The sequence below is a fragment of the Thalassophryne amazonica genome, chromosome 13 (assembly GCF_902500255.1).
Source record: "Thalassophryne amazonica chromosome 13, fThaAma1.1, whole genome shotgun sequence".
Classification (NCBI taxonomy): Eukaryota; Metazoa; Chordata; class Actinopteri; order Batrachoidiformes; family Batrachoididae; genus Thalassophryne; species Thalassophryne amazonica.
The window spans coordinates 84,744,278-85,032,635 of record NC_047115.1 but is presented as its reverse complement, the minus strand read 5'-3'; the positions used below and the strand labels follow the sequence as shown (position 1 = coordinate 85,032,635).

General features: G+C 42.4%; 1 protein-coding gene across 1 annotated transcript; it reads left to right on the top strand.

Moving 5' to 3' along the window:
- Positions 1–51,384: 51,384 nt before the first annotated feature.
- On the top strand, positions 51,385–256,147 carry slc18a2 (solute carrier family 18 member 2). The gene is made up of 15 exons (XM_034185176.1): positions 51,385–51,575; positions 66,736–67,075; positions 110,213–110,271; positions 110,384–110,467; positions 124,051–124,143; positions 130,775–130,864; positions 132,781–132,824; positions 133,429–133,489; positions 159,495–159,590; positions 162,977–163,055; positions 186,623–186,674; positions 221,029–221,092; positions 221,188–221,307; positions 224,090–224,223; positions 255,648–256,147. The coding sequence occupies exons 1-15, from the start codon at positions 51,443–51,445 to the stop codon at positions 255,735–255,737; spliced, it is 1,539 nt and encodes a 512-aa protein (XP_034041067.1). The 5' UTR covers positions 51,385–51,442; the 3' UTR covers positions 255,738–256,147.
- The last annotated feature ends 32,211 nt before the right edge of the window (positions 256,148–288,358 follow it).

Here is a 288,358-nt window from a genome sequence, read left to right as displayed (position 1 = left end):
GAAATGACTTGGAAAGTTCTTTAGTAGTTCAGTATCATAGTTCATACAGTTCTAGGAAAACAGTTCTTGGAAACAATTCTTAGTCAAGCATAGTCACTGACAGGAACAATGTGAGAGCGGGATCTCACAGAACATGAAGGAACTTAACTGAAGCATGGCAGAGCTATGCCCTCTGTAGCTGAGAGCCGGAGAGTTGTGGTGGTGCAGATAGTGCTGGGTTTGGCACTCATGGAGCCAGGAGCACATGTGACATGGAAGCCACGCAGGAGAGTGTCTGGAAGTACCAGAGAAATTAACAAGCTCTAATACGGGAATTAGAGTTGGCCAGGTTACCTTGAAACAAGCTGCGGAAAGCTTCAATGTCTGAGCGCATGGAAGCGGCAGGAAAGATGAGGTCAAGGTCATGGAATCTCATGCAGGATGCGATGCAAGAATCTGGCTTCATGGCATTTAAAACCAAGAATCCAGCAGTGAATAAGATGAAAGCCTGAGTTTAAGTAACCCGCTGATGCTGAGCCGCTCATGCACGTCAGGTGTGTGGCAGTGATGAGCAGCAGGTGTTCCTCGGCTCTGCAGCGCACCATCTGGGGGAAAACTAACAAACTACACACAATGTAGTCAATGCAGTCTAATGTACTGAGACGCAGTAGTAGAATTAAACAGAAAAAAAAAAATCAGCACTCCAAGAAAAAAAGTTTTATTTTAATAAAAGTGCACTTTTATTTTTGAGGAGTACTTTTGTGACGAAATGGTTGCTATTTGAACCCCGTTCACAAAAATACTGATCTTAAAGAATGATTTTGTAATCCTGTCTTGGTAAAACAAATCTGTACCCCCATGTGGATCAAACTGTCTGATGTTATGTCAGTAAAAGGAAAAAGTTATTTATACAGTAATATGCATATGTCGCGGACATGAACAAATGAAGCTCATCAGCATCTCACCATGTCATTTAGGTCCTTCAGACTTTATTTTGAGTAAATGCTTCAGGGAAGCAGTAGCATGGCAAAAACCTTTCAGCTTCTGGAGGGGCTCTGCCCCCCATACCCCCAACTTTTTAAGCATTTTTCTTTTTTGCTTTTCAGCTGACCCCCCCCCCCCCACACACACACACCCAATTACAGCCCTATTAACCCCCTGCCACTTTAAGCATTTTTTAATGTAGATGTAAATTAATATTCAAAGTTTTCAGCTAGTTGACAGTAGGGCTGTACAATATAGCCAAATTACTGTATCTCAATATTGTCATATAAAATCCCATGTAAATGTCACTTATATACATACTGTCCATAGATATTCCTGCTCGAAAGACACCATCGTGTGCACAAACCCTCGCACCGGGATTGTGCATGCCTGCCCGTCGGCGCGATGTTTCGTGTTGCACTAATTCGAACTGTTTCGCGCTGTTTCGCCATATTCGACCAAACTTCACACTATGTGAAGGGGCCTTTAAGTTCACTGCTCAAGATCTCAGATTTGAAGAATCCCGTCTCCTGTCTTGTGTTGTTTTTTTGTCTCCTGTTGTGTCATTCTTCACTCTACAGGTGTTAGAATGGATTTAGATGTCAGTACTATTGTACTACACAGGGGGACACACACAAAAAAATACTAAATTTTAAGTGGATCAATGTGTCATTTTTACCTGAGGCCAAAAGTATGGCCATCAGGCATTGTGAAGACTGTGTCCATTCATCCATCTGTCTGTGATCAGCACAACTCCAGTTTTATTACTGCCAGAGTCGTCAAATTCACAGGGAACATTCTTGGAACACAGACCTTGAACAAGTTCAAAGTTGGCTAACCTTGACCTATTCTAAGCAGTCCAAAGGTCACATTCTTTGTACGCACTCTTTCATTGATTACATACTCGTATGGCCGAGGATACTATAGCATTGTGTTCTGTATTTTATTATGCCAGGACCTATTAAATGCTAATGATGACTTTAATTACAAATTAAAAGAGCAAGTTTGATATACAATAATGTCTTAAAATTTTGAAAAGGTAGATTTTTTACCATTCCTATTAACACTCCTAAGAAGAATGTTTCAGAGTTGGCTTTTCTTATACATTATGGACGTGTAATTTCAATACAAACAAATGTCAGTGGTATACCAAAGTATTTCTTATTGCAACATTATTTTTGAGATGTGGTGCAATATTTGAAAAACATGTGATGTTGCTAGAATTTTTGTTGTGGCTATAATCTGATATTCAAAAAAAAAAAAAAGAACAGTACATTATTGACAAGTAAGAACTTTAGACCTGTTTTAGAAAAAGGGCTGAAAAGCAGCATTAAATTTCACATTTGCTGAATTTACCTTAAAAGGCTTCGCCTTCTGAAGGAACTTTTGATCCGTTACTGTTTGTAGTTGAGTTACCACACATATGACTGCAGGCTCCTGCAAATTCATCTCTATGCTCTGATCTTCATGCACAGTGAATGGCTACCATTGTGCCATTTTCTGTGCCACAGTCCGCACGAAGGCATGTTAGAAATTGACCAATCTGTGATGCACACTCCAAGTAATATTTTGCAATGATCCCTGGACCATTACTATTTGAGGCACATATCCATGTGGCATGGTAAAAAGAGCACACAAATCCGTGCTCAACCACTCATGCACCCTATACAGGTACTCAGAAGTCACTTTTGACAAGTGTCTTACCTAAATTTTTGGTTGTTGGGGTAAATAAGTAATAATGCATAGATATAAAAACAAATTAATTCATTAAACCTGCACTGACTGACATTTTTGGTGTACCTCAGTCATTACCAAGGCAATGGATAATGGCATGTAAAGGTGAGTGGTGAATGGTTAACTTTGAGTAAGGCCAGTGCTTACCATTCTCTATAAAAAGTGACAACACTTGAATGTTATGGCCAAACACGCCACAGGAGACAGCGGACCTCCTGGTCCACCACGTCATCCGGCTGCATGGGATTCCAACAGACATCGTCTCCGATCGCGGTCCCCAGTTCTCCTCGCAAGTCTGGAGGAGCTTCTGCCGGGAACTGGGGGCCACGGTGAGTCTCTCGTCCGGGTATCATCCTCAGACCAACGGGCAAGCAGAACGGGTCAATCAGGAGGTGGAACAGGCCCTGCGCTGCGTGACGGCCGCGCACCCGGCGGCCTGGAGTACCCATTTGGCCTGGATCGAGTATGCCCATAACAGCCAGGTGTCTTCAGCCACCGGCCTCTCCCCTTTTGAGGTGTGTCTGGGGTATCAGCCCCCGTTGTTTCCGGTGGTTGAGGGAGAGGTCGGTGTGCCCTCGGTCCAGGCCCACCTGCGGAAGTTCCGTCGGGTGTGGCGCGCCGCCCGTTCTGCTTTGCTAAAGGCCCGGACGAGGGCAAAAGCCCATGCAGACCGTCGGCGGACCCCGGCCCCTGCGTATCGGCCAGGGCAGGAGGTGTGGTTGTCCACCAAGGACATTCCCCTGAAAGTGGACTCCCCCAAACTACAGGACCGTTACATCGGTCCCTTCAGGATCCTTAAGGTCATCAGTCCAGCCGCAGTGAGGCTTCAGCTTCCGGCCTCACTGCGGATCCATCCTGTTTTCCATGTGTCCCGGATAAAGCCGCATCACACCTCACCCCTCTGTGCTCCGGGTCCGGCGCTGCCTCCTGCCCGGATCATCGATGGCGAGCCGGCTTGGACTGTGCGCCGGCTCTTAGATGTCCGTAGGATGGGCCGGGGCTTCCAGTATTTGGTGGACTGGGAGGGGTACGGACCCGAAGAACGCTCCTGGGTGAAGAGGAGCTTCATCCTGGACCCGGCCCTCCTGGCCGATTTCTACCGCTGCCACCCGGACAAGCCTGGTCGGGCGCCAGGAGGCGCCCGTTGAGGGGGGGGTCCTGTTGTGTGGGCCGCTGAAGAGGAGGTACTGCTGGCCCATCACCACCAGAGGGCGCCCTGTCTGGAGTGCGGGCTCCAGGCACCAGAGGGCCGCCTCACAGGAGCAGCCGGGGTGACAGCTGTCACTTATCGCCTACGACAGCTGTCACCAATCATCTGATCAGCAGTGGTATATCAGCAGGACGACATCTCCACCTCTTTGCTGAGATATCGCTCTACCTTGAAGGTACCGTTCTCAGCCGACTGTGTTGTCTTTTTTCGACTTTAACACTTTGTTACTTTTGTGCGTGAAATAGCAGACATTCTTCCGACGAGAGGAGGAGGTGGTTTTCCCGCCATACGGGTTGCTGGGTGCACACGCACCCACATTTAACTGTTTTTGTTCCTCGCCAGCAGTACCAGATCCGACACGCGGAGGCAGTGGCCACCTGGGAGTTCGGGACTTGGCGGCTCCACTATTCCCGGGGTTCGGTGGCGGAGGAAATCGTGTGGTTCCGGTTCTGCTTTGGACGGACGTCTCTTATCTTCGAGCCTGCCCACGTGACACATTGTGTGAATTGACTTCTTCGCCTATTGTAATCTGTTGTGTTTGTTGTGCTTTTTTTCACAACAGTAAAGTTGTTGTGTGGGCCGCTGAAGAGGAGGTACTGCTGGCCCACCACCACCAGAGGGCGCCCTGCCTGGAGTGCGGGCTCCAGGCACCAGAGGGCGCCGCCGCCCCACAGGAGCTGCCTCGGTAACAGCTGTCACCCATCACCTGAGACAGCTGACGGCAATTATCACTGGGGTATATCAGCAGGACGGCATCTCCACCTCATCGCCGAGATATCGTTCTACCTGGAAGGTAATAATCTCAGCTGACTGCTTGACAGTAACCTTTGTGATTTTTGTGAGTGATTGCAGACTTTTTTTCTCCAACGAGAGGTGGAGGTAGCTTCCCTGCCGTGCAGGTTGCTGGGTGCAAACGCGCCCACGTTTAATTGTGTTCTTGTTCCTCGCCAGCAGTACCAGGTCCGACACGCGGAGGCAGTGGCCACCTGGGAGTTCGGAACTTGGCGGCTCCAGTATTCCCGGGGTCCTGTGGCGGAGGAAACCGTGTGGTTCCGGTTCTACTTTGGAGAGGCGTCTCCTATCTTCGAGCCTGCCCACACGACACCTTTGTGAATTGAACTTTGTCCATTGTTGTAATTTGTTGTTTTTGTTGTGCACGTTCGCAACAGTAAAGTGTTGTTATTTGACCTATTCCATTGTCCGTTCATTTGCGCCCCCTGTTGTGGGTCCGTGTTCCTACACTTTCCCAACAGGATATCTCGGCCAGCGTCATGGATCCCGAGGGGCGTCAACCGGCTGTTGAACGGCCAATGGAAGAACAAGGCGCACAGGCGTCCGCAGGAGGGGTAATCGGTGAGTTGCAGCGGATCCTCACCGCTTTCACGACTCGGTTAGACTTGATGGCCGAGCAGAACGCCTCCGGGCGCCGCTGCGGCTCTCCCTCCCGTAGACCCTGTGCGTGACAGCGACGTTCCACTGGTTGTCCAACGACCCCCCCCACCGTCCCCTGAAGCATACATAAGCCCCCCAGAGCCGTACGGAGGCTGTGTGGAGACGTGCGCGGATTTCCTTATGCAGTGTTCGCTCGTCTTCGCACAGCGTCCCGTCATGTACGCGACCGACGCTAGCAAAGTAGCTTATGTGATAAATCTGCTTCGTGGTGAGGCACGCGCTTGGGCTACAGCGCTCTGGGAGCAAAGTTCACGGCTCCTTCTGACATATGATGGGTTTGTGAGGGAGCTCAGAACAGTGTTCGATCACCCTAATAGAGGAGAGACCGCTTCAGCCGTGCTGCTGTCAATGAGACAGGGGCGCCGGAGCGCAGCTGCCTATGCAGTCGACTTCCGCATCGCGGCTGCGAGGTCTGGCTGGAATAGCACTGCCCTCCGCGCCGCCTTCGTAAACGGACTGTCATTGGTCCTCAAGGAGCACCTGGTGGCTAAGGACGAACCGCGGGATTTGGATGGGCTTATCGATCTTGTCATACGATTAGACAATCGGTTAAATGAGCGCCGTCGGGAACGAGACGAAGGGCGTGACCAGGCACGCGTTGTCCCTCTCCCTTCCGGTTCCAACCGCGTTCCGCCCTCCCCACGCTCCACGGCCCCCGCGCTCCGTGCGATCACAGCTCCCCCTGCTGACGAAGCTATGGACACGAGTAGGGCAACATTTAGGGCACCGGTCACACAAAGGAGGCTGGCCCGCGGAGCGTGTTTTGTTTGTGGCTCGATTGAGCATCAGGTAAGAGACTGCCCCGAGCGGTTAAACACCAACGCCCGCCCCTAGACACTGGGCTAGGGGGGGCCGAGACGTTCACGTGGGACACACCCACATCGCCACACGACTCCCAGTTACAATCCTTTATGAGGATTTAACCCTGAAGGCCCCAGCACTGGTGGACACGGGCTCAGAAGGGAATTTGCTTGATAGCAAATGGGCCAGGGAGACAGGGTTCCCTCTGGTGGCGCTTACCTCGCCTGTGCAGGTACGGGCACTAGATGGCTCCCTACTCCCTCCAATCACCCACAAGACACCACCAGTAACTCTGGTGGTGTCGGGGAATCACCGGGAGGAGATCGAGTTTTTTGTAACTCCGGCCACCTCCCGTGTGATTTTAGGTTTTCCCTGGATGTTGAAACACAATCCCCGGATCGATTGGCCGTCCGGGGTAGTGGTCCAGTGGTGCGAGACCTGCCATCGGGTATGTTTAGGTTCCTCGGTTCCTCCCGGTTCCCAGGCCAGGGAGGAGGTCAGAGCCCCGCCCAATCTAGGGACGGTGCCGGTGCAGTACCATGACCTTGCGGAGGTGTTCAGCAAGGATCTAGCACTCACCCTTCCCCCGCACCGCCCGTATGATTGTGCCATTGATTTGGTTCCAGGCGTTGAGTTCCCGTCCAGCAGGCTGTACAACCTCTCACGACCTGAACGCGAATCAATGGAGACCTACATCCGGGACTCTTTGGCTGCCGGGTTGATCCGGAATTCCACCTCCCCGATGGGTGCGGGTTTCTTTTTTGTGGGGAAAAAGGATGGCGGATTACGTCCATGCATTGATTACAGGGGGCTGAACGAAATCACGGTTCGTAACCGATACCCCTTACCCTTGTTGGATTCGGTGTTCACGCCCCTGCATGGAGCCAAGATATTCACCAAGCTTGATCTTAGGAATGCGTATCACCTGGTTCGGATCCGGAAGGGAGACGAGTGGAAGACGGCATTTAACACCCCGTTAGGTCATTTTGAGTACCTGGTCATGCCGTTCGGTCTTACAAATGCTCCCGCGACGTTCCAAGCATTGGTTAATGATGTCTTGCGGGACTTCCTGCACCGATTCGTCTTCGTATATTTAGACGACATACTCATCTTTTCTCCGGATCCTGAGACCCATGTCCGACATGTACGTCAGGTCCTGCAGCGGTTATTGGAGAACCGGCTGTTTGTTAAGGGCGAGAAGTGTGAGTTTCACCGCACCTCTTTGTCCTTCCTGGGGTTCATCATCTCCCCCAACTCCGTCGCTCCTGATCCGGCCAAGGTTGCAGCGGTGAGAGACTGGCCCCAACCCACAAGCCGTAGGAAGCTGCAACAGTTCCTCGGCTTTGCGAATTTCTACAGGAGGTTCATTAAGGGCTACAGCCAGGTTGCTAGCCCCCTGACAGCCCTGACCTCACCAAAAGTCCCCTTCACCTGGTCGGATCATTGCGATGCCGCGTTCAAGGAGTTGAAACGGCGCTTCTCGTCTGCACCCGTTCTGGTGCAGCCCGATCCTAGTCGCCAGTTAGTGGTTGAAGTGGATGCCTCGGACTCAGGGATAGGTGCTGTGCTGTCCCAGAGTGGGAAGACCGATAAGGTCCTTCATCCGTGTGCCTGTTTTTCCCGCAGGTTGACCCCGGCTGAACGGAACTATGACGTTGGCAACCGAGAACTCCTTGCGGTGAAAGAGGCTCTTGAAGAGTGGAAACACCTGTTGGAGGGAACGTCCGTGCCATTCACGGTTTTCACTGACCACCGGAACCTGGAATATATCAGGACCGCCAAGCGGCTGAATCCCAGGCAAGCCCGCTGGTCACTGTTCTTCGGCCGTTTTGACTTCCGCATCACCTACCGGCCCGGGACCAAGAACCAGAAGTCGGATGCCTTGTCCCGGGTACACGAAGACGAGGTCAAAGCGGAGTTGTCGGATCCACCGGAACCCATCATCCCGGAGTCCACTATCGTGGCCACCCTCACCTGGGACGTAGAGAGAACCGTCCGGGAGGCCCTGGCATGAAGCCCGGACCCCGGGACTGGACCACAGAACAGACTTTACGTCCCACCAGAGGCAAGGGCTGCAGTCCTGGACTTCTGTCACGGCTCTAAGCTCTCCTGTCACCCAGGGGTGCGAAGAACCGTGGCAGTTGTCCGGCAGCGCTTCTGGTGGGCGTCCCTGGAGGCCGACGTCCGGGACTATATCCAGGCCTGTACCACCTGTGCCAGGGGCAAGGCCGACCATCGCAAGGCTCCGGGACTGCTACAGCCGCTGCCCGTGCCTCATCGCCCCTGGTCCCACATCGGCCTGGATTTTGTCACGGGCCTCCCGCCGTCCCAGGGAAACACCGTGATCCTCACGATAGTGGACCGATTCTCCAAGGCGGCCCACTTCGTGGCCCTCCCGAAGCTCCCTACGGCCCAGGAGACAGCGGACCTCCTGGTCCACCACGTCATCCGCCTGCATGGGATACCATCAGACATCGTCTCCGATCGCGGTCCCCAGTTCTCCTCGCATGTCTGGAGGAGCTTTTGCCGGGAACTGGGGGCCACGGTCAGTCTCTCGTCCGGGTATCACCCCCAGACCAACGGGCAAGCAGAGCGGGCCAATCAAGAAATGGAGCAAACACTGCGTTGTGTGACAGCCGCGCACCCGGCGGCCTGGAGTACTCATCTGGCCTGGATCGAGTACGCCCACAACAGTCAAGTGTCATCAGCCACCGGCCTCTCCCCCTTTGAGGTGTGTTTGGGGTATCAGCCCCCGTTGTTCCCGGTGGTTGAGGGGGAGGTCGGTGTGCCCTCGGTCCAGGCCCACCTGCGGAAGTGCCGTCGGGTGTGGCGCGCCGCCCGTTCTGCTTTGTTGAAGGCCCGGATGAGGGCGAAGACCCATGCAGACCGGCGGCGGACCCCGGCCCCTACGTATCGCCCCGGGCAGGAAGTGTGGTTGTCCACAAAGGACATCCCACTACAAGTGGCCTCCCCTAAACTACAGGACAGGTACATAGGACCGTTTAAAATCCTCAAGGTCATCAATCCCGCCGCAGTGAGGCTTCAGCTTCCAGCCTCACTGCGGATCCATCCTGTGTTTCATGTGTCGAAGCTCAAGCCCCATCACACCTCGCCCCTCTGTACACCCGGTCCGGCACCACCTCCTGCCCGGATCATCGATGGTGAGCCGGCTTGGACAGTGCGCCGGTTGTTGGACGTCCGTCGGATGGGCCGGGGCTTTCAATATCTGGTGGACTGGGAGGGGTATGGTCCCGAAGAACGCTCCTGGGTGAAGAAGAGCTTCATCCTGGACCCGGCCCTCCTGGCCGACTTCTACCGTCGCCACCCGGACAGGAGGCGCCCGTTGAGGGGGGGGTCCTGTTGTGTGGGCCGCTGAAGAGGAGGTACTGCTGGCCCACCACCACCAGAGGGCGCCCTGCCTGGAGTGCGGGCTCCAGGCACCAGAGGGCGCCGCCGCCCCACAGGAGCTGCCTCGGTAACAGCTGTCACCCATCACCTGAGACAGCTGACGGCAATTATCACTGGGGTATATCAGCAGGACGGCATCTCCACCTCATCGCCGAGATATCGTTCTACCTGGAAGGTAATAATCTCAGCTGACTGCTTGACAGTAACCTTTGTGATTTTTGTGAGTGATTGCAGACTTTTTTTCTCCAACGAGAGGTGGAGGTAGCTTCCCTGCCGTGCAGGTTGCTGGGTGCAAACGCGCCCACGTTTAATTGTGTTCTTGTTCCTCGCCAGCAGTACCAGGTCCGACACGCGGAGGCAGTGGCCACCTGGGAGTTCGGAACTTGGCGGCTCCAGTATTCCCGGGGTCCTGTGGCGGAGGAAACCGTGTGGTTCCGGTTCTACTTTGGAGAGGCGTCTCCTATCTTCGAGCCTGCCCACACGACACCTTTGTGAATTGAACTTTGTCCATTGTTGTAATTTGTTGTTTTTGTTGTGCACGTTCGCAACAGTAAAGTGTTGTTATTTGACCTATTCCATTGTCCGTTCATTTGCGCCCCCTGTTGTGGGTCCGTGTTCCTACACTTTCCCAACAAAAGTGTTGTTATTTGGCTACCTCCATTGTCCGTTCATTTGCGCCCCCTGTTGTGGGTCCGTGTTCCTACAGTTTCACAACAGAAGGGAGCAGAGATCAATCACTAATGATTAAATGCAGAGTGGTGCATACAGAGCAAAAAGAGAAAGAAACACAATACCACCCGAGTAATCAGCCAATCCGGACAGCGGAGCGGCGCCACGATGAAGGGGCGCGGTCAGAGGAACTGTGAAATACTGGTGAGTCACTATTAATAATTTCTTACGTGTCCAACCTCATAGGTTGATCATTAAAATTAAATCCGTTAGTTCTAAAAGCCATCATAATTATTTATAGGAAAATGTTCTATTTTTTTCTACTAAGGTTTGAACTTTGAGTGTTTACACAGGAGAGAAAAGTGAGAAAATGTTAATGCCCGTTTGAGCCGTAAAACATCTATAATAATTGTAAAAAATAACACTGACTAAATTGCGGATTTCGCCTATCGCGGGTTATTTGTAGAACGTAACTCCCGCGATAAACGAGGGACCGTGTTTGGTGTTTGTATATGATAAAATCTTTATCAAGTTGTTCACCAATGAATATGGCTTTATACACCCTGAACAACTTGATAACTGATAATATTTAGAACATGTTTAGTACACTTACTCACAATTATGAGAGCATTTAAGTAATCCACTGTGATTACTTAACAGCTCAAATGACAAATAGGTCACATTTGATTTCATTTTCAGATGAATAAACTAGTGATATTGTGACACACATTAATACCTTTTATTCACAGTACTTTAAAAAAGCTATGCTAGGGGATAACTAACGCTACCTTATGTTTGCTTGATTTTTTAAAAACTCTACAGTTAGCTATGTACTTATTATATCTACAGTATTATATGGATAATGCAATTAACACACAATTTACCTCCATTTTTTCTGCTCACAACACTGAAGAAACCTCCATTTCGTTTGATCCACCCATCGATTCCTATTTAATCCACTAGATGGCGGTTGCAGCCTGTGAGCTGTTGCCAGCAGCCGCCATCTTGCTTAGCATTATTCCGCGTCGTCAGGCATTAGATTAAATAGAAATCTATGATGCGCTGACTTAAACTTGGGTTAAAGTGACCTGAAAATGCTGTTTTGTGCAGCGTCGTGATAAATATCTCACCATTGGTTTAGTGATTTAATTAGGAGTGTTGTGTGTTGGGGGTGTGTGGCTGGACGTTTTGGTGTTCTTTTCTTTTCTTTGCTCTCCAGGTGGTATGCAAACTGATTTGGTTCCGGAGCACAGCGGTGTTTTGCTGTATCTGTTAATTTTGGCTCTCTGTTGGGACTGTTTACACAGAGACTGCTACCTGCTGCTTTGGACTTTGAACTAATAGTCTTTTTCAAGACTTTTTTACTTTTTTACCTTTTTATTTTTTTTTTTTTTTTTACTTTTTTACTTGACTCTACTGGTGGTCGGCTCTCACTGCGGTATTGTATCACTTCTTGTTCCGGAGCACAGCGGTGTTTTTCTGTATCTGTTAGCTGTTTGATCTGCGCAGTTAGATTGATCTAGTTATCTAGATTACGATTTGTTTCCCAGTGTAATCTTTACGTGCCTTAACTAAAGCACTCCTTCTGCTGAATCACCTCTAAATTATTTACACATTATTCGCTTTGCGTGTTTTTAGGAATCCGCTAGCTTAGCGTAGCTACTAGCTCTTAGCCGATTTAGCATGGCGGCTTCTCCTGTCTCTCCCGCACTTTTCTGCTCTGGGTGTGAAATGTTTAGTTATTCCTCGGCCTCCTTTAGCAGTAATGGTACTTGTAATAAGTGTAGCTTATTCGTAGCTTTGGAGGCCAGGCTGGGCGAATTGGAGACTCGGCTCCGCACCGTGGAAAATTCTACAGCTAGCAAGGCCCCTGTAGTCGGTGCGGACCAAGGTAGCTTAGCCGCCGTTAGTTCCCCCCTGGCAGATCCCGAGCAGCCGGGAAAGCAGGCCGACTGGGTGACTGTGAGGAGGAAGCGTAGCCCTAAACAGAAGCCCCGTGTACACCGCCAACCCGTTCACATCTTTAACCGTTTTTCCCCACTCGACGATACACCCGCCGAGGATCAAACTCTGGTTATTGGCGACTCTGTTTTGAGAAATGTGAAGTTAGCGACACCAGCAACCATAGTCAATTGTCTTCCGGGGGCCAGAGCAGGCGACATTGAAGGAAATTTGAAACTGCTGGCTAAGGCTAAGCGTAAATTTGGTAAGATTGTAATTCACGTCGGCAGTAATGACACCCGGTTACGCCAATCGGAGGTCACTAAAATTAACATTGAATCGGTGTGTAACTTTGCAAAAACAATGTCGGACTCTGTAGTTTTCTCTGGGCCCCTCCCCAATCAGACCGGGAGTGACATGTTTAGCCGCATGTTCTCCTTGAATTGCTGGCTGTCTGAGTGGTGTCCAAAAAATGAGGTGGGCTTCATAGATAATTGGCAAAGCTTCTGGGGAAAACCTGGTCTTGTTAGGAGAGACGGCAGCCATCCCACTTTGGATGGAGCAGCTCTCATTTCTAGAAATCTGGCCAATTTTCTTAAATCCTCCAAACCGTGACTATCCAGGGTTGGGACCAGGAAGCAGAGTTGTAGTCTTACACACCTCTCTGCAGCTTCTCTCCCCCTGCCATCCCCTCATTACCCCATCCCCGTAGAGACGGTGTCTGCTCCCAGACTACCAATAACCAGCAAAAATCTATTTAAGCATAAAAATTCAAAAAGAAAAAATAATATAGCACCTTCAACTGCACCACAGACTAAAACAGTTAAATGTGGTCTATTAAACATTAGGTCTCTCTCTTCTAAGTCCCTGTTGGTAAATGATATAATAATTGATCAACATATTGATTTATTCTGCCTAACAGAAACCTGGTTACAGCAGGATGAATATGTTAGTTTAAATGAGTCAACACCCCCGAGTCACACTAACTGTCAGAATGCTCGTAGCACGGGCCGGGGTGGAGGATTAGCAGCAATCTTCCATTCCAGCTTATTAATTAATCCAAAACCCAGACAGAGCTTTAATTCATTTGAAAGCTTGTCTCTTAGTCTTGTCCATCCAAATTGGAAGTCCCAAAAACCAGTTTTATTTGTTATTATCTATCGTCCACCTGGTCGTTACTGTGAGTTTCTCTGTGAATTTTCAGACCTTTTGTCTGACTTAGTGCTTAGCTCAGATAAGATAATTATAGTGGGCGATTTTAACATCCACACAGATGCTGAGAATGACAGCCTCAACACTGCATTTAATCTATTATTAGACTCTATTGGCTTTGCTCAAAAAGTAAATGAGTCCACCCACCACTTTAATCATATCTTAGATCTTGTTCTGACTTATGGTATGGAAATAGAAGACTTAACAGTATTCCCTGATAACTCCCTTCTGTCTGATCATTTCTTAATAACATTTACATTTACTCTGATGGACTACCCAGCAGTGGGGAATAAGTTTCATTACACTAGAAGTCTTTCAGAAAGCGCTGTAACTAGGTTTAAGGATATGATTCCTTCTTTATGTTCTCTAATGCCATATACCAACACAGTGCAGAGTAGCTACCTAAACTCTGTAAGGGAGATAGAGTATCTCGTCAATAGTTTTACATCCTCATTGAAGACAACTTTGGATGCTGTAGCTCCTCTGAAAAAGAGAGCTTTAAATCAGAAGTGTCTGACTCCGTGGTATAACTCACAAACTCGTAGCTTAAAGCAGATAACCCGTAAGTTGGAGAGGAAATGGCGTCTCACTAATTTAGAAGATCTTCACTTAGCCTGGAAAAAGAGTCTGTTGCTCTATAAAAAAGCCCTTCGTAAAGCTAGGACATCTTTCTACTCATCACTAATTGAAGAAAATAAGAACAACCCCAGGTTTCTTTTCAGCACTGTAGCCAGGCTGACAAAGAGTCAGAGCTCTATTGAGCTGAGTATTCCATTAACTTTAACTAGTAATGACTTCATGACTTTCTTTGCTAACAAAATTTTAACTATTAGAGAAAAAATTACTCATAACCATCCCAAAGACGTATCGTTATCTTTGGCTGCTTTCAGTGATGCCGGTATTTGGTTAGACTCTTTCTCTCCGATTGTTCTGTCTGAGTTATTCTCATTAGTTACTTCATCCAAACCATCAACATGTTTATTAGACCCCATTCCTACCAGGCTGCTCAAGGAAGCCCTACCATTATTTAATGCTTCGATCTTAAATATGATCAATCTATCTTTGTTAGTTGGCTATGTACCACAGGCTTTTAAGGTGGCAGTAATTAAACCATTAATTAAAAAGCCATCACTTGACCCAGCTATCTTAGCTAATTATAGGCCAATCTCCAACCTTCCTTTTCTCTCAAAAATTCTTGAAAGGGTAGTTGTAAAACAGCTAACTGATCATCTGCAGAGGAATGGTCTATTTGAAGAGTTTCAGTCAGGTTTTAGAATTCATCATAGTACAGAAACAGCATTAGTGAAGGTTACAAATGATCTTCTTATGGCCTCGGACAGTGGACTCATCTCTGTGCTTGTTCTGTTAGATCTCAGTGCTGCTTTTGATACTGTTGACCATAAAATTTTATTACAGAGATTAGAGCATGCCATAGGTATTAAAGGCACTGCGCTGCGGTGGTTTGAATCATATTTGTCTAATAGATTACAATTTGTTCATGTAAATGGGGAATCTTCTTCACAGACTAAAGTTAATTATGGAGTTCCACAAGGTTCTGTGCTAGGACCAATTTTATTCACTTTATACATGCTTCCCTTAGGCAGTATTATTAGACGGTATTGCTTAAATTTTCATTGTTACGCAGATGATACCCAGCTTTATCTATCCATGAAGCCAGAGGACACACACCGATTAGCTAGACTGCAGGGTTGTCTTACAGACATAAAGACATGGATGACCTCTAATTTCCTGCTTTTAAACTCAGATAAAACTGAAGTTGTTGTACTTGGCCCCACAAATCTTAGAAACATGGTGTCTAACCAGATCCTTACTCTGGATGGCATTACCCTGACCTCTAGTAATACTGTGAGAAATCTTGGAGTCATTTTTGATCAGGATATGTCATTCAAAGTGCATATTAAACAAATATGTAGGACTGCTTTTTTGCATTTACGCAATATCTCTAAAATCAGAAAGGTCTTGTCTCAGAGTGATGCTGAAAAACTAATTCATGCATTTATTTCCTCTAGGCTGGACTATTGTAATTCATTATTATCAGGTTGTCCTAAAAGTTCCCTAAAAAGCCTTCAGTTAATTCAAAATGCTGCAGCTAGAGTACTGACGGGGACTAGAAGGAGAGAGCATATCTCACCCATATTGGCCTCTCTTCATTGGCTTCCTGTTAATTCTAGAATAGAATTTAAAATTCTTCTTCTTACTTATAAGGTTTTGAATAATCAGGTCCCATCTTATCTTAGGGACCTCGTAGTACCATATTACCCCAATAGAGCGCTTCGCTCTCAGACTGCAGGCTTACTTGTAGTTCCTAGGGTTTGTAAGAGTAGAATGGGAGGCAGAGCCTTCAGCTTTCAGGCTCCTCTCCTGTGGAACCAGCTCCCAATTCAGATCAGGGAGACAGACACCCTCTCTACTTTTAAGATTAGGCTTAAAACTTTCCTTTTTGCTAAAGCTTATAGTTAGGGCTGGATCAGGTGACCCTGAACCATCCCTTAGTTATGCTGCTATAGACGTAGACTGCTGGGGGGTTCCCATGATGCACTGTTTCTTTTTCTTTTTGCTCTGTATGCACCACTCTGCATTTAATCATTAGTGATCGATCTCTGCTCCCCTCCACAGCATGTCTTTTTCCTGGTTCTCTCCCTCAGCCCCAACCAGTCCCAGCAGAAGACTGCCCCTCCCTGAGCCTGGTTCTGCTGGAGGTTTCTTCCTGTTAAAAGGGAGTTTTTCCTTCCCACTGTAGCCAAGTGCTTGCTCATAGGGGGTCGTTTTGACCGTTGGGGTTTTACATAATTATTGTATGGCCTTGCCTTACAATATGAAGCGCCTTGGGGCAACTGTTTGTTGTGATTTGGCGCTATATAAAAAAAAATTTGATTGATTGATTGATTGATTTATTGTCTGTGGAGAAGGTGCTGGCAGAAGAGTCCTTCACCCTCATCAACATGATGTGCAGCACCTGTGTATGGTGCTCACGTGCAACCTTAAAGACTTTCAGCTGAAGCAGATAATGAGATGGCGTTCTGCATTTAAGTCATGTGTGATTCAAGCAGAATTGCCGGGAACTCGACTTTGTGATGTTCGTTTGTGAGACGGTGAGGACCGCGCCTGGGTTTGACACATCGTGCCTGTGAAGGAGGAAGGGTGAGGGACACATGCTGTCAGCACACATCAGAGGTGATTAATTGTCTGAATAATTGTTAATAGTAACTTGGTATTTTGTTACGCAGTATATTTGAACTTTGATGAGAATTGTGCAGCTCGCTTCTCACTGCCGTGGCATGCGGACTGATGATCCTCCACCTGTTGTGAGAAGCTGCTCATTTACATAAAGCTTAAATACAGACCTGAATGTGTTGCTGATAATGTGTGCCTTTTGAAGGATATTAGTTGTAGCTGCTGACTTACCTCACCTTTTCTATCCTTCGCAGAGAGTCAGTTTGTCGTGTCCACCTGGGGGGTGTTTGGCGGTGAACGTGGGTCCAGAAGCGCCGGGCTTCGATCCTTTTGGGTGCTGGAGAGCGTGCCGTCCTTCACTCCGCCAGACTGACGCAGCTTTTGTTTGTGCACTTTGTTATGCACCAAAGGGTGGAAAAATAAATTGTTTTGTTATTGGAACCGCTTTCTGGTTGTTTTAGCGCTGGGTTCCGTCAGACGCAGGTCCGCTCCTCAACCCGCGTCGACACATAACAAGGAGTCTCACTTTCATAAGTTTCAATTTATCCTTTTTTAATTAGCCTCGGGTTTCTTCTTCACATCAAGTTTTCCACCCTGAGATATTCTGTAAGAGCAAATTCGTAGAATGGGAATACTTTTTCTCTCAATTTGGTGGGTCACATGACAGTCACTTTGACATTGTATATTCCACTAATTTAAGAATATACATAACTCAGATTCATTTCTCTATGATATACTCTATATTACAGTGAAGCGTTTTCAGTTTTCTTTCAACTTGGTACAGAAATTATTGAATAATCTTACTTTCCCTCTGGCTGGTGTAGCTGTTTCATTTTATTTATTTGATTTTTTTTCACGTAGAAGCGCTCCATAAAAGCGACGCCACAGGTGGGTTAAGAGCAGACTTTAATATTAATATCTTTAATATGATGTGATCATGGGCGCAATTTGGTGGGGGATAGAGGGGACATGTCCCCCCACCTTTTCAACCGGGGGGGCAGAATATGGTATGTCCCCCCCACCTTCTGACATATATGTGTGTACTTGAAACATGCTATGTCAGTCTTATGTGCAAACCATGTCAGAATAGTATATTTGTTTCTGCAAGTTTGTATTTTGAGCAGCATTGACTTGTTTACAACACCTGTTTCTTGTTTGTCACATTCGGAATTTTCTGGGACTGCATTTGCCCAGATTTGAAACCAAAAATAGTTGCCTCTCGGGACTAGTGTCTACACATAAATATCAGTGGACCATATGCTAATTTACTAAATTCTGAAAGTTAGAAAAGGAAATCAGAAAAACTATCTGGGACCTCAGAAAGCCCATCTGCAATTATTGCTTGATCTCCAAAATCAGTCTGTGCAAGCGAAATTATGTTCAGAATGAGTGTTGTCATTAGTGCCACTTCGAAAATTAAATTCATGATAAGTAATTTATCCTAAACTTATGATCTGTTGTTTTTTCAAACTTATGCAAAAACAAATCTTGAGGAAAAAAATACAGTATGCGATAGTTAATATGTAATTATTAAGAGCCTGTTCTTTCATATTTATGAATACATTTTACCACATTACAGTTGTTTTTTAATGAGAACTCAACTTATCTTTCTTTTTGAGTTCTACACATGTGGTGATACCTTATTTACACCAGGATGTTAATAAAATCAATGCTGGCTATTCTCAGAATAAAGTACTTATATCCACAGTTTCAAATTGCATAAGTCAAATGGTGTCCACTTTATGGTCTTCTCAAAACATTAAAATTACTGTTCTGGATGCTCAGAATGCATCTGAGCTTATCTAGAAACCGCTGGCTTCTGGGGGCCTAAAGCGGCCTCCAGACCACCGGCCTATGGGCTTCGGCCCTGCGGGCCTCGCACTTTGTCCCCCCCCCCTTTCTAGTTCTGAATTGCGCCCTTAGATGCAAGCAGATGAAGCTCTTACTTTCACCCTGATTATTTTCCATCTTTGACTTAACTTCATAATGAAATTAATTAAAGATCAGACCAGGATCTCGTGTCACGGCAGACATAATGTGTTTGAAAACTGATGGTGTTATTTTCTATCTGGACTGGGACTAACAAATTCATTCAAGTCTATTATATAAATAGAATTTGTATTCTGTATTTGTTTTGACAAATAGTGGCTGTACAAATGTGGGACTGAATTTGAATAAATGTAACAGCACAGTAATGGCACAGAAAATGCAGATTTATGGTGAAACTCTCTTAAAAACATTGATCATGTCCACATTGATTTCTATTCATGTCTGGTTATTAGACGCTAACCAAGATGGCGGCGCTCTGGCAACAGCCAGCGACTGAGTCGATCAGCTCGGTCCTCCATCTGGTGAGGAAATACAAATCAGTGGATCCACCGTTTATTTTCCACAGCTGCTCTGTCACGTGATTGTCTTCTTCTTCTGTGAAGTTGATTGGGGGTTTGCAAATGGACACGGGGCACTACTACTACCAATTGTTTTTTTTTTAAACTTCCGTTTTGTTTTGCATGCTTTTGCAGCAAATTTCTGTTTGTAGCATTTTTCAATTTACAATTTTTTTTTTTTTTTTGCAGCCTTTTTCTTTTTGCAGCATTTTTCTGTTTGCTGGCGTTTCTTAAGTTGCAGGTGCATTTAATCCAGTGTTGTTTTTCGAACTTCCGTTTTCATTTTTCTAATTTATGTTTTATTTTCCAACTTCTGTTTTATTTTTTCCAGCTTCTGTTATGTTTTGTGTGCTTTTGCAGCATTTTTCTGTTTGCTGGTGTTTTCTTTAGTTGCAGTGCATTTGGCCTCTTAGGGCCACCGTAAATTGTCCAATACAGATCAGAGAATGTGTGAAAATATATAATTATCAAAACTGTGCTCATGAATATAATCAAAACATACATATGTGATTATTTATCATGGTGTGCTGAGCTCAAGGTCAAAAGTTGACTATGTGGTACAAGCCAAGAGAAGTGTTCAGAGTACACTGCCACAGAAAATGTGTTAAATATGGTATGGAGGGCGATGTAAATGCACTTGTTACATTGCCACTTTGTGGTCCATTTATTTCATATGCTTGTGTGAGCCATTATTATTTAATTTCATGAATATTAGTTGTTCACGTGGATAAAAATGAGCTACTGCAATTTGATTACTCATTGGTGTTTGTTTTTATTGAATAAAGCATTTGGTACTTCAGGACATGTTTACATAAGTGGCCAGTTTCAACCACACAAAATAAAATTTCAAACACATAACTCCAGCCATTCTTGAGATAGTGGAATGTTTAATTATAGCCTCTTCATGAATGGAATTTCAGAAAATCTGATATATTTCCAAAGAACCTTGTAGTAATTGGCTGTGTTGAGTTTCATAAAATTTTAACTTTTACACCACAACATTTTGGCCATAGAGTCAAGAAGCCTTTCAGGTTCACTGGCCCACTACATTGAAACAGTATGATGGATCGAAGTTCTTTTTAAAAAGTTCATTACTTCCAGTGGTGGGCACAGATAACCAAAAAATTAACTTCGATAACAGATAATAACTGAAAAGTTATCTTTGATAAAGATAAACAGATAAACCACCCAAAAATGTATCGGAAGTTACAGATAATCGATAACCGATAATTTCCGGTGTTGTCTCTGGTACATTTGCAATTACTAAGAAACTGAAATTAATTTTTAACACGATTGCTTCTGAAAGCATCAAAAGACCCAAAGAATGAGCCAGAATGTTTGACTATGCTGCCTCCTGTAGAACACAGCACAGACAAATCCTGAGAGCACCTACAAAATCAACTCTCTATTAATATTAATAATTTTTCTTTCAGCATAATGCTCCTGTTAAAAGCCCTTGTTTATTACAGCACTGCAAGCACAGAGGCACCCAGAGAGCAGCCATAAGACCAGCTCTCAATTACAAAGCTCCGGTCAGGCAGAGGTCTTGAAAAATAAAGTCATACTAACTTATGGTTTTGTGAAAATACTGATAGAATAACTCCATTAATGTCAATTTTGTCATTTGTACAAAGTTTAAATATAAAATGTATCTTTTATTGTTGAATAAGGCACTAACTCTGAGGTTTTGTAACAAACACAGACCGCAAAGCATTCTGGGTAAAGGTGCCTCTGCTAAACACTGATTGGTTCAGTCATTCATTATGCAAACCAACACGTTAATGTGACGTGTGTCGTGTGTTGGTTTAAAGATAAATGTGCTTTTGTAAAATATTCCATTTTTATTTGTAAAAACAGGCATTTTTACGGAGCCCTGGAAGTGTCATCGCAAAATGTTTTGCATGTGGAGAGAATGTGCGCATGTTTTATTAATGCCGTGCACACGTGCGATGATGTGTGCATGTTTTAAAACTTTTATGATGTTGTAAAACATGCACTCAATATTAGCAAGTAAGTAAATTTATTTATATAGTGCCTGTCACAGACATAAGTCACAAAGCACTTCATAAGTTAAAATGCAATAATAAATAATGAAAACAGATAAGTGGAAGAAAATGGATGGATGGATGGATGGATGGATGGATAAAACAAAGGACAAGGTTAACAATTGGTCAGTTCTGAAAAGCCGTATCTTGACACATAAATGTTGGCTTTACACTGTGCGTGTTTTGGCCATTTTTCAGATGATTTTTCATTCGTGCGAGAATTTTTTGGACCGAGTTTCAGGTTAATTGCGCGTCCTGCATCGTGTAGTGGAGTAACAAGCTTTAACATCTCACGACCACCTCCTGCTGCCAAAAGCTACAAGCATCCAACTGCAGAGCTGTCTTGTAATGTTTTTTGTTGTTGTTGTTGTTGTTGTTTTGTTTTTAAACTTAATTTGTAGAAAAAAAAATAAAGCCAAAAAGTTGATTTGACCACCATCTGATATAACCAGGTTAAAATAAATGGAACACTGCCATCTACTGGTAGCCAGACGCTTAGTAGTTCTTGGGGCGAATACTGCCATGAACACTACTGGCCAGTAGATGGCAGTAGCAGCCTTGAAAACGTGCCAAACAAAATTCTAGATAATCCGTGTTTGCTACATTTAACTTTTAAGATGCGTGGAATTTAACAAACACAAATACACTAACGTCTATAAACCCAGAGAATATATTCATGAGAGTTTTAGGCACTAGAGTTTAATGCTGTTATCCGTGGAGCCTGAACAGAGTGTCTGAAATGCATTTGTCCTGTCTTGAACATCTGAGATTACCCTATGCTACCCATAATGCATTGCTGCCTGGCACAGCATGTGCTCACAAAACCTTAAAAATTAGCACATTACTTTAAAACAAAAACATATATCTGATATTTTCACTTTATAAAGCTTCAGACATGACAGTAATTTTAAATAACTTGTCCAAAATGAGTAGGTTAAAATTTGAACCATAAGTTAAAAATGTATGCCTCTGGATGACTTGGTGACATTGTTTTTGGTCTCCAGTTCCCCTTTGCTTACAGAGAATAAAACAACATATTTATTATATTGGCGCCTACTGGTGGTTAGCGCTCACTGTGGTATTGTATCACTTCCTGTTCCGGAGCATAGTGGTGTTTTGCTGTATCTGTTAGCTGTTTAATCTGCCCAGTTAGATTGATCTACTTAACTAGATAACGATTTGTTTCACAGTGTAATCTTCACGTGCCTTAACTAAAGCACTCTCTCTGCTGAATCACCTCTAAATTATTTACACATTATTCACTTTGTGTGTTTTTAGAAATCCGCTAGCTTAGCGCAGCTACTAGCTCTTAGCTGATTTAGCATGGTGGCTTCTCCTGTCTCTCCTGCACTTTTCTGCTCTAGGTGTGAAATGTTTAGTTATTCCTCGGCCTCCTTTAGCAGTAATGGTACTTGTAATAAGTGTAGCTTATTCGTAGCTTTGGAGGCCAGGCTGGGCGAATTGGAGACTCGGCTCCGCACCGTGGAAAATTCTACAGCTAGCCAGGCCCCTGTAGTCGGTGCAGACCAAGGTAGCTTATCCGCCGTTAGTTCCCTTCCAGCAGATCCCGAGCAGCCGGGATAGCAGGCCAACTGGGTGACTGTGAGGAAGAAGCGTAGTTCTAAACAGAAGCCCCGTGTACACCGCCAACCCGTTCACATTTCTAACTGTTTTTTCCCCACTCGGCGACACACCCACCGAGGGTCAAACTCTGGTTATTGGCAACTCTGTTTTGAGAAATGTGAAGTTAGCGACACCAGCAACCATAGTCAATTGTCTTCCGGGGGCCAGAGCAGGCGACATTGAAGGAAATTTGAAACTGCTGGCTAAGGCTAAGTGTAAATTTGGTAAGATTGTAATTCACGTCGGCAGTAATGACACCCGGTTACGCCAATCGGAGGTCACTAAAATTAACATTGAATCGGTGTGTGACTTTGCAAAAACAATGTCGGACTCTGTAGTTTTCTCTGGGCCCCTCCCCAATCGGACCAGGAGTGACATGTTTTTTGCCGCATGTTCTCCTTGAATTGCTGGCTGTCTGAGTGGTGTCCAAAAACTGAGGTGGGCTTCATAGATAATTGGCAAAGCTTCTGGGGAAAACCTGGTCTTGTTAGGAGAGACGGCATCCATCCCACTTTGGATGGAGCAGCTCTCATTTCTAGAAATCTGGCCAATTTTCTTAAATCCTCCAAACCGTGACTATCCAGGGTTGGGACCAGGAAGCAGAGTTGTAGTCTTACCAACCTCTCTGCAGCTTCTCTCCCCCTGCCATCCCCTCATTACCCCATCCCTGTAGAGACGGTGCCTGCTCCCAGACCACCAATAACCAGTAAAAATCTATTTAAGCATAAAATTCAAAAAGAAAAAATAATATAGCACCTTCAACTGCACCACAGACTAAAACAGTTAAATGTGGTCTATTAAACATTAGGTCTCTCTCTTCTAAGTCCCTGTTAGTAAATGATGAAGGATGAATATGTTAGTTTAAATGAGTCAACACCCCCGAGTCACACTAACTGCCAGAATGCTCGTAGCACGGGCCGAGGCAGAGGATTAGCAGCAATCTTCCACTCCAGCTTATTAATTAATCAAAAACCCAGACAGAGCTTTAATTCATTTGAAAGCTTGACTCTTAGTCTTGTCCATCCAAATTGGAAGTCCCAAAAAACAGTTTTATTTGTTATTATCTATCGTCCACCTGGTCGTTACTGTGAGTTTCTCTGTGAATTTTCAGACCTTTTGTCTGACTTAGTGCTTAGCTCAGATAAGATAATTATAGTGGGCGATTTTAACATCCACACAGATGCTGAGAATGACAGCCTCAACACTGCATTTAATCTATTATTAGACTCTATTGGCTTTGCTCAAAATGTAAATGAGTCCACCCACCACTTTAATCATATCTTAGATCTTGTTCTGACTTATGGTATGGAAATTGAAGACTTAACAGTATTCCCTGAAAACTCCCTTCTGTCTGATCATTTCTTAATAACATTTACATTTACTCTGATGGACTACCCAGCAGTGGGGAATAAGTTTCATTACACTAGAAGTCTTTCAGAAAGCGCTGTAACTAGGTTTAAGGATATGATTCCTTCTTTATGTTCTCTAATGCCATATACCAACACAGTGCAGAGTAGCTACCTAAACTCTGTAAGGGAGATAGAGTATCTCGTCAATAGTTTTACATCCTCATTGAAGACAACTTTGGATGCTGTAGCTCCTCTGAAAAACAGAGCTTTAAATCAGAAGTGCCTGACTCCGTGGTATAACTCACAAACTCGCAGCTTAAAGCAGATAACCCGTAAGTTGGAGAGGAAATGGCGTCTCACTAATTTAGAAGATCTTCACTTAGCCTGGAAAAAGAGTCTGTTGCTCTATAAAAAAAGCCCTCCGTAAAGCTAGGACATCTTTCTACTCATCACTAATTGAAGAAAATAAGAACAACCCCAGGTTTCTTTTCAGCACTGTAGCCAGGCTGACAAAGAGTCAGAGCTCTATTGAGCCGAGTATTCCTTTAACTTTAACTAGTAATGACTTCATGACTTTCTTTGCTAACAAAATTTTAACTATTAGAGAAAAAATTACTCATAACCATCCCAAAGACGTATCGTTATCTTTGGCTGCTTTCAGTGATGCCGGTATTTGGTTAGACTCTTTCTCTCCGATTGTTCTGTCTGAGTTATTTTCATTAGTTACTTCATCCAAACCATCAACATGTTTATTAGACCCCATTCCTACCAGGCTGCTCAAGGAAGCCCTACCATTATTTAATGCTTCGATCTTAAATATGATCAATTTATCTTTGTTAGTTGGCTATGTACCACAGGCTTTTAAGGTGGCAGTAATTAAACCATTACTTAAAAAGCCATCACTTGACCCAGCTATCTTAGCTAATTATAGGCCAATCTCCAACCTTCCTTTTCTCTCAAAAATTCTTGAAAGGGTAGTTGTAAAACAGCTAACTGATCATCTGCAGAGGAATGGTCTATTTGAAGAGTTTGTCAGGTTTTAGAATTCATCATAGTACAGAAACAGCATTAGTGAAGGTTACAAATGATCTTCTTATGGCCTCGGACAGTGGACTCGTCTCTGTGCTTGTTCTGTTGGACCTCAGTGCTGCTTTTGATACTGTTGACCACAAAATTTTATTACAGAGATTAGAGCATGCCATAGGTATTAAAGGCACTGCGCTGCGGTGGTTTGAATCATATTTGTCTAATAGATTACAATTTGTTCATGTAAATGGGGAATCTTCTTCACAGACTAAAGTTAATTATGGAGTTCCACAAGGTTCTGTGCTAGGACCAATTTTATTCACTTTATACATGCTTCCCTTAGGCAGTATTATTAGACGGTATTGCTTAAATTTTCATTGTTACGCAGATGATACCCAGCTTTATCTATCCATGAAGCCAGAGGACACACACCAATTAGCTAAACTGCAGGATTGTCTTACAGACATAAAGACATGGATGACCTCTAATTTCCTGCTTTTAAACTCAGATAAAACTGAAGTTATTGTACTTGGCCCCACAAATCTTAGAAACATGGTGTCTAACCAGATCCTTACTCTGGATGGCATTACCCTGACCTCTAGTAATACTGTGAGAAATCTTGGAGTCATTGTTGATCAGGATATGTCATTCAAAGCGCATATTAAACAAATATGTAGGACTGCTTTTTTGCATTTACGCAATATCTCTAAAATCAGAAAGGTCTTGTCTCAGAGTGATGCTGAAAAACTAATTCATGCATTTATTTCCTCTAGGCTGGACTATTGTAATTCATTATTATCAGGTTGTCCTAAAAGTTCCCTAAAAAGCCTTCAGTTAATTCAAAATGCTGCAGCTAGAGTACTGACGGGGACTAGAAGGAGAGAGCATATCTCACCCATATTGGCCTCTCTTCATTGGCTTCCTGTTAATTCTAGAATAGAATTTAAAATTCTTCTTCTTACTTATAAGGTTTTGAATAATCAGGTCTCATCTTATCTTAGGGACCTCGTAGTACCATATCACCCCAATAGAGCGCTTCGCTCTCAGACTGCAGGCTTACTTGTAGTTCCTAGGGTTTGTAAGAGTAGAATGGGAGGCAGAGCCTTCAGCTTTCAGGCTCCTCTCCTGTGGAACCAGCTCCCAATTCAGATCAGGGAGACAGACACCCTCTCTACTTTTAAGATTAGGCTTAAAACTTTCCTTTTTGCTAAAGCTTATAGTTAGGGCTGGATCAGGTGACCCTGAACCATCCCTTAGTTATGCTGCTATAGACGTAGACTGCTGGGGGGGTTCCCATGATGCACTGTTTCTTTCTCTTTTTGCTCTGTATGCACCACTCTGCATTTAATCATTAGTGATCGATCTCTGCTCCCCTCCACAGCATGTCTTTTTCCTGGTTCTCTCCCTCAGCCCCAACCAGTCCCAGCAGAAGACTGCCCCTCCCTGAGCCTGGTTCTGCTGGAGGTTTCTTCCTGTTAAAGGGAGTTTTTCCTTCCCACTGTAGCCAAGTGCTTGCTCACAGGGGGTCGTTTTGACCGTTGGGGTTCTACATAATTATTGTATGGCCTTGCCTTACAATATAAAGCGCCTTGGGGCAACTGTTTGTTGTGATTTGGCGCTATATAAAAAAAATTGATTGATTGATTGATTGACTGGTGCTGCACTCTGTGCTTAAACGATTTGAGACAGCTACGGGGACACTATGTCCAGCTGGCCTCTGTGCAACACAGATGCTTCGATTGACTGATTGATTGATTGATTGATTGATTGATTGATTGATTGATTGATTGATTGATTGGACCATTTCCAATGATTATAAATTTGCTGCAGATGTTTGAACAAAGACTTAAGGCTGTATTTTACATAAGGGTTTTCTTCTTCTTCTTCAGTGAAGAGTCACCATTATTAAGGGCCCCTTCACACATAGTACGAATAAGTACAACTCAGGGCAACTCAGAGCGAAACAGCTCGTATGAACGAACCACGAAAACATTGTGCTAATGCGCAGGCGTGCACGATCCCGGTGCGACAGTTTGTACACGCGATGATGTCTGTCGAGCAGGAACACAGTGTGAGCAGTTGCAAAACATCACGCCGCTGATGTGGAGAACAATAAAATAAAAACCATCAAATCAATTTTATTTATATAGCGCCAAATCACAACAAACAGTTGCCCCAAGGCACCTTATATTGTAAGGCAAAGCCATACAATAATTACGGAAAAACCCCAACGGTCAAAACGACCCCCTGTGAGCAAGCACTTGGCAACAGTGGGAAGAAAAAACTCCCTTTTAACAGGAAGAAACCTCCAGCAGAACCAGGCTCAGGGAGGGGCAGTCTTCTGCTGGGACTGGTTGGGGCTGAGGGAGAGAACCAGGACATAAACAGGAACAGGAAACAAACAGGAAAAAGACATGCTGTGGAGGGGAGCAGAGATCAATCACTAATGATTAAATGCAGAGTGGTGTATACAGAGCAAAAAGAGAAAGAAACACTCAGTGCATCATGGGAACCCCCCAGCAGTCTAAGTCTATAGCAGCATAACTAAGGGATGGTTCAGGGTCACCTGATCCAGCCCTAACTATAAGCTTTAGCAAAAAGGAAAGTTTTAAGCCTAATCTTAAAAGTAGAGAGGGTGTCTGTCTCCCTGATCTGAATTGGGAGCTGGTTCCACAGGAGAGGAGCCTGAAAGCTGAAGGCTCTGCCTCCCATTCTACTCTTACAAACCCTAGGAACTACAAGTAAGCCTGCAGTCTGAGAGCGAAGCGCTCTATTGGGGTGATATGGTACTATGAGGTCCCTAAGATAAGATGGGACCTGATTATTCAAAACCTTATAAGTAAGAAGAGGAATTTTAAATTCTATTCTAGAATTAACAGGAAGCCAATGAAGAGAGGCCAATATGGGTGAGATATGCTCTCTCCTTCCAGTCCCCGTCAGTACTCTAGCTGCAGCATTTTGAATTAACTGAAGGCTTTTCAGGGAATTTTTAGGACAACCTGATAATAATGAATTACAATAGTCCAGCCTAGAGGAAATAAATGCATGAATTAGTTTTTCAGCATCACTCTGAGACAAGACCTTTCTAATTTTAGAGATATTGCGCAAATGCAAAAAAGCAGTCCTACATATTTGTTTAATATGCGCATTGAATGACATATCCTGATCAAAAATGACTCCAAGATTTCTCACAGTATTACTAGAGGTCAGGGTAATGCCATCCAGAGTAAGGATCTGGTTAGACACCATGTTTCTAAGATTTGTGGGGCCAAGTACAATAACTTCAGTTTTATCTGAGTTTAAAAGCAGGAAATTAGAGGTCATTCATGTCTTTATGTCTGTAAGACAATCCTGCAGTTTAGCTAATTGGTGTGTGTCCTCTGGCTTCATGGATAGATAACGCTGGGTATGATCTGCGTAACAATCAAAATTTAAGCAATGCCGTCTAATAATACTGCCTAAGGGAATCATGTATAAAATGAATAAAATTGGTCCTAGCACAGAACCTTGTGGAACTCCATAATTAACCTTAGTCTGTATAGTTAGTGAATATCACTGGGTTGATATAAATAATACATAAAAAGGGAGGCAATACAGAACTCCGCAGTTAAATAACTCTTGTTAAAAAAAATGTCACTCACGGGATTCAAACCCATAAGCTCTGATTATCAGACGGAAACTTTACCACTGCACTACCATTGCTGGCCTGTAATCAGTGTGGAAAAATGCCGGAAATCAACAAAGACATGGACGTGGTGCACATGCACCACATGTGTGTGGCTTTTTGCAACTGCATAGTTGTGGGGCACTTAGAGAAATTTCACATCCACCTGGACAGTGATCGTCTGCTGACTGTTTTTGTGATGATAGTACGAATGGCCACACATTTTCTAAGTGCCAAACGAGCGGTGTTCGAAGTTTGTGCGTGTCATCTGGAATTTGGCCAACACCTGCTGCGAGAGGGTTCGATGGGTTCTCACAGCGCACACTCTGTCTTTCAGCCGCTGGTGTGCGCAAATAGTTGTAGCAACAGGTGTACGAGGCGTTGGAGGCAACTACGATTTCCTCTGTCACACAACCACCTGCATGTCCTCCCTCAGCACATCCATAAACCTGTTCTTTGGCTTCCCCCTTTCGCCTCCTGCCCATTTTAATCTCGCCTCTCTGACTTTGTCTCCAAACTGTCCCACCTAAGCTGTCCCTCTCATATGTTAATTCTTAATCCCGTCCATTCTCATCACTCCCAAAGAAAATAGCAACATCTTCAGCTTGTCTTTTTGTTACAGTTTTCTGCATTGCTTAAACACTAAACTCCATTCCCTGAACCAAATTCACAGTGGTCTGAACTCATTTCTTGAAGCATGCAACCCGTTTGGCAAAACCATAAGCAGTTTTCACCTAGTTAGACACAATTTGCATATCTTATGCACACTTTTGCAAAACTCTAAACACATTCTCATTCACTAAATACAATATTACACTTGTGTTGCAAAATTGTAAATACAGGCAGCAAAATGTGAACACAACACCAACACAGCTGTCAGCTTTTACACACAACAACTCACAACTGAACACACACGTTTCTAATGATGTGATCAGACAAATGGGGCAGGATGAAAGTCAGTTCAGAGTGCACAGGTGGCACATGTGTGTCCATCTACCATAGACAGAATCATAGAGACAGACAGAGGACAGAAGAGTTCATGTGAAAGGTGGTGGATGAGGAGGACGGGGACGAGGAAGACCAAAAACAATCATTACTGGTGATATTCGGGCGACTGGATCAGCAGCACTGCATCCTGTATGTGTCATAGTTTGGGACAATGTGGGCATTCACTGTGTTGTCCTGATACGTAAGCGGTTCACCAACAACCAGCACGTCATAAAGGTTTTCTTCCCACCTTACAGTCCCTTTCACAATCCAATAGAGGAGTTTTTCTCTGCGTGGTGGTGGAAGGTCTATGACCAGCAGCAGCCCTACATCAGAGGTTTGGAGACAATGGAACTGGCCATTGTTTTTTTCCTCTGTGATGATATGACTTGAGCCTTGTCAAGGCTGGGTTCGGCACACCAGAGAGTTTTTTCCCCTTTTCCTTGTCAAGGGAAAATATTACCTGTAATGTGGATGAAGTCCTCTGGCCAGGGCCTGGACAACGACATGATATTGGAAAATGAATCTCTGTAACTTTGTGCCGTGATGTGCTTGATGTACTTTCTATGTTGTTTTATCTTTTTTTTTTTCTTGTGACATTGCTGAATGTAGATATCACATTGCCTACGATAAATTTTTGCTAAATATATTTACAGTCAACATTTCCAGTTACCTACATGTCCTGGGTGCTGAGTTATTTTATGTCGTGTCTAACGAATGCTCTTTGGTGAATATATTTTTGCTTGCTGTGTGTATGATCTGATCACATTGTCTGGTTTTGATCACAGGACAATTAATTTTGAGGTGATAGTTTGATTTTGATAGAAGAGTCCGGGGCTTCGTGAATGTAGTTTGAATTTTTGGATTTGTGTTTAAGCTTTTGAGAAAATGGGTTGAGGTTTCAAGAAATGTGTTTTAGCAACTGGGAAAAACCGTAATGCCACCGTACAGCATAGCTGGTCTCATTAATGTCTTGTAGACTTTCCTGTAGACTTTTGCAGATATTCTTAGGTCACCAATCACTCCTATGTTTCTCCACCCACTCCTCCCTGCCTGCATTCTCTTCTTTACCTCTCTCCCACACTCTCCATTACTTTGGACAGTTGACCCCAAATATTTAAACTCATCTGCTTTCACCGCTTCTACTATTCCGCTGGGCTTCCTCTCATATTCACACAGTCTTTCACCTTCTGACTTTCATTCCCCTGCTGTCCAGAGCATATCTCCACATTTCCAGGCTAGACTCAACCTACTCTTTACTCTCATTATAGATCACAATGCCATCTTCAAACATCATAGTCCATGGAGACTCCTGTTTGATTTCCTCTGTCAACCTGTCCATCACCATTGTGAACAAGAAAAGACTCAGAGCTGATCCTTCGTGTAATCCCACCTCCACGTTGAATGAATCTGTCATTCGTAGTGCGCATCTTACCACTGTCACATTATCCTTTAATCCTCTGGGGCAGACGCCGTCGTATACGACGGCTGAGACCAAGCTTTATTAAATTATAAATAACTTTTTAATGATATGAGATAGAAATTTACTCTTTTTTTTTGCTGAAAAGTTAATTCCGCAGACTTTCGAGCCAGCCGTCGGCCATCTTTGTACTCCTCATAGAAGCTGTGTGATGACGTGCAGTGATGATGTGAGTGTCCAATCGGAATTGGTTCACCGTTATATGGTTTTCCAAAATCCAATCGTAGGGCAGATTTTCCTCACATGATACACCAAAGATAGTTTTTAGGAGTAATATGTTACTAGTTGGCCCATTTGAATAGCCCCCTGGGTGCTTGCTCCAATGCGCCCTGCGCCATTACACACAGCGATCAGTAAAAGTGACCAGACGGAGAGCCTCTGATGACAATCTCAAGTGCTCAAACATAGAGTGTGTGAGTTTTAGAGATGTTCCACTCCTCATTACCTGTGAATGTTATTGAATAAGCCTGTGGCAAGCTCTCTCGCTCCGGCGTAAAGCACTGTTTACCATATCAATGGAGCGAGGGGGAGGAGCTGCTCCTCAGAGTGTAAATGGGCCAAAGTGTCAAAGCTGCTTTCAGAGCAGGACAGAGCACTCCAAAACACAGTAGAAGTAGAAGTTTGTGATGTGACTTTTGTGTAATAGCAGACAGAAACTGCTTTGAGATGAAGACAAACAAAATGCATAGATCATTTTGTATATAGTGTTCAAAATGTGCATTTGTGTTTATTGTTTGAACCTTTTTGTTGTACAATCTTTCACACAAGAGCCCAAATTACCTTTATAAAGTGTCAAAACAGTTGTTTATTATAGTTTGCTGTGTGTTTTGAATAAATGTGTGTGGAAAATTATTTCGACTTTACTTTTTCCTTTCTTATTTCTAATTGTAAACCTTTATTATACTTATAAAACCAAATATAGCATATATATTCTGAAAGTACAGGTTGTCCTGAAAAAAAAAGAAACGTGAAACTTGACTGTGGGATGCAGGGAGAGCTGTTAACAGCAATAATAAAACATGTGTGCCAGGCGAGTGAACTGTCCAAAAAAATGCCCTCGGACCCCAGAGGGTTAACATGTCCTGCACTGCCCTCACATACATCTCTGCCACTCCAGACTTCCTCATACAATACCACTCTCATCTTGGCACCCTGTCATGAGCTTTCTCTAAATCAACAAACACACAATGTAACTCCTTCTGACCTTTCTTCTCCATCAGTACTCTCAGAGCAAACATTGCATCTGTACTGCGCTTTCTCTGCATGAAACCATATTGCTGCTTCACCTGTTTTCTAAGCCTAGCTTCTACTACTCTAATTATAGTATTATATTACAACCTAACCATCATCGGCTATTTGAGTAAAAAGGGAAGCATGACAAATTATTATATTGTATTAATAAGAAAAATAATGTACCTATAGTTTTCTGACAAGAGAATAAATAAGTAGCAGGTAGGTAGTAGTGGTAGTAATGGTGTAGAATCAAAAGTAATTTCTTGCATTAAGTCGTCTTGTTTGGTTTCCTCATTGTGTAATGATTATCAGGGTGGGGATTAGGGTGGTTTCAAACATGATATAGAATAGGAGACAGTCCAGGGCAGATAAGGATTATTGGTTCAGTTTTTTGCTTGTGTTCGGGCAGTGGCTACAAGTAGTGCAAGGTCAGTGGCTGCTTCACATGCTGAAAATGTTAAGAGCAGTATGAGGGCAGGTGAACATATGGTGGAATTTTGGTTGGAAATCCAGAGATTTATGACAATGAATAGTATTAGTATTATTGCTTGTAAGCATAAAAGTGTAGAAAGGTAATGGATTTGGTGAATTGTAAAGCCAATTAGTAGAATGTAGAAGACAAGGGAAAAAAAAGTTGTTGGGAGAGCATTAGGTAATTGTACTAGTGTACAATTGCCTAAGCCAAAATAAGATGTTTTATTTAAACTTGTTACCATAATATGTTGTACTAATTACTGTGGTTAATGTTTTTCATTAAAGGTGGTTTTTAATAATACTAATACTGTGTTATTTAGCTACTTATGCCGCGTTCACACCAGACGTGACGCGAGCGACAGCAGCGACAGGTTGCCATGTAATCCCTATGTAAGGACGCGTTTTGGCGTCAAGTCACGCAGCGCGACGCGATGGACGCGAATGAAGCGATTGGTGCATTTGTGGCACGATATTGCATTGCGTCACGTCGCGTTGCCCTCCTCCCCAAGTTGAAAAATCTGAACTTTTTTGTCTTGTCGCGCCGTGATGACCAATCAGGGACTAAATATGTAGTGACGTGGAGATGTCTGGAGTTTGACTGAAGATGTAGACATGTCCTGTCTCTGGTAGCAGCCTGTGAGCAGGACTTATGTCTCTTTTGTCCTTTATTTCACAATTATGACAGAGTTTTTGGAGCGACCAGCAGCCCCACAGCAGCGGGAGCAGCAGCCCCACAGCAGCGGGAGCAGAATTTCTTTCTCTTTTTATTTTATGTGCGCGCACGAACGAATTGTCCATGGAGATTATTTTAGCTACTTATTAACTACACAGATGTATAATAAAAGAAATGGTGACTGGTTTCTAAACACAATTATGACCGTTTTTTGGGGGAAGAGCGAGCTGCAGCCCTGCAGCAAGCAGCGGAGTTTCTTTTTTTTTTTATTGTTTACATGTGCGCGCGTGAACGGGACAGGAGGTCTTCAAACTGGGTCCTGCAGAGGCGGAAGGACCGCTGAAAACGGCCGTCATCCAGACGCAGCTCCTGCAGCAAATAATGATACTCTCCGAATTGGGAACGTCTCATGACGTTTGTCAGCTTTCCACAACAACTCGCTCCATGTGATCAAGGTCTGTCATGTTAACTTGATTGACAACCGGAGCCGGCGAGTGGAATGGAAGCTCCTCCTATTTGATGATGCACCGGGGTGAATTTTCGCAGCAAAAGAAGAGCGACACACCGGGCGATGGTGGCACGTCCATCACTACGCGACCCCCATGAATTTGTGGCGTCTGATCGCGCCCGGTGTGAATGCAGCTTTAGTGTCGTGTTGTGAAAATGACAGAAAGTTATGCTGCTGGCTTGAAACAAGTGAATGGGGACCTTCTTTCCTTGTTTGGGGTATTTTCAAGTGGAATACTATTAGTTGTATAGTAAATATTAAGCAGTGGGCCGTACAATAAATATCCCTCTAGATTTTTGATTCCATGACCCACGTCTGGGGTGGGTGTGAAATGTTGGTAAATGGAAGCCAGTAGTACCACGAACAACATACTGTTTTTCACAAGCATAAAATTTTGAGCAATAGTGAGAACCACTGTCCCAAAATATCATCATACATCAAGTATTTGTTATTTTCAAAAACACATTGAAACTCAAATATAACACCATAGAAAGCATGCAGTTGTCTTTAAAATGATACTTTCACAAATATTTATTGACTTTTCTTTTAAAAGGTTTTAAAAATGGGTATTTACAACTTACAAAAGTAACATGCTGTTGATGCACTATGTTATAATTTCATGTGTCTGTGTCATGGTTTGCTTGTCTGCCTTGGTTCCTGCCTTGTCTGGCCCTGTTGTCTGTCTATTTCCCTCCAGGTGTCGCAGAAGCGGAGCTGAGGACACTGAACCATGCCTGCAGCTCATCATCAGCTGTGTATATAAACCCTGGTCATGCAGCTCATCTTGGCCAGAAACTCAGCATTCCTTTACGAGGTAAACCTGGCCTTTCTATTTTCTGCAATCGAGGTTCTATTTTGGTGTTTCCACATGCCTTCCTGTTTGAGCTACCACGCTCAGTGCCTGTTTTTTCCTGACTGCATTCATGCCAATCCATCATCTGCAACCCTCCCATCCTCTGCAACCCTCCTGTCCTGTGCACCGGCAAAATTTCCTGTATATTCATTTTGTAACTTGTTTTGTCAATTGTGCTGGTAGCATGACCCAAGCAGAGGGTCACCCCTTTGAGTCTGATCTGCTTGAGGTTTCTTCCTCAAATCATCTGAGGGAGTTTTTCCTTACCACTGTCACCTGTGTGCTTGCTCTGGGGGTCGGTATGGTTAGACCTTATTTGTGTGAAGCACCTTGAGGCAACTTTGTTGTGATTTGGCACTATATACATGAAAAGAAATTGAAGTGCTGTCATTGACCTTTTCTGCTTATGAACTATTTCTTTAAGTGCCAGCTTTTCCCAGCTGGCATCTTCCAAAAGCAAACCCTGGTGCAACACTACCACACAACCACAAGATGGCGCTGCAGTACAACTGTGATGCACTGAGAGTCAAACTGAAGTCAGCACTAATGTGCTGGTGGCAGTTACAGAAAAGACCACAGCAAACTGATCAGTGCTGCCATCTGAAAGCCCATTAACACAAGCATATTCATCTTTTTAAAAGTCACATTTATCAACAGAGAAATGAAGAAGTGCCATATTTTTGATGATTCATGAAAAAAACACAAACATGATGTCTCACGATGAAGCCAAACTGGTCAGTTATTTATGTGAGTTCAGGTCAAAATGCACAGTTTGAAAAATGAAGACTTCCCTCTTTGAGAGAACTTCCATGAAAGCCATCATGTTATGAGGACGGTCTCCCACCGCCCATTTATCATGACCGACTGTCTACGTTTTTGGCACACAAAAAAAATAACAGAGGATACCAAAATGTGGTCAGGTGATAAAATTAGCAACATAAAACACTGTAAGTAACTGGAAAATGACTGAACATGTTTAAAAATGTGTGACATCAGGATACATTGTGATCCAAAACAGTGAAAGGGCAGAGTTGCAGTAGGCGATGGACAATGTTCTGTGAACAGAAGCCTGATACTAATTCTCCTCTGTGACATAAATCCCATGAAAAGTGTGTCATCCTCTTCAGCAGAAGACAGTTTCAGACATAAACACATTTCAGCTTTGTGGGAATAACACAGGAGAAAATATCTGCTTTTATTTTGCAATTTCTCCACTCTGTTGGCTTATTTTAACAGATAGAGAGAGAGAGAGAGAGAGAGACTGAGACTCTTAGGTGCCATAAACATGGTGAATTGTTCTCCTCCACCTGGCTTCACCCTGGCTGCAGCCGACAGATGGTTATTTTAGAGCTGTGGGGATGGACCAGTTGTCTGCCAGGGTGGTTGCCATCCAGGACCCAGGGCAGTTAAGTGGTGTTGCGGATGCAGTGAAGCTCTGTACCAGTGCATGCTCCCAGACCTGACTGTAAAAATGATTTGTTGGATTCATTTAACAATATAATTAACATGACACTGCTGAACAAGTGAAGCGTTCCTGGCTGGTATTGGTGATTTGGATTCATTTCAATGGGTTAAATCTTATTTTTCTTTTGCATAAAATTAAACATTTTTAACTGTCCTCCCTCAATGCATTTCACACCTAGCGGTGAGTGGAGACAAATATTAATTTATGCTGCATTTTGTTGCGTGTTTGAGGACGTCCTGTCACCCAGAGGCTGCAGCATGCATCAACTGAGACATAATGACCTTTAACCTTGGGTGCTTGTCTCTGGACCCTGGAAGCAAATTCCTGCAAACTGCACGCAGGAAGGGTTTGATTCCATTTCCAGCAGTTTGAAAGCAGTGCAATCCACTGCACCACTAAGCCAGCTTTAACCAAACCGAACTCCCACCACAAAATAGTTCCATCACCTTATGAAACCCCCAGAGGAATAAACCCTCTGCCAGAAGACAGTTTTAAGAAGTGAAGAGAAACATTTAACTTTTAGGAAATGTGTGGGTAAAATGCAGATGTAGCGTCTTGTGTGTGTGCTGGTGCATGCACAAAACAAACGTGGAGCGGGAATCATATGTACTAAGGTGATAGCAGGTATATATTTTTTTAAAAAGTCTAAGCCAATGTCTTCATTTTTGGAACAGGGACAGAAACTGGGACCAAAATGTTGGCAGCTTTAACACATTTAAAAATTTTTATGACAGCAAATTAAAAACAAAAGGCTTTTTTTTCCTCCCCTCGTCTGTACACATCACTCTCGTTTAGTTACAGCGGGCTCATACCATTAAAAGAATATATACTATTCTAATATTGCAGCAGCAGTTTTCCTCCTCCGTTGTTGCCATTAAGGGGGAAACACACAAACACACTGTTAGACAAATAACCACAGTGACACAGTGACATCGACAAATGGGGACAAAAACAGTGTCTATGGATGCCAACAGCAAATATATCTTCATTACGATGAAGAGTTACATCAATGTCTCATAGCCCCAAGCAACCACAGCGACCACAGAGGGGAGCGGGCACACCCAGCCACCCCACAGGGGGGCGCAAGGCAGCTCCAACAGGTGATAGGCTTAATAAATGGAATAGTTTTGACTGTGTTGAATGCTTGGTTTACAAAGACAACACCCTTTGGATTCTAGGACATATGTTACACCCATCGATTTGTATTTACTCACCAGATGGTGGACCAGGCTGATCCGCTCAGTCGCTGGCTGTTGCCAGAGCGCCACCATCTTGGTTAGCATCTAACAACCAGGCATCAGTGTGGACATGATCAATGTTTTTAAGGGAGTTTCACCATAAATCTGTATTTTTCGTGCTGTTACATTTATTCAAACGCAGACACTATTTGTCAAAACAAATACAGAATACAAATTCTATTTATATAATGGACTTGAATTAATTTGTTTGTCCCAATCCAGACAGAAAATAACACCATCAGTTTGGAAAAACACACTCTGGTGTCACCTGCCATGATACCAGATACTAGTCTGATCCTTAATTCATTTCATTATGAAGTTAAGTTAAAGATGGGAAATAATCAGGGATGAAAGTGAGAGCTTGCATCATATTAAAGATATGAATATAAAAGACTGATCTTAACCCACCTGCTGTGCCGCTTTTACGTAAAAATATCAAATAAAATGAAACATCCACGCCAGCCACGGTGAAAGTATTAATCTCATTCGTGCATATTCTTATATTAGTAGAATATACCAACCCTGTCTCATGGCAAGTTGTGATTCAGGAGCAGGAAATATACATTAATCTATTTGTTTGTGATATTGTGACAAAATGTGCCTCATTTTCGTCACAGTAGCACAAAATCATTCTCATTCATTCCATGATGGCTGCACAAAATTAAAAGTAAAGCGGGGGGTTGGGGTGGTTATGGTTAGGGTGGGGGGAGGAGTACGATTAGGTTATGGTTAAGGTTAGGGTCGGGGGTGGGAGTAGGGTTAGTAATAGTGAGTTTAAAAAAGCCCCGTCACGAAAATTTGACTCATTCCGTGCCGGGAGCATGAAAAAAAAGCATGAGACTGGGCTGAATATACAATGTCAGAGCAACTGTCATGTGACGCACCAAATTGAGAGAAAAGACATTTACTGAACATAGTACTGGCAAAGTTAAAACCACATTTAAAAAATATGCACCAGCAATGTTTGGCCTCTATTGTGTCAAGGTCATCTGAGCTTCATAAAAGCTTTGTGCACCATTTTTGAAAATGGTGCACATGGTGGGGATGGTGATTTGCAATCCTGCAAATCACCATCCCCACCAACAAAGGCACTCAGTCCAGTGATATTGGTGGACGTCTGGCTTCTGTTTACCACTAGTGTCCTGGAGGCCCATGGTGTGAATGCTCTTGCTGGTGTCTGGAGAGGTTGAGCCTCTGGAGGTACTGCAGTGCAGTGTACTGGTTAGCCCAATCCTGATAGCCCAAACCTGTGTGCCAGTGGGGTGAGGGGCACCCGACCCCACTGGCACACAGGTTTGGGTGGAACCAGGTTGATGGGGCTGTGGTGGTTGATGAGGAGGAGCAAACTGCTGCTGGTTTTTAGCCAGCACCCAGTCATTTACCCACAACATTATCTGCAGCGTGAAACCCAGGAAGTCCTCTTCTCTGACCTCCTGACCAACACTGGACTTCATATGCTCCATGAATGCTGCCACTCTGCCCTCGTACCCTGATGGTGGTGCTGACAGTGCCGCCAGTTGGCGTGACGACTTGTCAGCCACATCAAGGAACTGCACAAAAACAAACACAAAATGTGTTAGCAAGTTAACAGACACAACATATATAAAACATAATATAAAACATACATTTTTCCACAGTTTTTCAGAATATTTCAGTTACTCTAGTGTGCTGAGTGTACTGTAAATATTTACCTTGGTCAGTGCAGCACCCAATGATGCTGAAGATGATGCGTGGACATCACCAACACCCAGATAATTGCAACGTTTCTTTTTGGAGTGAGGCATTGCCTTGCCAGGGCCATCCTTTATTATTGTAAATGGACTTGCAAACACATTTGATAAAAAAAACCATGCTATAAACACATTTGAAAACACACAAATAAACACGCTGAAAACACATTTGAAAACACACAAATAAACACGCTGCAAACACATTCAGGAAAAAACCATGCTATAAACACATTTGAAAACACACACACAAAAAAAACAGGCTGCAAACACATTAGAGAAAAAAACACGCTGAAAAAACATTTGAAAACACACACAAAAAAACACACTGCCAAAATGTTCAAGAAAACATGCTGCAAACACATTTGAGAAAAAAACACGCTGAAAAAACATTTGAAAACACACAAAGAAACACAATGCAACTACATTCAAGAAAAAACATTTAAAAACAGGCAAAAAAAAAACATGCTGCAAACACATTCAAGAAAAAACCACACTGAAAAAACATTTGAAAACACACAAAGAAACACGCTGCAAACACATTCAGGAAAAAAAAAACATGCTATAAACACATTTGAAAACACACACACAAATAAACACGCTCCAAACACATTCAAGAAAAAAACCATGCTGCAAACACATTTGAAAACACACAAATAAACACGCTGCAAACACATTCAAGAAAAAACCATGCTATAAACACATTTGAAAACACACACACAAAAAACAGGCTGCAAACACATTCGAGAAAAAAACACGCTGAAAAAACATTTGAAAACACACAAAGAAACACACTGCAACTACATTCGAGAAAAAACACATTTAAAAACAGACAAAAAAACATGCTGCACATTTGAGAAAAAACCACACTGAAAAAACATTTGAAAACACACAAAGAAACACGCTGCAAACACATTCAGGAAAAAAAAAACATGCTATAAACACATTTGAAAACACACACAAAAAACACACTACCAAAACATTCAAGAAAAAAACCATGCTGCAAACACATTTGAAAACACACAAATAAACACGCTGCAAACACATTCAGGAAAAACCATGCTATAAACACATTTGAAAACACACACACAAATAAACACGCTCCAAACACATTCAAGAAAAAAACCATGCTATAAACACATTTGAAAACACACACACAAAAAACAGGCTGCAAACACATTCGAGAAAAAAACACGCTGAAAAAACATTTGAAAACACACAAAGAAACACACTGCAACTACATTCGAGAAAAAACACATTTAAAAACAGAAAAAAAAAACATGCTGCAAACACATTCAAGAAAAAACCACACTGAAAAAACATTTGAAAACACACAAAGAAACACGCTGCAAATACATTCAGGAAAAAAAAAACATGCTATAAACACATTTGAAAACACACAAAAAACACACTACCAAAACATTAAAAAAAAAAAAAAAACATGCTGCAAACACATTTGAAAACACACAGATAAACAGGCTGCAAACACATTCAGGAAAAAACCATGCTATAAACACATTTGAAAACACACACACAAAAAAACAGGCTGCAAACACATTCGAGAAAAAAACACGCTGAAAAAACATTTGAAAACACACACAAAAAAACACACTGCCAAAATGTTCAAGAAAACATGCTGCAAACACATTTGAGAAAAAAACACGCTGAAAAAACATTTGAAAACACACAAAGAAACACACTGCAACTACATTCAAGAAAAAACATTTAAAAACAGGCAAAAAAAACATGCTGCAAACACATTCAAGAAAAAACCACACTGAAAAAACATTTGAAAACACACAAAGAAACACGCTGCAAACACATTCAGGAAAAAAAAAACATGCTATAAACACATTTGAAAACACACACAAAAAACACACTACCAAAACATTCAAGAAAAAAACCATGCTGCAAACACATTTGAAAACACACAAATAAACACGCTGCAAACACATTCAGGAAAAACCATGCTATAAACACATTTGAAAACACACACACAAATAAACACGCTCCAAACACATTCAAGAAAAAAACCATGCTGCAAACACATTTGAAAACACACAAATAAACACGCTGCAAACACATTCAAGAAAAAAACCATGCTATAAACACATTTGAAAACACACACACAAAAAACAGGCTGCAAACACATTCGAGAAAAAAACACGCTGAAAAAACATTTGAAAACACACAAAGAAACACACTGCAACTACATTCGAGAAAAAACACATTTAAAAACAGACAAAAAAACATGCTGCACATTTGAGAAAAAACCACACTGAAAAAACATTTGAAAACACACAAAGAAACACGCTGCAAACACATTCAGGAAAAAAAAAACATGCTATAAACACATTTGAAAACACACACAAAAAACACACTACCAAAACATTCAAGAAAAAAACCATGCTGCAAACACATTTGAAAACACACAAATAAACACGCTGCAAACACATTCAGGAAAAACCATGCTATAAACACATTTGAAAACACACACACAAATAAACACGCTCCAAACACATTCAAGAAAAAAACCATGCTATAAACACATTTGAAAACACACACACAAAAAACAGGCTGCAAACACATTCAAGAAAAAAACACGCTGAAAAAACATTTGAAAACACACAAAGAAACACACTGCAACTACATTCGAGAAAAAACACATTTAAAAACAGAAAAAAAAACATGCTGCAAACACATTCAAGAAAAAACCACACTGAAAAAACATTTGAAAACACACAAAGAAACACGCTGCAAATACATTCAGGAAAAAAAAAACATGCTATAAACACATTTGAAAACACACACACAAATAAACAAGCTCCAAACACATTCAAGAAAAAAAACCATGCTATAAACACATTTGAAAACACACAGATAAACAGGCTGCAAACACATTCGAGAAAAAAACACGCTGAAAAAACATTTGAAAACACACAAAGAAACACACTGCAACTACATTCGAGAAAAAACACATTTAAAAACAGAAAAAAAAACATGCTGCAAACACATTTAAGAAAAAACCACACTGAAAAAACATTTGAAAACACACAAAGAAACACGCTGCAAATACATTCAGGAAAAAAAAAACATGCTATAAACACATTTGAAAACACAAAAAACACACTACCAAAACATAAAAAAAAAAAAAACCATGCTGCAAACACATTTGAAAACACACACAAAAAAACAGGCTGCAAACACTTTCGAGAAAAAACACGCTGAAAAAACATTTGAAAACACATACACACAAAAAACACACTGCCAAAATGTTCAAGAAAACACGCTGCAAACACATTTGAGAAAAAAACACGCTGAAAAAACATTTGAAAACACACAAAGAAACACACTGCAACTACATTCAAGAAAAAACACATTTAAAAACAGACAAAAAACATGCTGCAAACACATTCAAGAAAAAACCACACTGAAAAAACATTTGAAAACACACAAAGAAACACGCCGCAAACACATTCAGGAAAAAAAAAACAAACATGCTATAAACACATTTGAAAACACACACACAAAAAACAGGCTGCAAACACATTCGAGAAAAAAACACGCTGAAAAAACATTTGAAAACACACAAAGAAACACACTGCATCTATATTTGAAAACACACAAATAAACAGGCTGCAAACACATTCAGGAAAAGACCAAACACATTTGAAAACACACACAAAAAACACACTACCAAAACATTCAAGAAAAAAACCATGCTGCAAACACATTCGAGAAAAAAAAAAACACATTGCAAACAGTTTCGAGGGAAAAAAACATGCTGAAAACACATTTGAGAAAAAAACATGCTGCAAACACATTTGAGAAAAAACCATGCTGCAGACACATTTGAAAAGACACAAAGAAGCAATTTGAAAACACACAAAGAAGCACGCTGCAAACACATTTGAAAACACACACACACAAAAAACAGGCTGCAAACACATTTGAGAAAAAACCACGGTGAAAAAACATTTGAAAACACACACAAAAAAACACACTGCCAAAATGTTCAAAGAAAACATGCTGCAAACACATTTGAGAAAAAACCACGCTGAAAAAACATTTGAAAACACACACAAAAAAAATACACACTGCAACTACATTCAAGAAAAAACATTTAAAAACAGACAAAAAAAACATGCTGCAAACACATTCAAGAAAAAACACGCTGAAAAAACATTTGAAAACACACAAATAAACAGGCTGCAAACACATTCAGGAAAAAACCATGCTATAAACACATTTGAAAACACACACAGAAACATGCTGCAAACACATTCAGGAAAAACCCATGCTATAAACACATTTGAAAACACACAAATGAACACGTTGCAAACACATTTGAAAACACACAAATAAACAAGCTGCAAACACATTCAGGAAAAACCCATGCTATAAACCCATTTGAAAACACACAAATAAACACGCTGCAAACACATTCAGGAAAAACCCATGCTATAAACACATTTGAAAACACACAAACACGCTGCAAACACATTTGAAAACACACAAATAAACACGCTGCAAACACATTCAGGAAAAAACCATGCTATAAACACATTTGAAAACACACAAAAAACACACTACCAAAACATTCAAGAAAAAAACCATGCTGCAAACACATTTGAGAAAAAAATACGCTGAAAAAACATTTGAAAACACACAAAGAAACACACTGCAACTACATTCAAGAAAAAACACATTTAAAAACAGACAAAACATGCTGCAAACACATTCAAGAAAAAAACACACTGAAAAAACATTTGAAAACACACAAAGAAACACACTGCAAATACATTCGGGGAAAAAAACACATTTAAAAACAGACAATAAACATGCTGCAAACACATTCAAGAAAAAACCACGCTGAAAAAACATTTGAAATCACACAAAGAAACACACTGCAACTACATTCAAGAAAAAACACATTTAAAAACAGACAAAACATGCTGCAAACACATTCAAGAAAAAAACACACTGAAAAAACATTTGAAAACACACAAAGAAACACACTGCAAATACATTCGGGGAAAAAAACACATTTAAAAACAGACAATAAACATGCTGCAAACACATTCAAGAAAAAACCACGCTGAAAAAACATTTGAAATCACACAAAGAAACACACTGCAACTATATTTGAAAACACACAAATAAACAGGCTGCAAACACATTTGAGAAAAAAACACACAAACACACTGCAAACACATTCAGGAAAAAACCATGCTATAAACACCTTTGAAAACACACACAGAAACATGCTGCAAACACATTTGAGAAAAAAACACACAAACACACTGCAAACACATTCAGGAAAAAACCATGCTATAAACACATTTGAAAACACACAAATAAACACGCTGCAAACACATTTGAAAACACACAAATAAACATGCTGCAAACACATTTGAGAAAAAAAACACACAAACACACTGCAAACACATTCAGGAAAAAACCATGCTATAAACACATTTGAAAACACGCAAATAAACACGCTGCAAACACATTTGAAAACACAAATAAACATGCTGCAAACACATTCAAGAAAAAACCACACTGAAAAAACATTTGAAAACACACAAAGGAATACACTGCAAATACATTCGAGAAAAAAACACATTTAAAAACAGACAATAAACATGCTGCAAACACATTCAAGAAAAAACCACGCTGAAAAAACATTTGAAATCACACAAAGAAACACACTGCAACTATATTTGAAAACACACAAATAAACAGGCTGCAAACACATTTGAGAAAAAAAACACACAAACACACTGCAAACACATTCAGGAAAAAACCATGCTATAAACACATTTGAAAACACACAAATAAACACGCTGCAAACACATTTGAAAACACACAAATAAACACGCTGCAAACACATTCAGGAAAAAACCATGCTATAAACACATTTCAAAACTCACACAAAAAACACACTACCAAAACATTCAAGAAAAAAACCATGCTGCAAACACATTCGAGAAAAAAAAAACACATTGCAAACAGTTTCGAGGAAAAAAAACATGCTGAAAACACATTTGAGAAAAAACCATGCTGCAAACACATTTGAAAACACATAAAGAAGCAATTTGAAAACACACAAAGAAGCACGCTGCAAACACATTTGAAAACACACACAAAAAAACAGGCTGCAAACACATTCGAGAAAAAACCACGGTGAAAAAACATTTGAAAACACACACACACACAAAAAAAAACACACTGCCAAAACGTTTGAGGAAAAAAAAACACGCTGCAAACACATTTGAGAAAAAAACACGCTGAAAAAACATTTGAAAACACACAAAGAAACACACTGCAACTACATTCAAGAAAAAACACATTTAAAAACAGACAAAACATGCTGCAAACACATTCAAGAAAAAACTACACTGAAAAAACATTTGAAAACACACAAAGAAACACATTGCAAATACATTTGAGAAAAAACACATTTAAAAACAGACAAAAAACATGCTGCAAACACATTCAAGAAAAAACCACACTGAAAAAACATTTGAAAACACACAAAGAAACACACTGCAACTATATTTGAAAACACACAAATAAACAGGCTGCAAACACATTCAGGAAAAAACCATGCTATAAACACATTTGAAAACACACACAAAAAACACACACCAAAACATTCAAGAAAAAACCATGCTGCAAACACATTCGAGAAAAAAAAAACACATTTCAAACAGTTTTGATGAAAAAAAACATGCTGAAAACACATTTGAGAAAAAACCATGCTGCAAACACATTTGAAAACACACAAAGAAGCAATTTTGAAAACACACAAAGAAGCACGCTGCAAACACATTTGAAAACACACACACACACACAAAAAAAACACACTGCCAAAACGTTTGAGGAAAAAAAAAAACACGCTGCAAACACATTTGAGAAAAACCACGCTGAAAAAACATTTGAAAACACACTGCCAAAATGTTCAAGAAAACACGCTGCAAACACATTTGAAAACACACAAAGAAGCAATTTGAAAACACACAAAGAAGCACGCTGCAAACACATTTGAAAACACACACACACAAAAAAAAACAGGCTGCAAACACATTCGAGAAAAAAACACGGTGAAAAAACATTTGAAAACACACAAAGAAGCAATTTGAAAACACACAAAGAAGCACGCTGCAAACACATTTGAAAACACACACACACAAAAAAAAACCATGCTGCAAACACATTCGAGAAAAAAAAAAACACATTACAAACACATTTGATTAAAAAAACATGCTGGAAACACATTTGAAAACACACAAACACGCTGCAAACACATTTGAAAACACACAAATAAACACGCTGCAAACACATTCAGGAAAAAACCATGCTATAAACACATTTGAAAACACACACAAAAAAACACACTACCAAAACATTCAAGAAAAAAACCATGCTGCAAACACATTCGAGAAAAAAAAAACCACATTGCAAACACATTTGATTAAAAAAATATGCTGCAAACACATTTGAAAACACACAAATAAACACGCTGCAAACACATTCAGGAAAAAACCATGCTATAAACACATTTGAAAACACACACAAAAAACACACTACCAAAACATTCAAGAAAAAACCATGCTGCAAACACATTCGAGAAAAAAAAAACACATTGCAAACACATTTGATTAAAAAAACATGCTGGAAACACATTTGAAAACACACAACACGCTGCAAACACATTTGAAAACACACAAATAAACACGCTGCAAACACATTCAGGAAAAAACCATGCTATAAACACATTTGAAAACACACACAAAAAACACACTACCAAAACATTCAAGAAAAAAACCATGCTGCAAACACATTTGAAAACACACAAATAAACACGCTGCAAACACATTCAGGAAAAACCATGCTATAAACACATTTGAAAACACACACACAAATAAACACGCTCCAAACACATTCAAGAAAAAAACCATGCTGCAAACACATTCGAGAAAAAAAAAAAACACATTGCAAACACATTTGATTAAAAAAACATGCTGGAAACACATTTGATTAAAAAACATGCTGGAAACACATTTGAAAACACACAAACACGCTGCAAACACATTTGAAAACACACAAATAAACACGCTGCAAACACATTCAGGAAAAAACCATGCTATAAACACATTTGAAAACACACACAAAAAACACACTACCAAAACATTCAAGAAAAAAACCATGCTGCAAACACATTTGAAAACACACAAATAAACACGCTGCAAACACATTCAGGAAAAACCATGCTATAAACACATTTGAAAACACACACACAAATAAACACGCTCCAAACACATTCAAGAAAAAAACCATGCTGCAAACACATTCGAGAAAAAAAAAAAAACACATTGCAAACACATTTGATTAAAAAAACATGCTGGAAACACATTTGATTAAAAAACATGCTGGAAACACATTTGAGGGGAAAAAACACGCTGCAAACACATTCCAGAAACAAAAAAAAACGCTGCAAACAGCCCTGTCTCACGGTTTGTTTGTTTGTTTGTTTGTTTGTTTGTTTTCATGCTTCTGTCACGAAATGAGTCAAATTTTCATGGTGGGTTTTTTTAACTCACTATTACTAACGCTACTCGAGGCGCTGCGTCATGGCCACGCGTTGTTTCCGTATCAGCGGGACAAATGAGGCCCAACATGGTGCATATGTGGCTCCGGGCGTGGCTCCACGTGGCTCAACATGGCAATACACTACGCCTATGAGGACATGCCACGTGTATGCAATGCGTGGCTAATATGGCGCTCTATCCTGCTAAATTTGCTAACTTTTGAACATCTTGAAATTAGCGCCACACTCAAAGATAAGCCTCGTTAACCAAATATACTGCCTCTAAGAGCCTCTCAGAGTCACTATTCTCCCATGATTGTTGAATACCTCCACTCGTAGCAAAAAAAAAAAAAATCCATGCTGCGTGACTCATTATTCATCATTTGGTGGGTCCAGGGCTTATCACAACAAAGCATTCAGGCAGTAAAACTGAAGTCACTGCAGAATACAGATGAACACAAGAAATAAATCATTTTCTAACCTTTATTCAGCAGTGTTACTCATTTCCCCCACATTGTTTATATTACATATAATATACAATTATGAAAGCTCACGCTACCATTTATATCATTTATTTGACTGTCATGCACCCCCCCCCCCCCCCATCCCTGGTTTTTATTTTTATTATTAAATTATTATTATTATTTAAAACATGTTGTCGTGTGTGACTTTTTCCCCCAGATGGCGCCCTCTGTTGTTCTACACCAGCTGCTCCTTACCGTTCATCTCTAACGCACACCTGGCGTGTATGAGTGGCTGATGAGCGCCAGACGATATAAACTCAGACTTTCTGATTAGTAGTGCTGGAGTCTTGGTTGGTGTACCTTTCCTGGGGCCAGGTTCGTGACGGACTCTTCCATGATCCATGATCCATGACCCAGACCGTTCCATGAGGACCAAGCCTGATTGCTTCTCTGTGACCTTGACTGTGTCTTACTGCCGCTCCCATGCGCCTAAGACGACAGAGCGTCCCGCAGCTAAACTCAAGGTAACCTGGCCAACTCTCTAATTCCCGTATTAGAGTGAACTGTCTTTCCTAGTGTTCCAGACGCTTTCCTGAGCAGCTCCCACACTACCCTGGTTCCTGGCCCCTGGATCCTTGCACATCAAGTCACCTTGGAACTCCTCAACTCTCAGCTCAGAGCACGACTCTGCTTCATGCCAGTTAAGTTCCTTCTCATCTCAGTGGGATCCCGTTTTCACTCATTCCTGTCTGTGACTGCGAAGATAAAAGAACTGTTCCAAGAACTCTTCCTAAGAACTGCATGAACTGTTAAGAGCCCAGCTGCCTAGTTCCTGCTTAATTGGACCTGTGTCACAAACACGCAATACTTGTCCCCTGATGTCTGGAGACAATTAATGAACTGTGAACTCTTTCTGAACAGTAAACCTTATTTCCTAAGAGGTGAACATTATTCCCTGAACTGTGAACAGCCCTATTGTAAGCCTTCTGTGAACTCTGACTGTTTAAGGCTTCCAGTGTTACGAGTACATTCACTCACCATCTGCATCTTCATTTCCCTTCGTTTCTGGTCTCGGAGTCATGTGTTCCACCTGGTCCTGGTCCCTAAACCTCTACTCCTTCAAGACTGGCTCGGGATACTTCAGCTCCCTATTTTCTCCGCCAGGAGGTGGGCCACTCTCCATTCTGCAGGCACCCCCAGAGCAGCATCTTTATTTTGTCCTTACAATAAATATCTTTTCTTTTGTAAACCACTCCATGTCTTGCTCCCTAGCATTTGAGTCCATTGCCTGAATCGGCTCAGGCTTGTCTGGACCTCTAACTATAACATTGACCTTTATTTAACCAGCTGATACTCCTTTGTCAGCTTGTCGCAGCACCTGAAAGCTGCACAAGACAGCATTTTCAGATCACTTTAACCCAAGTTTAAGTTGGCGCATCATAGAATTCTATTTAATCTAATATCTGACGACGCATAATAACGTTAACCAAGATGGTGGCTGCTGGCAACAGCTCACAGGCTGCATCCGCCATCTCGTGGATTAAAAGAAATCGATGGTTACGTTAAGCATAACAGATGGTGCAAACTTGTGCTTTTTAAAACCCCTTTGACTCAACCAATAATTTGCATCACTTTTGATCAAATTGGAACAATTTTCCCTTATACAGGGGGAAAATAAGTATTTTGCAGGTTTTCCCACCTACAAAGAATGGAGAGGTCTATAATTTTTATCATAGGTACACTTCAACTGTGAGAGACAAAATCTAAAAAAAAAATCCAGAAAATCACATTGTATGATTTTTAAATAATAAATTTGCATTTTATTGCATGAAATAAGTATTTGATCCCCTAGAAAAACAGAGCTTAACAATAAAACTTGCAATAAGATTTTAAGTGTTGCTTTGCCATCTGTTGATTAGGTCAAAGCTGTCTCCTGGCTTATGGACTAATTGGCTGTTTTTGTCCTTGAAGAAGACACAGAATGGGGCCCACCTTTGTCTGGGGAAGTAAGGTGCAATGGATGGAATTCTCCTCCAGGGGGAGTCATAGTCTCTCGTTCACTTCCCAACTGCCATATCCAGGGATCAGAAGGAGCCCTGTGGACTACGAATTTTAATAGAAAGTAGTCTGAGGTTTAGTTTTTTTTTTTTTTTGTTGTTGTTTGTTTGTTTTTTTTTTTTTTTTTGATGTAATAAAAACTAAAATATGTAAAAGCTCAAGTTTGACAAAACCTTGTCACAGCTGTGCAGCCAGACAAACCCTGCGGTGACTCCTCACAAACAAACAACACCCAACATCCAGAAGCCATTTATTCCTCTTCCTTCACATGGAAATTAGGAGCGGCTGCTGGTCAGGTCCCCCCCCCCCACACACACACACACACACACACTGTGTCTCCAAATGTTGCAGCAGATTTTCCACATACACTGTCATAACTGGGGGACTTTTAACATGTTTTACATTAAATACCATATTTGAATGTAAAACAATCAAACATAAAGTTCAAATCAAATTGTACACAGAATATGTCTCCTTTAATATTTTGCATCAAACTGCAACCAGCATGCTGAAACGGTAAATATTAAAGTCAGTTCACCAGTGATTGTTCTTGTTTGAACAAAATTAGTTGGTTGCAAAAAGAATTTAAAAAAGATAAAGTGCACTTCTTGTTTTCTTTTTAGGTGCAGAGCAATCAGACAATCAGTAAATAAATAAATACAAATCTGGTGCTCTCCAGGGTTTGATTCTGAAGTTGGAGGATGAAGCTTCTTGCGCGTGGAGAGAAGTTTGCAGACCGTTTCCACACCCACGCTCCTGAACTGGTTTCCTGAACTGGTTTCAGTCCTCCGAGGCAGCTTGGTCTGACAGACGTCAGGCTGAGTGACGTCAGCGGCGGGTCCGGTCGGTAGAAAGATCGCATCCCCTCCGCGCTGCTGCTGCTGCTGGAGTTTGCTGCCGGCGCGCGTCTGAGGTAAGACCTGCTGCTTGACTCCGCAGCTGAGTGCTGTGATGGTTTTGATGCGCTGACCGTGCACAGCGGGGCTTCTCTCTGCAGGAGGAACGACACCATGGGGAGATTAGACTCCATCCGCCAGTTTAATCTGATCAAATGGCTCAGAGAGGAGAGGCAGTCCAGGAAACTGATTCTCTTCATAGTTTTCGTGGCGCTGCTGCTGGACAACATGCTGCTGACTGTGGTCGGTAGGTGCACTCACTCCTTCTCCTGACGTTTGCCTCCAGACCTTCTCAGCTCCACAGGTGGTTCCGTCCAAACGGCCTGTGGACTGTTTCTGTGCGCAACGCGTGCGGACACAAACACTAAAATACCGTTTGAGACACAGGAAAAAAGTTACTGATTTAAAAAAAAACAACAACAACAACAAAAAACAGCTGTTCTCTATTATTATTATTATTATTATTATTATTATTATTATTATTATTATTATTATTATTATTATTATTATATTTTTAAATGATGATTAAAGAAAGGTTTAAAATTGTCCTAAACATTTGTTTGTTACATTTTTGTTTTAATGCATTTAAACGGTTTCATCTTATCTGATCGCTCATTTTACTTATTACAAGAGTTTAATTTAATCAACGTATCTATTATCGATCAGCAATCAGCTAATCAGTCTTTATTGAGAGTGAGTGTCTGAAGCCACCTGTCCATTACGCACAGACCTCCAGCTGTTGGCTTGGTGGAACACATGTTGATATTTAATGAAAATTCAGTGAGGTATGTCTTCTATAATACATTCCAATTCTAAGGTAGAACTCTACTAGTGTATACTAAGGTATATCTAAATATCTAAAAAAAAAAAAAAGAAAAGAAGAGTAGAAAAGTGTAGAGTAGCCACTTAGGTGCCTGGTCTTGAGAACCAGGGATGGTAGGTTGAAAAACATTTTATGCTATGGGAGCTCTCCCTACCCACCCAAGCAGGTCAAGAAAATGGACAACATGTATATAAGTGATAATTTACACAATAAGGGTAATAAACAACATATTCAAGAAATATAGTTAATATCATTGTTATAATATTATAATATATATATATATATATATATATATATATATATATATATATATATATATATATATATATATTATAATAAATAATAGAATATTATTATATTATTATTGATCTCTGCTCCCCTCCACAGCATGTCTTTTTCCTGGTTCTCTCCCTCAGCCCCAACCAGTCCCAGCAGAAGACTGCCCCTCCCTGAGCCTGGTTCTGCTGGAGGTTTCTTCCTGTTAAAAGGGAGTTTTTCCTTCCCACTGTCGCCAAGTGCTTGCTCACAGGGGGTCGTTTTGACCGTTGGGGTTTTTACGTAATTATTGTATGGCCTTGCCTTACAATATAAAGCGCCTTGGGGCAACTGTTTGTTGTGATTTGGTACTATATAAATAAAATTGATTGAATTGATTGATTGATTATAGGAGTTAGCTTCTAAAACCTAAATATTCATACAGCAGAAGATTGTATTATACGTATACCTAGTCAGTAGACTAGTAGTAAAATTAAATTATAGCTAGTAGGCTAAGCTATAAATATGGTTATTTTATTATAGAAACAGAAGCTATAATGTAATATGTTTTAGGTTGTTCACCGTGCTAGCTTACTATAGGAAGACAAAATACATATTCTATATGCTATCTAATGGAAACCCCAAACTTAGATACTATATGTTGATATCTATTAAAGAACCCACAAACTGAAGAATCATTAAAAATCTACACCATGTAAAATAAAAATGTAAATCATGAAAATAAGCTAACTATAACTTGATGAGCTACCATTAAATTAGCCATTAATAAGCCAACCGTACCTTGCTAGCCAACAAGGTTAAACAATGCTGGTAACTAGTGTATAAAGTACAATAGCGTAGTTTAACCCTACAATAATAATAATAATAGGGGAGGTGATGGTCTAGTGGCTAAGGTGTTGGGCTTGAGTCCAGAAGATCATGGGTTCAAATCCCCACCTGACTGGAAAATCACTAAGGGCCCTTGGGCAAGGCCTTTAATCCCCTATTGCTCCCGATATGTAGTGAGCGCCTTGTATGGCAGCACCCTGACATCGAGGTGAATGTGAGGCATAATTGTAAAGCGCTTTGAGCGTCTGATTCAGATGGAAAAGCGCTATATAAATGCAGTCCATTTACCATTTACCAATAATGATATTAACAAATACATATAACAACAAATGTAAACAAAAGTGTGTATTAACGTAGCTTCCCAAACAGAAAAGAACCGACTATATTGTAGCCGGCTAGATAAGCTAACGTTAGCTGTTAGGTTGTAATGTTTATATGTTGCTCAATGTAAATGAATCTTCAACACATATTCAACACATTTACGTTGGTGTTCTTATTTATTTTTTTATTATTTATTTATTTTGTTCTTATCTTGTTCTGTACCTAAAATAATTGTGTAATTTTAAGTTTTAATTTGTATCACAGGACTTTAAATCTATTCAGTAATATACAAATAATGAAAGCTGGAACAAACCATTTAACGAGGCAAAGTGCTATTACTAAATCCAACACATTTCAACTGTTGCTTTTATTAACATATTCATATTTTTACATTTAGTTAATGTATTCAGTATTTTTTTTTATCAAAATTGTAGAACTTACTATTCAGTTATAGTATGTGTCACTTTGTTGCCAGCTTCAGCTTGGTTCCTGTCAGCAGTATTCTCACTAGTGGCTGTTGATCTTCATTGCACCCTGCCTGGTCTAGCACTTCTAGAATGTTTGACCTTTTAATTATGTAACAAGTCCAGGACATGTCTATGCCCATTTCACAGAAGTCCAAGTGTTTGGACATGACCACAGAAGCTGGCGTGCATTGAGTCCAGACAGTGACTGCTCAATCTCACCGCTCTCATTTTGCATCGAAACTGTCTTCCCTGCGCTTTCCCTTTTGCACAGTGGCATTATTTGTTTAACATGAATGACAGTTTGTTTTCTCATACTGTTTAAGTTGAACAAATTTGTGAGGTTTTACAGTACAAACACAAGCCTGGTATCCATCAGTCATTTTCACTGGCTTTTCCTGTTAACTGTTTACACCCAGCTGGCCCGTTGTGGTCTTTATGGAACTACATTTTTCAAAGGTTAAAGAAATAGAAAATATTTTTACCACAATTTGAGATGCCAAGAACTAATGAAATGTCTTTTAATGCTGTATGAAAATACACTGGTGAAGGTCTTAAGGGGGGGTGAGGACTCACAAAACACTTTTAAAATTTGAAATTTTACCTAAACTTTGAAGATGGCATGACATCAAACATTCAAGGTGATGACCTGAAGCTGCTGTGGTTACCTGTCTCCTGGGACCTCATTTATCAAACTGTTCATAGAAATGGCTCTGAATGCTGTCGTATGAGCAAAATTTAGTATGTGTGTGCAAAAAATGTACAAAAAATTGTAATAATAACAATAATCTATGTTTATCAAACAGGTGCACGCCAGTTTTATGCACAGCCATAAGTTTCAGCTGTTGATAATCTCACATGTTTGAAACCCATGGTGGTGCACATTAGTGGTCATTTGGATTCAGAAGGGTCCTCAGGAGTGATGCCAGTAATGTGTAATGTAATGTAATGTGTTACTCTATTCTTAGTTCTAGTTCTAACTCACTGTTCGTTACTTTATTTTTGCATTGCGGGTCAATCGCAGCATTAAAATTGGCCCATGGGCAGGGAGTCAGGATTTGACTGAAGTGCCTACTTCGCCCACTTTCAGTGAGCTGTGAGCTTTTCGTCCGTGGTTTTATTTTTTTTTTTGCAGCTTCGAGTTAAAAAAGCAACTGTCGTCTCTCAAAGCGCGGTGAAGACAACACACCACGACTGACATTTTTATGCTTTTCCCCTCTTTATTTAAAACTCTGAGCCGCTCTGTGTGTCCTTGCTAAAAACAGCTGATCAGAGATGTATTAACAACAAACACTTTTTTCCATCCAGATGTACCTAAGATCTCTTTCTGAGGACAATACGACATAAAAAAACACTGATAAAACTTTCTTACCTGTCAATCTGCTGTTTTTTTCTGCATAAATAAACATTATCCAATCTTTGTGCTCAAACGCCAAAGCGGGTGAATCCACACAGAAACTCAGCACGGAGCGGGGCAGGAACGCGGCTCCCCACAACATCCCGAGATTAAAGGTCCACTTTTGAAGCCTTTTTTTTTACTGCTGCTACTAATATTATACTTTGAATAATAATTTCAACAACTAAAATGTTTAGAGAGAATTTAAATGTTAGAAAAGTGTAAGAAAGAATTTAATAGTTACATTTATAAGCAATGTAGGTTAGAAATTGCAAGTTTTCCTGTCAAATAAGAGGTCAAGAAAGATGTCTTTATTTTATTTTTATAAAACAAGTATTTATAAGAGAGGGTGACTATAAAGTCAGTTTTTGCTAAACGGGTTGTCATTTTCATGTTGAGGTAGCGGAGGGGTTGTTGTCAGCAGCTGCTGAAAGTAACAAATGAAGTAACTAGTAATCGAACTCAGTTACTTTTAAAATTGAGTAAAGAATAAAGTAACTAAGTATTTTTCAAGGAGTAATCAGTAATTGGATTACTTCTTCAAAGTAACTGTGGCAACACTAGGGATGGGTATCGAGAACCGGTTCTTTTCGGGTATCGTTAAGAAATGTCCATCAACATCAATAACCTTTTTGCTTAATGATTCCCTTATCGGTCCTTCAGAGTGGCCATTGTTTCGGGGGGTGTTTGTTGGGAAAATGATAATTTCTGTACATTGATTACAGACCCTGCAGCGGGTCTGTAATCAACCATTTCTGCAGCGCGGCTTTGCTTTGAACCTTGAACCAATGAAACAATGCTTAGATTTGCTACTTCGTTGGTTCTTTGTTTGATTTCGCTTTATCTTAGTTTTTCCCTGCTAAAACCCTAAAGAAGATATATCTGTGTGTAAAGTTTACCTTTTTTATGTTAAACCAACTTGTTATGGTCTTCTGAAACAGTTGATAGATGTATTTTAAATCAAATCAAATCAATTTTATTTATATAGCTCCAAATCACAACAAACAGTTGCCCCAAGGCGCTTTATATTGTAAGGCAAAGCCATACAATAATTACGGAAAAACCCCAACAGTCAAACGACCCCCTGTGAGCAAGCACTTGGCGACAGTGGGAAGGAAAAACTCCCTTTTAACAGGAAGAAACCTCCAGCAGAACCAGGCTCAGGGAGGGGCAGTCTTCTGCTGGGACTGGTTGGGGCTGAGGGAGAGAACCAGGAAAAAGACATGCTGTGGAGGGGAGCAGAGATCAATCACTAATAATTAAATGCATAGTGGTGCATACAGAGCAAAAAGAGAAAGAAACACTCAGTGCATCATGGGAACCCCCCAGCAGTCTAAGTCTATAGCAGCACAACTAAGGGATGGTTCAGGGTCACCTGATCCAGCCCTAACTATAAGCTTTAGCAAAAAGGAAAGTTTTAAGCCTAATCTTAAAAGTAGAGAGGGTGTCTGTCTCCCTGATCTGAATTGGGAGCTGGTTCCACAGGAGAGGAGCCTGAAAGCTGAAGGCTCTGCCTCCCATTCTACTCTTACAAACCCTAGGAACTACAAGTAAGCCTGCAGTCTGAGAGCGAAGCGCTCTATTGGGGTGATATGGTACTATGAGGTCCCTAAGATAAGATGGGACCTGATTATTCAAAACCTTATAAGTAAGAAGAAGAATTTAAAATTCTATTCTAGAATTAACAGGAAGCCAATGAAGAGAGGCCAATATGGGTGAGATATGCTCTCTCCTTCTAGTCCCCATCAGTACTCTAGTTGCAGCATTTTGAATTAACTGAAGGCTTTTCAGGGAACTTTTAGGACAACCTGATAATAATGAATTACAATAGTCCACCCTAGAGGAAATAAATGCATGAATTAGTTTTTCAGCATCACTCTGAGACAAGACCTTTCTAATTTTAGAGATATTGCGCAAATGCAAAAAAGCAGTCCTACATATTTGTTTAATATGCGCAGTGAATGACATATCCTGATCAAAAATGACTCCAAGATTTCTCACAGTATTACTAGAGGTCAGGGTAATTCCATCCAGAGTAAGAATCTGGTTAGACACCATGTTTCTAAGATTTGTGGGGCCAAGTACAATAACTTCAGTTTTATCAATCAATCAATCAACTTTTTTCTTGTATAGCGCCAAATCACAACAAACAGTTGCCCCAAGGCGCTCCAAATTGCAAGGTCAAGGCCATACAATAATTATGAAACACAGTCTACGTCTAAAGCAACATAACCAAGGGATGGTTCAGGGTCACCTGATCCAGCCCTAACTATAAGCTTTAGCAAAAAGGAAAGTTTTAAGCCTAATCTTAAAAGTAGAGAGGGTGTCTGTCTCCCTGATCTGAATTGGGAGCTGGTTCCACAGGAGAGGAGCCTGAAAGCTGAAGGCTCTGCCTCCCATTCTACTCTTACAAACCCTAGGAACTACAAGTAAGCCTGCAGTCTGAGAGCGAAGCGCTCTATTGGGGTGATATGGTACTACGAGGTCCCTAAGATAAGATGGGACCTGATTATTCAAACCTTATAAGTAAGAAGAAGAATTTAAAATTCTATTCTAGAATTAACAGGAAGCCAATGAAGAGAGGCCAATATGGGTGAGATATGCTCTCTCCTTCTAGTCCCCATCAGTACTCTAGTTGCAGCATTTTGAATTAACTGAAGGCTTTTCAGGGAACTTTTAGGACAACCTGATAATAATGAATTACAATAGTCCACCCTAGAGGAAATAAATGCATGAATTAGTTTTTCAGCATCACTCTGAGACAAGACCTTTCTAATTTTAGAGATATTGCGCAAATGCAAAAAAGCAGTCCTACATATTTGTTTAATATGCGCAGTGAATGACATATCCTGATCAAAAATGACTCCAAGATTTCTCACAGTATTACTAGAGGTCAGGGTAATTCCATCCAGAGTAAGAATCTGGTTAGACACCATGTTTCTAAGATTTGTGGGGCCAAGTACAATAACTTCAGTTTTATCAATCAATCAATCAACTTTTTTCTTGTATAGCGCCAAATCACAACAAACAGTTCCCCAAGGCGCTCCACATTGCAAGGCAAGGCCATACAATAATTATGAAACACAGTCTACGTCTAAAGCAACATAACCAAGGGATGGTCCAGGGTCACCCGATCCAGCCCTAACTATAAGCCTTAGCGAAAAGGAAAGTTTTAAGCCTAATCTTAAAAGTAGAGAGGGTGTCTGTCTCCCTGATCTGAATTGGGAGCTGGTTCCACAGGAGAGGAGCCTGAAAGCTGAAGGCTCTGCCTCCCATTCTACTCTTACAAACCCTAGGAACTACAAGTAAGCCTGCAGTCTGAGAGCGAAGCGCTCTATTGGGGTGATATGGTACTACGAGGTCCCTAAGATAAGATGGGACCTGATTATTCAAAACCTTATAAGTAAGAAGAAGAATTTTAAATTCTATTATAGAATTAACAGGAAGCCAATGAAGAGAGGCCAATATGGGTGAGATATGCTCTCTCCTTCTAGTCCCCGTTAGTACTCTAGCTGCAGCATTTTGAATTAACTGAAGGCTTTTTAGGGAACTTTTAGGACAACCTGATAATAATGAATTACAATAGTCCAGCCTAGAGGAAATAAATGCATGAATTAGTTTTTCAGCATCACTCTGAGACAAGACCTTTCTAATTTTAGAGATATTGCGTAAATGCAAAAAAGCAGTCCTACATATTTGTTTAATATGCGCTTTGAATGACATATCCTGATCAAAAATGACTCCAAGATTTCTCACAGTATTACTAGAGGTCAGGGTAATGCCATCCAGAGTAAGGATCTGGTTAGACACCATGTTTCTAAGATTTGTGGGGCCAAGTACAATAACTTCAGTTTTATCTGAGTTTAAAAGCAGCAAATTAGAGGTCATCCATGTCTTTATGTCTGTAAGACAATCCTGCAGTTTAGCTAATTGGTGTGTGTCCTCTGGCTTCATGGATAGATAAAGCTGGGTATCATCTGCGTAACAATGAAAATTTAAGCAATACCGTCTAATAATACTGCCTAAGGGAAGCATGTATAAAGTGAATAAAATTGGTCCTAGCACAGAACCTTGTGGAACTCCATAATTAACTTTAGTCTGTGAAGAAGATTCCCCATTTACATGAACAAATTGTAATCTATTAGACAAATATGATTCAAACCACCGCAGCGCAGTGCCTTTAATACCTATGGCATGCTCTAATCTCTGTAATAAAATTTTATGGTCAACAGTATCAAAAGCAGCACTGAGGTCTAACAGAACAAGTACAGAGATGAGTCCACTGTCCGAGGCCATAAGAAGATAATTTGTAACCTTCACTAATGCTGTTTCTGTACTATGATGAATTCTAAAACCTGACTGAAACTCTTCAAATAGACCATTCCTCTGCAGATGATCAGTTAGCTGTTTTACAACTACCCTTTCAAGAATTTTTGAGAGAAAAGGAAGGTTGGAGATTGGCCTATAATTAGCTAAGATAGCTGGGTCAAGTGATGGCTTTTTAAGTAATGGTTTAATTACTGCCACCTTAAAAGCCTGTGGTACATAGCCAACTAACAAAGATAGATTGATCATATTTAAGATCGAAGCATTAAATAATGGTAGGGCTCCCTTGAGCAGCCTGGTAGGAATGGGGTCTAATAGACATGTTGATGGTTTGGATGAAGTAACTAATGAAAATAACTCAGACAGAACAATCGGAGAGAAAGAGTCTAACCAAATACCGGCATCACTGAAAGCAGCCAAAGATAACGATACGTCTTTGGGATGGTTATGAGTAATTTTTTCTCTAATAGTTAAAATTTTGTTAGCAAAGAAAGTCATGAAGTCATTACTAGTTAAAGTTAATGGAATACTCACTATATTATCTTATCTGAGCTAAGCACTAAGTCAGACAAAAGGTCCGAAAATTCACAGAGAAACTCACAGTAACGACCAGGCGGATGATAGATAACAACAAAAAAACTGGTTTGTGGGACTTCCAATTTGGATGGACAAGAGTAAGAGACAAGTTTTCAAATGAATTAAAGCTCTGTCTGGGTTTTTGATTAATTAATAAGCTGGAGTGGAAGATTGCTGCTAATCCTCCGCCTCGGCCCGTGCTACGAGCGTTCTGACAGTTAGTGTGACTCGGGGGTGTTGACTCATTTAAACTATCATATTCATCCTGCTGTAACCAGGTTTCTGTAAGGCAGAATAAATCAATATGTTGATCAATTATTATATAATTTACTAACAGGGACTTAGAAGAGAGAGATCTAATGTTTAATAGACCACATTTAACTGTTTTAGTCTGTGGTGCAGTTGAAGGTGCTATATTATTTTTTCTTTTTGAATTTTTATGCTTAAATACATTTTTACTGGTTGTTGGTGGTCTGGGAGCAGGCACCGTCTCTACGGGGATGGGGTAATGAGGGGATGGCAGGGGGAGAGAAGCTGCAGAGAGGTGTGTAAGACTACAACTCTGCTTCCTGGTCCCAACCCTGGATAGTCACGGTTTGGAGGATTTAAGAAAATTGGCCAGATTTCTAGAAATGAGAGCTGCTCCATCCAAAGTGGGATGGATGCCGTCTCTCCTAACAAGACCAGGTTTTCCCCAGACGCTTTGCCAATTATCTATGAAGCCCACCTCATTTTTTGGACACCACTCAGACAGCCAGCAATTCAGGGAGAACATGCGGCTAAACATGTCACTCCCGGTCCGATTGGGGAGTTGCCCAGAGAAAACTACAGAGTCCGACATTGTTTTTGCAAAGTTACACACCGATTCAATGTTAATTTTAGTGACCTCCGATTGGCGTAACTGGGTGTCATTACTGCCGACGTGAATTACAATCTTACCAAATTTACGCTTAGCCTTAGCCAGCAGTTTCAAATTTCCTTCAGTGTCGCCTGCTCTGGCCCCCGGAAGACAATTGACTATGGTTGCTGGTGTCGCTAACTTCACATTTCTCAATAACCAGAGTTTGATCCTCGGCGGGTGTGTCGCCGAGTGGGGAAAAACGGTTAGAGATGTGAATGGGTTGGCGGTGTACACAGGGCTTCTGTTTAGGCCTACGCTTCCTCCTCACAGTCACCCAGTCGGCCTGCTTTCCCGGCTGCTCGAGATCTGCCTAGAGGGAACTAACGGCGGCTAAGCTACCTTGGTCCGCACTGACTACAGGGGCCTGGCTAGCTGTAGAATTTTCCACGGTGCGGAGCTGAGTCTCCAATTCGCCCAGCCTGGCCTCCAAAGCTACGAATAAGCTACACTTATTACAAGTACCACTACTGCTAAAGGAGGCCGAGGAATAACTAAACATTTCACACCCAGAGCAGAAAAGTTCGGGAGAGACAGGAGAAGCCGCCATGCTAAATCGGCTACGAGCTAGTAGCTGCGCTAAGCTAGCGGATTCCTAAAAACACACAAAGTGAATAATGTGTAAATAATTTAGAGGTGATTCAGCAGAGGGAGTGCTTTAGTTAAGGCACGTGAAGATTACACTGTGAAACAAATCGTTATCTAGTTAACTAGATCAATCTAACTGCGCAGATTAAACAGCTAACAGATACAGAAAAACACCGCTGTGCTCCAGAACAGGAAGTGATACAATACTGCAGTGAGAGCCAACCACCAGTAGAGGTTCAACACACCAATTCCCTATCAACATAGCTGGTCTCACTACTGAGACCAGCTATGTTGTACGGTTTAGAGACGGTGGCACTAACAAAAAGACAGGAGGCAGAGCAGTTGAAATTGTCTTTGGGAGTGATGAGTATGGATGAGATTAGGAATGAACATATCAGAGGGACAGCTCAGGTGGGCCGGCTTGGAGACAAAGTCAGAGGTGAGACTGAGATGGTTTGGACATGTGCAGAGGATGTACCCAGGGTATATAGGGAGAAGGATGCTGAGGATGGAGCCACCGGGCAGGAGGAGAAGAGGGAGACCAAAGAAGAGGTTTACGGATGTGCTGAGGAAGGACATGCAGGTGGTTGGTGTGACAAAGGAAGATACAGAGGACAGAGTGAGATGGAAATGATTGATCTGCTGTGGTGACCCCTAACGGGAACAGCTGAAAGAGGAAGAAGACGAACAAGAAGCTCACTACAAGAACCAGCATAGCATTTCCCCATTGACAGACGTAGAAAGGGTTCGGGTTCGAAAATTAGAAGTAGAAAATTATTTAGCATTATTTGTCCAAGAAGCCTCCTGTCTTAAGATAAAATATCTTCAAATCAAATTTGAGGAGTGAAAATATCAAGGGTTAATTTTTCATAAAAAAAATTGTAGGAGGGAAGCTATCTGACTTATGCTTTGTAGCAGCAGGTAGAGATCAAGGTGTGTGTTGATGATAAAGGTTTGGACGCACTTTCCCTTTCAATTGAATGGGAAAGTGCGTCCAAACCTTTAACTGTATATTTGAAGGACAACAAGACCAGAAATGTATATAAAGAAGCTTTAACACTAACACCCAAGCTAATAAATCTGTTTCCACAGAATTTTCCTGATTAGTTCTTTTATGTCCAAGTCATCTGCTCTGTCGGCCTGATCTTGACAGAGCTTTAGAGCTAAGCAGTGCAGGATATAGTTAGTACTCGAATGGAGGACCTCTTTGGAACACCAGCAGCTGTGTGTCTTTCTCTAGGTAAAAGTGGAGTTGCATCAGGAAGGGCATCTGGTGTAAAACTTTTGCCAAATACCAATGCAAATCTGGCTGTATTCGCTGTGATGACCCTCGACAAAAATGGGAACAGCCGAAGGGACAACAATAACAAGTTTATATGTCCAACAACAGTGAAGCAGTGAGATGTGCAGTTGGAATGACAGATGCGTTCATTTACAGGTGGGATTCTATCAAGGATCAATCAATCAATCAATCAATCAATTTTTTATATAGCGCCAAATCACAACAAACAGTTGCCCCAAGGCGCTTTATATTGTAAGGCAAGGCCATACAACAATTATGTAAAACCCCAACGGTCAAAACGACCCCCTGTGAGCAAGCACTTGGCTACAGTGGGAAGGAAAAACTCCCTTTTAACAGGAAGAAACCTCCAGCAGAACCAGGCTCAGGGAGGGGCAGTCTTCTGCTGGGACTGGTTGGGGCTGAGGGAGAGAACCAGGAAAAAGACATGCTGTGGAGGGGAGCAGAGATCGATCACTAATGATTAAATGCAGAGTGGTGCATATAGAGCAAAAAGAGAAAGAAACAGTGCATCATGGGAACCCCCCAGCAGTCTACGTCTATAGCAGCATAACTAAGGGATGGTTCAGGGTCACCTGATCCAGCCCTAACTATAAGCTTTAGCAAAAAGGAAAGTTTTAAGCCTAATCTTAAAAGTAGAGAGGGTGTCTGTCTCCCTGATCTGAATTGGGAGCTGGTTCCACAGGAGAGGAGCCTGAAAGCTGAAGGCTCTGCCTCCCATTCTACTCTTACAAACCCTAGGAACTACAAGTAAGCCTGCAGTCTGAGAGCGAAGCGCTCTATTGGGGTGATATGGTACTACGAGGTCCCTAAGATAAGATGGGACCTGATTATTCAAAACCTTATAAGTAAGAAGAAGAATTTTAAATTCTATTCTAGAATTAACAGGAAGCCAATGAAGAGAGGCCAATATGGGTGAGATATGCTCTCTCCTTCTAGTCCCCGTCAGTACTCTAGCTGCAGCATTTTGAATTAACTGAAGGCTTTTTAGGGAACTTTTAGGACAACCTGATAATAATGAATTACAATAGTCCAGCCTAGAGGAAATAAATGCATGAATTAGTTTTTCAGCATCACTCTGAGACAAGACCTTTCTGATTTTAGAGATATTGCGTAAATGCAAAAAAGCAGTCCTACATATTTGTTTAATATGCGCATTGAATGACATATCCTGATCAAAATGACTCCAAGATTTCTCACAGTATTACTAGAGGTCAGGGTAATGCCATCCAGAGTAAGGATCTGGTTAGACACCATGTTTCTAAGATTTGTGGGGCCAAGTACAATAACTTCAGTTTTATCTGAGTTTAAAAGCAGGAAATTAGAGGTCATCCATGTCTTTATGTCTGTAAGACAATCCTGCAGTTTAGCTAATTGGTGTGTGTCCTCTGGCTTCATGGATAGATAAAGCTGGGTATCATCTGCGTAACAATGAAAATTTAAGCAATACCGTCTAATAATACTGCCTAAGGGAAGCATGTATAAAGTGAATAAAATTGGTCCTAGCACAGAACCTTGTGGAACTCCATAATTAACTTTAGTCTGTGAAGAAGATTCCCCATTTACATGAACAAATTGTAATCTATTAGACAAATATGATTCAAACCACCGCAGCGCAGTGCCTTTAATACCTATGGCATGCTCTAATCTCTGTAATAAAATTTTATGGTCAACAGTATCAAAAGCAGCACTGAGGTCTAACAGAACAAGCACAGAGATGAGTCCACTGTCTGAGGCCATAAGAAGATCATTTGTAACCTTCACTAATGCTGTTTCTGTACTATGATGAATTCTAAAACCTGACTGAAACTCTTCAAATAGACCATTCCTCTGCAGATGATCAGTTAGCTGTTTTACAACTACCCTTTCAAGAATTTTTGAGAGAAAAGGAAGGTTGGAGATTGGCCTATAATTAGCTAAGATAGCTGGGTCAAGTGATGGCTTTTTAAGTAATGGTTTAATTACTGCCACCTTAAAAGCCTGTGGTACATAGCCAACTAACAAAGATAGATTGATCATATTTAAGATCGAAGCATTAAATAATGGTAGGGCTTCCTTGAGCAGCCTGGTAGGAATGGGGTCTAATAAACATGTTGATGGTTTAGATGAAGTAACTAATGAAAATAACTCAGACAGAACAATCGGAGAGAAAGAGTCTAACCAAATACTGGCATCACTGAAAGCAGCCAAAGATAACGATACGTCTTTGGGATGGTTATGAGTAATTTTTTCTCTAGTAGTTAAAATTTTGTTAGCAAAGAAAGTCATGAAGTCATTAGTAGTTAAAGTTAATGGAATACTCAGCTCAATAGAGCTCTGACTCTTTGTCAGCCTGGCTACAGTGCTGAAAAGAAACCTGGGGTTGTTCTTATTTTCTTTAATTAGTGATGAGTAGAAAGAGGTCCTAGCTTTACGGAGGGCTTTTTTATAGAGCAACAGACTCTTTTTCCAGGCTAAGTGAAGATCTTCTAAATTAGTGAGACGCCATTTCCTCTCCAACTTACGGGTTATCTGCTTTAAGCTACGAGTTTGTGAGTTATACCACGGAGTCAGGCACTTCTGATTTAAAGCTTTCTTTTTTAGTGGAGCTACAGCATCCAAAGTTGTCTTCAATGAGGATGTAAAACTATTGACGAGATACTGTATCTCACTTACAGAGTTTAGGTAGCTACTCTGCACTGTGTTGGTATATGGCATTAGAGAACATAAAGAAGGAATCATATCCTTAAACCTAGTTACAGCGCTTTCTGAAAGACTTCTAGTGTAATGAAACTTATTCCCCACTGCTGGGTAGTCCATCAGAGTAAATGTAAATGTTATTAAGAAATGATCAGACAGAAGGGAGTTTTCAGGGAATACTGTTAAGTCTTCTATTTCCATACCATAAGTCAGAACAAGATCTAAGATATGATTAAAGTGGTGGGTGGACTCATTTACTTTTTGAGCAAAGCCAATAGAGTCTAATAATAGATTAAATGCAGTGTTGAGGCTGTCATTCTCAGCATCTGTGTGGATGTTAAAATCGCCCACTATAATTATCTTATCTGAGCTAAGCACTAAGTCAGACAAAAGGTCTGAAAAGGATCAGCTCTGAGCTCTTGATTGTTTACAGAGGTGATGGTCAGGTAGATGGATGAGATCAGAGAGGAGTCTCCATTGACTGATGTTTGCAGGTGACGTGATCTGTAGTGAGGGTAGACAGCAGGTTGAGATGAGGCTGGAAAGTCAGTCAGCAAGACTGAGTAATGAGAGGGAGCCCAGTGGAATCGTGCAGTTACAAGGAGTAGAAGTGGTGAAAGTAGATGAGTTTAAATATTTGAGGTAAAACAAAAAACAGTCGTTAGTTATGAATTTTAGTATTGACATTGGCTCACATTGTTAAAAGACAGAACTCACTGTTTGTTTTTTGTGAAACTTGCTACTCCAAGTTTGTTTCTCTCTGAAACGTGTTTGACAAGAACCGCCCCTTTAACGTTTCTCTTCATTGGTTTTCTGTCCAGATAATTTTTTCTTCTGTTGTGCCCAAATGTGTTGCATTGGCTTCATATTAGCGACCAGTGTGTTACTGTATTGCATCAGCGTCTTTGTTTTTGTGTTTTTTTCCCCGTCAGTACCCATCATTCCCAGTTACCTGTACAACCTGGATGAGCAGTCACATGGCGTTTCGGTAAACATCACCCTGTCTCCCCTGCAGAAGGCTCCCGGAGCCTTTAACAGCATTGTGTCCTTATATGACAACACCGTGAAGTTTTCAGAATCCAACTTCACAGCACAGGCCACGGATCCGGTCCCCACGACCCCCTCAACTACACAACTGCCTCAGCAGTCCCCCGACTGTCCCCACTCCACCACAGTGTTAGTCAGTGAAAATGTCAAAGTGGGATTGCTTTTTGCCTCCAAGGCCACCATACAGCTGATCACCAACCCCTTCATCGGACCACTGACCAACAGGTGAGTGAACACCACCACCGACCAATAGGATCGCTGCTCTGAGAGACACTGTGGTCTTTTAAATGCTATTGCTGTGTCCTCACAAGCTACAGTTGAAACTGCAACTGAGGCATCATCTAAACCGGTTACTAGAGGTCAGCATCAAAGGTCAAACCAGATCAAGTTGACCTTTGACAGTGATGAAGTGTGACAGAGATCTCAGACCATCAGTTCCATTTCAAAGGGTTACACAGCTCTGACTTTGTACAAAACTTGTGATTGAAATCTATCACCATGTACTTTGTCAGGGCATTGTTTTTACAAGATGAAATTTTGTCAAAATATGACAAACAATAAGTAAAGCTTCAATAGAATTACAGCATAAGTGTAGCACAGGATTTCTTGAATTACTTTGAGAAGAAAATAGAAGAACATATCCCAGCCTGCCTTAACCCAGCCACTACGCCCTGCTATTGAGGTGGGTGCTACCACTAAGGTGTTACCTAGATTTACAGAATTAGTATCTCAATAGGGGTGCTGACGAAACTCGCAATGCCTACAAAAAGAACAACCTGCTTATTTGATTGTACGAGGTCTGTCCAAAAAGTATCGTACCTTTTTATTTTTTTCATAAACTATATGGATTTGAATCACGTGTGATTACATCAGCCAAGCTTGAACCTTCATGCGCATGCGTGAGTTTTTCCACGCCTGTCGGTTGCGTCATTCGCCTGTGGGCAGGCTTTGAGTGAGCACTGGTCCACCCCTCCTGTCGGATTTCTTTTGTCTGAGAACTTGCTGAGAGACTGCCGCTTTGCTCCATGAAATTTTTTTCAGAAACTGTTAGAGACAGGCAGTTGGAAACCATTCAATAGATTCAGTTGGATATCGGTGAAGATTCTGTCGGCGTCACGCAGATTATGGACTGTTAAAACCTTTTTAAAGACGGCCCACAGCGGCGGAGAGCACGCGGCACGCCGAGCGGCCATTCGACAGGCTGGATCGACCAGATCATTTCTAAACTGAATGCTGTGTTGATCCGGGACATCGTGTGACTACCACAGAAATGGCAAGAGAGCTGGACATAGTACTTTTGCGGCACATTCCACTGTTACAGGAGATTTTGTAATGAAAGACGTGCAGAGGATTTCACGCGTCGGCACGAAGCAGCTCAGGACGCGCAGCAAAAAAACACCTCCATCTTGGAAGTCTCACAGGACATGTTGTGGCATGTCCAGCTGTTACACAATTTCTTGGCTACTCACTCAACTGAAAGCCATTGAAAGCCATCTGAATCTTCTGAATGGTTTCCAACACAGAGGTGTTCAATTCAAGATTAATGTTTTCTTTTCTGAGGCTGAGTCCACATCTCAGAAGTCCAACATGTCTCCTTTGAAAGATAAAATATATTTGAGCTTATCCATGATTCACATGAATCAAGTGATGTATGACATCAAATGCTGATGTTGTTCAGTTTTATGAAGAATTTGGAGGTTGGATTCAAAAAGTTGTACAATAAAGACCCAGGAGACAAGAAAATGTTAAAGGTTTTAGTCCATAGTGATAATGTACAGAGTGTTAGAACAGTCTTTGACAGATGCCCCTGTCACACGAAGCATGGGGGTTCATAGATCTGTCAGTAGAAGGCAGGCAAACAGCAGAGGTTAGTTAGAACAGACATTTTTTAAATATTGTGCATGTTTCCTATTGGTCGTGAGTTGATGACCAGCTCTTTCCTATTTATGATGACAGCTGTTATTGATGAGCTGAATCTGAATGAAAGCTTTTTAATCTGAGTCTTCCTTGCAGAACTTACACTTCAGTATGTTACTGAAAACAAATGTATGTAGAGGATCAAGATCTGGCACTGTTCCACGAAGGAATAGCAAAGCTTGAACGTCACTGTGTGGCCGAGAGCGTTTTGATGTACCCTTATGAGTCAAGAACCCCACACACACAGATGAGACGTGTCAGCAGTCATCACTTCAGGACAGACTGGATTTTACTTGACTGGATGCATGCCAAAGTTTAAAATACATGTAAAATGATCATTAGTCAAAACGGAGGAAACATTGAGAATATGAGAAGAATCTTCATCATATTTTCCTGTATGTGAAGTTTTTCCGCTATCTTGGACAGAAAAGCATAAATGATGAGTCCGCTGAGATGGTGATGAGACTGGCACAGGAGTTGAAAAGGTTTCTGCATTTCATTCAATTCCTGAGTGATTTTTGTAACTGCTTTGTACTATAGCACAACCAAGAGTTGTGCGATTCTGACACCTGGAACATTCTGAAAGGAAGGTGATGACTAATGTTAACCTACCATGATGATGATTTAACTGTGTAAGAAATCGGCAGTTCTAGTGTCTGTATAAACTTTGAACAATGAACCAGGGATGAGATTTTTCCACGGATCCGTGGATTTCTGCGGATTTGACAGTCCCGGGGGTCGATTTTGTGAAACGTCCAAATCCGTTGAGAAAATTTTAGGGGGGGAGGAGTAAGAATGCAAAAAAAATTAATGCCAGGAGTACCTTTGTTTAATAAAATTGTCGTCTATTCAGAACACTGAGTGGTCTTTGTTTATCGTTCGATCAGTCTGTCAGTCAGCCGAACGCGGAAGTAACGCTGTGCTGATCAGTGACCAGTATGAAGTAAGTGCACAATGAGCATGTAGTGTACGGGAGGTAACTGTGTAGTCTTTCAACTTCCAATATTCAGTAGTTTTCCCTCCAACAAATCATAAAAACCGAGACAGTATCGAAGCTCAGTCGAAGCTATTACTTACGCATGTTGTCATTGGTTATTACAAAGCTTATGACCAATCAGCGCAAAGGTTATATATGCGTTTCTCCCGCCCTTACATGTATGTTAGTTGACAAGTGTGCCATGCTGAAAGTGGAGAATGCTGAAAATCAAGTAAGTCTAGTTATGAAAAAATATTTTGGTCACAAAAATACACATATACAGTAGATGGTCTTAGTAAGGGTTTACAGTTTGAATTATAGATATGAAAACCTGGCATTTATAGTAGTTTTTAATATAATTTTAGTGCAATTTACATGTTTTAAAACAGCAAAAATGCTTTGGCTCCGCCCTGGACCCGCCGGGGCCTGCGGCCCCTGGACCCTGGCTTATTTTCCTCTGAAAATTGAATTTGCCAATCTCATCCCTGTAATGAACATATGTAAATAGGCCGCACTTGTCTATAATATACTAAGGCATTTACGCAGAGGAACAAGTACAATGTTCTGGAATGGCCATCTCAGTCCCCAGACCTGAATATTATTGAAAATCTGTGGTGTGATTTTAAGTGGGCTGTCCATGCTCGGAAACCAAAAAACCTGAGATGTTTTGTAAAGAAGAATGGTCCAAAATACCTTCAACCAGAATCCAGATTCTCACTGGAAGCTATAGGCTGTTATTTCTGCAAAAGGAGGATTTACTAAATATTGATGTATTTTTTCTGTTGGGGTGCCCAAATTTATGCACCTGCCTAATTTTGTTTAAAGAATTATTGCACACTTTCTGTAAATCCTACAAACTTCATTTCACTTCTCAAATAGCACTGTGTTTATCTGCTATATGATATATTTAACTGAAATTTCTGATACAAACAACTGATGATTATAAAGGAAAAATCATGAAAATTATCAGGGGTGCCCAAACTTTTGCATACAGCTGTATATCATGAATGATATTCACATTTTGTGAGACCTGCATTCACGATTTGAGAGATATTTTTTCAGTATTCACGTTTTGCAATTAACGGTTTGGGGATAATTCATGATTTGCACCTGATTCATGTTTTGAGAGTTAACACATGTCAGTAAAATTAATTGATCCTTTTCACTGAGACATGACCCCTGTAATATGCCTCCTGACACATAGTGCTAAGTAGCCCAGCCGGTGCTACTACGTGACCATCATGACTTCTCCATACACCATCCAAGGGGACTTAATGGACCCACTGTCCAACCATACCTGTTTTTCTTCCAGTGCAGCCATACGTTGCAGCTCAATTATCTCAGAACTCCCCCCTAGGAAAAAGGTTGGCGTTTCCTTCCCCCTTTTTGTCAACTGCACTCCTTGCACTTTCACGACACAGGGGACACAATCTGCAACTACCTTAGTCACCTGATCCGCAAAGTTGTTTCCCTGTGCAGTAAAAGATGTTCCTGTCTGGTGCCCTGCCACCTTGAGTACTGCTACCTCCTCAGGGAACTTCAACACCTTAGCTAGCTGCATCGCCAAAGCTTGATGCTTAACAGGTATTCCTGTTGTCAAAAACCCTATTTTTTGCCAGTGTGGGAGGTCCAAGAGGGCTTCCCTGACTGCATAAGCCAAATCTGTATAAATATTTACTCTTTTTCTCTGTGCTGCAGTGCAGGTCTGTTTCATCGCTTTTAGCTCTGCAGTCTGAGCGGAAGCTGGAGGTGGGAGCCTTTTGGCATCCAACCGTCCTAAAACTCCCATTCCCATCTGGTGTAATCACCGCATAGGAGGCCACTATCCCCTCTGCAGGGTCATAGTGGCTATGCCTATCAGTAAAATAGACCTTGCCAGGGTCCATTAATGGTTCAGACAGGGCAGTTTGGTTAGTTGTGGTTTATTCTTCAGCCAAGTGCTCACAATTATGAGCTGGTTGCGGGTTTAGATAAGTTGGTGTCTGTTGGGGTATAATGTAGGTTTTCCTGGCTCAAAAGGTTTACCAGTTTGTTTGTCCTTTGGGGTGACTGTGAACCTCCTGCTGGACAGGAAGGATGTAACAGAATGGTCAGTGTACATATACATTTCTTGGCCACACGTGATGTGTGAGACCCCTTTGATGTCTTGTGCAATTGCACACACTCCCCTCCAGTCTCAACTGGATCCAATTGTTTGCTGTAATAGCACATAACTTTACTTCTTATAGTGCCTGGTTGGTATAGTACTGCATTAACAAACTCTTTGTTTTCTATCACATCAAAGTGAAATGGTTTGGAGAGATCAGGTGTCACCAATTAAGAGGCCCTACACAGTTGCTGTTTCAGTGTAATGAAAGCTTCATCCGCAGCCTGATCCCACTCTAGGTTGGCCTTATAGGCTGTATTTCCTGCTTTTGTTATGCATTTCCTCAATGGAACCACCATTTCAGTATAGTCAGGAGCAAAGTTTTCGCTATAGTTCGCCAGACCTAGGAAGGACATCCTCTCATGGACTGTATGTGGTTTGGAGTGATTTAGAATGGCATCCTTATGTTGTGCAGTCATTCCCAATCATTTGTTGAAGACCACTCTCTCCAAGAAGGTCACTCTCTGTCTTACCAGTTGTAATTTTTGCCTAGGCACCTTAAAACCTTTTGCACATAACCATTTCAAGAAGGCCATAATTGTCTGTATGGTCACCTCCTCCAAGGTATGCAATCAGGATGTCGTCCACGTATTGTAACACATAGGTTTGCTCAGACAATTCGGCCTCAAATTCTCTGAGACGTTTTCTCATCACATCATTAAAGAGTAATGGGCTCTCACTAGGTCCTTGTGGCAGCATGGTGTAGGTGTACTGTTTACCACAGTATGTGAAAGCAAAGTAGGGTTGGCTATCTGTGGTTATGGGCACACACAAAAATGCATTGGATCCAACACAGTGAACCACTTGTACTTTACCTCCACATTGGTAAGCATAGTGTATGGATTAGGTGTGTCATACCGGTGAGTCACTAGAGCTTCATTGATCTTTCTTAGATCATGGACCAGCCAGTAATTGGTCTTCCCTGGTTTCTCCACAGGGTTGATGGGGGTGTTGTATGGGGAGCAACACGCCACCAAGACCCTGGCCTCCATCAACCCATGGATGGTGCCCCTTATGCCTTCCAGTTTATCCACTGACAGGTGATACTGCCTCACATAAATAGGTGGTATGCCCAGTCTCAGTTGCAGCCTGAAAGGGTCCACAGAGGTGCATTTACCCACATCCCAACCTGGTCTCATGGCAAGTCGTGATTCAGCAGCATGAAATATACATTAATCTATTGGTTCATGATATTGTGACGAAAAGCGCCTCATTTTCATCGCAGCAGCACAAATTAATTCTAATTCATTCCGTGATGTCTGCACGAAATTAAAAGTGAAGCGGGGGGAGGGGGTCAGGGGTGGTTATGGTTAGGATTGGGGGAAGGAGTAGGGTTAGGTTATGGTTAAGGTTAGGGTTGGGGGTAGGAGTAGGGTTAGTAATAGTGACTTTAAAAAAAACCTGTCACAAAAATTATGAATTAAATTGGCCCCTTGTACCTGCTCCAACTGTAGCACAGCCCGAGGTGAGTCAGTATTCTCCCTGCTATGAGTATAAAGACAACAATTTTTCTCATAGCTTTGAGGGGCCTGCATTTGGATGGCATGTATACAATACATGTTGAGCTCATGAAAATAGGCCAGGGTATGTTTCCCCTGAACAGAGGTCCACCGATTGGCCTTGTCCACTGGTCGTTTGATCATGGGGCCCTGGTTCTTTGCCTGGTCCCCTGTGGCTACCAAAATGGTGACATGTGGTTCAGCACTGTCTCCCAGACAATACAGTATTCTCATATTGTCACTTAGTACTCCCTGCTTGCCTGCATAAATGTAATCAGTGTTGATCCACTCTTCCCCCATGTGGTTTGTTGATACAACATGTGTCCCCAGATTCTATCATACACTTCAGCCTGTTCCTCTTCATTGGGTAACAGTAGGTAATTATATGTGCAATGATAGGGATGTGGTGGAGCATCAACCAGGGCTTCCATTGCTCAAAATAAGTTAGCAATGGTGCATCCTGTTGTTGTGCCAATTTTCCCCACCAGACCACTGCTCCCTCATCCGTGTCATTCTCTTCAGGCTGCGGAACTTGAATCAGCTGTTTATGTGCTGACTTGTGGTGGCATTGTAAAATGCGGCCATTAGGGAAAATCACGTCTGTGGAGTGTGGATGGGGAATGGGCTGCTGGTATGGCCAATTGTATGGGTCCCACCCTCCCTGAGGGTTGATCCAGTGCCTTGGAGAAGGAAACTGCCTTGCCCTATTGACTCCTCTACCCATTCCCCTTCCGTACCCCCATCCTCTATGTAGTGGAACCTGATTATATGGGCAGCTACTAAGCTAATGGTCGAGAATGCCACACATAAAACAGCCTGTGTCCCGCGTCCTGGGTTAATATTGCTGTCATGACCTTTGGGGAAGGCGCTGTAGAGCTGGGAGTTGCTGGGGATGCCAGGAATGCTCCACAGCCTAGAGAGGAGGGATGCTAGTTTCTGCCCCCTTGGCTACCCTTTTTTCTGCCATTTGTGCTTGCTTTTTATCATCAATCATTGCTTATTAGCTAATTCCTCTCCTCTGTCTTTCTGTGCTTTTTGATATTTGTTTATGTGGTGTACCACGTGCGCTGTCCAGTCCCTATCATCTTTGTGCTGCAATCCCACTGTGTTTTCTACTTTGACAGGGTTGGGGCAGCTTTGTTCAATTGCATTTCTGAACATCATGCAGGGGACGCTCAAGGAACCAACCATCTGATCTTCTGATATCAACATTACCATCCTCACCCTCCTTCAGTGTGCATGACATCATATTTCCACTATTCAATGTGGGCAGGTGTAACTGTCTCATTGCTCTCCACAACGCCCTGTAACGGTGTGTCATCATCATCGTTAACTGTTCTTGCTTCCTGCTCCAGCTCATGAATCTCCCCACTCCCTAAACTCCCTTTCAGACACATCCTGTAGTCACCCAGAGCAGGCGTTTGCCCCACAGACATGTCTATAAATTTCATGATCCACTGGTGACCACCCTGTTTTACAGGTGGCAGTTTGCTGTGCATAATATCCACATCATGCAGTTTGAGACACCTGCACTCCAGAGTGACACCGCCATCGCTGTCTCTTTTCACTATCATCGGCATCTGTTTTGCTCTTGGTTTGGAAGTTTTTGCTTTGGTACCCCCGACAACATTGTCACATAAACTCCACCCTGATCAGGTGGTACCATAATTCAGGGCTGACCCCTCATCCTCACTTTCAGAGGTTTCTCCAGGTAAGACCCTTCTTAGGAGGGCATATGAATTCTTGGTCATCTTTTTATCACCTGATGGATCCTTCCTTGGTAACCTGCATTTTTTCTTTCCCTGTTCTGCACATGCATCCCCTATTGCATCACCCACACCACCTTCTCCCTGCTTTTTATGGGCGCAGTGATGACATGTGCAACATACCCTACATCATCCTCCTCTGCATCACCTTCTTCCCCACCTTCTCCTGGATCAGACTGTACTTCATTTTCTCCCTGCACATTTATGCCAGCCTGCGCAACCTCCTGACCCCTCTCTCTCTCCTCTTGCACCTTTTCAAAGTCTCTTTAGCAGCTTCAAAACCAATCTTCACTTCATCCATCAGTCTCTGCAGCTCTGCTACCACTTCTCCTTCTGTGTCCACCATACCAGCTATCCTCATCAGAGACCCCTGTGCCTGCTTGCCCTCTATCAATTGCTACGCTTTCTCTCCAGGATGAGCCAGTTCATTGCACAGTTCAGGAGCCCGTGGTGTGAGTGGGGAGTGGTGGGTAGCAGGTGTGTATTGTGGTGTGTTATTCTTCTCAAGGCTCAGATACAGTCTCGGCTTTCCTGCAGGAGCTACTTCCTGCTGATTAACACGTAGTGGTGTTCCTGTGCCACAGTTGCCCATGGATGAACCGCAGGTTAAATACCGGTGAGATGATGAGGAACAGGTTGCTCGATCCACTCCATGGTGCACCAGCTGGGGAGAGAGAAAAACCAGAGGCAGAACCAGATTGGGACCAAGGCAGCCCACAACACAACAGTACCCCTCTACCAGGCCAGTTGGGATGGTCCCGGTAGAAGACGTGGAGGAGGGAAGGGTCCTGCTTGACCCAGAACCCTCCCAATCCACCAAATACTGGAAGCCCTGGCGTCACACATCCAGAATCTTGGTGACTGACAGAAACAGATAGGGACCAAGGCAGCCCACAACACAACAGAATGCGAGGAAAAACGTGACCTGCACAATTCCACACTTGTACTTCATACTGTCATAAGTCTTGACCCGAACCAAAGGCATCATCAAACGTGTTCATGTACAGTTAACCCTCTGGGGTCCGAGTGCATTTTTTGGACAGTTCACTCACCTGGCATAAATGTTTTATTATTGCTGTTAACAGCTCTCCCTGCATCCCACAATCAAGTTTTGTGTCTCTTTTTTCAGGACAACCTGTGCTTTCAGAATATATATGTTTTTGTTGTGTTTTATAAGTGTAATAAAGGTTTACAATCAAAAATAATTTTCCACACACATTTGTTCAAAACACACAGGAAACTATAATAAACAACTGTTTTGACACTTTATAAAGGTAATTTGAGGTCTTGTGAGAAAGATTATGCAAGAAAAAGGTTCAAACAATAAACACAAATGCACATTTTGAACAATATATAAAATGGTCTATGCGTTTTGTTGTCCATTGATATGGTAAGCAGAGCTTTACGCAGAGAAAGCAACAGAGTTATCCACTAACATTCACATGCAAACTAGTGGAGCAATCCTAATAGTTACACACTCTTTATTTGAGCACGTGAGATTGTCATCAGAGGCTCTCTGTGTGCTCCTGCTTTCACTATCGCTGCGCATAATGGCGCAGGGCACACTGCGTATGTACTAATAGTATGTACTCATTGGAGCACCCAGGGGGCTATTCAAATGGGCCAACTAGTAACACATCACTCCTGAAAACGATCTTTGGCTTTTCACGTGAGGTAAATCTGCCCTCCAATTGGATTTTGGAAAACCATGTGACGGTGAACCAATTCCGATTGGACGCTCACATTGCACACGTCATCACACAGCTTCTATGAGGAGTACAAAGATGGCCGATGGCTGGCTCGAAAGTCAACGGAGTTAACTTTTCAGCAAAAAAAAAAAAGTAAGTTTCTATCTCTTATCATTCAAAAGTTATTTATAATTTAGTAAAGCTTGGTCTTAGCCGTCGTATATGACGGTGTCAGCGCCAGAGGGTTAACCAGATCAACAAGAATCCCTGAATAATGACACGTGGCATGAATCAGTCTTCCCGCAGACTTCTTTTTCCAAACTGTCACAGCATTAGCCTCGACTCAGTACGGCATCCACAGTGAAAATAATCAATGTTTGTAAATACTGAAAATACTGTTAAAGATAAATCATCTGAACACTTGCAAAGATTCTCACCATTAAGTTTGTTTTGTTTTGTTTTTGTGTTTTAAAAGAGCACTTGCAACTATGAATAAACTAGTTTAGCTAAAAACGTCTACAGATCTCAATTCACCCATCACACTTAGTACGAATGACCACGAACCAAGCCGAATCAGGCAGAATGTCAAAAAAAAAAAAAAAATCCATGCCACATCTGGGAGAGAATAAGAATTTCGGAGGACAGGTGTCCGAACACCCAGACTGCACTCTGACCCACCCCGACTGAATCGTGCATGTGCCGTGCGCATGATCCATTTTCCTTCCCACTGTAGCCAAGTGCTTGCTCACAGGGGGTCGTTTTGACCGTTGGGGTTTTACATAATTATTGTATGGCCTTGCCTTACAATATAAAGCGCCTTGGGGCAACTGTTTGTTGTGATTTGGCGCTATATAAAAAAAATTGATTGATTGATTGATGATCCTCCAAATGCAGTACAAATGCATGTGGAACACAGTAAGAATACCTGGACAGCTGCCAGATTGCAATAAGAACAATAACAATGCACTTACAAGTGTACGATTGCGACCCAATTGTGGTTCGGCAGAATATAATCCAGCAGCACTCGAGGCACATTCATGGTGCATTCAGGCACATTTGGGACATTTGGCCACCATTCGACATGGCAGGAACATGCTGAACGTTCCCCGAAACGTGATCAGAATGTCACAAATTCTGTTTTCATGCTGTCCGATTGTTTAGAATGCAGTCAGACACATTGACTGCCGCTCAATAGTGGTTCCACCTCAGCTGCGCCACGACTGTTTTGAACATGTGCAAAACATTCAAGGTGCCCAACTGTTTAGAGTCCTCAGTGGGACTTTCCCTCCATTTCAAATTCTAACATGGAGCCATAAATGGTGTTCTTCAGTGGTCAGGCCTTTGATACACAGAAACACAGAGAAGGGTTTGATGCTTCTGTTTCACTAGAGCATCTTTCAACATTTGTTTCAACAAGTCAAAAGTTCAAACACTTTCTTCATTACATTAATTCCACATAGAAACTCTTAATTGTAACTTGTCTGTGTTTATCTGTCAGTCTTTGTTTCATAATCATGTTACCCTGAAGATTCTGTGACAGTAAATAATGGACAGCTCTGTACACAATCTTATTAAATCACTAAAACCATCAGGAAGAACAAGCTTACTTCAGGCTGTGCACATGTACAGAAAGTGTAACATTGTCAATAGTACAGGGTGTTTCAAAAGTCACTCACGGTTTTATATTGTTTATTAAAAATTTATTTGAAACATAAAGTGGATGAATTTCGCATGGTAAAATCTATGTTAACTGAGAATATTTGCGGTATCATCTTTGATTTGGAATGTTCATCCATAAGACAGTGGTACATCTCGATGTGTGCACCACCTTTTTCGTAGCAATCAAGTTACCATTTCACACATGCCAGACCAACATCTGACAACATTTCAGGAGTCACTGAAGCACATGTAAGCTTCAAGTGCTGGGAGATCCTGAGGCCTTTTTCCATCGACTTTCGACTTGATATAACCCCACAAGAAGAAATCACAATGGTGTGGTATCAGGTGAATGGGGAGCCCATTCCAGGGGACCACGATGACCAATCCACTGATCTGGGAACTGCTCATCCAGGAACGCACAAACTTCATGCGAATAATGCGCCGGGGTGCCATCTTGTTGCATGTTAGCTAAAGCTGACAGTTCATGGACACAGGATTCCTGAGGCATATGGAGATAACTGTCGCCGTTGACATTCACAGAGTGTCCTAATCGATCACGGAAGAAGAATGGGTCAATTATGGGTCTGAAGAATGGGTCTGAAATTTCCCCCATTGAGGGATGAATAAAGGCTTTTCTAATTAAGCCAGCTGAAGAGAGAGCACACCAGATGATCAACTTAGGTGTATTCCATTCGTGCTCGTGGACTAGGAAGGAAAGTACTACTTGTATGGCAATCCTGGATCTCATTGAAAAAATAAATGACGCTATTGATAAAGGTGAGTGTGGAATTGGTGTCTTCCTCAATTTGTCAAAAGCATTTGATACGATTTTAATATTCTATTTGGTAAATTGGAACATTATGGTGTTAGGGGTTTAGCACTTCATTGGTTCAGGGTTCAGAAGTTATTTAAATGAAAGAGAGCAATATGTGAACATAAATGATAAACTATCAAAACGAAAACCTATACAATGTGGGATACCTCAAGGCTCAATTTTGGGTCCACTTCTCTTTATTATTTATGTAAATGATTTCCCAAATTCTTCTAACATTCTCCATAAAGTATTATTTGCAGATGACACTACCTTATTTTTATCTCATAAAGACCCGCAATACCTTCAAAATCAACTAAATTATGAATTGGCAAGAGTTGATAATTGGTTTAAATGTAATAAATTGTCATTAAATACGAACAAAACAAAATGTATTATATTTTGTTCTTGTAGAAATCGTAAATGTTTTAAAAATGTACAAATGAATATAAATAATAAAGTGATTGAAAGAGTTGAATCAATCAAATTTCTTGGAATCCAAATTGATGAATTTTTAAATTTCAGTAAACTTGATTAAGACATTATCTAAATATGTTGGACTATTCTTTAAGGTGAGGTATTTCCTCCCCTTTGAGGCTCTTCTGACTCTATACAGGTCCTTATTCGAACCTCATCTAAATTATTGCACTATTATTTGGTGTAATACTTACCCGAGTTACCTTTTAAAACTACAAACTTTACAAAAGAAAGTTATAAGAGCCATTTCTTGGGCCCAATATAATTCTCAAACTGATTCTCTCTTTTATAAATATCGACTTCTAAGGCTCACAGAGTGCAACTTATTTCACAATACCTGTACTACACTGTGGTGCACAGATTTAATGATAGACTCTGTCAGCTCATTCCCATTTCAGCTTCCTCTCATCATTATAACACCAGAGGAAAATTACACCTAAAGGGTAAAAGTAGGAGGTTAAAAAGTACTAGTTTTAGTGTGGCATGTAAGGGTCCACAAATTTGGAATGACCTGAGTGAGAATACTCAAAAGTCTCTGTCTTTACATATTTTCAAAAAGAAACTTAAACTAGAGTTACTTGCAAAATATAATTAAAATTCAACCAGCTGACGACTTCTTTATATCTATTGAAATACCCATGGGCCTATATGTCTGAATTTATTACACTGATGTCATAATACTTTTAAAATTCTGTCATTTAAGAAATGTGAACATTATTGTCTTAGTCTGTTGTAGATATTGTAACAGAGTAGGTTAGTTATGATAGGTAAAAGTAGGTTTAGATTTGTATTTATTGTACATTTGTTGTTTTTAAATATTAATGGGCCCAGCTCATAAGCTATGGACTGCTTTAAGGGTGTACCAATTACAAGATGTATTTATTAATCTGTATGGAATGTTTTAATGTTTTCTTTGAATTTTGTAATAAAGCTGCAATTCCGATTTGCACGGGATTGGCAAGTTCCCATATGCGGGTACAGTGGTCCCTCGTTTATCGCGGGAGTTACATTCTAAAAATAACCCGCAATAAGCGAAATCCGCGAAGTAGTCAGCGTTATTTTTTACAATTATTATAGATGTTTTAAGGCTGCAAAACCCCTCACTACACACTTTATACACTTTTCTCAAACAGGCATTAACATTTTCTCACTTTTCTCTCCTGTGTAAACACTCAAAAGTTCAAACCTTAGTAGAAAAATAAGTCTAGTATTATAGAATGAAACCAAAGAGCAAAACCTGTTTTCAGTCCCAAACATTTGTTTGAAAAATAAAAATAGAATGTTTTCCTATAAATAATTATGATGGCTTTTAGAACTAACAAATTTAATCTTAACGATCAACCTATGAGGTTGGACACATAAGAAATTATTAATAGTTTGACAGTTCCTCTGACCGCACCTCTGCATCCTGGCGCTGCACCGCTGTCGCGTCTTTTTTCACTGAGTGACACCTCGCTGCAGGTGTCTTTTTCCAAGTGAAGAACACAGTTATGGGTAGTTGTTGTCGCTCATTTTTCTTCTGGGCGAGAAGATTATAAACAGGCACACGCATGATGCTGACCAGTGCTGCCACCGGCCTGCTTGATGAGGACGCAGAACACAATGCGCTGTTAAAAAAAAAAAAAGCATGCAAAATTGGAGGAAAAAAAAATCAGCGAAACTGCGAGGCCGTGAAAGGTGAACCGTGTTATAGCGAGGGACCACTGTATTATTCTGATTGCAATGACCAGAAAGGTGGACGAGAGCTTTACTGCTGAACCACATCTGTTCCAGGGTGGAAGGGTCTCTCTGGAAAGGATTCAACAGTTTCACACATTTCCACCCGACTGTTGTAGACTTGCAGTTCAAGCTTTTTGGACAAACTGGATCTTGTAGAGGAAGAGCCTGAGCTCATGCCGCAAGATCCTTTGGATAGAAGTAGCGCTGCTGTTCATTTCTGAAGATGCTCTCCAAATGGACTTTCCTTGATTGAGATAAAAGCCTCCCGAACAGCTGCAACATTCTCCTCACTCTGCCCACTTAAGGGTCTTCCTAAACGGAGTCTATCTGTCACAGATCGAATCTCCAAGAACTTCCTGTGGGTGCTGAGGAAGGTGTTTCGGTCAGGTGCATAATGAGGTCCATAGAGTGCATGAAATCATCGCTGCACGGATTGAAGCCCCTCCATCCAAGCAGTGATTTTACACCTCCGTTCTACAGTAAGCATGGCACTTCAAGAAAATAACGGAACACTACAAATTTGCACTTGAAAAAATTGTCAGTTACTGAAGAGGGCAACAGCACAACATAAAAACCCTACATCATATACTAGCAAAGAAAAGAGAAAATAAAATCCAGGAGTGACTTCTGAAACACCCTGTAGATTTAGCTGAAAGGAGGAAGGGGGTGGCCTGAGATGCAGGGAGAATTTACTGAAACTTAGGCAGGGATTGTTTTTTAATTAGTGCGTTTTATTATAATCAACCTATGAAGTCCTTACAACAAAATTTGTATAAAAAAATATATACGAGGGCTGTCAATAAAGTAACGGTCCTTTTTATTTTTTTCAAAAACTATATGGATTTCATTCATATGTTTTTACGTCAGACATGCTTGAACCCTCGTGCGCATGCGTGAGTTTTTCCACGCCTGTCGGTGACGTCATTCGCCTGTGAGCACTCCTTGTGGGAGGAGTCGTCCAGCCCCTCGTCGGAATTCCTTTGTCTGAGAAGTTGCTGAGAGACTGGCACGTTGTTTGATCAAAATTTTTTCTAAATCTGTGAGACACATCGAAGTGGACACGGTTCGAAAAATTAAGCTGGTTTTGAGTGAAAATTTTAACGGCTGATGAGAGATTTTGAGGTGATTCTGTCGCTTTAAGGACTTCCCACGGTGCGAGACGTCGCTCAGCGCTCTCAGCCGCCGTCGTCAGCCTGTTCAAGCTGAAAACCTCCACATTTGAGGCTCTATTGATCCAGGACGTCGTGCGAGAACAGAGAAGTTTCAGAAGAAGTCAGTTTCAGCATTTTATCCGGATATTCCACTGTTAAAGGAGATTTTTTTAATGAAAGACGTGTGGACGGGTCCACGCAACGCTCCGCCACAGCAAAAACACCTCTGTTGGAAGCCTTAAGGACAAGTTGGAACATGTCCTGCTGTTAAACAATTTCTCATATACTCACTCCACTGAAAGCCATCAAAAGCCGCCTGGATTTTACAAATGGTTATCAACACGGAGGTGTTTTTCCTGTGCCGCCGCACCACGTCGGCTGCGTCCCGACGCGCGGATCCGTCCGCACGTCTTTCATTAAAAAAATCTCCTTTAACAGTGGAATATCCGGATAAAATGCTGAAACCGACTTCTTCTGAAACTTCTCTGTTCTCTCACGACGTCCTGGATCAATAGAGCCTGAAATGTGGAGGTTTTCAGCTTGAACAGGCTGACGACGGCGGCTGAGAGCGCTGAGCGACGTCTCGCACCGTGGGAAGTCCTTAAAGCGACAGAATCACATCAAAATCTCTCATCAGCCGTTAAAATTTTCACTGAAAACCACCTTAATTTTTCGAACCGTGTCCACTTCGATGTGTCTCACAGGTTTAGAAAAAATTTTGATCAAACAAAGCGCCAGTCTCTCAGCAACTTCTCAGACAAAGGAATTCCGACGAGGGGCTGGACGAATCCTCCCACAAGGAGTGTTCACAGGCGAATGACGTCACCGACAGGCATGGAAAAACTCACGCATGCGCACGAGGGTTCAAGCATGTCTGACGTAAAAACATATGAATAAAATCCATATAGTGTTTGAAAAAAATAAAAAGGACCGTTGCTTTATTGACAGACCTCGTATATTCACCAGTTTCTCTGAAAATATCGTCTGTAACGTCTGCATAGATTTATCTACACACACACAAAAAAGACAGTTTTACTTTTTTGCCTTTACACACACACAAACACAATTTTTTTATTCAGAATTCATGGGAGTTTCATCTATGTATTGTGTCTTGAAAATACGTCTTGCCATTGTCCTGATCATTGTACTGATCATTGTACTGATCATTGTACTGATCATTGTACTGATCATTGTACTGAGGTAGAAAACAACAACTTTATGACTGTGTCAAAAAGCAGCCCTTCAGTTCAAAAGGATCTTCAAGGTCTGAGGGTCTAAAACGCTGATTTCATAGTCAGCTGTTTTTTGGGGAGGGGGAGCAATACACACACACTTGCGAACACACACACACACACACACACACACACGTATACACACACACATACATAATGCGCACACACACCCTTCGCTTAGCAGAGCAGAATGTTTGAAATAATTACATTTATTTTTTAATAAATCTTTATTTTATTGCAACAGAGACATTCCAACAACTGTTACCCATCAGTTAGCTTATCACGCGATAACACCTGCACACACATCCGGGGGGGTTAGGGGTCAGCAAGAGAGAGGACAAGACAGGAAGTGGGTGTGGCCAGAAGTCATCAATCAAATCCTGATCACTTGATCAAATTTTGACAGGTGTCTCTGTTTTCTCCCTGGCAGATGATACAAACTTTTCTCTCAAAGATTCTTGAGAGGGTAGTTGTAAAACAGCTAACTGATCACCTGCAGAGGAATGGTCTATTTGAAGAGTTTCAGTCAGGTTTTAGAATTCATCATAGTACAGAAACAGCATTAGTGAAGGTTACAAATGATCTTCTTATGGCTTCGGACAGTGGACTTATCTCTGTGCTTGTTCTGTTGGACCTCAGTGCTGCTTTTGATACTGTTGACCATAAAATTTTATTACAGAGATTAGAGCATGTCATAGGTATTAAAGGCACTGCGCTGCGGTGGTTTGAATCATATTTGTCTAATAGATTACAGTTTGTTCATGTAAATGGGGAATCTTCTTCACAGACTAAAGTTAATTATGGAGTTCCACAAGGTTCTGTGCTAGGACCAATTTTATTCACTTTATACATGCTTCCCTTGGGCAGTATTATTAGACGGTATTGCTTAAATTTTCATTGTTACGCAGATGATACCCAGCTTTATCTATCCATGAAGCCAGAGGATACACACCAATTAGCTAAACTGCAGGATTGTCTTACAGACATAAAGACATGGATGACCTCTAATTTCCTGCTTTTAAACTCAGATAAAACTGAAGTTATTGTACTTGGCCCCACAAATCTTAGAAGCATGGTGTCTAACCAGATCGTTACTCTGGATGGCATTTCCCTGATCTCTGGTAATACTGTGAGAAATCTTGGAGTTATTTTTGATCAGGATATGTCATTCAAAGCGCATATTAAACAAATATGTAGGACTGCCTTTTTGCATTTACGCAATATCTCTAAAATCAGAAAGGTCTTGTCTCAGAGTGATGCTGAAAAACTAATTCATGCATTTATTTCCTCTAGGCTGGACTATTGTAATTCATTATTATCAGGTTGTCCTAAAAGTTCCCTAAAAAGCCTTCAGTTGGTTCAGAATGCTGCAGCTAGAGTACTGACGGGGACTAGCAGGAGAGAGCATATCTCACCCGTGTTGGCCTCCCTTCATTGGCTTCCTGTTAATGCTAGAATAGAATTTAAAATTCTTCTTCTTACTTATAAGGTTTTGAATAATCAGGTCCCATCTTATCTTAGGGACCTCATAGTACCATATTACCCCATTAGAGCGCTTCGCTCTCAGACTGCGGGCTTACTTGTAGTTCCTAGGGTTTGTAAGAGTAGAATGGGAGGCAGAGCCTTCAGCTTTCAGGCTCCTCTCCTGTGGAACCAGCTCCCAATTCAGATCAGGGAGACAGATACCCTCTCTACTTTTAAGATTAGGCTTAAAACTTTCCTTTTCGCTAAGGCTTATAGTTAGGGCTGGATCGGGTGACCCTGGACCATCCCTTGGTTATGTTGCTTTAGACGTAGACTGTGGGGGGGTTCCCATGATGCACTGTTTCTTTCTCTTTTTGCTCCGTATGCATCACTCTGCATTTAATCATTAGTGATCGATCTCTTTTTCCTGGTTCTTTCCCTCAGCCCCAACCAGTCTCAGCAGAAGACTGCCCCTCCCTGAGCCTGGTTCTGCTGGAGGTTTCTTCCTGTTAAAAGGGAGTTTTTCCTTCCCACTGTGGCCAAGTGCTTGCTCATAGGGGGTCGTTTTGACCGTTGGGGTTTTTCATGATTGTTGTATGGCCTTGCCTTGCAATGTGGAGCGCCTTGGGGCAACTGTTTGTTGTGATTTGGCGCTATATAAGAAACAAGTTGATTGATTGATTGATTGAAACTCAACACAGCAGAAAAAGTGCTATTATGTCGATATAATCGGGCATATAAGTATTTGGACAGTTACACCGTTTTTTAAAATTTGCCAGCAAATATGTGGTTTGGCCACCATGACTGCAGACGCCATTCGGAACACAATCCTACTTACTTATTTGGCTTGGGATCAGCATTCTGAATGTGTCGGCTAGTATGAGGTCTGTTAGTACCCAGAAGGCCAAGGTCTGGTCAAATGACCAATCTACCTCTAAAGTCCACGGATAGTCAAATGACTTCAAGATCCCCTGTGGAGAGCTACTTCTGTTATGTAAACAAGGAAGTCTCAGAACACTTCAGGGGAGGGGCTGACTTGGCTAGCCACATTCTTGTGTTTGCATATTTGCTGTCTGAAAGGGCTGCTGATTTGTGCTTAGGTGGATAAATAACTTTACCCTGGGAGAGAGATGAAATTTTGTTTTCTGAATTGTATTGAAATGTACCAAAAAACACACCAAAAGAAAACTTTGTTTTCTGGATTTTATTGAAATGTACCAAAATGTACCAAAAAACACACCAGAAAACCAAAATATATACAATAGGTACAGGTTACAGTCACTCACAATGACTAACAGTCCCCACACTGTTATTATGTCATTATGTCCACATGATGACAGCAAGCAGACACACATGCGTCACAGTGGGCAGTTGTTAGTCCATGTCTATCCAAACACAGTACATGTTGTCCAGCTGGGACATCCAGAACGACAGATCTTTCAGCCGCTGTGGTGCACAAATAGTTGTAGCAATAGGTGTACTAGGCAGCTGTAATTTTACACATTTTGCACACAACTCCTGCTTCATACGCAGCCCTTTCAGCTAAGCAGGCAAGTGACTCCAAGATCCCCTGTGGAGAGCTACTTCTGGTATGTAAACAAGGAAGTCTCAGAACACACAGACAGCAAATATGCAAACACAAGAATGTGGCTAGCCAAGTCAGCTAGCCAGGGTCATTTGACTCTCCATGGGCTTTATGCAAACACAAGAATGTGGCTAGCCAAGTCAGCTAGCCAAGGTCATTTGACTCTCTGTGGGCTTTACAGGTAGAAGAGAAAAGCTTGGACCTCCGAGTGTTAGAAAAGTAATGGACCTTTTTATTTTTTGCAAAAACCATATGGATTTGAATCACGTGCGCATGCGTGAGTTTTTTCACGCCTGTCGGTTGCGTCATTCGCCTGTGAGCACGGTTTGTGGGAGGAGTGGTCCAGCTCCCTCGGCGGATTTTCATTGTCAGGAAAATGGCTGAGCGACTGCCGCTTTGCTGCATCGAAATTTTTCAGAAACTGTGAGAGACAGCCAGGTGGAAACCATTCAGAAAATTCAGATGGTCTTCGGTGAAGATCTTATGGGCATCACAAAGATTAAGGAGCATTACAACCGGATTAAAGACGGCCCACAGCGGCTGAGGGCGCGCCGCGCTTCAAGCGGCTATCGACAGGCTGAAATGACCGGATCATTTCCAAAGTGAAGGCTGTGTTGATCCAGGACATCGTTTGACTACCAGAGACATAGCAAGAGAGGTGGACATAGCACTTTTTCAGCACATTACACTGTTACAGGAGATTTTGTAATGAAAGACGTGCGGCAGAATTTGCGCGTCAGGACGGAGCCGCGTAATGGCGCAGAACAAAAAGCACCTCCATGTTGGAAGTTTCACGGGACATGCCCAGCTCTTCCACCATTCGGAAAATTCAGACGGCTTTGGGTGGCTTTTCAGTCAAGTGAGTATCCGAGAAATTGTCGAAGAGCTGGGCATGTCACAACATGTCCTGTAAGACCAACACGGAGGTGCTTTCGTTCCGTGCCATTAGCGGCTCCGTGGCGAATTCCTCCGCTCCTGTTTTCATGACAAAATCTCCTTTAACAGTGGAATGTGCCGGAAAAGTGCTGATGTCCCCCTTTTCTGCCATTTCTTTGGTCAGACGACGCCCCGGATCAACACAGCATTCAGTTTGGAAATGATCCAGTCGTTTCAGCCTGTTGATTGCCGCTCGGAGCACGGCACGCCCTCCGCCGCTGTGGGCCATCTTTAATCCGGTTGTAATGCTCCTTAATCTGTGTGATGCCCATAAGATCTTCACCGAAAGCCATCTGAATTTTCCGAATGGTTTCCACCTGGCTGTCTCTCACATTTTCTGGAAAAATTTGATGCATTGCTGCTCCAGCCGTTCAGACATTTTCCTCACAATGAAAATCTGCCGAGGGGGGAGGACCAGTGCTCACACAAAGCCTGCTCACAGGCGAATGACGCAACCGACAGGTGTGAAAAAACTCACGCATCAGCATGAAGGTTCAAGCTTGGCTGATGCAATCACACGTGATTCAAATCCATATGGTTTTTGCAAAAAATAAAAATGTCCGATACTTTTCTAACAGACCTCGTAGACATCACGCTACGACTTTGTGTAAAATTCAGGAAGGCATGAGAGTTACTGGGTGGAGGTGATAGATTATCTAGTATCTGAATGGATAAGTAATTCTTTCTTACATTTGAATATAAAGAAAACAGTTTGTTATTTTCAAAGGAAACACACTGAGAGTTACCAACCTGTTGTTTTTGTTAGAGGAGTAAACCTGAAGGCTTTATCTCATTTTAAATATTTCAGAATCATTCTAAATTCAAGTATGTCCTTCCAAAAACATGGTCATGCCAAGACTATTGAATCGTATCATATTTGACAACAGAAGCTGCCAAAGTCTTGATGCATGCTATGATTTTTTTTTCTCACACAGTATGATGCTGTTTTACAAGTTGGTCACAAGCAAGTATGACAACTCTTAAACCATTTGAGTCTCTTTACAAACAGGTACGAACAATACTAGCCCAGAGACCCTACAATTAATATAATGAAGGCAAAGCTTTTGCCGAGCAGTTTTTTTTTTTTTTTTTTTTTTTTTTTTATGGAAAAATATTGAAGTTCTTTGAAATATTGCAAAAATTTAAGATTCAATTGGGCAATATTATTTTAATAATTTTCTTCAGGGGTTGATGATTTCATTTTAAAAAGTAATGTTTACACAACAAAAGATATTTATTCTCCTGACTTATGTGGCACTGCCCACATGTATTAAACTGCAGTTATCAATATACTGAGATATATTTAATGAATATCATAAAACATGTTACGGCCCGCCTCACATGCTGCAACAAAAACTGAGGCCCACACAGAAGCGCAAAATAAAAGAAAAGTATGAACGGACGTGACGAGACAAACCCAGACCAGCACCAGAACCATGACCATGACCATGACCAGGATCAGATCAGATGCAGCCGCTCCCTAACCTGCAATCCAGGAGAGAAAGGCAGGGAGGAGGAGCCAGAAGGAGAGAGAAAGAGAAGGCAGAAACTCCCTCCTTTTATAGCTCCCCTAACAGGAAGTCTAATCAGCACCTCCCAGGTGGCCAAGACCTCAAGACACACAACAGACACATTAAACAACACACAAATACATTAACCCTCTAGGTCCGATGCCATCGTATATAACGGCTAAGACCAAGCTTTACTAAATTATAAATAACTTTTTAATGATATGAGATAGAAACTTACTTTTTGTTGCTGAAAAGTTAATTCTGCAGACTTTTGAGCCAGCCATCGGCCATCTTTGTACTCCTCATAGAAGCTGTGTGATGACGTGCGCAATGGGAGTGTCCAATCAGAATTGGTTCACCGTCACATGGTTTTCCAAAATCCAATCGTACGGCAGATTCACCTCACATGAAAAGCCAAAAATCATTTTCTGGAGTGATATGTTACTAGTTGGCCCATTTGAATAGCCCCCTGGGTGCTCCGATGAGTACATACTGTTGGGCTCCAAATGTGCCCTGCGCCATTATGCACAGCGATCAGTGAAAGCAGACGGAGAGCCTCTGATGACAATCTCATGTGCTCAAACAAAGAGTGTGTAACTATCAGGATTGCTCCACTAGTTTGCATGTGAATGTTACTGGATAACTCTGTTGCTGTTACCTTGAAGACAGAAAACGCATAGACCATTTTGTATATATTGTTCAAAATGTGCATTTGTGTTTATTGTTTGAACATTTCTGTTGTACAGTCTTTCACACAATACCTCAAATTACCTTTATAAAGCGTCAAACAGTTGTTTATTATAGTTTGCTGTGTGTTTTGAATAAATGTGTGTGGAAAATTGTTTTCCACTTTACTTTTTCCTTCCTTATTTTTGATTGTAAACCTTTATTACACTTATAAAACACAACAAAAGCATATATATTATGAAAGCACAGGTTGTCGTGAAAAAAAGTTACATAAAACTTGATTGTGGGATGCAGGGAGAGCTGTTAAGAGCAATAATAAAACATTTATGCCAGGCGAGTGAACTGTCCAAAAAATGCCCTCGGACCCCAGAGGGTTAAATAAAGAAATACTGTGAAATGTTACTAATTTGTTGATTATTTATAATTACAGGGTTAACTGAACATGAACATGTTTGATGATGCCTTTGGTTCGGGTCAAGACTTGGGTGGGTCAGAATGCAGTCTGGGTGTTCGGACACCTGTCCTCCGAAAATCTTATTCCCTCCCAGATGTGGCATGGATTTTTTTTTTTTTTTTTTTTGGCATTCTGCCTGATTCGGCTTGGTTCGTGGTCATTCGTACTAAGTGTGATGGGTGAATTAAGATACTCCTCATAGAAGCTGTGTGATGACGTGCGCAGTGTGAGTGTCCAATCGGAATTGGTTCACCGTCACATGGTTTTTCAAAATCAAATCGTAGGGCAGATTTACGTCACGTTTGAACATTTCTGTTGTACAGTCTTTCACACAATACCTCAAATTACCTTTATAAAGCGTCAAACAGTTGTTTATTATAGTTTGCTGTGTGTTTGAATAAATGTGTGTGGAAAATTGTTTTCCACTTTATTTTTTCCTTGCCTATTTTTGATTGTAAACCTTTATTACACATATAAAACACAACAAAAACATATATATTCTGAAAGCACAGGTTGTTCTGAAAAAAGAGACATAAAACTTGATTGTGGGATGCAGGGAGAGCTGTTAACAGCAATAATAAAACATTTATGCCAGGCGAGTGAACTGTCCAAAAAATGCCCTCCGAACCCAGAGGGTTAAGATGGCAGGGGCCATCACAAAAAACAACATTTTAATTCAATGAAAGTAGATAATTATGCTATGTACAATTTAGAAATATTCATTAGAGGACCTCTAATTATAAATAATCAACAAATTAGTAACATTTCACAGTATTTCTTTATTTAACCCTCTGGGGTCCGAGGGCATTTTTTGGACAGTTCACTCGCCTGGCATAAATGTTTTATTATTGCTGTTAACAGCTCTCTCTGCATCCCACAATCAAGTTTTATGCCTCTTTTTTTCAGGACAACATATATTTTCAAAATATATATGCTATAGTTGTGTTTTATAAGTGTAATAAAGGTTTACAATTAGAAATAAGAAAGGAAAAAGTAAAGTGGAAATAATTTTCCACACACATTTATTCAAAACACACAGCAAACTACAATAAACAACTGTTTTGACACTTCATAAAGGTAATTTGGGCTCTTGTGTGAAAGACTGTACAACAAAAAGGTTCAAACAATAAACACAAATGCACATTTTGAACAATATATACAAAATGGTCTATGCATTTTGTTTGTCTTCATTTCAAAGCAATTTCTGTCTGTTATTACACAAAGGTCACATCACAAACTTCTACTATGAAGTTGACTGTGTGTTTGTTAGAAAGATCTTGTCTCAGAGTGATGCTGAAAAACTAATTCATGCATTTATTTCCTCTAGGCTGGACTATTGTAATTCATTATTATCTTGTTGTCCTAAAAGTTCCCTGAAAAGCCTTCAGTTAATTCAAAATGCTGCAGCTAGAGTACTGACGGGGACTAGAAGGAGAGAGCATATTTCACCCATGTTGGTCTCTCTTCATTGGCTTCCTGTTAATTCTAGAATCGAATTTAAAATTCTTCTTCTTACTTATAAGGTTTTGAATAATCAGGTCCCATCTTATCTTAGGGACCTCTTGGTACCATATCACCCCAATAGAGCTCTTCACTCTCAGACTGCAGGCTTACTTGTAGTTCCTAGGGTTTTTAACAGCAGAATGGGAGGCAGAGCCTTCAGCTTTCAGGCTCCTCTCAATGTGGAACCAGCTCCCAATTCGGGAGACAGACACCCTCTCTACTTTTAAGATTAGGTTTAAAACTTTCCTTTTTGCTAAAGCTTATAGTTAGGGCTGGATCAGGTGACCCTGAACCATCCCTTAGTTATACTGCTATAGACTTAGACTGCTGGGGGGTTTCCCATGATGCACTGAGTGTTTCTTTCTCTTTCTTTCTCTTTTGCTCTGTATGCACCACTCTGCATTTAATCACTAGTGATTGATCTCTGCTCTCTTCCACAGCATGTCTTTTTCCTGATTCTCTCCCCTCAGCCCCAACCAGTCCCAGCAGAAGACTGCCCCTCCCTGAGCCTGGTTCTGCTGGAGGTTTCTTCCTATGAAAAGGGAGTTTTTCCTTCCCACTGTCGCCAAGTGCTTGCTCATAGGAGGTCGTTTTGACCGTTGGGGTTTTTCTGTAATTATTGTATGGCTTTTGCCTTGCAATATAAAGCGCCTTGGGGCAACTGTTGTTGTGATTTGGTGCTATATAAATAAAATTGATTTGATTTGGTTTGATTTGTTCTGTCCTGCTCTGAAGCAACATTCACACTTCAAGGCTCATTCAGTTTGAGGAGCGGCCCCTTCCCCCTCGCTCCATTGATATGGTAAACAGTGCTTTACGCCGGAGCGAGAGAGCTTGCCACAGGCTTATTCAGTAACATTCACAGGACAACTAGTCGAGCAGTCCTGATACTCACACACTATTTGAGCATGTGAGATTGTATGAGAGGCTCTCTGTATGCTCACTTTCACTTTTGCTGTGCGTAATGGCGCAGGGCGCATTGGAGTAGCCAGGGGGCTATTCAAATGGGCCAACTAGTAACACATCACTCCCAAAAACAATCTTTGGTGTGTGGCTTTATTTCTTCAGCGGCTTCACAGTCATTTTGACATCGGTGATCCAACTTTTAACTTTGTGTTCATCCGTTATTGTCTGCAAAAGTCACCATCAAGTCACTCTCAAGTCATGAATCAGCAAGTCCCAAGTCAAGTCTCAAGTCATAATGACCACCAAATTTTTGCAAGCTGACTTGAGACTTGACTTGGGACTTGCAGATTGATGACTTGAGAATGACTTGACAGTGACTTCGTCCCACCTCTGTTTTAGGCTGTTCTAAATACCTTCTCCACCTCAGCACGCAAGACAGAGTGAGGAAAAGCTCCAAATGAAACAGTCCTCTGATTCCAGAAGTGATTAGAGGTGTTTTCAACATCCAAACTGACTGAAAATTATTAATCCACTACAAAATAATTATTTTATATACAGCATCCAGCACACAAAGCAGGTGGGATTGTAGTGCGCAAGAGGACTGAGCCAAAATAGCCTGTCCAATACAGCCTGTCCAGTCCTCGCAGCCGCCAGGTGCTCAGATAATCGGCTTTTAACAGCCTTGTCCTTATTACAAACATGCCTCTAAAATCCTTGTTTGTCCTCATAGTACCTCGTACACAAACTGTCCCAGGCTGTTGTTGCTAAATTTTGAACTTCTTGAAATTAGCGCCACGCTCAGAGATAAGCCTTGTAAGACAAATATTCTGCCTCTAAGATCCTCTAAGAGCCACTATTCTCCGACAAATGTTGAATAACTTGACTCGTACCAAAAAAAAAAACATGCTACTTGGCTCATTATTCATCCGTCATTATTCAGTGGGACCAGGGCTTAAGAAGAATAAGAAGTTCATTAATCCCGAAGGAAAATGTTTATGTAGGCCTCCTTACTGTCTGTTTTTAAAATCAGTCTTGAAGTCTTCTTTTATTTACTGGCTTTTAATACAACATGAGCCTTTGCTCTATTTTAGTTGTTTTGATTTGTTCACTGCTGTTTTTATTGTTGTTGGGTTTTTTATGACACCCATGTATAGCACTTTGTTTCAATTTTGACTGTTCTAAAGCGTTCTAGAAATAAAGTTGAGTTGAATTGAGTTGAGTTGAGGTAGTCTGTCTTGCATTATGTGGAAAATAGTACATAAAAAGATGGAAAACAGGATGGTGTGATGACCTTGCTTCACGCCAGTCCACACCTCAAATGAAATGGCTCAGTCTTACCAGTGCTGCAAAGAACCGTGGCCGACATGCCATCATGCAGAAGACTGAGAACTGAGATACCTTTTTCATGGCATTTGTACAAATATCAAATCAAATCAATTTTATTTATATAGTGCCAAATCACAACAACACTCACTCTAAGGCGCTTCATATTGCAATGCAAAAGCCATACAATAATTACAGAAAAACCCCAACGGTCAAAACGACCCCCTATGAGCAAGCACTTGGCGACAGTGGGAAGGAAAAACTCCCTTTTAACAGAAAGAAACCTCCAGCAGAACCAGGCTCAGGGAGGGGCAGTCTTCTGCTGGGACTGGTTGGGACTGAGGGGAGAGAATCAGGAAAAAGACATGCTGTGGAGGGGAGCAGAGATCAATCACTAATGATTAAATGCAGAGTGGTGCATACAGAGCAAAAAGAGAAAGAAAGAGAAAGAAACACTCAGTGCATCATGGGAAACCCCCCAGCAGTCTAAGTCTATAGCAGCATAACTAAGGGATGGTTCAGGGTCACCTGATCCAGCCCTAACTATAAGCTTTAGCAAAAAGGAAGGTTTTAAGCCTAATCTTAAAAGTAGAGAGGGTGTCTGTCTCCCTGATCTGAATTGGGAGCTGGTTCCAGAGGAGAGGAGCCTGAAAGCTGAAGGCTCTGCCTCCCATTCTACTCTTACAAACCCTAGGAACTACAAGTAAGCCTGCAGTCTGAGAGCGAAGTGCTCTATTGGGGTAATATGGTACTAAGAGGTCCCTAAGATAAGATGGGACCTGATTATTCAAAACCTTATAAGTAAGAAGAAGAATTTTAAATTCTATTCTAGAATTAACAGGAAGCCAATGAAGAGAGGCCAATATGGGTGAAATATGCTCTCTCCTTCTAGTCCCCGTCAGTACTCTAGCTGCAGCATTTAGAATTAACTGAAGGCTTTTCAGGGAACTTTTAGGACAACCTGATAATAATGAATTACAATAGTCCAGCCTAGAGGAAATAAATGCATGAATTAGTTTTTCAGCATCACTCTGAGACAAGACCTTTCTAATTTTAGAGATATTGCGCAAATGTAAAAAAGCAGTCCTACATATTTGCTTAATATGCGCATTGAATGACATATCCTGATCAAAAATGACTCCAAGATTTCTCACAGTATTACTAGAGGTCAGGGTAATGCCATCCAGAGTAAGGATCTGGTTAGACACCATGTTTCTAAGATTTGTGGGGCCAAGTACAATAACTTCAGTTTTATCTGAGTTTAAAAGCAGGAAATTAGAGGTCATCCATGTCTTTATGGCTGTAAGACAATCCTGCAGTTTAGCTAATTGGTGTGTGTCCTCTGGCTTCATGGATAGATAAAGCTGGGTATCATCTGCGTAACAATGAAAATTTAAGCAATGCCGTCTAATAATACTGCCTAAGGGAAGCATGTATAAAGTGAATAAAATTGGTCCTAGCACAGAACCTTGTGGAACTCCATAATTAACCTTGGTCTGTGAAGAAGATTCCCCATTTACATGAACAAATTGTAATCTATTAGAGAAATATGATTCAAACCACCGCAGCGCAGTGCCTTTAATACCTATGGCATGCTCTAATCTCTGTAATAAAATTTTATGGTCAACAGTAACAAAAGCAGCACTGAGGTCTAACAGGACAAGCACAGAGATGAGTCCACTGTCTGAGGCCATAAGAAGATCATTTGTAACCTTCATTAATGCTGTTTCTGTACAGTTAGCTATTTTACAACTACCCTTTCAAGAATTTTTTTAATTACTGCCACCTTAAAAGCCTGTGGTACATAGCCAACTAATAAAGATAGATTGATCATATTTAAGATCGAAGCATTAATTAATGGTAGGGCTTCCTTGAGCAGCCTGGTAGGAATGGGGTCTAATAGACATGTTGATGGTTTGGAGGAAGTGACTAATGAAAATAACTCAGACAGAACAATTGGAGAGAAAGAGTCTAACCAAATACCAGCATTACTGAAAGCAGTCGAACATAAAGATATGTCTTTGGGATGGCTATGAGTAATTTTTTCTCTAATAGTTCAAATTTTATTAGCAAAGAAAGTCATGAAGTCATTACTAGTTAAAGTTAAAGGAATACTCGGCTCAATAGAGCTCTGAATCTTTGTCAGCCTGGCTACAGTGCTGGAAAAAAAAACCTGGGGTTCTTATTTTCTTCAATTAGTGATGAGTAGTAAGATGTCCTAGCTTTACGGAGGGCTTTTTTTATAGAGCAACAGACTCTTTTTCCAGGCTAAGTGAAGATCTTCTAAATTAGTGAGACGCCATTTCCTCTCCAACTTACGGGTTATCTGCTTTAAGCTGCAAGTTTGTGAGTTATACCACAGAGTCAGGCACTTCTGATTTAAGGCTCTCTTTTTCAGAGGAGCTACAGCATCCAAAGTTATGCTCAATGAGGATGTAAAACTATTGATGAGATAATCTATCTCACCCACAGACTTTATGTAGCTACTCTGCACTGTGTTGGTATATGGCATTGGAGGATATAATAACAAAGAAGGAATCATATCCTTAAACCTAGTTACAGCGCTTTCCAAAAGACTTCTACTGTAATGAAACTTATTCCCCACTGCTGGGTAGTCCCTTAATGTAAATGTAAATGTTATTAAGAAATGATCAGACAGAAGGGGGTTTTCAGGGAATACTGTTAAGTCTTCAATTTACATACCATAAGTCAAAACAAGATCTAAAGTATGATTAAAGTGGTGGGTGGACTCATTTACATTTTGAGCAAAGCCAATCGAGTCTAATAATAGTCTTACTAATTACTACTTCTTACTATTACTAATTTGTAATAGCATATTACAGATATCTTTGTCATATCTATAAAGACCACCACGTAGAGTGGCTAGTATTGCTCCTGACATTTTTCTTGTAACTGCCAGGTGGTAAAGGCTATATCGCTTGTTCATCTATTAGCTCGAAAGTCGGCTTGAGACACTGGAAGAAAATCGTCAGTGTGCAGGAATCGGCAGTTAGCGAGGATTCTAGCCAGCACTTCTAAATTAAACAAAGCCTCTTTAAAGAGCAAATGTTTTATTATTTGAAAAAACTGTTTCCTTTTATATTTTAACATTAAATGAATGGATCATTAAACATGTTAATGAAGTCAAAGTTCAGTCAAAAAGACACTTGCACAGGTAGAAGAAGTCCCGCCCCTATTGTACATAATTTCAAAACATTCACCATTACTACAATAGTCAAATTCATATTTTAGTCATTACTCTGTCCTGATTACATTAAAATCAATCACATAGTCAACAAGGATGTAATTAAATGTTGAGATGACTAAATTAAAAAATTATGTCATGATGAGGCAAAATTCACATTGAGAAATCCTAATTAACAGACACACTGCAGTCATTGTTACATCATCTCCTTTTGTGTTTATAATAAATATTTAAATTTACTTACTGTGTCTTTTTTCCTGGTTGAAATGCACATATGAATGAATGAATCTCCTAAAAATCTCTTAAAATGTACACATTACTTTTCATGCGATTTTATTTGTCTAAAATACAAATGTCGAAGGTTCCTTATAATGTTAATCAAGAAATCATCTCTGAAACAACAACAGATACAGTACATTGTGATTTTAACTTACAGATGAACAACGACAAAAACTGTTTTAATTACAAGTTTTTCTAATGTAAGAAACGGTTGTTTTTTTTAATACCTCAAAATGTACAGTAATCAGAAAGTAATCTTTAGGTAGAAAAAAAATATTTGTAAGGAGTTTCTTCAGAAAACTACATAAATTAACAGTTCTGCACTCTGTTCTCTTCCATGTTTTGGCCTGATGCCTCATTTCTATTGGACGTGCAAAGCTGCATCACAGTGGTGAAAGGTGGATTGGGTTGAACTTTCACTGTGATGGCCTGATGACAGGCAGAATGTTGTGCTAGCTCTGTCAAAAACACAGTGCTTCTCATTGAAAATAATGTTTTTTAGAGCAACGTATGTGACGTATTTAATGCCCTGAATGCATGCAGTGTGAAAGGCCCTTTACTTTTAGTTGTTCTTTAGTTGTCTTTTCACTTTGGCACTTTATACATTTTTGAGTTCCATGTTTGCTTTTGGCATTATTTACTTAGATTTGTCACATCCTTTTGGTTGTTGTATTTAGTAAGTGTGTTTTGTTTGTTCCTGATCTTTCTCGTGTTTGGATTACTTTGTCATGTTCTATTTGGACTCTTTTTCCACATTCATTCATGTCACCCGTTTGGACAGTTTGTCACTTTGGGGATGTTAAAAGACCTTGGCTTTCACAATGACCTTTTTGTCTTTTTGCTGCCTGCAAATTTGTTTGTTTATTTATTTATTTATGTATTTATTTTAACTGTAACAGATGCACCACATCCCTCATCCCTAAAGTGTCTATGAAATTTGTCTCTGTACCTGACAGGGTGTCTGATTGCCCTTCCACTTCCGGTGCAGCATGTAGGGCTATTGTCCATACTCACAAGAGGAGGATCTTGTGGCGGGTCATGTGGATTAACTGGCCTACTTTTCTGAGAAGGTGTTACAGTGGCTTGCAAAAGTATTTGGTGCCTTGGTATTTCATGTATTTTAATTTATTTATGCCATTTCAAATACAAAAAGCAAATCAGGCTTCTCAATATAAAAGTTTGGAAAATGATCTTCCTTAAACTCAAACTGAAAACAAATCTCTACAACTTGATATAAATTAATAAAAAACAAAACAAAGTCAAGATTATGGTTGCATATTTAATGGACACCTGTGCCATAATACCTGTAAATAATCAGTTTTATTGCCACTTTTCTTCAGACAAGTCAGGGGATGGATACATGAAAATTTCCAAGTCACTGAATGTGTCTTGAACTTTATTTACATCAGTTATGAAGAAATATAAACAGTATGGGCACTCTATGGTAAATGTGTGTGGAGTAGACAGTTCTCAAAAACTGAATGACTGTGCAAGAAGTAGAACAGTGAGGAAAGCCACCCAGAAACTCAGACAACCCAGAAGAAGTTATAGTCTTCTCTGGTTGTGATTGGAGAAATTGTGTAAAGTGCAAGTTTTACTTTTTGCATCATCAGTTATACAGCTTCATGATGAAGTGACAGAGAGGAGGGTTTTCTTTCACCAAAACATCAAATCGAGGCTTGCATCTCGGATGTTAAAAAGTGCCTGGTAATCATACATCAGTCCATCACGTTTCTTTCAGATTACTGGTTAACAGGGTTTTTAAAAAGAACAGTTTCTACAATCATTTGTGGTTATTCATCATGTTAAGGGGTAATGTATAATCATATTTCATAGAAGCCATTGGATGTCATCCTTGCTTGACTGTTACTTTGGATACCAAAGACCATCACCTAGACCATCACCTTGGGGAGGAGATGGTCTAGTGGTAAAGCGTTGGGCTTCAGAAAAGAGGAGCTTCAGTTAACAGCTTAGCCCGACCTGAAAATCACTATGGACCCTTGGGCAAGGTCCTTTATCCCCAAGTTGCTCCCAGTGTGTAGTGAGCGCCTTGCATGGCAGCACCCTGACGTGAGTGTGTTTGTGTGAATGGGTGAATGTGAGGCACTATTGTAAAGCACTTTGAGGGTGTGATGCAAATGGAAAAACGCTATATAAATGCAGCACATTTACCATTTACCAGGCATTCACAAGACAGTCCAATCTATTCCATTTACTGTATTAATCCTATTAGCTCAGCCAACCTATACCTTTTTAGAATGGCTTCTGCCTTGTTTCACGTGGCGTCACCACAGCAGATCTGAGGCAGCTATGCATGTTGATTTGGCACAGGTTTTACGCCAGCTGCTCTTGCTGAGGCATCTTCACATTAGATGGAGAATGGGCAGGAGTGGCCCACATTTCAGCTATTTAAACTTTTTTACATAGCAGGTGCGGTGACATTGAAGTCTAGATAACTCCTTAAATGGCATCTTATTTGTGATTAAGTTTTGCACATTTAACTGTTAAAAAATGACATAATGAAAATTAAAATCTAAACCTACAAGAATACAGATGCTTGAAATAATTTCCAAACTGATTGTGAGGAAAATGGGTAAAGGACACAGAATCATAATGACATAACCCTCAAAGACAGTATTCAGTGTCTTAGACGGGCACTCAGCTCTGATGTAATTGAGGCATAGAACATTTGCCATTACCCGCTTTGTCAAAGGACGCTTTGTCACCTTCCCTCTTGTCAGAGGACAGTACAAGGTAAATCAAGCATAACCAGCAGCTAAAACATCTCTGATGTGCATGGCAGCTTTTAGCCTTGTTATGTCAGAGGAAAGGTGCCATTCTCCTTCAGTGTTTAGCCTGAAATGTCAAGAAAACAGCATAGGTGACAATGAAATCATGCAAATTCCTTTACATTGTTATTCATCTATGAAAGTGTGCATTTTAGAAATATTTACCCATTATTGTATGATGTTTAAGTGGTCTCAATTTGTCCTTATTGTTACGCACAAAGGTTGGTGGGGGCCTGGAGGTTACAGAGGTGAACTTGTAACCAGACCATTCTCACTTCAATTCCCCCTCAGACTACGGTACACTTGAGCAAGGTCCTTAAAGGACATACTACATGTGATTTAACATCCCTATTAGCAACACATCATTAAAATATTCATAACTGTACGTCTATCCGTGCACATGCGTTAATAATTACTGGTCTCTGATGTATTTTATTTATAATTAATCCTCTCGCTGAGTGAGCATTTCTGGAAAACATCTTATTCTGCAATTCTTGGAAATTCACAGTGGTTGACATACGAGGGCTGTCCATAAAGTATAGGTCCTTTTTATTTTTTTCAAAAACTATATGGATTTCATTCATATGTTTTTACGTCAGACATGCTTGAACCCTCGTGCGCATGCGTGAGTTTTTCCACGCCTGTCGGTGACGTCATTCGCCTGTGAGCACTCCTTGTGGGAGGAGTCGTCCAGCCCCTCGTCGGAATTCCTTTGTCTGAGAAGTTGCTGAGAGACTGGCGCTTTGTTTGATCCAAATTTTTTCTAAACCTGTGAGACACATCGAAGTGGACACGGTTCAAAAAATTAAGCTGGTTTTCTGTGAAAATTTTAACGGCTGATGAGAGATTTTGAGGTGATACTGTCACTTTAAGGACTTTCCATGGAGCGAGATGTCGCGCAGCGCTCCCAGGCGCCGTTGTCAGCCTGTTTCAAGCTGAAAACCTTCACATTTCAGGCTCTATTGATCCAGGACGTTGTGAGAACAGAGAAGTTTCAGAAGAAGTCGGTTTCAGCATTTTATCCGGATATTCCACTGTTAAAGGAGATTTTTTTAATGAAAGATGTGTGGACGGGTCCGCGCGTCGGGACGCAGCCGGCGCGGTGCGGTGGCACAGGAAAAACACCTCTGTGTTGATAACCATTTGTAAAATCCAGGCGGCTTTTGATGGCTTTCAGTGGAGTGAGTATATGAGAAATTGTTTAACAGCTGGACATGTTCCAACTTGTCCTTAAGGCTTCCAACAGAGGTGTTTTTCCTGTGGCGGAGCGTCACGGCGGCTGCGAGCCGACGCTGCAATCTACCCGCACGTCTTTCATTAAAAAAATCTCCTTTAACAGTGGAATATCCGGATAAAATGCTGAAACCGACTTCTTCTGAAACTTCTCTGTTGTCTCACGACGTCCTGGATCAATAGAGCCTGAAATGTGGAGGTTTTCAGCTTGAAACGGGCTGACGACGGCGCCTGAGAGCGCTGCACGACTTCTCGCTCCGTGGGAAGTCCTTAAAGCGACAGTATCACCTCAAAATCTCTCATCTGCCGTTAAAAGTTTGACCGAAAACCATCTTAATTTTTCGAACCGTGTCCACTTCGATGTGTCTCACAGGTTTAGAAAAAATTTTGATCAAACAAAGCGCCAGTCTCTCAGCAACTTCTCAGACAAAGGAATTCCGATGAGGGGCTGGACGACTCCTCCCACAAGGAGTGCTCACAGGCGAATGACGTCACCGACAGGCGTGGAAAAACTCACGCATTCGCACTAGGGTTCAAGCATGTCTGACGTCAAAACATATGAATGAAATCCATATAGTTTTTGAAAAAAATAAAAAGGACCTATACTTTATGGACAGCCCTCGTACATTTTAGCAAAACAGAAACATGCCAATGGCTGGCAGACGGAGCAAAACGAATGTGGTTATGTTGGACAATGAAGCTTCTGAGCTTTCATTTGAAAGTGATGGATCCGATTTATCAGATATGGTTGGTAATCTCGCCCTGACATCTGGCAGCGAATTTGATGATGATGATGATGATGACGGTGATGGTGATGATGTTGAGGGAGCTGCAGCAGGATCTGCTGAAATGCTGCCCTACCGTTTGGAGCCAGAGGTCCAGCAGCAGCCCTCTGCCACTGACATAGCTGGGACAACATAACATAATGGATTCAGCAACCAGCTTGTGCCATCAAGACAATCAGGGACAATTTTTCCTCCAGTTCTGGGGTATACTTCACAGTACATCTCAGTGCGTCGCACTGCAGCCGTGTGGACAGGGTCTAACAGCCATGATAACATGACAATACACATAAATCCTCTGTCACATGGGGTGGACTGCAAATGGATCTGTGATTACATGCTTATTGTGAGTAAAAGTGGTGCACTGCACAGAGCCTTTGACTCGGTGTGGGACAGGGCACTGCGCAGCTGCATGTGATGTTACAGCTAAGATGATGATCATAATTCACATACATTATGTAACATATAAGAGGGCATGACCATGTATCTGGAACAGTCTGGTCAAGTGAGCTGCGAAAGCAGTATCGCATTTTGGATTTGAGAGCGCAAAGAGTGCCGTATTTAGTTGCTTTGTAGTAGTTGGTGGTGATGATGCTTACAAAGTTGTTCATTTTTCTTTTTTCACTTAAATCTGGCACAACATGTAGCTACAAATGACTGTTCTCCACCCTTCCCTGTTGGCCAGTCAGACATTTGTGCCAAATGTCACCAGCACTTTTACCAGCTCCAGGTTCCTGTCAATGGCAAACTGGTGGAGCGCCGTCTGTCCTTCTGGGCTGAAGGAGCTGACGTTGAATTTTCAGTTTGTCATGTTTTGCAGCAACGACTGCACCTCCTTGGTATTGCCTTTGTCAGGGGGCTGGGTGGCAACAGCTGAAGTGTTGCTGGTGTAACTGGTAGTGGTGGGCACAGTTCAGCTAACCGCTAATTATCGAACATAATGTTTTCATTATCGGATTAGCTTTTCAGATAACTTTGAAAACCATCATCGGACCAATTATCTTCCGATAAGGTTTGGTCCGACAATTTTTAGATCACTAACATTTTTACAGATGTATCCTTTTTGTAGTAGATACACAGTTCTATCCTCTACAATCAGAGAACTGGTTCCAGAAAAAACACTCTGTCCTCTGCAAACAAAGGAGAACTGGTCATAGACAAGAAAAAAAACTAATTTCTTTTGACCCCATACTAATATGCTGGCAATAACACCCAAGTCATGCAGAGGCATACAGTTTTAACTTATGGTTAAAATTTTAACCCAACTAATTTCTGACAAGTTTTTAAACTAACGTCACGTCTGAAGTTTTATAAAGTGAAAATATCAGATATATGTTTTAGTTTTAAAGTAATGCACTAATTTTGAAGGATTTAGTGTGGACATGCAGCTATGCCCAGTGCTTTATAGGTATTCACGACAGAAGAAATGCATTTGAGATGCTCTGATAAGGCTCCACGCGGACAACAGCATTAAACTCTTCGTATATTGCGCCTAAAACTCTTTAGAATATATTCTCTGGGTTTATAGATGTTATTATTGTGTTTGTTTTATGTAAAAATGCCAGAAAAAGTCCAGGTTGCTTCTCAAAGCCGAAAAGTCTGTTAAATTGTGATTCAGGCTGTGTGATATAACTGGCGTCAAAATGCATAGAACACTGCCATCTACTGGCGACCGGTTATATCACAGTGTTGTCGACTGCAGGATTTTAAAATTATCTGTAGGTTTCCAAAACCTGAGAGACCACACATGTGGAGATAAAAACAAATCATAGATCTGACAGGTTTAGTTGTACAGTGTGTGGTGTCAGCCACACGGTAAAAACAACACACACAAACAGATTTCACACACGAACATTCCCAGGTCAGGCACCACGCTTTCTGATTGGCTGCATGTCACATTTAGCTCCTCACGTCTTTCTGAGCAGATCAGAGCGCTCTTACAAACCAAACATGGCAGGAATATCTGATAAGATTAGATTTAGCATCATCACGATTGTCGGGTGTCCTTAAGATTGTCAGAAGGGGAAGATCGGGTCCGATATCGGCCTAATTATCTTGCCATGTGAACCAGGCTTGATGTTATGACGCCTCACAGAGCGACTGATTTATCTGTTATAACACCGCACCGAGCCGCTAACCGATCGGATGTTATGACACCTCAAGGGGCGACTGATTGATCTGTTATAACACCGTACCAAACATGTTTTCACTATTATTTGATTTTTTTGTGCAACTGACATCGTTATTCAAGCATTCAAAAGGCAATTGCCACACAACTCCAGTAACCACACACGAGAAAGTTTTTTGACAGTTCTTGGCATTAAAAGAAACCTTGTTTCCTTAACTGAATAGAGTTGTGACGTCATCACGCGTTCGCTTAGGCGCTGTCTAGTGAGATCTTGAAAATTTCTTTCTTTTTTTATACAAATGAAAAAAAAAAACATATTTTACAAAAGCACATTTATTTGTAAACACCAACATGTTACATTGATTCACTTCTGTTGGTTTTTACATAGAATGAATAAATCAACCAATCAGTATGAGTGGAGGCTTAGTTTCCCATAATCCCAGTTGGGCATCTGTGTGTTAATGTTCAAATCTTCAGAATTAGTGCATTATTTTAAAATTAACAGATATGTGTTATATATCACTTTGTACATTTTAAGAGTTTACATTAATGTAGTTATTCTATCTGGAATAATTTTATTTTTAAAGCAAAACCATAATTCAAACCTGCTTTCCATTTCAAGACCTCTGCCTCATTGCGGTACCACTGTATCCTGTCTGGGTAAATGACGTTCTCCTACAGCAGGGGGCAGAGTGCACAAAGACAAGCATTGACTCATTTGCTGTTTGGGTTTGTAATCGCTGTTGGTTCTATTAGAATTTTTGGCCATGTTTATATTCAAAATCAGCTTGTGGAGTTGGCTGTTGTGATGTTGAATGAAGTAAAACCTGTTGTGCTTCAGGAGTATAGGACTGGCTGTCATCCACCATCTGGACATCTGTGTTCAACTTGACTGCATGTTGCTGCTCAGACATTTCCTGTAAATGATGTAATCCACATTTTAACCAGTAGTTCTAAGAACATACTTTATAAATACCTGAAATGTGCATGCATGTACATGAATCTTGTATTACGGTACTACAATAATAAATGCTACTTTACCATAACTGTCTGTAATATATACATATATATATATATATATATATATATATATATATATATATATATATATATATATATATATATATATATATATATACACACACACACACACACACAATGAGGCAAATAAGTATTTGATTGACTGTCAATTTTGCAGGCTTTCCCACGTACAAAGAATGGAGAGGTCTCTAATTTTTATCGTAGGTACACTTCAACTGTGACAGAATCTAAAAAAAAAAATCAGAAAATCACAATGTATGATTATTAAATAATTTATTTGCATTTTATTGCATGAAATACGTATTTGAGCCAACAGAAAAACAGACCTTAATATTTGGTACAGAAACCTTTGTTTGCAGTTCCAGAGGTCAGATGTTTCCTGTAGTTGTTGACCAAGTTTGCACACTGCAGCAGGGATTTTGGTCCATTCCACTATACAGATCTTCTCCAGATCTTTCAGATTTGGAGTTTCAGCTCTGGAGACTGGCTCGGCTACTCCAGGACCTTGAAATGCTTCTTACGGAGCCCCTCCTTAGGTGCCCTGGCTGTGTGTTTGGTGTCATTGTCATGCTGGAAGACCCAGCCACAACCCATGTTCATTGCTCTTACTGAGGAAAGGAGGTTGTTTGACATTTTATGAGTGTTGGAATTCATTCTTTGTAAACATTATTGGGCACCACATCAGTAGTGTGTTGGAAGTCTGTAACCTGTGTTTTCAAACCACCTTTACAGCCAAAAATGTGTGGTCTTTCAAGACAGGTGCTCTGAACATGCAGGTAAATATCTGTTTCATATGTTTACTCTGTTTGGATATGATTGTCTTAAAATATGAACAGGGAGTTTTTAAAATCTTGAGATGTTCAAACACAGGATCCATTGCATTCACTCTCTTATAAAAAATTCAGGAAGGTGGCTTTCCAGAAAAGACCTGGAGATTTAGACCACTATTATTTTTGTACAACATACTGTACATGTCATTATGAATAAGGGACAGTATATTAATATGGATATATAGAACATATAGCTGGAATCAAAGAGTACTTTGTTTTGGTCTGTCTCTGGAGCTGTTGGTTATGACTGGCTTATGCTTATGACTGTTCACAGAAGTGCACAAATACAAGTTTATCACCTCATGGCCTCTAACATCCAAAATGTGATTTGTTTGGAATATTGTGATCAAACTGGCAGCTACATGGCCTTTCATTGATTGCTTATTATGCTATACAGTAGTGTTCAGAATAATAGTAGTGCTATGTGACTAAAAAGATGAATCCAGGTTTTGAGTATATTTCTTATTGTTACATGGGAAACAAGGTACCAGTAGATTCAGTAGATTCTCACAAATCCAACAAGACCAAACATTCATGATATGCACACTCTTAAGGCTATGAAATTGGGCTATTAGTAAAAAAAGTAGAAAAGGGGGTGTTCACAATAATAGTAGCATCTGCTGTTGATGCTACAAACTCAAAACTATTTTGTTCAAACTGCTTTTTTAGCAATCCTGTGAATCACTAAACTAGTATTTAGTTGTATAACCACAGTTTTTCATGATTTCTTCACATCTGCGAGGCATTAATTTTGTTGGTTTGGAACCAAGATTTTGCTCGTTTACTAGTGTGCTTGGGGTCATTGTCTTGTTGAAACACCCATTTCAAGGGCATGTCCTCTTCAGCATAAGGCAACATGACCTCTTCAAGTATTTTGACATATCCAAACTGATCCATGATACCTGGTATGTGATATATAGGCCAAACACCATAGTAGGAGAAACATGCCTATATCATGATGCTTGCACCACCATGCTTCACTGTCTTCACTGTGAACTGTGGCTTAAATTCAGAGTTTGGGGGTCGCCTCACAAACTGTCTACGGCCCTGGGACCCAAAAAGAACAGTTTTACTCTCATCAATCCACAAAATATTCCTCCATTTCTCTTTAGGCCAGTTGATGTGTTCTTTGGCAAATTGTAACCTCTTCTGCACGTCTTTTATTTAACAGAGTCCCCCACAAAGTCGAACGTAGATCGATTTACCGATCGATCTACGTTCCGATCCTCACCTATGGTCATGAGATTTGGCTCATGACCTAAAGAACGAGATCGTGGGTACAAGCGGCCGAGATGAGTTTCCTCCACAGGGTGGCTGGGCGCTCCCTTAGAGATAGGGTGAGGAGCTCGGTCACTCGGGAGAAGCTCGGAGTCGAGCCGCTGCTCCTCCACATCGAAAGGAGTCAGTTGAGGTGGCTCGGGCATCTTTTCCGGATGCCCCCTGGACGCCTCGCTGGAGAGGTGTTCCGGGCACGTCCCATTGGGAGGAGGCCCCGGGGAGCTGGGGGGGAGTGTGTGGATAGGGAGGTCTGGGCGGCTTTGCTTGAGCTGCTGCCCCCGCGACCCGACTCCGGATAAAGTGGAAGAAAATGGATGGATGGATGGATGGATGGATGGATGGATGGATGGATGGATGGATGGATGGATGGATGGATGGATGGATGGATGGATGGACTTTGCAGGGGATTCTTGCAAATAAATTGGGAAAGTGTAGTGACACGGACCCACAACAGGGGGCGTAAATGAACGGACAATAGAAGGAGTTAAATTAGAACACTTTACTGTTGTGAATGCCACAACCAAACGCAGTAGATTACAGAATGAATACAAGTCAATCAATAAAGGTGTTGTGTGGGCAGGCTCGACGATAGGTGACGCCCATCTGGAGACGAACCGGAACCACACGATTTCCACCGCCACCGAACCCGAGGGATACTGGAGCCGCCAAGTCCCGAAGTCCCCAGGTGGCCACCGTCTCAGCGTGTCGGATCTGGTACTGCTGGCGGAAAGCAAAGACAGTCAAGTGTGGGTGTGTGTACACCCAGTAACAATTATGGTGGGAATTCCACCTCCACCTCTCACTCAATATCTTGCAGAGTATCGCAGTGATTCCTCAGGGGAAAAGAGTGCCGTCCAGCACTCACTCAGCTTCCACCGACAGAGGTACCGGTACTCCTGCAAACACTCACAATATACAGATTATATTGTACCACACAAACGGCTGAGGATATTACCTCTCAATGAAGTTGATATCTCGGCGATGTGGTGGAGGTGTCTTCCTGCTTTTATTCCTGGCGTAATGTAGATGATCAGTGACAGCTGTCATGGTTGATGGGTGACAGCTGTCACCTCGGCAGTTCCTGGAGGTGGCAGCGCCCTCTCGTGCCTGAAGCCAGCACTTCAGGCAGGGCGCCCTCTGGTGGTGGGCCAGCAGTACCTCCTCTTCTGGCGGCCCACACAACAAAATTAGCTTCACACAGGTGTCTTCTAACTGTCACAGCACATACAGGTAACTCCAGACTGTCTTTGATCATCCTGGAGCTGATCAATGGGTGAGCCTTTGCCATTCTGGTTATTCTTCTATCCATTTTGATGGTTGTTTCCGTTTTCTTCCACACGTCTCTGGGTTTTTTGTCCATTTTAAAGCATTGGAGATCATTGTAGATGAACAGCCTGTAATTTTTTGCACCTGCGTATAAGTTTTCCCCTCTCCAATCAACTTTTTAATCAAACTACACTGTTCTTCTGAACAATGTCTTGAACGTTCTATTTTCCTCAGGCTTTCAAAGAGAAAAGCATGTGCTGGCTTCATCCTTACATAGGGAATACCCCCTTTTGTACTTTTTTTTTTACTAATAGCCCAATTTCATAGCCTTAAGAGTGTGCATATCATGAATGCTTGGTCTTGTTGGATTTGTGAGAATCTATTGAATCTACTGGTACCTTGTTTCCCATGTAACAATAAGAAATATACTCAAAACCTGGATTAATCTTTTTAGTCACATGGCACTACTATTATTCTGAACACTACTGTATATCATAATGGATGAGACAGTTTATTCTAATAGATATGTATTATTATTATATGGCTGAATTCAGAATATTGAAAACAGAATGGACTTACTTGTTGAAGTTGTGACTGTAGCAGATTTCCTCCTGTTTGGTGGACCAGATGGACCAGGCTCACATCCACAGGATGCAGTCCATTATCTCCACAGTGCAGGAGCATAGCAGGTCATTCATCAGCCTGCAGCCAATTTTGACCTAAGTGGGACAATTTAAGACGGCAAAACAACATTTACAATCCAGCCACAGTATACCACAGTGTGCACAAAAATGTATGCTGGCCATTCCAGGATGGTAACTGTAGCCAGGTACGGGCCAGTGAAGGGTTACACAGGGTCAAAATTTACACACCATCCAGTCATATTGAAAAGTATACCATATTTGTTTGAAGATCAAGTTTCCAACTCATTAGAACCTGGGGAATACAAACCCCTAATCCCAAGAACAAAGATAAAAAGGCCAAATTTTCAGCATGTTCAGCAGCTCACTGATGGTTGAGCGGTGTGGTATTAATACTGCACATGCTGCCTACTATATGATGTCAAGCCAATGAAATGATTTCACTTTAAAAGCTGGTTTTCTTTCTGTTTGTTCCTTTAGGATAGGATACCAGATTCCTATTTTCGCTGGCTTCTGTATCATGTTTTTGTCCACCATCAGTAAGTTCCAGTATAAAGAAAGCAATTCTTTATATTCAGCATCTCATCAGAATGCCTCCCTCACACCTGATGCTTCTTTATTTTTCTGTCCATTTGTTTTTTTCTTGTAAAGTGTTCGCCTTCTCATCGAGCTACACGCTCCTGTTTCTGGCCAGATCCCTTCAAGGTGTGGGCTCCTCGTGCTCCTCTGTGGCTGGTAAGATCACCTTCTCTCTCTTTTTACACGTTATATTAAAAACCAGATTTGTAATATTAATGGCAAGGAAATATAAGACAAGGGCTGCATCAAAAGCTTTATGGTGCGTTTACACATAAGCAAGACGTGTTACGAATGTCATTTTTTTCTGTCATTCGTGACACATTCCTGACATTCTTAACGTGACTTCTGAATAGGTTTCTTAATAGTGCGTGTTGGTGTGTGATATTCTTGATATTCGTGGAGCATGTTTTTGGCTGTCAAAAATCTTCCACGAATGTCACACACCACCCTCATTTCGTCTCACGTTGTGGAGGTCACAACTGAGTGTGTTGATCCGTCTTGATGACTAATGATCCTTAATAGAACATGACAAGATTTGTAGTAGTTCCTGTGATGGTTCTTGGAGCCCAAACTGTCATGCGTTATTACGAAGTGACACGGAAACTGTCGGGTTTTGACACGACTTGTAACACAGCGTTACATTTCACTGCGTGCCACGATGAATCAGTTTTCTGTCACGTGCGCACAATTAAAACTGGCTCCACAGCGTTCAGTTTGATGCAGTATGCCGAAGAGGAACAGTGACGCGAAGTCAGCCAAGTGCCATTCCACAGTTCCTGCTGAAGCTCCTCAGGACGCTCCTGCAGGTGTTCCACCTGCTGTTGTGACCAATGAGCGGGAGAACGAGTCTGAGCCAGAGGAACCAGAGGAGCGAGAGGAGACTCACGTGCAGCCAGACATCTCTGCACCTCCTCCAGTCCGGTGGAGGAAGAAGCGTGCCCACAATTAAACCCTGCTGCACCGCATTCAGTTTGATTGCTGACACCATGTCGGCTAAAAGTCTCATTTCAGTGCTCTTCAGCGCGCTCCTGCAGGTGTTCCACCTGCTGCATGTGCCTGATGTTTGGGAAAATGCACGAGACGAGAGCCGCATGAAGCCACACATCTGGCTCTGTCCGTCTCCTCCTCTTCCTCTCTGCACACTCCATGGCACGGAGCCCAGCTACGCATGCAGTCACAAAGTTCTTCTGAAAAATTGGAGCAATCTGAAGTTAGCAACGGTTGGATGAATATGGGTGTGTGTGTGGAAACAATTCACCTCATTCACAACATGACAGAACTTGATGGGCTGTTACGCGCAATAGCGCGCAACAGTGCGAAACAACGCGGAACATTATTCTTGACCGTGCGTAATTGTTCCTAATAATTCTCCAGCAACACGTGTCATTAATCGTAACACGCGGTAACAGGTTGCAGCAGTTCCTGAGGACACCTAGACGCCTCTGCCCCGAATCATCACATTTGTAATCAGCAGCCAAGAATGTGTGCTTCGTGGCATCCGTGATGTGTCGTCGTTATGTGTAAATGCAGCATTTCCTGAAACAATAGACTGCATATATACTGGGCAAAGCCCATAGATTTTTGATAGAGACCCAGAGCAGCTGATATGATGCCCACGTCTGTGCATCACCAAGTTGGCAGCGCTGACTCTGGCTACATCATGATGAACCCCTAAATGATAAAGAGGTGGAGCGTGTGTGAGTTACTGAGTTGCGTGATGATAGAAGCTTGAACATGCCCCTATTTTCAAGTCTGAACCTAACAGATCAGGTTACCTATAGCTGCTAAATGTGCTAATGCCATTAGCGTGCAACATTTCAATATTTCTGCTCTAAAGTTGGCCATTTTAACATGGACTTGAATGGGAACAAGTGGCCAGTCAAGGAACTACAACTTTTCCTCTTGAGCCCACTAAAGCTTACCTCTTGCCTGAAACTGAATGAGGTTGATTTTTGTGGGTACAATGGACAGTTTTCAAGTTGCACTGCCAAGACTTCTGGTTAGCGAGCCTCTCGCGCACGTGTTTGGCGTCATTAGAAACAACAGATTGTTATGACACCTCGCGGCTAACCGATCGGTTGTTATGGGCCAGTTACATTGTGTGTTCTCCAAAAAAGCAAAAATTAAAAAGCGGAACATTGAGTCTGAGCAAAAAACAGAAGAGTGATGGACGTCTGCTGAGGGGCTTCTTTTAGAGACTGTTCATCAGTGTGGCCCCGCATGAGGGGAGTGCTGATCTGTTGTTAGGATGCCTTGTGGAGCGGCTGACTGATCGAAGATGAACGCCGGTTAAACGATGTCTCTGAAAATCGACATAAGTCCAGATTTCTTGTTTCGTTTTGGCTTTGATGTCCTTCGTTAGTGCTGTGTGACCGGGGCTTTACATTCATTGCTAGGAAAGTTCAATGACCAAAATACCAACATTCAGGGCACAATGAACATGTTTTCACTATTATTTGATTTCTTTGTGCGACTGGCATCGTTATTTAAGCATTCATAAGGCTATTCCTACCACCACACAACTCCAAACAGCGACCAGAAAGTTTCTTGACAGTTCTTGTTGAACTGAAGCGCGTCTCCCTAACCGGATAGAGTTGTGATGTCATCCAGCATGTGTGTGGTGCTGCTGTATCACAACTTGAAAAACCCCATTAGCAACATTTGTGTGCATGTTTAAAATACACATTTTTTTAAAACACACATTTCAAAGCCTGACTATCAATAACAACACCAGAAACCATCTCAGTTTGGGGCACAAAGTGGGATATCTGGTCACCCTACCAAGAGCACAAGCACAAACACATTTCTGAAGTGAAGATGAAACTGAAACCATATTTTAAGAGGCAAGTACAGCAGGATTATCTGTGTACAGATACAGGGACACAGGGAAAGATGACAATAATAAGGGTGGTAAAGAGGTAAATAAACACAACTGAGCTTCTAAATGACACCAAGTTGTATGAGGATCTTTTAACCAGTAAATGTGTTTGAATGTGAGCTGCCCAGTAATGGAATATCAAATTAGGTAAAGACACACCTCCACTGAGCCAACAGTTTTGTAATAATGATTTATGTACTCTTAGAATTTTACCTTCCCATATAAATGGGGAAATCATTTGATCGACAGATTTAAAAAAGGCTTTGGGTAAGAACACAGGAAAAGGTATAAAAACCTTGGTAAAACATTCTTTATTACTATATTAATCCTACCTAAAAGAGACACTGGTAAATTAGTCTTTTAAAAGCTGACCTTATGTTGAACAAAAGGAATCAAATTTGTAGCCTGTAGAGCCTGAGGTGAACAAGCTACATTCACTCCCAAGTACTTAAAACCAGAATGAGTCAGATGGAAATGAAGCTCAGTTTGTCTGAGCCACTGTGCAGCTACATTTATAGGCAAGCATTCACTTTTTTGCATGTTAAGCCTATATCCAGAAAAATAACTAAATTTTTGGCGTAATACGAGGTCTGTTAGAAAAGTATCGGACCTTTTTATTTTTTGCAATAACCTTATGGATTTGAATCATGTGTGATTGCATCAGCCAAGCTTGAACCTTCGTGAACATGCGTGAGTTTTTTCACGCCTATCGGTTGCGTCATTCGTCTGTGAGCAGGCTTTGAGTGAGCACTGGGCCTCCCCCCTCGTCGGATTTTCATTGTGAGGAAAATGTCTGAATGGCTGAAGCAGTGCTGCATCAAATTTTTCCAGAAACTGTGAGAGACAGCCAGGTGGACACCATTCAGAAAATTCAGATGGCTTTTAGGGACGATTTTATGAGCATCACACAGGTTAAGGAGTGGTACAGCCAGTTTAAAGACGGCGCATGATGGCTGAGGGTACGCCGCGCTCCGAGTGGCGATCGACAGGCTGAAAGGACCAGATCATTTCCAAACTGAATGCTGTGTTGATCCAGGACGTCATCTGACTACCAGAGAAATGGCAGAAAAGGTGGACATAGCACTTTTCCGGCACATTCCACTGTTAAAGGAGATTTGTCATGAAAACAGGAGCGGAGGAATTCGCCACGGAGCCGCTAATGGCGCGGAACGAAAGCACCTCCATGTTGGTCTCACAGGACATGTTGTGACATGCTCAGCTCTTCGACAATTTCTCGGATACTCACTCGACTGAAAAGCCACCCAAAGCCGTCTGAATGTTCCGAATGGTGGAAGAGCTGGGCATGTCCCGTGAGACTTCTAACACGGAGGTGCTTTTTGTTCTGCGCCATTAGCGGCTCCGTCCTGACGCGCAAATTCCGCCGCACGTCTTTCATTATAAAATCTCGTGTAACAGTGTAATGTGCCGAAAAAGTGCTATGTCCACCTCTCTTGCCATTTCTCTGATAGTCAGACGACGTCCCGGATCAACACAGCCTTCACTTTGGAAATGATCTGGTCGTTTCAGCCTGTCGATGGCCTCAGCTGCTGTGGGCCATCTTTAATCCGGTTGTAATGCTCCTTAATCTGTGTGATGCCCATAAGATCTTCACCGAAAGCCATCTGAAGCTTCTGAATGGTTTCCACCTGGCTGTCTCTCACAGTTTCTGAAATTTAAATTTAAATTTTGATGCAGCAAAGCGGCAGTCGCTCGGCCATTTTCCTGACAATGAAAATCTGCCAAGGGGGTTGGACCACTCCTCCCACAAAGCGTGCTTACAGGCGAATGACGCAACCGACAGGCGTGAAAAAACTCACGCATGCGCACGAAGGTTCAAGCTTGGCTGATGCAATCACACGTGATTCAAATCCATATGGTTTTTGCAAAAAATAAAAAGGTCCTTTACTTTTCTAACAGACCTTGTAGATGTTAAATGACTAGTTGGATTTGTGACATATAAAAGTAAATTTTCCGCTTACAGAACAACCCTATGTGCTGTACTCCCACGAGTCAAGCCCTGGAACAAGGAAGAGGTTCTAAAACTTACTAATAGTGGCTCTATTGCTAAAGCAAAAATTAAAGGGGAGAGGGGGCAACCACTTCAAGGTTGGTGATGGTCTACTGCAGGGGTGGCCAAGTTTGGTCCTCGAGAGCCACTTTCCTGACACTCTTAGTTGTCTCCCTGCTCCAACACACCTGAATCCAATGAAAGACTCATTAGCAGACTTTTAATGAGCCTTTCATTGGATTCAGGTGTGTTGGAGCAGGGAGACAACTAAGAGTGTCAGGAAGGTGGCTCTCGAGGACCGAACTTGGCCACCCCTGGTCTAGTGGTTAAGTGTTGGGCTTGAGACCTCGGTTCAAAACCTAGCCTGACCGGAAAATCACTAAAGGCCCTTGGGCAAGGTCCTTAATCCCCAAGTTGCTCCTGGTAGGTAGTAATAGAGTATGTATATTAAAAAAAGAATGCTTTCCTTTGACAAAACCAGTCTGTCCATTTTTATTGTATAATAGAAGGAAGGATTCCATGTATACAGGACACTAACAGTTTGGTCAAAATGTCCACATCCTCATTAAGAAGGCTAATAGGTCTATAAGAAGCACAGAAAGTCAATCAATCAATCAATTTTATTTATATAGCACCAAATCACAACAAACAGTTGCCCCAAGGCGCTTTATATTGTAAGGCAAGGCCATACAATAATTACGTAAAAACCCCAACGGTCAAAATGACCCCCTGTGAGCAAGTCAGATCTTTTCCTTCCTTAAGCAGGAATGAAATGGAGGCCAGTCTCAGCATTGTTGCAAGAGAACCCTGTTCCAATGAATCATCAAACACTGACAAACGTAATAGGGCTAATTTCATATGAAACATCATATAAAAATCAGAAGGGAATCCATCAGGGCCAGTGGATTTGCCTGATTGTAAGGATTTAATCGAGGATAAAAATCTCTTCCTGATTAAGGGGAGCATCAACTTCTACTACTTTTAAAGTATCAACTGCAGGACTTTGTAGGTCATCAAGGAATTTCTGCATATTTTGAAAGTTGGGAGGATATTTTCAAAGTTGGGAGGTAACTCTGATGTGTAAAGCGTGATGTGTAAATGATTTACAGGCACATTTAATTTCAGCATGGAGCATGGTGTTGTGGTTAGAGGTCCGGATGGGACCGGACCGGATCAGGCGATGCACTCAAATGCTGGGAGCAAGGACGAGACAGGAGTGAACGAAAAGTGATTTATTTACAATGATGGATTAACAAAGGATTTAATAGTACTGAAGCTGGAGCTGGTGCCTGCAAAGCCGAGACAGGGCCAGCTTGCAGAGGTGGAAAGCCGGAAGCCTCCCTAGGGAGGTGTTTCAGACACATCCACCTGCAAGGAGACCCCGGGGAAAACCCAGGACTAGGTGGAGAGATTATATCTCCACAGTGGCTTGGGAACACCCCGGTCAGAGGTGTTCCCAGTCAGAAGTGGTCAGTGTGGCCCGGGAAAAGGGAAGTCTGGGGTCCCCTACTGGAGCTGTTGCCCCCGTGACCAAATCCCACAAAAGTGGTTGAAGATAATGATTGAATTTAGTTGGGTCAGATGTTAAAGTACCTGATGTGTTTTATTTGTACAATTTGGTGGGTGGCAATATAACGCCTGAGTTGGTGGGCCAGTAAGCGATTAGCTTTATCACCATTTTCATAATAGTTACCATGAGACTGTAGTAACAACCACTCAGCTTCCCTCCTTGAGATCAAGTCCAACTCTAGTTGCAAGTCAAGACATTGCTAATGGTCCTTTTACACATAACATGATTTAGGCCGAATGGCGCACGAAGGAGGATTCGAATGGCACTCATGAAAGTTTGGAGCTGCCTCAAACGCCTCATACAGAATTCGCTACATCCGTTCAGCCACAGCACATGCACACTACATTCACTTGTCGCTCACACCAAAAGCCCATTTGAACAGTGGCCAAGATGAGGACGCAGTGCCATCTGATCGTGGTCACAACATTTGCACGGCATGTCATACCCAAGTCGGACAAATCGGTCTGCGGTCAAGGGACTGTATGAAATCATCAGCCACATCGAACCCTGCCCGAATGCCACAGTCGAGCCAGCCTTCACACCAGCGGCCGAATGACGGCAAATGGCGGATGAGTGCCCATTCAACCCACTCTCAGCCAGAGTCCAGATGCCACCCACAAACATCCAACACCACTCATGGGGCACTTAGAAAATGCGGGGACATTTGCATGGCCAGCACGAATGTAGAGCACAGGGCATCACTTTCGAACTGCAGTCAAGGTGTTCAAAAGCTCAAAGGGCGGTCAGTGTGTCATGTCTGCCCCTGAGCAACACAAATGATGTGTGAATGTGCTGTTCCCCACCCCACCAGTGATATGAATGGCAAGTGTGAGTGTGTTGTACCCCCCCCCCACACACACACAGCACAACCCTACATTGTAGAGGTGCGACTGAGGTGGCGAAGGCTTGATTGGTGGCCGCAGTGCAGTGTGATCGCTGTCAAGTGCACTGCACACATCTGGACAGCTGTCATGTCCATGATGGAACAACTGACAGCTATGGAACACCCATCACGGCATATCCAGCATGATCCACTGGAGGTGGAATCACTGGCCAGCAGCATGCCCACAGCACCACAACAGAGATAAAAATAAAAACCCAGTTGCTCCAGCTACGTGTCACATGACACGTGAGCACAATGTCCACACAGTCCGTCTGTCATGTGACAGCCTGACTGACAGACAATGTGGGCAGCTCATTTGCCCCACATCCTGGAGCTGTGAGGCCATTCATGTTAGCACTTTGCTGCTCTGGACAGGTGGGCATGTCACTCGTTGGTGTTGTAATGCCCGTATTGACAGGGGAACATGGTTGACATGTGATCACGTCGTAGGTTGGATGTCATTCGAAATCAAGCAGGGAGGGAGCTGACCACGGCCCATGGCTGCTCCACATCGCAGCCGCTGCATCAGCACAATGCAAAGCTTGGGAGCAGATATTGTCACATGTGCTCCAATCACCCATGTGCAAGGCACGGTGGCACGCGTGAGTAAACGATGATGATATGGGGAAAAATAAAAACAAACTAGATCACCTTTGGATCACCCCAACCACGTCTCAGTGTGCATGCCGATGACCATGCAGAGCTGCAGCTGACCACTGTGTCACAGCTGGAAAACACATATCATGCCATGAAGAACATTGCCTCCCAACATGCCACTGTGACGTACATGTGTTGGCGGGCTCTCTTGACATGGTGAAAAATGAGAACGGCTCACCAGCCCACTGCACCTCATGCGACATGTGATCGCAACGTCCACATGGTCCATCCATCATGACTGACAGCGTCATTGACAGATCAGCGTGGGCAGCACATTTGCCCCACATCCTGGAGCTGTGAGCCCATCCATGTGAGCGCTTTGCTGCTCCAGACAGGTGGGCATGTCGCCGTTGAGCCGATCATCATGTTGCAGCTGACCACTGTGTCATCACTACTCACAGCTGGAGAACACATATCATGCCATGAAGAACATCACCTCTCAACATGCCACCGCGATGCGCATGTGTGGACAGGCTCTCATGACATGGTAAAAAATAAAAACACATATCACCTTTGGAACACATTCAGCTGTGCCTCAGCATGCGCTGCAGACACCATAAGACATGCAGACACCATCATATTGGGCCACGTTCCGCATCAAGAGCGTAAAAGAGACAAAACACAGTAAACCAAATAAAAACAAATAGTAGATCATCTTTTAGGCAGAAAGAAAAGGAGAAAGAAATTCATAACAACTTAAATGCTTAGATAAAGAACATATTAAAAAGAATAATGATGATACTCTTGAACAATTACTCCGCACAAAACATGCCCTAAATGAACTCTATGAGAGCCAAATAGAGAAGAAAGCTAAATTTATTAAACAAAATTATTATGAGAATGGTCCTGAAGCTAAAAAAAACATCTTGCTTGAACACTCTCACTTTTCAGAGTTGGGGTCACAGGCAGTGGTGGGTTTGCAGGACAGGCTGTGGCACAGCAGTGTACTGCAGCCTCCCACGACAGTCTGCCACCTGCCGTCTCCTGCCCTGCTTTTAATGCAACACTATCTTTGCTCACTTAGGGGGTCGCACACAACAAGGGAGTGGGGGGGTGTGCCTCCCTGGTGCTGCCGTGGTCTTGGGGCCCAGCTCTGGGACTCGTGGGGCCCGGGGTCCCGCAGTTCGTTGGGGGGGGGGGGTGGTGACGGTGGGGCATGGGAGTCTGGCACGGGGGGTGGATGGCTGCTGTGAGTTTGTGGGCCACGATTTCCGTGGGGTGGGGTGTTGCATCGTTCTCGCTTAGGCGGTTCCCGACCTTGGGCTTGGTTCCAGGGTGGGATCCGGGGTGGGGGTGGTTTGGGGGCTGGGGGTATCTGGGGGATCCTGCATGCTGCTTGGGGGGCTCTCGGGTGTCAGGGGGACCTCGTGTGCTTCCTGGCCCAGGGGGTGGGTCTCGCCTCTTTCCTAGGGGCCGGGCTCCGTCCCTCGTGTGCCGGTTGTCCCTGCCTGGGTTCAGTTGCAGTGGCTCCTTTGACCCCCATCCCCGCCGCCGCTCGCTCCTCCCTCCGGTGCCATGGGCGGGGTGGTGCGGTTCTGGGCCGCCCCATTTTGGTGGGCCCTGCCGGCGCCCTGCATGCTTCCCTCAGGTGTGGGGTTACTTCCTGTGCCTCCGTTGGGTGGGGGCGGTGTCTGGGGATGTGTTCCGGCGCCGTCGGGCCGCTCCCTTGTTGGTCCATCGTGCTGCCCCAGTGGGTGCCCTTCCTGGCCCCTGTGCCCTTCAACATCCCTTTTTCGCCTGGTTCCTCCTGGGGCCCTGCGTCCTGGGCCCTTTTCCATTGTCGCTTGCAGTCAGCCGTATGGCTTCTGACGCGCCAGAGTGGTCCATGTCTTACGGTAGGGTTCTGTACTTTTATCTTGGCCCAACACACCAGCCACAGTAGTGATCGGATATCGTATAGCTGTGATCTGGGTCTCTGTGTGTGGCTGGTCACGTGTTCGTGGCCAACACCACAATTCGGTTTTGGGTGCTCTCAAGGGGATCAAGACTCTGGTGTCCTAGATTAGGGAATGAATTCTCACTAACTAGACAACAGACTGTCGCTGTCACTGCTTGTTCATGTGTGGTGGTTTGTTCCGGCATGTTTTATGTTGGGGCCCCATCTCCTTGGTGTCTCACTTCACAGTTATTGCTTTCACCACTTGTCTTTCATTTTTGTCTGTCTTCGTGTTGTTTTGGTGGTCGGTCCCTCCTGATAGAAGTTGTCAGTCAGCTTTGAGTAGGATCTTGTAGGGTGATCAGGAAGGGCGGATGGGGGTCTCACACACACACATCACATTAACTCACACACTACATACCTTCTGTCCTGCAAGAATAAATTGCATATACTGTATGTGTATTAATGTTCATAAATGGTTCTGCCAGTGTGGCATTTACATATATATGCAGACAGGGAAAAAAACATATACATCCATAACTACACTCCACTAGTAACAAATGTTAAGACCGATCAAAACCACTGGTCACTTCTGCCAATGTACATATACAACAGAATTGAGCTAATTAAGATGGTCATGCTACCCAAACTACTTTACCTAATCTCTGCATTACCTATTAAAGTGCCCATGAAACAATGCGCTGAATGGAATAGAATGATGTCAGCTGTTATTTGGGGAAAACAGAGACCAAGAGTAAAATTTGAAACATTACAAATAGCGAGAAATGAAGGTGGTGTGGCGCTCTACCTTCTTTAGAGAGTTATCGGGGATAAAGTGTTATAACGTCACTTTACCTAAAGTGTCTAGCCTCATTGAAACACCACTGAACATCTGGTTAAAACAACTACATAACAACTGAAGACAATGCTAAAATATTATGGCCGCCAGCATATGACTCAGAATTTATACCTGCCAACATGGATGGAAGGTTCAAACTCTGGTGCAAGAAGGGCATAACCGCTTACTTGGAAATATCCTCTGAAAAATGTCTTGACACTTTCCAACAACTACTGGAAAGTACAATTTAGGAAAAGATTTTTTTAGGTATCTCCAACTAAGACATCACTTTAATGCAAACATTATCTGTAAAAGACAGGATAGAAAATCTATAATTAGTATTTTTTGTTTGTTTGTTTGTTTTGCTTTTTTTTTTGCTTTTTTTTTTGGAAACGTGTAAAGGAACACTGACAAAGAAGCAGATTTCAAAAACCTATGTAACGCTACAAAGGGGAAAAAAGTTGTCCACTATCTACTTGTACATTAAATGTAGATGGGATAAAGAAGCAAAAATAAAACTAACTGAAGAAGACTGGTTGAATTTGTAAGATGATGGCAACCACCTCCAGCTCTGATCAGTGGAGAGAATTCTCTTGGAAAAATACTGTGAGATTTTTTATTACTCCTAGACTGAAGGAACGTTAAACCAGAGACTCTGAAGATGGCAAATGTTGGAGGAAGTGTGGACATACATCAGCGGGCGATTTTCACATTTCTGGGAGTGCCCAAACATCTCCCCATACTGGACAGATGTGATTACAACTGCATAAATCATGGGGCAACATCTGGAGGACACTTTCACTGTTTTATTTTGGCTGTTGCCCAAACTGTTGCCCATTCCAACAAGACTGGGGAAAAAGACAGATACCTCTTGCAAATACTACAAGCCTACAAAAAGGGCTATAACATGGTTGAAGCTTGAATCACCAACTCTTACCGACTGGATAGACACTGTACACGAATTTGATGTTATGGAGCAGATCACCTACTCTCTTAGATAGTAGAGAAGCTTGAATCTTCGACTGGAATGGGTTGCTTGACGCGAGGGCGTTTCGCTTCAAATCGCAGAAGCTTCCTCAGCTAAAATTCTTGCTCTGGTGGTCTGACTTCTTGTCTTGACTCTTGTAGAGAAGAATAATCAAGAAGTCATAAAAGCGGAGTTTTAAACCTAACCAGACCCCTCCTACCGAGAGGCAGACTGCTATAGGCTAGTGACTAAACATAGCTCTAATTAGCAACTATTGTGCTGTAGTTAGCACCCTCCTAATGACAGGGCAGCTGTCCCTCCTAAGGATGGGATGGACCCTCTCCTGATGGATCCCTGACGACTCTGCTGATGACGTGAATGACTCATTACCATGAACAAAGGACGGAAACTGCTTTGACCTGAGTACCCCATTGTAAACAGGGGATAAAGCGTGTCTCAGACCCCCTCCCCGGTTAAAGCTGTTTTCAAACGTTTCACAAAGAATGCCTCCTTGACCCCTCTCTCAAACCATTTCTTCTCTCTGGCTATATTTTAACTTCCTTGTCCTCAACATGTGGTTAGTGTCTTTAAGGTGGAGATGAACGGCAAACTGGCGCCCTCTCTGCGGTGCTGGTATAGCCTTTTGTGTAAAGGTTGCTTAGTCTCACCTATGTAGTGTTCGTTATAGTTTTCCTGACATCTGATAGAATACACTACATTGCTCTGTTTATAACTAGGGATCCTGTCCTTCGGGTGAATTAATTTCTGTCTCAAGGTGTTAACCGGTTTAAAGTAAACTGGGATTTTGTGCTGTCTGAAGATCCTCTGTAGTTTTTCCCCTACTCCTGCTAAATAAGGGAGAGACACTCCTCTTCTTCTTCTCTCCGTCTCCTGTCTAGCTGTCTCTTTGTTCTCTGGGACTTCTGCACTTTGTCCAGGGACCATCGTGGGTACCCACATACTGTGAGGGCTTCCGGACAAGTTGTTGTTCTTTAGCCCTTCCCTCTGCAGTTGTGGGCACCTGTAGGGCTCTGTGTGAAGCGTCCTGATCACCCCAAGCTTGTGTTCAAGGGGGTGGTTTGAGCCAAAGAGCAGATATTGGTCAGTGTGAGTGGTTTTCTGTAAACCCCTGTCTGGAGCTGCCTGTTCTCTCCAATCGTAACATCACAGTCAGAGGAAGGCTAAATGGTTGTTTCTGGCATCCCTCACATGTGAATTTGATATTGGCGTCCACCGAGTTGATGTGTTCTGTAAAGTCCTCAACTTCCTGTTGCTTGATTTTAACCCATGTGTCATCAACATATCTGAACCAGTGACTGGGAGAGATGCCGTGAAAGACATCAAGGCTGTCTTCTCCACTCGCTCCATGTACAGATTGGCCACAATGGGGGATACCGGAGACCCCATCGCACAACCATGAATCTGCCTGTAGTAATTCCCCCTAAACAGGAAATACGTGGTGTTAAGACAGATCTCCAAGAGTGGTCTGGTGTGAGTTTGGACCTTTCAAGTAGAGACACATCCTCCAGCAGTCTCTGCCTCACAGCTGAGACGGCCTCAGCGGTGGGGATGCAGGTGAACAACGAAGTCACATCAAATGACACGATTGTTTCATCTGCCTCCAGCTGCAGGTCCTTGATCTTGTTCACAAAATCTTGTGTGTTCTCCACATGGTGGTCTGAGTTACCCACTAGAGGAGCCACAGTCTACTCTCTTAGACTTTCCTCTGAAAATGTGTTAAGTACTGGAAAAATGTAATTGTTTCTTTGACTTATAAACATTTGACTTGGCTTAAAAAAAACCCTGTGGAATATGTGTAATGATCAGTCCACTTGTGTATCTCACGTGTTTTTACAACTGCATGCTCTTTTCTCTTATTAATGTGATATTATTGTGTTGCTCTGACATTTCTGTCTCTGTGGTAATGTATTTCAGTTTTATAATTTTGTAATTATTGCATTTGTTTGCAGAAGGTTTGTTTAACTATCTTGTCTGTTCCAGTCAACATCCATATTCATCGTGTTTGCACTGCGCAGTGTTGACATTGTACTTCTTCTTCTAGGCATGGGAATGCTTGCCAGTGTGTACACTGATGATGAAGAGAGAGGCCAAGCCATCGGAATTGCCCTGGGAGGTCTTGCAATGGGAGTACTAGGTACCTACACTCATCACTCACTGATCTTCAACCGCTTACCTGGGATCGGGTTGCGGGGGCAACAGCTCTAGCAAGGGGAACCCAGACTTCCCTTTCCTGGGCCACATTAACCACCTCTTGCTGGTGGATCCCAAGGTGTTCCCAGGCCAGTGTGGGGATATAATCTCTCCACCTAGTCCTGGGTCTTCCCCAGGGTTTTCTCCCAGATAGATGTGCCTGGAACACCCTAGGGAGGCACCCAGGGGCATTCTTACCGCATGCCAGAATCAACTCAGCTGGCTCCTTTCAATGCAAAGAAGCAGCGGCTCTACTCCAAGTTCCCCACGGAAGACCGAACTTCTCACTCTATCTTTAAGGGAGACACCAGTCACCCTCCTAAGGAAGCCCATATCAGCCATTTGTACCCGCGATGTAGTTCTTTTCGGTCATTACCCAACCCTCATGACCATAGGTGAGAGTAGGAACAATGATTGACCAGTAGATCAAGAGCTTCGCCTTTTGGTCACATCAGTACAGTAGAGCGAATGGAACACCGCCCTTGCTGCGCAATTCTCTGGCCATCTCACGCTCACATTGTCTCCTCACTCTTGAACAAGACCGCGAGGTACTTGAACTCCTTCACATAGGGCAGAACCAGATTCCCTACCCAGAGCAGCAATACTTTAGTTTTCTCTGAAACCATGGCCTCAGATTTAGAGGTGCTGATCTCATCCCACGCTTCACACTTGGCTGGCAAACCGTCCAGTGGAGTGTTGGAGGTCTCAGGCCGATGAAAGCCTCCACCGACTATTCCTCGATATCCTGTCCATGAATATCACAAACAGGATTGGTGACAAGGCGCAGCCCTGGCGGAGGCCAACCCCACTGGAAACGAGTCCGACTTACTGCCGAGCACCCAAACACAGCTCTCGCTTTGTGAGTACAGAGATTTGATGGCCCTGAGAAGGGACCCCCTCACTCCATACTCCTGCAGCACCTCCTACAGTATCTCATGGGTGAGTAGTGTGATGCTCCTGTAGTTGGAACACACTCTCTGGTCCCCCTTTTTAAATATGGGGACCACCACCCTAGTTTGCCACTCCCTAGGTACTGTCCCAGTCCTCAACGCAATGTTGAAGATACAGCTCATCCAAGACAGTCCCTCCACACCCAGAGCCTTCAGCATTTCTGGATGTATCTCATCAACCTCCGGGGTCTTTCCGCTGCGGAGTTGTTTGACTACCTCAGTTACTTCCACCAGGAAAATTGATGAAAATCCTCCATCAGCTTCCAGCTCTGCCCCTACTATAGAGCGTGCTGCGGTCTGATGCAGGAGTTCCTTCCAAAGAGTTCCTTCCAGCACCAGATTACATCCTCAGTTGAGGTCAACAGAGTCCCATCCATAAGCCCCTTTCACACCGACACAAACATAGAGTAGTGCTTTGTTGCTTTTAGAGTACACCTGAAATGTGCACGTACTCTGCATTTTTCCTGCGTATCAAGAGAGAGATGGAGGGAGAGAGAGTGTGCTGTCTCTCTGTCTGCTTTTTTTTCGAGACCTGTTGTTTGTGTTCTCTGGATTTCAAAAGAAATCCATTTTATGAATTGAAAGAATGTAACCATGTTTTCTGATGTGCATTTTTATGGATGGATCCCTGCCAGCTCATCCACACACGTCGGGCTGTGTGGATCATTTATCACAGACTCTCACACGTTACCTCACACGCGCTGCGTGGATCAAACCTGTTCACACGTGAATCTGAAACCTTTTCACACTTGAAGTCACGCTTCTGTAAACTGCTGCCTGCCTGCTGCCTGAGCGAAGTGTACACAAACCGAAGCACAGTTCACTCTGATCACCATGTCAGCCCTCAGCAGCAGCTCTAAAGCCCCTTTCACACCAGACCTGCTTCAAATTGCTTCCTGTGGCATCATGACAAAGCAGGAATATCTGCGTCAGGTGTGCACAGCGGGGGGCAGAGAGGAGGTGAGAACGCAGCCTGCAGGTTCTCTGCACAGAGAAATCAAAGTGCACAGTTTGGCAGCAGCCAGACTGTGCACTTTGATTTCTCTTCTAGTTTATATTTGTTCTTGTGCTGAGCTGCAGGTCTGCGCTCTGAGTTCTGTTATAGTTTATCTTTTCCTCCTTTGACCGTGAGATGCGCGCGCGTGAGCATGAACAAACCGTCCATGAGTAAATGTGGAGATGTCTGGAGTTATACTTGATGTGGACATGTCCTGTCTCTGGCAATCAGTCTGTGAGCAGGACTTTAATTTCTTCCGCTTACTGCTGTGTTGGGGAGCAAAAAGTCGTCACTGATCTACTTCGGCAATCTCAACTCTTTGTCTTGTTCTGACTTTATATAATCAGGCAGATGACTTAAACGGTATCTGTGGAGTATGAGGGACTGAAGCCTGACTGGTACTCATATACTGTATGATCTCCTCCAATATCTTGCTTAAAACTCTGAGAATTGAAACAGGTCTATAATTCCCAGGATTGATCTTACTGTTTTTCTTGTAAATGGGGGTAATTTGCACAGACTTCAGGTCTGATGGAAAGCTACCTGAAAGCAATTGCAAATTTATAATATCTCTCACAGTAGCACATAAGATGAATATTTCAGACCACTCCATGATTTCTAAGTGAGAGAACTTGCATAACTGCAGGGTGTTCAAATACTTATTTTCCTCACTGTATGTGCAGATGCTCTTCACTGACTATAGCTCTGCTTTCAGCACCATCACTTCACAACCTGATCACAAAATGTTACCATTTGGGACTCAATGTCCACCTGTGCAAATGGATCCAGGATTTCCTTATCAGCAGACCACAACACAGATTGTACATACAGGCATCATGTCTCCCCCTCCTTCACATTGGACATCAGTGAACAATAGGGATTTGTGATAAGCCCTTTCTTTTCATCCTCTATACACATGACTGCAAACCATTCTGTAAGACCAACACCATCATTAAGTTTGCAGATGACACCATTGTGGTAGGCAGAATCACTAACAGTAATGAGTCAGCCTACAGAGCAGAGTTTGAGAAGCTGGAGAACTGGAGTGGGAATAACATTTTGATGCTCAACACAGTAAAGACGAAGGAGATGACTGTGGACTTTTGGAGACTGAAGCCCAATGTTCATCACCCCATCATCATCAATGGCGAGAGGGTTGTTGTTGTGCAAAGCTTCAAATACCTTGGAGTCCACATCAGCCAGGAAATGACTTGTTCCATCAATGTCATAGTGACAGCCAAGAACAGACTTGAGAGGCTTTTCTTTCTGACATGTCAAAAGAAAGCACAACTTCCACAACAGCCATAAAGAGAATTTCTATCAGCTAAAAAGTCTGTTATTACGCACAGTGTGGTATCCGGGCTGCACCTCGGACAACAGAAAGTCTTTCCTGCATATCATCAAGACAGCAGAGAAGATCCTGGTTCTCAGCTCTCCAGACTGGAGGTTAGCTACAGGACACTCTATACCCAAAAGGTCACAGCCATTGCCAGAGACACATCATAGCCTACTCACAACAAGTTCACCCTACAGTCATCAGGGGAGCTCCACAGATCACTGGATGCACACATGACCAGGCTCAAGATCAGGCATGACCAGGATCAGCTTCAGTATTCTGCAGGAATTGTTTATGTCTTATAATATATGTATGACTTGTTTTTGATGTTGTTATGTTTAAATATTAGTGTACGTTATGTAGCGCTTAAATTTTTATGTATATTTTATGGAATTACTAGGCATCTACATATTTGCTCCATCAGCATTTCATTTTACTTATACAGTGACAATGAACTGATCTCATCTCATGTCACTGGCCATTTCACTGGGTACACTTGTTAAACCGCCCATTAATCCAAATATTTAATCAGCCAATCACATAGCAGAAACTCTTTTTGTTTGTTTGTCATGGCCATGAAGATCTGCTAAAGTTCAAAGCAAGCATGACAATGGGGTAAAAAGATGATCTATGTACATGTGGCATGGTTATTGGTGCCACACAGGCTTAGGTTTTTTCACAAACTGCTGATCTACTGTGTGTTCATGCACAACCATCATCTACAGAAAGTTTATAAAAAAGAAAAGATACATCCAGGGGAAAATGACTAGACTGGCTTGAACTGACAGAAAGTAGGTAGCAGTAACTCAAATAAACACTGCACGGTATGCAAAAACATTTGTGAACACACTCTGAAGCAGATGGACAACAAGTAAGAGAAGAACACATCCAGTGCCACTTCCTGTCAGCTAACAACAGGAAACTGAAGCTACAGTTTCAACATATCTGGACAATGGGAGATTGAAAAACGTGTCTAGGTCAGATGGTTACAGTTTGTTTTAAACTGTATCACATCAGTGGTGGTTGTGTAATGGCAACTCTGTCATGGTGTCAGTTAAAATTGGCTCCAATCTCTCATGTTTCCATTATCTGAACCATGAAACATGAAGTCTGTCAATGCCTTTCTGAAAGCCAAATGATATCCAACCCAGTAATAACAAGATGTACCTAAAGACCAGTGAGTGTGGTTTGGTTTATTATCATAAGTCAATGCAGATTAAGTTTTGGATTTATGTGGAGAATAGATAAGGTACACAGCTTGTAAAAAACAAAATAATGAAAAAAAAGTGTACACAGTTAGGGATGGGGCCGAGCTGATCCAATATCGAAATTGGATTCCGATACAAACGTAATTCATGGATCAGAAATTTCAGATACAACCTGCGGAGCTTCTTGATCCAGGAGCTGTCTGAGGGTTTGCCAAAACATCTCCGTAAGTGCTGCTTGCTGCTCTGCTTGCTGGCTGCAGAGTTGGTGGGGGGGGGTGCATGTCTGAATGGAGCTGTGTCTCACTGAGAATGAGGATGTAATGAGAAACGCTGCCTCCAGGTTGTAGCCAGCAAGCAGTTGAGTATTGAGGAGCACTGCATGGCTGCTGAAACACCGCAAAGCAAGACAGAAATGTGCAATGTTTGCAAAGCCGTTGTATCGAGAGGCAGAAGCTCCATCATGACCTACAATACAGTGAACAAAATCAAACATTTGAAAAAGCACCACATGATTAATGATATGAGATAAAAACATACTTTTTTTTTACTGAAAAGTTAACTCCGCGGACATTCGATCCACCGTCGGCCATCTTTGTACTCCTCATAGAAGCCGTGTGATGATGTGCACAATGTGAGTGTCTAATCGGAATTGGTTCACCATCACATGGTTTTCCAAAATCTAATCATAGGGCAGATTCACCTCACGTGAAAAGCCAAAGAACATTTTCAGAAGTGCCATTACGCACAGCGGACGGAGAGCCTTGCATGACAATCTCACGTGCTCAAACAAAGAGTGTGTAACTATCAGGATTGCTCCACTAGTTTGCATTTGAATGTTACTGGATTACTCTGTGGCACTGTCCCTCTGGGGTAAAGCACTGTTTACCATATCAATGAGTTGAGGGAGAGGGGCCGCTCCTCACACTGGAGCATAAACGCACAGGCCATTTTGTATATATTGTTCAAAATGTGCATTTGTGTTTAATGTTTGAACCTTTTGTTGTACAGTCTTTCACACAAGACCTCAAATTACCTTTATAAAGTGTCAAAACAGTTGTTTATTATAGTTTTCTGTGTGTTTTGAATAAATGTGTGTGGAAAATTATTTTTCGCTTTATTTTTCCTTTGATATTTTTGATTGTAAACCTTTATTACACTTATAAAACACAACATAAGCATATATATTATGAAAGAACAGGTTGTCCTGAAAAAAGAGACATAAAACTTGATTGTGGGATGCAGGGAGAGCTGTTAACAGCCATAATAAAACATTTATGCCAGGTGAGTGAACTGTCCAAAAAATGCCCTCAGACCCCAGAGGGTTAAAGAGCACAAAGATTTTTTAACCGGAAGCAAAAAGACTAAAGGAGCCAGGGTGCGAAGATTTACTGAGACTGATTCTAAATATGAGTAAATGAAGTTATTTATTTTGGGTTTTTTTTTTTTTTTTTTTTTGCATTTTGGAAATTTGGAAATGCACTCTGTCCTGAAAAGGGTACATGGTGGATGTGCAATCTGATGTTCAAGAAACCTAATTAATTCACCAAAACATTAGATCTGGATTTGCATCTTAGATGTACCTTCTGGCAAATTGTAGATGAACTTTCAGGTCTTCTTTTCCAGAAAATCCCCCTTTATACCATTTCATCATGAAGCCGTATAACTGTAGATACAAAATATCCTCATAGAAAGTCAACGACAATGATTAACGCAAACAGAGCTCCGGTATCGGAATTTTATCGGTATCGGCAAATATCCAAATTCAGGTATCGGGATCAGATCGATAGTGAAAAAATGTGGATTGTGCATCCCAATACACAATGTACTGCTTAAAGAGAAGTGGTTTTCGGGCTCTGCAGTATAGTTTTGTTTGGAGGAAAAAGCAAAAAGTGAATGGATCCCACAAATATAGTGGAATCCTTTTATGTTCACAGTAGTTTTAATGCGACAGCTCCAGTGACCTTTGTTGCCAATGTCACCACTTTGGGATTGACACTGTAACATAAACAGCAGATAGTAGGGGTTCTTTAGGATCTCTAAAATTTAATGTCTTTACCACTAATAACCCAGTGTATCTTCCACAGTTGGCCCCCCATTTGGCAGTGTGATGTATGACTTTGTTGGGAAGACTGCTCCATTCCTTCTTCTGGCTTTCCTGGCTGTGTTTGATGGAGGTACAGTTACATGTTTTCAAAGACATAAGTCAGAAATGGTCTGTGGAATAAGATAAGCATTAATCACTGTTACATTTCTCATCTGTTTGATTATGAAGAGAGACTTCCACTTGAATTTCTGCATGTAGAACAACCCCAATTATTATTTGGGGCAAATTATTATTTGGGTTAATAGGGTTCTAATAAGGAATAGTTTGCACCACCTGTCATGCTTCGTTTTCATGTTATAGGGTAACATATGTCACATGTCATAGAATCCAATGGATGTTGGCCTTGTTTGAACTTTACTTTGGAGACCAAACATTCAACACAGTCAAAACTATTCAATTTATTAATCCTTTTATTTCAACCAATAATTTGCATCATTTTTTACTGAAATTGGCGCAAGTTTATTCCATCATAGATAGTCCAAACTATACCTTTTTGGAATCCTTATGATCAGACAAACAATCTGATATAGTTTTCAACATGATTGGAGCATTTTGTAAGGTTTGACCTCTGTGTAATTCTTTATTGACCCCTACCTCGGTACAGCTACCACCCTGGGATGGCTATCATACATTTTTGTGTAGGCCATGATACACTGAGGCTGGATTCTAAGTGTCGTTTCTTCCCTTTAAGTGGTACCAATTAGGTCAAAATTAATGACTGGCTCATGGACTAGAGGAAGATACAGAGGACAGGGTGAGATGGAAATAATTGATCTGCTGTGGCGACTCCTAACGGGAGCAGCTGAAAGAAGGAGAAGAAGATATCAATTAGTCATTCAGACTTCAGAAGTAATTTCATCAGGCAGGTCTAGGAGCATGCATGGGTGTCGTGTTGAGGCAGCCACTACATGATGTAACTGCACTGGGACCTGGACGGCATCCACCCAGACAGAAACAGTCCATCCCCACCTCTCAAAAGTAACTATATATCTGCCAAGTGAAAACTGGGCATTCAATGAGCTTCCTTCAGATTCTGGGGTTTTTAACACCTGAGCTCTGGACAGTGCCAACAGAAATGTGCCACATGGCCAATTTGCCATAGCTGATGCTTTCACACAGTGAAAATAATACTCCTTATCTTAATCTCCGCAAGTCACCATTCATTTGACACATAGTCATTCCAGCGGTACCCAAGGATCTTCCAAAGTCACTTAATATCAAAGACATCTAGTCATTACTTCAGGCCAGTGGTTAGCATCCAGGTCTCACAACCATACATTAAGACAAAAAGAACCAGGATCCTGAAGACATGAATCTTCATCCTCCTTCAAAGATGTTGGCATTGCCATGGAAACAGGTACTTGCAAATAACTCTAATAACTCATGACTCCATATGTTTTTCATAGGCGTCTTTCAGTCTCAATGGCTGAGGATCCAGAGGCATGAATTTCACTGCTGTGAGAAGTGAATCTCTCGATAGGTGCAACTCTTTGATCACGTACAGATACACTGGAGATGGTCAAGTCCAGGAGGTCATTGAAAGCCTGGATGTGTTTTGATCCAGGACAGTCACAAACCCAGACACTCCATTCCTCATTCAAGTGCTCAAGTGCTGCAGTCAGGATATTCATGAAGCAAAGGTCACAGCATCATCTGTGAAGTCAAGGTCACTAAACCTTTACTACGGTAAAGGCATCTAACACAACCTGATTCTGCTTAGTGTCAGTATTCACTGTGATAAATTCACCCCTCCTCTGTGCTGACTGTAAGTGTGTATAGGTTGGCTATGATGTCCAGCAACTTCTTGGAGATCTTACACATTGTCAGGATGTGCCAGAATCAGTCAAATCTAACACTTTGAAAACATCAAAATAATTGCAAAGAGGCAGTGCCAATATTTGCATTTGTTTTCAGTAAGTACTTGCAGAGTAAGGATGTGATTGATTGCTAACTTAAAAACTATTGTTTTCTTATGGTTCTTTACAGCTCTGCAGTTATTTGTTCTTCAGCCCACCAAGGTGGAACCCGAGGTGAGTTTGTTTGCTTCGGTAATTCATTTCCTGTCGGCTCTCCTGTTTCATTAATGTGACCTTTACATATAGCTGTACAACATTCTGGACTATTTTACAGCTTCTTTTAATTATTAACTTCATAAACACTGATGTTATGAGACAGAGATACAGGAGGAGGTCCGGAAGACATTTGGCAGAGTTTTTTAATGATTGCAGTCCTGCAGCTGTGGAAAGTGATTCAGAGTAAAATTACATTCACAAAGACAAGCACACACGGTATCTGGGTTCTTGTAGCAAAGATATGTCAGCTAATGATATGGATCTGGGTCAGGGGAGCGTTACTGCCACAAGTGGAGGAGTTCAAGTCTCTCATTGGTCTTGTCTTGTTCATGAAGAAATGATTTTCAGTCAGAGGGTGTGTTCTTAACACCTGAAGGCCCATCAGTCAGGATCAGTGCAAAGATTACAGCTTAATAATTTAATACACAGCTGTATATACACTCTGGCACTGTGTGCAACCATTCGGACTGAAGATCTGCTGTGAATTCTAAACCTGAGGTGTGGGTGACAGCTCTGACCTTTGCAAAATTCACACTTGTAATCATGCTATTGTGGTTCGCAGAGTCAGAAGGGAACGCCGCTGCTAACGCTCATGAGGGATCCATACATTCTGATCGCAGCTGGTAAGAAAAGATCAATAGTGCTGTAACGCTGAAGAAATTTACTGTCACACTTTGCAGAGTGGTGGTGCATGTGCCATTTTTATTCCATCCGGTCACTGATGATCGCCACTTTGTGCCAAAGAGAGTGAAAACGTTTGAGGTGACTGGGTGGAGTGAAAACCAGCAGGCTCTGCTTTGCACATGGTTGGCCATCCACAAGTTACAGCACACAATATCACCTCTTAATGCAGCTCCATCCTGTTGGTTTGTGATGTTCATGTCGTGTTGGCACCTGCCCAATCACTGCTGCACAGCATAACTGTCGGTGTGACATCAAATTATAATGAGCTGGATGGATTTACACTCAACAAAAATATAAACGCAACACTTTTGTTTTTGCTCCCATTTTGTATGAGATGAACTCAAAGATCTAAAACTTTTTCCACATACACAATATCACCATTTCCCTCAAATATTGTTCACAAACCAGTCTAAATCTGTGATAGTGAGCACTTCTCCTTTGCTGAGATAATCCATCCCACCTCACAGGTGTGCCATACCAAGATGCTGATTAGACACCATGATTAGTGCACAGGTGTGCCTTAGACTGCCCACAATAAAAGGCCACTCTGAAAGGTGCAGTTTTATCACACAGCACAATGCCATAGATGTCACAAGATTTGAGGGAGCGTGCAATTGGCATGCTGACAGCAGGAATGTCAACCAGAGCTGTTGCTCGTGTATTGAATGTTCATTTCTCTACCATAAGCCGTCTCCAAAGGCGTTTCAGAGAATTTGGCAGTACATCCAACCAGCCTCACAACCGCAGACCACGTGTAACCACCACACCAGGACCTCCACATCCAGCATGTTCACCTCCAAGATCGTCTGAGACCAGCCACTCGGACAGCTGCTGAAACAGTCGGTTTGCATAACCAAAACAGTGACGCGAAGTCAGCCAAGTGCCATTCCACAGTTCCTGCTGAAGCTCCTCAGGACGCTCCTGCAGGTGTTCCACCTGCTGTTGTGACCAATGAGCGGGAGAACGAGTCTGAGCCAGAGGAACCAGAGGAGCGAGAGGAGACTCACGTGCAGCCAGACATCTCTGCACCTCCTCCAGTCCGGTGGAGGAAGAAGCGTGCCCACAATTAAACCCTGCTGCACCGCATTCAGTTTGATTGCTGACACCATGTCGGCTAAAAGTCTCATTTCAGTGCTCTTCAGCGCGCTCCTGCAGGTGTTCCACCTGCTGCATGTGCCTGATGTTTGGGAAAATGCACGAGACGAGAGCCGCATGAAGCCACACATCTGCTCTGTCCGTCTCCTCCTCTTCCTCTCTGCACACTCCATGGCACGGAGCCCAGCTACGCATGCGTCCAAAGTTCTTCTGAAAAATTGGAGCAATCTGAAGTTAGCAACGGTTGGATGAATATGGTGTGTGTGGAAACAATTCACCTCATTCACAACATGACAGAACTTGATGGGCTGTTACGCGCAATAGCGCGCAACAGTGCGAAACAACGGAACATTATTCTTGACCGTGCGTAATTGTTCCTAATAATTCTCCAGCAACACGTGTCATTAATCGTAACACGCGGTAACAGGTTGCAGCAGTTCCTGAGGACACCTAGACGCCTCTGCCCCGAATCATCACATTTGTAATCAGCAGCCAAGAATGTGTGCTTCGGCATCCGTGATGTGTCGTCGTTATGTGTAAATGCAGCATTTCCTGAAACAATAGACTGCATATATACTGGGCAAAGCCCATAGATTTTTGATAGAGACCCAGAGCAGCTGATATGATGCCCACGTCTGTGCATCACCAAGTTGGCAGCGCTGACTCTGGCTACATCATGATGACCCCTAAATGATAAAGAGGTGGAGCGTGTGTGAGTTACTGAGTTGCGTGATGATAGAAGCTTGAACATGCCCCTATTTTCAAGTCTGAACGTAACAGATCAGGTTACCTATAGCTGCTAAATGTGCTAATGCCATTAGCGTGCAACATTTCAATATTTCTGCTCTAAAGTTGGCCATTTTAACATGGACTTGAATGGGAACAAGTGGCCAGTCAAGGAACTACAACTTTTTCCTCTTGAGCCCACTAAAGCTTACCTCTTGCCTGAAACTGAATGAGGTTGATTTTTGTGGGTACAATGGACAGTTTTCAAGTTGCACTGCCAAGACTTCTGGTTAGCGAGCTCTCGCGCACGTGTTTGGCGTCATTAGAAACAACAGATTGTTATGACACCTCGCGGCTAACCGATCGGTTGTTATGGGCCAGTTACATTGTGTGTTCTCCAAAAAAGCAAAAATTAAAAAGCGGAACATTGAGTCTGAGCAAAAAACAGAAGAGTGATGGACGTCTGCTGAGGGGCTTCTTTTAGAGACTGTTCATCAGTGTGGCCCCGCATGAGGGGAGTGCTGATCTGTTGTTAGGATGCCTTGTGGAGCGGCTGACTGATCGAAGATGAACGCCGGTTTAAACGATGTCTCTGAAAATCGACATAAGTCCAGATTTCTTGTTTCGTTTTGGCTTTGATGTCCTTCGTTAGTGCTGTGTGACCGGGGCTTTACATTCATTGCTAGGAAAGTTCAATGACCAAAATACCAACATTCAGGGCACAATGAACATGTTTTCACTATTATTTGATTTCTTTGTGCGACTGGCATCGTATTAAGCATTCATAAGGCTATTCCTACCACCACACAACTCCAAACAGCGACCAGAAAGTTTCTTGACAGTTCTTGTTGAACTGAAGCGCGTCTCCCTAACCGGATAGAGTTGTGATGTCATCCAGCATGTGTGTGGTGCTGCTGTATCACAACTTGAAAAACCCCATTAGCAACATTTGTGTGCATGTTTAAATACACATTTTTTTAAACACACATTTCAAAGCCTGACTATCATAACAACACCAGAACCATCTCAGTTTGGGGCACAAAGTGGGATATCTGGTCACCCTACCAAGAGCACAAGCACAAACACATTTCTGAAGTGAAGATGAAACTGAAACCATATTTTAAGAGGCAAGTACAGCAGGATTATCTGTGTACAGATACAGGGACACAGGGAAAGATGACAATAATAAGGGTGGTAAAGAGGTAAATAAACACAACTGAGCTTCTAAATGACACCAAGTTGTATGAGGATCTTTTAACCAGTAAATGTGTTTGAATGTGAGCTGCCCAGTAATGGAATATCAAATTAGGTAAAGACACACCTCCACTGAGCCAACAGTTTTGTAATAATGATTTGTACTCTTAGAATTTTACCTTCCCATATAATGGGGAAATCATTTGATCGACAGATTTAAAAAAGGCTTTGGGTAAGAACACAGGAAAGGTATAAAAACCTTGGTAAAACATTCTTTATTACTATATTAATCCTACCTAAAAGAGACACTGGTAAATTAGTCTTTTAAAAGCTGACCTTATGTTGAACAAAAGGAATCAAATTTGTAGCCTGTAGAGCCTGAGGTGAACAAGCTACATTCACTCCCAAGTACTTAAAACCAGAATGAGTCAGATGGAAATGAAGCTCAGTTTGTCTGAGCCACTGTGCAGCTACATTTATAGGCAAGCATTCACTTTTTTGCATGTTAAGCCTATATCCAGAAAAATAACTAAATTTTTGGCGTAATACGAGGTCTGTTAGAAAAGTATCGGACCTTTTTATTTTTTGCAATAACCTTATGGATTTGAATCATGTGTGATTGCATCAGCCAAGCTTGAACCTTCGTGAACATGCGTGAGTTTTTTCACGCCTATCGGTTGCGTCATTCGTCTGTGAGCAGGCTTTGAGTGAGCACTGGGCCTCCCCCCTCGTCGGATTTTCATTGTGAGGAAAATGTCTGAATGGCTGAAGCAGTGCTGCATCAAATTTTTCCAGAAACTGTGAGAGACAGCCAGGTGGACACCATTCAGAAAATTCAGATGGCTTTTAGGGACGATTTTATGAGCATCACACAGGTTAAGGAGTGGTACAGCCAGTTTAAAGACGGCGCATGATGGCTGAGGGTACGCCGCGCTCCGAGTGGCGATCGACAGGCTGAAAGGACCAGATCATTTCCAAACTGAATGCTGTGTTGATCCAGGACGTCATCTGACTACCAGAGAAATGGCAGAAAAGGTGGACATAGCACTTTTCCGGCACATTCCACTGTTAAAGGAGATTTTGTCATGAAAACAGGAGCGGAGGAATTCGCCACGGAGCCGCTAATGGCGCGGAACGAAAGCACCTCCATGTTGGTCTCACAGGACATGTTGTGACATGCTCAGCTCTTCGACAATTTCTCGGATACTCACTCGACTGAAAAGCCACCCAAAGCCGTCTGAATGTTCCGAATGGTGGAAGAGCTGGGCATGTCCCGTGAGACTTCTAACACGGAGGTGCTTTTTGTTCTGCGCCATTAGCGGCTCCGTCCTGACGCGCAAATTCCGCCGCACGTCTTTCATTATAAATCTCGTGTAACAGTGTAATGTGCCGAAAAAGTGCTATGTCCACCTCTCTTGCCATTTCTCTGATAGTCAGACGACGTCCCGGATCAACACAGCCTTCACTTTGGAAATGATCTGGTCGTTTCAGCCTGTCGATGGCCTCAGCTGCTGTGGGCCATCTTTAATCCGGTTGTAATGCTCCTTAATCTGTGTGATGCCCATAAGATCTTCACCGAAAGCCATCTGAAGCTTCTGAATGGTTTCCACCTGGCTGTCTCTCACAGTTTCTGAAATTTAAATTTAAATTTTGATGCAGCAAAGCGGCAGTCGCTCGGCCATTTTCCTGACAATGAAAATCTGCCAAGGGGGTTGGACCACTCCTCCCACAAAGCGTGCTTACAGGCGAATGACGCAACCGACAGGCGTGAAAAAACTCACGCATGCGCACGAAGGTTCAAGCTTGGCTGATGCAATCACACGTGATTCAAATCCATATGGTTTTTGCAAAAAATAAAAAGGTCCTTTACTTTTCTAACAGACCTTGTAGATGTTAAATGACTAGTTGGATTTGTGACATATAAAGTAAATTTTCCGCTTACAGAACAACCCTATGTGCTGTACTCCCACGAGTCAAGCCCTGGAACAAGGAAGAGGTTCTAAAACTTACTAATAGTGGCTCTATTGCTAAAGCAAAAATTAAAGGGGAGAGGGGGCAACCACTTCAAGGTTGGTGATGGTCTACTGCAGGGGTGGCCAAGTTTGGTCCTCGAGAGCCACTTTCCTGACACTCTTAGTTGTCTCCCTGCTCCAACACACCTGAATCCAATGAAAGACTCATTAGCAGACTTTTAATGAGCCTTTCATTGGATTCAGGTGTGGGCAGGGAGACAACTAAGAGTGTCAGGAAGGTGGCTCTCGAGGACCGAACTTGGCCACCCCTGGTCTAGTGGTTAAGTGTTGGGCTTGAGACCTCGGTTCAAAACCTAGCCTGACCGGAAAATCACTAAAGGCCCTTGGGCAAGGTCCTTAATCCCCAAGTTGCTCCTGGTAGGTAGTAATAGAGTATGTATATTAAAAAAAATGCTTTCCTTTGACAAAACCAGTCTGTCCATTTTTATTGTATAATAGAAGGAAGGATTCCATGTATACAGGACACTAACAGTTTGGTCAAAATGTCCACATCCTCATTAAGAAGGCTAATAGGTCTATAAGAAGCACAGAAAGTCAATCATCAATCAATTTTATTTATATAGCACCAAATCACAACAAACAGTTGCCCCAGGCGCTTTATATTGTAAGGCAAGGCCATACAATAATTACGTAAAAACCCCAACGGTCAAAATGACCCCCTGTGAGCAAGTCAGATCTTTTCCTTCCTTAAGCAGGAATGAAATGGAGGCCAGTCTCAGCATTGTTGCAAGAGAACCCTGTTCCAATGAATCATCAAACACTGACAAACGTAATAGGGCTAATTTCATATGAAACATCATAAAAATCAGAAGGGAATCCATCAGGGCCAGGATTTGCCTGATTGTAAGGATTTAATCGAGGAAAAATCTCTTCCTGATTAAGGGGAGCATCAACTTCTACTACTTTTAAAGTATCAACTGCAGGACTTTGTAGGTCATCAAGGAATTTCTGCATATTTTGAAAGTTGGGAGGATATTTTCAAAGTTGGGAGGTAACTCTGATGTGTAAGCGTGATGTGTAAATGATTTACAGGCACATTTAATTTCAGCATGGAGCATGGTGTTGTGGTTAGAGGTCCGGATGGGACCGGACCGGATCAGGCGATGCACTCAAATGCTGGGAGCAAGGACGAGACAGGAGTGAACGAAAAGTGATTTATTTACAATGATGGATTAACAAAGGATTTAATAGTACTGAAGCTGGAGCTGGTGCCTGCAAAGCCGAGACAGGGCCAGCTTGCAGAGGTGGAAAGCCGGAAGCCTCCCTAGGGAGGTGTTTCAGACACATCCACCTGCAAGGAGACCCCGGGGAAAACCCAGGACTAGGTGGAGAGATTATATCTCCACAGTGGCTTGGGAACACCCGGTCAGAGGTGTTCCCAGTCAGAAGTGGTCAGTGTGGCCCGGGAAAAGGGAAGTCTGGGGTCCCCTACTGGAGCTGTTGCCCCGTGACCAAATCCCACAAAAGTGGTTGAAGATAATGATTGAATTTAGTTGGGTCAGATGTTAAAGTACCTGATGTGTTTATTTGTACAATTTGGTGGGTGGCAATATAACGCCTGAGTTGGTGGGCCAGTAAGCGATTAGCTTTATCACCATTTTCATAATAGTTACCATGAGACTGTAGTAACAACCACTCAGCTTCCCTCCTTGAGATCAAGTCCAACTCTAGTTGCAAGTCAAGACATTGCTAATGGTCCTTTTACACATAACATGATTTAGGCCGAATGGCGCACGAAGGAGGATTCGAATGGCACTCATGAAAGTTTGGAGCTGCCTCAAACGCCTCATACAGAATTCGCTACATCCGTTCAGCCACAGCACATGCACACTACATTCACTTGTCGCTCACACCAAAAGCCCATTTGAACAGTGGCCAAGATGAGGACGCAGTGCCATCTGATCGTGGTCACAACATTTGCACGGCATGTCATACCCAAGTCGGACAAATCGGTCTGCGGTCAAGGGACTGTATGAAATCATCAGCCACATCGAACCCTGCCCGAATGCCACAGTCGAGCCAGCCTTCACACCAGCGGCCGAATGACGGCAAATGGCGGATGAGTGCCCATTCAACCCACTCTCAGCCAGAGTCCAGATGCCACCCACAAACATCCAACACCACTCATGGGGCACTTAGAAAATGCGGGGACATTTGCATGGCCAGCACGAATGTAGAGCACAGGGCATCACTTTCGAACTGCAGTCAAGGTGTTCAAAAGCTCAAAGGGCGGTCAGTGTCATGTCTGCCCCTGAGCAACACAAATGATGTGTGAATGTGCTGTTCCCCACCCCCAGTGATATGAATGGCAAGTGTGAGTGTGTTGTACCCCCCCCCCCACACACACACAGCACAACCCTACATTGTAGAGGTGCGACTGAGGTGGCGAAGGCTTGATTGGTGGCCGCAGTGCAGTGTGATCGCTGTCAAGTGCACTGCACACATCTGGACAGCTGTCATGTCCATGATGGAACAACTGACAGCTATGGAACACCCATCACGGCATATCCAGCATGATCCACTGGAGGTGGAATCACTGGCCAGCAGCATGCCCACAGCACCACAACAGAGATAAAAATAAAAACCCAGTTGCTCCAGCTACGTGTCACATGACACGTGAGCACAATGTCCACACAGTCCGTCTGTCATGTGACAGCCTGACTGACAGACAATGTGGGCAGCTCATTTGCCCCACATCCTGGAGCTGTGAGGCCATTCATGTTAGCACTTTGCTGCTCTGGACAGGTGGGCATGTCACTCGTTGGTGTTGTAATGCCCGTATTGACAGGGGAACATGGTTGACATGTGATCACGTCGTAGGTTGGATGTCATTCGAAATCAAGCAGGGAGCTGACCACGGCCCATGGCTGCTCCACATCGCAGCCGCTGCATCAGCACAATGCAAAGCTTGGGAGCAGATATTGTCACATGTGCTCCAATCACCCATGTGCAAGGCACGGTGGCACGCGTGAGTAAACGATGATGATATGGGGAAAAATAAAAACAAACTAGATCACCTTTGGATCACCCCAACCACGTCTCAGTGTGCATGCCGATGACCATGCAGAGCTGCAGCTGACCACTGTGTCACAGCTGGAAAACACATATCATGCCATGAAGAACATTGCCTCCCAACATGCCACTGTGACGTACATGTGTTGGCGGGCTCTCTTGACATGGTGAAAAATGAGAACGGCTCACCAGCCCACTGCACCTCATGCGACATGTGATCGCAACGTCCACATGGTCCATCCATCATGACTGACAGCGTCATTGACAGATCAGCGTGGGCAGCACATTTGCCCCACATCCTGGAGCTGTGAGCCCATCCATGTGAGCGCTTTGCTGCTCCAGACAGGTGGGCATGTCGCCGTTGAGCCGATCATCATGTTGCAGCTGACCACTGTGTCATCACTACTCACAGCTGGAGAACACATATCATGCCATGAAGAACATCACCTCTCAACATGCCACCGCGATGCGCATGTGTGGACAGGCTCTCATGACATGGTAAAAATAAAAACACATATCACCTTTGGAACACATTCAGCTGTGCCTCAGCATGCGCTGCAGACACCATAAGACATGCAGACACCATCATATTGGGCCACGTTCCGCATCAAGAGCGTAAAAGAGACAAAACACAGTAAACCAAATAAAAACAAATAGTAGATCATCTTTTAGGCAGAAAGAAAAGGAGAAAGAAATTCATAACAACTTAAATGCTTAGATAAAGAACATATTAAAAAGAATAATGATACTCTTGAACAATTACTCCGCACAAAACATGCCCTAAATGAACTCTATGAGCCAAATAGAGAAGAAAGCTAAATTTATTAAACAAAATTATTATGAGAATGGTCCTGAAGCTAAAAAAAACATCTTGCTTGAACACTCTCACTTTTCAGAGTTGGGGTCACAGGCAGTGGTGGGTTTGCAGGACAGGCTGTGGCACAGCAGTGTACTGCAGCCTCCCACGACAGTCTGCCACCTGCCGTCTCCTGCCCTGCTTTTAATGCAACACTATCTTTGCTCACTTAGGGGGTCGCACACAACAAGGGAGTGGGGGGGTGCCTCCCTGGTGCTGCCGTGGTCTTGGGGCCCAGCTCTGGGACTCGTGGGGCCCGGGTCCCGCAGTTCGTTGGGGGGGGGGGTGGTGACGGTGGGGCATGGGAGTCTGGCACGGGGGGTGGATGGCTGCTGTGAGTTTGTGGGCCACGATTTCCGTGGGGTGGGGTGTTGCATCGTTCTCGCTTAGGCGGTTCCCGACCTTGGGCTTGGTTCCAGGTGGGATCCGGGGGGGGTGGTTTGGGGGCTGGGGGTATCTGGGGATCCTGCATGCTGCTTGGGGGGCTCTCGGGTGTCAGGGGGACCTCGTGTGCTTCCTGGCCCAGGGGGTGGGTCTCGCCTCTTTCCTAGGGGCCGGGCTCCGTCCCTCGTGTGCCGGTTGTCCCTGCCTGGGTTCAGTTGCAGTGGCTCCTTTGACCCCCATCCCCGCCGCCGCTCGCTCCTCCCTCCGGTGCCATGGGCGGGGTGGTGCGGTTCTGGGCCGCCCCATTTTGGTGGGGCCCTGCCGGCGCCCTGCATGCTTCCCTCAGTGTTGGGGTTACTTCCTGTGCCTCCGTTGGGTGGGGGCGGTGTCTGGGGATGTGTTCCGGCGCCGTCGGGCCGCTCCCTTGTTGGTCCATCGTGCTGCCCCAGTGGGTGCCCTTCCTGGCCCCTGTGCCCTTCAACATCCCTTTTTTCGCCTGTTCCTCCTGGGGCCCTGCGTCCTGGGCCCTTTTCATTGTCGCTTGCAGTCAGCCGTATGGCTTCTGACGCGCCAGAGTGGTCCATGTCTTACGGTAGGGTTCTGTACTTTTATCTTGGCCCAACACACCAGCCACAGTAGTGATCGGATATCGTATAGCTGTGATCTGGGTCTCTGTGTGTGGCTGGTCACGTGTTCGTGGCCAACACCACAATTCGGTTTTGGGTGCTCTCAAGGGGATCAAGACTCTGGTGTCCTAGATTAGGGAATGAATTCTCACTAACTAGACAACAGACTGTCGCTGTCACTGCTTGTTCATGTGTGGTGGTTTGTTCCGGCATGTTTATGTTGGGGCCCCATCTCCTTGGTGTCTCACTTCACAGTTATTGCTTTCACCACTTGTCTTTCATTTTTGTCCTGTCTTCGTGGTTGTTTTGGTGGTCGGTTCCCTCCTGATAGAAGTGTCAGTCAGCTTTGAGTAGGATCTTGTAGGGTGATCAGGAAGGGCGGATGGGGGTCTCACACACACACATCACATTAACTCACACACTACAATACCTTCTTGTCCTGCAAGAATAAATTGCATATACTGTATGTGTATTATGTTCATAAATGGTTCTGCCAGTGTGGCATTTACATATAATATGCAGACAGGGAAAAAACATATACAGCCATAACTACACTCCACTAGTAACAAATGTTAAGACCGACCAAAACCACTGGTCACTTCTGCCAATGTACATATACAACAGAATTGAGCTAATTAAGATGGTCATGCTACCCAAACTACTTTACCTAATCTCTGCATTACCTATTAAAGTGCCCATGAAACAATGCGCTGAATGGAATAGAATGATGTCAGCTGTTATTTGGGGAAAACAGAGACCAAGAGTAAAATTTGAAACATTACAAATAGCGAGAAATGAAGGTGGTGTGGCGCTCTACCTTCTTTAGAGAGTTATCGGGGATAAAGTGTTATAACGGTCACTTTTACCTAAAGTGTCTAGCCTCATTGAAACACCACTGAACATCTGGTTAAAACAACTAACATAAACAACTGAAGACAATGCTAAAATATTATGGCCGCCAGCATATGACTCAGAATTTATACCTGCCAACATGGATGGAAGGTTCAAACTCTGGTGCAAGAAGGGCATAACCGCTTACTTGGAAATATCCTCTGAAAAATGTCTTGACACTTTCCAACAACTACTGGAAAGTACAATTTAGGAAAAGATTTTTTTAGGTATCTCCAACTAAGACATCACTTAATGCAAACATTATCTGTAAAAGACAGGATAGAAAATCTATAATTAGTATTTTTTGTTTGTTTGTTTGTTTTGCTTTTTTTTTTTGCTTTTTTTTTTGGAAACGTGTAAAGGAACACTGACAAAGAAGCAGATTTCAAAAACCTATGTAACGCTACAAAGGGGAAAAAAGTTGTCCACTATCTACTTGTACATTAAATGTAGATGGGATAAAGAAGCAAAAATAAAACTAACTGAAGAAGACTGGTTGAATATTTGTAAGATGATGGCAACCACCTCCAGCTCTGATCAGTGGAGAGAATTCTCTTGGAAAAATACTGTGAGATTTTTTATTACTCCTAGACTGAAGGAACGTTAAACCAGAGACTCTGAAGATGGCAAATGTTGGAGGAAGTGTGGACATACATCAGCGGGCGATTTTCACATTTTCTGGGAGTGCCCAAACATCTCCCCATACTGGACAGATGTGATTACAACTGCATAAATCATGGGGCAACATCTGGAGGACACTTTCACTGTTTTATTTTGGCTGTTGCCCAAACTGTTGCCCATTCCAACAAGACTGGGAAAAAGACAGATACCTCTTGCAAATACTACAAGCCTACAAAAAGGGCTATAACATGGTTGAAGCTTGAATCACCAACTCTTACCGACTGGATAGACACTGTACACGAATTTGATGTTATGGAGCAGATCACCTACTCTCTTAGATAGTAGAGAAGCTTGAATCTTCGACTGGAATGGGTTGCTTGACGCGAGGGCGTTTCGCTTCAAATCGCAGAAGCTTCCTCAGCTAAAATTCTTGCTCTGGTGGTCTGACTTCTGTCTTGACTCTTGTAGAGAAGAATAATCAAGAAGTCATAAAAGCTGGAGTTTTAAACCTAACCAGACCCCTCCTACCGAGAGGCAGACTGCTATAGGCTAGTGACTAAACAATAGCTCTAATTAGCAACTATTGTGCTGTAGTTAGCACCCTCCTAATGACAGGGCAGCTGTCCCTCCTAATGATGGGATGGACCCTCTCCTGATGGCTCCCTTGACGACTCTGCTGATGACGTGAATGACTCATTACCATGAACAAAGGACTGAAACTGCTTTGACCTGAGTACCCCATTGTAAACAGGGGATAAAGCGTGTCTCAGACCCCCTCCCCGGTTAAAGCTGGGTTTCAAACGTTTCACAAAGAATGCCTCCTTGACCCCTCTCTCAAACCATTTCTTCTCTCTGGCTAATATTTTAACTTCCTTGTCCTCAAACATGTGGTTAGTGTCTTTAAGGTGGAGATGAACGGCAAACTGGCGCCCTCTCTGCGGTGCTGGTATAGCCTTTTGTGTAAAGGTTGCTTAGTCTCACCTATGTAGTGTTCGTTATAGTTTTCCTGACATCTGATAGAATACACTACATTGCTCTGTTTATAACTAGGGATCCTGTCCTTCGGGTGAATTAATTTCTGTCTCAAGGTGTTAACCGGTTTAAAGTAAACTGGGATTTTGTGCTGTCTGAAGATCCTCTGTAGTTTTTCCCCTACTCCTGCTAAATAAGGGAGAGACACTCCTCTTCTTCTTCTCTCCGTCTCCTGTCTAGCTGGTCTCTTTGTTCTCTGGGACTTCTGCACTTTGTCCAGGGACCATCGTGGGTACCCACATACTGTGAGGGCTTTCCGGACAAGTTGTTGTTCTTTAGCCCTTCCCTCTGCAGTTGTGGGCACCTGTAGGGCTCTGTGTTGAAGCGTCCTGATCACCCCAAGCTTGTGTTCAAGGGGGTGGTTTGAGCCAAAGAGCAGATATTGGTCAGTGTGAGTTGGTTTTCTGTAAACCCCTGTCTGGAGCTGCCTGTTCTCTCCAATCGTAACATCACAGTCAGAGAAGGCTAAATGGTTGTTTCTGGCATCCTCACATGTGAATTTGATATTGGCGTCCACCGAGTTGATGTGTTCTGTAAAGTCCTCAACTTCCTGTTGCTTGATTTTAACCCATGTGTCATCAACATATCTGAACCAGTGACTGGGAGAGATGCCGTGAAAGACATCAAGGCTGTCTTCTCCACTCGCTCCATGTACAGATTGGCCACAATGGGGGATACCGGAGACCCCATCGCACAACCATGAATCTGCCTGTAGTAATTCCCCCTAAACAGGAAATACGTGGTGTTAAGACAGATCTCCAAGAGTGGTCTGGTGTGAGTTTGGACCTTTCAAGTAGAGACACATCCTCCAGCAGTCTCTGCCTCACAGCTGAGACGGCCTCAGCGGTGGGGATGCAGGTGAACAACGAAGTCACATCAAATGACACGATTGTTTCATCTGCCTCCAGCTGCAGGTCCTTGATCTTGTTCACAAAATCTTGTGTGTTCTCCACATGGTGGTCTGAGTTACCCACTAGAGGAGCCACAGTCTACTCTCTTAGACTTTCCTCTGAAAAATGTGTTAAGTACTGGAAAAATGTAATTGTTTCTTTGACTTATAAACATTTGACTTGGCTTAAAAAAAACCCTGTGGAATATGTGTAATGATCAGTCCACTTGTGTATCTCACGTGTTTTTACAACTGCATGCTCTTTTCCTCTTATTAATGTGATATTATTGTGTTGCTCTGACATTTCTGTCTCTGTGGGTAATGTATTCAGTTTTATAATTTTGTAATTATTGCATTTGTTTGCAGAAGGTTGTTTAACTATCTTGTCTGTTCCAGTCAACATCCATATTCATCGTGTTTGCACTGCGCAGTGTTGACATTGTACTTCTTCTTCTAGGCATGGGAATGCTTGCCAGTGTGTACACTGATGATGAAGAGAGAGGCCAAGCCATCGGAATTGCCCTGGGAGGTCTTGGCAATGGGAGTACTAGGTACCTACACTCATTCACTCACTGATCTTCAACCGCTTACCTGGGATCGGGTTGCGGGGGCAACAGCTCTAGCAAGGGGAACCCAGACTTCCCTTTCCTGGGCCACATTAACCACCTCTTGCTGGTGGATCCCAAGGTGTTCCCAGGCCAGTGTGGGGATATAATCTCTCCACCTAGTCCTGGGTCTTCCCCAGGGTTTTCTCCCAGATAGATGTGCCTGGAACACCCTAGGGAGGCACCCAGGGGCATTCTTACCGCATGCCAGAATCAACTCAGCTGGCTCCTTTCAATGCAAAGAAGCAGCGGCTCTACTCCAAGTTCCCCACGGAAGACCGAACTTCTCACTCTATCTTTAAGGGAGACACCAGTCACCCTCCTAAGGAAGCCCATATCAGCCATTTGTACCCGCGATGTAGTTCTTTTCGGTCATTACCCAACCCTCATGACCATAGGTGAGAGTAGGAACAATGATTGACCAGTAGATCAAGAGCTTCGCCTTTTGGTCACATCAGTACAGTAGAGCGAATGTAACACCGCCCTTGCTGCGCCAATTCTCTGGCCAATCTCACGCTCACATTGTCTCCTCACTCGTGAACAAGACCGCGAGGTACTTGAACTCCTTCACATAGGGCAAGACCTATCCCTACCCAGAGCAGGCAATACTTTAGTTTTCTGCTGAGAACCATGGCCTCAGATTTAGAGGTGCTGATCCTCATCCCAGCCGCTTCACACTTGGCTGCAAACCGATCCAGTGAGTGTTGGAGGTCTCAGGCCGATGAAGCCTCCACCGACTATGCCTCGATATCCTGTCCATGAATATCACAAACAGGATTGGTGACAAGGCGCAGCCCTGGCGGAGGCCAACCCCACTGGAAACGAGTCCGACTTACTGCCGAGCACCCAAACACAGCTCTCGCTTTGTGAGTACAGAGATTTGATGGCCCTGAGAAGGGACCCCCTCACTCCATACTCCTGCAGCACCTCCTACAGTATCTCATGGGTGAGTAGTGTGATGCTCCTGTAGTTGGAACACACTCTCTGGTCCCCCTTTTTAAATATGGGGACCACCACCCTAGTTTGCCACTCCCTAGGTACTGTCCCAGTCCTCAACGCAATGTTGAAGATACAGCTCATCCAAGACAGTCCCTCCACACCCAGAGCCTTCAGCATTTCTGGATGTATCTCATCAACCTCCGGGGTCTTTCCGCTGCGGAGTTGTTTGACTACCTCAGTTACTTCCACCAGGAAAATTGATGAAAATCCTCCATCAGCTTCCAGCTCTGCCCCTACTATAGAGCGTGCTGCGGTCTGATGCAGGAGTTCCTTCCAAAGAGTTCCTTCCAGCACCAGATTACATCCTCAGTTGAGGTCAACAGAGTCCCATCCATAAGCCCCTTTCACACCGACACAAACATAGAGTAGTGCTTTGTTGCTTTTAGAGTACACCTGAAATGTGCACGTACTCTGCATTTTTCCTGCGTATCAAGAGAGAGATGGAGGGAGAGAGAGTGTGCTGTCTCTCTGTCTGCTCTTTTTTTCGAGACCTGTTGTTTGTGTTCTCTGGATTTCAAAAGAAATCCATTTTATGAATTGAAAGAATGTAACCATGTTTTCTGATGTGCATTTTTATGGATGGATCCCTGCCAGCTCATCCACACACGTCGGGCTGTGTGGATCATTTATCACAGACTCTCACACGTTACCTCACACGCGCTGCATGGATCAAACCTGTTCACACGTGAATCTGAAACCTTTTCACACTTGAAGTCACGCTTCTGTAAACTGCTGCCTGCCTGCTGCCTGAGCGAAGTGTAACACAACCCGAAGCACAGTTCACTCTGATCACCATGTCAGCCCTCAGCAGCAGCTCTAAAGCCCCTTTCACACCAGACCTGCTTCAAATTGCTTCCTGTGGCATCATGACAAAGCAGGAATATCTGCGTCAGGTGTGCACAGCGGGGGGGCAGAGAGGAGGTGAGAACGCAGCCTGCAGGTTCTCTGCACAGAGAAATCAAAGTGCACAGTTTGGCAGCAGCCAGACTGTGCACTTTGATTTCTCTTCTAGTTTATATTTGTTCTTGTGCTGAGCTGCAGGTCTGCGCTCTGAGTTCTGTTATAGTTTATCTTTTCCTCCTTTGACCGTGAAGTGCGCGCGCGGTGAGCATGAACAAAACCGTCCATGAGTAAATGTGGAGATGTCTGAGTTATACTTGATGTGGACATGTCCTGTCTCTGGCAATCAGTCTGTGAGCAGGACTTTAATTTCATTCCGCTTACTGCTGTGTTGGGGAGCAAAAGTCGTCACTGATCTACTTCGGCAATCTCAACTCTTTGTCTTGTTCTGACTTTATATAATCAGGCAGATGACTTAAACGTATCTGTGGAGTATGAGGGACTGAAGCCTGACTGGTACTCATATACTGTATGATCTCCTCCAATATCTTGCTTAAAACTCTGAGAATTGAAACAGGTCTATAATTCCCAGGATTGATCTTACTGTTTTTCTTGTAAATGGGGTAATTTGCACAGACTTCAGGTCTGATGGAAAGCTACCTGAAAGCAATTGCAAATTTATAATATGTCTCTCACAGTAGCACATAAGATGAATATTTCAGACCACTCCATGATTTCTAAGTGAGAGAACTTGCATAACTGCAGGGTGTTCAAATACTTATTTTCCTCACTGTATGTGCAGATGCTCTTCACTGACTATAGCTCTGCTTTCAGCACCATCACTTCACAACCTGATCACAAAATGTTACCATTTGGGACTCAATGTCCACCTGTGCAAATGGATCCAGGATTTCCTTATCAGCAGACCACAACACAGATTGTACATACAGGCATCATGTCTCCCCCTCCTTCACATTGGACATCAGTGAACAATAGGGATTTGTGATAAGCCCTTTCTTTTCATCCTCTATACACATGACTGCAAACCATTCTGTAAGACCAACACCATCATTAAGTTTGCAGATGACACCATTGTGGTAGGCAGAATCACTAACAGTAATGAGTCAGCCTACAGAGCAGAGTTTGAGAAGCTGGAGAACTGGAGTGGGAATAACATTTTGATGCTCAACACAGTAAAGACGAAGGAGATGACTGTGGACTTTTGGAGACTGAAGCCCAATGTTCATCACCCCATCATCATCAATGGCGAGAGGGTTGTTGTTGTGCAAAGCTTCAAATACCTTGGAGTCCACATCAGCCAGGAAATGACTTGTTCCATCAATGTCATAGTGACAGCCAAGAACAGACTTGAGAGGCTTTTCTTTCTGACATGTCAAAAGAAAGCACAACTTCCACAACAGCCATAAAGAGAATTTCTATCAGCTAAAAAGTCTGTTATTACGCACAGTGTGGTATCCGGGCTGCACCTCGGACACAGAAAGTCTTTCCTGCATATCATCAAGACAGCAGAGAAGATCCTGGTTCTCAGCTCTCCAGACTGGAGGTTAGCTACAGGACACTCTATACCCAAAAGGTCACAGCCATTGCCAGAGACACATCATAGCCTACTCACAACAAGTTCACCCTACAGTCATCAGGGGAGCTCCACAGATCACTGGATGCACACATGACCAGGCTCAAGATCAGGCATGACCAGGATCAGCTTCAGTATTCTGCAGGAATTGTTTATGTCTTATAATATATGTATGACTTGTTTTTGATGTTGTTATGTTTAAATATTAGTGTACGTTATGTAGCGCTTAAATTTTTATGTATATTTTATGGAATTACTAGGCATCGACATATTTGCTCCATCAGCATTTCATTTTACTTATACAGTGACAATGAACTGATCTCATCTCATGTCACTGGCCATTTCACTGGGTACACTTGTTAAACTGCCCATTAATCCAAATATTTAATCAGCCAATCACATAGCAGAAACTCTTTTTTGTTTGTTTGTCATGGCCATGAAGATCTGCTAAAGTTCAAAGCAAGCATGACAATGGGGTAAAAAGATGATCTATGTACATGTGGCATGGTTATTGGTGCCACACAGGCTTAGGTTTTTTCACAAACTGCTGATCTACTGTGTGTTCATGCACAACCATCATCTACAGAAAAGTTTATAAAAAAGAAAAGATACATCCAGGGGAAAATGACTAGACTGGCTTGAACTGACAGAAAGTAGGTAGCAGTAACTCAAATAAACACTGCACGGTATGCAAAGAACATTTGTGAACACACTCTGAAGCAGATGGACAACAAGTAAGAGAAGAACACATCCAGTGCCACTTCCTGTCAGCTAACAACAGGAAACTGAAGCTACAGTTTCAACATATCTGGACAATGGGAGATTGAAAAACGTGTCTAGGTCAGATGGTTACAGTTTGTTTTAAACTGTATCACATCAGTGGTGGTTGTGTAATGGCAACTCTGTCATGGTGTCAGTTAAATTGGCTCCAATCTCTCATGTTTCCATTATCTGAACCATGAAACATGAAGTCTGTCAATGCCTTTCTGAAAGCCAAATGATATCCAACCCAGTAATAACAAGATGTACCTAAAGACCAGTGAGTGTGGTTTGGTTTATTATCATAAGTCAATGCAGATTAAGTTTTGGATTTATGTGGAGAATAGATAAGGTACACAGCTTGTGAAAAACAAAATAATGAAAAAAAAAGTGTACACAGTTAGGGATGGGGCCGAGCTGATCCAATATCGAAATTGGATTCCGATACAAACGTAATTCATGGATCAGAAATTTCAGATACAACCTGCGGAGCTTCTTGATCCAGGAGCTGTCTGAGGGTTTGCCAAAACATCTCCGTAAGTGCTGCTTGCTGCTCTGCTTGCTGGCTGCAGAGTTGGTGGGGGGGGGTGCATGTCTGAATGGAGCTGTGTCTCACTGAGAATGAGGATGTAATGAGAAACGCTGCCTCCAGGTTGTAGCCAGCAAGCAGTTGAGTATTGAGGAGCACTGCATGGCTGCTGAAACACCGCAAAGCAAGACAGAAATGTGCAATGTTTGCAAAGCCGTTGTATCGAGAGGCAGAAGCTCCATCATGACCTACAATACAGTGAACAAAATCAAACATTGAAAAGCACCACATGATTAATGATATGAGATAAAAACATACTTTTTTTTTACTGAAAAGTTAACTCCGCGGACATTCGATCCACCGTCGGCCATCTTTGTACTCCTCATAGAAGCCGTGTGATGATGTGCACAATGTGAGTGTCTAATCGGAATTGGTTCACCATCACATGGTTTTCCAAAATCTAATCATAGGGCAGATTCACCTCACGTGAAAAGCCAAAGAACATTTTCAGAAGTGCCATTACGCACAGCGGACGGAGAGCCTTGCATGACAATCTCACGTGCTCAAACAAAGAGTGTGTAACTATCAGGATTGCTCCACTAGTTTGCATTTGAATGTTACTGGATTACTCTGTGGCACTGTCCCTCTGGGGTAAAGCACTGTTTACCATATCAATGAGGTGAGGGAGAGGGGCCGCTCCTCACACTGGAGCATAAACGCACAGGCCATTTTGTATATATTGTTCAAAATGTGCATTTGTGTTTAATGTTTGAACCTTTTTGTTGTACAGTCTTTCACACAAGACCTCAAATTACCTTTATAAAGTGTCAAAACAGTTGTTTATTATAGTTTCTGTGTGTTTTGAATAAATGTGTGTGGAAAATTATTTTTCGCTTTATTTTTTCCTTTGATATTTTTGATTGTAAACCTTTATTACACTTATAAAACACAACATAAGCATATATATTATGAAAGAACAGGTTGTCCTGAAAAAAGAGACATAAAACTTGATTGTGGGATGCAGGGAGAGCTGTTAACAGCCATAATAAAACATTTATGCCAGGTGAGTGAACTGTCCAAAAAATGCCCTCAGACCCCAGAGGGTTAAAGAGCACAAAGATTTTTTAACCGGAAGCAAAAAGACTAAAGGAGCCAGGGTGCGAAGATTTACTGAGACTGATTCTAAATATGAGTAAATGAAGTTATTTATTTTGGGTTTTTTTTTTTTTTTTTTTTTTGCATTTTGGAAATTTGGAAATGCACTCTGTCCTGAAAAGGGTACATGGTGGATGTGCAATCTGATGTTCAAGAAACCTAATTAATTCACCAAAACATTAGATCTGGATTTGCATCTTAGATGTACCTTCTGGCAAATTGTAGATGAACTTTCAGGTCTTCTTTTCCAGAAAATCCCCCTTTATACCATTTCATCATGAAGCCGTATAACTGTAGATACAAAATATCCTCATAGAAAGTCAACGACAATGATTAACGCAAACAGAGCTCCGGTATCGGAATTTTATCGGTATCGGCAAATATCCAAATTCAGGTATCGGGATCAGATCGATAGTGAAAAAATGTGGATTGTGCATCCCAATACACAATGTACTGCTTAAAGAGAAGTGGTTTTCGGGCTCTGCAGTATAGTTTTGTTTGGAGGAAAAAGCAAAAAGTGAATGGATCCCACAAATATAGTGGAATCCTTTTATGTTCACAGTAGTTTTAATGCGACAGCTCCAGTGACCTTTGTTGCCAATGTCACCACTTTGGGATTGACACTGTAACATAAACAGCAGATAGTAGGGGTTCTTTAGGATCTCTAAAATTTAATGTCTTTACCACTAATAACCCAGTGTATCTTCCACAGTTGGCCCCCCATTTGGCAGTGTGATGTATGACTTTGTTGGGAAGACTGCTCCATTCCTTCTTCTGGCTTTCTGGCTGTGTTTGATGGAGGTACAGTTACATGTTTTCAAAGACATAAGTCAGAAATGGTCTGTGGAATAAGATAAGCATTAATCACTGTTACATTTCTCATCTGTTTGATTATGAAGAGAGACTTCCACTTGAATTTCTGCATGTAGAACAACCCCAATTATTATTTGGGGCAAATTATTATTTGGGTTAATAGGGTTCTAATAAGGAATAGTTTGCACCACCTGTCATGCTTCGTTTTCATGTTATAGGGTAACATATGTCACATGTCATAGAATCCAATGGATGTTGGCCTTGTTTGAACTTTACTTTGGAGACCAAACATTCAACACAGTCAAAACTATTCAATTTATTAATCCTTTTATTTCAACCAATAATTTGCATCATTTTTTACTGAAATTGGCGCAAGTTTATTCCATCATAGATAGTCCAAACTATACCTTTTTGGAATCCTTATGATCAGACAAACAATCTGATATAGTTTTCAACATGATTGGAGCATTTTGTAAGGTTTGACCTCTGTGTAATTCTTTATTGACCCCTACCTCGGTACAGCTACCACCCTGGGATGGCTATCATACATTTTGTGTAGGCCATGATACACTGAGGCTGGATTCTAAGTGTCGTTTCTTCCCTTTAAGTGGTACCAATTAGGTCAAAATTAATGACTGGCTCATGGACTAGAGGAAGATACAGAGGACAGGGTGAGATGGAAATAATTGATCTGCTGTGGCGACTCCTAACGGGAGCAGCTGAAAGAAGGAGAAGAAGATATCAATTAGTCATTCAGACTTCAGAAGTAATTTCATCAGGCAGGTCTAGGAGCATGCATGGGTGTCGTGTTGAGGCAGCCACTACATGATGTAACTGCACTGGGACCTGGACGGCATCCACCCAGACAGAAACAGTCCATCCCCACCTCTCAAAAGTAACTATATATCTGCCAAGTGAAAACTGGGCATTCAATGAGCTTCCTTCAGATTCTGGGGTTTTTAACACCTGAGCTCTGGACAGTGCCAACAGAAATGTGCCACATGGCCAATTTGCCATAGCTGATGCTTTCACACAGTGAAATAATACTCCTTATCTTAATCTCCGCAAGTCACCATTCATTTGACACATAGTCATTCCAGCGGTACCCAAGGATCTTCCAAAGTCACTTAATATCAAAGACATCTAGTCATTACTTCAGGCCAGTGGTTAGCATCCAGGTCTCACAACCATACATTAAGACAAAAAGAACCAGGATCCTGAAGACATGAATCTTCATCCTCCTTCAAAGATGTTGGCATTGCCATGGAAACAGGTACTTGCAAATAACTCTAATAACTCATGACTCCATATGTTTTTCATAGGCATCTTTCAGTCTCAATGGCTGAGGATCCAGAGGCATGAATTTCACTGCTGTGAGAAGTGAATCTCTCGATAGGTGCAACTCTTTGATCACGTACAGATACACTGGAGATGGTCAAGTCCAGGAGGTCATTGAAAGCCTGGATGTGTTTTGATCCAGGACAGTCACAAACCCAGACACTCCATTCCTCATTCAAGTGCTCAAGTGCTGCAGTCAGGATATTCATGAAGCAAAGGTCACAGCATCATCTGTGAAGTCAAGGTCACTAAACCTTTACTACGGTAAAGGCATCTAACACAACCTGATTCTGCTTAGTGTCAGTATTCACTGTGATAAATTCACCCCTCCTCTGTGCTGACTGTAAGTGTGTATAGGTTGGCTATGATGTCCAGCAACTTCTTGGAGATCTTACACATTGTCAGGATGTGCCAGAATCAGTCAAATCTAACACTTTGAAAACATCAAAATAATTGCAAAGAGGCAGTGCCAATATTTGCATTTGTTTTCAGTAAGTACTTGCAGAGTAAGGATGTGATTGATTGCTAACTTAAAAACTAATATTGTTTTCTTATGGTTCTTTACAGCTCTGCAGTTATTTGTTCTTCAGCCCACCAAGGTGGAACCCGAGGTGAGTTTGTTTGCTTCGGTAATTCATTTCCTGTCGGCTCTCCTGTTTCATTAATGTGACCTTTACATATAGCTGTACAACATTCTGGACTATTTTACAGCTTCTTTTAATTATTAACTTCATAAACACTGATGTTATGAGACAGAGATACAGGAGGAGGTCCGGAAGACATTTGGCAGAGTTTTTTAATGATTGCAGTCCTGCAGCTGTGGAAAGTGATTCAGAGTAAAATTACATTCACAAAGACAAGCACACACGGTATCTGGGTTCTTGTAGCAAAGATATGTCAGCTAATGATATGGATCTGGGTCAGGGAGCGTTACTGCCACAAGTGGAGGAGTTCAAGTCTCTCATTGGTCTTGTCTTGTTCATGAAGAAATGATTTTCAGTCAGAGGGTGTGTTCTTAACACCTGAAGGCCCATCAGTCAGGATCAGTGCAAAGATTACAGCTTAATAATTTAATACACAGCTGTATATACACTCTGGCACTGTGTGCAACCATTCGGACTGAAGATCTGCTGTGAATTCTAAACCTGAGGTGTGGGTGACAGCTCTGACCTTTGCAAAATTCACACTTGTAATCATGCTATTGTGGTTCGCAGAGTCAGAAGGGAACGCCGCTGCTAACGCTCATGAGGGATCCATACATTCTGATCGCAGCTGGTAAGAAAAGATCAATAGTGCTGTAACGCTGAAGAAATTTACTGTCACACTTTGCAGAGTGGTGGTGCATGTGCCATTTTTATTCCATCCGGTCACTGATGATCGCCACTTTGTGCCAAAGAGAGTGAAAACGTTTGAGGTGACTGGGTGGAGTGAAAACCAGCAGGCTCTGCTTTGCACATGGTTGGCCATCCACAAGTTACAGCACACAATATCACCTCTTAATGCAGCTCCATCCTGTTGGTTTGTGATGTTCATGTCGTGTTGGCACCTGCCCAATCACTGCTGCACAGCATAACTGTCGGTGTGACATCAAATTATAATGAGCTGGATGGATTTACACTCAACAAAAATATAAACGCAACACTTTTGTTTTTGCTCCCATTTTGTATGAGATGAACTCAAAGATCTAAAACTTTTTCCACATACACAATATCACCATTTCCCTCAAATATTGTTCACAAACCAGTCTAAATCTGTGATAGTGAGCACTTCTCCTTTGCTGAGATAATCCATCCCACCTCACAGGTGTGCCATACCAAGATGCTGATTAGACACCATGATTAGTGCACAGGTGTGCCTTAGACTGCCCACAATAAAAGGCCACTCTGAAAGGTGCAGTTTTATCACACAGCACAATGCCATAGATGTCACAAGATTTGAGGGAGCGTGCAATTGGCATGCTGACAGCAGGAATGTCAACCAGAGCTGTTGCTCGTGTATTGAATGTTCATTTCTCTACCATAAGCCGTCTCCAAAGGCGTTTCAGAGAATTTGGCAGTACATCCAACCAGCCTCACAACCGCAGACCACGTGTAACCACACCAGCCGAGGACCTCCACATCCAGCATGTTCACCTCCAAGATCGTCTGAGACCAGCCACTCGGACAGCTGCTGAAACAGTCGGTTTGCATAACCAAAGAATTTCTGCACAAACTGTCAGAAACTGTCTCAGGGAAGCTCATCTGCATGCTCGTCATCCTCATCGGGGTCTCGACCTGACTCCAGTTCATCGCCATAACCGACTTGAGTGGGTAAATGCTCACATTCACTGGCGTTTGGCACGTTGGAGAGGTGTTCTCTTCACGGATGATGCCAAGGAGATGTGTTGCACTGCATGAGGCAAATGGTGGTCACACCAGATACTGACTGGTATCCCCCCTCAATAAAACAAAACTGCACCTTTCAGAGTGGCCTTTTATTGTGGACAGTCTAAGGCACACCTGTGCACTAATCATGGTGTCTAATCAGCATCTTGATATGGCACACCTGTGAGGTGGGATGGATTATCTCAGCAAAGGAGAAGTGCTCACTATCACAGATTTAGACTGGTTTGTGAACAATATTTGAGGGAAATGGTGATATTGTGTATGTGGAAAAAGTTTTAGATCTTTGAGTTCATCTCATACAAAATAGGAGCAAAACCAAAAGTGTTGCATTTATATTTTTGTTGAGTATATTAAGACATTAGTGGGACTGGATGTGACTTTTGTGTTCTAATCAGCAAACAAGATGGGACAGGACAGATGAATAGAGTCCACAGTGTCAAAATAGATCAGGAATGGGGGGCAGCATTGGTGACTCCACCATGTAATACTACATAAAATATACTGCAAGAGGATGCACAGCCTTCAGTGCAAGTGGGAAAAGGTTTCTTTTTAAACACTAATATATGGTAGGTCTGCATGTTGTGCCAGCCCAGTCTCACGTTTTTTTGTTGTTGTTGTTTTTTTTGTCCTCCCATCACGAAATTAGTCAAAGTTTCGTGACAGGGTTTTTTTTTAACTCACTATTACTAACCCTACTCCTACCCCCAACCCTAACCTTAACCACAACCTAATCCTACTCCTTCCCCTCACCTTAACCATAACCAACCAACCCCCCACCCCGCTTTACTTTCAATTTCGCGCAGACATCACGGAATGAATTACAACGAATTCTTGCTGCCATGACGAAAATGAGGCACTTTTCGTCATAATATCACGAGCCAATAGATTAATGTATACAGGGTGAGCCAATAAAATGTTACCACTGTTTTAATTCATACAATTTCCAAAATAACAAAGATTTCTTTTTCATTTTCAGGAATATCAATTCCTGAAAATGAAAAAAGAAATTTGGAGATATGTGGCAATGTCATCACAAACTTCAATGTGCATGTTGCAGCTGTAATCCAAAGAAGAGGAGCGTGGATTGAACATCAATCAATCAATCAATTTTTTTTATATAGCGCCAAATCACAACAAACAGTTGCCCCAAGGCGCTTTATATTGTAAGGCAAGGCCATACAATAATTATGTAAACATTGAACAATTATTGAACATGTCATCGATTATTGAACTGTGCGGAAAACAAGAGACAAAGTGGGAAACCTTTGGTATGAAATGTTAATTTGATGCTTCTGTTACAAGTCTGTAAATAAAATTTTCGAATAACTTCTCATTTCAAAAACCTGTGTACAATCAAAAAGTGGTAACATTTTTTTGGCCCACCCTGTATTTCATGCTGCTGAATCACAACTTGCCATGAGACTGGTTGGTTGTGCACAACAAGAAGATTCCACCTGCCCACCAGTTATTAATTATTATTATTATTAAATCAATTATTTATATATTATGATATTTAAAAGAGCTACATTACTGAACAAGCATCCACTGAACCTCTGTCTGCCTCCACAGGTGCCATTTGTTTTGGAAATATGGCCATTGCCATGATGGAGCCCACACTGCCAATCTGGATGATGGAGACCATGTGTGCCCCGAAGTGGCAGCTAGGTATTCACAAACCTCACCAAACATGTAATGCAGTGAAATAACAAAACAAAATAAATGCAGCGGCTGAAAGTTACAGTGCCTAAATGTTTCCATAAAGTGGGACAAAGTGCACAAACCTGTGAAAGATGTAGTTTAAAAAATCTTTTGAAAAATGAACACATGAAGATGTGAAAACATGAAGCTGTGCAAATAGCAAGCACAGATCTCTGTTTGGGACATAATGCATTACGCTGTAAACTCAAAATGTGACCGAATGAAAAGACAGAAACACACACAGACGTCATGGAAGCGTCAAGGTGTTACATGTGTAAAGTCCATATTATCTGGACACTGACAAGCCTCAGTGATTTTATGTGTTTACGAGAGCGACATTACTGTTAAACACATGACCAGGGATTACAATATTACATGCACTGCTAAAATTTGCAAAGAGCATCCTGACATACGTGTTTGACTGCTCCAGGTGAGCCAGGGCTGTGTGAAGTGCAATGAAGACAGCATCATCTGTAGATCTGTTCACTCAGACCCACCTACTGATGGCTGTCCAGGTCTGCAGGGATGCTGTTTCTGATGTGCGCCAACACCATCCTCTCAAAGCACTTCATAATGCCCGGGGTGAGGGCAACTGGGCAATAGTCATTCAGGGTTGTAACAGCAGGGTTTTTGGGTACAGGAACAATAGTAGTCAAGTATAATTTTGACCCTGTGTAGTTAGAGAAGATCTAAAATGAAATCAAGCTTGTGCATCCAGTTCTTATTTTGAGAAGTCATTAATGATGTATGCTGTCCAATCATTCCACCCTGGCAAAAGAACACTTCAAAGACATCATTAAAAGTCTAAAGGTACCATGATATTCATGCCCATGATGTGTGTATGTAAACCTCTGACCACAACTCTGTATGTGTGTGTGTGTGTGTGTGTGTGTGTGTGTGTGTGTGTGTGTGTGTGTGTGTGTGTGTGTGTGTGTGTGTGTGTGTGTGTGTGTGTGTGTGTGTGTGTGTGTGTGTGTTTTAAGTGGGGTATGATCTGCACCATTTGAGGATCTTTTAGTCTGAAACATTTCAGAGTGGCAGCCCGTTCCCAATCAAAAGGAAACAGTCCTTTATTATCTGACAAGTATCTCATGGCCACTAAGGAAATAGACAGACTGATCATGAGATCAACTTTTGGATTATAGTGACACTAGCATGTTTCTTGTGAGGATCCACGGGCTCTAGATTGGGTAGTGTTTATAAAATAGGTAGCTGACATTTTTCAAGGGTGGTAATACATTGTGCAAAGTTTCTAGAATGAGTTGGAATGGCATGTGAGTCCAGAATGTTTTTAGAACCTTAGGGCCCTGTCCCACTGGCGTTTAGGAGGATTTGCGTATGGATTGCACACAAAATTAGGCCATATTCGCCAAACATCCGCAATATCCGTGTAACATGCCTGTATGAGTCGGCCGTCATCCGAACACGCCCGTGATCAGAGGCACGCATGTCCGCAGCCAGGATTTTTGAGCTGTTCAAAAATCTGGATGAGGATAACATCCGCCTTACATACTCCATATATACTCTATTCATACACAATACATACTCACTCTATGCGCTGTATATCTGCCATTAACCGCTGATATCCGCAACTGATGGGGATTTGCGTCTTGGCAGCGGACTGGGATAGTGTGTAAAACATATATATATCGTGCCCATCATGTCCACATCACAAACTAAAATATGTTGTAGCAAATGCATATAAATTGGCCACGAATAAAGCGTTTTTATTACATCTGCTTTGCAGCTGATTTGCGGACAATCTGTGAATGCATAACAAACACGTCACGTAAACTCAAAGTGTGGCAGAAAGTGACATACCTGCCAGTCAGTGCCGGTCCAGCTGTGTAAATCCACTAAGACGTAGCTGCTGCAATCCAGGACTTTTATTTAACACCAACAAAAGGAAGAGTTGCTGTTTTAGCCACAACTCACACTGTCTGTGACACTCTAAAAAAAACAAAAAAAAACAAAAAAACACAGTCACACCCAAGCGGCTTCCCCCCCCCCCACCCCCGCTCCCCAAACTCATGAACAGTTAACCCTCGCATGACATCATGAACAAACTCTGTGATCAACTTGTCCAAGTCCAGCACTTGCTCCAGAGGCCGTATTGTTGGTGTGAATAGTGATGCCGAAAGGCGCGAGTGCGCTTCTTTTATGACCGCAATGCAGATGCCGTGCACACACAACATGTGTGCGATGCATTCATAATACACCCATAATACCGCCGTGATAATCTCAATGTGTCGGATCAGTTTCCTCACTACATGCATTATATAACTGTGATTGTTCATCATATATTCGCTATATATTATTAATATATCCATAATTCATAATGGGACATTTGTCATTTTTGGCCATTTTTGTTGCGAACGCCCGTATTTTGTATACTCAATTCATGCGCAATTAATCCTCTCCCCAGTGGGACAGGGCCCTTAGACCTCAACATTTTTAGTAGGGATGGGACCGATCCAATCCAATATCAGTATTGAGTTCCGATACCAATGTAATTCATGGATTGCAAATTTGCGATACATCATCTTACCGCAGGGGTGCCCAAGTTCGGTCCTCGAGATCTACCTTCCTGACACTCTTAGCTGTCTCCCTGTTCCAACACACCTGAATCCAATGAAAGACTCGTTAGCAGGCTTTTAATGAGCCGTTCATTGGATTTTATGTCATTATTTAGATTTAGATTGCATTAATTACATTTACATCATTTTACTGACATTTCAGCATCTTCTCCTTTCCACATTTTCTTGAGTGTTAACCTATTTTATCACATAGTTTAAGCAGATATCTGCCTTTTTTCACGACCTAATTGCTAATTATCTCTCTGTCAAACTTAATTTTAGCTTCACTTTCTCTCACAAACAAGGTTTGAAGTTTTTCTTTTTCATTAGATTTTCATTATCAAGTAAACAAGTGAAAAACCAAAACTGTTCAAAATCTTCCAGATAATAATGTCATATATATTATAAAATGTCACAGATAATCTATTTCTGCAGCTATTAATTTGTCACATTAATAATAAAATATAACCAATCATTGCTCCGCTTTGTATTTGCACAGTGGTCTCTTGGTTGATGCTGGGTTATTACCGAGTAGTGACACTTCTCTATCCGGGTGGGTATTTTGTGTTTGATGTTATTAGTTTGTTTATCCAGTCTGGGTCAGATAAAAACAACGAGCAGGGAACAGGATATTAGGGTGTCATATGCTGCCAAGTGGAAAGCACAAGTCTTTATTACACACAATGCCGGCTCAGTGATGAGGCGCTGATAGAGATCTGATTATCTGAGAAATCCTCCTCACACATTCAGTCCCACATCTGTCTGTGTGTCTGTCAGGTGTCGCGTTCCTGCCTGCATCCGTCTCCTACCTTATTGGAACCTACATCTTTGGGACCTTGGCACACAAGATGGGGAGGTATGGAGAGAAATGATCGTTATCTGTCTGTGTCCCTTTCTCCCTCTGTGGATTTTTATTTGTTTCTGCTCCTCTAAATATGTTTTTGCTCTTTCTTATGTTTTCCAGGCTGAATTTATTGAAGCTTTAGTGATAAAGTGCATCCATAATCTGTCTGTGTGTGTCTGTGCATGTGTGCATATGCGTGGGTGTCCATGTGTATGATGATGTGTTTAATTGCTCACATTTTGTAGTTTCACTCTACTTTTGTTGTTGCTGTTGCAGTTATTGAAAAATGTCATTGAACAAAATTGAAAGTGACCATAAGCTAAACCTGCTTTCTTTAATGGAAACTGATCTTCATGTTCTGATCTCCACCTTCACATACGATACTGCTACAAGAGTAATTCCTAATCCTGCTCCTTAGATCCCCAGGTGCTGCCCATTCTCAGTGTTTCATCATATAATGAACAAAATCACATGGTTCAAAGCAAATGTTGTAGCTAAAGAGGTTTGGGTAAATCCTGTCTATAGTCTATATACATCCTGAGGACCATTTGTGCCCATGCTTATGCCCTCGTTTCTGGTTAAAACTGCATCCAGTCATCATCTATGTCAGTGACAGATATCTGAAACTTTTGTACAACAATCATTTCCACATAAATTTAGCATTATTTCATAATAAAAGATGGGAGACCAGCGCATCTGAGTCTGACTCTGAGTTTGACTCTCTACACCCAAACCGATCAAAGGGAATAATGCTACTATTAACCATCGCATGACAAAGTAAAACCTCAATAATCATTCTAAAGTCAGTTTTAAGCAGAAACGGGGTGATAATTCGTGAATCGCTGCTTACGCTCAGAAATGACGCATGCACAGTGAAGGCAGAGGAACTAATCAGAAAGGGGAACTGTTCAGACTGCAACACCAGTGTAGCTCAGCTTAGCCCATAACACATATTGCTGGAAGCTGGTCCATGTCACGGCTCTCCTGTTAGCAAAGGACACTCGTCGTCACGTTCGCTCCGATTCCCTATGATCACAGATGCTGCTTCCGCGGTGAGACTCACTGGTGACCTGCATGTAGCAGTTTAGCTTAGCATGGCATGAAAGTGATGCAATGGCACAAACCACAATGAACAAAAAATAAATAAATAAATTTGAAAAAAAACCTCCCACTTTCCTCCTCAAAATGTTATCTTTGGAAAATCTGTCCACCTAATAAGCAACACTAGTCATGTTACTGCATTCTCCTAAAACATACATTTTAACCATTTTGACGTATTCACCATCAAAGTACACAAAAAAGCACTGTAAAAAATTCAGTTTTTCCCCATTCATTTCAGTAGAGGGCCTCAAGGGGCGTGGCCCTACATGATGTCATCAAAGCCCACATTTCTTGTCAGCAGCAGGTAAAATCAAGCTGATTTCCCCATGTTTACTACTTAATTACTGAGGGCATATGGCACCAAAATAAAACACAATACATCAGTATTTTCATAATTCTTTATTTACTTAGAGTAGTCAGCTCATTTGATATTTCATTTACTAGTGATCTGCACTTTAAGCAGTGTTGGGGAAAGTAACTTTGGAAAGTTACTTCATTAGTTAATCTATACAGTTATATTTTACAGTTACTTCTTACATTTACTTCATTAGCAGCTGCAGACACCTTATCGGCAGCTGCTGAATGTAATTAATAAAGTTACTCATAATCTAATTTGGTTATTTTTAAGATTTAGTACTCAGAAAAGTAACTATTAGTTACTTTGCTGATTAGTTACTTTTCTGATTGCTCAATCTTACGAGTAACCAAGTTAGATTACTCGTTACCTTATTAGTTACATTACTTATTAGTTGCAAGTTTTCTGCAGATTCTAATAAAGTAATTGCATAAAGCTGCTAATGAAGTAACTGTATAAAGCACCTGTATAAAGCAACTAAAAAAGTAACTAAAAAAGTAACTTGTCAAAGTTACTTTCCACAACACTGACTTTAAGTGACTGCAGTCTCTGGAGAATGATGTGTCTTACATGGCAACTGTAAAGGCTGAAAGAGATAATTAAATAACAAACATGCAAGATGTCCCTCAGATACCACTTTTACAAAAACAGGTCTATAGTGTCTTATTCAGCACAGAAGGCCCTGACGTTGACAACAAATATTTAATATTTAAAATGACATGGGTAATTTTAACACTCATCTCAATCTTAGGAAATCTTTTCTGTCTGAAATATCTCACTGTAGATTTTCACTGAGATGGGTGGGATAGTTTAATGCAATTATATTATGAAACAAATTGATAAACTAGTCCATTGAGAAATTTGAACTGGCAGACTGGTCACTCTGTGTACAATCCCAATTCCAATGAAGTTGGGACGTTGTGTAAAATGTAAATGTAAAGAATACAATGATTTGCAAATCCTGTTCAACCTATATTCAGTTGAATACACCACAAAGACGGGATATTTAATATTCAAACTGAAAAACTTTATTGTTTTCAAATATTTGCTCATTTTGAAATGGATGCCTGCAACATGTTTCAAAAAAGCTGGGACAGTGGTATGTTTACTTCTGTGTTACATCACCTTTCCTTCTAACAACAATTAATAAGTGTTTGGGAACTGAGGACACTAATTGTTGAAGCTTTGTAGGTGGAATTCTTTCCCATTCTTGCTTGATGTACGACTTCAATTGTTCAACAGTCCGGGATTTCCATTGCCATATTTTGCTCTTCGTAATGTGCCACACATTTTCAATGGGCGACAGGTCTGGACTGCAGGCAGGCCAGCCTAGTACCCTCATTCTTTTACTACGAAGCCACGCTGTTGTAACACGTGCAGAATGTGGCTTGGCATTGTCTTGCTAAAATAAGCAGGGACGTCCCTGAAAAAGACGTTGCTTGGATGGAAAGGTGTGTTGCTCCAAAACCTGGATGTACCTTTCAGAATTGATGGTGGCATCACAGATGTGTAAGTTGCCCATGCCACGGGGACTAACACACCCCCAATACCATCACAGATGCTGGCTTTTGAACTTTGCGCTGGTAACAATCTGGATGGTCTTTTTCCCGTTTTGGCCGGGAAATCATGGACACAATGTCCATGATTTCCAAAAACAATATGAAATGTGGACTCATCAGACCACAGCACACTTTTCCACTTTGTGTCTGTCCATTTCAAATGAGCTCAGGCCCAGAAAAGGCGTCAGCGTTTCTGGATGTTGTTGATGTATGGCTTTCGCTTTGCATGGTAGAGTTTTAACTTGCACTTGTAGATGTAGCAACAAATTATGTTAAGTGACAAGGATTTTCTGAAGTGTTCCTGAGCCCACGCAGTAAGATCCTTTACACAATGATGTCGGTTTTTAATGCAGTGCCACCTGAGGAATCAAAGGTCACGGGCTTTCAGTGTTGGTTTTCAGCCTTGCCACTTAACGTGTAGAACGTTCTCCAGATTCTTTGAATCTCCTGATTATATTATGGACTGTAGATGATGGAATCCCTAAATTCCTTACAGTTGGAATGTTGAGAAACATTGTTCTTAAACTGTTGGACTATTTTTTCATGCAGTTGTTCACAAAGTGGTGATCCTCTCCCCATCTTTCAATCAATCAATCAATCAATTTTTTTATATAGCGCCAAATCACAACAAACAGTTGCCCCAAGGCGCTTTATATTGTAAGGCAAGGCCACACAATAATTATGTAAAACCCCAACGGTCAAAACGACCCCCTGTGAGCAAGCACTTGGCTACAGTGGGAAGGAAAAACTCCCTTTTAACAGGAAGAAACCTCCAGCAGAACCAGGCTCAGGGAGGGGCAGTCTTCTGCTGGGACTGGTTGGGGCTGAGGGAGAGAACCAGGAAAAAGACATGCTGTGGAGGGGAGCAGAGATCGATCACTAATGATTAAATGCAGAGTGGTGCATACAGAGCAAAAAGAGAAAGAAACAGTGCATCATGGGAACCCCCCAGCAGTCTACGTCTATAGCAGCATAACTAAGGGATGGTTCAGGGTCACCTGCTCCAGCCCTAACTATAAGCTTTAGCAAAAAGGAAAGTTTTAAGCCTAATCTTAAAAGTAGAGAGGGTGTCTGTCTCCCTGATCTGAATTGGGAGCTGGTTCCACAGGAGAGGAGCCTGAAAGCTGAAGGCTCTGCCTCCCATTCTACTCTTACAAACCCTAGGAACTACAAGTAAGCCTGCAGTCTGAGAGCGAAGCGCTCTATTGGGGTGATATGGTACTACGAGGTCCCTAAGATAAGATGGGACCTGATTATTCAAAACCTTATAAGTAAGAAGAAGAATTTTAAATTCTATTCTAGAATTAACAGGAAGCCAATGAAGAGAGGCCAATATGGGTGAGATATGCTCTCTCCTTCTAGTCCCGGTCAGTACTCTAGCTGCAGCATTTTGAATTAACTGAAGGCTTTTTAGGGAACTTTTAGGACAACCTGATAATAATGAATTACAATAGTCCAGCCTAGAGGAAATAAATGCATGAATTAGTTTTTCAGCATCACTCTGAGACAAGACCTTTCTGATTTTAGAGATATTGCGTAAATGCAAAAAAGCAGTCCTACATATTTGTTTAATATGCGCTTTGAATGACATATCCTGATCAAAAATGACTCCAAGATTTCTCACAGTATTACTAGAGGTCAGGGTAATGCCATCCAGAGTAAGGATCTGGTTAGACACCATGTTTCTAAGATTTGTGGGGCCAAGTACAATAACTTCAGTTTTATCTGAGTTTAAAAGCAGGAAATTAGAGGTCATCCATGTCTTTATGTCTGTAAGACAATCCTGCAGTTTAGCTAATTGGTGTGTGTCCTCTGGCTTCATGGATAGATAAAGCTGGGTATCATCTGCGTAACAATGAAAATTTAAGCAATACCGTCTAATAATACTGCCTAAGGGAAGCATGTATAAAGTGAATAAAATTGGTCCTAGCACAGAACCTTGTGTAACTCCATAATTAACTTTAGTCTGTTAAGAAGATTCCCCATTTACATGAACAAATTGTAATCTATTAGACAAATATGATTCAAACCACCGCAGCGCAGTGCCTTTAATACCTATGGCATGCTCTAATCTCTGTAATAAAATTTTATGGTCAACAGTATCAAAAGCAGCACTGAGGTCTAACAGAACAAGCACAGAGATGGGTCAAGTGATGGCTTTTTAAGTAATGGTTTAATTACTGCCACCTTAAAAGCCTGTGGTACATAGCCAACTAACAAAGATAGATTGATCATATTTAAGATCGAAGCATTAAATAATGGTAGGGCTTCCTTGAGCAGCCTGGTAGGAATGGGGTCTAATAAACATGTTGATGGTTTGGATGAAGTAACTAATGAAAATAACTCAGACAGAACAATCGGAGAGAAAGAGTCTAACCAAATACCGGCATCACTGAAAGCAGCCAAAGATAACGATACATCTTTGGGATGGTTATGAGTAATTTTTTCTCTAATAGTTAAAATTTTGTTAGCAAAGAAAGTCATGAAGTCATTACTAGTTAAAGTTAATGGAATACTCAGCTCAATAGAGCTCTGACTCTTTGTCAGCCTGGCTACAGTGCTGAAAAGAAACCTGGGGTTGTTCTTATTTTCTTCAATTAGTGATGAGTAGAAAGATGTCCTAGCTTTACGGAGGGCTTTTTTATAGAGCAACAGACTCTTTTTCCAGGCTAAGTGAAGATCTAAATTAGTGAGACGCCATTTCCTCTCCAACTTACGGGTTATCTGCTTTAAGCTACGAGTTTGTGAGTTATACCACGGAGTCAGGCACTTCTGATTTAAAGCTCTCTTTTTTAGAGGAGCTACAGCATCCAAAGTTGTCTTCAATGAGGATATAAAACTATTGACGAGATACTCTATCTCACTTACAGAGTTTAGGTAGCTACTCTGCACTGTGTTGGTATATGGCATTAGAGAACATAAAGAAGGAATCATATCCTTAAACCTAGTTACAGCGCTTTCTGAAAGACTTCTAGTGTAATGAAACATATTCCCCACTGCTGGGTAATCCATCAGAGTAAATGTAAATGTTATTAAGAAATGATCAGACAGAAGGGAGTTTTCAGGGAATACTGTTAAGTCTTCTATTTCCATACCATAAGTCAGAACAAGATCTAAGATATGATTAAAGTGGTGGGTGGACTCATTTACTTTTTGAGCAAAGCCAATTGAGTCTAATAATAGATTAAATGCAGTGTTGAGGCTGTCATTCTCAGCATCTGTGTGGATGTTAAAATCGCCCACTATAATTATCTTATCTGAGCTAAGCACTAAGTCAGACAAAAGGTCTGAAAATTCACAGAGAAACTCACAGTAACGACCAGGTGGACGATAGATAATAACAAATAAAACTGGTTTTTGGGACTTCCAATTTGGATGGACAAGACTAAGAGTCAAGCTTTCAAATGAATTAAAGCTCTGTCTGGGTTTTTGATTAATTAATAAGCTGGAATGGAAGATTGCTGCTAATCCTCCGCCCCGGCCCGTGCTACGAGCATTCTGACAGTTAGTGTGACTCGGGGGTGTTGACTCATTTAAACTAACATATTCATCCTGCTGTAACCAGGTTTCTGTAAGGCAGAATAAATCAATATGTTGATCAATTATTATATCATTTACCAACAGGGACTTAGAAGAGCGAGACCTAATGTTTAATAGACCACATTTAACTGTTTTAGTCTGTGGTGCAGTTGAAGGTGCTATATTATTTTTTCTTTTTGAATTTTTATGCTTAAATAGATTTTTGCTGGTTATTGGTAGTCTGGGAGCAGGCACCGTCTCTACGGGGATGGGGTAATGAGGGGATGGCAGGGGGAGAGAAGCTGCAGAGAGGTGTGTAAGACTACAACTCTGCTTCCTGGTCCCAACCCTGGATAGTCACGGTTTGGAGGATTTAAGAAAATTGGCCAGATTTCTAGAAATGAGAGCTGCTCCATCCAAAGTTGTCTTCAATGAGGATATAAAACTATTGACGAGATACTCTATCTCACTTACAGAGTTTAGGTAGCTACTCTGCACTGTGTTGGTATATGGCATTAGAGAACATAAAGAAGGAATCATATCCTTAAACCTAGTTACAGCGCTTTCTGAAAGACTTCTAGTGTAATGAAACATATTCCCCACTGCTGGGTAGTCCATCAGAGTAAATGTAAATGTTATTAAGAAATGATCAGACAGAAGGGAGTTTTCAGGGAATACTGTTAAGTCTTCTATTTCCATACCATAAGTCAGAACAAGATCTAAGATATGATTAAAGTGGTGGGTGGACTCATTTACTTTTTGAGCAAAGCCAATTGAGTCTAATAATAGATTAAATGCAGTGTTGAGGCTGTCATTCTCAGCATCTGTGTGGATGTTAAAATCGCCCACTATAATTATCTTATCTGAGCTAAGCACTAAGTCAGACAAAAGGTCTGAAAATTCACAGAGAAACTCACAGTAACAACCAGGTGGACGATAGATAATAACAAATAAAACTGGTTTTTGGGACTTCCAATTTGGATGGACAAGACTAAGAGTCAAGCTTTCAAATGAATTAAAGCTCTGTCTGGGTTTTTGATTAATTAATAAGCTGGAATGGAAGATTGCTGCTAATCCTCCGCCCGTGCTACGAGCATTCTGACAGTTAGTGTGACTCGGGGGTGTTGACTCATTTAAACTAACATATTCATCCTGCTGTAACCAGGTTTCTGTAAGGCAGAATAAATCAATATGTTGATCAATTATTATATCATTTACCAACAGGGACTTAGAAGAGAGAGATCTAATGTTTAATAGACCACATTTAACTGTTTTAGTCTGTGGTGCAGTTGAAGGTGCTATATTATTTTTTCTTTTTGAATTTTTATGCTTAAATAGATTTTTGCTGGTTATTGGTAGTCTGGGAGCAGGCACCGTCTCTACGGGGATGGGGTAATGAGGGGATGGCAGGGGGAGAGAAGCTGCAGAGAGGTGTGTAAGACTACAACTCTGCTTCCTGGTCCCAACCCTGGATAGTCACAGTTTGGAGGATTTAAGAAAATTGGCCAGATTTCTAGAAATGAGAGCTGCTCCATCCAAAGTGGGATGGATGCCGTCTCTCCTAACAAGACCAGGTTTTCCCTAGAAGCTTTGCCAATTATCTATGAAGCCCACCTCATTTTTTGGACACCACTCAGACAGCCAGCAATTCAAGGAGAACATGCGGCTAAACATGTCACTCCCGGTCTGATTGGGGAGGGGCCCAGAGAAAACTACAGAGTCCGACATTGTTTTTGCAAAGTTACACACCGATTTAATGTTAATTTTAGTGACCTCCGATTGGCGTAACCGGGTGTCATTACTGCCGACGTGAATTACAATCTTACCAAATTTACGCTTAGCCTTAGCCAGCAGTTTCAAATTTCCTTCAATGTCGCCTGCTCTGGCCCCCGGAAGACAATTGACTATGGTTGCTGGTGTCGCTAACTTCACATTTCACAAAACAGAGTCGCCAGTAACCAGAGTTTGATCCTCGGCGGGTGTGTCGTTGAGTGGGGAAAAACGGTTAGAGATGTGAACGGGTTGGCGGTGTACACGGGGCTTCTGTTTAGGGCTACGCTTCCTCCTCACAGTCACCCAGTCAGCCTGCTTTCCCGGCTGCTCGGGATCTGCCAGGGGGTAACTAACGGCGGCTAAGCTACCTTGGTCCGCACCTGACTACAGGGGCCTGGCTAGCTGTAGAATTTTCCACGGTGCGGAGCCGAGTCTCCAATTCGCCCAGCCTGGCCTCCAAAGCTACGAATAGGATACACTTATTACAAGTACCAGTACTGCTAAAGGAGGCCGAGGAATAACTAAACATTTCACACCCAGAGCAGAAAAGTGCGGGAGAGACAGGAGAAGCCGCCATGCTAAATCGGCTAAGAGCTAGTAGCTACGCTAAGCTAGCGGATTCCTAAAAACACGCAAAGTGAATAATGTGTAAATAATTTAGAGGTGATTCAGCAGAAGGAGTGCTTTAGTTAAGGCACGTAAAGATTACACTGGGAAACAAATCGTAATCTAGATAACTAGATCAATCTAACTGCGCAGATTAAACAGCTAACAGATACAGAAAAAAACCGCTGTGCTCCGGAACAAGAAGTGATACAATACTGCAGTGAGAGCCAACCACCAGTAGAGGCCTAATGATCTTTGCTTGTGAATGGCTGAGCCTTTTGGGGATGCACCTTTTATACCAAATCACAAATGTTCTTTGAGCATTCATCAACTTTCCAAGTCTTTTGCTGCCCTGTCCCAACTTTTTTGAAATGTGTTGCAGGCATCCATTTCAAAATGAGACAAATGCTGAGAAGCTGAGCATGAAATACAGGTCTCATCAAAGGTGTGAAAAATCACTACCACACCCAAACATTGTTCTTATGGTGGAGCTCGTCACACCAAGAGTGTCTACAGAACAACAAAATCCCAGGGGTAGAAGCAGAGCAACTTCAGATGAAATCTTCTGCTGTATGATCCAGTGTGAAACAGAGGAGAAACTCAAAGGAGACACAATCACTACTTTCCTGCTGGCTCACAAATGTTGATGCATTCTGATGATTATCACAACAGATAGTACATGTCTGAAAAGTTTTAATGTGTCTCCACAAGCCATTACAAGAAAGAGGTGACAGATTGCTTCAAACATTTTGGAAATGATTGATCAGGTCACATATCCTGCATGCTGGGGGAGCCACCAGATGCTCAGCACAGTAACAGCATTGACTCGAGTCAAGAATATGGCAAAGAATAAATCTTTGAAGACAAAAATGCACATATTTTTGGTAAGAGGTGTAAAAGAAGCTATTTATGTCAAATATATCTTTCCACAGCAGGGGTGGAAGACAGAAGCCACTTTTCCACTGCCACAGTGGAACTGTTTTGGTCCTGAAAAGTGCGAAAACACTGATCACTTAAATCACCTGGTGGAGTGGGTGGTAGCAAAGAAAACATGCACCCTCTTGGCCCTTTCTGGAATCAGTTTGAGATCTCTGATCTACGTATATCATTTGTGGATCGAAATCAGCTACATATTAAAAGCGTGTGTGCATGCATGACTTTATTTAGTAAGTTCAGTAAGTACATAATATAATTGTAAATTTGCTAAAATGAATGTATGACACAAGAAAGTGAAAACACCTATTTACATCGTGGTCCATTTAAAATCAAATGCCAAAATAGATGTAATAATAAAATAAAATAATAATACTGATGATAACAATAATAATGATGATAATACTAGTGTGTTTATGATAACAAGAACCTAAACAATTCATAAATAAATATAAGTAAATGAACATTTAAATTATGTAATTAACAGGAAATAAAATGGTAATATTCTGGACTCACACGCCAGTCCAATTTTTTATAGAAACTTTGCATAATTTATTACCACTGTTGGGAAAGTGTCGGTACACGGACCCACAACAGGGGGCGCAAAGGAACGGACAATGGAGTAGGTCAAATAACAACACTTTACTGTTGTGAATGTGCACAACAAATACAACAGATTACAACAATAGATCAGAATCAATTCACAAAGGTGTCGTGTGGGCAGGCTCAAAGATAGGAGACACCTGTCCAAAGCAGAACCGGAACCACACGATTTCCTCCGCCACCAGACCCCGGGAATACTGGAGCCGCCAAGTCCCGAACTCCCAGGTGGCCACTGCCTCCGCGTGTCGGACCTGGTACTGCTGGCGAGGAACAAAAACACAATTAAAGGTGGGCGCGTTTGCACCCAGTAATCCGCACGGCAGGAAAGCTACCTCCACCTCTCGTTGGAAAAAAGGTCTGTTATCACTCACAAAAATCACAAAAGGTTACTGTCAAGCAGTCAGCTGAGAATATTACCTTCCAGGTAGAACGATATCTCGGCAAAGAGGTGGAGACGTCGTCCTGCTGATGTACCCCTGCTGATTGGTAACAGCTGTTGCAGGTGATGCGTGACAGCTGTCACCCTAGCTGCTCCTGTGAGGCGGCTGCGCCCTCTGGTGCCTGGAGCCCGCACTCCAGGCAGGGCGCCCTCTGGTGGTGGGCCAGCAGTACCTCCTCTTCTGGCGGCCCACACAACAGGACCCCCCCCTCAACGGGCGCCTCCTGGCACCCGACCAGGCTTGTCCGGGTGGCGGCGGTAGAAATCGGCCAGGAGGGCCGGGTCCAGGATGAAGCCCCTCTTCACCCAGGAGCGTTCTTCGGGGCCGTACCCCTCCCAGTCCACCAAATACTGGAAGCCCCGGCCCATCCTACGGACATCCAAAAGCCGGCGTACAGTCCAAGCCGGCTCGCCATCGATGATCCGGGCAGGAGGCGGCGCCGGACCCGGAGTACAGAGGGGTGAGGAGTGATGAGGTTTAATCCGGGACACATGAAACACAGGATGGATCCGCAGTGAGGCCGGCAGCCGAAGCCTCACTGCGGCTGGACTGATGACCTTCAGGATCTTGAATGGGCCGATGTAACGGTCCTGTAACTTGGGGGAGTCCACTTGGAGGGGGATGTCCTTTGTGGATAACCACACCTCCTGCCCAGGCCGATACGCAGGGGCCGGGGTCCACCGACGGTCTGCATGGGCTTTTGCCCTCGTCCGGGCCTTTAGCAAAGCAGAACGGGCGGCACGCCACACCCGACAGCACTTCCGCAGGTGGGCCTGGACTGAGGGCACACCGATCTCTCCCTCAACCACCGGAAACAACGGGGGCTGATACCCCAGACATACCTCAAAAGGGGAGAGGCCGGTGGCTGAAGACACCTGGCTGTTATGGGCATACTCGATCCAGGCCAAATGGGTACTCCAGGCCGCCGGGTGTGCGGCAGTCACGCAGCGCAAGGCCTGCTCCACCTCCTGGTTTACCCGTTCTGCTTGCCCATTGGTCTGAGGGTGGTACCCGGACGAGAGACTCACCGTGGCCCCCAGTTCCCGGCAGAAGCTCCTCCAGACTTGCGAGGAGAACTGGGGACCGCGATCGGAGACGATGTCTGTTGGAATCCCATGCAGCCGGACGATGTGGCGGACCAGAAGGTCCGCTGTCTTCTGGGCTGTTGGGAGCTTCGGGAGGGCCACGAAGTGGGCCACCTTGGAGAATCGGTCCACTATCGTGAGGATGGTGGTGTTACCCTGGGACGGCGGGAGGCCCGTGACAAAATCCAGGCCGATGTGGGACCAGGGGCGATGAGGCACGGGCAGCGGCTGGAGTAAACCTGATGCCCGGCGATGGTCAGCCTTGCCCCTGGCACAGGTGGTGCAGGCCTGGATATAATCCCGGACGTCGGCCTCTAGGGACGCCCACCAGAAGCGCTGCCGGACAACTGCCACGGTTCTTCGCACCCCTGGATGACAGGAGAGCTTGGAGCCGTGACAGAAGTCCAGGACTGCAGCCCTAGCTTCTGGTGGGACGTATAGTTTGTTCTTCGGCCAAGTTCCGGGGTCCGGGCTTCGTGCCAGGGCCTCCCGGATGGTTCTCTCTACGTCCCAGGTGAGGGTGGCCACGATAGTGGACTCCGGGATGATGGGTTCCGGTGGATCCGACAACTCCGCTTTGACTTCATCTTCATGTCCCCGGGACAAGGCATCTGATCTCTGGTTCTTGATCCCAGGACGGTAGGTGATCCGGAAGTCAAAACGGCCGAAGAACAGTGACCAGCGGGCTTGCCTGGGGTTCAGCCGCTTGGCGGTCCTGATATACTCCAGGTTCCGGTGGTCAGTGAAAACCGTGAATGGCACGGACGTTCCCTCCAACAGATGTCTCCACTCTTCAAGAGCCTCTTTCACCGCAAGGAGTTCTCGATTGCCGACGTCATAGCTCCGTTCGGCCGGGGTCAACCTGCGGGAAAAATAGGCACACGGGTGAAGGACCTTATCAGTCTTCTCGCTCTGGGAAAGCACGGCTCCTATCCCTGAGTCCGAGGCGTCCACTTCAACCACTAACTGGCGACTAGGATCGGGCTGCACCAGAACGGGTGCAGACGAGAAGCGCCGTTTCAACTCCTTGAACGCGGCATCGCAACGATCCGACCAGGTGAAGGGGACTTTTGGTGAGGTCAGGGCTGTCAGGGGGCTAACTACCTGACTGTAGCCCTTAATGAACCTCCTGTAGAAATTTGCAAAGCCGAGGAACTGTTGCAGCTTCCTACGGCTAGTGGGTTGGGGCCAGTCTCTCACCGCCGCAACCTTGGCCGGATCAGGAGCGACGGAGTTGGGGGAGATGATAAACCCCAGGAAGGACAAAGATGTGCGGTGAAACTCACACTTCTCGCCCTTCACAAACAGCCGGTTCTCCAACAACCCCTGCAGGACCTGACGTACATGCCGGACATGAGTCTCAGGATCCGGAGAAAAGATGAGTATATCGTCTAGATATACGAAGACGAATCGGTGCAGGAAATCCGGCAAGACATCATTAACCAATGCTTGGAACGTCGCGGGGGCGTTTGTGAGGCCGAACGGCATGACCAGGTACTCAAAGTGACCTAATGGGGTGTTGAATGCCGTCTTCCATTCGTCTCCCTTCCGGATCCGAACCAGGTGATACGCATTTCTAAGATCCAGCTTAGTAAAGATTTTGGCTCCATGCAGGGGGGTGAACACAGAATCTAATAATGGCAACGGGTATCGGTTGCGAACCGTAATCTCATTCAGCCCCCTGTAATCAATACATGGACGAAGTCCGCCATCTTTCTTGCCCACAAAAAAGAAACCTGCCCCCATCGGGGAGGTGGAGTTCCGGATCAGCCCGGCAGCTAATGAGTCCCGGATGTAGGTCTCCATTGATTCGCGCTCAGGTCGTGAGAGGTTGTACAGCCTGCTGGACGGGAACTCAGCGCCTGGAACCAAATCAATGGCACAATCGTATGGACGGTGCGGGGGAAGGGTGAGTGCCAGATCCTTGCTGAAGACATCAGCAAGATCGTGGTACTCAACCGGCACTGCCGTCAGATTGGGAGGGACTTTGACCTCCTCCTTAGCCTGGGAACCGGGAGGAACCGAGGATCCTAAACACACCCGATGGCAGGTTTCGCTCCACTGAACCACCACCCCGACGGCCAATCGATCCGGGGATTGTGCTTTAACATCCATGGGATGCCCAAAATCACGCGGGAGGTAGAAGAAGTCACAAAAAACTCAATCTCCTCCCGGTGGTTTCCAGACACCACCAGAGTTACTGGTTGTGTCTTGTGTGTGAGTAAAGGGAGGAGGGTGCCATCTAGTGCCCGCACCTGCAATGGCGAAGGAAGCGCCACCAGAGGGAGCCCTACCTCCTTTGCCCATCTGCTGTCTAGCAGATTCCCTTCTGACCCCGTGTCCACCAGTGCTCGGGCTTGAAGGGTTAAATCCCCGCTCAGGATTGTGACTGGGAGTCGTGTGGCAATTTGTGTGTGTCTCTCTTGAATGTCTTGACCCCCCCTTAGCCCAGTCTCTAAGGGTGAGTGTTGACGTTTTGGCCGTTTGGGGCAGTCTCTCTGTGTGTGCTCTGTTGAGCTGCAGAGAAAACGCTCTCCACGGATCAGCCTCCCCATTTTGGCCCTGTGCATTTCCCTAACAACGTCACCAGGGGGAGCTGTTGCCCCACAAAGCGCTGCGGCTGTGGAGCGTGGGGAGGGCGGCCCCTTTTCGAACCCGGAAGGGAGAGGGGCAGCGCGTATCCGGTCACGTCCTTCGCCTCGCTCCCGACGGCGTTCCTCTAACTGATTGTCTAATCGTATAACAAGATCAATAAGCCCGTCTAAATCCCGCGGTTCGTCCTTGGCCACCAGGAGCTCCTTCAAGACCAACGACAGTCCGTTTACGAAGGCGGCACGGAGGGCAGTGTTATTCCAGCCAGACCTCGCAGCCGCGATGCGGAAGTCGACTGCATAAACAGCTGCGCTCCGGCGCCCCTGTCTCATTGACAGCAGCACGGCTGAAGCGGTCTCTCCTCTATTTGGGTGATCGAACACTGTTCTGAACTCCCTCACAAACCCATCATATATCAGAAGGAGCCGTGAATTTTGCTCCCAAAGCGCTGTAGCCCAAGCGCGTGCCTTGCCGCGAAGCAGATTAATGACATAAGCTATCTTACTAGCATCAGTCGCGTACATGACGGGACGTTGTGCGAAGACGAGCGAACACTGCATAAGAAAGTCCGCGCACGTCTCCACACAACCTCCGTACGGCTCTGGAGGGCTTATGTATGCTTCCGGGGAAGGTGGGAGGGGTCGTTGAACGACCTGTGGAACGTCACTGTTACGCACAGGGTCGACAGGAGGGAGAGCCGCAGCAGTGCCCTGAGGGCGCGCTTCCACCTGCGCGGCGAGAGCCTCCACCCTGCGGTTAAGGAGGACGTTCTGCTCGGTCATTAAATCCAACCGAGCCGTGAAAGCGGTGAGGATCCGCTGCAACTCACCGATCATTCCTCCTGCGGACGCCTGTGCGCCCTGTTCTTCCATTGGCTGTTCAACAGCCGGTTGACGCCCCTCGGGATCCATGACGCTGGCCGAGATATCCTGTTGGGAAAGTGTCGGTACACGGACCCACAACAGGGGGCGCAAAGGAACAGACAATGGAGTAGGTCAAATAACAACACTTTACTGTTGTGAATGTGCACAACAAATACAACAGATTACAACAATAGATCAGAATCAATTCACAAAGGTGTCATGTGGGCAGGCTCGAAGATAGGAGACACCTGTCCAAAGCAGAACCGGAACCACACGATTTTCTCCACCACCAGACCCCGGGAATACTGGAGCCGCCAAGTCCCGAACTCCCAGGTGGCCACTGCCTCCGCGTGTCGGACCTGGTACTGCTGGCGAGGAACAAAAACACAATTAAAGGTGGGCGCGTTTGCACCCAGTAATCCGCACGGCAGGAAAGCTACCTCCACCTCTCGTTGGAAAAAAGGTCTGTTATCACTCACAAAAATCACAAAAGGTTACTGTCAAGCAGTCAGCTGAGAATATTACCTTCCAGGTAGAACGATATCTCGGCAAAGAGGTGGAGACGTCGTCCTGCTGATGTACCCCTGCTGATTGGTAACAGCTGTTGCAGGTGATGCGTGACAGCTGTCACCCTAGCTGCTCCTGTGAGGCGGCTGCGCCCTCTGGTGCCTGGAGCCCGCACTCCAGGCAGGGCGCCCTCTGGTGGTGGGCCAGCAGTACCTCCTCTTCTGGCGGCCCACACAACAACCACCCTTGAAAAATGTCAGCTACCTATTTTATAAACACTACCCAATCTAGAGCCCGTGGATCAAGCAAGAATGAGAAACATGCTAGTTCAACAGTAACACTGTTGAACTAGTAACACTGTTGAACACACTGTTTCACAAGAGCCTCCTCAGTTTTCCTGCATCAGGAGAATTTTTCTTTTGCCACTTTTACTTGAGAACTTTTAGTCAAGTAAAATTTTTAAAGGAGACTTTAACTTTTACAAAAGTAATTTTATGGTAAGTACTTTCACTCAAGTATCACTTTGAGGTACTTTATACAAGACTGTCTAATATCTATCTGTGGGGCAAATTTGGTGAGAAACCAAAAGCAGTTTTGATGTAATCCTTAAAAGCCTATATGAAATATGAAATTGATTCTGGATCCGGATTATACAATCATCAACTTCCAAACCAACGGTACATGTAGTTTCCCTCCATGAATTGTGGACCATTTGAAGGTCTTTTCTGGCTCTGTGTAGTGAATTTGGTCATATTTGCAGACTTTTCTGCCAAAGGTATTTGATCCATGATTGAAATGCAATCAGTGGGCGCACTGCTAATGTTACGGTCGAGGACCGGGTTGCGTGTTAGACCCAAATGCAGGAGCAATAAGGCAGACACAGGAGGTATAAACATGAGTTTATTGAACAAAATGAGGAACTGCGCAGTGGAAGAACAAAACCAGGAGGACCTTGACTGACGGGACAGATACTGAAAAAAGTGAAACACAGTGCACTTGGAGATGCCCAGATGTGTCAGTTTCTGGACCGGAATCTCCGGGATTATGTGGTTGAAGGCTGAGCTGAAGTCCAGGAAGAGCATCCTCACATAGCTCCCCTGGTGCTCCAGGTGGCTCAGTGCAGTGTGGAAAACTGTGGTGATAGCATCCTCTGTGGAGTGGTTTGCCCTGTAGGCAAACTGTTGGGGGTCCAGAGTGGGAGGCAGACAGGCTCTGATGTGCTGAGAGACCAATCTTTCAAAGCACTTCATGACCACAGGCGTAAGTGCAACAGACCTGTAGTCATTTATGGTCTCCACTGCTGACTTCTTTGGGACTGGAATGATGGTGGAGGATTTGAGGCAGAGTGGAATGATGGCCTGCGACAGGGACAGGTTGAAGATGCAGGTGAAAACTCTAGCCAGTTGGTCAGCACACGCTTTGAGTACATTTCCAGGTACACCATCGGGGCCAGCCACCTTCCTGGGGTTCACCGCCTTCAGCACATGTCTCACTTTGTGTTCCTGAAGTGTTAGCGTGCTAGTGCTGGAGGGTGGTGGGTGTGGAGTTGTTGCTGGTCTGTCTGCTTTGAAGCGGGCAAAGAAGCGGTTCAGCTCCTCTGCCAGCGAGGCGTCAGACCTAGCATTTCCTGGTTATATGATTTATTCCCTGTCACATCCTTCTGGGGTCATTTGCAGCAAAGTGGTCCTCTGTCTTTTGCTTGTAGGCCTCTCTGATGCCTCTTTTCAGATTGGACCTGGCCGCGCTGTACAGGGCCCTGTCCCCTGATTTAAAGGCGGTGTTGTGGCTTTTTAATAGGGACTGGACTGCACTGTTCATCCAGGGCTTCTGGTTTAGAAAAACCCTGACCCTTTTGTTCAATCAATCAATTTCAATCAATTTTATTTATATAGCGCCAAATCACAACAAACAGTTGCCCCAAGGCGCTTCATATTGCAAGGCAAAGCCATACAATAATTACAGAAAAACCCCAACTGTCAAAACGACCCCCTGTGAGCAAGCACTTGGCGACAGTGGAAAGGAAAAACTCCCTTTTAACAGGAAGAAACCTCCAGCAGAGCCAGGCTCAGGGAGGGGCAGTCTTCTGCTGGGACTGGTTGGGGCTGAGGGAGAGAACCAGGAAAAAGACATGCTGTGGAGGGGAGCAGAGATCAATCACTAATGATTAAATGCAGAGTGGTGCATACAGAGCAAAAAGAGAAAGAAACACTCAGTGCATCATGGGAACCCCCCAGCAGTCTAAGTCTATAGCAGCATAACTAAGGGATGGTTCAGGGTCACCTGATCCAGCCCTAACTATAAGCTTTAGCAAAAAGGAAAGTTTTAAGCCTAATCTTAAAAGTAGAGAGGGTGTCTGTCTCCCTGATCCGAATTGGGAGCTGGTTCCACAGGAGAGGAGCCTGAAAGCTGAAGGCTCTGCCTCCCATTCTACTCTTACAAACCCTAGGAACTACAAGTAAGCCTGCAGTCTGAGAGCGAAGCGCTCTATTGGGGTGATATGGTACTATGAGGTCCCTAAGATAAGATGGGACCTGATTATTCAAAACCTTATAAGTAAGAAGAAGAATTTTAAATTCTATTCTAGAATTAACAGGAAGCCAATGAAGAGAGGCCAATATGGGTGAGATATGCTCTCTCCTTCTAGTCCCCGTTAGTACTCTAGCTGCAGCATTTTGAATTAACTGAAGGCTTTTCAGGGAACTTTTAGGACAACCTGATAATAATGAATTACAATAGTCCAGCCTAGAGCAAATAAATGCATGAATTAGTTTTTCAGCATCACTCTGAGACAAGACCTTTCTAATTTTAGAAATATTGCGTAAATGCAAAAAAAGCAGTCCTACATATTTGTTTAATATGCGCTTTGAATGACATATCCTGATCAAAAATGACTCCAAGATTTCTCACAGTATTACTAGAGGTCAGGGTAATGCCATCCAGAGTAAGGATCTGGTTAGACACCATGTTTCTAAGATTTGTGGGGCCAAGTACAATAACTTCAGTTTTAACTTCAGTATAAAAGAACTTGTGGAGAGCTGGACATGTCCCTACTTGTCCTCTAACACTCTGAAACAGAGGTGTTCCTTTGTCTCGCTTCATCAGCGAATCGGTCATGACGCGCGAAGCCTCCGTGCGGCTTTCCATGACAAAATCTCTTGTAAGTACAATAACTTCAGTTTTATCTGAGTTTAAAAGCAGGAAATTAGAGGTCATCCATGTCTTTATATCTGTAAGACAAGCCTGCAGTTTAGCTAATTGGTGTGTGTCCTCTGGCTTCATGGATAGATAAAGCTGGGTATCATCTGCGTAACAATGAAAATTTAAGCAATGCCGTCTAATAATACTGCCTAAGGGAAGCATGTATAAAGTGAATAAAATTGGTCCTAGCACAGAACCTTGTGGAACTCCATAATTAACCTTAGTCTGTGAAGAAGATTCCCCATTTACATGAACAAATTGTAATCTATTAGATAAATATGATTCAAACCACCGCAGCGCAGTGCCTTTAATACCTATGGCATGCTCTAATCTCTGTAATAAAATTTTATGGTCAACAGTATCAAAAGCAGCACTGAGGTCTAACAGAACAAGCACAGAGATGTGGTAATCTCAGTACATTCACGACAGGAGAAATGCATTTCAAACACTCTGATCAGGACAACAGCATTAAACTCTAGTGCCTAAAACTCACATGAATATATTCTCTGGGTTTATAGACGTTGTTATTGTCTTTGCTTTTATTAAATTCCACGCATCTTAAACGTAGCAAGTAGCAACACAGATTATCTGGAATTTTGTGTTTGCAAGTTTTCAAGGTCTCTACTGCCATCTACTGGCCAGTAGTGTTCATGGCAGTATTCAAACTGAAGCTGGGCTGATATTTTCAATCACTGTACTCATTGTACGTTCAAAAACCACGTCAGGCTCGTGTTTCCAGAAGCAAAACATAAACAGAAGCTTTTTTTTTTTTCAACCTTAATTTACAAAAACTCTCAATGGGAGACATCAAAGTAAAAAACAAAAACAACAACAAAAAAACATTGAGAACCGCATTGATACGCTCTGATCGAGCTGCACGTTAACCGCTGCACATGGACAACACCATTAACATCGCAACATAAAACTATTTTTATATTGTGCCTAAAACTCTCATGAATATATTCTCTGGGTTTATAGATGTTGTTTTATGTAAACATGGGAGAATCACAGGCTGTCTCTCCATTATTTTCAATGGGAGCTGCTGTGAGCTACGCTCGCTTCCTGATCATGTCGTTCTGGGGGAAAGTGAAGTTTACTCTTTAAAGTCTTAATTAAGATATATGAAATTCGGTTTGCGTTTATTAAATTCCATACAGATTAAACGTAGCAGACATGGATTATTTGTTATAATTGTTTTAGCACGTTTTCAGGGTATCATGCATGCAGTTTCTTATTAACATAATGAAAAGCATATAAAAAATACATTTTTGTAGTATAATATTAATTTACAATTGTCATCATGTGGATTCTGTATATGTTGTTTGACTGCAGCGACTCTCTGGCGTGAAAGGGATTATGGGATATGTCAATAGGGCGAATGGCAGTGTTCTATTTATTTTGACACCGGTTATATCAGATGGTTATCTAATTACAACTTGGCTTTTTTTATGCCTTTTTTACAAATAAAAAAAATGGCATATTTACAAAAGCACATTTATCTGTAAACACCAGCACATGACACACCTCACATTAACTTGTTGGTTTACATAGAATGAATCATCCAATCAGTGTGACCAGAGGCAAATTTTACCCAGAATGCCATCTGTCTGAGTATGTTACAAAACTTCAGAATTAGGGCATTATTCAACATTAAAAGATATATGTTATATCTTAACTTTGCACAAATGACAGAATTGACATTAATGGAGTTATTCTATCAGTATTCATTTTATTTATACACCAAACCATAACTCAGCACTGCTTTATTTTCCAAGACCTCAGCCTGACAGCAGTACTGTGATTGGGTAGAGAGTTGAGCAATGTGGCTTCTCTCAGTGCTGGAAGCCATGTAGTAAACAGAAGCCTCCAGCAGGGGGTAGGATGCTCAAACACAGAAGTGCTGACCATGGAAATATAGACTGAATGGACGTGCGCACCTCAATCTATTAGTGTCGCTCAGGACAGGAAGGCACCATTACTAAGGGAGTAGATGTGCTGATCATCAATAATAAACTGACCGCTTTTTTTGCACTACTGTCGCTATTTCTTAACGGATTTTAATAAATGTAGGCTTGTTTTAAAGTCCTTTGAAAGCTCCTTCCAATGAACCTATGCATGTTTGAGTGAAAAAAAAAAAACTTTTATGTAAAATGTAGAAATTTGGGGAAATTATGACAAACTGTGATGCTTTTCTCACTCTATGTCGCTATTTGTTAACAGCTTTTAATAAAAGTAGGCTTGTTTTAAAGCCCTTTAATTGCTCTTTCTAATAAACCCATACATGACTGGGTAGAAAAAAAAATGTTTTATGTAAAGTCTGGAAATTTGTGGAATTTATTTACTGTGTTTTTTTTTTCCTGTCATCATAATTCTCAATGGATTTTTATAAATGAAGCCTTGTAAGTTGTATTCAAGCTGATTAAAAGCTCGGATAAAAAATCCTTATGTATTAAAATATAAATCTGAAGTATGCCTTGCCATTGTGGTCATTTACCTTGCTGATTTTTCCACTGTAATATTACTGCTAGTCTTTTAATGACAACAACATATATATATGATTTTTACTAGCATTTTATTACAAGTAGATATAAAGCCATTCACCATCCCTGGTTCTCAAGACCAGGCACCTAAGTGGCTCTACTCTACTCTTTTCTACTCTCCTATTTTACTCTTCCTTTTTAGATATTTAGATATGCCTTTATATACTAGCATAGTTCCACCTTACAATTGGAATATAATATATAAGATATACCTTACTGAATTTTCATATCATATTAAACAACTGCAAGTATATATATAAACATTTTTGTTTGTTTTGTTTATATGCATGTGAACGCAGATTAATGAAAAGAACTTATGGCTGAATAGTAATGGCCGCCGTGCGGCACGCCGCTAGTCACATGATGTCTATTACAGTCTCTATTTCCATGGTGCTGACTCATTGTTTGGGTCTGTTCTTGCTTTTGATACTTTCAGAAGCGATCATGGCGTTAAAACTCAAAATCAGTGTATTGGAGTCAATACTGGAATTTTATGGTTATCGGTTATCTGTAACTTCCGATACATTTTTGGGTGGTTTATTGTTTTAACTTTATCTAAGATAACTTTTTAGTTATCTGATTATCTGTTATCAAAGTTGATTTTTTTGGTTATCTGTGCCCACCACTGGTTACTTTGGTACAAAAAGTATTGACATTTATCCCAGTTGTTCTTCTCACAAACAAGTATTTATTTGCAGAACAAGTCACTGATGTTTAAACAAAACGGAGCAATCTGTGACTGAAGACGTTTTAGGTGCTGTAATCAATTAATCAAAAAGAGCACTTTATTTTGACAGCCACAATTTTAATACTTAATAGCGACAGCCTGCAATTATTATTATTATTTCTGAGTGGACTGGTTTATGGACTGAGGAGGATTATGGATGTGGTGAGGGAGGACATGCAGGTGGTTATTTATGTTTATGAATTTTTGATGAGTGGAAGTTAGCTTTGAGTTAACATGCATCCTTGAAACGTGTTTTAAATAACTCTAAAGGTGTTATCAGGTTGCAAAAACAGCATTTTTAGTTTTAGAAGTGTTTATTCCTCACTAATGTTTACATAATATATGACAACGAGATTAAATTTATACACAAACAAAACAGAATTTGCAGCTAGCTACCAGCCTATGGCATCACGTCCGCTAAATGTCTTGTAAATGACTTCAGAGGTGTTATTAGGTTACAAAAACAGTGTTTTCAGTTTTAGGAGTGTTTATTTCTTCCTAGCTTTTTCAAATTATATCTGAAACATGTTATGTAAACACATAAATTAAGTGTTTTTAGAGTGAGCTGCCACTGATGTCATGGTGCCATTCTACTCTGATTGGTTGTCACCTCCACCATTTAAAAAAAAACATGGAACAGATTGGAACAGAATGTGACCTTTTGACCTCTTAAAATAGGTCAAGCTTAGCCATCCCTGAACTTGCCCAAGGTCTGTACCCTAAGAATGTTCCGTGTGAGTTTGAAGACCCTGGCAGTCACAGGACTGGATTTATGCTGAGCACTGACAGACAGAAGGACAGACGGACGGAAAGTCTTTGCAATACCTGAAGGCCATATTTGATGGCCTCGGGTAATGCATGAATGGTTCGAACTGAATGGAAAGAACTGTGTCCCAGTGAAGTACAGTCTGGTCCTTAATCAGTAAGCAGTTCTGTGTTGGTGCATTTTATTGGCCCAGAGTCAAGTGACCAAACAGAACAACATAAAATTATAAACATTCGATGTGACCTCAGTGAAGCTCAAGATTTTCTAATTTCCCAAGAAGAAAACAGTTGGTTTGACTGATGCTAATCTGTGTCCAAAAAATGCTTAATTTTCTGATTTTTGTTCAAAGTTTTTGTTAAGCAGGTAATATCTACAAGCAGATGTGACTACTTTTTCTTTCTATCCCTTGCAGATGGCTTTGTGCTCTCATTGGAATGATGATGGTTGGACTTAGCGTCATATGTGTAAGTATGAGGAAGACGTGCACCACTGCTAGTGTTAAAAAATAAAATATAACTCAATGATAAAATGCCCTCGGCCGTATGAGCATAAAAATAGGAAACAGAATGTGACCTTTTGACCTCTTAAAATAGGTCAAGGTTAGGCGTCTTTGAATTTGTCCAAGGTCTGTGTCCCAAGAATGTTCCCTGTGAATTTGAATACCCTGGTAGTAATAGGAATGGAGTTATGCTGAGTGTGCAGAAAGAATGTGACCTTTTGACCTCTTAAAATAGGTCAAGGTTAGGTGTCTTTGAATTTGTCCAAGGTCTGTGTCCCAAGAATGTTCCCTGTGAATTTGAAGACTCTGGCCATAATAGGACTGGACGTATGCTAAACACAGATGAATGGACGCAAAGTCTTCGCAATACCCGATGGTCATATTTTGGCCCCCAGTAATAAATACAAATCTACATGAATACAAATCATACAAACCAGCAAAATTACATTACACTAAATTAAAACCAGAGTTGTTGTCGGCCATAAAAAAAACAAATGTGTTTTAAGTTTGGACTTATAATATTGAACAGAGGTGAACGTTATAATATCAGCAGAGAGATAATTCCACAAGGTAAAGGATCTACAACCTGTTGACGTCTGTTTAACTCCAGGAACACAAAGTAAACATGGGTTTCTGAGTTCACAGGGGAGAAGATGGAGCAAAAACTTCATTAAGTTCTGTACGATAAGAGGATGCATAACCGTTCACAGCCTTTCAAGTTAATATATCTTAAAATCTGTTCTCACATTCACAGGAAACCAGTGATGGGAGGCCAGCACTGGTCTGATCATATCTCCTAGTTATAAGCAGGACTCTAGCAGCCATATGTTGGTGTCTAATCAATGTTACATGAATGAAAATGAGCCGTCTTTACCACCTCTCTTACATTATATGCAAGTCAAAAGACAACAATGAATCAAAAGTCACCTCAAAATTGTTAACACTTTTGCCATAATGAATAACACACTTGTCCAGTGATCAGCAATCAACTCAGTTTTCTCTGGATTCAAAAATCTATTGTAAACATCCAGCTCTTAACTAGTCAGACAAGCTTCCAATGTGAAAATATGAGATATTACCCACACAAACAGCCATGTACAGCTGCAGGACACCAACAGTGAGTATTTGAACACCCTGCGATTTTGCAAGTTCTCCCACTTAGAAATCATGGAGGGCTCTGAAATTTTCATCTTAGGTGCATGTCATCTGTGAGAGACAAAATGCCCCCCCCAAAAAATCCGGAAATCACAATGTATTATTTTTTAATAATTTATTTGCATGTTACTGCTGCAAATAAGTATTTGAACACCTGCCAATCAGCAGAAATGCTATCCCTCAAAGACCTGTTAGTCCGCCTCTAAAAAGTCCACCTCCACTCCACTTATTATTCCAAATTAGAAGCACCTATTTGAAGTCGTTAGCTGCATAAAGACATCTGTCCACCCCAAACAATCAGTAAGACTCCAGCTACTAACATGGCTAAGACCAAAGAGCTGTCCAAAGACACCAGAGACAAAATTGTAGACCTCCACAAGGCTGGTAAGGGCTACGGGGCAATTGCCAAGCAGCTTGGAGAAAAAAGATCAACTGTTGGAGCAATTATTAGAAAATGGAAGAAGCTAAACATGACTGTCAATCTCCCTCGGACTGAGGCTCCATGCACGATCCCACCTCGTGGAGTATTAATGATCCTAAGAAAAGTGAGGAATCAGCCCAGAACTGCACAGGAGGAGCTGGTCAATGACCTGAAGAGAGCTGGCACCACTGTTTCCAAGGTTACTATGGGTAATACACTAAGACATCATGGGTTAAAATCATGCATGGAACGGAACGTTCCCCTGCTTAAATCAGCACACGTCCCGGCCCTTCTTAAGTTTGCCCGTAACCATTTGGATGATCCAGAGGAGTCATGGGAGAACGTTATGTGATCAGATGAGACCAAAATAGAAATTTTTGGTCTTAATTCCACTCACCGTGTTTGGAGGAAGAAGAATGCTGAGTACCATCCCAAAAACACCGTCCCTACTGTGAAGCATGGGTGTGGAAGCATCATGCTTTGGGGGTGTTTTTCTGCACATGGGACAGGACGACTGCACTGTATTAAGGAGAGGGTGACGGGGTCATGTATTGCGAGATTTTGGGGAACAACCTCCTTCCCTCAGTTAGAGCATTGAAGATGGGTCATGGATGGGTCTTCCAACATGACAATGACCCGAAGCACACAGCCAGGATAACCAAGGAGTGGCTCCGTAAGAAGCATATCAAGGTTCTGGAGTGGCCTAGCCAGTCTCCAGACCTAAACCCGATAGAAAATCTTTGGAGGGAGCTCAAACTCTGTGTTTCTCAGCGACAGCCCAGTAATCTGGTTGATCTAGAGAAGATCTGTGTGGAGGAATGGGCTAAAATCCCTGCTGCAGTGTGTGCAAACCTGGTGAAAAACTACAGGAAACGTTGATCTCTGTAATTGCAAACAAAGCTACTGTACCAAATATTAACATTGATTTTCACAGGTGTTCAAATACTTATTTGCAGCAGTAACATACAAATAAATTATTTAAAAAAAATCATACATTGTGATTTCCAGATTTTTTTTTTTTTTTTTAGATTATGTCTCTCACAGTGTGAATGCACCTAAGATGAAAATTTCAGACCCCTCCATGATTTCTAAGTGGGAGAACTTGCAAAATCACAGGGTGCTCAAATACTTATTTTCCTCACTATATGTATATGTACAGTAAAACACGCATACATAATGGATTCAGGTGGCCTAGCAAATTTTGTCCGCTATAATCAAAATCCATAATATGTATAAAATCGGCAAAATTCTTTATATGCAGGCATGCGTATAACTGGTACTCATAGTGCTTGTGCATGCTAATACCAAATAATGCACAGCAGAAAACATAAGGGAAGTGCTCCATAAGAGGAAAGCAATGACAGATTGTAGGAAAAGTTTTTCCCTCTGCTGTGCATCAATGATTTTTTTGCACATACAAGCACAATGAGTACCAGTTATGTGCACCCTTGTTTATACAAAACAGACAAACTGCGCTACACGTATGTAAATGATCTGTTACAGTCAGGAGGTGCTGAACGATCTACGGGAAATTCTGAATTGGGACCTGCCTCATTTAATGACTGGGTCAAAACTTTGAAACAAATAAACGCCTGCCTTAAATAAGCAGACATTATTTGTATTAAAAACATTACATTTGGAGGAGTCTGCTGTGGAGTAGTGCCTTAAAACCAAAGGTAAGGTGTACAAGATTCCTCCATGAATTGCTGGTCATTTGACTGTCTTCTTTTGACTCTGTGTTGTAAAGTTGGCCATATTTGTATATTTGCATATTTTCCGCAAAATGTATTTGGTCTATTTTCGAAATGAAATCAGCGTACGCACTCATTGGTGCTAGTCTTCCATTTTATGACTGTTTTCTATCAAATTCAAAATTAATATCCCATTATTTCCATTTTATATATATATATATATATATATATATATATATATATATATATATATATATATATATAAAACGGGGGAAAACAAAAGTAATGAGCACCATTTCCTGAATGAAACCGAAGCGGACAAACTAGTTACACAACCCGTGATTGGTCAGAAATCGAAGTTCGGCTCTAATGAAGCAGTTGGACACTTCGAACACAGAGTCAAGACGTCAGCTTCATGTGCCGCATGCGTTTCAGTACGGAATTTGGATTTTACTTTCTTTGTTGTAATCAAAGGTAAACAGTGGTGGGCACAGCTAACCAAAAAGTTAGATTCGATAACCAGTAATCTGCAAACTGAAAAGTTAACTGTTATAATGCTAAACCGATAAAAAAATTCTCATAAGTTACAGCTAACCACTAACTTTTAGTCTTGACTCCAGTACACTGGCATCTACTGACAAGCCAGCTTTGAGTTTAAGCACTGCCAATGCTTCTGAGTAAAATCAAAGGCGATCACAAACCCAACATGAACAACGAGTCAGAGCTTCTGTCTTTGTGCGCCCTGCCCACTGTTGTAAGGAAATGTCATGTACTTTCAACATGGAACAGCATAGGCCTGTGGCAGAAGACGTCAAAAGCAAGGCAGCTTTCACTTATGGTTTGATTTATAAGCAAAACTAATTCCAGACAGTTTATTGACATTAATGTCACCTGTCGTTTTTACAAAGTGAAAATATCACGCATATCTTTTAGTTTTAAAGTAATGCACTAATTCTGAAGGTTTGAGCTTTAACACACACAGATGCCAAAAGCAATTATGGAAAAATGGATCCTCCTCTCATCACTGGTTGGTTAGTTTATTTATTTGTAAAAACCAACACACAAGTTGCTGTAACGTGTGTTGGTTTTTACAAATAAATGTGTATTTGTAACTATGTTATTTTTTTCATTTGTAAAAAAAGGCATTTGCAAAACTGAAAATTCTGTTTTAAAGTGTGATTCATTGCAATGAATAGTGACCATGTGATTGTTGGTCGCTATTCAAACTTCCATCCAGTAGATGGCAGTGTTTTATGCATTTTGACTCAGCATTCTATGCATTTTGACCCAAATATATATAGATATGGTACTATAGTAGAGAAGACTGAATCTTCGACTGGACTGGGTTGCTTGACGTGAGGACGTTTCACTTCTAATCGCAGAAGCTTCCTCAGCTAATAGAGAAGACTGAATCTTCGACTGGACTGGGTTGCTTGACGCGAGGACGTTTCACTTCTAATCGCAGAAGCTTCCTCAGCTAAAATTGTTGCTGTGGTAGTCTGACTTTTGTCTTGACTCTTGTAGAGAATGACTGAAGAATGTTATGGTACTACCATAAAAAATTGACAATTACCACTGTATACAACTTTTCTTGTCATCAAAGGTACACTTTTTACTTAAAAAAAAAAATCACTTTCTAAGGTTATATCTTGTTCAGATATAACTGTAAACACTGATTTATTTTTTTTTATTTTTTTTTAAGTAAGAACTGTGTGTCAAGAATCTACCAAAATGCACCATTTTAAAAAAAATTTCTGGAGGGCATGCCCCCAGATCCCCCTAGAGGACTTTGCACCTTCGGTGCTTGTGTTGTACCACTTTACCGTAGAATCCATCAAATGCCAAAAACAGAGCACCCTCTGCAAAAACTTTTAAAATATGACAAAAGAGGAAGGAGTGAAACCAGAAAAGTGACAAATCACAGCCTTTTGCAGTGTCCGATTTAGCAGATACGTCAGGCTCTGGAGACCCAGTCAGGACTGTGATCTAAGCTCTGTGGTTTGTCACAACCAGGGATATGTGTGAAACTTAACACCATATTACAGTGCAGGCAACAAGGGCCTGTGTCTGAGCATGGTTTGAAAAAAAAAAGAAACGACCGGTCTTTTCATGACGGAAGTGCAGTACCCACTTTCCTTGAACTGACGAGTGTCAGTGTGTAACTTAATTTCGTACCTCTGTTACTGTGCATGTCCAGACTGCTCTGTCCAGTATATGCAATGTTTTGTTTTTTTTTTGTGAAAATGCGTTGTGATCGGACGATACGTTTTGTCTGAGGCGAGTGTCAATATCCAGTTTATACGATGGTGGTTTAGGTGTGTTTTACTATATATATATATATATATATATATACACACACAAGGTCTGTGAGAAAAGTAACGGACCTTTTTATTTTTTTCAAAAACTATATGGATTTGAATCACGTGCGATTACATCAGACAAGCTTGAACCCTCGTGGGCATGCAAGAGTTTTTTCACGCTTGTCGGTTACGTCATTCGCTTGTGGGTTGGCTTTGAGTGAGGAGTGGTCCACCCCTCCCGTCGGAATCTCTTTGTCTGAGAACTTCCTGAGAGACTGGCGCTTTGCTTGATCAAAATTTTTTCCAAAACTGTGAGGCACATCGAAGTGGACACCATTTGAGAAATTCAGCTGGTTTTCTGTGAAAATTTTAACGGCTGATGAGAGATTATGGACTGTTGCTGTCGCTTTAAGGACTTCCCACGGAGCGGGACGTCGCGACGCGCCCTGAGCCACCGCTGTCTGCCTCCTTCGAGCTGAAAGCTTCCAAATTTAAGCCTCTGTTGACCCAGGACGTCGTGACAGAACAGAGAACTTTCAGAAGAGGTCAGGATCAGCAGTTTATCCGGACATTTCACTGTTAAAGGAGATTTTGTAATGAAAGAAAGTGCGGACGGGTCCGCGCGTCGGGACGCAGCCGGCACCGTGCGCCGCCACAGGGAAAACACCTCCGTTGGAAGTCTTAAGGACAAGTTGGAACATGTCCAGCTGTTAAACAATTTCTCAGATACTCACTCAACTGAAAGCCATCAAAAGCCGCCTGGTTTTTGTAAATGGTTATCAACACGGTGGTGTTTTTCCTGTGCCTCCGCACCGCGCCGGCTGCGTCCCGACGCGCGGACCCATCCGCACGTCTTTCATTAATAAAATCTCCTTTAACAGTGGAATGTCCCGATAAAGTGCTGATCCCGACCTCTTCTGAAAGTTCTCTGTTCTCTCACGACGTCCTGGGTCAACAGAGGCTTAAATTTGGAAGTTTTCAGCTCGAAACAGGCAGACAGCGGTGGCTCAGGGCGCGTTGCGATGTCCCGCTCCGTGGGCAGTCCTTAAAGCGACAGCAACAGTCCATAATCTGTAATCAGCTGTTAAAATTTTCACAGAAAACCAGCTGAATTTCTTGAATGGTGTCCACTTCGATGTGCCTCACAGTGCCAAAAGTTTGATCAAGCAAAGCGCCAGTCTCTCAGGAAGTTCTCAGACAAAGAGATTCCGACGGGAGGGGTGGACCACTCCTCACTCAAAGCCAGCCCACAGGCGAATGACGTAACCGACAGGTGTGAAAAAACTCACTCATGCACACGAGGGTTCAAGGTTGTCTGATGTAATTGCATGTGATTCAAATCCATATAGTTCTTAAAAAAAATAAAAAGGTACGTTAGTTTTATCACAGACCTCATATATATATACGAGGTCTATTAGAAAAGTATCCGACATTATTTTTTTCAAAAACCATATGGATTTGAATCACTTGTGATTACATCAGACACGTGGGCATGTGAAAGTTTTTTTCACGCCTGTCGGTTACGTCATTCGCCTGTGGGCAGTCTTTGAGTGAGGAGATGGCCCACCCTCTCGTAACAAGATGGCGCCCACTGTGGCTACAGCTGTCGTTGCTAGCTCTGTCACTGGATGTCACGTTTTGAGTCTTTTTATACTTTTTTCTTGCTTGTTTTCTTTCGTTTCCAAATCTCATGCACTACAGACCTATGACAGACAGGCATTATTGGACATTGCTCTGCATAGCTCTGTCTTTACTGGATATATTCCACCGGAACTGCAGCTCATTGTCCGTGAGGAACGCCAGCATCGTAACATCCAGGAAGGCCCCAAAGCCTCGACCCCAAGTGAGGGCGCAGACCCGAGGAAAGTGCTCCGCCGGCGGCGTCGGAAGCGGGGTAAGAGAGGCGGGCTTCATGTTCGGCTAAAGGCACGTCCGAGTAAGCCACCACTCCCCAGCCTGCTGCTGGCTAACGTACGGTTGCTGGAAAACAAACTGGACGAGTTGCGGGCGAGGATTACAGCACAGAGAGAGACTAGACAGTGTTGTGCTTTGATTTTCACCGAGACTTGGCTTACAGAGACCGTCCCGGACTCTGCCGTTCAGCTGGAAACACATTCATTGTTCCGAGGGGACAGGACAGCGGATTCCGGTAAGAGCGCAGGAGGAGGTGTGTGTGTTTATATAAATAACTCTTGGTGTAGAAATGCTCGGACTGTACAGAAATACTGCTCATCTGATCTGGAGTTTCTATTACTGGAATGTCGCCCCTTTTATCTACCGAGGGAGTTTACCAGTGTATTTTTAGCCGCTGTTTATATCCACCCGGGCGCTAACTACACAACAGCACTCAGTAAACTGCATGACGTCATCAGCGCGACAGAGACCGCTCACCCAGACGCCGTTTGCATAATCGTCGGAGATTTTAACAAGGGCAACCTAAAGACTGTACTCCCCAAATACTACCAGCATGTGGACATTCCCACCAGGGGTAAAAATATATTGGACCACGCATACAGTAATATCCGTGGCGCTCTGAGGGCAGCACCACGCCCCTCATTTGGCAGCTCCAGCCACATCTCTTTGTTCCTGTACCCAGCTTACAGACAGAGACTTAAACAATTGAATCCTGTCACCAGACAGGTGCAGCTATGGTCACCAGAGGTTGAGAGCACTCTGCAGGACTGTTTTGCTAAAACAGACTGGGATGTGTTTAGAACAGCGGCCATCCAGGAGGATTCTTCTGTTAGCGTAGTAGAATATGCTGAGTATGTATCTGGGTATATCAGCACCTGTGTTGAGAACATCATACCCACCATACAAGTCAAGAAGTTCCCCAACCAGAAGCCCTGGATTAATACCGAGGTACTGCGCTTACTGCGTGCTCGCACTGCTGCATTTAAATCTGGCAACGAGGCTGAGCGCAAAGCCGCACAATATAGACTGAAGAAGGCCATAAGAGCGGCCAAGAGGCAGCATAGAGAGAAGACAGAGAACTTCTACTCCAATGCTGACCCCAGGAGGATGTGGCAAGGTCTGAACCACATCTCAGACTTCAGAACCGGTTCCAGGACCACCACCATCAGCTCTTCAGACAGCCTCCTGGAAGACCTCAATGTGTTCTACTCACGCTTTGAGAGCTCCACCTCCACCTGTACCACATCCATAGATCATACACACACCTCGGCTGCCCAATCTCCCTCCTCCCCTCTCGTTTTCACACCAGCCCAGGTACACAGAGCACTGAGGAGTATTCGGCTCCGGAAAGCTGTTGGCCCGGATAACATACCTGGTCGTGCCCTCAGAGCGTGTGCCAACGAGCTGACTGACGTTCTTACCTCCATCTTCAACCTTTCCCTCAGTCAATGCACTGTTCCCACCTGCTATAAGACCACCACCATCATCCCTCTCCCCAAGAAGAACCCCCCATCTTGCCTGAATGACTATAGGCCAGTGGCACTCACTCCAATCATTATGAAGTGTTTCGAGAGAGTGGTACTGTCATACATTCAGGGCTGCATACTGGACATCACAGACCCCCTGCAGTATGCTTACAGGCACAACAGGTCAACCTTGGATGCCATTGCCGCCGCCCTGCACGCCTCCCTCTCCCACCTGGAAAATAAAGACTCTTACATCAGAGTACTTTTCATTGACTACAGCTCTGCTTTCAACACGGTCATCCCTCACAAACTCACCTACAAACTGTCTGCCCTTGGACTCCATCCCACCCTCTGTGACTGGCTCCTGGACTTTCTGACTGGCAGACCACAGTCTGTCAAGATTGGGAATAGGACCTCAGCCAGCATCACCACCAACATCGGTACCCCGCAGGGCTGCGTCCTCAGCCCTATTCTCTACACCCTCTTCACCTACGACTGTGCCGCCTCTCACCCCGATAACACCATCATAAAGTTTGCTGACGACACTGCTGTGATTGGACGCATCACCGGCGGAGACGAAGCAGCTTACAGGAGGGAGGTGGAAGGCCTGGTGACATGGTGTGGAGTCAACAACCTCACCCTGAACACAGATAAAACCAAGGAAATGATAGTGGACATGGGGAGGGAGAGGGAACCTCATCAGCCACTGTCTATCCAAGGCCGCGAGGTGGAGAGAGTGAGCAGCTTTAAATATCTAGGGGTCCACATCAGTAGTGACCTCACTTGGACACTCAACATCACACAGGTGGTAAAGAAGGCTCAGCAGCGGCTGTACTTTCTGAGGAGGCTGAGGAAATTTGGCATGTCACCCAAGATTCTCAGCAACTTCTACAGCTGCATTATTGAGTCTATTCTCACCACCTCGATTACTGCGTGGTATGGCAGCTCAACGGTGAATGACCGCAAACGCATGCAGAGAGTAGTGAAGACCGCATCAAAGATCACGAGGACGCCACTACCATCTCTGCAGAGCATCTACCATCGGAGAGTCCACAACAGAGCTGCCGCCATCATAAAAGACCCTACACATCCCCAACACGGACTGTTCACACTGCTGCCTTCAGGACGGAGATTCAGGAGTGTGAAATGCAAAACCACCCGCTTCAAAAACTCTTTCTACCCCACTGCCATCAGACTGCTGAATGCTGCTAAGGACTGAGCAGACCCCCTGGGGTCACTTTACACTGTTACTGCACCTTACTGTTACCTTACTGTTAACTGTTAATACTTGAATCTTGCTATTTGCACATTATTTTCATTTTTTTTTTTTATGCCTATTTTGACTATTATTATAGACACCCGGTGAGAGCAGCAAAGAAGAGAATTTCATTGTACAGGGAAATACGTTTCTTACTGTACATATGACAATAAACCTTTTGAACTTTTTGAACTTTTGATTTTTTCATTGTTTAGGAATGGCTCAGAGACTGCTGCTTTGTTTGATCAAAATTTTTTCAAAACTGTAAGGCACAACTGAGTGGACACCATTCGATAAATTCAGCTGGTTTTCGGTAAAAATTTTAACGGCTGATGTGTTGTGTGGGCTGCCAGAAGAGGAGGTACTGCTGGCCCACCACCAGAAGGCGCCCTGCCTGAAGTGCGGGCTTCAGGCACGAGAGGGCGCTGCCGCCTCAGGAACAAGCCGTGGTGACAGCAGTCACCCATCATCCGTGACAGCTGTCACTAATCAACACATCTGGTATAAAAGCAGGAAGACACCTCCACCAAACTGCAGAGATATCATCTTCATCTGGAGGTAATACTCTCAGCCCCTTTTGTGAGATCGATAAATCTATTATTGTGAGTGTTTGCAGGAGAACCGGTTGTTTTTGAGGAGGCTGTGCAAGACGGCGCTCCTTTTCAGCTGAGACCGCTGCAACGCGCTGAGTGAGAGGTGGAGGTGGCATTCCCACCATTGTTACTGGGTGTTCACACACCCACCCTTTGACTGTCTTTTGCTTTCTGCCAGCAGTACCAGATCCGACACGCCGGGAAGGTGGCCACCTGGGGACTCCGGGACTTGGCGGCTCCAGTATTCCTCGGGTTCAGGTGGCGGTGGAAATCGTGTGGTTCCGGTTCGTTTCCAGACGGGCGTCTCCTATTGTCGAGCCTGCCCACACGACACCTTTTATTAATTGACTGTTGCACATTCTGATTCTGCTGTGTTTGGTTGTGACATTCACACCAGTAAAGTGTTATAATTTGACTCCTTCCATTGTCCGTTCATTTACGCCCCCTGTTGTGGGTCCGTGTCACTACACTTTCCCAACATGATGAGAGATTTTGGTCTGGTAGTGTCGCCGTAAGGATGGCCCACGGCGCCTGACGGCGATCTGCGCTTCGAGGCGGCAGTGTCTCGCTGTTTCAAGTTGAAAACTTCCACATTTCAGGCTCTGTTGACCCAGGAAGTCGTCAGAGAACAGAGAACTTTCAGAAGTCGGCATGAGGAGTTTATTCGGACATTCCATTGTTAACGGACATTTTGTAATGAAAGAACGTGCGGGCAGAGTCGCATGTCGGGCCTGACCCAACCGCGGGGGGTCACGACAGGAGAAACACCTCAGTTGGAAACCTTAACGGGCAAGTTGGAACATGCCCAAGCTGTTAAACAATTTCTCAGTTACTCACTTGTTGAAAGCCATCAAAAGCCACCTGAATTTTACAAATGGTTTTCAACACGGAGGTGTTTTTCCTGTCGCGGCGCACACAGATTTTGAATTTGCGCGCATGTCTTTCATTAAAAAATGTCCTTAAACAGTGGAATGTCCGCATAAAGTCCTCATGCCGGCCTCTTCTGAATCTTCTCTGTTCTCTCACGATGTCCTGGGTGAATTAAGCCTTAAATTAGGATGTTTTCAGGTCGAAACAGGCCGACGACGGCGCCTGGAAGCACTGCGCGACGTCCCGCTCTGTGGGAAGTCCTTACACCGACAGAAACACCCCATAATCTCTCATCAGCCGTTAAACTTTTCACCGAAAACCAGCTTAATTTCTCGAATAGTGTCCACTCGGATATTCCTCACAGGTCCAGAAAAAATTTTGATAAAGCAACGCGCGCCATCTCGAGCAGCGTGTGAAACAAAGGAATTCAGCTGAGAGGGCGGGACCACATCTCACTCAAGGCCTGCCCACAGGGAAATGACGTCACCGACACGCGTGAAAAAACTCACGCATGCGCACAAGAGTTCAAGCATGATTGGTGTAATCGCACGTCTTTCAAATCCATATAGTTTTTTTAAAAAATAAAAAGGTAGGATACTTTTCTGATAGACCTCATATATATATATATATATATATATATATATATATATATATATATATATATGTGTGTGTGTGTGTGTGTGTGTGTATGTGTAAAATCTCAGGTTAGCACTGTTGCCTCACAGTGAGAAGGTCATGAGTTCAATTCCCACCTGTGGCCTTTCTGTGTGGAGTTTGCATGTTCTCCCCATGTTTGCGTGGGTTTCCTCTGGGTGCTCCAGTTTCCTCCCACATCCAAAGACATGCGGGTTAGGTGGATTGGAATCTTTAAAAATTGTCCATAGGTGTGCGAGTGGGTGTGAATGCGTTTGCCTGTTTATGGCCCTGCGACAGACTAGCGTCCTGTCCTGAGTGTACCCAGCCTCGCGCTCTATGACTGCTGGGATAGGCTCCAGCCCCCCGCGACCCTTGGACTAGCGGTTGAAGGTGTGTGTGTGTGTGTGTGTAAAATCTCACCAAAAGATGAAGAGAAAATAACACGGTACAAGAATAGAACGTTAATTTAATCCATATTTTACTGTTAAATAAATGGACTGTATCTATACAGCATTTAAAATGATGCCTCACATTCACCCAAACACACATACACCAATGTCAGGGTGCTGCCAACAAGGCGCTCACTACACACCAGGAGCAATAGGGGATTAAGGACCTTGCCCAAGGGCCTTTAGTGATTTTCTGGTCAGGCTGGGATTTGAACTGAGGATCCTCTGGTCTCAAGCCCAACGCTTTAACGACTAGACCATCACCTCCCCTGATGACAGTGTGTCCATGCTCCCTCTATTGAAAATTCAGTTATTGTGCCATTATACTGAACACACTGCAGATGATCTGACAAAGATTTCATCCATTAAGAATATCATAATAATTTTAAATTCTCTCCAGCAATATAGTGACCAATGGTTTGAAAAGATGCACTTACGTCTAGTAACAGCAACACTCATGTGGAATCTGCATCCATGGCCAGCAACAAATCAACGCTGAGTGCAGTTTCCTGAGTGCAAGGTGCTTTAAATGCTAAGTAAGCTCAATGAGCTCATTCTAAAACAAATAGATAAGCTGCTTTTCCAGAATTTTTTTTGAAGTAGGTCTACAATAGGTTTATAATTCGCCTGCTGTGGTTCAGGCGTGAGTGGAAGACAAACCCAGTAGCAGAAAGCAGCAAGTGAGTGGTAACAAAGGATTTATTGAACAGAATATATATATATATATATATATATATATATATATATATATATATATATATATATATATATATATATATATACACATACATATATATATATATACACACACACACAAGGCTGCCTAGCCGAGTGGAGACCGGCCCGCTGAGCGGTGGAACCAGGGAGTGTGGACGAGGCTGGAGAGAGAGACACAGATGGTGAGTGCTGAGCCAGTCACTTCCAGAAGTGGTTCACACAGTCAATCAGGGACAACTATCACAGCTGGTCCAGATAAGCAGGCAGTTTAGCAAACAGATTCTGTTCAATTTCTTCAAACCATTTTTAATCAGGAAAAGTTTGAATCAGTGATAAGTGATCACAGAGCAGGCGATTAGACACAAAATGATTCAGTGCAGTTTCTTCCAATAGTTCCTCTTCAGGAAAAGTTCACAGTTCACCTTGTAAAACTTTTAAGCAGAGTTCAGTATGCAGCAATTCGTAAAAGCAAGAGAGCAAACACTTAACTTGGCTGATGTGGAGCGTGGGAGCTCCGTCACCTGCTGCAGGAAAGTCTTGGTTTGCTTCAGCAACAAGCTGCATCTTTCAGCCTGGTGTGTGGAAACACCAAGAGCAAAAAATTGTTGAGCAAGAGAAAAATGACCAGTCTTACCGTGGAAGGTTTTCTGAGTTTCTGGCGAGGATGGAGTGAAGAGCTGGGGTTGATATACAGATGCAGGTGAGATGTGGAACAGGTGCGTTGATCAGCTTGAGGCGCGCCACCTGTGCAGAGAAGAGAGAGAGAGAAAAGCAGCAGCAGGAACAGCAGCCCACAGTTGTGCAGCCCACAACATCGCCACCGCTTCCGGTGGTGAGCAAGGTGAACAGTAAAGGCGTGTTTACACATAGGCAAGATGCACTATGAATATCATATTTGTGTCACTCTTGGCACATTCCTGACATTCTTAACGTGACTTAATGCATTTGAATAGGTTTCTTACTAGTACATTTTTGTGCGTGATATTCGTGATTTTCGTGGAGCATGTTTTTGGCTGTCAAAAAATCTTCCACGAATGTCACGCACTACCCTCATTTCGCCTCGTGTCATGGAGGTCGCAACTGAGCGTACTGATCTGTCTTGATTAGCGGTGATCCTTAATAGAGCGTGGCAGCGTTCTTCTCTGACGTGCGCACAATTAAACCCTGCTGCACCGCATTCAGTTTCATTGCTGCAGTATACTGCAGGACAGTGACGCCAAGTCGGCTAAAACTTTTGTTCCAATGTTCCTCAGCATACTCCTGCATGTGTTCCACCTGCTGCTGTGCCTGACGTTTGGGAAAATGAGCGAGACAAGAGCCTTGTGAAACCACACATCTGCCTCTGTCCGTCTCCTCCTCCTTTCTGCGCCACTCCATGGCACAGACCCCAACTAAGCTTGCAGTCACAAAGTTCTTCAGCTGTGGATTTTGAGGAGCAAACTGGAGTGATTTGAATTGTTCAGCAGCTGATGGATGAATATGGGTGTGTGTGGAGACAATTCGCCTCATTCACAACGTGACAGAACTTAACCGTGCGCTGCTACGCATGATAGCGTGCGACAGCGCGCAACAACGTGAAACATTATTCTTGACCGTGCATAATGGTTCCTGATAATTCTCCAGCAACACGTGCCATTGAATGTAATGCGTGGTAACAGGTTGCAGCAGTTCCTGAGGACACATGACACCTCTGCCCCGAATCATCACATTCCTGATCAGCAGCCAAGAATGTATACTTTGTGGCATTCGTGACTTACCATCATTATGTGTAAACGCAGCATAACATAGAGGGGGCCCTAATGGAAACCATAGTTGTTTTACAAGCCAGGATATTAGTAAACTAGGAAAAAAATTCCATAACTGTAACATGTATGTATGTATAGTGGTGAGCACAGTTCCACTAATCTGCTAACTGGTAATTAAGCTAACTTTTTCATTATCAGATTAGCTTTTCAGCTAACTTTGAAAACGATCAGCTGACCAATTAGTTTCCGCTAACTTTCAGTCTGTTGACATTTTTTTGCTGACATAGTAAGTAAACCATAAAATCATACACGTTAGTTCCTGTATATTGTGTGTCTTTCAACAGTCAGGCAGCTGTGAGGAGCTCAGCCCTGCCCTAGCAGAAGGGAACAGGGCAGCGGGTGGCTCCCAGCTGCCACAAAGAGCATTTACTTTTCACACAGTACAACACAGATGGTGGCAGAAGACATCAAACGCAAAGCACTTTTCACTCATGCCCACATCACAACTCTTCACCAAACTAACTACACTACATGAACTATAAAAACACAACAAATCTATAACACTAACAATACTGCTAACCATCTACAACAGTAACGCAATAACACAAATTTACTACAGTAACAATAATTAAAATAAAAACCAAACCCCGAACTCCCATAATGCATTGCACCAGCTCACCTGTGTTGCATTCAATGCAACTGGTAAAATCTACATCTCATCATGAGCTTCCCCACCGAAGACGTTTTATCTTTACATAAAAATACCGACATAAGTGTCTTTTCACTTAAAAAAGGAAAGATTTACATGTACATGCTGTCCTTAAAGCAGACACACTGTCATTTGCTGCTGCAGTGCATTATGGGAGTTCAGGGTGTTGTGTGTGAAAAGTAAATGATATTTCTTTGCAGCAGCTAGCAGGGTGTATAAAGGCAAAGCTCTGACTTGTTCATTTTGAATTTGTGATTGCCTTTGAATTTACTCAGAAGCCCCTGTGGTGTTTAAACTTGAAACTGGCTTATCAGTAGCTGACAGTGTGTCAAGTCAATACTAAAAATTAGTGGTAAGCTGTAACTTCCACTGAATTCTTCATTGGTTTAGCGTTCTAAAAGTTAAATTTTCAGCTAGCTGATTAGCCGTTATCGAGGCTAACTTTTCGGTTAGCTGTGCCCACCACTGTGTATGTATAGTCTGTATGTATGTATAGTGTATGTATAGAAGTAATTGAAATGTTTAAAGCACTTCCACAGCTGTGAGTGGGAACATACACAAATCTGTGAAAGTCAAACATGTCCAATACTGCCTGGAAAGCTCTGCAGAAGCAATCAGCAAGCTTATTCATACGTATGTTGTAATCCCTCTTTATCTGCTTGTAGAAGAAAATCTGTGATTTTCTTTTTTTTTTTTTTATGCAGCACAACACACCAGATCAATGTGAGCTCACTTGTTTGAACTTTTTGTTGGATTAAAATAACCTATAATATATCACAAATTTAAAACAGAAACTGGATCTCAGACCTGTAAATCAGCACAACCCCTCCACTTGGTCTGGCATCTCAAGCAACATGAACATGGGCAAAACCAGCAGGAGGAGCTTCATTTAGCGGCATGGAGATATCAGACTTCAGCCAAGTTTCACAAAACCCAAGAAATCCAAATCATGTTCTAACACCAACTTACTGCTTGCCTCTACTGGTGGTTGGCTCTCACTGCGGTATTGTATCACTTCCTGTTCTGGAGCACAGCGGTGTTTTGCTGTATCTGTTAGCTGTTTAATCTGCACAGTTAGATTGATCTAGTTACCTAGATAACGATTTGTTTCACAGTGTAATCTTCACGTGCCTTAACTAAAGCACTCCCTCTGCTGAATCACCTCTAAATTATTTACACATTATTCACTTTGTGTGTGTTTTTAGGAATTCGCTAGGTTAGCGCAGCTACTAGCTCTTAGCCGGTTTAGCATGACGGCTTCTCCTGTCTCTCCTGCACTTTTCTGCTCTGGGTGTGAAATGTTTAGTTATTCCTCGGCCTCCTTTAGCAGTAATGGTACTTGTAATAAGTGTAGCTTATTCGTAGCTTTGGAGGCCAGGCTGGGCGAACTGGAGACTCGGCTCCGCACCGTGGAAAATTCTACAGCTAGCCAGGCCCCTGTAGTCGGTGCGGACCAAGGTAGCTTAGCCGCCGTTAGTTTCCCTCTGGCAGATCCCGAGCAGCCGGGAAAGCAGGCCGACTGGGTGATAGTGAGGAGGAAGCATAGTTCTAAACAGAAGCCCCGTGTACACCGCCAACCCGTTCACATTTCTAACCGTTTTTCCCCACTCGACAACACACCCGCCGAGGATCAAACTCTGGTTATTGGTGACTCTGTTTTGAGAAATGTGAAGTTAGCGACACCAGCAACCATAGTCAGTTGTCTTCCGGGGGCCAGAGCAGGCAACATTGAAGGAAATTTGAAACTGCTGGCTAAGGCTAAGCGTAAATTTGGTAAGATTGTAATTCACGTCGGCAGTAATGACACCCGGTTACGCCAATCGGAGGTCACTAAAATTAACATTGAATCGGTGTGTAACTTTGCAAAAACAATGTCGGACTCTGTAGTTTTCTCTGGGCCCCTCTCCAATCGGACCGGGAGTGACGTTTAGCCGCATGTTCTCCTTGAATTGCTGGCTGTCTGAGTGGTGTCCAAAAAATGAGGTGGGATTCATAGATAATTGGCAAAGCTTCTGGGGAAAACCTGGTCTTGTTAGGAGAGACGGCATCCATCCCACTTTGGATGGAGCAGCTCTCATTTCTAGAAATCTGGCCAATTTTCTTAAATCCTCCAAACCGTGACTACCCAGGGTTGGGACCAGGAAGCAGAGTTGTAGTCTTACACACCTCTCTGCAGCTTCTCTCCCACTGCCATCCCCTCATTACCCCATCCCATAGAGACGGTGCCTGCTCTCAGACCACCAATAACCAGCAAAAATCTATTTAAGCATAAAAATTCAAAAAGAAAAAATAATATAGCACCTTCAACTGCACCACAGACTAAAACAGTTAAATGTGGTCTATTAAACATTAGGTCTCTCTCTTCTAAGTCCCTGTTAGTAAATGATATAATAATTGATCAACATATTGATTTATTCTGCCTTACAGAAACCTGGTTACAGCAGGATGAATATGTTAGTTTAAATGAGTCAACTCCCCCGAGTCACACTAACTGCCAGAATGCTCGTAGCACGGGCCGAGGCGGAGGATTAGCAGCAATCTTCCATTCCAGCTTATTAATTAATCAAAAACCCAGACAGAGCTTTAATTCATTTGAAAGCTTGACTCTTAGTCTTGTCCATCCAAATTGGAAGTCCCAAAAACCAGTTTTATTTGTTATTATCTATCGTCCACCTGGTCGTTACTGTGAGTTTCTCTGTGAATTTTCAGACCTTTTGTCTGACTTAGTGCTTAGCTCAGATAAGATAATTATAGTGGGCGATTTTAACATCCACACAGATGCTGAGAATGACAGCCTCAACACTGCATTTAATCTATTATTAGACTCAATTGGCTTTGCTCAAAATGTAAATGAGTCCACCCACCACTTTAATCATATCTTAGATCTTGTTCTGACTTATGGTATGGAAATTGAAGACTTAACAGTATTCCCTGAAAACCCCCTTCTGTCTGATCATTTCTTAATAACATTTACATTTACTCTGATGGACTACCCAGCAGTGGGGAATAAGTTTCATTACACTAGAAGTCTTTCAGAAAGCGCTGTAACTAGGTTTAAGGATATGATTCCTTCTTTATGTTCTCTAATGCCATATACCAACACAGTGCAGAGTAGCTACCTAAACTCTGTAAGTGAGATAGAGTATCTCGTCAGTAGTTTTACATCCTCATTGAAGACAACTTTGGATGCTGTAGCTCCTCTGAAAAAGAGAGCTTTAAATCAGAAGTGCCTGACTCCGTGGTATAACTCACAAACTCGCAGCTTAAAGCAGATAACCCGTACGTTGGAGAGGAAATGGCGTCTCACTAATTTAGAAGATCTTCACTTAGCCTGGAAAAAGTCTGTTGCTCTATAAAAAAGCCCACTGTAAAGCTAGGACATCTTACTACTCATCACTAATTGAAGAAAATAAGAACAACCCCAGGTTTCTTTTCAGCACTGTAGCCAGGCTGACAAAGAGTCAGAGCTCTATTGAGCTGAGTATTCCTTTAACTTTAACTAGTAATGACTTCATGACTTTCTTTGCTAATAAAATTTTAACTATTACAGAAAAAATTACTCATAACCATCCCAAAGACGTATCGTTATCTTTGGCTGCTTTCAGTGATGCCGGTATTTGGTTAGACTCTTTCTCTCCGATTGTTCTGTCTGAGTTATTTTCATTAGTTACTTCATCCAAACCATCAACATGTCTATTAGACCCCATTCCTACCAGGCTGCTCAAGGAAGCCCTACCATTATTTAATGCTTCGATCTTAAATATGATCAATCTATCTTTATTAGTTGGCTATGTACCACAGGCTTTTAAGGTGGCAGTAATTAAACATTACTTAAAAAGCCATCACTTGACCCAGCTATCTTAGCTAATTATAGACCAATCTCCAACCTTCCTTTTCTCTCAAAAATTCTTGAAAGGGTAGTTGTAAAACAGCTAACTGATCATCTGCAGAGGAATGGTCTATTTGAAGAGTTTCAGTCAGGTTTTAGAATTCATCATAGTACAGAAACAGCATTAGTGAAGGTTACAAATGATCTTCTTAAGGCCTCAGACAGTGGACTCATCTCTGTGCTTGTTCTGTTAGACCTCAGTGCTGCTTTTGATACTGTTGACCATAAAATTTTATTACAGAGATTAGAGCATGCCATAGGTATTAAAGGCACTGTGCTGCGGTGGTTTGAATCATATTTATCTAATAGATTACAATTTGTTCATGTAAATGGGGAATCTTCTTCACAGACTAAGGTTAATTATGGAGTTCCACAAGGTTCTGTGCTAGGACCAATTTTATTCACTTTATACATGCTTCCCTTAGGCAGTATTATTAGACGGCATTGCTTAAATTTTCATTGTTACGCAGATGATACCCAGCTTTATCTATCCATGAAGCCAGAGGACACACACCAATTAGCTAAACTGCAGGATTGTCTTACAGACATAAGACATGGATGACCTCTAATTTCCTGCTTTTAAACTCAGATAAAACTGAAGTTATTGTACTTGGCCCCACAAATCTTAGAAACATGGTGTCTAACCAGATCCTTACTCTGGATGGCATTACCCTGACCTCTAGTAATACTGTGAGAAATCTTGGAGTTATTTTTGATCAGGATATGTCATTCAAAGCGCATATTAAACAAATATGTAGGACTGCTTTTTTGCATTTACTCAATATCTCTAAAATTAGAAAGGTCTTGTCTCAGAGTGATGCTGAAAAACTAATTCATGCATTTATTTCCTCTAGGCTGGACTATTGTAATTCATTATTATCAGGTTGTCCTAAAAGTTCCCTGAAAAGCCTTCAGTTAATTCAAAATGCTGCAGCTAGAGTACTAACAGTGACTAGAAGGAGAGAGCATAGTTCACCCATACTGGCCTCTCTTCATTGGCTTCCTGTTAATTCTAGAATAGAATTTAAAATTCTTCTTCTTACTTTTAAGGTTTTGAATAATCAGGTCCCATCTTATCTTAGGGACCTCATAGTACCATATCACCCCAATAGAGTGCTTCGCTCTCAGACTGCAGGCTTACTTGTAGTTCCTAGGGTTTGTAAGAGTAGAATGGGAGGCAGAGCCTTCAGCTTTCAGGCTCCTCTCCTGTGGAACCAGCTCCCAATTCGGATCAGGGAGACAGACACCCTCTCTACTTTTAAGATTAGGCTTAAAACTTTCCTTTTTGCTAAAGCTTATAGTTAGGGCTGGATCAGGTGATCCTGAACCATCCCTTAGTTATGCTGCTATAGACTTAGACTGCTGGGGGGTTCCCATGATGCACTGAGTGTTTCTTTCTCTTTTTGCTGTGTATGCACCACTCTGCATTTAATCATTAGTGATTGATCTCTGCTCCCCTCCACAGCATGTCTTTTTCCTGGTTCTCTCCCTCAGCCCCAACCAGTCCCAGCAGAAGACTGCCCCTCCCTGAGCCTGGTTCTGCTGGAGGTTTCTTCCTGTTAAAAGGAAGTTTTTCCTTCCCACTGTCGCCAAGTGCTTGCTCACAGGGGGTCGTTTTGACTGTTGGGGTTTTTACGTAATTATTATATGGCCTTGCCTTACAATATAAAGCGCCTTGGGGCAACTGTTTGTTGTGATTTGGCGCTATATAAATAAAATTGATTGAATTGATTGATTACTGATCAACAATCAAAATGATGAAGAGCGACTTAATGTAAATAAAACTAAAGGCAAGATGTTTGATACAATTATCAAATACATAGCATCTGGCATCCTCACAGGAATCAACTGTCTTGTACTAGTGACATGACATTGGACACCTATGCCCCTAGATAGGCTGAAGAGCAGCTAAGTTCTGAATCTTTCAGAAAGCAACAAGCTGTTGGACTGGTAGTGACCTACAGTCTGAGCCAGTTTCAGCCATGTCTGCAGTACCTGGAATCCATTTATCATACTCAGGTCTTCAAACAGTAACTTTGGTTTAAGTGTACATTTCTAAATACAGAACTGAGAATATTAAATGTCAGAGACTGTACACCACATTGACAATGATTCCATCATTACAAAAGTGATGTTGAGTTTTATGGCAAGATTGAACCCAAAAATGCCGATATGGACCAGACAGGTGTAGGAAAAAGTAAATGGTTTATTTACAAGATGATGATGAGTTCAAAGCTTATAAACAGTCCAAACAAACAGGAACACAGGAGGGGAGTTTGCAGCAACACCAGGGCAAGCAGACATAAACAGACAAGGCATGTGAGTAGTCAGGTTGGCTAGCAGTTGGGTCGTCAGTAGACACGTGAGTACTCAGGGGGTTAGCAGTTGGGTTGCCAGGAGGCACAAGGGTCTGCATGCAGCTAGGATTCAGGGTGTGATTGGGCAGTACATGAGTCGAGTTGATCATGAGGAGCACAAGCATCTTCTTCAGGGTGACCAGACGGTCCCTCAGGAACAGAGACCTCTTCTTGAGGACACCTGGATGGCTCTGCGGGAAACCAGACGTTTTCTGGAGGGCGACCATGCAGCCCCTCGGAAACAGAGACCTCATCTGGAGAGTGACCAGGCAGCCCGTCAGGAGCACAGACGTTATCTGGAGGAGAGCCAGGTGACCCCTTCGGAGCAGCAGCTTCATCTGAAGGGGTGCTGGGCGAGCCCTCGGGAGCAGCAGTGTAATTTAAAAGGCCACTCAGTGGCCCTCAGGAGCACAGATGTTGTTTGGCATGCCACCAAGCAGCTCCTCCGGAACAGCAACATCATCTGGAGGGCCACAGGCTGGTAGGCAGCCAGCCATGCCCTCTGGAGCTGCAGCATCGCCTTCTGTCCAAATCTTCCCATTCTTAAAAGCAGTCACTGACCCATGGATTGGTTTTAATTAAGTTCCAGACATCATCTAGGCAATGAAAATTCTTACCAGGTTGGTAGACAGAATGATAACTATTAAAAAATGCAATTAACTGAGAGAAAATGTTCTTGAGTTCAGAGATATCAGAGCAGCTGTCTGCTGGGTTCATTTTAGGTGCTGGGTTTTTCTGTTGTGTTTTATGGCAGGATTGAACTGAAAAATGCAGACATGGACCAGAAAGATGTAGGAAAAAGTAAATTGTTTATTCACCAGATGATGAGTTCAAAGCTAATGAGCAGTCCAAACAAACAGGAACACAGGAGGGGAGTTGACAGAAACACCAGGGCGAGCAGACATGAACAAATGCAGTATTAACAAAACCAGAAAGGAATGCTATGAATCACAAAAACCCAGCAACTAAGAGCCACACAGTGACAAACTTGAATAGTGAAGCAGAGACAAGTAGACAGCAGCAGGTCATGTGATGGGGAATGTGAAACAGCTGTGAGGGAGAACAGGTAACAAGGACACGCCTAGAAACACACACAAGCACACAGCGACCGATGGAGACAAAGTGAAACAAACCACAGAGAGCTCTGGGGCGAGCAGAACCTAAAACACACCATAAATAATTACCAAACTAAAGGGGAACCACAAAGTACAAAACCAAGGAGAAATCACTGAAAATTAAAGTGGAACTCAAGAATGGCTAAAGCCTGGATCCTACCAAATAATAAGCCATGAATAATGAGCCACACATGGGTGTCATGGATTATTTGAAGAACGATCCACGTTTTCATCTATCACGTATCTGTTACTAAGGTGCCTCTATGTGCCTCTCTGTACCCCGCATGTGCCATGTAGCAGCCTCTAGTGAGCCATGACTGACCTGTCATTAGAGCATCAAATGGCTCGCATCAGCTACGCTAAGCCACGTAGTGCCATGATAGCACCATGACAACGCAATGTTGGCGCACGTTTAGGCATGGGTTTGGTCCAAACCTCCAGCCCACCCACGCCTGGTCCCTTTAAAGTGTGGGTTTTCAATTCACAGCAGCATTTAAAGATGTCACATTTTTTTAAATGCAGTCCAAAAATAGATAATCCAGTACAGTCCTGCGGTTGTGCGCTGTGCACCAGGCTGGTGTCCACCTGTAATGCACCAGACCAGCTAGAACCAAACCAAGGGTTCCTGCACAGCTGCCTCTGTGCTCCTCCCTGGCTCCGCGGTCGCTGGCTTTATTTCTTCTGCGGCTTTAAATACACACACCGTGATCCCACTTTTAACTTTGTGTTAGTCTGTTTATTTCTGCAAAATTGCTCTTTTGCACACACACTGCTGTTCTACATTCCTGGAGAGCCACCTTTGTGCTCCTTCTCACTGGCTTCTTTTCCATCCATGGCTTGCTGGCTTTATTTTTTCCCTGGCTTTAAACACATTAATTTTCACACCGTGATCTCACTTTCAACTTTGTGTTTGTTTGTTTATTTCTGCACAATCCCTCTTTTGCGCATGCGCTGCCATCTGCATACACAATGAGGTGGCCGCTTTAATTATATACACCTGCTGCCACAACTCACGTGGATCACTTTCAAAAAAACAAATTCTTTATTTCTTCCGCAGCTTGCAAGTCCCTGTGATACAACTTTTAACTTTGTGCGCTCTCCTTCTGTGTTGCTGCACAGCTCTGCACTGCTTTTAGCGGCTTCACTGGAGTTATTTCTTCCCAAACTTTAAACACACAGCCACTTTTACACAGTTGTCCAAATTTTAACTTTGTGTTTGTCCATTATTTACTGAAAAATCACTCTTTTGTGAGCTGGCATTCTGCCTAAATACTCCTTTGGAGTGTGACGAGTCACTGCATCATTGCACAGTGTGCACCCACAGCGGAGCTCATGTGATCCATTAACAAGATATTAAATCAACTATAGACATACTTTTACAGCTACGAACTGTTTTATTAAGCTATAAAAACACTAAAAATGGTTACCTTAAGCTGTTCAAAACACATTCCACATGGAGCAGGAAAGAGAGGGAAAAAAAGTGCCCAGATGAAACAGTCCTCTGTGATTCCAGAGCGTTTAGAGGTCTTTTCAGCATCTAAGGTTTGGCAGAAAATGATTAATCCGCTACAAAATAATTATTTTATATACAGCATCCAGCGCACAGAGCAGGTGGAATTGTGTGCGCAACAGGGCAGCCACTCCAAAAATAGCCTCTCAGGTCTTGTGTACCTGCACGGATAATGGGCTTTTAGCAGCCTCGTAAGCACCACGCACATGACTCTAAGTTGTAACTCGTACACAAACTGCCCCATGCTGTTGTTGCTAAATTTTGAACATCTTGAAATTAGTGCCACACTCAGAGAGGAGTCTTGTTAACTGAAGATAATGCCTCTAACAGCCACTCAGAGCCACCATTCTCCCATGATAGTTGAAGAAACCCTCTCGCAGCAAAGAAAACATGCTGCATGGCTCATCATTCATCCTTCATTATTCGGTGGGACCCAGGCTTAAGGTGTGCAAAACATGAAAATACCACAATTAACAGATAAGACATGGGCAGGGGACAGACCGCAGTAACAACTAACAGATAAGAACATAAGACACAGACAAGGGACAAACCACAACAAAAGAAGCCCTCACATTCCTCCCAAAAAAGACATGGAAAAACTACACCATGCAGTGTGCGCATTGATATGAGACGTGAAAGCTAAAGCATTCCATTCCTCATTTCAATGAATGTAGTTTCCCGTGTGTTTTACCCTCTGGCATCGATTGACACACCTCCGCGTCAAGCCACATTACCTATTTATGGGTGATTCTTAGACTACGGGCACTTATTATGTCCTTTGATCATATTGTATGAAAAACAGAAAAAAGGGGAAATTTCACACTTTTATAGTTATCTTTACAATGAAAGTGTTTTAAGAAATTTGTTCTCGTAGTCTATGATGACTTTTTCACCTTTTTTCAGCATCATTATATGCAAATATTGCCGTTTTGTGCTTGTCCCACACCCAAACTTTTGCTCAACGATAAAAATGAATGGTAAAAAAACATTTTTTCTAATGTTTTAAAATATCTCTGAATAAAATATCAGTAAAATAATCAAAACATAATTGGGGTATTCAGTGTCATACAACTGTTGTGATATGTTTAAACAAAATGTAGTTGTCCCACACTATTGCCGTAATTTCCACCACAACACTGTAATGTCCCTTTAAACAGTTTGTATGAAAGATTGTTTGGGTAGTTTCTATGAAGATAAACAGTGACATCAGAGCACATGTATATAGCGCCAAATCACAACAAACAGTTGCCCCAAGGCGCTTTATATTGTAAGGCAATGGTGTGGTGGAAATTACATTTACAAGGCCAGTAGTGCCCGTAGTTAAAGAATCACCCTTATAAGAGGACATAGCACAGAATCTACTCCATTTTGAGTCTCTGTTTGAATGTGTGTTGAATGTGTGGAATTCAACCTGCACACCCCTTTTAAAATTTTGTTAACAGGCCAAGTATAACTTGAATTATGACGAATAATTTACGTGACATTTTTTCCTGGACAATATGGTCATATTTGCTGCGTATTTGGCAGACACCCACAGCAAAAAAAATTCATTTCCTCATTCTATGGAAGGGAGAGAGGGCTTGAAAAAATACGACTCCCTCAACTGCAGCAGGAGAAAGGGGTGTTCACCATTGGTGGAAAAACTCAGGAGCTAACCAGTCACAATCACCAACCCCACATGTGTTTGGTGACAACCCACAGACCCCATGTGGGTGTGTGTGTGTCTCTGTCTGAGACAGCAAACGATTAAAAAAAATACAGAAATTCTTATTTATCACTGGTGTAAAATATTAACCTAATAAACAATAATCCCCAATCCACGTAATTTGGTTGCTGAGCAAAGAAAATTGTGGTTTTGTGCAGAGCGAAAAGTAGAAAGCAATCAGTTTTGAAAGTTGTGTTTGCTGTGCTTGAAGTGTATTTTTAGTATGTGTGGTGGAGTGTTTTAGCATGTAGTTAGTGTGTGGTGTAGTTATTTTATTTATTTTGGGGTGTCAAAATAATGCGTCTGGACCAATGCGGCAAACCGGAGGGGAGGGGAGGAGGTCGTTGACCAGGTTGATGATGGGTGAATGGATGACTGGTGCCAGGTGGTAGCCCACGGAGCTGACAGGATATGGTGCCACAGCGGGAGGAGCAGAAAGCAAGTTGCCGTGGTTCGTCCACACACACTCACAGAATAACCAGCATATACGCTCACAAACACAGAGCTCAATTAGGTGGCGCAGGAATGCACAGAGCTCAAAAAGGATTTGCGTAGGAATGCAGAATGATCACTCAAGCCAGAGAGAGGCCAGTTACCAAGCTGTGACAACTGATTTTCCAGCGAAGATGGAGGTGCTGAACCGGGGTTTAAATGCAGGTGTTCAGATGAGCTGCAGGTGTGATGATCAGCTGCTCAGCTCTGCTGCACACCACTTGGGGACAGAGATAGAGAGAGCAAAAAAGGCAGGAACCAGCAGAGACCAAGGCAGCACACAACATCTATGTTTTTTTGTTTGTTTGTTGTTGTTTTTTTTTGTTTGTTTGTTTTGTCACTCTCACAGTCAGGGCAGTCTGTACCGACACCAATAAAAAATGCTACAAAAACATGGAATTAGGGAAAAATACACACGGATATTGAGGTGGAATATCTGTTCAAATTTTGGGAGCTTCTGATGTGCATTGGACAGGAATTGTTTTTCTGAGTGGCACAAATATAATTTGTGTGGCATATTATTGCATGTAAATAGCCACAAAAAATGCCTGAAGCATTTCCTGCATTTTAATGTGAATTGTTGCATATAACTTTGTTTATGCTACATTTTTTACATATATATAGGGTGTCTCAAAAAAATTTACCCAAAAGTATTTTGACAGCAAAACCAATCAATATTGTCAGACATTTTCTGCATGACCATGTGACTGAAGCATGCAGGTTTTCTCCCCAATGCACAGTCTTTAGTTCAGTCTTTCCTTTTTGATGTTTTAACCCTTTATCTTTTACACCACATGATCAATGTAACCTCCTCATCTGAAGTTTCCTAAGAAACAGACCAACAAGTTTAAGTTGTGATTCAGATCAACAACCGTGTGATATAACTGGAGTCAAAATGCATAGAACACTGCCATGTTACTGGCGCCCAGTTATATCACGCTGTTGTTGACCTGAATCACAACTTAACAACTTTTACAGTTTTGCAAATGCCTTTTTTTTACAAATGAAAAAAAATTACATATTTCATAAAAGCACATTTATTTGTAAACACCAACACACACACGTTCAATAATCAAATAATGGAGAAGCACTTGTGATTATTTTTACATAGAATGAATTAGTCAACCAATCAGTATGAGTGGGGGTAAGTTTAGCCATAATCCCTTTGGGCACCTGTGTGTTAATGATCAAATCTTCAGAATTAGTGCATTATTTTAAAATTAATAGATATGTGTCATATTTTCACTTTGTACATTTTAAGAATTGACATTAATGTAGTTATTCTATCCTGATTAATTTGATTTATAAATCAAAACCATAAGTCAAACCTGCTTTCCTTTTCAAGACGTCTGCCTCACGGCTGGACTGCTGTATGCTACCAAGGTGAATGACACTTCCCCACAGCAGTGGGCAGGGCGCACAAAGACAGAAGCTCTGACTCATTGGCTGCATTTGGGTTTGTGGTCGCCTTTGATTCTATCAGAAGCGTTGGCGGTGTTTAAACTCAAAATCGGCTTGTTAGTAGCTGAGTGTACCGGAGGCAATACTGAAAGTTATGGGTTAGCGGTTAGCTGTAGCTTCCGATAACTTTTTTGGCAATTTAGCGTTATAAAAGATAACTTTTCACTTAGCTGATTAGAGGTTATTGAAGCTAGGTTTTTGGTTAGCTGTGCCCACCACTGTGCAGAACAAACTTTAAGGTTCCTGAAATGAGAAAAAACACCATTATTTCCCAGTAAAACCATTTCCTGGTATTCATATTTCAGAGTACTTTTCGGTACATTTTTTGAGACAACATATATTTTTGAAATTTACAATTTATATTTGCATTCTATGTTATAAAAGTGGTTTGTTTTGTTAAACATATTTCTGGTTTTCACAGTAAAAAAAAAAAACTTTTTCTGATTCAAATTGTAGGTTTTGGGGTGAATTTAGGACCACTGTTTTAATGCAGTATGTCAGAATGAAAGAAAAACTGAAGTCACACAAGTGAGGTTGTGCTGAAAAAAAATATGACCAAACAAGGTAAAGTAAACAGTTTTTAAGGTAAATTCTAAAGGTAAAACCAAAAGTAGTCAAAAACACCCAAAAATACCCAAGACTCCAGAGGGTTAAGTTTGTTTCCAAGCAAAATAAAATCCTTTTTCAACACCCCATATTGCTGTAATAAAACATTTGTTCCTTCTTGACTAATAACACTACATCTGGATAAGAGTTAGTAAACTCATGGTGATGTAAAATGACATTTTATTTTAACCAGGTTGATCCCACTGAGATCGAGACCTCTTTTGCAAAGGAGACCTAAACAATTATAAAGTTTCCAATTCACCTAACCTGGATGTTTTTAAATGTGGGAAGAAACTGGAGCACCCGGAGGAAACCCACAGGGAGAACATGCAAACTCCACACAGAAAGGCCACAGGTGGGAATAAAACCTGTTACCTTCTTGCTGTGAGGCAACAGTGCTAACCACTAAGCCACCATTCTGCCTATAATCAACCTCAGCTCATGGAGAACTAAAGACAACTACTTGTCTTGAGCGAATGTGTTTAACAAAAACAAGCATAACTCAAAGTTCTTGTTCGACACGGTGGCAACACTTATTTGTGGACAACCACCTGTAGTTTCTTCTCCTTTTACAGCACAAGATTTCCTGGATTACTTTGAGAAGAAAATAGAAGACATTAGGTTAAACATATCCCAGCATGCCTTAACCCAGCCACTACATTCTGCTATTGAGGTGGGCGCCATTACTGAGGTATTACCTAGATTTATAGAATTTGACAGTATCTCTCTAGGCATGCTGATGAAACCCATAATGTCAACAAAAAGCACAATCTTTTTATTTGATCCTATACCAACAAAACTGCTTAAGGACCTGTGGTCTACTCTTGGGCCGACTGTGCTGGAAATGATTAATCTTTCTTTAACTTCTGGATCTGTTCCTAAATGTTTCAAATCTGCAGTGATTAAACCATTACTTAAGAAACCTAATCTTGACCCTACTATATTGAAAAACTATCAGCTGATATCAAATCTATCATTTTGCTCTAAAATTCTGGAAAAAGTGGTGTCACGGCAGCTCGTAGACTATCTTACTGAGAATAATCTCTTTAAGCCACTGCAGTCTGCTTTTAGAAAATATCATTCCACATAGATGGCTCTCACGAAAGTGGTGAATTACCTTCTGCTTGCAATGGATTCGGACACCACTACGCTTCTGGTGCTGTTAGATGTCAGTGCTGCATTTGATACTGTGGGTCATCATATTCTTCTTGATAGGCTAGAAAATCACTTTGGGATTAGTGGGAGTGCCCTTGCATGGTTGACGTTATACTTGACCAGTCGTTCTCACTGTGTTTTGTACAGTACCACGACCTCTAACCTTAGTGACATGAAATTTGGGGTTCCACAGGGGTCTGTCTTAGGCCCCCTACTTTTCTCCCTTTGTATAGCACCCCTTGGGCACATATTGCGGCATTTTGGGATTACCTTTCACTGCTATGCTGATGATACTCAGTTATACATGCCGATAACTGCTGGTAATCTCATTCACATAAAATCCTTAGAAGATTGCCTTGCATCTGTGAGAACTTGGATGTCTACCATTTTCCTACTTTTAAACTCTGATAAGACTGAAATGATGGTTCTTGGTCCAGTGAGATATCAGCATCAATTTGACCAGGTAACGCTTAGCCTAGGGTCATGTATCATATATCACACTGACAAAGTGAGGAACCTTGGGGTAATTTTGTATTTTACATTGTCCTTTGACCTCCACATTAGAAATATTACTAGGACTGCTTTCTTCCACCTGCGAAATATAGCGAAGATTCATCCCATCCTGTCTATGCCTGATGCTGAGACCCTGATCTTTGCATTTATCTCTTCTAGATTGGACTACTTGCAATGTTCTATTTTCTGGTTTACCGCAGTCCAGCATTAGGTGGTGAACCAGTTGGTTCAAAATGCTGCAGCCAGACTTTTGACAGGAAGCAGAAGGTTTGACCACATTACACCCATTTTGGCATCCCTTCACTGGCTTCCTGTCCCAGTGAGATCAAATTTTAAAGTTCTGCTACTAGTCTATAAAATTGTTCATGGACTGGCACCTCCCTACCAAGCTGACCTAATTAAACCTTACATACCAGCCCGGGCTTTGCGTTCTCAGGGTGCAGGACTACTTTGTGTCCTTAGGGTGAATAAGAAGTCTGCAGGTCATAGAGCTTTCGAATAACGTATCCCTGTTCTTTGGAATGATCTTCCCGTGTCAATAGAACAGTCAGATTCTGTGGAGACTTTCAAGTCCAGACTTAAGACGCACTTATTTTCCCTTTTGCATGGCTAGTATACTGGTATAGTGTAGTTGTGTGCTTTTTACTCTTTTAATTAATTTTATTAGGAAACGGAGTGTGCCGCAGCCTCAACTTTACCTAAATTCTGGGTTTTTAGAGAAGCTTATTGCCTGTTTTTCTTGTTTAATGCTGGCAAATTATACTGTATTCCTTGTCTTTCTGATGCCTGATTGTGTTTTTTTCTCTCTGTTTAAGGTGCAGCTCCATCCAGAGATGGGTGTGGTATTTGTGCTGAAAACCCTCCTGTCCTATGCACCAACCGCATTTCTTGTATATTCGTTTGGTGAATTGTTCTGTAATTTGTGTCTGCAGCATGGCCCAAGCAGGGGTCACCCCTTTGAGTCTGGTCAGCTTGAGGTTTCTTCCTCAGAGGGAGTTTTTCCTTATCACTGCTGCTCTGGGGGTTAGTAAGGTTAGACCTTGCTTGTGTGAAGCGCCTTGAGGCAACTCTGTTGTGATTTGCTGCAATATAAATGAAAATAAATTGAAATCGAACAACAGAATTAGCAGTAATCTTGGCATGTGATGAACTCCAAACACGTGATGCTGATACCACAGTGGTGGACGGCCATGAGTGGTGTTTTCCTTCCAGGTGTGGTGGCCTGCTTCCTAATGTGTAGTTTCCTGGAGCACTCACTGCTGGGAGTCACAGCATAAACATGGCTTTTGTGGCTGAGGGAGGTCAGTGGTTCTGACTTACTGAAGTCTGTGAAGTTGTTGTAGCATGACAGTAAGTGGCGAGATTATCAGTGATTATCAATGGGACAATAAGAGACCATCAACAAACACTCAGTGATTTATCACGGTGTATTGCAGGACCATCTAACAAAAGTATGGATTATATAATTACCATTAGATCGAGGAGGTTCTGAAGCTCACATGCATCCATGTTATAGTTGGTGTTTGGGGTTGATCTCCATGTTATTCTGTTTTTAGTGTTATTGTCTGTATTATTTTGTCTCTGGCATTTCTCTCTGCATGATCATGTTTTCCATGTTATCCTTCTTAACTTTCTGTTCCCACCCTTTCAGTTTTACATCTTTCTATACTTCCATGTTTGATTGTTAGGTCCAGTGTTAGGTTGTTCCCACAATGCCAGGTCATATAGATTTGTCCTGGTCTCTACCTGTTTTCTGTGTTTTACCTTCCTGTTACAAATCTTTGCTGCCATCCTGTGTTCTAGGTTTTTGGCATTTTGGATGGATTGCTTGATACGAGAACCCTAACTGACATTTTGCTTGTTTTGGATAACCTTTTGCTATCTCCCTTAGTAAGACTCTTTTACCTGCTGGACTGGTCACCCTTGTACCTAGCTAAGACCAAATCTGTTGCCAACTGTACGAGGTCTATTAGAAAAAAAAAACGATCTTTTTATTTTTTTAAAAAACTTTATGGATCTGAGTCACATGAGATTGCATCAGCCAACCTTGAACCTTAGTGCACATGCGTGAGTTTTGTCCCGCCTGTCGGCTGCATCATTCGCCTGTGAGCAGCCTTTGTGTGGGGAGTGGTCCTGTGCGCTCGGCAGATTTTTCTTGCAAGGAAAATGGCGGAACGATTGGAGCAGCGCTATTGCATCAAATTTTGCCAGAAACTTGGCGACAGCCAAGCGGAAAACCATTTGAAAGATAAAGACGGCTTTCGGGGATGAAGCTATGAGCACCACACAGATTAAGGAGTGGTACAACCAGTTTAAAGACGGACGCGTAACGGTGGAGAGCGCACCGCGCTCCGGCCGACCATCGACGTGCCGAAATGACGAGATCATTTCCAAAGTGAACGCTATGGTGATGCGGGACCGTCGAGTGACCATCCAAGAAATTGCGGACGAAGTGGACATCAGTACTTTTTCGGCACATTCCATTGTTAGAGAAGATTTGGGCATGAAGCGAGTGGGTGTGAAGTTCGTGCCGAGGTTGCTGACGGCGGAGCAAAAGCACCTCCGTGTGGAAGTCTCACAGGACATGCTGGACTCCACACAAAGTGATCCCAGCTTTATGGACACTATTATCACCGGCGATGAGTCCTGGGTGTACGGATACGACCCGGAAACAAAATTCCAGTCGTCACAGTGGAAGCATTCCACGTCGCCACGACCGAAGAAGGCGCGCCAAGTGCGCAGCAACGTGAAGGTAATGCTGACTGTTTTTTTTTTTACTCCTGCGGTGTGGCACACCACGAGTACGCACCACAGGGTCAAACAGTAATGAAGGAGTATTACAGGGATGTCCTCCGTCACCTCCGTGATGCTGTACGGCGCAAGAGACCGAAGTTGTGGGCCACAGGAAATTGGCGCCTCCACCACGACAATGCTCCAGCTCATTCCTCCAACTTGATTCGGACTTATTTGTCTAAAAACCAAACTCCTGTGGTTCCACAGCCTCCATACTCTCCTGACATCACCCCTTGCGACTTCTGGCTGTTCCCAAAAATTAAAAGACCATTAAAAGGAACGCGTTTTGAGACGAGGGAGCACATCATGGCTGCAACGACAGCAGAGCTGCGCGCCCTCCTGAAAGAGGCGTTTTTGGAATGCTTCCAACAGTGGCGACACCGCTGGGAGAAGTGTGTGGAGTCCCAAGGAGTGTACTTCGAGGGTTATTAGGTTTCCAACCCTCCAGGTAAGCCAGTTTTTTTTCCCCGGCCAAAGGTCGGATACTTTTCTAATAGACCTCGTATATATCTGAGATTTTTGTGGACAATAAATAGTTTTTACTTTCCTTCCATTGTGGTTCTCTGCATTGGGGTCCATTGCCAAGGACAGGTACACGTAACAGTCATAACTACTACATATACTACATATATACACATAACTACATATTTTATGTTAAAAGAAGCCAGTTCACCTTAAAGTGCAAATGTGTTTACATATATTTCTGTTGAGCTAAAATCATCTGCTATGGCACACATAGTAATGTGTGATAATGTAATGATGAAAATAGCTCATTGTTTAATGTTTGCCTCTGTGATAGGTTCCATTTGCCAGAGACATCTATGGTCTCATCATTCCAAACTTTGGTGTTGGGTTTGCCATTGGTAAGTCCACACTTATTACTGTGCTAAAGAAAGAACTCTGGTGCATTTGATACTGAATGTGTAAGAAATGTGTTACTGTATATGGGTTGTTCTAGGCATGGTGGATTCTTCTATGATGCCTATAATGGGTTACCTGGTCGACCTTAGACACGTGTCAGTATATGGAAGTGTGTATGCCATTGCTGATGTGGCTTTCTGCATGGGATTTGCTTTAGGTAAGCATGCAATAGATACAAAACCATCACAAGATGCCCTCCATAACTGAGGCATGTTTGTATCACACACAAAGACACACACACAATGTCTTAATACAAAGGGTTAACCACAAGATGTGAGCCTCCAAAACAAAAATGGCTTGTACAAAACAAAAAAACAAATTCCAAAGGCCTGTGTAATTCTAGAAGAACAGCCTTTGGACAGATGACACAAAGTTCAACTTTTACAACAATTTAGGAAATAGTGTGGAGATGGGAAGGAATCTTTTTGGTCCTGTGGCATTGTATCCTTAGCCTGGTCCTTATATTGTAGTGGATGGTGGGTATCAAAACCGACTATGTATTTTTCTGTAAAATGCACAAGGTGGGAGGTTAACCCAGTGCTTCTCAACCCAGGGCCCGGTTTCATACAGCAGTCTAATCTTTTAGTCTATTGAAGTTACTTAGTCGGCTAAGGTTAGTCAACCAACATTAGCTGTCTAATCTCCATTTCACACAGACGGATAAACTTGTAGATTAGCCATCTAACGTTAGTCAACAATTTTCATAGGCGTAAGCGGCATCATGAGTGCCGGTGGCAAGAATCGCCTCCAATGTGCAAGAGTTTTGTTTACTCCCGGGTTGGTCATCTGCTACAACCATGGACGAGTCTAACACACCAGAGAAGGGCGTTGTCTCTCCTCATGTGGTGATTGATGGCTGGAGCTATCGTGTCCACAATGAAGAGGATTGTAGGCGGACAGAAGCAGTATCGCTGTTGAACCTCGGCATCCATAAACATCTCCAATGGATTATTCCGGCCCAGGAACACCCGCTCCCACCACAAGGCTCACCATCCTTTCTGCTCCATCAATTGGTTGTACATGATAGGTGCTATTTTGTTTTTAGGTAAGACACTGAAGTTTTGTCAACTAAAATGAGATTAGCCTCCTCTGTAGCAAGCTAAAAACTCTAGTTGGCTAACGTGTAACTTTAGCAGACTGCTTTGTGCAGTGACTAACGTCAAAAGATTAGTCAACTAATTGAATTTAGTTGACTGAACAAGATTATACCGCTTTATGAAATGGGATCCTGGTCCGAAAGCATAGACTAACCCACACATTTTGCATCTCTTATCTGCTCTATCACAAGCTGATTAGTGTCTTCAGGTGTGTGACCAGACACCCAAGTGAACTAATCAGCTTGTTTTAACACACCCATGACTATTCAAGAGACTAACAACACCCGCTTTGCATGCTGGGCCTTTGTGTTCACATGCAAAGTGGTGTTGGACATGTCCATTATTATACAATAGTGTTCAGAATAATAGTAGTGCTATGTGACTAAAAAGATTAATCCAGGTTTTGAGTATATTTCTTATGGTTACATGGGAAACAAGGTACCAGTAGATTCAGTAGATTCTCACAAATCCAACAAGACAAAGCATTCATGATATGCACACTCATAAGGCTATGAAATTGGGCTATTAGTAAAATTAGTAATCCTGTGAATCACTAAACTAGTATTTAGTTGTATAACCACAGTTTTTCATGATTTCTTCACATCTGCAAGGCATTAATTTTGTTGGTTTGGAACCAATATTTTGCTCGTTTACTAGTGTGCTTGGGGTCATTGTCTTGTTGAAACACCCATTTCAAAGGCATGTCCTCTTCAGCATAAGGCAACATGACCTCTTCAAGTATTTTGACATATCCAAACTGATCCACGATACCTGGTATGCAATATATAGGCCCAACACCATAGTAGGAGAAACATGTCCATATCATGATGCTTGCACCACCATGCTTCACTGTCTTCACTGTGAACTGTGGCTTGAATTCAGAGTTTGGGGGTCATCTCACAAACTGTCTGCAGCCCTTGGACCCAAAAAGAACAATTTTACTCTCATCAGTCCACAAAATATTCCTCCATTTCTCTTTAGGCCAGTTGATGTGTTCTTTGGCAAATTGTAACCTCTTCTGCACGTCTTATTTAACAGAGGGACTTTGTGGAGGATTTTTGCAAATAAATTAGTTTCACACAGGCGTCTTCTAACTGTCACAGCACTTACAGGTAACTTCAGACTGTCTTTGATCATCCTGGAGCTGATCAATGGGTGAGCCTTTGCCATTCTGGTTATTCTTCTATCCATTTTGATGGTTGTTTTCCATTTTCTTCCACACATCTGTTTTTTTTTTTTTTTTTGTCCATTTTAAAGCATTGGAGATCATTGTAGATGAACAGCCTATAATTTTTTTGCACCTGCGTATAAGTTTCCCCCTCTCCAATCAACTTTTTAATCAAACTACACTGTTCCTCTGAACAATGTCTTGAACGTCCCATTTTCCTCAGGCTTTCAAAGAGAAAAGCATGTTCAACAGGTGCTTGCTTCATCCTTAAATAGCGGACACCTGATTCACACTTGTTTGTTCCACAAAATTGACGAACTCACTGACTGAATGCCACACTACTATTATTGTGAACACCCCCTTTTCTACTTTTTTCACTAATAGCCCAATTTCATAGCCTTAAGAGTGTGCATATCATGAATGCTTGGTCTTGTTGGATTTGTGAGAATCTACTGAATCTACTGGTACCTTGTTTCCCATGTAACAATAAGAAATATACTCAAAACCTGGATTAATCTTTTTAGTCACATAGCACTACTATTATTCTGAACACTACTGTAAATGTGCTTCATAGGATTTTTGCACTTCTCCTACTGGATACTTCTTGTTACCCTGCTTGAAATATTATCTGACTTCCTGCCAAACAAATTAAACTGTGATTTGTTGTGTTGTAGGTCCGTCTATCGGAGGGCCCATAGCTGAGGGCATAGGCTTCCATTGGCTGATGACCATTATTGGGATTGTGGATATTGTATTTGCTCCTCTTTGTTTCTTCCTCAGGAATCCCCCTGTACAAGAAGAAAAAATGGTAAGCGAAACTCCCCTGCAGTATGGAACTGTTGTATGTAAAGATTTTGGCACTCCTGATGACTTCCATGATTTTCTTTTATAAATCATTGGTTGTTTGGATCAGTAATTTCAGTTAAATAAATCATATAGCAGACAAACACAGTGATATTTGAGAAGTGAAATGAAGTTCATAGGATTTACAGAAAGTGTGCAGTAATTCTTTAAACAAAATTAGGCAGGTGCATAAATTTGGGCACGACAACAGAAAAAAATACATCAGTATTTAGTAGATCCTCCTTTTGCAGACATAACAGCCTCTAAATACTTCCTATAATGACTCTGTTTGTGGCATGTACGCAGAAAAGGCTTCCTCTGCATTACAGCATCTGTTATGGTTTGATTGCAGAGTTCAATTGCAACCCAAAAATGCAGGCAGTGTGGACACAACGGATTTTATCAACCACGGGGATTTATTGTGACATAGTTCCCAAAAAAGGTGCAAAGGTATTTAACAGTCCCAAAATATCCCATACATACAGTGCAGCAAAAACACAACAGAGGCTGCAAAGGAAAGCCAAAAAGCAGGGCCAGAATTGCCAAAATATCAAAAACTGAGCAAATCACAAGAAACAATACTTACACAGAAGAATATACAAGAACCTGGATGAGGAGTTTACACGGGAGACCTACACAATGGACCAGCAATGACTGACAAACAAGGAACTGGTTAAATAACCAAACTGATGAAGGAACAGGTGTGTTGAATCAGGGGAAGGAAGAGGAGCAAGTGCACAGGAGGAGTTGACTGAACAAAATGGAGGATGGCGTGTGGTGGGGTCAAAGGTCATGTGACAACTAATAAAAGGTGATCAGAATTAAACAGAATCTGCAGGTGAGTAGAAGATAATACAGAAAAGCAAAGCCGGGAGCAAAGGTGCACATAAGGTAACTACAGAAAACAGTGTGAAAATAAAAAACAAGAAATTAACAGAAATCACACTGAAAAGCAAAGGTGCACTTAAGGTAACTGCAGAAAACTGAGAAAATAAGAAAAAAAGCAAATAACAGAAATCACACTGAGAACTAAACGACAACCAGAATGAAGTACATAACCAAAACTAGACTAAACTCAACCCAGTGAGGGAGTGTAACAGAAAACTAAAACAGGACATGAGAACAGCACACAAATCCATTGCAAGTAAACACTCAAAGGGCACTAATGGGCAAATCCCAACAGCATCTCTTTGTGCAAAGGGCTCTGAATAGTTGAACGATGCACAGAGACACTATCTGCAGGAAGATCATGTTGTAGGTCTTTGGAGCAGGTCTGTGGGTTGACTACGACTGTTCTCACCATCCTTCGCTTAAGTTTATCTGAGGTTTTTCTTGACCTGCCACTTCGGGCCTTAACTAGTACTATGCCTGTGGTTTTCCATTTCCTCACTATGTTCCTCACAGTGGAAACTGACAGCTGAAATCTCTGAGACAGCTTTTTGTATCCTTCCCCCCATGATGTTGAACAATCTTTGTTTTCACATCATTTGAGAGTTGTTTAGAGGCTCCCATGTTGCCACTCATTAAAAGAGATGCAAAGAGGGGAAACATTTGCAAATGGCCACCTTAAATACCCTTTCTCATGACATTTGCAAATGGCCACCTTAAATACCCTTTCTCATGATTGGATTGGATTGATTCTGCTGCCACTGCAACCCGACTCCAGATAAAGCAGAAGAAAATGGATGGATGGATGGATGGTTTCTGTACCAAATATTAAGTTCTGTTTTTCCATTGTATCAAATACTTACAGTTGTATGTAAACGTTTGGGCACCACTGATAATTTCCATGATTTTCCTTTAGAAATCATTGGTTGGTTGGATCAGCAATTTCAGTTAAAGATATCATATTTGGAATTTGGAAGAACTGGAATGTATTATAGAAGACATACCTTATTGAATTTTTATATAGATAGATGGATAAGATTTATTGCCATTGTCATTACAAGTACAACAACAACGAGATTACGTCCACACTCAAATTGCCACAGACAAGATACAGCAATTAATCTACAATTATTACTTGTTTACCATAATAATGGCACACATCAGAATTAAGACAACACATATACATTTGGCATTGTTTATGTGCACTAAACTGGAAACAGTCTGTTTTCCGAATTGAGGCTGTGAGTGTGTGGTAGCCACTGCAACAAGAGTCGCGCTGCAATCAGCTTGGGGGGAACGGGGACCTGCCGCAGCTAAAACTGCGCAGCCCCTGAGGGGAGAAGGAGTGGCTTGAGCGGTAGCCGGGATGGGGTGTGTGATGGGGGCAGGAAGGGAGGTGGGGGGGAAGTGGAGCATGCTTCAATCAATCAATCAATCATTTTTTTTATATAGCGCCAAATCACAACAAACAAGGCAAGGCCATACAATAATTATGTAAAACCCCAACGGTCAAAACGACCCCCTGTGAGCAAGCACTTGGCTACAGTGGGAAGGAAAAACTCCCTTTTAACAGGAAGAAACCTCCAGCAGAACCAGGCTCAGGGAGGGGCAGTCTTCTGCTGGGACTGGTTGGGGCTGAGGGAGAGAACCAGGAAAAAGACATGCTGTGGAGGGGAGCAGAGATCGATCACTAATGATTAAATGCAGAGTGGTGCATACAGAGCAAAAAGAGAAAGAAACAGTGCATCATGGGAACCCCCCAGCAGTCTACGTCTATAGCAGCATAACTAAGGGATGGTTCAGGGTCACCTGATCCAGCCCTAACTATAAGCTTTAGCAAAAAGGAAAGTTTTAAGCCTAATCTTAAAAGTAGAGAGGGTGTCTGTCTCCCTGATCTGAATTGTCTTTGTCCATGTGTGAGTCAGTTACTGTCCTTGTACTGGAGTTAGAGAGATAAGGAGGCAGCCAGTAGAGATTCTTCTGAAGGAAAACAATGGGGCATTTTGTCCTTCAAAGGCTGATAAGCCTGCCGTGTTTGTGGTTGAGCAGTGAAAAACACTTTTTCAGCTTCACATGAACAAACCAGATCCCAAATTATGAAAATTCCCCAACCTCTGAAATCTTCACCTTCACCTGCAAGGTGTGCATTTGCTCCGAGATGTTATCCAATTTGCATCTGAGTTCAAGGGTTAACACAGTCTGAGAATGCATCGCCTTGCCCAACTCATTAATCATGACGGACAAGTGAGGGGTCATGATTTTGGCGGCAGCCGTCTTGCCAGTTTTCCGGTAGGTCAGGGCAGCACATAAGCCAATAAGTACCAACCCTCCTACTATTAAACCAAATATGAATAAATCAAATATGGGATCAAATACTTTGTATTGTATTTAAATACAAATACTTTAGATTTTTGAATTCCAAATACAAATACAAATACTTTGTACTTTTTCAAATACAAATACTTTATATTTTGAGTATTTCAAATACAAATACTTTCTATGAACTATAAACAACAAATCAACACAAAAACTGATAAACCGGTGACAATTTATTGTGAAAATAGCATGACCAAAAAACTATTATTGATAAGTAAAGGATTGAATGTTTTATCACAAATTCACTATTATAATATCACAGGCAAGAATCAAACTATCACAATATATATTCTGTTTCCATCAATATTGCATCCTTTTGTATCCACCATATCACAAAACAATAATAAAATGTCATATCTGGTGTGTCTCAACACGGTGTCACAGAGATTCCCAAGTTTGAAATGTATTTGAAAAAGTATTTGGAAAAGTATTTGGAAATACTTGGGATCGGCAATGTATTTGAAATACAAATATAAATACAAATACTTTGAATTCAAAATCAGAAAATACAAATACTCCAAAAAATGTATTTAAGTATTTTCAAATACAAATACTTTTGTATTTGGCCCCATGTCTGGAATAAATCATCAACGCAACGTCTCCCAGGTGTTGAGAGATATAGCAGATAAACACTGATATTTGAGAAGTGAAATAAAGTGCATAGGATTTAAAGAAAGTGTGCAATAATTCTTTAAACAAAATTAGGCAGGTGCATAAATTTGGGCACCCCAACAGAAAAAAAATACATCAATATTTAGTAGATCCTCCTTTTGCAGAAATAACAGCCTCAAAACGCTTCCTATAGCTTCCAATCAGAGTCTGGATTCTGGTTGAAGGTATTTTGGACCATTCTTCTTTACAAAACATCCCAGGTTTGTTGGTTTCTGAGCATGGACAGCCCACTTAAAATCACACCACAGATTTTCAATAACATTGAGGTCTGGGGACTGAGATGGTCATTCCAGAACACTGTACTTGTTCCTCTGCATGAATGCCTTAGTCGATTTTTGAGCAGTGTTTAGGGTCGTTGTCTTGTTGAAAGCGCCTTGGAGCAACTGTTTGTTGTGATTTGGCGCTATATAAAAAAATTGATTGATTGATTGATTGAAAGATCCAGCCCCAGTGCAACTTCAACTTTGTCACTGATTCATGAACATTGTTCTCAAGAATCTGATGATATTGACTGGAATCCATGTGACCCTCAACTTTAACAAGATGATTCTCAGTACCTGTACTGGCCGCAAGCCTCACAGCATGATGGAATGAAATGAATGATGAAATTTTACTGTAGGTAGCAAGTGTTTTTCTTGGAATGCTGTGTTCTTTTTCAGCCATGCATTCCACCCCTTGTTATGTCCAAATTACTCCATTTTAGTTTCATAAGTCCACAGCACCTTATTCCAAAATGAAGCTGGCTTGTCCAGATGTGCTTTAGCATGCCTGAAGTGAATCTGTTTGTGGCGTATACGCAGAAAAGGCTTCCTCTACATTACTCTCTCATCCAGCATCTCCTTGTGCAAAGTGCACTGTATAGTTGAACGATGCACAGAGACACTATCTGCAGCAAGATCATGTTGTAGGTCTTTGGAGCAAGTCTGTGGATTAACTATAACTGTTCTCACCATCCTTCGCTTCAGCTTATCTGAGATTTTTCTTGGCCTGCCACTTTGGGCCTTAACTTGTACTGTGCCTGTGGTCTTCCATTTCCTCACTATGTTCCTCACAGTGGAAACTGACAGCTGAAATCTCTGAGATAGCTTTTTGTATCCTTCCCCTAAACCATGATGTTGAACAATCTTTGTTTTCAGGTCATTTAAGAGTTGTTTAGAGGCTCCCATGTTGCCACTCATAAGAAGAGATGCAAAGTGGGGAAACATTTGCAAATGGCCACCTTAAATATCATTTCTCATTATTGGATTCACCTGTGTAAGGAGGTCAAGGGTCACTGAACTTACCAAACCAATTTTGTGTTCCAGTAATTAGTGCTAAATGTATTCAAATCAATAAAATGACAAGGGTGCATTTAATCTATTATTAGACTCTATTGGCTTTGCTCAAAAAGTAAATGAGTCCACCCACCACTTTAATCATATCTTAGATCTTGTTCTGACTTATGGTATGGAAATAGAAGACTTAACAGTATTCCCTGAAAACTCCCTTCTGTCTGATCATTTCTTAATAACATTTACATTTACTCTGATGGACTACCCAGCAGTGGGGAATAAGTTTCATTACACTAGAAGTCTTTCAGAAAGCGCTGTAACTAGGTTTAAGGATATGATTCCTTCTTTATGTTCTCTAATGCCATATACCAACACAGTGCAGAGTAGCTACCTAAACTCTGTAAGTGAGATAGAGTATCTCGTCAATAGTTTTACATCCTCATTGAAGACAACTTTGGATGCTGTAGCTCCTCTAAAAAAGAGAGCTTTAAATCAGAAGTGCCTGACTCCGTGGTATAACTCACAAACTCGTAGCTTAAAGCAGATAACCCGTAAGCTGGAGAGGAAATGGCGTCTCACTAATTTAGAAGATCCAGGCCAGGCTGACAAAGAGTCAGAGCTCTATTGAGCTGAGTATTCCATTAACTTTAACTAGTAATGACTTCATGACTTTCTTTGCTAACAAAATTTTAACTATTAGAGAAAAAATTACTCATAACCATCCCAAAGACGTATCGTTATCTTTGGCTGCTTTCAGTGATGCCGGTATTTGGTTAGACTCTTTCTCTCCAATTGTTCTGTCTGAGTTATTTTCATTAGTTACTTCATCCAAACCATCAACATGTTTATTAGACCCCATTCCTACCAGGCTGCTCAAGGAAGCCCTACCATTATTTAATGCTTCGATCTTAAATATGATCAATCTATCTTTGTTAGTTGGCTATGTACCACAGGCTTTTAAGGTGGCAGTAATTAAACCATTACTTAAAAAGCCATCACTTGACCCAGCTATCTTAGCTAATTATAGGCCAATCTCCAACCTTCCTTTTCTCTCAAAAATTCTTGAAAGGGTAGTTGTAAAACAGCTAACTGATCATCTGCAGAGGAATGGTCTATTTGAAGAGTTTCAGTCAGGTTTTAGAATTCATCATAGTACAGAAACAGCATTAGTGAAGGTTACAAATGATCTTCTTATGGCCTCGGACAGTGGACTCATCTCTGTGCTTGTTCTGTTAGACCTCAGTGCTGCTTTTGATACTGTTGACCATAAAATTTTATTACAGAGATTAGAGCATGCCATAGGTATTAAAGGCACTGCGCTGCGGTGGTTTGAATCATATTTGTCTAATAGATTACAATTTGTTCATGTAAATGGGGAATCTTCTTCACAGACTAAGGTTAATTATGGAGTTCCACAAGGTTCTGTGCTAGGACCAATTTTATTCACTTTATACATGCTTCCCTTAGGCAGTATTATTAGACGGTATTGCTTAAATTTTCATTGTTACGCAGATGATACCCAGCTTTATCTATCCATGAAGCCAGAGGACACACACCAATTAGCTAAACTGCAGGATTGTCTTACAGACATAAAGACATGGATGACCTCTAATTTCCTGCTTTTAAACTCAGATAAAACTGAAGTTATTGTACTTGGCCCCACAAATCTTAGAAACATGGTGTCTAACCAGATCCTTACTCTGGATGGCATTACCCTGACCTCTAGTAATACTGTGAGAAATCTTGGAGTCATTTTTGATCAGGATATGTCATTCAAAGCGCATATTAAACAAATATGTAGGACTGCTTTTTTGCATTTACGCAATATCTCTAAAATCAGAAAGGTCTTGTCTCAGAGTGATGCTGAAAAATTAATTCATGCATTTATTTCCTCTAGGCTGGACTATTGTAATTCATTATTATCAGGTTGTCCTAAAAGTTCCCTAAAAAGCCTTCAGTTAATTCAAAATGCTGCAGCTAGAGTACTGACGGGGACTAGAAGGAGAGAGCATATCTCACCCATATTGGCCTTTCATTGGCTTCCTGTTAATTCTAGAATAGAATTTAAAATTCTTCTTCTTACTTATAAGGTTTTGAATAATCAGGTCCCATCTTATCTTAGGGACCTCGTAGTACCATATTACCCCATTAGAGCGCTTCGCTCTCAGACTGCGGGCTTACTTGTAGTTCCTAGGGTTTGTAAGAGTAGAATGGGAGGCAGAGCCTTCAGCTTTCAGGCTCCTCTCCTGTGGAACCAGCTCCCAATTCAGATCAGGGAGACAGATACCCTCTCTACTTTTAAGATTAGGCTTAAAACTTTCCTTTTCGCTAAGGCTTATAGTTAGGGCTGGATCGGGTGACCCTGGACCATCCCTTGGTTATGTTGCTTTAGACGTAGACTGTGTTTCATAATTATTGTATGGCCTTGCCTTGCAATGTGGAGCGCCTTGGGGCAACTGTTTGTTGTGATTTGGCGTTATACAAGAAAAAAGTTGATTGATTGATTGATCTTATCTTAGGGACCTCGTAGTACCATATCACCCCAATAGAGCGCTTCGCTCTCAGACTGCAGGCTTACTTGTAGTTCCTAGGGTTTGTAAGAGTAGAATGGGAGGCAGAGCCTTCAGCTTTCAGGCTCCTCTCCTGTGGAACCAGCTCCCAATTCAGATCAGGGAGACAGAAACCCTCTCTACTTTTAAGATTAGGCTTAAAACTTTCCTTTTTGCTAAAGCTTATAGTTAGGGCTGGATCAGGTGACCCTGAACCATCCCTTAGTTATGCTGCTATAGACGTAGACTGCTGGAGGGTTCCCATGATGCACTGTTTCTTTCTCTTTTTGCTCTGTATGCACCACTCTGCATTTAATCATTAGTGATCGATCTCTGCTCCCCTCCACAGCATGTCTTTTTCCTGGTTCTCTCCCTCAGCCCCAACCAGTCCCAGCAGAAGACTGCCCCTCCCTGAGCCTGGTTCTGCTGGAGGTTTCTTCCTGTTAAAAGGGAGTTTTTCCTTCCCACTGTAGCCAAGTGCTTGCTCACAGGGGGTCGTTTTGACCGTTGGGGTTTTACATAATTATTGTATGGCCTTGCCTTACAATATAAAGCGCCTTGGGGCAACTGTTTGTTGTGATTTGGCGCTATATAAAAAAATTGATTGATTGATTGATTGATTGAAGGGTGCCCAAATTTATGCACCTGCCCAACTTTGTTTAAAGAATTATTGCACACTTTTTGTAAATCCTAGAAACTTAATTTCACTTCTCAAATATCAGTAGCAGACGAACACACCCTCTGCTTAGGTAGCATGGCCTAAGCAGAGGGTCACCCCTTTGAGTCTGGTCTGCTTGAGGTTTCTTCCTCAAATCATCAGAGGGAGTTTTTCCTTACCACTGTCGCCTGTGTGCTTGCTCTAGGGACTGGTAAGGTTAGACCTTACTTGTGTGAAGCGCCTTCAGGCAACTTTGTTGAGATTTTCCGCCATATAAATGAAATAAATTGATATTAAATTGAATTGAATTGGCCCTTTTCGTCACAACAGTACGGTAGAGTGAATGCAATACTGCCCCTGCTGCGCTGATTCTCCGGCCAATCTCACGGTCCATTGTCCCCTCACTTGTGAACAAGACTTGTGAACAAGTTGTGGTAAGACCGCATTCCCTACCCAGAGTAGGCAATACATCAGTTTCCTGATGAGAACCATGGCCTCAGATTTAGAGGTGTTGATCCTCATCCACACTGCTTCACACTTAGCTGTGAACCGATCCAGTGAGTGTTGGAGGTCACAGGCCGATGAAGCCAGCAAGACCACATCATCTGCAAAAAGCAGTGATGAGCCCACCAAACTGAAGACTCCCCCACGCCTCGATATCCTGTCCATGAATATCACTAACAGGACTGGTGAGCCCTGGTGGAGGCCAACCCCCACCGGAAACGAATCCGACTTACTGGCTAGCACCTGAACACAGCTCTCGCTTTGTGAGTACAGAGATTGGATGGCCCTGAGAAGGGACCCCCTCATGCCATCCCCCCACAGCACCTCCCACAGTATCTCAGTTGAAGTGTACCTACGATAAAAATTACATACCTCTCCATTCTTTGTAGGTGGGAAAACTTGCAAAATTGACAGTGAATCAAATACTTATTTGCCTCATTGTATTTGCATCTTAACCCTAAAATGCCATACATCTGATTTTTGATACATGCATTTCTTAGGTCAGGCATCACAGGGTTAATTCACAGTACACTGAAACATTTGACAAAATGGCACATTCATATATTCATTTCAAACAAAATCTATGGAGTACATTTAAACACTCCTAAACTTGCAGGGCATAACAACTGGAATTAGACACCAACCCGCCCAGCAAAGTCCCAAACTATGGCATCTTGTGATTGGTCAAAATGTACACTGCTAACTCTTAATGGATAATTTAATTCACTGCACTACAGTTTATATACACTCATCATTGGCATGATTGTCACTGTAATTTTGGGCTTTTTGTTATGTGTCGGACGCAGCCCGGAGAACCGACCAGCGTTTGACAGGACCCAGTATAAAATAAGCAGAGCACAGTACAAAGGATAACAAAATTTAATTACATAACAGTGATGTGAAAAATACAACAAATGAGTGCGCGGTCTGGCGTGGTGGAATTGCGGTGTGCTCCCAGCAGCACTAACGGTCCGGAGCCAGAAACTGTTCGGACCCAAGGACCCCGCCGACACCCCCCAGGTGGCCGCGACAAACCGAGTCTGTGAAAGAAGAAACCATCATGTGAGTCCACACTCCACACACAGAGAGACAACTCAAAGGTGTACATAAACAGCAAACACTTCCTGGCTTAATCACTAATCAGCTTCCCTCCCTGCAGGCATGGAACACCCAGTTCACATAACTCAACTGCAGTGGAAGCTGATTAAACGACTAACATAACAGCTCAATATAATAAGGTGTGAGGGACACCACATTTACTGACTGTACAAATGTTAGTCACAAAACCTAACGTACCTCAGGAAGTGTGCTGACGAGCGTGAGACCTCACCCCCTCCTCTTTCACAGACCATGCATCAAACCTGGACGTTCTCTGCATCCATAATGATGAGATGGCTCTCAAGACGACGATCTCACCTGTCTGGTCACAAGGTCGAGTCTCTGGCAAATACACACTGTGTACTCCAGACTTAAATGCCACCATGCTCCAATCCGTGTAGATGCACCACAGCTGTGAGTCCTGACGAGCTGCACTTGATCAGCCTCAGGTGATCAGGGTGAGGTCCTGAAAACTCAGCCACACAGCCACTCAGTCCTAAACGCGTACCACCTGGAAGGAAAAACAAAAGACAGCACAGAAGACAGAAACAAAAGGCAGCCAGGCCCCCCAGCCACAACACTTTTAATGATTACTTTGAAGTGCTCTTTTGTCAGGGTGGAATGATTTATTTTAATCTTTTAATAAGTGGCATTGAAGGTTTTTCAATGTCTTTTAACATGATGAGGCAAAGACCTACTAATTTCTTGTAAGTGATTTTGATTGACTATAAATGTTAATTTCTCTTTGCCAACATGAAAAGGATGTGTTTGCCAGCATTCATTGGACTGACCAATGCTCAATGCAATGGGAATGTCCAAGGACCTCAGTGAAGTTCGGGAAGGTCAGTTGGAGCCGTTTCTAAACACATGCAGACTGCATTGCTTTGGGGCTCTTTTGATGCCAGTGCTACTGTTGCATTGCACAAAGTAGATGGGACAATGAAGAATGAGAACTACCTCCAAATTCTTTCACATCACTTCAAATCAAGTTTCAAATTGAAACTTGGCCACAATTGGGTGTCCGAACAGGACAATGATTCAAACACACATCAAAACTGGTTGTGGGTTGGATAAAGCAGACTAACATTAAACTTCTGGAATGGCCTTCCCAAAGCCCGGACCTCAGCCCATTTTAAAATTTGTGTAATAATTAATTTAAATGAACTCAACCAATTCTGCCAAGAAGAGTGGCCAACTATCCAGCAAGAATCATGTCAGAAGCTTGTTGATAGCCACCAAAAATGTGTAGTCAAGGTGCAGCTTGCTAAGAGACATTTGACCAAATATTCTTGGGAACGTATATATATATATATATATATTTGAGCCTGTATGTATAATTCTGTCCCTGTGTGGATTGGAGAAGATCTGAAATAAATTCAAACTTGTGCGCCCAATTCTTGTTTTTTAAAGTCATTAATGATGTATGTGTACAGTCATTCTACCCTGGCAAAAGAACAGTTCAGACTTCATTAAAAGCTCCAATTACATTCATGCCCATGGTGTTTGCATTTTAAATATAGGTTTTCTAGAGTATTGATTTTTGATTGTTCATGAGAGATTTCAAATCACAGTAAGTGAAATCATGCAGTGACAGAAAAATGGAAATAAGATATGTTGTGAACACATTTTTTCTGATGGTTTGGTTTATCAGATGTTACATTTGTTGCAAGATCCTTGTCTACATACAAACATAGTGCAGAAGGTTCCTTGTTCAAATCCCACCCCTGCCAGTTTCTCCATGTAATGTGGAGTTGCCTCGGGAAGGGCATCCGGCGTAAAACAGTTCAACATGTAAATCCACATCGGATCTGCTGTGGCGACCACGAGTGAAAACAAGGGAGAAGCCGAAGGGACTAACTTTCAGTCCGTATTACCTCTAGTAGGGAGGGGTGTTATTTCAAAAATTTTTGAAATCTACAAATTTTTGCATGGAATATGGAAATATACATGGAATAAACCGTAACAGTATAATTTTTGGGTCACTTGGTTCCAAAAACCCATATGGACTGAGCGTTTGAAAATTTCAAGTAATGCGTGTGATGAAGAAAACCACTCTGTTGCTTATAATTAGTTAATTGTGGCCATGTCATTCCTTACATGTGATGATTATACTCAACTGACGTTCCTGAAATAAAAACTACATAGATTTTGTTTGTTACAATTGATCGTAACATATGTACTGAAATTAGGTTTTTTGTCAGTTACTCTTAAAAAACACAAGATAGGCTTATTGTTACTATAGAAGTTGAATATAAACTTGGGGTCAAGAAACATTTGGAGCCAAATTTCAAGTCTCTAGGTGCATCGGTTCTCAAGATATGACATTTTCTTCGATATTTTTGGCAATTTTTGAACCTGATATCTTCACTGGCTCCGTCCATATGGGTTTTTGGAACCAAATGACCCAAAATTTATCCTGCTATGGTTTATTCCATGTATATTTCCATATTCCATGCAAACATTGGGTACATCATGGGAAACCCCCCAGCAGTCTAAGTCTATAGCAGCATAACTAAGGGATGGTTCAGGGTCACCTTATCCAACCCTAACTATAAGCTTTTTCAAAAAGGAAATTTTTAAGCTTAATCTTAAAAGTAGAGAGGGTGTCTGTCTCCCTAATCCGAATTGGGAGCTGGTTCCACAGGAGAGAAGCCTGAAAGCTGAAGACTCTGCCTCCCATTCTACTCTTACAAACCCTAGGAACTACAAGTAAGCCTGCAGTCTGAGAGCGAAGTGCTCTATTGGGGTGATATGGTACTATGAGGTCCCTAAGATAAGATGGGACCTGATTATTCAAAACCTTATAAGTAAGAAGAAGAATTTTAAATTCTATTCTGGAATTAACAGGGAGCCAATGAAGAGAAGCCAATATGGGTGAAATATGCTGTCTCCTTCTAGTCCCTGTCAGTACTCTAGCTGCAGCATTTTGAATTAACTGAAGGCTTTTCAGGGAACTTTTAGGACAACCTGATAATAATGAATTACAATAGTCCAACCTAGAAGAAATAAATGCATGAATTAGCTTTTCAGCATCACTTTGAGACAAGACCTTTCTAATTTTAGAGATATTGCGCAAATGCAAAAAAGCAGTCCTACATATTTGCTTAATATGCGCATTGAAGGACATATCCTGATCAAAAATTACTCCAAGATTTCTCACAGTATTACTGGAGGTCAGGGTAATGCCATCCAGAGTAAGGATCTGGTTAGACACCATGTTTCTAAGATTTGTGGGGCCAAGTACAATAACTTCAGTTTTATCTGAATTTAAAAGCAGGAAATTAGAGGTCATCCATGTCTTTATGTCTGAAAGACATTCCTGCAGTTTAACTAATTGGTGTGTGTCCTCTGGCTTCATGGATAGATAAAGCTGGGTATCATCTGCGTAACAATGAAAATTTAAGCAATGCTTTCTAATAATACTGCCTAAGGGAAGCATTTATAAAGTGAATAAAATCGGTCCTAGCACAGAACCTTGTGGAACTCCATAATTAACCTTAGTCCGTGAAGAAGACTCCCCATTTACATGAACAAATTGTAATCTATTAGATAAATATGATTCAAACCACTGCAGCGCAGTGCCTTTAATACCTATGGCATGCTCTAATCTCTGTAATAAAATTTTATGGTCAACAGTATCAAAAGCAGCACTGAGGTCTAACAGGATGAGCACAGAGATAGTCCACTGTCTGAGGCCATAAGAAGATCATTTGTAACCTTCACTAATGCTGTTTCTGTACTATGATGAATTCGGAAACCTGACTGAAACTCTTCAAATAGACATGTGCACACACGTGAAAGAAGCCCACTGTGCTTCGCCCACTGGCGCTTGCCTGCATGTAAGCATGAACCAAACATGCGAAGCAAATACCTGCAACATGACACCCAGTAATTTCCAAAATATTGGATGATATACAAATAAATAGACACAAAAACCAGGAGCTGCTGAGACGTCCGGGAAAAGCCACAGGTGCAGAGAATCGTGCTGTTCTGCTGCTTTTTAGCGCTGATGTCTTTAAGTGAAAAAGCTGCATTGATCTGAGAGCGAGTGTCATCCTCACACAGTGAATATTCAACAGTTTGTTTTCAACTGTAAGTAAGGACCACGATGGAAAGATCACTCAAAAAATGAGATAAACTGGAAAAAAAAAACAACCTTCTGCCTTTAGAATGTCTGCAAGCAGGCGATGTTTGAAGCTGGAGATGGATGATCATGTTGTATGCACACACACACACACACACACATACAAACACGCACACATATACACACACTGTGTTGTGTTTTCCAGGAGTTAACGACTTGAGCGTCTCTGCCATGCGGCCCGTCCATCACCCTGCAGCTCTGTGTGTGCCCGTGTCCACCCGTGTGCATGGTTCCATGTCGTGCCTGCGCTCATCATCACTTCCTCTGTGTTTTCATTGCATCACTTCACCTTCATTTTCACCACTTTGCTTTTTTGACCATGTATATTTTCCCTTTAACTGATATTTGTCATCCACAGTCCTGTTCATTAATCATTTTGAATGTGTTGGAATTTTCTGAGCTGCTTTAAATTCAGCAAATTGTAAACAACTTTACAGCATTACAACTTAAAAAAACAGTCTATTCCTGAGACAATCACACTCGTATATGATGTCTGTGGGTATTTTAACATGATCCTTTAAAAGCCACATTTCTTTTCCTGGAATGAATGTATGACTGCACATAATGTCACCTACAGCTGTGGGCATATGCTTACATACAGGTTGGCTCAAAAAACTTCACACTCAGTTCTTGCCACTGCACATATCCTTTTGTATTAAACAACATGTGTATTAAGTCAGTTACAATGTCTGCTTTATTTTCATGTGAAGTTATATTGAAATAACAGTTAAAAGTGGGCAGCATGGTGGATTAGTGGTTAGCACTGTTGCCTCCCCATGTTTGCGTAAGTTTCTTTCAGGTGCCACACGTAAGGATATGCAGGTTAGGTGGATTAGAAACTTTAGAACTGTCCAGGTCTCCCTTTTAAAATAAATCTTGTTCTCAATGGGACTAACCTGGTTAAATAAAGGTTAAAGGCCATGTCGCACGGTTTTTAGCGTCCCAGTTAGCAAGACAACATAAAAGTACTCATGACTGTAAGTCTCTCCAGGTGCATGTGCTAATAATTAATGATCGCTGACGTATTTTATTCCTCTCACTCTGAGCGTTAGCAGGTGCATTTCTGGAAAACGTCTCACTTTCGGCGTGTGACGCACATTTTATAATGAGCAGAAACATCGCGATGACTGACAGATGGGGAAATGAACCTGCTCCTTCCAAAAACAAAGCTTCTGAGCTTGAAAGTGATGGCTCGGATTTACAGAGAGGAGATGACACAATTCACCCCGAAACTCTTAACTTTTTCAGTGTTGGATTTTGGAACCTAAAGTGCGGTGACCCACTGTTTGTGTGGATGCTGGTTTACTGAAGCTGTGGACATGGACGTGGGGACATGACACTGTTTTTAGCAGACTGCCTGGACATGGAGATTGATTTGATACATTGGAAAAAATCAGAATACATTATTTCCAGGAGTTAAAGTATGCTATTTTACATGCTGAAATTGTGAGAGAACTAAGGGGAACTGCAGACGCCGATCTCACGCGTGCATATGTGCTTCTTTGATCATGTGGAGTTTACATTTGATTAAATTAAATCTATAACATGCACAGTACTCTGGCAAAGGAGGACCATATGACACTGACAGTATTAATTTAACACTGTCAGTGTTCATATTACGCTGGTGATTTTACTGTGTGATGAGTCTGGCATGTTCAGGATTTTACCCCTTTTGTGTTTTCTGGCAAGATTTTTTATTTTTTTTTATTTTGAGAGAGTGTGAATTTGGAGCTGGAATGTGTGTATGTGTGCTGCGAATCTTGCTGTGTGTGTGTGTGTGTGTGCGTGCGTGCGCGCGCACTGTGCAGCTGATGAGACGTTTTCTCCTCCCGGCAGCAGATTTTTTGTTTTAGATTTTATTGATAACAACACTCATAATTAATCATGCACAAAGCTGAACCTGGAGTAAAGATCATTATTGATAGGCTGCGTTTATGGCTCATGGCCATGCAGGTGTACAGAAACCTTGGAGCCACAGCTTTTACTGTGACTGCATCAAAATTAACAGTTATCACTTAAAAACAAGTCATCATAACACAACATCACACTTAGGTAAACTTTGGAATTAATCTGTGCCTCAGTTATTAACGTTATCAGCTACATTCCGTTGAAGCACACACTGGGACACTTCTAGTAGCTACGTCACTGTTGTCAGAAACACACACGTCCTCACGAGTACTCACGAGTACTCACAGGTACTCACGAGTACTTTGTTTTTGGCAGTGTCCATAGCTGTTTGCTGCGAATGCTGTATACTTTGAAACCAGTCATGGAAGTTTATAAAGTAACCCTAGTGGCTCATCGGATGGTCACTAACAGCCTAAATCTAAATTGTTGTGATTTCAATGCAACATGTCCTTTAACTGTACAGTGAAACTAACAGAACCAGCTAACTACAGTGAAGTGCTAACATCAGCTAATGGTTGCACATATTGGATGAGAATTGTAAAAACATCACTTAAACACAAATATTGTACTTTAGCACACTGTTAAAAAAAACCCAACAATTTTATGGAAATTTCTGAAGTTTGTCCCAGTAATGATGTTGTTGATGCCACAACGCTGTCCTGCAGCTCTGAGCTGCGTCTTCCATCACAAACCACATGGTCAGATTTGTTGTGTTTTTCTGATGAGGTACCAGGTATATTACTACAGTTATAATTTTCATAAATTTATTGTCAGAATGTATGAAACATGACCCATTTTTTGGGGGGGGGGGGGGGGGGGATCAATTGTAGCATTTTCAGTCAGATCTGCATGTATTTGGACACAATTGCTGTAACACTGTTGACTTTCAGTATTAATTCAAATGGTTCAACCAAAAATATCACATAAACATTTAATAAATTACAGCCATTATGATGCAGTCTATTTTGTGATATCACATGTAACTGGACCAACGAATATGGTTCTTTGGTCTGTTTCTATCAGAGGAAAAATATCTGTTCTGCTCTAAACTGGAAGCAGTCATGATTATTTAATGCTTATATTTAGAACTGACTTTTCTGTGTACTTCCATATGCTGCACAAAGTTAGCAAAGATTTTTGTATTACAGTGGGCTGACATTTTCCTCAGTATCGCTGTCTATGGAGACTGCCAAAAACAAGTACTCGTGAGTACTTGTGAGCACTTGTGAGTACGTGTGTGTTTCCGACAGCAGTGGCGTAGCTTTTAGAGACGTCCCAGCGTGTGCTTGAATGGAATGTAGCTGCTAACATTAAGAACTGAGACACAGATTCATTCCTAAGTTCTGATGAGGTGTTATGATGACTCGTTTTTTTAAGTGATAACTATTCATTTTGATGCAGTCACGATAAAAGCAGCAGCCCTGAGAAGATTTATTGCACCTGCATGGCTGTTAGTCATAAACGCAGCCTGTTAAAATGAAAACAAAATGTTTATAAGTGTTGTATATAACTGAAAAATCTAAAAAATATATTTGTGTGATCAGGCAGCCAGTGAAAAACAACATAACGGAGACATTCCACGTTCAAGTACACAGCGGCAATAAACAACTGAAAGGTGCAGCGTAGAAGGCTGTTTTAGCGTGCACCTCTCAGCTGTTTATTGCCGCTGTGTACATGGACGTGAAATGCACAGATGTGATCACCGACGCACGGAATTCCTCCGCACGTCTGTCTCAATGTGCCGAAAAAGTGCTGATGTCCATGTCTTCCGCAATTCCTGTGCTAGTCAGACGATGTCCCGGATCAACAGAGTGTCCAGTTTGGAAATGAGCGGCACATTCCACTGTTACAGGAGTTTTTTTCATGGAAAGAGGAGCAGAGGGATGCGCCACTGTGCCGCTCATGGCGCGGCACAAAACCACCTCCGTGTTGGTCTGCATGGCGCAAAGCAACGCCGTGATGAAGCCTCACAGGACATGTTGGGGCATGTCCAGCTCATGCACAATTTCTCGGATAGTCACACGACTGAAAAGCCGTCTGAAAGCCGTCCTGTGAGACCAACACGGAGGTGGTTTTGTGCCGCGCCATGAGTGGCACGGTGGCGCATCCCTCCGCTCCTCTTTCCATGAAAAAACTCCTGTAACAGTGGAATGTGCCGAAAAAGTACTGATGTCCACGTCTTCTGCCATTGTTGTGTAAGTCAGACGACGTCCCGGATCAACAAAGCCTTCACGTTGGAAATGATCTGGTTGTTTCAGCCTGTCGATCGGCGCTCGGAGTGCGTCGCGCTCTCAGACACTGTGGGCGGTCTTTAAACTGGCTGGAGCACTCCTTAATCTATGTAATCCCCATAAAATTGTCCCTGAAAGCCATCTGAATTTTCTGAATGGTGTCCACCTGGAGGTCTCTGACAGTTTCTGGAAAAATTTGATGCAGCAAAGCTCCAAATCGTTCAGACATTTTATTCACAATAAAAATCCGACGAGAGGGGTGGACCACTGCTCACACAAAGCCTGCTCACAGGCGAATGACGCAACCGACAGGCGTGAAAAAACTCACGCATGCGCACGAAGGTTCAAGCTTGGCTGATGCAATCACACGTGATTCAAATCCATATGGTTTTTGAAAAAAATAAAAAGGTCGCATACTTTTCTAACAGACCTTGTACAGATGGTTCTGTAGTAGGCATGTGAAACCCATCTCTGACAACGATTGGATTCGCACCTTGATACACTACCAGCGATATAATACATATAGCAATACATGACAATACTGACGATACGATGCAGATATGCTCTCTCCTTCTAGTCCCCGTCAGTACTACTCCTACATATTTGTTTAATATACGCACTGAATGACATATCCTGATAAAAAATGACTCCAAGATTTCTCACAGTATTACTAGAGGTCAGGGTAATGCCATCCAGAGTAAGGATCTGGTTAGACACCATGTTTCTAAGATTTGTGGGGCCAAGTACAATAACTTCAGTTTTATCTGAGTTTAAAAGCAGGAAGTTAGAGGTCATCCATGTCTTTATGTCTGTAAGACAATCCTGCAGTTTAGCTAATTGGTGTGTCCTCTGGCTTCATGGATAGATAAAGCTGGGTATCATCTGCGTAACAATGAAAATTTAAGCAATACCGTCTAATAATACTACCTAAGGGAAGCATGTATAAAGTGAATAAAATTGGTCCTAGCACAGAACCTTGTGGAACTCCATAATTAACTTTAGTCTGTGAAGAAGATTCCCCATTTACATGAACAAATTGTAATCTATTAGACAAATATGATTCAAACCACCGCAGCGCAGTGCCTTTAATACCTATGGCATGCTCTAATCTCTGTAATAAACTTTTATGTATCAACAGTATCAAAAGCAGCACTGAGGTCTAACAGAACAAGCACAGAGATGAGTCCACTGTCCGAGGCCATAAGAAGATCATTTGTAACCTTCACTAATGCTGTTTCTGTACTATGATGAATTCTAAAACCTGACTGAAACTCTTCAAATAGACCATTCCTCTGCAGATGATCAGTTAGCTGTTTTACAACTACCCTTTCAAGAATTTTTGAGAGAAAAGGAAGGTTGGAGATTGGCCTATAATTAGCTAAGATAGCTGGGTCAAGTGATGGCTTTTTAAGTAATGGTTTAATTACTGCCACCTTAACAGCCTGTGGTACATAGCCAACTAACAAAGATAGATTGATCATATTTAAGATCGAAGCATTAAATAATGGTAGGGCTTCCTTGAGCAGCCTGGTAGGAATGGGGTCTAATAAACATGTTGATGGTTTGGATGAAGTAACTAATGAAAATAACTCAGACAGAACAATCGGAGAGAAAGAGTCTAACCAAATACCGGCATCACTGAAAGCAGCCAAAGATAACGATACGTCTTTGGGATGGTTATGAGTAATTTTTTCTCTAATAGTTAAAATTTTGTTAGCAAAGAAAGTCATGAAGTCATTACTAGTTAAAGTTAATGGAATACTCAGCTCAATAGAGCTCTGACTCTTTGTCAGCCTGGCTACAGTGCTGAAAAGAAACCTGGGGTTGTTCTTATTTTCTTCAATTAGTGATGAGTAGAAAGATGTCCTAGCTTTACGGAGGGCTTTTTTATAGAGCAACAGACTCTTTTTCCAGGCTAAGTGAAGATCTTCTAAATTAGTGAGACGCCATTTCCTCTCCAACTTACGGGTTATCTGCTTTAAGCTACGAGTTTGAGAGTTATACCACGGAGTCAGGCACTTCTGATTTAAAGCTCTCTTTTTCAGAGGAGCTACAGCATCCAAAGTTGTCTTCAATGAGGATGTAAAACTATTGACGAGATACTTTATCTCACTTACAGAGTTTAGGTAGCTACTCTGCACTGTGTTGGTATATGGCATTAGAGAACATAAAGAAGGAATCATATCCTTAAACCTAATTACAGCGCTTTCTGAAAGACTTCTAGTGTAATGAAACTTATTCCCCACTGCTGGGTAGTCCATCAGAGTAAATGTAAATGTTATTAAGAAATGATCAGACAGAAGGGAGTTTTCAGGGAATACTGTTAAGTCTTCTATTTCCATACCATAAGTCAGAACAAGATCTAAGATATGATTAAAGTGGTGGGTGGACTCATTTACTTTTTGAGCAAAGCCAATAGAGTCTAATAATAGATTAAATGCAGTGTTGAGGCTGTCATTCTCAGCATCTGTGTGGATGTTAAAATCGCCCACTATAATGATCTTATCTGAGCTAAGCACTAAGTCAGACAAAAGGTCTGAAAATTCACAGAGAAACTCACAGTAACGACCAGGTGGACGATAGATAATAACAAATAAAACTGGTTTTTGGGACTTCCAATTTGGATGGACAAGACTAAGAGTCAAGCTTTCAAATGAATTAAAGCTCTGTCTGGGTTTTTGATTGATTAATTAATAAGCTGGAATGGAAGATTGCTGCTAATCCTCCGCCCCGGCCTGTGCTACGAGCATTCTGACAGTTAGTGTGACTCGGGGGTGTTGACTCATTTAAACTAACATATTCATCCTGCTGTAACCAGGTTTCTGTTAGGCAGAATAAATCAATATTTGATCAATTATTATATCATTTACCAACAGGGACTTAGAAGAGAGAGACCTAATGTTTAATAGACCACATTTAACTGTTTTAGTCTGTGGTGCAGTTGAAGGTACTATATTATTTTTCTTTTTGAATTTTTATGCTTAAATAGATTTTTGCTGGTTATTGGTGGTCTGGGAGCAGGCACCGTCTCTACGGGGATGGGGTAATGAGGGGATGGCAGGGGGAGAGAAGCTGCAGAGAGGTGTGTAAGACGGTAAGAGTCACGGTTTGGAGGATTTAAGAAAATTGGCCAGATTTCTAGAAATGAGAGCTGCTCCATCCAAAGTGGGATGGATGCCGTCTCTCCTAACAAGACCAGGTTTTCCCCAGAAGCTTTGCCAATTATCTATGAAGCCCACCTCATTCTGGACGGGACAGCTGGCTGCAAAAATTACTCTCCTCAACTGAGAGCATAGGCCCTGCTGAAGAACCCATCAGCTGGCTGGTAGCTGATTCAGATCGCATTGCAGGGGGCATGCCCACAATGAGTCTGTAAATTGAGAGCCAAGGGTGGCCACCAATGTGTCTTTGCATTTAGCCAGTTCACTGAAGACAGAGCAGCTATTTTGTCTTCTTGCTGTGACAATTGCTGCCCTTGGGCATGCAGGGTCAAGTGTAACAGCCCAGAGTCTGCTGTGTCCATGTTAGGGCCAGAATGTTCTGTCAGGATCTCAGACATGAAAAGGCAGGACACAATTGCAGGACTCAGACTCAAAAGTGGAAGTTCAAAAGGCTTTACTTGGTTACCAGGCATGGTTTGGTACACAAGCTAGCAAACAAAAAGCAGCAACAGTGTCCAAAACAGGAGACAGTAGGTGAGGTCAAAAAACAGGCAGACAGTCGGTATATAGCAAGACATGAATGAAAAAACAAGAACACTGTGGAATAAGGCTGCAAACACTGGCATAAACCACAAACAATGTGGCAAAGACAGGAGGGAAATGTGAGACTTAAATACAGGTGGTGATCAGAGGTAATGGGAAACAGGTGATGAGGAAAGAGAAGGAATGGGGTGTGGCAAGTGGAGGGCAGCAGGTAAGACACACCCAACACCAAACACCCCAGAAAAAGGACAAGAGAATGCAGGGGAACATGAAACCAACCACCAAAAACAAACAATAGTATCGCAACAAACAAAACCCACCAGCCCAACCATGACAGATGTGAGAGTGAATGTTACTTTAATAAAAAAAAATTAAAAAAACGTCACTTTGTTTTTTACTTCATTGGTTATAAAGATGCACCAGACAATGAAAAGACAATGTTATATACAGTATGCTGTCACTAAGACTTTGGCATTTAATCCAAATGGCAATTATCCAACCATCACGGGTAACTCCACTTGGGACTCCGGCGAGGGTGGTCGCATCTCCTCCTCTCTCCTCTGTCAATGCTCCAACTTTCAAAATCCCTACTTCACCAGTCTGTGAATTCTTCAAACTATATCGGATTAACCATGGAATTGATCAGCTGGTCTCTAAACACTATTGACCCCATTTTTTCAACAAGGTAATCAGAACCGGGGGGACCCTGCATGCCCAAATGGAACCTACTCTGCGGGCTATGTTCTCGATACCTGGGAGAAATGGCGCATCGCATACTTGGCACCATTCTCTGTGGAGGACGTCGAAGATTTATTTATATTTGGTTTTATTGTAGGAGGGCTGGTACTTATTGGTTTATGTGCTGCCCTGACCTACCGGATAACTGGCAAGACGGCTGCCACCAGAACCACGACCCCTCAACTGTTCATCATGATTAATGAGCTGGGCAAGGCGATACATTCTCAGACTGCGTTAACCCTTGAACTCAGACACAAGTTGGATAACATGTCAGAGCAAATGCATGCCTTGCAAAGGAAGATGTCGGAGACCAAGGCATACTCATAAATTGGATCTGGTTGTTCATGAGAGCTGCAGATGTGTTTTCACTGCTCAACCATAAACATGGCAGGCATATCAGCTTCTGAAGGACAAAACGTGCCGTTGTTTTCCTCCAGAAGAATTTGTACGGCCTTGGTGAACCATTTGGCTGCCTTCTTATCTTTCTGCCACTCCAGCACACACGGACAGAAATTGACATAAACTTAAGTCATTTGCCACTCACACATGGACAGAGATTGATATGCATGCTCCCACCCCCCTACTTCCTCCTTTGTGTTCCTGTCCCCATCCCCCACCCCATCCCGGCCCCCACTCACGCCACTTCCTTCCTCCTCCGGGGTAGCAGTGCAGCTTTAGCTGCTCCAGCTCCCCATTCCTCCCAAGCTGGCTGTGCGACCATGTGTTGTTGCCCCCCCCTCCACACACACACACTGTTTCAAAGTTTAGCGTACATAAACAATCAAGTGTATATGTGCGGTTGTTTTTATTCTGATGTGTGCCATTATTACGTTCAAAGAGTAATAATTTTGGATTAATTGCTGTATATTTGTCTGAGGTAATTGGGTGTGAAATGAATTGCCCTTTTAGGGATCAATAACGTCTGAACTGAACTGAACTAACTCTGTGAATTGTGATGTTTGGCTTAATTTAGATTAAATACACACAACAGACTAGTGAACCTTTGGACTAATGAACCCTTCTGCTAACTTTAAGCTATTTCAAGAGGTTAAAAATTTTAGTCATATACTTTTTCCTATTTTTATGCAATGAATCATGCAAATCTGGTTTTTGGGAGGTAGGGAGTAACAGCCAATCAGACTAGAGAGGCACCGTAACATCACTGGTAGGTCTCTCTCTGGCGTTCCCAAACCACTTCGTTTCTGGGTAAATATTTTCTTAAATGTAAAATCTAGCGAGAAATAAACACTTCTAAAACTGAAAATGCTGTTTTTGTGACCTGATAATACATCTGGATTGATTTACAAGACATCTTGTGGACGTTAGCGTGGTGACATCACTGGCTGGTCTTATAGCTGCAAAATCTGCTTTGTTTCTGTGTAAATCTAACATCTTTCTCATATATTATGTTAAAGCTAGCAAGAAATAAACATTTCTAAAATTGAAAACCTCTACAACTTAATATAGATTAATTAAAAATATAAAATCCAAGATGATATGTTACATAAGTAATGGAACACTTTGGTATAATACCTGTAAATAATCAGTTTTATTGGCAGTTTTCTTCAGACAAGTCAGGGGATGGATATATGAACATTTCTAAGTCACTGAATATGTCTTGGACTTTATTTACATCAATTATGAAGAAATACAAACAGTATGACACTCTATGGTAAATCTGTATTGGTAGATAGTTCTCAAAAGCTGAGTGACTGTGCAAGAAGGAGATGAGTGAAGCCCCCGTCACACATAGCAAGAATGTGGAGGAACCATGCCAACACTGCAAATATTGTCATAATCTGACGCAGTCGGGAGGAAAAGAGGCGTGGTCAGCCGTGTCAGAATGCATCAGGAGTACCCCGTCTACACCTGCACGATGGCATCCAAAGTGTATGTAGAGAACATGTAGATGACACAGACTACTGTCAAACAGCCATAAAAGGCGCTGCAGACTGCCCGATGTCCAAACGTCTGGATGGCAAACACGGGACTGGAATGGGAGTGAGCACTGTGTTCCACACGCGCATGTGCACACAAGTGCGCAGCGTGCATGTGTGTGCATAACATTGCATGGGCCAATGAGTGCGCATGGGGCGCACGTGAGCAGGCATGCCAGTGGACAGCTTCACTAAAAGTTTGCTGGCAGTTGGAAGCTGTCCCCTGTATCAGACGCACCTTTCCAGGGAACTTTCTTTTTTCTTTCTTGCTCACTTCAGGAGCACAACATAACTCCGGACACCACAATGGTTGGATTATCACATGGGACTTATTTTTTATTTTGGGTGAGAGGATTTTAACAACAGGCTGTGGTCCCAGCTCCACGTCCATGCTGTGAAACACTCCTGGACCATTGTTGGAGGTGAGATTCATGTTTATCAATGCTGTTATTATACGTGGCACAGGTCATACCGGCAGGCATACCGTGCCAGGTCCATCTCGATCAGATCTCAAATCTCAAATCATTTCAGATCCTGTTTTTCCGTCATCTGAATATGTAAATTACGATCAGATGGTCCTCAGATTGTACATGGACTGCCACTGGATAGGTGTTCCATCTCAATGGCGCTTGGAGGGTTTTGAACATGTGCATCACACTTGGTGCCGCCGGCCGATTTTGACCAACTGTGTGGATCTCTGCAGATGACTGTCAGAACGTTTTGGAACTGAAATCCGACACTTTTTGGATGAGCGACGATTCGTCATTCCGACGCCATTCTGCGTGATTCCGACTGTGTGTGACAGGAGTATGAGGACAGTCACCAATACAGATTTACCCATTTCATTTAATTAAGTCCCAGACAATGCAAGTTGTCAGTTATCACCCACAGTAGTCAACCATCCCCACCTCACTCTCTCTCTCTCTCTCATGCTCTACCATGGAAAACTCCACACAAATCCAGCATATGTCTATAAACAGAGATTGCCAAGAATTTTGCTCTTTGGAATACTGAAACAACATACAAGTGGCATTGAAGGACCCTTGGGCATCCTGGCTAATTTTATGGACACACAACTGTCACGATTGGGGTCTGTGGGGAGTGTGTTTTTGTTTTTACTTTATTTTGTCTCTGCTGGTTTTCTGTCACTGTCATGTTCTCTTGGGGTTTTGGTGGAGGGGCTTTTCTCATTTGCTGTCTAATGCTTGGTAGTGGGTGTCCACGCCCCTTTCCAGATCCTTCCACACACATCTGTCTTGCATTTCCTTCTAATCACTCTCTCTATTTAAGTCACACTTTTCACCCTGTCTGGTTGCGAGATTGTTGAGCATTAAGCCACATTTGAGCAATTTTCCTCTGAACATTTTTTCCCTGTTGAGCCTACTTATGTTTTTGACCTGTCAGCCTGTTTTTGACTCTGTTTCTGCCTCATGCTTCAGATCCTGTTGTTTATCTCAGCCTGCCTACCTGTGTACTGAACCCTGTCTGAACATGAAGGTGCTATATTACTGTGAGTTTCTCTGTGAATTTTCAGACCTTTTGTCTGACTTAGTGCTTAGCTCAGATAAGATAATTATAGTGGGCGATTTTAACATCCACACAGATGCTGAGAATGACAGCCTCAACACTGCATTTAATCTATTATTAGACTCTATTGGCTTTGCTCAAAAAGTAAATGAGTCCACCCACCACTTTAATCATATCTTAGATCTTGTTCTGACTTATGGTAGGGAAATAGAAGACTTAACAGTATTCCCTGAAAACTCCCTTCTGTCTGATCATTTTTTAATAACATTTACATTTACTCTGATGGACTACCCAGCAGTAGGGAATAAGTTTCATTACACTAGAAGTCTTTCAGAAAGCGCTGTAACTAGGTTTAAGGATATGATTCCTTCTTTATGTTCTCTAATGCCATATAACAACACAGTGCAGAATAGCTACCTAAACTCTGTAAGGGAGATAGAGTATCTCGTCAATAGTTTTACATCCTCATTGAAGACAGCTTTGGATGCTGTAGCTCCTCTGAAAAAGAGAGCTTTAAATCAGAAGTGTCTGACTCCATGGTATAACTCTCAAACTCGTAGCTTAAAGCAGATAACCCGTAAGTTGGAGAGGAAATGGCGTCTCACTAATTTAGAAGATCTTCACTTAGCCTGGAAAAAGAGTCTGTTGCTCTATAAAAAAGCCCTCCGTAAAGCTAGGACATCTTTCTACTCATCACTAATTGAAGAAAATAAGAACAACCCCAGGTTTCTTTTCAGCACTGTAGCCAGGCTGACAAAGAGTCAGAGCTCTATTGAGCTGAGTATTCCATTAACTTTAACTAGTAATGAGTTCATGACTTTCTTTGCTAACAAAATTTTAACTATTAGAGAAAAAATTACTCATAACCATCCCAAAGACGTATCGTTATCTTTGGCTGCTTTCAGTGATGCCGGTATTTGGTTAGACTCTTTCTCTCCGATTGTTCTGTCTGAGTTATTTTCATTAGTTACTTCATCCAAACCATCAACATGTTTATTAGACCCCATTCCTACCAGGCTGCTCAAGGAAGCCCTACCATTATTTAATGCGTCGATCTTAAATATGATCAATCTATCTTTGTTAGTTGGCTATGTACCACAGGCTTTTAAGGTGGCAGTAATTAAACCATTACTTAAAAAGCCATCACTTGACCCAGCTATCTTAGCTAATTATAGGCCAATCTCCAACCTTCCTTTTCTCTCAAAAATTCTTGAAAGGGTAGTTGTAAAACAGCTAACTGATCATCTGCAGAGGAATGGTCTATTTGAAGAGTTTCAGTCAGGTTTTAGAATTCATCATAGTACAGAAACAGCATTAGTGAAGGTTACAAATGATCTTCTTATGGCCTCGGACAGTGGACTCATCTCTGTGCTTGTTCTGTTAGACCTCAGTGCTGCTTTTGATACTGTTGACCATAAAATTTTATTACAGAGATTAGAGCATGCCATAGGTATTAAAGGCACTGCGCTGCGGTGGTTTGAATCATATTTGTCTAATAGATTACAATTTGTTCATGTAAATGGGGAATCTTCTTCACAGACTAAAGTTAATTATGGAGTTCCACAAGGTTCTGTGCTAGGACCAATTTTATTCACTTTATATATGCTTCCCTTAGGCAGTATTATTAGATGGTATTGCTTAAATTTTCATTGTTACGCAGATGATACCCAGCTTTATCTATCCATGAAGCCAGACGACACACACCAATTAGCTAAACTGCAGGATTGTCTTACAGACATAAAGACATGGATGACCTCTAATTTCCTGCTTTTAAACTCAGATAAAACTGAAGTTATTGTACTTGGCCCCACAAATCTTAGAAACATGGTGTCTAACCAGATCCTTACTCTGGATGGCATTACCCTGACCTCTAGTAATACTGTGAGAAATCTTGGAGTCATTTTTGATCAGGATATGTCATTCAAAGCGCATATTAAACAAATATGTAGGACTGCTTTTTGCATTTACGCAATATCTCTAAAATCAGAAAGGTCTTGTCTCAGAGTGATGCTGAAAAACTAATTCATGCATTTATTTCCTCTAGGCTGGACTATTGTAATTCATTATTATCAGGTTGTCCTAAAAGTTCCCTAAAAAGCCTTCAGTTAATTCAAAATGCTGCAGCTAGAGTGCTGACGGGGACTAGAAGGAGAGAGCATATCTCACCCATATTGGCCTCTCTTCATTGGCTTCCTGTTAATTCTAGAATAGAATTTAAAATTCTTCTTCTTACTTATAAGGTTTTGAATAATCAGGTCCCATCTTATCTTAGGGACCTCGTAGTACCATATCACCCCAATAGAGCGCTTCGCTCTCAGACTGCAGGCTTACTTGTAGTTCCTAGGGTTTGTAAGAGTAGAATGGGAGGCAGAGCCTTCAGCTTTCAGGCTCCTCTCCTGTGGAACCTGCTCCCAATTCAGATCAGGGAGACAGACACCCTCTCTACTTTTAAGATTAGGCTTAAAACTTTCCTTTTGCTAAAGCTTATAGTTAGGGCTGGATCAGGTGACCCTGAACCATCCCTTAGTTATGCTGCTATAGACGTAGACTGCTGGGGGGTTCCCATGATGCACTGTTTCTTTCTCTTTTTGCTCTGTATGCACCACTCTGCATTTAATCATTAGTGATCGATCTCTGCTCCCCTCCACAGCATGTCTTTTTCCTGGTTCTCTCCCTCAGCCCCAACCAGTCCCAGCAGAAGACTGCCCCTCCCTGAGCCTGGTTCTGCTGGAGGTTTCTTCCTGTTAAAAGGGAGTTTTTCCTTCCCACTGTAGCCAAGTGCTTGCTCACAGGGGGTCGTTTTGACCGTTGGGGTTTTACATCATTATTGTATGGCCTTGCCTTACAATATAAAGCGCCTTGGGGCAACTGTTTGTTGTGATTTGGCGCTATATAAAAAAAAATTGATTGATTGATTGATTGATTGATTAAACCCTGTTTTATCATCATCAGAATCCTGCATTTATGTCCAGTCACGCTGTACCAGTAAGCCTGACAACAACGGACTCATGGACCTTTGTGATCTCATGATGGATGTTATAAGCCCCGAAGAAACATTAGTGCACCCTGCTGTAACACTGGAAATATGATTGGCAATTGCTTTTCTACATGCCCAGATGTAAAAGAAGAAAATAGATTAATGGTATATGTGTACTGAAGAAACTGTACTATTTTGGAGAAATCTAGGTGTGTTAATCCAATTTCCCATAATCAGGTAGCAATCATTATCCAATAAAGCATATTACATTTTGTTGTTTAGATGACCACTTAAATAATTGAATAACAGTAATCAGGTAATCAGATTTTTAGTGTGCATGGGGGTCAATGACTGCACTGACAGCACTTCAGAAGCTGGGTGAGGAATCAGAGTGTCCTGGGGCCTCATTTACAAAGCATGCATACGCAAAAGAATGTGGTGTACCTCCAACTCCACGCTCACGTTCAGATGTATCAAAAGTGAAATGACTGTGGAAATATGTGGTGTGTCGTGCAAAAATTTTGGCTGGTGTAGGCACATTTCTACAACTATTGTTCCACTGCTGACATGTAGAGGTGATGCTGGGAACCGTTAACAGTGTGAAAACAAGACGTCATCAGAGTGATGTGCACGCCAGAGACACACAGATGAACAATTAACACACCCACGTGCTTGCAATTATATGGATGGTCATAAATTGCATGTGCAAAGTGATGCATAAAATGTCACTAACAGTGGCTGTGTTAGCATTGTCAGAAGACCTTGCAACCATTGTATTCCGACGTGAGCGTGTATTCAGGAAATGCAAGAACAAGAATTGGCTCATCAGACAATGCTGATCACCAAGGTCACTGGAGTTGTACACAGAACTGCGGCCGGCCCAGAGAGCAATACAGTGAGAAGCCAGCTGTCTGTGTCCACTCAGGTGCTGACCATGCTGCGCTTCCTGGCCGGTCAGTCAGGACTATGTAACCCATCCTTGTGCCGAGCCATGCCAGAAACATTCACTTATCTTGGCAGTGACAGTGATGCCTCTGGGTCCTCAGCCTTTGAGGTCAGAAGATGCCTGGGAATACCTTATGGAGTCATGAGGTTGCAGTACATCTGGTGGAGGTAATATCTATGCAGGAGAATGGACTTCCAAGTCTTTAGGCTTCTGGTACTAGGTCTCTCTGGAGGATCCTTGGAATGATTTTGTCCCAGACAAACAGGTACTTAGGAAGACTCAGTTGAAGAGTATCAATTGCATTGTGAGGGAACGTGAGTGGTATTATTTTCACCATGTGGAACAATTCTCTGATCCAGCACATATGGGCCTCAGTGATGAGGACCCCAGTGGCCTGAGAAGGCGAAGGGGATGTCCACATTTCACTGAGCTCCAGCAGATAAATGGAGATAATTCTGTTTGAGATGTAAGGATGGAGCAGTTGTTTGCCTGTGTAGTTGACCTCTAGGAGCCAAGATGGTTGCATAGTGGTGGTGGATCCAGCAAAAAACAGCACTAGCGCATTCTGACAGACATGACCTGACACAATAAGCTGCAAAACCTCATATTTAGCCATAATAAAAATGAATGCTGTGTGGAGAGGATGCAGAGTCACTGACTTACTTGCAGTAGATTCTGGTGTTCAGTAGAGATGCGGTACTCTACTTCACTCTAACTCTACTCTGGTCAGGGCTTGCATTGACTAGGTGTTGGTTGACACCATGGAGATGAGCAAATTGGGTGCCTTTGTTGGTTTTCATTTATATAGCACCAAATCACAACAAAGTTGCCTCATGGCACCTTCTTACCACCTTCAAAAAGATAGGGGCTTCAGAGTTGGGACATTGTGCAGTATAGATTTTTGCAATGCCATAGAGCCATAAAGGGAAAGCAGTTGAAGGAAATAAAGAGAGATGCTGGTTAGGTGAATAGGAAACTTTAAATTGTGCGAATGTGTTTGTCTTTCTGTATGTGGCACTGAGACAGACTGGCATCCTGTCCAGGGTGTACCCCACCTCTTACTCTATGACTGCTGAGATAGGCTCCAGCCCCCTGTGACCCTTAATTGAAGTCCTTATTGTCTCCATGTCCATGGGTGCTATTACCTAGTTTATTAAGTTTAACTAGGACAGATTCTGAATGGCTTTTTTCCAAGTCATTTTAATATGTAAGACTTACTACACTGTGATGGACAAATACTTCTTGATTTTTGTCTTTTCAGGCCATCTTGATGTCGACAAGGTCTTACTCCACACAGGGGACGTACTACCAAGATGAAAGCATGGAGCCAGAATACGACGATTACAATTAACACATCAGCCATGCAGGTTAACACTTCAGAGGATCTATTTTCTTGTACAAAAAAGAAAACAATCAATGAAAGATATCAGCCGAGATATTTCCCTGTGAATGTCCTGCCTTCACTCTTCGCTGTTCACTGTCCTGTTAGCAATTGTACCAGAACAAACCAAAGTTGTTCTTGATTTGTTGAACAAATGTATTGTGGGGGATTTTCCATCCAGCTGCCTTATTCAAGTAGAAATGTGTGAAGAAGCACTTTGTAGACAACTGGATGGTGCTCTGCTGGTTTATTTTAAATACAAACCTGGTTTAATTTATTCAGTCTTACATTTGTTCGTGTTTAGAATATTACCAGGATCAAGTGTGTTGTCATGTTTGTGTCCTTGTGTAAGTCATCAATAAACCATCATTTCTTTTAAAGAGGTCATATTATCCACCTTTAACCAAGCTGATACAGGTCACCCGCTGTCTTTCAAGAACAAATACAAAAAAAGACACTTTCAACTGGCCTAATGCAGTGCCAGCTGCATTATATGGAAAGGAGCTGCTGATGGCCACATACCCTTTCGAAAGGAGTGCCTCTTTGTCCATGTATCACAAATGAACCAGGAAATCAGATACGTATTTTTGTGACATACTGTACTTATGTACTTATAGCTTATTCGTAGCTTTGGAGGCCAGGCTGGGCGAATTGGAGACTCGGCTCCGCACCGTGGAAAATTCTACAGCTAGCAAGGCCCCTGTAGTCGGTGCGGACCAAGGTAGCTTAGCCGCCGTTAGTTCCCCCCTGGCAGATCCCGAGCAGCCGGGAAAGCAGGCCGACTGGGTGACTGTGAGGAGGAAGCGTAGCCCTAAACAGAAGCCCCGTGTACACCGCCAACCCGTTCACATCTTTAACCGTTTTTCCCCACTCGACGATACACCCGCCGAGGATCAAACTCTGGTTATTGGCGACTCTGTTTTGAGAAATGTGAAGTTAGCGACACCAGCAACCATAGTCAATTGTCTTCCGGGGGCCAGAGCAGGCGACATTGAAGGAAATTTGAAACTGCTGGCTAAGGCTAAGCGTAAATTTGGTAAGATTGTAATTCACGTCGGCAGTAATGACACCCGGTTACGCCAATCGGAGGTCACTAAAATTAACATTGAATCGGTGTGTAACTTTGCAAAAACAATGTCGGACTCTGTAGTTTTCTCTGGGCCCCTCCCCAATCAGACCGGGAGTGACATGTTTAGCCGCATGTTCTCCTTGAATTGCTGGCTGTCTGAGTGGTGTCCAAAAAATGAGGTGGGCTTCATAGATAATTGGCAAAGCTTCTGGGGAAAACCTGGTCTTGTTAGGAGAGACGGCAGCCATCCCACTTTGGATGGAGCAGCTCTCATTTCTAGAAATCTGGCCAATTTTCTTAAATCCTCCAAACCGTGACTATCCAGGGTTGGGACCAGGAAGCAGAGTTGTAGTCTTACACACCTCTCTGCAGCTTCTCTCCCCCTGCCATCCCCTCATTACCCCATCCCCGTAGAGACGGTGCCTGCTCCCAGACTACCAATAACCAGCAAAAATCTATTTAAGCATAAAAATTCAAAAAGAAAAAATAATATAGCACCTTCAACTGCACCACAGACTAAAACAGTTAAATGTGGTCTATTAAACATTAGGTCTCTCTCTTCTAAGTCCCTGTTGGTAAATGATATAATAATTGATCAACATATTGATTTATTCTGCCTAACAGAAACCTGGTTACAGCAGGATGAATACGTTAGTTTAAATGAGTCAACACCCCCGAGTCACACTAACTGTCAGAATGCTCGTAGCACGGGCCGGGGTGGAGGATTAGCAGCAATCTTCCATTCCAGCTTATTAATTAATCCAAAACCCAGACAGAGCTTTAATTCATTTGAAAGCTTGTCTCTTAGTCTTGTCCATCCAAATTGGAAGTCCCAAAAACCAGTTTTATTTGTTATTATCTATCGTCCACCTGGTCGTTACTGTGAGTTTCTCTGTGAATTTTCAGACCTTTTGTCTGACTTAGTGCTTAGCTCAGATAAGATAATTATAGTGGGCGATTTTAACATCCACACAGATGCTGAGAATGACAGCCTCAACACTGCATTTAATCTATTATTAGACTCTATTGGCTTTGCTCAAAAAGTAAATGAGTCCACCCACCACTTTAATCATATCTTAGATCTTGTTCTGACTTATGGTATGGAAATAGAAGACTTAACAGTATTCCCTGATAACTCCCTTCTGTCTGATCATTTCTTAATAACATTTACATTTACTCTGATGGACTACCCAGCAGTGGGGAATAAGTTTCATTACACTAGAAGTCTTTCAGAAAGCGCTGTAACTAGGTTTAAGGATATGATTCCTTCTTTATGTTCTCTAATGCCATATACCAACACAGTGCAGAGTAGCTACCTAAACTCTGTAAGGGAGATAGAGTATCTCGTCAATAGTTTTACATCCTCATTGAAGACAACTTTGGATGCTGTAGCTCCTCTGAAAAAGAGAGCTTTAAATCAGAAGTGTCTGACTCCGTGGTATAACTCACAAACTCGTAGCTTAAAGCAGATAACCCGTAAGTTGGAGAGGAAATGGCGTCTCACTAATTTAGAAGATCTTCACTTAGCCTGGAAAAAGAGTCTGTTGCTCTATAAAAAAGCCCTTCGTAAAGCTAGGACATCTTTTTACTCATCACTAATTGAAGAAAATAAGAACAACCCCAGGTTTCTTTTCAGCACTGTAGCCAGGCTGACAAAGAGTCAGAGCTCTATTGAGCTGAGTATTCCATTAACTTTAACTAGTAATGACTTCATGACTTTCTTTGCTAACAAAATTTTAACTATTAGAGAAAAAATTACTCATAACCATCCCAAAGACGTATCGTTATCTTTGGCTGCTTTCAGTGATGCCGGTATTTGGTTAGACTCTTTCTCTCCGATTGTTCTGTCTGAGTTATTCTCATTAGTTACTTCATCCAAACCATCAACATGTTTATTAGACCCCATTCCTACCAGGCTGCTCAAGGAAGCCCTACCATTATTTAATGCTTCGATCTTAAATATGATCAATCTATCTTTGTTAGTTGGCTATGTACCACAGGCTTTTAAGGTGGCAGTAATTAAACCATTACTTAAAAAGCCATCACTTGACCCAGCTATCTTAGCTAATTATAGGCCAATCTCCAACCTTCCTTTTCTCTCAAAAATTCTTGAAAGGGTAGTTGTAAAACAGCTAACTGATCATCTGCAGAGGAATGGTCTATTTGAAGAGTTTCAGTCAGGTTTTAGAATTCATCATAGTACAGAAACAGCATTAGTGAAGGTTACAAATGATCTTCTTATGGCCTCGGACAGTGGACTCATCTCTGTGCTTGTTCTGTTAGATCTCAGTGCTGCTTTTGATACTGTTGACCATAAAATTTTATTACAGAGATTAGAGCATGCCATAGGTATTAAAGGCACTGCGCTGCGGTGGTTTGAATCATATTTGTCTAATAGATTACAATTTGTTCATGTAAATGGGGAATCTTCTTCACAGACTAAAGTTAATTATGGAGTTCCACAAGGTTCTGTGCTAGGACCAATTTTATTCACTTTATACATGCTTCCCTTAGGCAGTATTATTAGACGGTATTGCTTAAATTTTCATTGTTACGCAGATGATACCCAGCTTTATCTATCCATGAAGCCAGAGGACACACACCAATTAGCTAAACTGCAGGATTGTCTTACAGACATAAAGACATGGATGACCTCTAATTTCCTGCTTTTAAACTCAGATAAAACTGAAGTTATTGTACTTGGCCCCACAAATCTTAGAAACATGGTGTCTAACCAGATCCTTACTCTGGATGGCATTACCCTGACCTCTAGTAATACTGTGAGAAATCTTGGAGTCATTTTTGATCAGGATATGTCATTCAAAGTGCATATTAAACAAATATGTAGGACTGCTTTTTTGCATTTACGCAATATCTCTAAAATCAGAAAGGTCTTGTCTCAGAGTGATGCTGAAAAACTAATTCATGCATTTATTTCCTCTAGGCTGGACTATTGTAATTCATTATTATCAGGTTGTCCTAAAAGTTCCCTAAAAAGCCTTCAGTTAATTCAAAATGCTGCAGCTAGAGTACTGACGGGGACTAGAAGGAGAGAGCATATCTCACCCATATTGGCCTCTCTTCATTGGCTTCCTGTTAATTCTAGAATAGAATTTAAAATTCTTCTTCTTACTTATAAGGTTTTGAATAATCAGGTCCCATCTTATCTTAGGGACCTCGTAGTACCATATTACCCCAATAGAGCGCTTCGCTCTCAGACTGCAGGCTTACTTGTAGTTCCTAGGGTTTGTAAGAGTAGAATGGGAGGCAGAGCCTTCAGCTTTCAGGCTCCTCTCCTGTGGAACCAGCTCCCAATTCAGATCAGGGAGACAGACACCCTCTCTACTTTTAAGATTAGGCTTAAAACTTTCCTTTTTGCTAAAGCTTATAGTTAGGGCTGGATCAGGTGACCCTGAACCATCCCTTAGTTATGCTGCTATAGACGTAGACTGCTGGGGGGTTCCCATGATGCACTGTTTCTTTTTCTTTTTGCTCTGTATGCACCACTCTGCATTTAATCATTAGTGATCGATCTCTGCTCCCCTCCACAGCATGTCTTTTTCCTGGTTCTCTCCCTCAGCCCCAACCAGTCCCAGCAGAAGACTGCCCCTCCCTGAGCCTGGTTCTGCTGGAGGTTTCTTCCTGTTAAAAGGGAGTTTTTCCTTCCCACTGTAGCCAAGTGCTTGCTCACAGGGGGTCGTTTTGACCGTTGGGGTTTTACATAATTATTGTATGGCCTTGCCTTACAATATAAAGCGCCTTGGGGCAACTGTTTGTTGTGATTTGGCGCTATATAAAAAAAAAATTGATTGATTGATTGATATGTTACACAAGTCTAAAATGGGCATGTTTACAATCAGTTCCCAACAATGTTTGACACTAAAAGGTAAATGAAAAAAATCTTTTTGGGCAATACACATGGCCCATTTAATTAAGTCACAGACAATGCAGCTTGTGAGTTATCACCCACAGTCAGTCAACCATCCCCACCTCTTGAAGCAGTCATCTATCTGCCACAGCCAGGTGATTTGTTGGTGCCAACTTGGCCTTTTCCAGATGTTGGGATTCTCAGCTGTGAGGCAGATTATAGATGGCAGATTATATTTAGGGAAGTGCTCCACGTGACCACAGTGCCATAGCTGATGTCAATCAATCAATCAATCAATTTTTTTATATAGCGCCAAATCACAACAAACAGTTGCCCCAAGGCGCTTTATATTGTAAGGCAAGGCCATACAATAATTATGTAAAACCCCAACGGTCAAAACGACCCCCTGTGAGCAAGCACTTGGCTACAGTGGGAAGGAAAAACTCCCTTTTAACAGGAAGAAACCTCCAGCAGAACCAGGCTCAGGGAGGGGCAGTCTTCTGCTGGGACTGGTTGGGGCTGAGGGAGAGAACCAGGAAAAAGGCATGCTGTGGAGGGGAGCAGAGATCGATCACTAAGGATTAAATGCAGAGTGGTGCATACAGAGCAAAAAGAGAAAGAAACAGTGCATCATGGGAACCCCCCAGCAGTCTACGTCTATAGCAGCATAACTAAGGGATGGTTCAGGGTCACCTGATCCAGCCCTAACTATAAGCTTTAGCAAAAAGGAAAGTTTTAAGCCTAATCTTAAAAGTAGAGAGGGTGTCTGTCTCCCTGATCTGAATTGGGAGCTGGTTCCACAGGAGAGGAGCCTGAAAGCTGAAGGCTCTGCCTCCCATTCTACTCTTACAAACCCTAGGAACTACAAGTAAGCCTGCAGTCTGAGAGCGAAGCGCTCTATTGGGGTGATATGGTACTACGAGGTCCCTAAGATAAGATGGGACCTGATTATTCAAAACCTTATAAGTAAGAAGAAGAATTTTAAATTCTATTCTAGAATTAACAGGAAGCCAATGAAGAGAGGCCAATATGGGTGAGATATGCTCTCTCCTTCTAGTCCCCGTCAGTACTCTAGCTGCAGCATTTTGAATTAACTGAAGGCTTTTTAGGGAACTTTTAGGACAACCTGATAATAATGAATTACAATAGTCCAGCCTAGAGGAAATAAATGCATGAATTAGTTTTTCAGCATCACTCTGAGACAAGACCTTTCTGATTTTAGAGATATTGCGTAAATGCAAAAAGCAGTCCTACATATTTGTTTAATATGCGCTTTGAATGACATATCCTGATCAAAAATGACTCCAAGATTTCTCACAGTATTACTAGAGGTCAGGGTAATGCCATCCAGAGTAAGGATCTGGTTAGACACCATGTTTCTAAGATTTGTGGGGCCAAGTACAATAACTTCAGTTTTATCTGAGTTTAAAAGCAGGAAATTAGAGGTCATCCATGTCTTTATGTCTGTAAGACAATCCTGCAGTTTAGCTAATTGGTGTGTGTCCTCTGGCTTCATGGATAGATAAAGCTGGGTATCATCTGCGTAACAATGAAATGTCATCCCCAGCCCCACCCCCCACCCCCCCCACCTACTGAGCAAGCACACAGGCAACAGTGGTAAGGAAAAACTCCCTTTGCCATTTTTGAGGAAGAAACCTCAAGCAGACCAGAGTGAGAGGAGTGACCCACTGCTTGCGTCATTCTAACAGTTACAAGGTTTTTACAAAAGACGAAGAATAAACAGTTATTAAGAGCCCTGTCTCACTGGCGTTTAGGAGGATTTGCGTATGGATTGCGCACAAAATTGGCCCATATTCGCCAAACATCCGCAATATCCGTGTAACATGCCTGTATGAGTCGGCCGTCATCCGAACATGCCCATGATCATCCGCAGAGGCACGCATGTCTGCAGCCAGGATTTTTGAGCTGTTCAAAAATCTGGATGCGGATAACATCCGCCTTACATACTCCATATATACTCAATTCATACACAATACATACTCACTCTATGCGCTGTATGTCTGCCATTAACGGCTGATATCCGCAACTGACGGGGATTTGCGGCTTGGCAGCGGACCGGGACAATGTGTAAAACAGATATATTGTGTGCCCATCATGTCCACATCACAAACTAATATATGTTGTAGCAAATGCATACAAATTGGCCACGAATAAAGTGTTTTTATTACATCTGCTTTGCAGCTGATTTGCGGACAATCTGTGAATGCATAACAAACACGTCACATAAACCCAAAGTACTATATGTGGCAGAAAGCAACATACCTGCCAATCAGTGCCAGTCCAGCTGTGTAAATCCACAAAGACGTAATAGCTGCTGCAATCCAGGACTTTTATTTAACACTAACAAAAGGAAGACTTGCTGTTTAGCCACAACTCACGCTGAAGTCTGTTTTCTGTGAAAGTCTCAAAAAAAAACAAAAAAAACACCATCTCACACCTGAGCAGCTTCCCCCCTCCCGCTCCCCAAACTCATGAACAGTTAACCCTCGTATGACAAAATGAACATTAACTCTGTAATCAACTTGTCCAAGTCCAGCAAATGCTCCAGAGGCTGTATTGTTGGTGTGAATAGTGATGCCGACGGCCCGAGTGAGCTTATTTTATGACCACAATGCAGATGCCGTGCATGCACAACACATGCTCGATGCGTTCGTAATACACCCGTAATACTGCCGTGATAATCTCAGTGTGTCTGATCAGTTTCCTCACTACATGCGTTATATAACCGTGATTGTTCATCATATATTCACTATATATTATTAATATATCCGTAATTCATACTGGGACATTTGTCACTGTTGGCCATTTTTGTTGCGGACGACAACGAACACCCGTAATTTGTGTACTCAATTCATTCGCAATTGATCCTGTCACCAGTGGGACAGGGCCCTAAGGTACAAATGATCCATCTTGGTGCAGAGTCTGTAGTTTCAGCTCTTGAATACTTCTGATAGCAGATGTTAGTCTGGTCCTCTGGAAGCAGCACCAACCTCTCAGATCCCAGCAACCGCACCTCGGACACAGAGAAAAACAGCAGAATCAGTCGGCTGAAGAAAGCAGCACCTAAGGCAGCACGGTGGCTTACTGGTAAAGACTGATGCCTCACAGCAAGATGGTTGTGGGATGGCTTCCCTCTCTTTCTGTGTAGCATTTGAATGTTCTCCCTGTGTCTGCCTGGGTTTCCTCCAGGCACTCCAGTTTCCTCCCACAATCAAAAATCAAAAACATGGTAACTTAGGGTCTACTCTTTTCTCTGCCCCTGACCAAGGCGGCATCTTTACATCTGGAATTGGTCCCCGGACGCCATACTGTGGCTGCCACTTCTCCTAGTGGTTAGATTGTGACTAGTTGTAATTAGGATGAGTTAAATGCAGAGGACAAATTCTTTTGTATGTACAATGACAATAATCAACAGGAAAGCAGAGACATTACTAAGGTGGTCACTTGCAGCTTAGCCTTGTGCTTCATTAACAGACCCAGAATTTCCAGTAGATGTAGTGAGGCTGAGACCTGTTCCATTGTTAATAATATGATTTAAAGGAGAGGAAACATAATTCCATACTACACTGCTGGCCCAACGAGAGAGAAAACAGAAGAGTCTTTAGACTTGAATGGCTCCACAGAATCTGACTGTTTTATCTCTGCATGGAAATCATTCCACAAGACAGGTGCAGAATAAAAGAAGGCTATGTGACCTGCTGACTTTTTTAGAACCTTAGAGGCACAAGGTAGTCCTGCATCCTGAGAGCAGAGCACAGGCTACATAGGGTTTAATTAGGGAGGCTAGGTAGTAGGTGCTCGTCCCTGAATGATTTCATAAGTTAGTAACAAAACCTTAAACTCAGACCTCACAGAGACAGGAAGCCAGTGAAGAGAGGACAAAATCAGTGCAATGTGATCAAACTTTGTGCTTCTAGTCAAAGTTCTAGCAGCAGCATTTTGAACCAATTGGAGATCTCTAATGCTGGACTGCATTAAGACAGAGAATAGGATGTTGCAATTATCCAGTCTAGAAGAGACAAAGTCCCCGCATCTGTCATGGACAGGATGGGATGAATCCTTGAAATGTTACAAAGATGGAGGAAAGCAGTCCCAGTGATTGTTCTAATGTGTAGGTCAAAGAATAACGTGGGATTAAAAAAAACCCCAAGGTTCCTCACTTTATCACTGTGATGGATAACACACAAGTCTAGGTTAAGCGGTAGCCATTCAAACTGTTGTCCAAACTGTTGTCTATGTCACGCAGGACCAAGGACCATCATTTCAGGTTTGTCTGAATTTAAAAACAAGAAATTACCCAACATCCAGCTTTTCACTGAAGCAGGGTAATCTTTTAAAGTCTTAATGTGTGTGCAATTACCTGCAGTTATCGGCGTGTACAGTTGTCATTTGTGAAAAGTAATCCTATAGCAGCACAGTGTCTGCTCAAGGGGAGAAAAGCAGGAGGTGTAAAACAGACCCCTGTGGAACCCTGTATTTCATGGGAACAAGATTTCAGGTGAAGTTATCTGCTGCTAGTAATCTCATCCACATAAAATCCTTAGAAGACTGCCTTGCATCAGTGAGAAGTTGGATGTCTAGAAACGTCCTACTTTTAAACTCTAATAAGACTGAAATGATGGTTCTTGGTCCATCAGCATCAAATTGACGCTTAGCCTAGACTCATGTGTCATACATCACAATGACAAAGTGAGGAACCTTGGGGTAATTTTTGATCCGACATTGTCTTTTGACCTCCACATTAGAAATATTACGAGGACTGCTTTCTTCCACCTGCAAAATATAAAGAAGATTTGTCGCATCCTGTCTATGGCTGATGCTGAGACCCTGATCCATGCGTTTATCTCTTCTAGATTGGACTGCTGCAATGTTCTATTTTCTGGTGTACTGCAGTCCAGCATTAGGGGTCTCCAACTGGTTCAAAATGCTGCAGCCAGACTTTTGACATGAAGCAGAAAGTTCGACCACATTACACCCATGTTGGCATCCCTTCACTGGCTTCCTGTCCCAGTGAGATCAGATTTTAAGGTTCTGCTACTAGTCTATAAAATTGTTCACGGACTGGCACGTCCCTACCTAGCTGACCTAATTAAACCTGACGTACCGGCCCGAGCTTTGCGTTCTCAGGGTGCAGGACTACTTTGTGTCCTTAGGGTGAATAAGAAGTCTGCAGGTCATAGAGCTTTCTCTTATTGTGCCCCTATTCTGTGGAATGATCTCCCTGCATCAATAAAACAGTCAGATTCTGTGGAGACTTTCAAGTCCAGGCTTAAGACGCACTTATTTTCCCTTTTCTATAGCTAGCATACTGGCATAGTATAGTTCTACGCTTTTTACTCTTTTAATTCATTTTATTAGGAAACGGAGCGTGCCGCTGCCTCAACTTGATCTAAATTCTGGGTCTTTAAGTGAAGCTTAGGGCTAGTGGCCGGCGATCATCAGTATGTCCTGTTTTCTTGTTGTTAAATGCTGACAAATTATACTGTATTTCTTGTCTTTCTGATGCCAAGAATTAGTGCTAAATGTATTCAAATCAATAAAATGACAAGGGTGCCCAAATTTTGTTTAAGTAATTATTGCACACTTTCTGTAAATCCTAGAAACTTCGTTTCACTTCTCAAATATCACCGTTTGTCTGCTATATGATATATTTAACTGAAATTGCTGATCCAAACAACCAAAGATTTATAAAGGAAAATTGTGGAAATCATCAGGGTTCCCCAAACGTTTACATACCACTGTAATTGCCCACCCCTGATTTAAGGGGCAGGCAACAGTAGGTTTCAGCCAGGTTCCACTTAAACCAATCATGTCTAGGCAGTCTTCCATAATTAGATCATTTATCAACAATGATTTTGAGGGCAGTGACTTTATATAAATGAGACCAGGGCGAAGGACCTCACTAGAGTTGGCATTTTGACTATCGAGAAGAAACAAACAGAAGACAGTAGATGCGGAATTTACGAATATGTTGCAGAATCAGCTGGTGGGGCACCCCCGGTTATACTGTTATCCAAATGACTAACAGCACTAAATTTGCATAACATGACCCTCCCTGCTCTTTTTGGCTATGTCTGTGGCAAGAGGTCACAGTCTCAACTTCAAAAATTTTCCTTCCTGGCACATGGGCTAGACTGTCACCACAGCGGTTTTCTGGCTCTAGTTTTTTCATTAAGACAGTGGACTCCACACCCACATTGACAGTAGCTCCTTGTAGGATCTCTAATCACCTGCTCCATGGCCTGCTGTGGAGTCCTAATGTTAACTTCCCTGTAGAAATCTATCTATGTTCGCAGATAAGATGGCAGCACCTTCCTCAGTGGGGTGAAGAAGACCATCCGGTATCAGCAAGCCATGGCGACCCTTGAAAGGGTTCCTCTCTGTGTCAATCTTTGTGACTTCAGATTGTCACATATTAACATCGCTGGCGCCAGCATGAATAACCATATATATCTAGTGTTGTGTTCCTTACTCTGTCTATCCTTGTGCAATGCCAGCAATGCATTTAACGTCAGCTAGTGTCTGTAATCTATTTTTGCGAGTGATATAGTCCACTATCACTAATGAATGGTGTTTCAGCCTGGAGGTAGGGGTAGAAGTTACACATGGGCTTGGAGGTCTATCATCAGGCATGTCTAAAACAGAAAATGGTTCACAGTCAGCAATGGTAACTGTGAACCGGGTACCCACCCAAAACTAGGCACCAAGCCTTACGGGTTTTCTTACACCTAACAACAGTCCCAAAAGCCATCGTCTTCCTCCAGTGGGGCTAAGCTAATGCTAAATGGCGCGCTAGCCACCCCAACCCTAAGTTCATCTGGAGTGCTCGTAACATTTAACTCCACCAAACTAAGGAGCTGTTCTAACTTATGGACACAGCTCTCTGAGGGCCACCCTTTCTGACAACATTGCACAAATTAATTTAAGGCTTTGTACACTAAGTAAAGAATAACCGTGTACTGGAAGTTAGCCCAAGCTAAGTGCTTGTAAGAACCGAACCACTCCTAGGATTAACACAGGAGTAAGATAAATTAAATTTATAGCAGTTACAGTTAAAGAGTAGCAAAAGGAATGTAAAGGTAGCCAAAATGAAAGAAACGATTTCAACATTTTGTTAAATAGAAGAGTCTCGCTCTGTTTGGTGGCAGAGGAATCTGTCCACCGCCCATCCGTTGGTCTGTCTGTCTGTCCGAGAAAGCGTTCCAATGGAAATGCACAGCGGGAGTAGCGGGAGCACCCAAAATGTTCAATTAATATAGCACCAAATCACAAAATAAGTCACCTCAAAGTGCTACACACAAGTAAGGTAGACATCGTATTTGCTCCTTGAGCAATCACATTGGCAGCAATGGATTATAAATTGTTAATTGTTTTGTGTGGGTTTTTATTGTTGTTGTTTGTTTTTTGTTATTTTACTGGAATAAATCTCAAGCATACCAGTGTCTGTCTTATTTCAGCAATGGAGTCCAACCCTCTGTAGGGTGTAACAGCATTAAAAGCAGGTCCCTTAATAATCATCATCATCATCATAACTTAAATATTTCTGGAACCTTTCAAGAAATCCCAGGTCACTTTACAGAGAATATACAATCAGAAACCAAAGAGGATTTTTTTTTAAGGACATTTAGATGTAGACTCTTAGTGACCATGATCCACCGGGATTACTTTGTGCACTTCAGTGACCGGTTTCAAAGTATACGGCATTTGCAGCAAATAGCTATGGGGACCTCCGAAAACAAAGTACTCGTGAGTACTCAGGTATACTAGAAGTGTCCCAGCATGCACTTCATTCGAATGTAGCTGCTAACGTTAAGAACAGAGGCACAGATTAATTCCAAAGTTTGGATAAGTGTGATGTTGTGTTATGATGACTTGTTTTTAAGTGATAACTGTTCATTTTGATGCAATCACGGTCAAAGCAGCAGCACTGAGAAGGTTTCTGTGCACCTGCACAGCCATGAATCATAAACGCAGCCTGTCAATAACTATCTCTGCTCCAGGTTCAGCTTTGTGCACGATTAATTCTGAGTGTTGTTATTAATACAATCTAAAAAAAAATACATCTGCTGCCGGGGGGAGAAAACTGTCTTGGAGACGTTCCATTTTGCAGCGAGCTGAGAGGAACAATGAGCAGCATACACACACACACACAACACACACACACACACTCCAGATCCTCAAAGCAAAAAAAAACAAAAAAAAAAAACACCTCATTTTTGCTTCAAACTGCACACCAGTCATCATCTGTCTCAGCAACAGATATCTGAACGTTTAGTACACCAATCATTTCTACTTAAATTCAGCAGTTTCATCAGAAAAGGCGGCGGAAGCAATCAGAGCACAACAGCTAAATGAGCTGCTAGCTGATGTGTTCACTGCGTGTCAGACATTTCAAAGTGTCACGGAATTTCACCTCGTTTCTACTTAAAACTAATTTTAGATTGATTTAAGAGGTTTTACCTTTATCATCTGATGGTTAATAATCCCATTAATACATCTGATCATTTTGGGTGAAGAGACTTCAGAGTTTCAGGGTGAAGTGTGTTGTCTCTTCTCCATAAATCTGAGCCATCACTTTCAAACAGCAGCTCAGAAGCTTAATTTTTGGATGGAGCAGGTTCGTTTCCCTCTGTCTGTCAGTCATTGTGATGTTTCTGTTTTGTTAAGGATGTCACACACTGAAAAATGCTGAGGATTGCCGAGTGAGACATTTTCCGGAAATCCACCTGCTAATGCTCAGAGTGAGAGGAATAAAATCCATCAAAGATCACTAATTATTAGCACGTGTGTGGAGACACTTACAATCATGAGTACTTTTATGTTGTCTTACTAACTGGGATGTTAAAAAAAACATGAGACATGTCCTTTAAAGATACCCAGAGACAGAGCATTGCAGATCTCATGGAGAAACGTTTCAAGACTCTGTCTCCAAAGGACCACAGTCTTGTATAGGAGGCCCATGTCTGTGGACTGGAAAATCTGTGATGAGGCATCAGGAATGAGAAAGTCCAGTAAGTTCTGGGGGTGACAAAGACACATGGGGATTTGTAGGTAAAGAAAACAATTTTGTAGGACGTACTGTATCTAATTGGGAGCCAGTGAAGGTACATGTTGGTTGGGGGTGATGTGCTGTCAAGACTTAGTGTGGGTAGACTTCTCACCCACACTAAATCTTGGCAGTTGAGGTCTGCTCACACCAGCTTGTTCAAAGCTTTTTGGGCAGACCAAACATGACACATTCCAGTAGCCCAGGCAGGAGGCGATGATGGCATAAATGAGGGTTTTCAGCTGTGCAGTAATAAAGTCAATCAATCAATCAATTTTATTTATATAGCGCCAAATCACAACAAACAGTTGCCCCAAGGCGCTTTATATTGTAAGGCAAGGCCATACAATAATTACGTAAAAACCCCAATGGTCAAAACGACCCCCTGTGAGCAAGCACTTGGCGACAGTGGAAGGAAAAACTCCCTTTTAACAGGAAGAAGCCTCCAGCAGAACCAGGCTCAGGGAGGGGCAGTCTTCTGCTGGGACTGGTTGGGGCTGAGGGAGAGAACCAGGAAAAAGACATGCTGTGGAGGGGAGCAGAGATCAATCACTAATAATTAAATGCAGAGTGGTGCATACAGAGCAAAAGAGAAAGAAACACTCAGTGCATCATGGAACCCCCCAGCAGTCTAAGTCTATAGCAGCATAACTAAGGGATGGTTCAGGGTCACCTGATCCAGCCCTAACTATAAGCTTTATTAAAAAGGAAAGTTTTAAGCCTAATCTTAAAAGTAGAGAGGGTGTCTGTCTCCCTGATCTGAATTGGGAGCTGGTTCCACAGGAGAGGAGCCTGAAAGCTGAAGGCTCTGCCGCCCATTCTACTCTTACAAACCCTAGGAACTACAAGTAAGCCTGCAGTCTGAGAGCGAAGCGGTCTATTGGGGTGATATGGTACTATGAGGTCCCTAAGATAAGATGGGACCTGATTATTCAAAACCTTATAAGTAAGAAGAAGAATTTTAAATTCTATTCTAGAATTAACAGGAAGCCAATGAAGAGAGGCCAATATGGGTGAGATATGCTCTCTCCTTCTAGTCCCCGTTAGTACTCTAGCTGCAGCATTTTGAATTAACTGAAGGCTTTTCAGGGAACTTTTAGGACAACCTGATAATAATGAATTACAATAGTCCAGCCTAGAGGAAATAAATGCATGAATTAGTTTTTCAGCATCACTCTGAGACAAGACCTTTCTCATTTTAGAGATATTGCGTAAATCCAAAAAAGCAGTCCTACATATTTGTTTAATATGCACTTTGAATGACATATCCTGATCAAAAATGACTCCAAGATTTCTCACAGTATTACTAGAGGGCAGGGTAATGCCATCCAGAGTAAGGATCTGGTTAGACACCATGTTTCTAAGATTTGTGGGGCCAAGTACAATAACTTCAGTTTTATCTGAGTTTAAAAGCAGGAAATTAGAGGTCATCCATGTCTTTATGTCTGTAAGACAATCCTGCAGTTTAGCTAATTGGTGTGTGTCCTCTGGCTTCATGGATAGATAAAGCTAGGTTTCATCTGCGTAACAATGAAAATTTAAGCAATGCCGTCTAATAATACTGCCTAAGGGAAGCATGTATAAAGTGAATAAAATTGGTCCCAGCACAGAACCTTGTGGAACTCCATAATTAACCTTAATTTGTTCCATTTACATGAACAAATTGTAATCTATTAGATAAATATGATTCAAACCACCGCAGCACAGTGCCTTTAATACCTATGGCATGCTCTAATCTCTGTAATAAAATTTTATGGTCAACAGTATCAAAAGCAGCACTGAGGTCTAACAGAACAAGCACAGAGATGAGTCCACTGTCTGAGGCCATAAGAAGATCATTTGTAACCTTCACTAATGCTGTTTCTGTACTATGATGAATTCTAAAACCTGACTGAAACTCTTCAAATAGACCATTCCTCTGCAGATGATCAGTTAGCTGTTTTACAGCTACGCTTTCAAGAATTTTTGAGAGAAAAGGAAGGTTGGAGATTGGCCTATAATTAGCTAAGATAGCTTGGTCAAGTGATGGCTTTTTAAGTAATGGTTTAATTACTGCCACCTTAAAAGCCTGTGGTACATAGCCAACTAATAAAGATAGATTGATCATATTTAAGATCGAAGCATTAAATAATGGTAGGGCTTCCTTGAGCAGCCTGGTAGGAATGGGGTCTAATAGACATGTTGATGGTTTGGATGAAGTAACTAATTAAAATAACTCAAACAGAACGATCTGAGAGAAAGAGTCTAACCAAATACCAGCATCACTGAAAGCAGCCAAAGATAACGATACGTCTTTGGGATGGTTATGAGTAATTTTTTCTCTAGTAGTTAAAATTTTATTAGCAAAGAAAGTCATGAAGTCATTACTAGTTAAAGTTAAAGGAATACTCAGCTCAATAGAGCTCTGACTCTTTGTCAGCCTGGCTACAGTGCTGAAAAGAAACCTGGGGTTGTTCATATTTTCTTCAATTAGTGATGAGTAGAAAGATGTCCTAGCTTTACGGAGGGCTTTTTTATAGCGCAACAGACTCTTTTTCCAGGCTAAGTGAAGATCTTCTAAATTAGTGAGACGCCATTTCCTCTCCAACTTATGGGTTATCTGCTTTAAGCTGCGAGTTTGTGAGTTATACCACGGAGTCAGGCACTTCTGATTTAAAGCTCTCTTTTTCAGAGGAGCTACAGCATCCAAAGTTGTCTTCAATGAGGATGTAAAACTATTGATGAGATACTCTATCTCACTTACAGAGTTTAGGTAACTACTCTGCACTGTGTTGGTATATCGCATTAGAGAACATAAAGAAGGAATCATATCCTTAAACCTAGTTACAGCGCTTTCTGAAAGACTTCTAGTGTAATGAAACTTATTCCCCACTGCTGGGTAGTCCATCAGAGTAAATGTAAATGTTATTAAGAAATGATCAGACAGAAGGGAGTTTTCAGGGAATACTGTTAAGTCTTCAATTTCCATACCATAAGTCAGAACAAGATCTAAGATATGATTAAAGTGGTGGGTGGACTCATTTACATTTTGAGCAAAGCCAACTGAGTCTAATAATAGATTAAATGCAGTGTTGAGGCTGTCATTCTCAGCATCTGTGTGGATGTTAAAATCGCCCACTATAATTATCTTATCTGAGCTAAGCACTAAGTCAGACAAAAGTTCTGAAAATTCACAGAGAAACTCACAGTAACGACCAGGAGGATGATAGATAACAACAAATAAAACTGTTTTTTGGGACTTCCAATTTGGATGGACAAGACTAAGAGTCAAGCTTTCAAATGAATTAAAGCTCTGTCTGGGTTTTTCATTAATTAATAAGCTGGAATGGAAGATTGCTGCTAATCCTCCGCCTCGGCCCGTGCTACGAGCATTCTGGCAGTTAGTGTGACTCGGGGGTGTTGACTCATTTAAACTAACATATTCATCCTGCTGTAACCAGGTTTCTGTAAGGCAGAATAAATCAATATGTTGATCAATTATTATATCATTTACTAACAGGGACTTAGAACAGAGAGACCTAATGTTTAATAGACCACATTTAACTGTTTTAGTCTGTGGTGCAGTTGAAGGTGCTATATTATTTTTCTTTTTGAATTTTTATGCTTAAATAGATTTTTGCTGGTTATTGGTGGTCTGGGAGCAGGCACCGTCTCCTACGGGGATGGGTAATGAGGGGATGGCAGGGGGAGAGAAGCTGCAGAGAGGTGTGTAAGACTACAACTGTGCTTCCTGGTCCAAACCCTGGATAGTCACGGTTTGGAGGATTTAAGAAAATTGGCCAGATTTCTAGAAATGAGAGCTGCTCAATCCAAAGTGGGATGTATGCCGTCTCTCCTAACAAGACCAGGTTTTCCCCAGAAGCTTTGCCAATTATCTATGAACCCACCTCATTTTTTGGACACCACTCAGACAGCCAGCAATTCAAGGAGAACATGCGGCTAAACATGTCACTCCCGGTCCGATTGGGGAGCGGCCCAGAGAAAACTACAGAGTCCGACATTGTTTTTGCAAAGTTACACACCGATTCAATGTTAATTTTAGTGACCTCCGATTGGCGTAACCGGGTGTCATTACTGCCGACGTGAATTACAATCTTACCAAATTTACGCTTAGCCTTAGCCAGCAGTTTCAAATTTCCTTCAATGTCGCTTGCTCTGGCCCCCGGAAGACAATTGACTATGGTTGCTGGTGTCGCTAACTTCACATTTCTCAAAACAGAGTCGCCAATAACCAGAGTTTGATCCTCGGCGGGTGTGTCGCCGAGTGGGGAAAAACAGTTAGAAATGTGAACGGGTTGGCGGTGTACACGGGGCTTCTGTTTAGGGCTACGCTTCCTCCTCACAGTCACCCAGTCGGCCTGCTTTCCCGGCTGCTCGGGATCTGCCAGAGGAAACTAACTAATAAAGTGATGGATGGAGTCTGGAGATGTTCTTGCAGTGATAAAAGGCTGTCTATTAGATGAGTCTGACATGTGAAAAAAAGGAGAGGGTGAAGTCCAGAATCACATCCAGGTGGTCCAGGTCCAAAAGAATGAGGATGCTGTGGCTTAAGTCTGCCATAATGAGAAGATCATTTGTGATCTTGATGAGAGCAGTTCCAGTGCTCTGGTGTGCTCTGAAGCCTGACTGGAGGGGTCAAAAAGCTCATGGTAGGAAATATGTTGCCGTTGTTGGGCAGGATGGTTGAAGATTGGGCAGTAGTTGCTGAGGTCATGTGGGCCCAGCCCAGGCTTTTCAAGAATGGAGGAGATAGTAGCCATTTGGGGGACTGAGGGTACCAAGCCCAATTCTAAGGAAGAATTTATGACATCAACCATGATGGAACTCGGCATGCCTTGACCAAGGTTGTGGGCATGAGGTACAGGGGACAGGTAAAGGTCTTGTTTTTAATGACCAGCTCAATGATTTGAGCAGTATCCAGTGGGGAGAAGGAGGAAAACCAGCATTGAGGCAGGAAAAGAGAAGGTGGCAGGACACCCTGTGGACAATGTGAGAGTATGGGAAGGTGGCATCCAGCAGTAGTGAATTTACTCCACTTTAGCCTGGAAGAAGTCCAGGAACTTGGAGCAGTGGTTAGGGTCATCAGAGCAGTGGGGAGCTTCAAGAGGGTGAAGTAATCAGTTTATGGTGGAGAAGAGTGTTCTGAGATGGCTTTGCTGGTTGTTAATGAGGGGAGAGTAGCATTGGGTTTTGACCTTGGCTCATTTATGCTGCACTTACATTAATCTATCCGTGCATTTCAAACGGTGTAACCGTCACTGTCCACATACTTCATCCAATATAATCCTTTTCATTCAGCAAAATATCCAGTACAGGGCACTGCACAACACTTGCGTTGTGAGCACATACTACTCAACCGAGACCGAGAGAAGTGAGTAGTACAGACACAATTCAATGTAATACACTGCCATCATTTTTGGCTACACTGATCCCACGATTCCAGTGGTATTACAGACTGCTAAAGTATTGATCATTTATCTGTATCCATAAGCTTCGAGAAAATGGACCACAATTTCACATTTATAGACATCTTCAGGTCCTCTGATAGCAGCATCTACTTACTAAAGTTTCTCTTCAGAAAAGTAAAAGTTCTTCTCCAATGCCACTGAACCCACTGTCCTGACTGGGCACCCTCTGATATATATGGACGGGGTTATTTGTTTTCTTTTGGGGGGGGGGGGGGGGAGTATTACAGTAATTCATTGTTCCTGATGACAACTGGAATTTGTCAGAACTGGCGGCTGCCCGGCACCCGGAGTGGCTGGACCCGCAATGCAAACGCCCAGACTAGGCTTTGGTGGAAGAGAAATCATGGTCTTTATTCCAGCCTTTGTTTTGGTACATGTGGTCAGTCATCGCATGGTCAGTCATTAACAAGCAGGGTTCAGAGGCACGAGCAAACACCAACATCTGGGATAAGGCAAGAGGCATGGTTGAAGTATAGAGAGCAGGATTCGGAATACGGCAGAACAAAACTCAGGACTGTGAAGGGCTCTGGAAAGTGTGCTAAGACAACAATCTGGCAGGGAAGTGAAGGATTGTGAGGTTTGAATGCAGGTGGGCTAATCAGGATGTAAGATGAGGAACATTTGGCATTAACGAGGTGCACGTGAGGAAAGATCTAGGAAGGGGCATGGCTAGTGAAAAAAGATAATACACGGGCAAGATTATGAGGAAGGGAGTGCACAAAGTGGAGTGATGTAATAGACAAAGACGTGAGCTGGTGCCAAAAGTGAGTGAAAGAAATGAGGCAGGTGCAGTGAACACAATCAAATATGAGTGAGGGACGAAGACATGATGGGAGGTGCAGGGGTGTGGAGCAGAAACAAACAAATGGCAATGAGGAAAAACTGAACAGAGCTAAAATGGAATGGAGGGCAGAATAAATACAACAACACAACTAAAGCACAACAGATAATATAACAAATGAGAAGAACAAAATAAACAAGTGGTAAACTATGAAAACACAAACTGGCTGAACAAAACAAGAACGGAACTGGACAATGGCTAAAGTATAAAAGTAGCACAGAAACAAAGTAATATAGCAAAACTAGAACAGAGAATAAACCAGGATGAAAACAAGCAACTAAGAACTCAAAGCTGGGGCAGAAAGAGAACAGAAAGGGGAAAAAATGGGCTCAACACCCAGATCACGCCAAAATCATGACAGAATTCAGCTAACTTACACACATAATGTAGGTAATTATCTGGATTTATGGGCACCCATAGTACCTAAGAGGTACAATTTCAGAGAACTTTACAAAAATATTCTTACATGAGGCCAGTTGCTCACAATGATGACACAAAAGTGTAGAGTCACAGATATCCAGTGAGTGCAGAGCAGGTAGCTGAGTGGGATGAGGAGGTGGGCTAATGTGACCCTCTTGCATGCATATCTGTGAAAGTCAGAATGGGGCTTTGAACTTATCTGGGCACTTACCACCAATGTTTGCATCTCTAATATGTTAAAATAGATTTTATTGGCTCTGCAGGACATTACACATGATGTCTACCATCTGATAGGTACTAGGTTAGTAGACAGGTATGACATAGGTGTGTTCAAAAGTACTGCATGACTTCTGAAAATGTAGCATCATCATGTGTTTAAGAAAGCTCCTCAAGAAACTGCAATCAGATCCTATTTGATATCAAAGCTTTTGGAGAACACAGCGGACACTGGATGGTGGGACTTGGTGAGTTCGGTTGATGGCTTAATCAAAAGACTCAGTTCTTTAGCACTTTTCACTGTGATGGAGACACTCAAAGCCCTTGACAGCGATTCACTGCTGCCGTTAAAGGCACTCAACTGCACACATGGAGCTACTTGGAAACTGAAGACCTTGCTCAAGGGCACCTTTGGGAGTTTTCTGTTTGACTGGAAATCAAACTGAGGACCCTCTGGTCACAAGTCTGTCTGTGTAAACTGCAGGGAAACACTGTGGTGATGCTGGGCACCAGATCACGATACGCTACCCAGCATATCGTGTGATGCATCACACGATATGCTGGGACAGCCACTGCTGTCCTGTAAAAACTATCTACTGTCTTGGCTTATTGTGCCACATTGTGATGATCTGTTGTCAGTATTTGGGATATTTTGGAACCTTTGTGATAGTATCTTGCTGACAGTGGCGGATGCTGGTCTTTCAAGGAGGGGAAGCTCAATTTCGGCCTACATCATAAAATGTGTCGGTTTATTTATATGTAAATTCTACCATCCGTTCCTTTTCAAAAAAATGATCTGTGACCCTGTCATACCAACAAGGCGTCTTTTCCAGGGACTTGACTAGTGTCCTCTCAATGGCCAGCAGAGCTAGGCTGCTTAAACGGCCTTGGCCCATGGTGCTGCAGGTGTAAGACTTGAGCCGCTTTAAACAGGAGAAGCTCCTCTCTACACCTGCAGATGTAGCGCCAATCGTTGCCACTAATGACAATAGTTTGTACACCTGAGCCATTGCACTGTCCAACTCCATGTCTTTCAGAAACAGCAAGAAATCACATAGATTTCCCCTGTTGCCCTGCAAGTCCTGGTTTGAATATAGGACTTGAAGTTCAGACCTCAGTCTCCCTGAATCAAAGAACTGGCCAAAACCTTTCAGGACACTCTGAAATGTCTCCTCTGGAAACACTTGTCTCATCTCATCAAATTTCCCTGGATTGACCAATTCCAAGAAGCGCAGACTTTCCAAATTTGCAAAACGCCGAGGTAGCTGCTCTGTGAGATTGTCTAGGATGGCCATGTACAGATTTCTGTAGTGCTCCTTGGGATCCTGTAGTTGTGACAGACGGCGTTTTCTCATGGGCTCAGTTTGTGGGTCTGATGTGAGATCTGCTGCTTTGACATAAACAGCTTGGAAAGCCCCCTCTGACCTCTTCTCTTTGACAAAAGCAAGAAGAGACTCAATTCTTTTCTTGCAGTACAGAACATCCATAGCTCTCTGCTGGACAATGTCAAACACCACATCAGTCTCAGAGAAGATTTGTTCATATGTGTACAACATGAACACAAACTCAAAATCCTCCAGTTTCATCAGAAGGCCTTTGGCACAGTCTAATGTGTCATCATACATGGACTTATCTGCAATGATCATCTCAAAAGTTTGCAGGAGGGCATCATAATTGTTTGCCACAGTGCTCACTATCCGTGATGTGAAATTCCATCGAGTAGGAGCATTTCTGGGCAACCTTGAGCAGCCTGCAGACTCAAGAAAAGACATCCTCTTTGTGGATTTTGAGAAAAATGTGGCAAACCCAGAGAGTGATGCAAAAATATTCTGCACTCAGATAAGCATTTAGCCCCCTGAGACAGAACCAGATTCAGTCTGTGTGCATAGCAATGCACAAACATTGCACTGGGGGCTATTGCTTTAACTTTGGCCTGCAAACCATTGAGAGCTGAAGCCATGACAGCAGCCCCATCATAGGTTTGCACCACAAGTTTCTCCCTGAAATTGTAGCCCTGCATGTTCTCATTCAAGACTTCAAAACAGACTGAACATCTCTTCCCCAGAAACATCAAAAAATCCAATAAAACGCTCCTGAATTTTACCTGCTCCTTTCATCTACCTGCCATGCAAAAAAGGGAGCAGCCTGGATTTCATCCTTGATCTCATCAGAAACAGTGGCTGAAAGAGCAGAGATCAAGTCATTTTGGATTGCATGGGACATACCAGAAAACACAGCTGATGACTGGAATTGTGTGGCCAGGACAGAGTCATATTTAGCTAATGTTTCATTAAACTCCCTGTAATTCCCCTTGTTGGATGATTCAACACTCTCATCATGCCCCCTAAATGACAGCTCCTGACGGCCAGGCAAGGAAGTTACATCAATAAGGCGGTTTAGGAAAGCTCTGTTTTGTTTAACTGCTTCATTATGGTTTGCCACTTGAATGCGAGCGCCTTCATTGATTGCATGCTCAACCCTGACTCTGCCCAGGCAACTTAACCTTGCACATGCACTCACATGTTCATTGCTTTTTTTCATGCCTTTTGTATGCCCTATCAAAGTTGGACAGATCCCCAAAACCCACTTTTGACCAGACAACACATCCCTGAGATAGTTTCATCAAGAGGCATGGCCAACAGTACATTTTATTTGTTACAGCACTTCCAGTCAGCCAGCTCACTTTGTCATACAGGACAGCTGAAAAGACCTGTTACTTTTCACCACCTTTTGCACCAAATTAATCTGAGGAGTTGATCTGCCCTGCTGTTTAAGTTTTTCTTTGTAAGGAAGACTATCAAATGGCTTCGTCAAAATCCGGTCCACAACATTCAAATTTGTCTGCCATTATGTGCAGCTTGCTACCTAGCTAACTCGCTAGCTGGGACTGGCGCGAGGCTAGTGTGAAGTGTGTCCGCCTGAGTGCTTTGTGACGGTGGAGGGGCTCAGCAGAACCCGCTGCTCGGTAGGGACAGAAACTGCGATAGAAGTCAGAAAGAGTGATAGAATTCAGTCTCCAAACACAAGCAGCTACAAAAAAAAAACAAAAAAAAACACCAGAAATAGAAGCTCGATTTGTCGCTAGTCGTTTTTAACAAAGAAAATGCTGCTAAGAGGATTAGGAAAGTCTCCGATTCAACTCAGAACAGCATGAAAATTAAAAAATGCTCCCACGGATGTTTACACCAAAAGATTGCTGATTCGCTCATTTCGCTGTCAATCAAAAAGGGATTCAGCCTCAGACAGATCATCCAATCATTATGCAGAAGCTGAGCGTCCGGGCCGGCCGAGGCCAGCCCACTGCCCCACAGACCCCCAGAGACGCTGAGCGTCCGATGGGGGGACAAAGCCCAGCATTTATCCAATGACTCGTCTCGTTTCGCTGCACTCTTTGCTTCGCTATTAAACTCTAATAGCGTCCACAGCGTTAACAGCGTCCACAGAGTTTAAAGCACTGTGAAGCTGCGGGAATGAGTGAGTGGAAAGCTGCGTCGTTACCAGTGATAAGAAGCTGATTCTGAACAAAAGTTGAGCGCGTTGTAGCGCATATTTAGTCAATGACGTACACACAAAGTATATATTTGATCACTTATTTTTGACATTTTGGGGGAAGCTGAGCTTCCTTGCAGTCTTAGAGCAATCGCCTCTGCTTGCTGAGTCATGACTATTCTTGCTGATATGTGAGAAAAATAAATGACGAAAAGCAGTAAGATGTTGCCACTAATGCAACACGGAGCTCACCAATCACTGCCAAAATGTGGTTAACATTAGGTGAAAACAGATATTCTTCATCTTCAACAGCTCAGGTACTGTAGCATCCCTTACCAAAAAGTAATATATGCAAGTATGTTTCAAGTATACTTCGAGTTTACTTTTAATACTTATCACTACTATTTTTTGGTAAGGGATGTACTGGTGCTACCACATGACAGAACCACCTTAAGTCCTGGATGGCAATTACCCAAGCAGACAACTGGTCCACCCACACCTGTCAAACGTAAACATCTATGTAACTCAGCTCAGTGGAATGTGGGATTTACTTTACTTTACACTTTATTGATCTCACAGTGGAGAAATTATGTTTACACTCCAATTACCTCAGACAGCAATTAGTCCACAATTATTACTTGTTTACCTTAATAATGGCACACATCAGAATTAAAGACAGCACATACACATTTGACATTGTTTATGTGCACTAAATTGAAGAAGTCCGTTATCCGAATTGAGGCAAGTGGGTGAAGGTCACGCAGCAACCCTGAGTCACACCACCGTCAGCTTGGGGGGAGAATGGGGACCTGCCGCAGCTAAAACCGCTCCGCCCCCACAGAAGGGAAGGGAAGAGGTGAGAAGCCAGGGGGGTGTGCGATGGGGGGTAGGAGGGGATGGGCATGTTTACAATCAGTTCCCAACAATGTTTGACACTAAAAGGTAAAAAAAAATCTTTTTGGGCAATACACATGGCCCATTTAATTAAGTCACAGACAATGCAGCTTGTGAGTTATCACCCACAGTCAGTCAACCATCCCCACCTCTTGAAGCAGTCATATATCTGCCACAGCCAGGTGATTTGTTGGTGCCAACTTGGCCTTTTCCAGATGTTGGGATTCTCAGCTGTGAGGCAGATTATAGATGGCAGATTATATTTAGGGAAAGTGCTCCACGTGACCACAGTGCCATAGCTGATGTCAATCAATCAATCAATCAATTTTTTTATATAGCGCCAAATCACAACAAACAGTTGCCCCAAGGCGCTTTATATTGTAAGGCAAGGCCATACAATAATTATGTAAAACCCCAACGGTCAAAACGACCCCCTGTGAGCAAGCACTTGGCTACAGTGGGAAGGAAAAACTCCCTTTTAACAGGAAGAAACCTCCAGCAGAACCAGGCTCAGGGAGGGGCAGTCTTCTGCTGGGACTGGTTGGGGCTGAGGGAGAGAACCAGGAAAAAGGCATGCTGTGGAGGGGAGCAGAGATCGATCACTAAGGATTAAATGCAGAGTGGTGCATACAGAGCAAAAGAGAAAGAAACAGTGCAGCATGGGAACCCCCAGCAGTCTACGTCTATAGCAGCATAACTAAGGGATGGTTCAGGGTCACCTGATCCAGCCCTAACTATAAGCTTTAGCAAAAAGGAAAGTTTTAAGCCTAATCTTAAAAGTAGAGAGGGTGTCTGTCTCCCTGATCTGAATTGGGAGCTGGTTCCCAGGAGAGGAGCCTGAAAGCTGAAGGCTCTGCCTCCCATTCTACTCTTACAAACCCTAGGAACTACAAGTAAGCCTGCAGTCTGAGAGCGAAGCGCTCTATTGGGGGATATGGTACTACGAGGTCCCTAAGATAAGATGGGACCTGATTATTCAAAACCTTATAAGTAAGAAGAAGAATTTTAAATTCTATTCTAGAATTAACAGGAAGCCAATGAAGAGAGGCCAATATGGGTGAGATATGCTCTCTCCTTCTAGTCCCCGTCAGTACTCTAGCTGCAGCATTTTGAATTAACTGAAGGCTTTTTAGGGAACTTTTAGGACAACCTGATAATAATGAATTACAATAGTCCAGCCTAGAGGAAATAAATGCATGAATTAGTTTTCAGCATCACTCTGAGACAAGACCTTTCTGATTTTAGAGATATTGCGTAAATGCAAAAAAGCAGTCCTTCATATTTGTTAATATGCGCTTTGAATGACATATCCTGATCAAAAATGACTCCAAGATTTCTCACAGTATTACTAGAGGTCAGGGTAATGCCATCCAGAGTAAGGATCTGGTTAGACACCATGTTTCTAAGATTTGTGGGGCCAAGTACAATAACTTCAGTTTTATCTGAGTTTAAAAGCAGGAAATTAGAGGTCATCCATGTCTTTATGTCTGTAAGACAATCCTGCAGTTTAGCTAATTGGTGTGTGTCCTCTGGCTTCATGGATAGATAAAGCTGGGTATCATCTGCGTAACAATGAAATGTCATCCCCAGCCCCACCCCCCCCCCCCCACCTACTGAGCAAGCACACAGGCAACAGTGGTAAGGAAAAACTCCCTTTGCCATTTTTGAGGAAGAAACCTCAAGCAGACCAGAGTGAGAGGAGTGACCCACTGCTTGCGTCATTCTAACAGTTACAAGGTTTTTACAAAAGACGAAGAATAAAACAGTTATTAAGAGCCCTGTCTCACTGGCGTTTAGGAGGATTTGCGTATGGATTGCGCACAAAATTGGCCCATATTCGCCAAACATCCGCAATATCCGTGTAACATGCCTGTATGAGTCGGCCGTCATCCGAACATGCCCATGATCATCCGCAGAGGCACGCATGTCTGCAGCCAGGATTTTTGAGCTGTTCAAAAATCTGGATGCGGATAACATCCGCCTTACATACTCCATATATACTCAATTCATACACAATACATCACTCTATGCGCTGTATGTCTGCCATTAACGGCTGATATCCGCAACTGACGGGGATTTGCGGCTTGGCAGCGGACCGGGACAATGTGTAAAACAGATATATTGTGTGCCCATCATGTCCACATCACAACTAATATATGTTGTAGCAAATGCATACAAATTGGCCACGAATAAAGTGTTTTTATTACATCTGCTTTGCAGCTGATTTGCGGACAATCTGTGAATGCATAACAAACACGTCACATAAACCCAAAGTACTATATGTGGCAGAAAGCAACATACCTGCCAATCAGTGCCAGTCCAGCTGTGTAAATCCACAAAGACGTAATAGCTGCTGCAATCCAGGACTTTTATTAACACTAACAAAAGGAAGACTTGCTGTTTAGCCACAACTCACGCTGAAGTCTGTTTTCTGTGAAAGTCTCAAAAAAAAAACAAAAAAAACACCATCTCACACCTGAGCAGCTTCCCCCCTCCCGCTCCCCAAACTCATGAACAGTTAACCCTCGTATGACAAAATGAACATTAACTCTGTAATCAACTTGTCCAAGTCCAGCAAATGCTCCAGAGGCTGTATTGTTGGTGTGAATAGTGATGCCGACGGCCCGAGTGAGCTTATTTTATGACCACAATGCAGATGCCGTGCATGCACAACACATGCTCGATGCGTTCGTAATACACCGTAATACTGCCGTGATAATCTCAGTGTGTCTGATCAGTTTCCTCACTACATGCGTTATATAACCGTGATTGTTCATCATATATTCACTATATATTATTAATATATCCGTAATTCATACTGGGACATTTGTCACTGTTGGCCATTTTTGTTGCGGACGACAACGAACACCCGTAATTTGTGTACTCAATTCATTCGCAATTGATCCTGTCACCAGTGGGACAGGGCCCTAAGGTACAAATGATCCATCTTGGTGCAGAGTCTGTAGTTTCAGCTCTTGAATACTTCTGATAGCAGATGTTAGTCTGGTCCTCTGGAAGCAGCACCAACCTCTCAGATCCCAGCAACCGCACCTCGGACACAGAGAAAAACAGCAGAATCAGTCGGCTGAAGAAAGCAGCACCTAAGGCAGCACGGTGGCTTACTGGTAAAGACTGATGCCTCACAGCAAGATGGTTGGGGATGGCTTCCCTCTCTTTCTGTGTAGCATTTGAATGTTCTCCCTGTGTCTGCCTGGGTTTCCTCCAGGCACTCCAGTTTCCTCCCACAATCAAAAATCAAAAACATGGTAACTTAGGGTCTACTCTTTTCTCTGCCCCTGACCAAGGCGGCATCTTTACATCTGGAATTGGTCCCCGGACGCCATACTGGGCTGCCACTTCTCCTAGTGGTTAGATTGTGACTAGTTGTATTAGGATGAGTTAAATGCAGAGGACAAATTCTTTTGGTATGTACAATGACAATAATCAACAGGAAGCAGAGACATTACTAAGGTGGTCACTTGCAGCTTAGCCCTTGTGCTTCATTACAGACCCAGAATTTCCAGTAGATGTAGTGGAGGCTGAGACCTGTTCCATTGTTAATAATATGATTTAAAGGAGAGGGAAACATATTCCATACTACACTGCTGGCCCAACGAGAGAGAAAACAGAAGAGTCTTTAGACTTGAATGGCTCCACAGAATCTGACTGTTTTATCTCTGCATGGAAATCATTCCACAAGACAGGTGCAGAATAAAAGAAGGCTATGTGACCTGCTGACTTTTTAGAACCTTAGAGGCACAAGGTAGTCCTGCATCCTGAGAGCAGAGCACAGGCTACATAGGGTTTAATTAGGGAGGCTAGGTAGTAGGTGCTCGTCCCTGAATGATTTCATAAGTTAGTAACAAAACCTTAAACTCAGACCTCACAGAGACAGGAAGCCAGTGAAGAGAGGACAAAATCAGTGCAATGTGATCAAACTTTGTGCTTCTAGTCAAAGTTCTAGCAGCAGCATTTTGAACCAATTGGAGATCTCTAATGCTGGACTGCATTAAGACAGAGAATAGGATGTTGCAATTATCCAGTCTAGAAGAGACAAAGTCCCCGCATCTGTCATGGACAGGATGGGATGAATCCTTGAAATGTTACAAAGATGGAGGAAAGCAGTCCCAGTGATTGTTCTAATGTGTAGGTCAAAGAATAACGTGGGATTAAAAAAAACCCCAAGGTTCCTCACTTTATCACTGTGATGGATAACACACAAGTCTAGGTTAAGCGGTAGCCATTCAAACTGGTTGTCCAAACTGTTGTCTATGTCACGCAGGACCAAGGACCATCATTTCAGGTTTGTCTGAATTTAAAAACAAGAAATTACCCAACATCCAGCTTTTCACTGAAGCAGGGTAATCTTTTAAAGTCTTAATGTGTGTGCAATTACCTGCAGTTATCGGCGTGTACAGTTGTCATTTGTGAAAAGTAATCCTATAGCAGCACAGTGTCTGCTCAAGGGGAGGAAAGCAGGAGGTGTAAAACAGACCCCTGTGGACCCTGGGTAATTTCATGGGAACAGATTTCAGGGTGAAGTTATCTGCTGCTAGTAATCTCATCCACAGAAAATCCTTAGAAGACTGCCTTGCATCATGAGAAGTTGATGGCTAAAACGTCCTACTTTTAAACTCTAATAAGACTGAAATGATGGTTCTTGGTCCTCAGCATCAAATGACGCTAGACCTAGACTCTGTGTCATACATCACAATGACAAAGTGAGGAACCTTGGGGTAATTTTGATCCGACATTGTCTTTTGACCTCCACATTAGAAATATTACGAGGACTGCTTTCTTCCACCTGCAAAATATAAAGAAGATTTGTCGCATCCTGTCTATGGCTGATGCTGAGACCCTGATCCATGCGTTTATCTCTTCTAGATTGGACTGCTGCAATGTTCTATTTTCTGGTGTACTGCAGTCCAGCATTAGGGGTCTCCAACTGGTTCAAAATGCTGCAGCCAGACTTTTGACATGAAGCAGAAAGTTCGACCACATTACACCCATGTTGGCATCCCTTCACTGGCTTCCTGTCCCAGTGAGATCAGATTTTAAGGTTCTGCTACTAGTCTATAAAATTGTTCACGGACTGGCACGTCCCTACCTAGCTGACCTAATTAAACCTGAACGTACCGGCCCGAGCTTTGCGTTCTCATGGTGCAGGACTACTTTGTGTCCTTAGGGTGAATAAGAAGTCTGCAGGTCATAGAGCTTTCTCTTATTGTGCCCCTATTCTGTGGAATGATCTCCCTGCATCAATAAACAGTCAGATTCTGTGGAGACTTCAAGTCCAGGCTTAAGACGCACTTATTTTCCCTTTTCTATAGCTAGCATACTGGCATAGTATAGTTCTACGCTTTTTACTCTTTTAATTCATTTTATTAGGAAACGGAGCGTGCCGCTGCCTCAACTTGATCTAAATTCTGGGTCTTTAAGTGAAGCTTAGGGCTAGTGGCCGGCGATCATCAGTATGTCCTGTTTTCTTGTTGTTAAATGCTGACAAATTATACTGTATTTCTTGTCTTTCTGATGCCAAGAATTAGTGCTAAATGTATTCAAATCAATAAAATGACAAGGGTGCCCAAATTTGTTTAAGTAATTATTGCACACTTTCTGTAAATCCTAGAAACTTCGTTTCACTTCTCAAATATCACCGTTTGTCTGCTATATGATATATTTAACTGAAATTGCTGATCCAAACAACCAAAGATTTATAAAGGAAAATTGTGGAAATCATCAGGGTTCCCCAAACGTTTACATACCACTGTAATTGCCCACCCCTGATTTAAGGGGCAGCAACAGTAGGTTTCAGCCAGGTTCCACTTAAACCAATCATGTCTAGGCAGTCTTCCATAATTAGATCATTTATCAACAATGATTTTGAGGGCAGTGACTTTATATAAATGAGACCAGGGCGAAGGACCTCACTAGAGTTGGCATTTTGACTATCGAGAAGAAACAAACAGAAGACAGTAGATGCGGAAATTTACGAATATGTTGCAGAATCAGCTGGTGGGGCACCCCCGGTTATACTGTTATCCAAATGACTAACAGCACTAAATTTGCATAACATGACCTCCCTGCTCTTTTTGGCTATGTCTGTGGCAAGAGGTCACAGTCTCAACTTCAAAAATTTTCCTTCCTGGCACATGGGCTAGACTGTCACCACAGCGGTTTTCTGGCTCTAGTTTTTTCATTAGACAGTGGACTCCACACCCACATTGACAGTAGCTCCTGTAGGAATCTCTAATCACCTGCTCCATGGCCTGCTGTGGAGTCCTAATGTTAACTTCCCTGTAGAAATCTATCTATGTTCGCAGATAAGATGGCAGCACCTTCCTCAGTGGGGTGAAGAAGACCATCCGGTATCAGCAAGCCATGGCGACCCTTGAAAGGGTTCCTCTCTGTGTCAATCTTTGTGACTTCAGATTGTCACATATTAACATCGCTGGCGCCAGCATGAATAACCATATATATCTAGTGTTGTGTTCCTTACTCTGTCTATCCTTGTGCAATGCCAGCAATGCATTTAACGTCAGCTAGTGTCTGTAATCTATTTTTGCGAGTGATATAGTCCACTATCACTAATGAATGGTGTTTCAGCCTGGAGGTAGGGGTAGAAGTTACACATGGGCTTGGAGGTCTATCATCAGGCATGTCTAAAACAGAAAATGGTTCACAGTCAGCAATGGTAACTGTGAACCGGGTACCCACCCAAAACTAGGCACCAAGCCTTACGGGTTTTCTTACACCTAACAACAGTCCCAAAAGCCATCGTCTTCCTCCAGTGGGGCTAAGCTAATGCTAAATGGCGCGCTAGCCACCCCAACCCTAAGTTCATCTGGAGTGCTCGTAACATTTAACTCCACCAAACTAAGGAGCTGTTCTAACTTATGGACACAGCTCTCTGAGGGCCACCCTTTCTGACAACATTGCACAAATTAATTTAAGGCTTTGTACACTAAGTAAAGAATAACCGTGTACTGGAAGTTAGCCCAAGCTAAGTGCTTGTAAGAACCGAACCACTCCTAGGATTAACACAGGAGTAAGATAAATTAAATTTATAGCAGTTACAGTTAAAGAGTAGCAAAAGGAATGTAAAGGTAGCCAAAATGAAAGAAACGATTTCAACATTTTGTTAAATAGAAGAGTCTCGCTCTGTTTGGTGGCAGAGGAATCTGTCCACCGCCCATCCGTTGGTCTGTCTGTCTGTCCGAGAAAGCGTTCCAATGGAAATGCACAGCGGGAGTAGCGGG

Bases quoted from the DNA above. Each gene is read 5' to 3' on its own strand.
- slc18a2 (XM_034185176.1), top strand. From the start codon at position 51,443: ATGGGGAGATTAGACTCCATCCGCCAGTTTAATCTGATCAAATGGCTC. The intron at 130,865-132,780 runs GTACAGTTACAT...GGTTCTTTACAG, and splicing joins CCTGGCTGTGTTTGATGGAG to CTCTGCAGTTATTTGTTCTT. The intron at 224,224-255,647 runs GTAAGCGAAACT...TTGTCTTTTCAG, and splicing joins CTGTACAAGAAGAAAAAATG to GCCATCTTGATGTCGACAAG.